This window comes from Xyrauchen texanus, chromosome 38 (genome assembly GCF_025860055.1).
Source record: "Xyrauchen texanus isolate HMW12.3.18 chromosome 38, RBS_HiC_50CHRs, whole genome shotgun sequence".
NCBI lineage: Eukaryota > Metazoa > Chordata > Actinopteri > Cypriniformes > Catostomidae > Xyrauchen > Xyrauchen texanus.
Genome location: NC_068313.1, coordinates 25,642,198 through 25,851,385, shown reverse-complemented (window position 1 = coordinate 25,851,385; position 209,188 = coordinate 25,642,198). Strand labels below are relative to the sequence as shown.

The 209,188-nt window shown below is 37.7% G+C and overlaps 6 protein-coding genes, 1 long non-coding RNA gene and 1 pseudogene across 11 annotated transcripts; 6 read left to right on the top strand and 2 right to left on the bottom strand.

The window, feature by feature from the left end:
- Positions 1-57,225: 57,225 nt before the first annotated feature.
- On the top strand, positions 57,226-58,544 carry LOC127632114 (lymphocyte antigen 6D-like). Its single transcript, XM_052110622.1, has 4 exons — positions 57,226-57,275; positions 57,354-57,418; positions 57,751-57,846; positions 58,194-58,544. The coding sequence occupies exons 1-4, from the start codon at positions 57,241-57,243 to the stop codon at positions 58,274-58,276; spliced, it is 279 nt and encodes a 92-aa protein (XP_051966582.1). The 5' UTR covers positions 57,226-57,240; the 3' UTR covers positions 58,277-58,544.
- Positions 58,545-62,125: 3,581 nt separating this feature from the next.
- LOC127631683 (SAM domain-containing protein SAMSN-1-like) lies at positions 62,126-76,079 on the top strand. The gene is made up of 13 exons (XM_052109945.1): positions 62,126-62,214; positions 62,955-63,098; positions 63,476-63,522; positions 64,009-64,046; positions 64,410-64,493; positions 69,251-69,567; positions 72,872-72,952; positions 73,175-73,303; positions 73,454-73,565; positions 74,015-74,166; positions 74,335-74,547; positions 74,742-74,892; positions 75,681-76,079. The coding sequence occupies exons 1-13, from the start codon at positions 62,191-62,193 to the stop codon at positions 75,776-75,778; spliced, it is 1,590 nt and encodes a 529-aa protein (XP_051965905.1). The 5' UTR covers positions 62,126-62,190; the 3' UTR covers positions 75,779-76,079.
- A 5,591-nt stretch (positions 76,080-81,670) lies between these two features.
- LOC127631682 (heat shock 70 kDa protein 13-like) lies at positions 81,671-82,946 on the top strand (annotated as a pseudogene).
- A 2,180-nt stretch (positions 82,947-85,126) lies between these two features.
- On the bottom strand, positions 85,127-166,220 carry LOC127632094 (glycerophosphodiester phosphodiesterase domain-containing protein 5-like). Its single transcript, XM_052110578.1, is given in 17 exon segments — positions 85,127-86,701; positions 87,740-87,852; positions 90,973-91,055; positions 91,525-91,672; positions 92,251-92,408; positions 95,622-95,843; positions 97,013-97,163; positions 98,293-98,375; positions 101,702-101,847; positions 103,375-103,468; positions 103,770-103,868; positions 104,359-104,418; positions 104,792-104,862; positions 104,865-104,884; positions 108,949-109,052; positions 128,906-129,080; positions 165,933-166,220. Coding segments are annotated over 16 exon segments (1,737 nt in total). The 5' UTR covers positions 129,023-129,080; positions 165,933-166,220; the 3' UTR covers positions 85,127-86,633.
- Positions 153,372-157,429, top strand: LOC127632121 (uncharacterized). Its single transcript, XR_007969047.1, has 3 exons — positions 153,372-154,116; positions 155,714-155,858; positions 157,077-157,429. It is a non-coding gene; the product is annotated as an uncharacterized LOC127632121 (long non-coding RNA).
- A 3,718-nt stretch (positions 166,221-169,938) lies between the features above and the next one.
- LOC127632099 (serpin H1-like) lies at positions 169,939-173,754 on the top strand. Of its 4 annotated transcripts, none has more exons than XM_052110584.1 (6): positions 169,939-170,044; positions 170,902-170,988; positions 171,426-172,039; positions 172,136-172,234; positions 172,449-172,681; positions 172,784-173,754. In XM_052110584.1, exons 3-6 carry the CDS (start codon positions 171,457-171,459, stop codon positions 173,084-173,086), a joined length of 1,218 nt encoding a protein of 405 aa, XP_051966544.1. In that variant the 5' UTR covers positions 169,939-170,044; positions 170,902-170,988; positions 171,426-171,456; the 3' UTR covers positions 173,087-173,754. The 4 variants fall into 4 exon arrangements, with proteins under 4 accessions (XP_051966544.1, XP_051966546.1, XP_051966543.1 ...); XM_052110585.1 differs by having other exon boundaries at positions 169,955-170,044; positions 170,902-170,943; XM_052110586.1 differs by lacking the exon at positions 170,902-170,988 and having other exon boundaries at positions 169,941-170,044.
- Positions 173,755-182,631: 8,877 nt separating this feature from the next.
- On the bottom strand, positions 182,632-193,572 carry LOC127632085 (retinal guanylyl cyclase 2-like). The gene is made up of 20 exons (XM_052110563.1): positions 193,435-193,572; positions 193,017-193,315; positions 191,582-192,376; positions 190,780-191,081; positions 190,286-190,640; positions 189,233-189,317; positions 189,026-189,122; positions 188,774-188,902; positions 188,605-188,685; positions 188,340-188,516; positions 188,029-188,185; positions 187,775-187,924; positions 187,312-187,460; positions 186,360-186,523; positions 185,820-186,012; positions 185,560-185,734; positions 185,119-185,217; positions 184,923-185,017; positions 184,745-184,830; positions 182,632-184,126 (listed from the first exon to the last, which is right to left on the bottom strand). The coding sequence occupies exons 3-20, from the start codon at positions 192,324-192,326 to the stop codon at positions 184,042-184,044; spliced, it is 3,324 nt and encodes a 1,107-aa protein (XP_051966523.1). The 5' UTR covers positions 192,327-192,376; positions 193,017-193,315; positions 193,435-193,572; the 3' UTR covers positions 182,632-184,041.
- Positions 193,573-202,210: 8,638 nt separating this feature from the next.
- Positions 202,211-208,712, top strand: LOC127632107 (tsukushi-like). 2 transcript variants are annotated; one of them, XM_052110613.1, is made up of 2 exons: positions 202,211-202,434; positions 206,211-208,712. In XM_052110613.1, the coding sequence occupies exons 1-2, from the start codon at positions 202,432-202,434 to the stop codon at positions 207,258-207,260; spliced, it is 1,053 nt and encodes a 350-aa protein (XP_051966573.1). In that variant the 5' UTR covers positions 202,211-202,431; the 3' UTR covers positions 207,261-208,712. The 2 variants fall into 2 exon arrangements, with proteins under 2 accessions (XP_051966573.1, XP_051966574.1); XM_052110614.1 differs by lacking the exon at positions 202,211-202,434 and adding an exon at positions 204,027-204,358.
- The last annotated feature ends 476 nt before the right edge of the window (positions 208,713-209,188 follow it).

Below are 209,188 nucleotides of genomic sequence, written 5' to 3'. Positions count from 1 at the left end.
TATTGTTTGAAGTCTATGAAACAATGCGCTATAGGTAAATGAATCAGAGAAAATACTAAACAACAGTTTAGCTAAAGTTGCATTTTACTACTAAAAAACTCAGAAACGTAAAATGTCTTTTGGGGACTCAAATGAATTGGTGAATCGTTTTAACACAGCTCACTGAAACGAATCGTCCAAACAAACCGAGTCGCTTAGATCGGACTTCCCAATGCTAATGGACGCCATAGTGCGCCTCCCTTAAAGCCATAGATTAACTATCTGTCCTATCTCTAACTCATGTCTAACCCATGACTTGTATGATCACGTAACCAGCACAGGGGAGGTACACACATGACTGTAACTTATGCGAGCCATATAAAAGATTGAATTCTTTTTTAATGCAACTATTTCAGTTGCATGAAGCAAAAGTGTATAACAGAAAAAAGTATAATCAAGAGTAAACATCACATATGCAAAATTGTAACGTAATTTTTATATATTTATTACAAACATTTTAGGGTTTTAGTTTAAACGTCTATATGCTGATGTAGTTATGGTTATTATAATGACAAATGTTATTATGTTAATATGTTATCTCATTACTCATTCCTCTTGTTATTTATTTTGAAAAATCAAAGATCTGATTTTGCTTACTACGATTTTGGTTGTGAACATGAATGCAGTAAATTCAATGACAAAAAGGTTTAATGTCACAGCCTTCTTAGTCCAGCCTTTCTACGCCTTGAGATTTTACCATTTTTACAGCGAGTTCACACCTCTTGGCACCCCATTGACCAGCCAGCAATTCTGGCTGAAGAAAACAAGACCCACTGAGGTTACAGATGGGCAATATCCTGATGGGACATAGTATCAGTCATCAAGTTTTTCACAGCTTTCTCTTGCATACAAAGAGATGTTAACATCCCAGCTGCCGCTCCTTACTAGATACTCTTTCCCTCCCAAGACAGTCACATAATTCACTTGAGAAAAACCTTTTGTTCATGTGTGATGTTTACACACTTCACATTCTAAGGGCACTAAATACAAGTAGATATTGTTGAAGATATGGATATGCCCATTAGTGGTTCATGGAAAAATAATTTTAAAGATATAGTTCACTAAAAAATTTTAATTGTGTCATTGTTTTCTCACCATGTGTCGTGTTCCAAACATGAATTCATTTTTCCCCTATGAAACAAAAAGAGATGTTAGGCAGAATCTTAGCCTCAGTCACCATTCACTTTCATTGCATTTATTTTTTTGTCCATACAGTGAAAATTAATGGTGACGTCCATGGAAAAAAGATAATCATTTGGGCTGGAACAACATGAAGATGAGTAAATTCATTTTCATTTTTGGGTGAAGATTCATGTCAAGAGACGGTCAATGCAGATACTTTGGAAATTATAATGCTTTTTTAACTGTGCATATTTAGAGAATTTAATCTACCAGCTCTAAGATTTATTACAGCGAAATCAAAGTCAAATGAGTATACTGTATGTCCTTTAAAGTATAGATATAATCTTGGGATTATGTCACATCCATTTCCTCTGTGGGACTCCAAATAAGAAATAGCAACTGATCCGACCAGACAGCAGAGTCCAAAATATAGGGACTTGCATGTGATGGTCACAAAGAGAAACTATAGGTCTGCCAGGAGACAATGACCTTTGATTCCACTGATTTCCCTTGAACTTTCAATGACCAGGAAGAGCAAAGGCTCCCTGGGCAGCCAGGTGCAAATAAGGATATGGGGTGAGAAGCACAAACTGCCATTTCCCCTTTGGACTCGAATACAAAGGCTGCAGGTCTTGCCAAAGAGGCCACCGTAGAAAGGAGAATTACTGTTTAACACAATATTGACACAGTCACTGAAAGGAGGCATTGTGAAATAAGAGTAAGATGAATGGCGACTTAGCAAGCAGCCCAAACTACTTAAAATACGTAGAAATACACATATGACAGAAGCTGACAAAATAAAAATTTCACATTAATGATGTGTCATTAGCATAGGGCAACATTGCTACGTGATAACTTGCATCATCCAGCAACCGGCATTGTGTTGAATTGCTGATGATTTCTTTTTTTTTCACTTTATCACAAAATGTTATTAAAACATGAGTTTGGAATGCACTTCAAATGACAAAGTCTATTTCCTATAGAAATATCTACAAAGGACTAACACATAATTATTAACTGTTATTAAAACAGTGTGGCGTTTTCAGCAGCCCAGAGCAGCTTATCAGATGTGCTGGTATACCAAGCTTTTTTAAATGAACTTTTAATGCTTAAAGGGTTGATCTCTCTTTTATGCAACAAAAAAGTACTCCAGATGTGGTTAAATCCATATATTTTGAAGCGATATGATTGGTGTGGGTGAGAAACAGTTTAATATTTAAGTCCTTTTGTGTTTGGTGATTCACATTATTTGTGTATATCCCCCCCCTTAAAAATGACTTAAATATTGATCTATTTCTCACCCACACCTATCATATCATGTCTGAACATGTGGATTTAACTACTGAAGTCATATGTATTACTATTTTGCTCCCTTTTTGTGGATTTTGGAGCTTTATAATATTGGCACCATTCACTTGCATTGTGAGGACCTACAGAGCTGAGATATTCTAAAAATCTAAATTAGCATTCTGCAGAAGAAAGACAGTCATACACATCTGTGAGGACAGGAGGGTGAGTAAATCATGAGAGAATTTTCATTTTTGGGTGAACTATCCCTTTAAGAACAATGTGATCCACAAGCTTTACAGGATGCATTTATGCTTTTATATGTTCCTCTTAAAGTGAGAGGGTGTTGCATTTAAACCTTTTTAGCAAAGCAGTCCGTTTGCCCAAAGGAGTTGTTTTGGCCAGCAGTAGCCATTCTGTAGCATCATGTAGCATTTCCTGTCCATTAATGTGCCAATTATTTGCTTTTGTTTAGAGTATGTCAATATCCTGACTGATTGGTTGATGGCACATAATAGTTTAGCAGTGGCTTTTAGCTTGTTTGACTGTCTTCTTATGCAGTGGCTGAAGGAAGCACTGTGGTTTTTTAGACATATGCTTGTTTGAGGTGAGACACTCTGTTGATTTTGGCCTTGTCTCATAATGTAACCCTCGTTATTTCCCTGAGCACTGCAGATCAATAACTGCTGTTTATGCATGCAGCACACATACACTGCACTACATTTGAGAGAAAGTAAGGTTGCTATTATGGCCGCTTAAGATCTGGCACAGTTTCAGAGTCCAAAGAAGAGGCACTGAAAATAAAAGACTAAAGTACTATCAAAAATGTCTCAATGGATGGGGAATCATTATGGACTTTCTTCTTTGTGCAAAAGAGAGCTTGTTGTCAAATAATAGTTCAATTATACCATTTATTATTCTTATCAGAGAACCATAAACAGTTGTACTGTATACCTGAATTTAAAAGATGTCACATGCATGACAAGAAAACTGATAGAAGTTCATGAGGCCATCAATGTTAAAGATATTAGGGATCTCAAGAGAACAAACGAAAGGGAAGTGTAGAAGAAAGAGATTTGGAGAAAAAGGAAATAACCCCATGTGGGTATTATGTGCAGGGTTGTGACACATTGTGGCTCTCTGCATTTGTGTGGCAGAATGGAGAGCGGGGGTGGAAGACTTGGCGTTTTGCAGAGAAAAGGCCTCACTGTGTGCACATTGTGCAGCCATGTGTGGCAAAACCACAGTTCACATCAAGTTTTCCCAAAGGGATTTTCAATTCTCATTGGCCTTGTTCCCTTTTTATTTGAAAGTGAAAGCATGGAAAAATCACTTACCTAGCTTTGAGAAATCTAAATGTTTAGGGATGTTTGCTCTGTGTATAAAATGCACTGAACACTCAGGGTGATTTCATCTACATTCGTAGGTATTTGAATGTAAAATGGTTTAACACAGTTAAGGGGAAAGGAGGAGGTGAGAACCAGATTGACAATATAAATGTTAATTTAATTGTTAAAGGTATCGGGAAGCTGCCCGTAACTCTCTCTCTCTCTCTCCTGAACTGCTGTCTCCGGTTGGCCTTATCCCTCTCTGGCTTGATCAGCCTGATTAGGGGTCGGGTGTGCAGAATCATGACCTGGCCCCACTCTCCAACCTGCCACAAATGTACATGTACATTTCTGTTTGATTGGTTAGACAAAGATATGTACATTATCAAAATGTAAGTGTCAATTCAGGCAGGTCACGCAAGCTCAGCTGATCATGACATCTACCAATACAATTGAGACGCTTATCAGAGCAGTCCAATTTAAGTCCTCCATGTATTTATTGGATGGTCATAGAAAGTCAAATATTATACAAAATGTCAAATGAGGCAAATGCATAAACTTCAATAAATGAATGTGATAATGTGTAATTATCTCATCAAATAAATTAAGTATTGTTTCATAAAGTGTTACCTATAAACCTCTAATGATTAAGAATTAAATAAAGTTAAATAGTTAAATAAAGATAAAAAAAAGAGAGAGTTTATTTTTGGATGCAGTCAATACGTTGATATTGTATGTTTCAGTGTCTATGCAAATGTACACAAATATCAGCCTAATCTCATGAAAATTATATATATATATATGTGTGTGTGTGTGTGTGTGTGTAACTAAATATTTTTTTTTAAGGTGAAATGTCCACATGAGGCTAAAAGCAAGTAAAATTTTCTCCCAAACACATAAGGTTTTATAAGGTTAAAGGGATAGTTCACCCAAAAATAAAAATTATCTTATTATTTAATCACCCTCATGCCATCCCAGATGTGTATGAATTTCTATCTTCAGTAGAACACAAACAAAAGTTTTTAGAAGAATATTTCAGCTCTGTGGGTCAATACAATGCAAGTGAATGGTGATCAGACCTTCTTATGTCCACAAATCACATAAAGGAAACATAAAAGTATTCCATAAGTCTCCAGTGGTTAAATCCATATCTTCAGAAGCAATACAATGGGTGTGGGTGATACCATAAAACCTACACCTAAATCTAACCGATAGTGTCATAAAAGCAAATGAGGAGAAAAACACAATTATTTACACAACCACATATTTTTGTGGTGTTTCTATAACACTTTCGACTCACTTGTCGACTTGAATGCTTTCCGGACTCATACCCCGCACTTCAGCAACTACACAGCATAATGCTCAAAAATGCAGAATAAGATTGTATATGTAGTTGGTAATGTAATGCAAACTTTAAAATGTATCACCTTTCAAATCATGTGCTATAGTAAAAATGCTTTGATGCCATAACAGCATGTGTGAGGAACAGAGCGAAAAATAATGTGTTGAACTGGTAATCAGGTGTTTTACTCCTGATTTGTGTGAAAGGGAATATAAGTCACTGTTGTTGTAGTAGCACCTCTAGTGTTTATTTTTCCAGGAAACTTTCATGATATGTAGAATGTAAATATAATTTTGCAAAAATGTAGTTCTAGCAGTGTGATATGTGAACAGTGTGTGGAATGTATATGTTCTAGTTTTGCTTCGGGACCCAGATTTTCCATTGGACATCAAGACCCACCATAGTAAAAGCATAGTGAAAACCATAACCTGTATGTATTAGTTTTGTTCATGGTTTTCAAGTATAAGTTGAATTTTTTCAACAACAGAAGATACAGGAAGTTTTCTATACCCTCTTTTAAAAATGTAATAGCCTAATAATTTATATGAACCCACTATATTTATTGTCCCGTTTATATCCTAAATTTCAAACATCATTCAAACAGAACATACTATATTACACAAGAGGAACACGTAATAATTTGCTAAACTTAATAATGAAATATAAGCACAGGTAAGACCATGGATGGCTCCTCATGACCATGGTTAGGTCAGTGTAGTTAGTCTTATATAATAATAATAGTAATAATAATAATTATTATTATTATTAAGTCTTAAAAATGACTTCTCCGGGAACCAGCACCTTATCATGGTGGAGAGGTTTGTGTGCCCTTATGATCCTGAGAACTGTGTTGTCTGGAGCCAGGTGCTCCTGGTAGGGTCTCCCAAGGCAAAGTGGTCTCAGGTTAGAGGCCAGACTAAGCATGGTTCACACAGACTCTATGGAAAAAAACGGCAAGAGGAGGAGTTACTCTGCCCGGAGGAAGCCCGGGGCCCCCATCTGGAGCCAGGCCCAGATGGAGGGCTCGTCGGTGAGCGCCTGGTGGCCGGGCTTGTCACGGAGCCCGGCCGGGCACAGCCCGAAGAAGCGACGTGAAACCCCCCTCTACATCCCTTGGGATATAGACTACCCATATGGGTGGCAGTGAAGGCCGTGGGCCTCGACGGACCAGACCCGGGCACAAAGGCTAGCTCTAGGGACGTGGAATGTCACCTCACTGGGGGGAAGGAGCCGGAACTGGTGAGGGAGGTGGAGCGTTACCAGTTGGATCTGGTGGGGCTCACTTTGATGCACAGTTTTGGCTCTGGATCCGTACTCTTGGATAGAGGATGGACTCTATTCTTCTCTGGAGTTTCCCAGGGTGTGAGGCGACGGGCGGGTGTGGGGATACTCATGAGCCCCTGGCTGAGCGCCGCTATGTTGGAGTTTACCCCGGTGGACGTGAGGGTCACCTCCCTACGCGTAAGGGTTGTGGGGGGGGGGGGGGAACTCTGACTGTTGTCTGTGCATATGCACCGAACAGCAGTTCAGAGTATTCAGCCTTCTTGGAGACCCTGAATGGAGTCCTGAATAGGGCCCCAGTAAGGGGACTCCATAGTGATGCTGGGTGACTTCAACGCGCACGTGGGAATTACAGGGACACCTGGAAAGGCGTGATTGGGAGGAACAGCCTCCCGGATCTGAACTCAAGTGGATGTTTGTTATTAGACTTCTGTGCTAGTCATGGATTATCTATAACAAACACCATGTTCGAACATAAGGATGCTCATACATGTACGTGGTACCAGAGCACCCTAGGCCGAAGGTCGATGATCGATTTTGTAATCGTGTCATCGGATCTGAGGCCATATGTTTTTGACACTCGGGTGAAGAGTGGGGCAGAGCTGTCAACCAATCACCATCTGGTGGTGAGTTGAGTCAGGGGGTGGGGAAAGCCTCTGGACAGACCTGGGAAGCCGAAGCAAGTAGTGCGGGTGAACTGGGAACATTTGGAGGAGGTCCCTGTCTGCGAGATCTTCAGGCATCCCTGCGGATGTTGGGGACATTGAACCGGAGTGGGCAATGTTCAAAGCTTCCATTGCTGAGGAGAGCTGCGGCCTCAAGGTTTTAGGTGCCGCAAGGGGTGGTAACCCTCGAACACCGTGGTGGACACTGGTGGTCAGGGAAGCCGTCTGACTGAAGAAAGAGGCCTTCCAGGATTTGTTGTCCCGGAGGTCTCCGGTGGCAGTTGCAAGATACTGACAGGCCCGAAGGGCTGTGGCCTCGGTCTGCATGTGTTTTGTGGATCTGGAGAAGGCGTATGACCGGGTCCCCCGGGAGAGACTGTGGGAGGTGCTGCGGGAGTACGGGGTGGGGGGGGGGTCCCTTCTTAGGGCGATCCAAACCCTGTACGTCCAAAGCGAGAGCTGTGTCCGGGTCCTCGGCACGAAGTCGAGTTTATTCCATGTGGGGGTTGGTCTCCGCCAAGGCTGCGTTTTGTCACCAATCCTGTTTGGGATATTCATGGACAGTATATCGAGGCGTAGTCGGGGTGGGGAAGGTGTGCGGTTCGGTGGGCTGGGGATCTCATCGCTGCTTTTTGCAGATGATGTTGTCTTCATGTCATCATCGGTCCGTGATGAGGATTAGCACCTCTAAATCTGAGGCCATGGTTCTCAGCAGGAAACCGATGGAGTGCGTACTCCAGGTAGGGAAGGTGGTATTGCCCCAATTGAAGGAGTTCAAGTGACGCACCGTTGTCACAAAAAGAGAGCTGAAAATAGGCAAAGCAAAAACGGATATATCTGAAAATGATGACGTATTTGTTGTCATGTAATGCCGTCATATGATCTATCCAACCAAAACATCCAAGATGGCGGCCCATGTTATAGCGGTGCTGTTCTACTTGATACTCACATTGATTGCATTGTTGCAAGTTTACTCGGAATTGGTGTCAGACGACGGAACACGAGGACAATTGCGTTTCAGACCGTACATGCAACGGGGATTTTCTACATACGCATTAACATGATTTAAGCATTTTCATAGGTTTCAGTGTGGACGAGCAACTTTTGGAAAATGCTTGAAATGAAGTGTGGATGGAGAGCATTTTGAAACAAAAATGCCATTTTCAAATGTATCTGGATTCCTGTAGATATAGCCTTAAACATTGAAACTACAACTGCCACTGTTGTTATAACAATGAGGTCTAATAGATTCGACCTAATAGATTATAACATTTTTGTCAAAATATGCAGTATGCACTTTTATTACTGTAAAATTGTGGAAACAAATTGTAAAGGTAAAAATGTGTTATGAAAAAAATATATATATTTTGGCACATACACAGTGTTGCTCTTTTCCTCCTCAGTGCTGTTTAGCATATCGGAACTGCCTACACTTTGAGAGATTTTACTCCCTCCATAGCAATTTAAACTGGAAAATTCTCCCTAGAATTCAAATGGATCACATAAGTTTTGAGGTCTGCATGCCACAATATCAACGGGAGCCCGGTTGCTGTCAGAGAGCAGAGCAAATCCTTAGCACAAGCTTGTTCTGTTACATTTGCGTGAAAGCTTTCATCACACCACAAAAATACAGCAGTGCAGACAAAAAGCCCTTAGCTGAACGCAAGATTATCAATAAATTTCACTTGGGCAACCGCCAAGAAATTTTCAATGGGAAAACCTTGGCATTGTTCTCCCTGCCATCCACGACTCAGTCCCACTAGACCTGCGACCCACTTTTGGGACCCACCAGTTGAGAAACACTGTTATGTACGACTACTTAGGAATACTAACAACATCAAATTGGAATATAGACTGCAGAGTCAAACAATGAAATACAGAATGGAAATATCAGATTTCCATTCCACTTTGAAAAGGTGCTTTGACTCCTCGTAGCAATAAAATGCCATTTGAGTAAATCTCCCTTGAATCTTGGTTGCATAAACTGGTTAATATTTCTCCCTTGTACTGAGGAAGGCATGTGATAATCCTACATTTGAATGGGGCAACCCTATCAAAAGCTGAACTTTTCCATGACAAATTGCTTATGGCAATCTCTACATGAGTATACCTCTTATCAATGTGCTGAGGTCCACATTTATTTTGCCTTAGGCTGCCGTCTCCTCCATGTGAAGGATCTCACATTATAATCCACAGATCACATTGAATAGGGCAAGTATCTAATTTCTCACTGTGCGATCCCTCCATTTAGAATACATGTCTTTCTTGTACTGTCCCGTACTTTTTGCACATGTTTGCACGTGTACTTTATATAGGTATATATAGGTATTTTATATAGGTATTTTATTTAGTTGTGTAGTCTCATGTGGTCCTGTGTTTGTCCTATGTTGTTTTTATGTAGCACCATGGTCCTGGAGGAACGTTGTCTCCTTTCGCTGTGCACTGTACTAACTGTATATGGTTGAAACGACAATAAAAACCATTTGACTTGACTTGACTGACTTGACATGGTAAAGGAAAGCCAACCGAATTTGGCTTTGAGTTGAATAGGACTGGAGGGTGAGGTGCTCAGAGCCAGGGCTGCTAAGTCATCAGGTGGATGGTCATCCTGGACTTTTGTGTGAGTTAATGTTGGGAAATGTCATTGGTGAATGTCCCAGATTTAGCTATTCACCCTTTTACTCAGTCAATAGTCAGCTATGAAATGATATCAAAGCATTAAATGTTTTCAGCTCATGTGTCTGCTATGTATTATTCTTTGAGGATTTGATATTTGATATGTCCAAAAACCAGTGGATTTTACTAAGTGAAAATCTGTAATTTGGCAAGACAACAGCATAAAATGCGAATAAGTTAGGCTTTGTGTCCCTGAGATTACTAGCACAGTTGGCTCGTTCTTTTTGGTATAATTTTTTTATGAGTTTCTTTTACTGGCATGTCCTATTTTCTTTCATATGCATGTCAGAATTGTCTGTCTATCAGTTTCTGGTGCAGACGGGGAGCTGAGAAACAGGTCAGGCGCTGGTCCACATGTGTCGCGGTGTACGTGTGCTGAGGGGGTGTGGAGCCCTGCCAAAGCGCTGCTGCGATGTGTCAGACCTGCTCACTCTTTTGTGGCGTACCAATCATTCTCCTCGCATGTTTTGCTTTCACATCTTGTTGACCTACTTTGCACTCTTGGACTAATCCTCCTGGCTCGTTCCACGGGGGGTTGGGGTGGAGCAATTTGCTATGCCTGTTCCTCATTAGAATATAAAACAACATGAGAAGGCCTCTCAAAAAAAAATAAAAAAAGAGAAAAAAAGGGAAATCATCAAGCACTGTCTGGAATTGGAACACAAGGCCGTTACCTGCATTGTCTCAAGGGCTCGGGCACGAACTCATTTACCAGGGCCTTGGCCTGTTATCACAAGGACTATTCTGAGTCAATACATTGTGCTTTTGAGTAAGGCTATCCATTCTTAGAGAAAAGACTTCAAGTTGGTCCCCAGTGTCAGAGGGTTCAGCAAAAATTAAATCCTGTTTTGAAGCTGGGCTGGTGCTATTTGTCAGCTGGACTTGTTTAGAGCTCTTGATCTTGAAGTCATAAGACGCTGAGGCCAAACAGTTACGTTGCTTAACCAAGCCGTTCTGTACCAATCCGGCTAGTAACCACATAAGTCTCAACATCACCAAAGGTGCGGTTAGCTAACTGTGCTCAGATATCCATTCAGAAAACATTTGTAACAGTACCGTAACGAACCCTGCTCAAGTAGAAATGCTACCATTACTTCCACCCTTTTTAGAATTGTTCAGCCCGATGGGGTAAAACAACTGGGTGATTCTCACAAAACCTTTCAAGGAAATGTCCTGGTAATTTTTAAATACAAATAAATAAAAAATATATACATAAAACTATATTATGCATGAAGAAAAGTCTACATTTTGGGCTATTGAGATTTTTTTGCATTGACACTCAAGCCCATTTTACTGATTCTATCATTAAAATATATATATATATATATATATATATATATATATATATATATATATATATATATATATATATATATATATATATATATAAATAAAAATTGTGGTAATGTGAATTATGAGGTAAAATTGTGTAAGCAATGCCACACTCTAAAATTTAAAAAATAGACTCTAAAAATAGGTTTCGTTTTCATTTTCTGCTAAATATAATTTCTTATTTGATTCTTTTGAGTTTAGAGTTAAATAGGACCAGGACATTTTCTTGACATGTTTCAAGAGAATAACCCAATTATTAGCTTCTTTTCCACCACAAGGCCGAATTGTTCTGAGCATGTCTTGGAACTGTTGCAGTAGCATTTCCACATGCATTTCAGTAAATGAAAGAAAGTTTTACACATCTTGGATGGCATGAGGGTGAGTAAATGATGAGAGTATTTACATTTTTGGGTGAACTATTCCTTTAAGTGCATGTTTAGTGTATCTTCATGATTTTATGATAATGGTAACTAGTAGGCTATAGCAGAGATGGGACCAAGTCACACATGTGCAAGTCTCAAGTAAGTCTCAAGTCTTAACCTTCAAGTCTCAAGTAAGTCCCAAGTATTTTTTTCTTGGGCAAGTCAAGTCAAGTCAAGTCACAGGCTATGTCAAGTCAAGTCCAAGCAAGTCACAGGCTATGTCAAGTCAAGTCCAAGTCAAGTCACCTTATTATTGTAATTTTACCTGCAAAATCTGATCATAATAAAGTGAAAAGACAAGATATAAGTAACTGTCAGTAAATTACAATACTCATGTTCAGTAAAATACATCATGGAATCAAACAAAATTGTAACTTCATAAAATTATTTATTTTTCACTTCTGCCAACAGTGTTTGAAATGTTTTAAATTTTCAACATTGAGTCCATAAAACAAATAACAGCTTAACATCCAACAGACTCCTCTCTGAACACCTCCCTCTCTCTCTCTCAAACACAGTTACATACATTAAACTTTGTTACATTTCTCCTCTCTCTCCCACACCCACTCTCTCTCTCACACACACTCTCTCTCTCACACACACACTCTCTCTCCCACACACTCCCACACCCACACTCCCACACACTCTCTCTCCCACACTCCCACACCCACACTCACTCACTCACTCACTCTCGCGCTCACACACACACACTCACTCTCGCGCTCACACACACACACTCACTCTCGCGCTCTCACACTCCCACACCCACACTCACTCACTCACACAGAGTATATCCATAAGCCTATTTTTGCAATGTCTGTGAGTGGGAAACGTTGAGGTACCAGCGTGCGTGAACGTCATGGCAACGTACAAAACAAAGTACCTCGCGCGGAAACACTTAACGTAAATGCGCAGTAACTAACGTAAATCAAGCAGGCTAGTATGCAGCATAAGCCACGAAGTGTTGGCTGAAATAAAAAATTAATGGACAGATTTTTTTTCCAGAAAACTTCTTGCACAAAATAAATTCAAGCACTTTCAAGGACCTGTATCTATGTATGTTTATTTTCAAGAACTTTCCAGGGCCTTGAATTTTATTTTTCAGATTCACAAACTTTCAAGGATTTCAAGGACCCGTGGGAACCCTGCTATTATTACATTAGCTAACTACCAACTAACCAGATAAAATTAACAAATTGACAAGCACTCACTGGGCAGAATGGCTCTTCAAATGGCGGACGAAATTGGAGGTTGTCTTCTGGCTGTCCGCGATCTTAACGTTGCATGTCTTGCAAAGCGCTGTTCGTCTTTTGCCACCTTGATAATAATTTTTGAAGCTGAAAGCGATGACCCTCGGTAACGTTACCCCTCCGGCTGACATGTTGATGTGTTATCTGATCTAAGTGGGCGTGGTGTGTAAGGTACGAGAGGGCATGGCTGATGATAGCCTATAGTGTCGTGATCCAGTCATGACAAAACTATTCTCAGCCTGCGCTCCAGCTGGATCAACTTTATTTTTTTAAATAATTTATATATTTTATATTCACACTGAAAACATGATGTGATTAACACTCAAGTCATTCAAGTCTTCGTGTCTCAAGTCAAGTCAAGTCCCGTAGTCTTTAACTTCCAAGTCCGAGTCAAGTCTCAAGTATTTTATTTTTTGTCAAGTCAAGTCACAAGTCATAAAAATAGCGACTCGAGTCGACTCGAGTCCAAGTCACCAAGTCACAAGTCCCCATGTCTGGGCTATAGTAGCCTTTTTCTAAACGCTGTCCTTTTCGGCATATTGTGGTGCCATTTATTGTGTGGTGCATAACGCGGCGGCTCATTTCAACTTATCGTGGCCCATTCGGCCTGTTTCACGGCCAGCCCAGTTCTCCCGATGGCCAGTCCGCCCCTGATCAGCCCCAAAGTACGTCGGCCCAGTGGGAAAATGTCCAGTATGGCAGATTACCAATCCAGCCCTGTTACTAGCTAAAACTCTAATTAAATCAATATTATCACATATACTACTTTCATGTATATCACTTGTATAATATTCTGTCATTAAATATCATTTTAAGATAGTCTGGAAACTTTAACCTTTCTGTGTGTTCGTGTCCAGTGGCATAAACAAGCCCTCAGCAAATGATGGTAGATCTCTAGCCTTTTTTTTCATCTCTTTTTGTGATATGGAGCGTGTTTTTCCTGTGCTTTAGCATAGTAAAAACCAGAGATAAAAGCAGTACAAAAAACTGGAATATGTGGTCATCCTCCATAGCGCACTCGCTTATCTCTCACGTCGTCACCAACAGATGGATCTGTTTCATACATTCTAATACTGATTTCATCGAACCAGAGTGGATAAAGAAACCGTACTACTTGCCCGGATTGGTATGGAACAGCACGGTTTTGCCACGATGTCTATTTAAGTAATGTAACGTTCATTAGGCCCAAATGTCTAAGATGCAAAGCATATTTTTACTTTGTCAGAAGATGTGACGGAATACAAGCTCATTGCTTATGTGTTATATGTAAAACTTTCTAACACATCAGAAAGAGTTCTTGATTATATGTGTTAGAAGTTTCATCACTATAATTATTATGATCCCTCTCTTAGATTGCAGAGTCCCTGGTTAAAAAACTGGATCTCGCCCAGGCCCTTCCCATTCCAAAGCAACCAGCATAATTACAGAAAAGATCTTTAATTAGGGCAAAGAGAAGAATTATCCAAATGTGACCAATGCAGTCTTCTCCTACATCATTTTCTCTTTCAATGAGCCAAAAAAATCAAAGAAGGAAGAGGAGGGAGAGGGCTACCACAGAGGACGGGGAGGGGACCTTGGTGGAATCTACCCAGCAATGCTTTTTTTTCTTCTAGGACTTCATACAGTGTCCTTCACCACAGACTGGGAATCAGACTTTGCCCCTTGTCATTTCATTTTAGTTCTCATTTAGTGTCCCTGTAGCTCAGCAGGTAGAATATGGTGGTTGACAAGACCAAGATCATGGGTTTGATTCCCAGTGAATGCACAGACTTACAAAATATGGCTCCAGAAGAATTGTTCCATAGAGGTTTCATAAAGTACTTTCTGTAATAATTCTGAGGCATGAACCAAACCAACAAGACAGCAAATATAGGTTAATCACAACATTTCAAGCTTTTAAGCACAAAGAAATTTAAAAATGGACAAAGAGAACACGAATGTGACCTTTACATGAACTACAATCTCATGGTGCATTGCAAATTACGTAATTGAAAAAAAAAAAAGATGTGAAAATATAGAACTATTAATTGAATGTTTTTGTTTATAAGTATTGACTAAATATATTTTACGTTTTCTGCAAAATATTCAGACAAATACAAATATATAAGTAGTTTCGCAGTGTGTCGTGGGAGTGGGCGATCGCTTTTGCTGTGGTTCTCAGGATCATGGGTAGTGTAGTTCTTTACCAGGAATTCTACTATTAAACTATAAAATTAACAACCTTGGAGCTCATGGTCTTTAAAGGTTTATATGTTAACGTTAATAATTGATTCTCCTACAATTATTGTGATTTTTACATCTGGAACCAGATTCTTGCCACCATATTGCCACAATTTTACAACCACTGACAAGTAAATTTTAAAAACACCCCTTTCACATGGTAAAATCATTGTAACAGCCTCTCATGGTTTACTTTAGTACTGTCAACCAAAATGTACATTTGACCTTACATCACTGTGGTCTCCTGTTTAAATGATCTCGGAAAGACATAAACAGATAGCAGCCCATGTTTTGGGGGGAAGGGTGTTCAAGCCGCTTACCAGCTCTGTCGGGGATTGAACACGGGGAGGGTCAGTCCAGTTCATGCCAAGCTATTGACATGCTGTTGGCCTGATTACTCATTACCAGACAGTGGGAGGTAGTCTTGGGCACAGGGGGCTCCCATGCCCTGGCATACGGGACAGGCCCCACCATTCATAACAAAACTCCCATTACTCTCTATTAAAGTACCAAAGGTTAACAGCCTGTGACCCTCTGCCCGATGCTAGTGGTACACCATGAAGAAAGGAACACAATGCTGAATATTCGACTGTTTGTGAGTCTCAGTGTTAAGGTCAATATTGCTGGTGATGACTCAGCATAGGAAGAATATGTTTTGTGGGCAATAGGGGGTTTGTGACTTGTGCTTGTGTGCACATGGGAATATGTGCAAGTTTGTGTATGTGTATGTGTGTGTGTGATCATTTTAGAGCGAAAATGGTCTTAAGTTTAAGGGACAAGCTTCATAAAGTTGCTTTATGAGCAGGAAATAATGGAAGTAGATGTCTTGAGTCCAACTGATTCCAATTATGAAAACTATAAAATTGGATTAGAAATCCTGATGACAAAAGCGATGAAATTAGAAGATGCCCAGCTGTAATTCCACAACTCCTCTATGGAGTTTAGACATAATATTTATTTATAAATTAGATATAATAAATACATGTAAACAAATTACATTCTCATCCTGATATGCCATATATGAAACAGCTTCTGTCCTGATTACAATCAGTTATTTTATTGCTCAGAGGATTAAAGGAAAATTGTATGCTTTAATAACTCAGGAGACTTTTAGGAGTGATCATTTACGTTTAATTTAGGAATCTTTGCTTTTTTTAATGTAAGTATTGTTGCTTCAAATGATTCTCCAAAAAATAAATAAATAAATAAAATCCCTAATATTAATAAAATATTCCTCATATCAAAACATTCCTCTGTTTGTTTGAGCAGCCCATCCAGAATAACTCAGCAACATTAGCTCAAACAATGGTGTGAGTTTGGGGTAGGGTTTGTGCAACCAATGAAAGATGGGGGAGTTTTCTAGAATCTGATTGAAAGCAATGATGAGGTCAAAGAATGAAGAGATGTGGCATAGTTTAGAACAAAATCTGGCCAAAACAAAGGTGTTATGAGTTTGTTGCATTGGTTCATAACAGCTCACCAGTGTAAACTTTAAGAAAAACTTTGTACTGGCTGTTAAGCACCTTCTTACTGTCCATGTTATCGGTAGGTGTGACCTGGAGCTCAACATACTTTAAGGCAGACAACTAATTCCCGTTCAGTCAGTTAAGGCCAGTCAACATGAACAAACCAACTTCTAGAGTTATAAGCAAGCTGGTGCAACATCTGTGATCGATCGCATAGAGACATATTTCCAAGAACATACCATGCACATTTTTTTTATTAGTCTACAATTCTCCCTCTGTTGTTTGATATGCTGCTTCACTCATGTGCCTTCTACAGCCAAATGCCATTAGCACATCTGCCCAAATTAAGGTTTGCCTATCATCATTCTTTTCTCTGTACTCTACCCATTAACATTCTTTTATACACATATATTTGTAATAGTATCAGTCCCATCATAAATTACAAAATCAGATTATAATCGGTGCACATTATGGCCGCATATAGTGCGTTAGCGCATAAGCACTATGAATGCAAAAGGTAAACATTATAAATTACACATCTAATGCATATGCTGTATATTACTTTAAATCATAATGAAGTGGTTTAAACAGCTTTTTAAACTGATCTTGTATGAATTCTACACATAGAAAAAGGCATGAATTTTATTGTCATATCAGTTGATGTTATAAATGTTACCTTTAATCGTATTTAAATGCTCCTGTCAAATGTAATGCGGTCACGGATCCAAAAATAATAAGCGTGAATCAAAATAATACGTGTAAATCATAAAATTATAAGCGCAGATACAATTTACAAAATAATACAAAATACATTTTTTAAATATGAGCAAAATTGTCAGAGAGCACAAAGAACAGTAATATAACCAAGGAAAACATGATTTTGTTAGCAATTCTGATTACATTGCTTTAATTTTTCTGTTGTTTTTTGCAGCATATTTTAAATGTGTTAATATATTTTTGATTCATGCTTATTATTTAGATTCACGCATATTATTTTTGGATCCATTACCACAATACATTTGACAGGATTTTGATCCCATTTAAATGGTAGCTGTTTTTACCTTTTTTTGGTTTTGAGCAAAGAACGAAGAAGCATTTCACTAAGAGTGTGTGTGTCAGGGCGGAGGGCGGGGCCGGGTCGTGAGCCTACACCCCCGGTCCCGTATTAGGCTAATCAAGCCTTCGAGAGGGATAAAGGTCGGCTGCAGAGGATCGTGCGGGAGAGAAGGATCGTTAACGGACATGTCCGTCATGTGTGTGTTTGTCTTTTAAGTTGGTCATTAAAACTATTATTTATATTATCAAGCCGGTTCTCGCCTCCTCCTTTCCATTGATCCCTTTACAGTGTGCCTTGCCCTTTACAATATGCAGGTTTAAGCACAGTGTGTGTCGTTGTTGAAATACCTTCAGAAACTCTAGAGGAGGAACACATGTGATTACTGAGGTCTTTTGCTCAAGAGAAAAATATGAGAAGCAAGAGCCGCAAGCAAAAGTGTCCATTTACTCACCAGCTAAACACACACACACACACACACACACACACACACACACACACACACACACACACACACACACACACACACACACACACACACACACACACAAAAACAAAAACAAAAAAACAGCCTAAGCTGTTCTTTTTGCTCTTCCAGTGTGATTAGACTGGTCTGTTTGCTGGTTTTAGATGGGTTTGGGGCACTTGTCAGATGGTCAGACTGGAAGACTAACTGTCTAAAAAGCTAAATCCAAACAGCTAAATCCTAGCTTGGAAAGGCTGGAATATTTTAGCAGGGTCTCCATTTAATTGTATTGCTGCCTAAGTAACAACTGAGATATTTAAGAGATTTAATTTGTGAATGTTCTGTCCTACGGGTAACCTGCTTTGCCTCAATCACAAAGTAAAGAAATTATGGCATTCGGGCCGGATGCTCAGTAATGTCTATTTAAGGGTATCTCTGAATATGTTTGTGATACTAAATAAAACACAGATGATGAAACCACAATGGTAAACTAAGGAGGCTGACCTTGCCCTGCCTCTGTAACACAAACCCTAGAATGATCTGCAGGTCAGCAACCTTCCCTTGCCCTCTATTATCAGACCACGCTCTCTCCCTCTCGCTCTCCTTTTTTGTGCTTCACTCCCACACTCTTGCACTCTTTGTCTCTCTCCACCTCACGGTTTTCAATCCCCTTATCTTTGTCTATGCAAAATGTACACGGGTCAGCTATTATACTCATACAGCGCCTTTTTTAAGTTGTCATCACTTTACTCACTAGTACATTATAATTCAACATTATAATGCCAACAGAGGTCATGTAGTATTATGTTCCATTTTTCCTCTGCATTGATCAATACACCAGAATCACATGAAAACCTCCGTTTGCTAGTATGCTTTGTGCAGTGAGGGACATACATTTCCAGGTGACTGAGTGATTGTGACGCAGAGCAGTCTGTTATTGCTGAAAAACGAGGCGGTGTCAGCAGCTTCTTGATGTCACCCATTCAATGAGTAATTATTGTAAATCGCAAAGGCGAGAGTGTGAAAGGACCTAAAGACGCCTCATCCATTTTGACGCTCATCTTTGCAATTTAAACCACCAGTGATCTCTCAAAAGGGCCTCCGCAATTGCGCTGTATTTGCGTGGTATGATTTTCACTTGTCCTTGTCTGCAGAGCTCCTTATCTACAATACCCTTCGTTATTATTCTCTGAAAAATAACTTTGTGCTCAAGGTGACAGAAGCATTGTGCAAGCTTACTCACATTTTTCTTATTTTAATTCCCGTCACAAGTCTCCAGCTCTGAGTTTTATATATCCAGGTGCTCATAGTAAAAGGCTACTGCACATGTAAGCAAGTAAGAAAGGGATAGTTTACCCATTAATGAACATTGTGTCATCATTTATTCACTCTCATGTTGTTCCAAAGCCATAGGACTTTCTTTCTTCCATGGAACACAAAGGGATTTATTTATAGCAGGATGTCCAAGCCGCTCTTTTCAACAATGAAAGTGAATGGTAACCACAGATGTCAAGAAAGATTTTACATCTGTGTCAAAGCGTTAGTTTACCCCAAATAAAATGTATTCACTCTTATGAGTTTTGGGTGAACTAACATTTTTAACTTTAGTCTTTTCTCCTATCATATGGCTTCATAATATTTTTAATATAGTGCTCAATTTGGTGGTTTTTTGTCCTTTGAGGAGCTTGACAGCCCCTGGTCGCAGTCCTCTTTCAGCTTGGACATTCTGCTAAACTTCTCCTTTGGCGTTCCACAGAAGAAAGAATGTCATATGCATTTGGAACAATATGACAGTAAATGATGACAGAATTGCTATTTTCTAATGTCAATACACTGCTTTATATTGGACTATGGATGTACATGCGTATCCAGATCTAAAATGCTTGTTTTAAAGCCTGATGTACTATAAAGAATTTCAGGGGTCAGATGTAGCAAACAAAGTATTACAGAAAAAAGGCCATTCCATCATGTAGTGGTTAGAAAACATGCCTGCTGAACATTAGTCGTGTCAGAGCACTTATGTGAAATCCTCTGTAAGCTGCATCCTTCAACGGATCAAACTGTAATCCATGTTGCTTCACCATTTACTGGACACCATTCATCCAGGCATGTGCTCTTGGCCCATATCTCTCTGTCAATCACAGATGGCATATAATAGCTAAAACACAGACTGAGGCAATCTCGTGCCAACAAGGACATTCATCTGCCAAAAACAAATTGGTGCACTGAAAGTCGTTTAATAGATAGGCTTACTGTATATGCAATATTAAAAAGAGGGGCTACTTCTGATGTTTGACAGCACTCAGAAATTACAGTTTGCTTGGTTTACAACCTGTTTCGTCTCATTAAATATTTCTTATGAACCAAGAACAGTAAATATCTGGTCTTTTGGGAGTATTGCAAAATAAAAAGATACAATAGGCCTACAGATAATTATAAACCTATCATTAAACTAACGTTGATTTATACAGTACTTGTATGAAATTAATTCTTAAAGGAAATGTTAGGCAGAATGACAGCTTCAGTCAAGGTTGGGGAAGCTACTTTGAAACTGTATAAATAATATATGATATAATATATGATAAATATATTATATCATAAATATAAAGCAGTTAAACTACAGTAAAGCTACTATTTTAGCTGGCTTCCATACTAATAAAAGTATAGAACAACAAGCTATTTAAAGAAGAAAATATTTTTATGGATCTCATGTTTAGATTATATTATTTAATTAGGGTGACAAAATTAAATGTACAACCAATTCCAAAACCAAAAAGTTGGGACAGTGTGAAAAATGCTAATAAAAACAAAAAGGAGTGATTTGTAAATTATATTTACCCTTTGCTATATTGAAAGTACTACAACTAAACATTTTATAATGTTTTACCCTGTGAATTTCATTGTGTGTGTTTTTTTTAATGTACATTAATTTAAAATCAGATGATTGCAACACGCTCCAAAAAAGTTGGGACAGTCGAGTGTTCTCCACTGTGAAACATCACCATTTCTTCTAATAATACTTATTAAGCATTTGGGCACTGAAGACACAAGTTTGTTAAGTTTAGAAAGTTAAATTGTCCCCCAATCATCCATTATGTAGGTCTTTAGCTGCACAATAGTGCAGGGTTTTCATTGCCGTATGGGGTGCTTCATAATGCGCCATATATTCTCACTTGGAGACAGGTCAGGACTGCAGGCAGACCAGTCTAGCACCCACAATCTCTGTTTACACAGCCATGCACTTGTAATCTGGGCAGTAAGTGGTTTGAAGCTGTCCTGCTGGAAAATACAGGGAAATCCCTGGAAAAGATGGTGCTGGATGGCAGTTAATGTAGAATTTTACATATCTGTCTGCATTCATGGTGTTCTCACAGATGTAAGAGTTACCCATGCAATGGGCACTGACACACCCCTGGCCCATACAGACACTGAATTTTGGACCTGACACTAATAACAGCTTGGATGGCCCTTTTCCTCATTGGCCTGGATAACATGAAGGCTTTGTTTTTCAAAAACTCTTCAGATCAAAAAACACAGTTACACTGTTCTACTTTCTATCTAAGAGAATTCGGCAGCGCTTCTGGACAGTGTTGACGTAGGTCTTCTGCTTTACATAGTAAAGTCTTAACTTGTGTCTGTGGAGGCAGCGGTGAATGGTGTTGATTCACATAGGTTTACTAAAGTTTTCCCAAGCCCATGTTCATGATATCCATTACAGATAAATGCCATTTTTTAAGACAGTGGGAATCGTCTGAGGGATCAGATATCACGTGCATTCAGAAGTGGTTTTCTTCTTGCCCTTTATCTACAGAGAGGGTGAAATGCCCAAAATCATTCCAATTTGTCTTTGGGGAACATTGTTCTTAAAGTGCTGGATTATTTGCTTAAGCATCTGTTGGAAAATGGACAAGTACTGAACGATCCTTGCTCTTGAAGGACTAGGCTGCTTTTGGAGGCTCCGTATACGGTATATAGAATTATGACACAATTGCCTCACCTGTTTAACATCTCCTGTTTCACATCGCCTTGTTATTTCAACTCATCAAATTGTTATTAGTCTTAAATTGCTCTTTTTTTTTTTGGAGCGTTTTGCAATCATCTGATTTCAAATTACAGTACATTAAAAACTATGAAATTACAGATATGTGTAGTTGTAGGGAGGGAGATTAATTGATTATATAATTGTCATTTTTGGGTGAACTACTCCTGTAAGCAATGAAATAAACACAATAGATCTAAATTTGACAGATGTTGTTTGTCAAATGTATGCTGATGATATTGTTTTGGATGTGCATGCAAAAAGTCAGCAACAGGCTGCACAGAAATGTACTTCTGTGATGGATCAGGTTTTACAATGGCTTACTAAATCAAGCTTACCTCTTAGTGTTTTAACTAAGTATTATTTTTTGAGCTGGGAACATTTGATTAAATTTGCTGACTTAGTACTTGTTTCTAAGATTTTAAATGTTTTTTTTTTCCACCAGTTTGTAAAGATTATATATATATATACAGTATACATGTATATATATATATATATATATATATATATATATATATATATATATATATATATTGTTTGTTTTTATTTGGTTATTATAACATCAACCTGCCTGGGTACTACAGATGAAAATTAGCCAGTTTGGCTAAATCTGGCACATTTTACATTTCTTTTGTATTAGTAATGTGTATTGTCCCTGATTAAATACATAAAATAACAAATACAAAATAAATGATGATGTAGAAGAGCCACACCTGCCTCAGGTCACTGGGGATTCTGAGATTGACCCATTTATAGATAAAGACCAAGGTCTGAATGGTCAAGCTCGTTATCCATTGCCACTCTGTTAGGGCCCTTATTTGCAACAAGACAGAAGATTGGATGACCAAATCCAACTGTATTGATTTTGCAGTTGATAGTTGCATGCCTGGTATTGATCAGGATCAAGCATCTGCCATTTGCAGAGGTGTGCATTTTCCATTGGTAGTGGGTTTGCAATTAAGACCCGATTAGCATTCCAGGCCCATCTGTAATTTGTTGTAATGAGGGTTGATTAACTTGCTACTTTGCTTTTGGAGGTCAGACAAGAGATCCCAGAATCCCTAGGGCTTTAGCCTTTTGTACCTATTTTGTGACAGTCATTTTATTTGCACAGAATATTTTATTTCCATTATTTTGAGTAACAAGTAATTACTGAACACATCTATAAACATTAGCAAGTCATTTTTGTAGATGCAAACATGCATACAGTAAGTAAAAAAATCCAAGGGGATTATGGTTTGATAAATAGTTTAAAATTAAATTAAGAATCTTTAAATCTTATTAAAATCAATTACAGTAATTTATTTTAACATCCTCTTTTGAAAAAAAAAAGTCATACAGATTTGGAACAAAATTAGAGTTATCATTTTTAAGTAGTGTTTAAGTAATAAGTATTAATAAATATTTAATTACTAATAAGTTTATTAATAAGTAATTAATTACTAACTACTAATTACATCTACAGTGTAATTAGATTACTTTATTAAAGTAATTTACTTTCACATTTATGCATTTGGCAGATGCTTTTATCCAAAGTGATTTACAGTGCCCTTATTACAGGGACAATCCCCTTGGAGCAATCAATTAGAAAACAGACTTTTTAACATTAGATGTTAAATTTAGATTTTAAATTCACTATTGTTTTATTTAGAATTGTTCTATAGTCTATACAATATTTATCACAATTACATCAGAAGTAACTGTAATTAAATTAATGAAACATTAAGAGTAATCCTTTACTTTTTCAATGAAAAATTACTTTAATTAAAGTAATTAATTACTTAGCATTACACCCAACACTGTTTTTAAGTTAACTGTCCCTTTAAAAGTTCTTGGTTAAAGTACTATTACATCAGTGTACCATTTTCCACAATGTTGCCTAGTCTGTGTCTGAATTACAAGACTCGCGTACTCAAGGCCAACCTTGCTTCTCCCTCACTTCCATCTCTTGCTGCAAAATCAATGAAGGGATATAGGTATCGAGAGGATGACATGGGGACAGGTTTAAGCAGACTGCTTGTCTGAGTTCTATTTCATGCATCAGCGGCTACAAGCTCAAACACCATGATCAGCCTTTACTGTTCAACACCAGCTACACTCCCTCATACTAGTAAACACCGTATACACACGCATACACATACACAAAAGCCCAGACATACCCTGCAGACCAAAACACATTCAGAAGGTAAAACACAACATCTGATCGGATTCCACATTGATCTACTGAATATGAAGTCTTGCTGAAAAAGCGCTTCAGGAAATTTGGCGACATTGCTCCATAGAAAATTAACTAAATTCTGAGGAGATTTAGGCCATGTCCTCACTAATACATTTTTGTTTAAAAAAGCATTTATTTTTCTTTGTTTATGCCTCTCATCCACACTAAAATGGCAGACTAAATTATGGAATGAAATTAAACATTACATCATGCCTCATCATCGAGAGTTGAACCTCAGTGCAGAGCGATACACCGGTACAGTGTATGCAAGTGCCTATTTTATAGGGCAGGTCAAGTGGTTTGACTTTTTTTAAGGTGACAAACTGGTAATTACAACCGTATTATGTTATAATGTTACAATAAATGTGGTTTATGAGGACATTTCTAGTGTTCCCATAATTCAAATCGCAAAAAAAAAAACAAACATACTAAATGGTGTTTTATTGAAAATAGTTATAGTTCGTACAGTCCTCATAATGATAGCTGCACCAACGTGTGTGTGTGTGTGTGTGTGTGTGTGTGTGTGTGTGTGTGTGTGTGTGTGTGTGTGTGTGTGTGTGTGAGCGTGTATTTATCACTTTGTGGGGACCAAATGTCCCCATAAGGATAGTAAAACCCGAAATTTTTGACCTTGTGGGGACATTTTGTCGGTCCCCATGAGGAAAACAGCTTATAAATCATACTAAATTATGTTTTTTGAAAATGTAAAAATGCAGAAAGTTTTCTGTGAGGGTTAGGTTTAGGGGTAGGGTTAGGTTTAGGGGATAGAATATAAAGTTTGTACAGTATAAAAACCATTATGTCTATGGAAAGTCCCCATAAAACATGGAAACACAACACGTGTGTGTGTGTGTGTGTGTGTGTGTGTGTGAACAAACAAACAAACATGTCGGTTGTTTGTTTGTTTGTTTGTGCATCAGTGTACCATGAGAGATGTCTTGATAAAATAATCAAAAGGCATTGTAGAGGTGAATTTTATGTGAGTGAATTGTCCTTTGTTTTCTATGAGCAAACAAATACAAACAAACACTAAGGAGCTGAAATCAACTTAACCATCTTTATTCAACACTAATTTTGACCATCCACCTAAAACAGGTGTGGGCAACTATTTTGGTTAAGGGGCCACATCGGGCTTAAAATAATTCATGGGGGGCCACAATGTGTTCCTTTTGAGATTCAATGTTCTGTATTGATTTGGTTTTGTAACTTTTAAGCCCATAAATAGTTGTGTACTCAATTTTCTAAAGCGTATTTGTGACTAATGGGACTATTCGGCAACTGTCTAAAGTATTGTATTGCTCTACAAAGATAGATACTTTTCTATCAGGCATTAAAAAACTGAATAAAGGTTGAGCTTTTAAATTTATTTAATAAATCTCTACTTACCTGTTAAATTTATTATTCAATTTAACAATCTCTACATCAGGGATCTGTTTTAATAAAAAAATAAAAATAAAAATGTACAGTACTTTTAATATTTGGGCAAAGCGGGTGAGTTTACTTATTTTTTCTAAAACATTACCCATTTACATGCTAAAAGGAACATGATGCGGGTCTCCTCAATGGTTTGACTTTCAGCACACAACTGAATAAAACAGGCTGCATGACTATGATAAATAATTACTGCAAGAGTTAGATTAAGATACAGGTGCGAAGGGATTTCAACATTTCTAAATTGCACAAATAAAAAATCCATATACATATTCATCTCTGGCTTGCTTTTGCTCGCATGTCAATGATACCGAGATCTACTTTTATATTTAATTTAACCACTGCACCAAACATCACAAGCAGCCTCAAGATTGGACACAGAGTAGCCGTATAACACTTTTCCTTGAGTAGAATATTGCACTACAGATCGCTAAATGGGGAAAGCGAGATAGAAAAAGCACATTCGTGTGCATTGTTGCCAGATTGCTCAAAATAAGTATAACATTAGGCAGAATATTTCCAATTTGCGCAAGTATATATCTGAAACTGGGGGTGTTGCGTCTCTTATCTGGCAACCCTGAGCATGTTAAATGCTTGTGGAGATGCGTTGGGTCCCAATGCAAGTTAACTGAAATATTCAATGAAAAATAAAAACGCTTTTATGATAAATGAGCCGCGGGCCACTTTAAACCATGTGGAGGGCCTGATCCGGCACGCGGGTGTTGTATGTTGCCCATGTCTGACCTAAAAAAAAATATTTTTATGCAAGCATCGCATCATGTTTTCTGGATTACTCTTCCCCTAGAAACCATCATTAAGTGGAGTGGTGGTGGTGTAGTGGTCTATGCACATAACTGGTAATCTGTTAATCAGAAGGATGTTGGTTCAAGCCCCACAGCCACCACCATTGTGTCCTTGATCAAGGCACTTAACTCCAGGTTGCTCCGGGGGGATTGTCCCTGTAATAAGTGCTCTGTAAGTCGCTTGGATAAAAGCGTCTGCCAAATGCATAAAAAAAAAAAAAAAAAGAATACATCAAACAATTATCTTGATAATAAATCTTCACTTTTCTCTGTCTTTTCTTAAACAATATCCTATAGAAAATTTCCAAGTTGAATGGAATGCAGCAAGAGGCAGATTGCTAAAGTTAACTAGCTAGCTTTGCTAGCATCACTCAGGTTACCTTTCTTTATGCTTCCTGTCTAAGTGTCGATAACAGTTTGACATGGTCCCAGCTCAGTAAGCACTGCATTGCAGAATTTATATACTGCTGTTTGTTTTCTCTTGGACACTTTTTGCAGATAACTCATTGTGGTTTAGGTCAGCGTCCCAGTGTTTTTACAATTAAAAAAATTCCATGGCACACCAGAATCGCACATAACCATTGTCGATAGTTTTCATTTTCTTGTCCATGTTTTAGTAGCGTGAACTCGTAATGTTTGCTATGCAAAAAACTCAAGTAACATAGGTACGCTGTATAATGAGGTCACAGGTGACAAGAGCGCTAACTGGATAATTTTCCAATTTGTAGATTTGTTCTTGCAAATTAATTTTTGCAACAGCACAGCAAATACATTTATTTATTTATTTGTATTTTTATATTTATATATTACTGTATTTTCCCGAAATAAAGTCGCACCTGACTATAGTTCGCACTGGATCAAAATCACGTTGTTGATAGAGAGAGAAATAAAAACACATAAGTTGCACTGACAGAGGTTTGATCCAGCAAGCACTATGATCCGGGAGCAGCCACCCAGCCTCGATTCAACAGTACAGATGTCAAACATGCTCCGTGAAGATTACAGTATATACTATTCGTATCACAGTGTTTTTGGACTTGTTGGAGAATTTGCTTATAGTAATCGTCTGTAACAATTTCTGATATTTTTTTAGGTTTCATGAGAGAAACGCAACAAACAAACCACATCTGTTCATGACATCTGTAACTATATGCTGTGCACAAATAAAGAGCTTTTAGGGTGTGTTCAAACTTGGCAGGTTTGGTTAGATTAAAACGAACTTTGGTGTGATTGCTTTGTTAGTGCGGTTCATTTGAACAAGTGTGAACGCTGCCATCCGAACCTTGGTGTGCACCAAACAAGCGGACCGAGACCCCCTGTCTCGGTCCCCTTCCAAACGAACTCTGGTGCGGTTAGACTGAACGCAGCATGGACCAAAGACATCGAACCAATAACAGGATGTGATATCACAAGATGCAACCCTAAAAATCAAGTGATTTGATAACATAGAATGAGCGGTAAGAGCAGAGTAAGCAAAACAAAATGAGCAAACATGGAGCAATGAGGAGGTAACGTTCCTTATTAACATTTGTGCAGATTTCCAGTATACTGGAAAAAACGCACAAAAATGCTCAATTGTTCAAAATGTTCAGTGATAGGTTAAGGGAAAGTGGGTTCAACAGTGCCACATAAAAGTGAAGAAGCTGCGTCAACAGTACATAAAAGTGCGTGATGCTCTGCGTTGAAGTGACAGCTCTGGTGAAGTTCCGTTGCAAAATATCACAAAAGCTGTCCAATCAGGTTGTGACCTTATCCATGTGTCTTTTGTTTTGTATCTTTAGATTCTGTGTTAAAAATGCCAGTGTGAACGCTAAGCGAACCAGGGGCCGGTTGCACCAGCTGTGAGTAAAACTTAGCCAAGTTGTGGCGTATATGTGTCAGTTGCTAATAAAAGCGCAAGTGATTTTGAAGCACACTAGCTCTGCGAAGCATAAAGGGTCAGCAAAAGGTGAAAGTTCATCAGGTAAATTGACTACTTTTTGAGACCAGGTAAAATAGTTTTCACATTGCTTCGTTTTCCATGGCCATTCAAAATAATAATAATAGTAAATGAAGATACACTCATGGCATCCAATATTTGATTTTAGTAATCGACATTCAAAACAATGTTGGACATTTTTATTTATTTATATATATTTACGTTATGCTAATAGAGTGTCTTTTTCACTGTATTAAAGTTTTTATTCATAGTAACACTGTTTTGAACCATTTTATCAATACAGATAAATGTCATACTATGCAACTACGCATTATTTTATGAAGAGTTTAAGACCTGCTAGTTAAGTCTTGCCTAAAGAACAGATTCCTGGATCTCAGCATACCACCAAAAAAAAAAAATGGGCCGTGTCTCCATCCTCTGATTGGCATCACCAGCAGGTGGGTGTGCCTTTAAGAACAAGCATATACAATCTAGAGGGGGTCCAATAGAATCTATGTAAAATCTTGAATTGAATAAGGTGCACGCTTGCATCTCTAGATACAGACTTGACATTTTTTAGAATCCTAGCCCATACTCCCTCCTCCAATACCAAGTTAAAATCTTTCTCACATAATCTCTTGATAGAAGTTATAGTTCCGTCCCACAGACTCTGAACTAGCAGGGAGTAATACACTGATACATGACCTTTTCCAAAAGCAGTAATCACTACTTCCAGAGTGTCTTCCACTTTAGGGGGGGCGTATGTTACTCCCAAAAATAGTAGAGAGCAAATTTTCAAAGGATTTCAACACTCCACTCTCATATAGGTCACCGAGTGTAGCAACCCCCCTCACAATCAACTCTGACCAGCAGAAGGGGTACTTATTAATACCTAATTTTGGGTTCAGCCATATGCTCGAGCCAACATTTAAATAAATGTCTGAATTAAACACTCTGGACTCTTTTGTCCATACCGAGTGCAAATGTGTGATAAAAGGGTGTAACTTAACTTCCCCAGTTAGTTTGATAGACAGGATTTGCAATGCCAAAATAGGTGCAAGAACTTCCTGTTCAACACAAAACCAGGGAGGAGATCTCTCAGGTGGAAGCGACCAATGAGCCAAATGTCTAAGACCGAATGCACAATAATAAAACAAAATATTGGGTAGGCCTAGAACACCTTTGTCAATCGGCCAATGTAACTAATTTAAATGTAATCTGGGACACCTACCATTCCAAATGAAGGACTTATCTATGCTATCAAATTGCTTGAAATAAGAGAGGGGGACTACAGGGAGAGACTGTAGCAGGTATTTATTTTTGGAATACAATTAATTTTAATAACATTAACCATCTCAATCATAGATAAATGTAATGAAGCCCACCTGCCCACATCGCTCGAAAACCTATTCATTAAGGGGTCAAAATTAACTAATTAAATTAGACAAATTTGCTGGGAATAAAATGGCAAAATTCTTAATGACCTGTTTGGGCCGCTGAAAGACGCCCAGCTGAAAAGCTGTTACTGCACAGTACGCTGTCAGAGCCAAAGCTTCGGATTTAGAACAATTGAATCTGTATCCTGAGAATTTAGAAAAGGAATTAATAATTCTGTGGAAGTAAGGCATAGATCTAGTGGGGTCAGTGACAAATAATAAAATATCATCTGCGTAAAGCAAAAGCTTATGCGCCATACCTCCCGCCATCACTTCTGGAAAAATTATCCTCCATTCTTATCGCGGCTGCTAATGGTTATAGGGCAAGACAGAACAATAATGGGGAATGCCGGGTGCCCCTATCCAGAGAAAAATAATCTGAAATTAATCAATTTGTTTGTACCACCGCTACCAGGTGTCTACAAAGTAACTTAATCCATCCAATAATAAAAGTATTCCTGTATATTTCCAAAATCTTAAAAAGATAATCCCATTCTACCATATCAAAAGACTTTTTCAGCTTCAAGTGAGATGGCAGCGACAGGAGTCTGATCAATCACCACTGACCACATAATATTGATGAAATGCCTTGTGTTATCAGAAGAGCTATGGCCCTGAATTTTAATTTAAGAGATGTCATAACTTTAATCAGTTAGCCAGTATTTTTTACAATATTTGAACATCTAGCTGGATCAAGGAAATTGGACAGCAACTTTTACACTCGCTTGGATCTGTGTCCTTTTTAAGTATCAGACTGATCTGGGCTTGTGTCATGGTTGGTATACGCTTTCCATTCTTTAATGATTCCATATAAACTTCTAGCAAATGTGGAGCCAGTTCTGTAGCATACAGCCTCGTAGCCTTGCCTGTAGGCAATGCCTTAATTACCTTGCCAAACTCCTCCAAGGTTAAATTAAGGAATTTATTTGCTCAGTCATCAGTCCTTGTGGTTCCACAAATTTTCTAATATCTTCATCAATAGATGAAGATGTGGAACTATAAAGATCAAGAATTATTTAAAAGCATTATTAATATCAATGGCCGAGGTAAAAATTTCACCACCTGCAGATTTCACTGAGGGAATGGTAGAAAAAGACTCTCTCTGCTTTATATATCTATCTAAAAGCTTCCCTGCTTTGTCCCCTGACTCAAAGTATGACTGTCTTACCCTGAATAGCCAAAACTTCACCTTCCACGATAAAATAGTTTAATATCAGGTCAATTATTTGAGGCTTTCAGATGACATTCGGCACTTCAGCTCTGCATCTCCTCTTTAAATACTCCCTTCCAACGCTACGAGCTCTCGTGCTTTGGACTTTTTGATGAATGAGGCTTACTGTATGAGCCGACCCCTAAGAACTACTTTAAGTGCCTCCCAAAGCAAGCCCACAGAGGATACTGAGGACTAGTTGGTCTCCATATAAACATTGGTTTTAGCCTTTAACATTTGTTGGAATTCAGGATTTTGAAAAAGGGATACATTAAAGTGCCAACTATAAGATTTCTTTTTCTCTGTATGGCAACACCTATAAACTCACCAGGGAATGTTCTGAGACTAAGATGTTTCCAATTGAGCAATCAACCTCAGATGAAATTAGGGATTTAGAAATAAAAAATATATATTTTCTAGAATAAATCTTATTGACTGATAAAATGTATAGTCCCTACTAGATGGGTTCAAAAGTCTCCAAATATCTGTTTTTTTTACATATTTTTTACTGAAAGATTTTTACATATCCTGTGATGTGTCAATGTTGCTCTAGGGAGCTTACTCAATTTTGCTTCACTATGATCAAGGACTGAGTCCATCAAAAGATTAAAGTCTCCTCCCAATATTATATCACGAGGGGTGCCAGCAGCTTGCAACTTCCCTTCAAGATCTATAAAAAAGCCCTGGTCATCAGCGTTAGGTGCGTAAATATTAGCCAAAATAAACCTTTGCCCCTGAATTTCTGCTAAAACAATAATGACTCTTCCTAATTTATCTTTAATCTGTTTGCGACATTCTAATTGTAGATGTTTACTTATCAATGTAATGACTCCCCTGCTCTTACTTGAGCCAGCACTAAAGAAAACATGTCCACCCCATATTTAAGAAAATAAATAACATTCCTTCTTTTAATGTGATGCCCCATCCCCATTCACATTCCACGTGGAGAGAGACAATCCACTCTATACTAACATTTGACATATTAGAAATTTTTTTATTGTGTGTCAAAAATAAAATTATAAAGACCACATTCTAACATTATTCCAACAATCAAACCATAAACTTCCCCAAGAACCAAACAAACAAAAAAAAGAAAAGAAAATGTGTGCATTAACCGCACGCACAACATCGCCAACCAGCGTCCATCACCTCCATACTCAAAAAGTCCATATTCACCTTCATTTGTGAGACAGGATTACACAACATAAAAGAATCTATAAAACAAACTCCAGCCAATAGGAGGCATAAGCACAAAGAATGCGTAGATTCATTAACATAACTGTCCCGAAGATGTGTTACTCCACAAAACAAACTCCAGCTGCTATCGGAACCAGCACAAAAAAAAATTGATTTCTCGGGCATTCAAACGAATGTTCAGTGAGCCGGCCAGTACGGCCAATTCGAGTGTAACAGATGCCCTAATCCCTCTAATGAGTTGCAAGAAATATTCCACAAAACAGACTCCATCCAATAGGAGGCATAAGCACAAAAAACATGCAGATTCATCCACAAACTGTCCCAAAGGAGTGTTATTCCACAAAACAAACTCCAGCCATTAGGCAGAACCATCTTGGCCGGTCTTGAAATAAAATCCAGAGTCCCCTTTGTCTGAGACCGAGACAAGACTGAGTAAAAATGCAGCCGATTCTGAGATCTTGAGTACTACAACACTGCCAAAGTGGCATTCAACTGATCACAAAGCATAGTCAAAGGACATTACTGATGTAAAAAACAGCACCATCACTATTTGAAAAAAGTAATTTTTGATCAAATCTAGACTGGCCCATCTCCAGCAGCCATCACTCCAACAACTTATCCTTAAATAATCATGCTAAATTGCTCATTTGGAACAACAAAATCACTTGCCATTATATCAAACACAGTTGAAAGAAATTTTGTTCATTAAATGAAGCTTAAGTCTTTGTGTTTGATTTTGAGTTACCAGATGTCTTATGGTCAATATTAGGTCAAAAATAGCAAAAAAGAAACAGCTTTCTCATCAGTCAGTAGTTGTTTTGAGGAATAAAGGCTATAAAATGCTTGAAATTGCAAAAAAATTTTTAGATTTCATACAAAGGTGTACATTACAGTCTTCAAAGACAAAGGACAACTGGCTCTGTCAAGGACAGAAAGAGATGAAAGGCCAGATGGAAGGCCAGAAGTACAACTAAACAGGAGGATAAGTACATCAGAGTCTCTACTTTGAGAAATAGATGCTTTACATGTCCTCAGCTGACAGCTTCATTGAATTCTACCTGCTCAAAACCAGTTTCATGTACAACAGTAAAGACAAGACTCAAGGGTACAGGCCTTACAGGTAGAATTGAAAAGAAAAAGCCACTTTTGAAAAAAATTACAAATAAAATGTCAAAGAAACGCAGACATTGGACAACAGATAATTGGAAAAGTGTATTATGAATCTTAACCCCATTGAGCTTTTGTGGGATCAGCTAAACTGTAAGGTGCGTGAGGCCAGACACAACAGCCACATCTATGGCAAGTGTTAAAGAAAGCGTGGGGTGAAATGTCACCTGAGTATCTGGACAAACTGACAGCTAGAATGCCAAGGATCTGCAAAGCTGTCATTGCAGCAAGTGGAGGATTTTTTTTACAATTAACCACCTGCCCCCCAATAGTGAACCACATTATTGTGACCACAAGGAGGTTACCCCATGTGACTCTACCCTCCCTAGCAACCAGGCCAATAGGTTGCTTAGGACACCTTACTGGAGTCACTCAGCATGCCCTGGATTTGAACTTGTGACTCTATGTGTGGTAGTCAGTGTCTTTACTTGCTGAGCAACCCAGGCACCCCATGATGAAATTGCTAATTTTGTTAGTGTATGATTCCCTCTATGCCACTATGATCTCATTTTTGTGAGAATGTTTGAAATAATATAGTCATGGGCTCTGTAGATTGGCACAGATGACTATGTTCTGGTGATAATTTTGTATTAATGTTACATCAGAATATGATGTAATGCATGATTTTGTTAGTGAATGTATTTATCTAGCCCACTATGGTCTCATTTATGCCACTGCAATGTTTATTTTTTTTGTAAATATTTGAAATAATATAATTATGGGCTCTGCAGATAGGTGCAATTGGCATATACTGAACCTATGGATGGTGATGTTCCAAGGATCATATTTCAAACATAACACATCAGAATATGGTGGTTTTGCTCATTTCGTTATTGTATGTGTAGTGTATGAGTCCCTCCATGGTACAATGTTCACTGATTTATTTTAGATTATTTGAAATAAAATAGTCACTTGCATATACTGTACCTGTGTATCGCTATGTACTGAGGTTCAAATCCTGATGCTGAAGTATGATTTAATGATTAATTTCGTTAGTCAATCATTTACACAAACCTACCACCATCTCCTTTTGATAATATTATTAATTGTATTTTACAGTTCTAGGTTTTGGATTTACGATATTGGATAGAAAATATACTTTACCTATTTTATGTTATATTCTTGGATTCATATATCTAGAAAATGATGACAATCAGAATCAGAATGAGCTTTATTGCCAAGTACGCTTACCAAGGGCGTAGAATTTAGTAGGGACGCTAGGGACATGTCCCTACCTTCTCATTGAGATGAAAAATAACTTTTACATGAGTGCCCTGGCCAGAAAGGCAGTGTCACAATTTGTGGTAAACAAAAGGTTAACAGATGTCGTTCTCTACTATGAGTCCCGCCTCCCTAACCCACATCCCTAGTAGGATTGGCTTTACCATTTATTGCTAACCTGTGAGCTAGATGTGCATCATCATTAATACCACCAGGTCTGTGCACAAAAATATGGGACAAATCACGTCATAGGCAGGGCAAATCACAGGATGAGTGGCAAGCCTAAACGTTAGTTTGTGTGTGTGTGTGTGTGTGTCAATTAAGGCTAATTTGGTGATATGCTGAGTCAGGATGAAAGCCAAAAAAAGAAAGGTGGACATTAGGAGTTACTTTACAACACGTCAAAGTCACTTAAAATATTTTCTCAGTTGCGAATGTGTAGAGTCAACAATAATGGTAATAATAATGCTTCACAAGCCATAAATGTTTTTTCTCACTGTTCATATGGCATGGATCAATGTGTTATTTTGTCAGGTTAGGTGACAGAAGCAGTCCTGCCAGGTAGTAGCTCAGACAGAGCAGGAAATGAGGCAGGGTCACAGGTGAGGTCGAACAATGACGTGGTGATATGTTAGTAGTGAGATTCAGTATTATGAAAACTGTTAAGCTGATGATGTACTGTATGGTTCTTCAATGTGTTTGAAATGAGAGCTTTGAATAGGCACATGTTGTTGTCAGGTGGCAGAAGCAGTCCTGCCAGGTAGTAGCTCAGACAGAGCAGAAAGAGAGCCAGGTGGAGAGGCAGGGTCACAGGTCACTGGCAAAAAGGTATGTCGGAGTTTGACTTGTCCTTCCTTGTGTTCACAAGAAACTTGTGCCACTGAGGGTAATGCATGTTTTCAAAAGATCCACGCACATTCAAAAATGGCCAAGATAATTTTATATTTATTAATATTATATTTATATTATATACTATACTATATATATATATATATATATATATATATATATATATATATATATATATATATATATATATATATATATATATATATATATATATATATATATCCTTCATAGAAACAGCCCAAACTTCCTTTACTAGTTATTGGAGTAGAAAATATGTGTGTCTGTTCCAGTGGGCGAGTAATCTAGAAAAAAAAAAACAATTTCATGATCATAACATAAAATACAATAACAGAGGGTAATAGGTGCATATTATGGCCATGGGTCATGGGTGTCAATGATGAAGTGATGCTAATTTTCGTCCAGATATATTACATTAAATATACATTGAAAAATGCAATGCACACAAACCATTTACTTTAATACACCTATTCCATGATGAACATATTTTCAATTTCTGAGTTTAACTTCATACTGATATTTGAAAACCTTTGGGAAATGAATGATGAATTTGTTTATACTCTCATGTATTCATGGTCCAAAGAAATTATTATTATATTTTTTACTAAATGGTTACACCATATGACAATTTGAAAGTTACAAATATATTTGTAAAAAAAAGTCAATAAGTAAATTTTTGAGAAATGCATGAAACCAAATTAGACACAAAGATTATATTTCCAACAACTTGACACATGTGTACTTCTCTAGATTTTTAAAAGATTTCTTATTTTAACTCATTGGACTACCTTATTTGTCAATGAACCATAAGTATAAAGACTGGCACAGGTATGTTTTGACTTCTTCAAATGGCAAGGGACAAGACAATGGACTCTGAGCTGTGTGTATTGAGGGTGTGGATATAGTTAACAGTATTTTTTATGTTTAGATGTAAATACATATTTACAGATCACTGGTTTCAAAAGGTTGGAGTACTTTAAATGTGCCTTCAAGGTTCAATTCAGCTGTCACATTTGAGTAAAGAATTTCTAGTGTTCTGTGATTAAGGTACTTGATTATTGGTTACGTGGTCTACAATACCAGGTTATGCCTGTAAGTGCTCTCCATACATTATGTATATGTACTCTGATGCTGATGTTGACAATTGCACTATGGACAGAGTAAAGTAAAAGTTAAGTCTCTGTTAAACTGCCTCCTTGTCATCATTAGATACCTTTAACTTGTAACATTACCAAATTAATTAATTAACATATTCTTGTAGTCAGTATCGACTAAAAACCTTAATGTCAATCCCTGAACAACGTTTTTTCAGTTATGAATGTATGCTTGTTTAGATATTCTATCATGAAGCACAGAAAGCTGAATTGTAATGTTGTTGGTTTACATAATCAAAATTGTGTAATTATTGTCTCAGGAACATACTGACATAAAAAACCTCCCTTAATGAGTCTGTTGGCTACCATATCTATAAATAAAGGCTTTAAGTATGACATGAAATTGCAGTCAAAAGTCATCATAAATGCAAAAATCCTCAGCTTCCATGGGGGCTGTGCGGATTGCTTTAACGTCCCCACCAATGTCAAAATCAAACATACGCCCTTACAAGTGTAAGCTTCTTAGTGACAGAAGCTTCCAGTGCACAAACAATACAACAACAAGACAGAGATCAAAAACACAAAACAATGTATATAATAAAAATAAAAAGCAAATAGAAAATATAAATATATATATAAATACACAAATGATGATGTAATGTTTAATTTTGTACATCTATTATTTTCTCTATCCCACAACGCTCCCAGATTGTCAAGAACAATCATAAAGAAAATCAAACTTCAATAGCAAACTTTGGCTAATATCATCTTTACACAGACTTTCACACAGAGGCGGCCTGTGCATTTTAAGTCTAGGGCGTCAGTACGATTCGTGCCATTAAGAAAACACAGTTTCACAATGAATAAGACTGTGTATGCCTATCATACATTAGTGTGGCAATCAACAAATAATACCAATAGACATTTTAAAAACACTTGATCCGACACTGAATGCTCAAGCAGCCAAATTTACACTTAGAAAACTCCTGATGTTGCTTTAACAATGCAAAAAGCACTCACCAATTTACTTGAAGTGAAAATCAGCCCTCCTTTCCTGTTTAATTAATCAATCGCACGGTCATGCAGAACATCTCAGGTTTTTAAATCCATAAGGATCTCTATCTCAATGGTGATGTGGCAGATCTCGCTTTCAAATGACATACATCACTTAAAGTGTGATTGACTCGCTCAAGGCCAGCTAGAAGGCCTGGGGCATGTTCAGCCATGACAAAATGTAGCAAAACGTTTATTTTAAATGAAAACGGTGCTGTGTTGAACACCCTGTTGTTACGAAGCGTTGAAACTATGGCAGCTGAGAAGGCCATTCAAGAATTTTTGGAGCCTGATGAAATCGTTTAAATACGTGTTTTATACTACAAAATACACTCGATGTTAGAGTCACTGCCCTTGCCATCCAGAATAGCAGAGAACATCCCAATCGCGTGAAGGGATATGTGGAAACTGTGGTTTCTAATTATGGTGATCCAACATTTGCCAACCCTGGCGAATAAAGAACTGGATTCAGCCTCGAAATTTTATTTTAGTCAGTTATCCAGGTAGGGCTGCACCAGTTGTACATAATGTCTTACGTAAGTTGGGACGTAAAGTTCACACTAAGTGCTTAGTAACTACTAGTTCGTTTATAACTAAGTCAGTGCTTAATTTGGTTGCACCCCCTGTCCTTAAGGCAGGAATGAACTAGTAGATCGTAACTCTCCTTAAAGTGATGCGTAGTATATAAAATAAATGAGGGGTGATTAATCAATACTAATACAACAGGCTGGAATATTTTGAATGTGTTGAAACTTGACACTGGGCGATGCACCCTGTAAACTGCATTGTTAGATCGGTTTCATGCTGAAGTAAATTTAAACATCTGTAAATGTCAACATCATAATGTGTTTCGAAATGATTGATTCACGCAAAGCATGAGCTTGTCATATTATCATAAACATGTCATAAAATATCAGTCTGCTTTTTTATTCCCTTCATTAGTCCTGGTCGGAGTCTTCTGTACATTTTTAGTTTATACATAGGATTACGTTCTACCTAAGCTTAATGGTGCAATGCTCAAATATAAGTTGTGACTTAGTGCCCATTTACACCACAACTAGGCTAAGTTGTAACATATGTATAGCTGTGCTATTTATGTTCTTAAAAGTGCAATATGTAACAATTTTCATGTAATAGTCGCCTTTTTTGCCAATGTGTGAACGGCTTGTAACACAACTTAAAACATGAGCCCTTCCCGAACTTCCTAGGTTGCCTATTAATGCCTGTAGACTGATTTTCATGTGAAGGGAGTGGGTCGCTTTTGCCGGGAAAATCCAAAGGATGTGACGTTTATGTGCGCTTCAGAGAGCCTTGCCTCAGAAAGAAATCGCTTCTCTTCCGCTCTTCAACAGTGACAACAAACTGCAACACTAGGTAACGTCATCTTAAAGATGGAGTCCAGTAAATGTCCGGCTCCTTGCAGAACACTGAAAACTACACAAACCTAGATTGAGGCAAAAAAAACAATAAAACATTTATCTACTAAATCCCATCTGGCGAAGTGGAAACGTGATTGTGGTCATGTGAAAACTAGAGTGAACATCGGCAGGGCATTTGATTACAGGAGGGACCTTCGTTTGTTTTTGGGGATCAAAACTGACCCTGAATTGGTGTTCTTCTTTTCGGGCAGGTAAGCTTACATAACTGCAAAGCATGTGAAATATAGTGCCATAAGGATTGATCTGTGTAATTTTAGTTAACTTGATTTTGCCTGCACAGTAACTGTCATAATCAATGTTAATCTGTATTTATTCAGGAAGGTAAACTACAATAACTCATGAAATGAATGCTAGACAATGTTCAAGATAATGCAAAAGACCCATTCATTAGTGTAACGTAACTTAGTTATACAGAAAATTTATTAAATCTATTATTATATAACAATAGAGCATTCATATATCAAAATGACAGTTGTGATGGAATCACATCAATACTGAATTGTGTCAACATATTTATAATGTACAGTCTATTTTATAAACAGCTACTGTCATCATCCACCAAATTTATCTAACAGCTATTGATAAAGCTGGCTAGCTAGCTAATGCCGACATAGGCTATCACATAAATGTAGTCAATGTATCATGCAAAGAAAAGTGATTACTTCAAACTACAGTCTTGCATAGTAAGATCTATATCTACACTTTGTTTTAGCCCTGTTCCAGCTCTGGAGTTTCAAATATAATATGCAGTCTCAAAGTTTGTAGTAAAACAATCATCCTGAACCTCCCTGATTTCCGCCTATGCCTATAGAGTGTATGCACCAGCATGAGCAACAGGTAAATTGCTGCAGTTCACTTAACAGCCACAGGTGTCATTAAAAACAAGGGTTTCTGAATCTTACATACTGCACCTTTAAAGGAATATTCCAGGTTCTTAACAGTTAAACTCAGTTGACAGCATTTGTGGCAGAATGTTGATACCACAAAAATGTATTAAGAAATAGATCTTTAAGGTAACAATTGCGGGATACCAATTTTTTCAGCGTTCATTGTTCTTGGCCAGTAAGAAATATTTATGACCAGTGCATTTTTTCGACTTACTGTTGCAAATGATTAATTTAGGAATGTGGTTATAGGTTTAGATCCAAGTTGGATCAATCCAGGAACTGCAAAGTTACTGACCTCCATTGTACCCTTGAGCAAGTCCAGAGCTCATTTAATGGATGGATAAAATTGACAGTAAACACTATGACAGCCATCTTAATGTTCTAAACCAGAGAACAAACAAAACCATGTGATTCCTCTGGCAATTGCTGACAGCACAGGTCCAAATATAAGCTACTGTGTCCTCTTAAATTCCAGCTTAATTCTCAATTTATAGATATTGAATCATTGAAAGAACATGCATCCGAAGACCCTACCGTTTAATGTGGCCATAATGAAGGAAGTGTGGCTCCTGCCCTGCTGGTGTATTATAAGAAAACCAGCTGCTTTTCTGAGGTTAATTCATCATGACATGGTCAATGAGGATCACGCTGGCTTGGCCTGCAGGGAAACTCCCATTAGTTTGCTGTCCACTGCACAACGTGTCTTAGTTAGAGACTATGGAAAATCTGATCTGTAAATAAAACTTTATAGATTTACTCAGTAACTTTATACTCTTGACATCTTTGAAAATGTAAAGTCACCTCTCAGTCGGGGTTAAACAGATTGAGGGAAAAACATGTTGTCAATATTGAACCATGATACAAGAATTTAGCTGACAATATGCACAGTAATGAGCTTTTCTATAGGCCATTTCAAGGATGTAAACAATAACAAAGGTATTATATGTCTTTCCCTGAAATATTTCTGGTAGCAGCATTTTAATAACCCAGAACTGTCAAAATAAAATGTCTAGTGCATACTTTTAGATTCTAGCTAAAACAGAACAATATAAGATATGTGCACTGAAAATAAACAAAGAGGTGTCATTACTGGATGCTTTAAATAAGACTCTGAGTCAACACATTTCCTCAAAAACATCAAATGTTTACCTCAAGTGACTTGTTCAGACCTGTTGTTGATATTGATAGCATCTACATGAGAGAGGAGATGAAAGTGTATTGTATTTTTTCCTTAGCTGCAAGGTCGGCAATATTGAATTGTTCCTATGTTCGCTGTCCTTTTCTGCATATCGTGATGCCGTTTTGTGGTCTGTTCAGCATAACGCGGTGGCTCATTTTAGCTTATCACGGTCCATTCGGCCATTTCGCGGCCGACCCACCAGCCCGCTCGGTTCTCCTGATTAAGCCTCAATGTGTGCCCTCCAGGAAAATGCCCGGTATGCCAGATTACCATGCAGAGCTGGTCACAGTTTAATTAAAAGTGAGTAACTGTAATCTGATTACAAGACTGTCATGTGTTACACTTTTTTTGTAATAAAAAGGAAATAGATTACAGTAATTGATTACTTTGTATGGGCAGTGTCAACAGTGCACAGTAGAAAGTAAAATCAAACAAGTTAAGATTACATGGGGGTGAGTAAATGATGACAGAATTTTAGTTTTTGAGAGAGTTACCCCTTCAACTCCAAGAGCAACCCTTTTTGTTTGCTGGGAAAAGGTATTCCTCATTGCTTAAAATCCCCAATTAACACTAGGAAGGATCTGGCTCAGAAGCATTTGGGGAAATCAAATTCCTTTGCAACAGGTCCCTCGCTGGAAAGCCAGCAATAGACCCCTTTATCTAATATATGCCAAGAATAATTAGGTTATTGCAGCACTGCCTGTTGTTGCTCAGTAATTAGGCTAGTCTCCTATGGATTCAAGCCAAGTCACAATGACCTTGAGGAAGAGAAAAAAATTGCCCTCTATTGACATCTAAACTGAGGATAGCAGGTCAATTCCCTCAGCCGGCAGGTGCACCCTCATCACGTAGTATGCATTCCAGCAGTGGTGATGCGGAAAACCGTTGGAAGTTGAGGACGCAGAGATGAAAAGGAATGTATGATGAAGTGCACCAAGGTCCTCAAGGAGACAAAGAAGGCTTTTGCCCCTCCCATGCTTCTTTCTGCATCTCTAGTCCGTGCTTGGCCATGCTTTTGAGGAAGCTTATAACGCAGAGAGAAGTAGGCTAAAGCAGGCAGTTGTTGCCCATATTACTTTTTTATTCCATGAAACATGAAAGGAGATGTTAGGTAAAATCTTAGCTTCAGTCACCATGCTCTCCCATTGTATGGAAAGAAAAGAATGCAGTGAAAGTGAATGGGGATTGATAATGAACATTCTGGCTTATATCTCCAATTGTGTTCCTTAGAAGAAAGAAAGTCATTCCACATTTGAAACAAAATGAGGGACAGTAAATGATGACAGAATTGTAAATACTAGGCAAACTATCCCATTATGTCTTCATGTTGTGGTCTTGATATTTTTAAAGCAATTCAAATTGGGACATTTTTCATAAGGCCCAAAATGGAGTGGCACAGATGAGTTGCTGTATTCATGCTGATATAATAAGTGTTTGCCAGCCTAATACCCAATACATGGCAACACAAGTAGTCTTTCTACATTACATGCCCTTGTACAGATTGTAAATTATACAGTGTAGGGTCACCTTGTGAATTGTATAACATTGGTATTAACAAGTCATCAGTAATTATCTATCTCCTTAGCAAGATAATGCTGTGTGTCAGGTAATCCATGCTTTAAAATTAAATTTTTGTGGTGATGGATGGATGGATGGATGAATGGATAGATCCTAAATTTTAATGTGGAGATAACAGATTTTGTTCATCCATGCTGTTAAGTAATGTACACACCATTAAAGATCTTCTATCATCCACATTCTGCCAGCACTGCTAGTTACAGAGTGGTAATTGGTCATATATTGGATCTTTAATCAAAAAGCTCATTGTTTCTGCTGCCTGAAAAGGAACAATTACAACCCCACGTGCTTAGATAAAATTAAACAATTACAGGTGATGAAGCCAAAAAAATCTTTCGAGGGAAATCTCTAATTCTATTAAAGACCCATAATGGTGCTAATATTTGTAGCACTGAAATAATCCACATACTTATCTTATTGTTGTTTATATTTTTTATTCTGTTTGCCTATTTTTATATTATTAATTGTATTATTAATTATATTTAAAATGTAACATTAACATGACATTAATTTAAGTGCAGCCTTTGTAAAAATATAAAGCCAAACGTAATTGTGTAAAACTGTAGAAGTTTAATGTGTAAAATTATTAACAGACCATTAGAATGTTTAATTGTCTGCAAAGCATGGCAAAAAGTAATAGCACACCTAGCTCAGAAAAGTAAAAGCACACCTCTCCTCAACAAGCCACAAGGTATCATTCATGTCAGTTGCACTAACAATTAGGGGTTCATTCAATGTAAGATTTTCATAACTATGTGAGTTAAAAAAAATTATGAGCATAGTAATAGTGATCCTTGCCATAGCAAGCACAACTAATTACAAATGTACACGCATTACACAAACATTATCCTACTCGGTCACCGTGACATATTTATGAGTTGCTGTGGATGCCAAAAAAGATGTTTAGAGACAAACTAAATATGTTTTATAACCAGATAAAAATCAACAAGAAGTCACCCTCAGAGGTCATCTAGTCATCAGCAGGGAACAGAAGAGGTCTCGAAAGGTCAGGCAGATAAACACCTTCATTGATGGGTGTGCAAGTTACCAGAGGGGCAGGAAATGAAGAACTCTCCCCCAGGGGGTCACCAAAAGTTAAAGGTCACTCTGAGGACACAGCTCTATGACGCAGGGCAACAACACAGCTGCTCTGGGACAGCACAGATGAGTGTATTATTGGTGCAATAAAAGTTGTGAATAACCTCCTTCCAGGCAGGACAGGCTGTACTTTTAGTATAATATTAACTCTTTTGAATAGCTACTGTATTTTATAACCTCCAAAATATGCATAAATTAATAAATGAATGAATATTTAAGTATGCATATGCATTAAATGAATAATTGACTTGAATGACTGTAAAAATAACTGGTCAATAGTGCAATTCATTTAAAAGAGGATGCTGGGTGTTTTCATATAGAAAGGTGATCAATAATGATGACCTGTGGATGGCTGGGAAGGGATTGGAAACCAATGCTGTGCTGCTTTAAAGAAGCACTCTAATTAGAACAAGAGGAGTGATGGACATTTCTGAAAGAAAAATGACAAGCTTGACTGTCTCCAAGGTGTCAAGGAGCATTTGACAGCCCCTTCCAGAACAGAAGTAGTTTCAGCATCAGACACTGATGCTCAGTTCTGATCTGATTGGCTGGCTTTATGCAACGTTATGGGGGTAAGGGCACACTTTTTTTTACAAAGAGTACACATATTACAAAGTCTAAACATATAGACTGCACTTTTATTCTGTGCTTTCAGTACAACTGTTAATTTTCTTCAATACAGGTCCAATATAATCTATATGGTTATATAGCCTATTTCCAGCATGATCTCATTATTATTCATATTTTTTGTATCTTTCATAGATGCTGAAATTGACTAAATGAATATACTGACAGCATCTAAAACATATTTGTAAGTATTTACAGCTTTATAAACATAAAAATATCCTAAATCCTTTATATTAATAATATTTGTATAGTTACATTTTTATTCCCGTTTTTTTATTTGCAAATTTTTATCTTTATCTATTTTATAGACATTTTAAGTCCCCTAACCGAACCCCAACCCTAAACCTGTTACCTCTTCTCAACAACAAAAACATTAACAGGCAGATAAATGTACAGTGAAAATAATTTTAGTAGTATACTATTATATAGATATTTTAGAGCACTAATTCCATCCTTAGCCTCAAAGCGTCAGTATTGTATGTTTCATTGTCTATGCAAATGTACATCTGCTAAATACACACTTCACATAGGAAAACTTATAAATACTCATTAGATTCAGCTATTTCAGATAACACCACTGCTGAACACCTTGAAAAAATAAATCAATCTGTGGTTGGTTGCTTTACACATTGGTCACATGGTCTTATCCTGTCTCAGTGGGCTATTCTTGGTTAGAATACACTGCAAATGTGGACAAGTCTTTATGCTGTCATCAAAGTCTGGTAATGTGAAACTAGGACAGAAATGACCAGGCTAGGCATCTGTGGTCAGCTTTACCCCAACAGTTCCATTCATTCCTAGCTAAAAATTCAAACCTATGTTTGGGGGAGCATCTAGTATTACATAGCTAAAGCAAGATTAGGCACGGTGACGTCTCTTGAGCGATCACTCTAAAGTTGTAGGTCCAGATTATGATGTGAAAGCCATGACTGCACTACATTTCTCATGCAAGCTCTCATGAAAAATTGGTGCAGTATTTACTCAGTTCACTAAATCTTAATGACCCTGAGATGTATTTAGGGACCATGATTTACTCTTCCAAGAACAAACACAGGCAAACACGCACACATAGGCTATATATTAAGACATTCACAGGGAGGTCTCTGTTCCAAGAAGACTTTAAATAAACTGCCACATATTGACCAAGAGGATGCAGCTGGACCATCTATCTGACTCCCAGCACTGGAGCTGAATAGACAGAGAGAGGGGAAGGGGTAGGGGAGACAGAGAAATAAACTGCGTGAGTAAAAGAGAAAGAAAGAGAGGCGGATGTGGGCAGAAAGGGGTGCTAAACTCAAGAGCACAATGTGTGCACCTGGATTAAACTCCACCACATTACTCAGCTCTCATCCGGCCCAGTCCGGATACACTCTAGAGAAGCTCTTGTCAAAGACCCCTGCTGTTCAAACCCCCTCTCCCTTGTGCAACTTTCCTTTCAGTTTAATAACTCCTCTTCCTGCTCTTTGAATAATTTTTTTACAGCATCACGTCTGAGCTTTAAATACTTCCTGAGACAGCGAGAAGTCTTGGAACGGCATTGAGAGACTCTTGCAAAGTACACTGGATCGTGCAGTCGTGCATAAACTTTAGCAGTACAATAGCCATCAGTGCATAGTTGGTCAGTCCAAAGACTATAAAGCGAGCCTTAGATATCAAAACAATGTCAGAGCCATGACCCATGAACCTGATCTCCTTAATATACGTGGCTATTTGTGTTAACACTTTTAACATTTACTGTACACATATAAGTTTGTACGTTTGGATAGACACTAAAATGTACAATATGGGCATTTGAAAGCATCTAATATGTAATTTGTTTAATGTATTTACAGCTTTAGAAACATAAAATATTGATGAATCCATTAAAAATATATTTTAATACACGAATCGATTATAAATATATTTGTAAATTTGTACTGTTTTATCAATATTTTAGATCCCTTAACCCTACCCCAACCTCTAAACGTAACCACATTTCAACAATATAAAAACATGTAACAAGTAGATTAATGTACAGTATTGGGCTGCAGCTAATGATTATTTTGAAAACTGATTAATCGATGATTAGAATGATTATTTTAATTTATCTGCGATTATTGCAAAGATTAATCATTAGCTCTTAACCGTCTATTTAGCTTGTGCTAAATTTTAAAAGGTTGTATTAAACATGATTATTAACAATAAAAGGACAAAATCTTTTAAAAATACATTTAAATGACATTCACTGAATTAAAGAGAAAAAAAAAAATTTTTATTAAGTTTAATTCAGTAAAGAAATGAATTGCAAAAAAAGTCCCAATGTTATAAAATTTTTTGTCATGTTTTCCATTGTCTAAAAATTTTCTAAAATCCTTAAAACAAGGTAACAAGAGAAGCAACATATAATATATTTAGATTTGCTTTGAGAGAATGTATCTTAAATATAAGTGTATTTTTCACTTAGTTATAATTCGTATTTAGTTATCGTACTTAGTTATACTGCAAGTGCAGTAAAGACAAAATATACTTACATTTAATATTCTCTAAAAGCAAGTCTAAATAACTTATATGCTACTTTTCAGGTGAATGCATCTTTTTTTTTTTTAAGATTTTTAGATTTTTTAAAATATTAGTATTTTTAATACTTTATTAAATATTCTCAGATAACATTTTTTTCTTCTGCAGTATAACTGCTATAGAAAATGTATGTTGCTTTAAAGTCCCCATGAATTCAAAATTGACCATACTTACTTTGTTTGCCTAAATTGATCGTTTTGTGGTGAATAATTCATCCATGCAAGTCAATCCACACAAAAATATAATTTGGCTTCGTAATCTTTAATCAAAATCGGAAAATTCCCCACCCCTCTGCATTGGAGGACCTTGCCTGATGACGTAGGTTTGACGGTTTAGGTATCTCCTTAACATCCGTAACCACGCCCCTCCAACTGACAGTAGACAGGCTGCCTGTGTGTTTGCGAGCATTGACAGTGTGTGAAAGGAGAGATGGCGAGGAGGTGCATTTTTGGTTGTGACACTCACGGAACACTTTTTACCATTCGAACCCTCCGCATGTAACGGCTCAAACATGTAAGGTCTGATTCCCCCTGTGACGAAATGATCCTCCGTGTGTTCCTGTTCTTCTTCATCTTCCTCCTCCTCCTGCTGCAGGAAGGGGACTGCTGGCGGTGTTTCAGGCGACGAGTAATCCTCAACAACCGATAAACTTGCGTTAAGATCTGCCTCCATTTCTGAATGAAACACCTACTTTTTTAGATCCAATCAGGTGCTAGTTGGAAAAAAAAGCCACGCCCACTATTTTGCCTCATTTAGTATTCCGTTTCTCTCGGAAATACGTCACAACACTGGAGAAAAGTCGTTTGCAACTTCCGGTTCATGGGGACTTTAAAGGAGTTTTAGATATTTACATTGGAAATCAAGCCAAAAAAAAAAAATCTAATCTAAAAGATTAGTATAAGATTACCCTCTCTCACCTTTCTGTTCACCTTGATCCATCTTTAACTCATACCAAAAAAAAAGTCTTCATGACAAGAAATGCACAGTGACATTAAAGATTATGATTCAATAATTCGTGATCCAATACGTTATAATCTAGCTGCAGCAAGCGCGCACGCTTGATGGATGAGCGTCCCCGCGACAGACTGTGCATCAACCAGGTGCAGTTTCAATCTCTCCCTTAGATTGGGACATTCGCGCTACTCACAGAAGAGGCGCTGACCACACAGAGAAATTCCAGTTTTGGAGTTTGTAGTTATGCACATGATTTGCTTCCGTATTATTTAAACTTGAATAAAGCTATAACACACTAAATATAACTGGATTAAAGATGCTCAACTTGAAAGTTTTGCTTCAGTGGAGCGGCAGCTCATGTATCAGGCAAATAAATGTAATCACAAAAATGGCAAAATTCAGGACAAAAGTAGTCCAAAGGGCTATACGCTGCATGCGATGTGCTCCCTGATGGCATAAAATAGCACTGTGTGTGGTAGAGAGTGAAATTTTAATTATTAAATCTACTGATGCACTCCATAACGGCTGTGATACCTCGCTGTGATACCTCATTCAAACATATGCATCGCAGAATATAGCATGTCGTAAATGGTCATGAGACACTTGAGAGCCAATGAGCATTTGACATCACTGCCGTTAAACTGCTGGTTGTAATGCTTTAGAGTGGAGTAGTTTGGTCTTGGCAGACTACATCTGCTTTACGTACGCTGCTGCTGCTTGACATTAGTCAATATGCTGCTGCTGTGGGAATGTAGCTGCATCTGAGTCAAGAGAGACATGCTGCTGCTGCTAATGAATAAAATTACTTAATCCCCTACGTAAAACAGATCTAGACAAGGAGAGCTGGGGAGGAGTGTAAATGCTTTGCGATGCTCCGCTGCTGGACTTGAGTCAAAGCTGCTGTGGCGAGTACCAGTTTTATATGTTTTGACAAACGCTTGTATTTTCCTGATTGGTTTACGCAGAGGCATGTCAGGGTGAACAATATCAGCATGTGCAATGTAGTTTCCTAACTGAACTTAATAGGACATATAGCAGTTTTAAATTGCAGAAATAGCTTTACAAACTAATAACACAGCAACAAAACTCACATATTAAAGATACAATATAAAAACAAAGGAGCATACATCATCAACAACATGCGAAGCAACTGAATCCAAAAATGTCCTTTTTTATTTATTTATACTGTATATAATTTTTTTTTATGTGTATCGTATGAATTTTTTTAAAAAATGGAACAAAACAGCTCCAGTTCACCCTGTGGAGTAAACAGTTAAAGGAATTTTCTGGGTTCAATACAAGTTAAGCTCAATCGACAACATTTGTGGCATTATATTGATTACCACAAAAATGTATTCCAACTTGTCCATCCTTTTCTTTAAAAAAACAAACACAGTTATAGTGAGACACTTACAATGGAAGTGAATAGGGGGCAATATTTGAACATTAAAATGCTCACTATTTCAAAAGTATAGCCACAACATAAATAAGTGTAAACATGATTTGACTTACTAACTTTTTCTATATAAAGTTATAGCCAATGTTACAACTTCATTGGTATGACAATGAAATGTCAACAAACCATAAAGCCCTAAAATGACTGTAAAAAAAAAATGACAATTTAACAACTTAGCTCAAATAATACATGAGTTTTGACTGATGAATTAATGTAAAAACAAATATTAAATTGCAAGCTTCGCATTTCTGCCTTTAAACCCTCCAAAAATTGGCCACATTCACTTCTACTGTAAGTGCCTCACCGTAACATCGCTTTTTGCATTTTTTAAAGACAAGGAGGGACTAGTCGAAATACATTTTTGTGGTAATCAACATTATGCCACAAATGCAGTCGATTGAGCTTAACTTGTATTGAACCCGGAATATTCCTTTAATAACAAATTTCATACATCCACACCACTAGGTGTCAGTAAAAGTCCAAGACATCTAGGACGTGTATCAATAAATATAGTGTCAAAATAAAATACAATTAGAGACTTAAATATAGAAGAAAAATAAAATACTAGAAGTGTCTATGGTCTAGCTTTATAAATAGTAGTATATTGACCTAATCAGTTGTCTAGATTACCCAGTCTTTTCAAGCCCATTTGCATGATTATTTTCTCTTCTGACCTGTTGATGAAACTATTCTGAGGAACAAAATTCAAGTCAATTTGCCCCTGTTTGTCTCCCAGCATGCTGCTGCTCTATAAAAAGCAACTTTAACACTGAGGCAGAGAGGCCAATGGCCCTGCATAACTCTGAGGGACAGCAGAACAGAAGGTCATCTACAGCATGGCTGATGAGACTCTGTCTGTAACCCAACTCACTGAGGGAACAAAAGGCCACAGAGTTCACAACCTCTCACAGTCTCTCAGCCGAGAAGAGAGACAAGAGTTCAGAGATAAAGGAGGGGATGAGTCATTAGCTGCTATTCAGAACTGAAAGTGTCAAAAATCTCAAAAACAAAGTATGTGAATATGGAAAAATATATCAGCTACACTAACAGTCAAAGGTTTGGACACACTTGACTGAATGTGTTTTTCAATATTATATATATATATATATATATATATATATATATATATATATATATATATATATATATATATATAATTTCAATTTGAAACCCCATTAATCAATATTATGTCCCTCTGTGATAAAATCCAACTACTAGAATGTATTCATGTATATTCAACGTGGCATAAATAAAAACTGTCATTGTTATTTAAAAAATAAACTTTGTTGTATGCTGGAACGCTAATCTGCATATCTTCCCCTGTTCTTTGTGTGTTGTACCACCCACTATCTCAGTATACCTCTCACCTAATCGCTGTAGCACAAGGCCCTTTGGATAACTCTGACTCCATCGCTTAATCCTGTGTCCTGTTTGATTCTGCATGCACTCATTGCAAGGCTACGTGAACAGAGTGGAATATGGTTTCACGCCTGGCTCGATATTTGATTAGGTATACCGAAGGATTATGTGATAAAGCGCCAACTAGGTCTCGCTGTAGTAAGCTTTGTTCCAATTCACAGACAAGGACAAGAAGAACACATGTACTGTATGGGACAAGCAGACAGTTTAATCTTATCTTGCAGCAATGTGCTCCACTTTCTAAGAGGGTAAAGCATGATTACTATGAGGGATGGTTTGCCCAAAGATCATTTTCTCATGATCATGTTGATCCAAACCTGTATGACATTCTGTCTTCTATGAAACACCAAAGGAGACCTTTTCAAGCTGCTCTCTTCCATACAATGGACGTGGATGGGAATCAGCAGCTTCTTAGCTCCAAAAAGAACAGACAAGCACCATAAAACATCTTAAAAGTGGTCTATACGACTTGTGCACTATATTCTAAGTGTTCTAAAGCCATAGGATAGATTTGTGACTCACTGAAATTCGTTATTCACTGAAAATTTTCCTTTACAACCACAATCCACTTTAATTTTATGGAAAACAGCAGCTTGGACATTCTGCAATGAACACTACTATTGTGTTCCTAAGAAGAAAGAAAATAATCTGGGCCTGTAGCATAAGGATGAGTATTCCTTTAAATCATGGGTGTAGAATTTACAGGGGACATGTGCCCCTCACTTTTAGTTAAACCGATGTCCATCCCCTTCACTTTTACTTTTGAGCAAATGTGTTTAAGTTGTGTATTTCATAGAGCAAAAGTGTATGTATGTAAATCTCTTAAGAGACGAGTTAACCACTCAAACGTGTAGCTTGTGATGTACCTTGTTTCCGTTTCACTCACACCCGACCTACACCTGTCAGCCACTTGAACTCAACATTGGAAAAATACCCCCCATTAATGCGACATCGAGTAATGTAAGATGTCTTGTGGTATCTGTTGGCATTTATAATAATTATTTTTATATTATAGCTCACATCTTAAAGCAGAAAGCTTTCTTTTAATTATGTTGGATCTGTTGGCGACACAAATGTCCCAAAGCATACAGTTAATTTGTCCACTTTGACAATGTTGTGAGTCATTCACGCCAGTAATGATGACAGAGACTTTTACAAATTAAAATATTAGGGGTAAAAAAAAACAGTTAATATTCTCATTGCATCTCCACAGTGCCATCTCAATGTTTTCTCCATGACATAATCATAGTTTAATACATTAATATTGATTCTTGCTTTTACAGTTTGACTGGAAAGTGGTTATTCATGTAGAAATACTCTGAAAAAAGTGGTAACCTGTAACTGTTACCTTGGCTGTCAAACTAAAACAAATGCATACAAGTATGCTATAAAGACAAAACATTTTTTTATGAAAATTCTGTCCCCTGCACTTCTGAAATGATTGTTATGCCCCTGCTTTAAATTTATGGGAAGGGTCTTGTTCTTTTGAAACAGAAGCACTAATGGAGTAAAATAGCATTTAGAATTAAACTCTTTGATCTTGGAACAAACTTACCATAGGCTACCTCTTTTTCAGAGAGGTGTAAGACTGAGTGATGGTCCGGTGTGTGTCTTAGACACATTTAACTTTAGGATTATTACATTAGACTTCTTTCATTAAATCTGTCTGGGGCTGTATTATTGATTTCTGCAAATGCTACCAACTTTCAACTGCATATTAGCCAAGATGTCCCTCACGTATATTATTATTGACATACATGATTGCTGTCTTGCTGTTTCACTGTTTATTGTTTTGTGGGTTTATCTTTGGTGGGTAATCTGTTAATTTTTCTGTTAACCACATCAATTCATGCTCTTGGCCCAAGTCTGTGTGCAGTGTGACTGTACGATGGCCCGATGACGATTAGAAAGCTGCTTCATTACCCATTGTCTCATCAACTAAGATTTATGGGGCCTAATGGAGGACACTCTGTTTAGGCAATTTACCAAGGGAGATGGGGAAATTAGAAGCTTTTGCTATCCAGTCCAGTCACCACATTGTGCTGTGGAAGAGAAAATTTTACTTTTTCAAGCTAAGACGCCATCCAAGTCAGACTCCTTGCAGCATCAGAATCCAAATGGTGTCATCTACTTGAGAGATGTAATGGAAAAGTGATGTGTTTGTTCAAATTGGGACTCTAGTTTATTTTGACCAACAGCATTCTGAGAAGACAAACTCTTCAGCTATCAAATGAAAACTGCGTGTCCATTTTGTTGCACGTAAACAGTTGGCTGGCTCAAGTGCGGCACCTACTGGTTGTCAACAGTAATGCATTCTATACTGTAATAATGTGGTTGTGCTTATTGCTGTTACTCATACTTAGTTAGGGCTAAAGCCTTAACATTGAGTATTAAACTTAATCAATTAACTTGTACCAAACTTATAGATATAACATCATAGACATATGCACTGGTGTTGTTTACCTTGAGAAGTTCAACATGTAGTTCAAAACCATATAACACCTGACTTTGTTGTCATAGATCCAGCTATCCAGTTACCGAGCATACATGTGCTAAGAGTTGGACTCACGTGGGTAGGGCTGCACCAGTAAGGTCTTACTTAAGTTGGAACATAAAGTTCGCACTAAGGGCTTAGGAACTACTAGTTAGTCTTTAAGGGCTAAGGGCTAGTCAGTGCTTAATTTGGTTGCACCACCTGCTCTTAAGGCAAGACTTAGCTAGTAGGCCGTCAGCTCTACGTAAATGAATGCAAATTTTTAGTCGCATTTAATGTTTACCTGAATTGATCCAATAGCCAGCCTTCAAATTTGAACACCAAATTTATAAAATGCCATGCATTTCAGTTTTATCTTGTAACGGATAATGTTCAATCCTTGTTTTCTCACATAACTGTCAGCTGTTATAAATTATATCCCCATATAAATACGATCCGTAATATATTTTAGATTTAATATGTAGTATATTCAGCCTATGTAAATAATATTATTCAGGAACTGAATCTAAAATGAATAATGAGCAATAAATAAAGACCAATAAAACAGGTTGAAAAAAATTGACATTTATTCATTTTATTATTCTATATATTTTGTATGTGTTGACACCGAGCGACGCACCCCGGAAACCGCACCGTTAGATCGGTTTCATGCTGAAGAGCCGCTAAGAAAAATGTTTTTTACCTAGTGTTCTCTCTTGTAAATGTAAACATGTGTAAATGTTACTCCTGGTCAGAAGCTGCAATAAATATTTAGTTTATACGTAGGGTTACCTTCTACCAAAGTTTAATGGTACAACACTCAAATATTTAGTAGTGCATAAATTGTGACTTAGTGCCCATTTACGCCACAACTAGGTTAAGATGTAACTTACATAAACAAAAGCATCTTTATGTTTGCAAAAGGTATTATACAGAGTTTCACAGTGTGTATCTTTATGCAGAATAGGCAACTCTAAATTGAAGTGATTATTTTGACAGGAATCAAATGCTTAATGGAACTTTCAGCAATTCATTAAATGCATAGGAATATTAGTGCCCTAGATTTCATTTTGTTGAGTGGTATACCAAAGGACTGTATACAGCTTTCCAATAAATTGCTTTCATTAAAAGATGAATTAATGGATCGATAGTTGTATGGCACAAAGAGAGAGAGAGGTCAACACACTCCCAAAGGGAAACTTTTCTAAATTTGTATTGTATCGTACGACTTTCATGACAGCCAACAACGTCTCTAAAAATGTTTCCATCTAATATGTGAAACTACATGTTTATCTCTCACACACACACACACGCACACACGCACACGATCGGTTAGGTTTAGATAAAGGGTTTGGGTAAGAGCATAATATTAATGAGCATGTATAATGATGGCAGACTGTAGAAGGCAAGATCCAGTTGAAGTAAATAAACAAATAGAGAAGAAAAAAAAAAGTTCAAATCGGAGCCACAGAGGTGGGAGCCCAGGCAGCGGAAGCCGCAGGAGGCCCAGGGGGTGGAACCACAGAGAGCAAGGAACTAGTGAACTTTAGGGGCAGAGCCATGGAAGACTCGAGGTGCAAAGCTGCTGACTGTGCAGCGGCTGCTGGACATGTGTCAATACTGCGTCATACTAAGTGGAAGGCCGTTGGGCACTGAACAGACTGGAAGCTTGTGTCTGACAGGTGCTGGCCACTGGACAGAACAACAGACAGATCAACAGCCTTAGGGAGTAGGTCAGGCTCGTCGACGTCCTCCATGTCCAGGAGCGCTGGCAGTGACTGGGGAATGACCTCTGTGGCCGCAAGCGCTGGCAGTGACTAGGAAGCAGGAGCCCTTCTCTTTCAGACTGCTCTGCTGTGAGAACGGCCTCTGATGCCTCAGGCATTCACTCTGGGATGGACGAGGCCTCCCGCTCACTGACCATGCAGGCGTGGTCAGCTGGACCACCGAGTTGGGGACCACTGGGATCTCCATTAGGGGAATCTCTGAGGAGGAAGCCTTGAGAGCCGCATGGGGACTGGAGTAGTACCCCACTTTGTAAGGGAGGAATAATCTATGTACTGTTTCAAAGTACAGTTAAAGCTGCCTCCTGGCATCCATGACTACTGGGCTCGTTGAGCCCAAAACACACAAAATGAACAATAAACACACATAGTGACCCCTGGTGGTCGCCCGGGTAATCATTACAGCATGTCCGTGACTCATCAGAGGCTGAACTCTTGCTTACTTCCGCATCTTCCTCATCCAGGCATTTGCATGTGATCAAAACCTACGAATTCATACATACAACATACATGCAACAAAATCATACAAAATAGTTGTAAATTGTGTACGACTTTTGAATGGACTTTAACTAAAGCTCTAATTCTCTCTATTTTTCATCAAATAATCTTGTAATCTTTGTAGACATGCTAATTCTGTCTCATAAAATGAAATATTTTCAAACAACATTCTAAATTCAGTTATCTTCATTTGAAACATTACATTTTGTCACTGAGTGCACTAAATAAAATGCAACCCTATATCAATAATCTATGGATAACATACATATATTTATAAATTATTTATTTATTCATATATTATCAACAAATATTAATCCAAATATGTGTTTTAGTGTTGTTTTCATCTTTTTTTCTTTCTTTTGCTGTGAGGGTGTTGGGTGTCTATTTACTTTTGAACTTTGTTGCCCTCTGTAGTCTGTGCTTGTTATATTCTGTGTAATGATCTCCATGTTGGCCTACAAAGTGAAAGTATGTATTTACCTACTGATTTAGTATTCTCATATTCTTTTTCTGAGGTGTCTCTTCCCAGATTTCACATCTTTATTTACTAAAATAAAATTTTTAATCAAGTTACAAGTTAAAGCATTACTCATATATATATATATTTTAGGCTCTGTTGTGCTCATTATCTCTAGTGTATAAAAAGGATAGAACACCCAAAAATGAAATTTATTTTATCATATGCTCACCCTCATGTCATTGCAGATGTGCATGACTTTTTTTCCTTCCTGAATACAAGCAAAGATTTTAAGAAGAATATCACAGCTCTGCAGGTCCATACAATGCAATTGAATAGTGGGAAGAACTATGAAGCTCCAAAACGCAAATAAAGGCAGCACAAAAGTAATCCATAAATCTCCAGTGGTTAAATCTATATCTTCAGAAGTGATATGATAGCTGTGGGCAAGAAACAGATTAACATTCAAGTATTTTTTTTTACTATAAATGATCCTCCCTGCCCAGTAGGTGGCGATATGCAGAAAGAATGTGACTCACCAAAAACATAAGAAGAAGACCTACAGAGCTGAGATACTTTTCTAAAAATCTTATGTTCAGCAGAAGACATAAAGTCATACAAATAGAATGGAATGAGGGTGAGTAAATGATGAAAAAAATATAATTTTGGGGTGAACATCCCTTTAACAACTATGGTATGCAGAGTAAGAGTCACTTTCTAGTCAGAGTTACATTAGAGAGGCATTAAAAAATGGGTGTTGTGAAGTCATCATGGGATATGGAGACAAGCAGGGATGAGGGAATAGGATTGGCTTGGCATGTGGCAGGGTTGTTGGACTGGAGAATGTTGTAGACCTCTTTGGGAAGAAAAGTGAAAGTAGTAGTAAACTGTTAATTCCTGAGGGTGTTGTGGTAGAAAATGATAAGGTTGGAAAAGATGCAGTAGTAGGCTCAACCTTATTTTTGATAGGTTATTGGGGTGAGAGGATGAAGTGGGTGGATGTGTGTTGAAAGGTTAGGAGAAGATGTATGAGAGCTTTCTCCTGGGATGCAGGCAGCCCACTGGCAGTTCTTCTTGGAACTTGCAACTTGTCTCGAAAGTTAAGGGCTTTTTTGTTAGAAATAAAACAATAAAAAATACAGGAGAAGCACACATGAGTCAACACAAAGAATAAGCCAACCTGCGATTAACAAAATCATATTACTTCCTGGTACAGTTAAGCTTACTTGTATGGAGATGATGAAACCTGTTCTGCTGCATTACAGGTGTGCATTAAAAGAATGTGCTTTCAGTAAGAGGTGTGACCTTGGTAAATAAAGCATAATTTCTCTGTGTGCTTCCAGATCAACTTCCATCATGAAGACGCTAGTGTGTGCTCTTATTTTGGTGCTCCTCTGCAGTGCATCAGGTAAGAATTAGTTTTTCAGTTTTATATCTGTTTGTCTTTCTGCCTGTCAGCCAGTTGGTCGGTCTGTCCATCGGTCTATGTGCATTGCAAAAACAAATTTCTTAATACGTAGGTATTCTTGTCTTACTTTCCTGTACATTTTTTAAAAACATAATTAAAACAAGATAAATGTAATTGAGAAGTACTTTGTTTTCAGAGAATATATCTTGAATTATGTTACATTAATCTTACCCAAGGATGTCTAAGTATTTGGAAAAAAAATAATAAATAGTGATTAAGAAAATTATTCTGTCTGTCTATCTATATAATATGTCATCTGTAACCTTCATCAGTGCACACTCTGACATGTTACACCTGTGTGGATGGGGACTGCAAGACTCCAACTGAATGTCCAGCCTCGAGCAATTTCTGCAAAACTGTTTCAACACGTAAGTGCTCAATTTTCAAATGAAAAACTCTTGATGGTTTTAGCCTAGTGTTCATTATCCCTCATTTGGTGATTAAAGGGATAGTTCACCCAAAAATGAAAATGCTGTCATCATTTTCTTACCTTCAAGTTGTTTAACCTGTTGATGAAAATGAAAGTGAATGGTGACTGAGACAAACATCCTGCCTAACATTACCTTTCGGGCTATAAGGAAGAAAGAAAGTCATATGGGCTTGAGTGTATGATGACAGAAATGTTAATTTTGGGTGAACAATCCTTTAAAAATTTAAAATTGTTGAAGTTTAGATAAGATATTGAGCGGCGTTTCTGTATTATTCTAAACCATAGCTGATGTTTTCACCCGGACATGTGAGGAGTTCTGTGTACCTGGAGTGAATGTCTACTGCTGCAGTACAGATCTGTGTGACTGATCTTCTCTCAACATCCCCAGTCCTGCTGATCTACATCAGTAGAGACACTATTAGTCAGACAGCAATGCATATTGTAATAGTATACTGTAATAAGAAAAAAAGGGTGTCTGTAGGTGTTAGTTATTTTTAAATGTGCTTTTGCAATTTTTTTCTAATGAACTTTTCCACCCTGACTCTATATGGTTTGCTTTTACACCAGTAGTGCTGCTTCAAGAGATGGCTAATCTCTGTATCTGATTTGATTTAGGAATGCAATAAAAAAATACTAAGCAAACTGCTGTGTGTCTGTGTTTGTTTAGGCCAAGGCAGTATCAGAGAGCTGTAGGCCATTTTAGATGGTATGAAGCCATACAGTGTGTGTCAGGATTAGCTGCTGCTTTTAACAGATGAGAAGGCTGGAACCTAAACATGCACTTCAGGCATTAAAATACCTATATTTTATGAGAATGAAAATTCATTTTGATGATGGTAAATGTTGATTTCCAGTGATTTCATGCATAATTACCTGTGTGCATCCTCAAGTTCTTCACTGAGATTTACCTCTCAAGAATGGTATGGAAATAGATTGAACAGGACTGATATAGGGTAAAATAATTCCAATAGCACATATCCACTTTTTACAGTGTAATATAGCACATATCCACTTTTTACAGTGTAATTATATATATATATAATTACACTATATATATATACAAATACTTTTTATAATAGGTACAACAGATTAGATTGCAGTCTTCTCTATTCATTCCCCAGTCTTGCAGTGAGATCAAACATGCAGAGCACACAGCACAAAATATTTTAATAAATTGCTTCTCCCTGTACATAAATAATTTGGCTCTGCTTCTAATAATCTTTATTCAATCATTCTGTCTTTATTTTCTTTTCAGTATCCGCAGGGTTAGTTATTAAAGAGTTTGAGGATTTTCTTCCTTTAAAAATAACCAGCTGTGAACCGGAGCACTTTCATGCATACATGCAGTGCCGAGCACAGACATTTATCTGATCACGTACTGTAATGGATAGCTAAAGGTTAAGAGGCTTAAATGTGTTGAACTGACATAGCATTTTGACTGTTTGCAAGATCTAGGAAGTGAGCAAGTGAATGAACTGTTGAATATGAGCTATTTTACTCATTAAGAAAGAGAGATATACACACGCACGCACACACACACACACACACACACACACACACACACACACACACACACACACACACACACACACACACACACACAAAATGTGCCTATTTTTAAGGTTTGAGCATTTCAGTTTCATAACAAAATTCCTTAACATCACATTGTGTCATTTGTTAACTAAATGTAATTTTATAATTATTTTCTTTTGTTAAAGATTACTCAATTCAATGTGATGGAATTATGTTATGTAATTAGGTGAAATTTGTGTCTTTTACTTTTGTACTAATAGAACCACCAAACAGAATTTCAAAAAGGCTGTTTTCAAACAGGTTTCCCAAACACTCCCTCCTCTGCAGTTGGTTGGACAAACAGATTGTCCCGCCCCAAACTTAAGCTATTGGTTGATCCACTGTTGCTGTGTTTAGTTGGTTAGGATACTCAAACAAACAGAGCAACTTTTTGAAAGCACCACAAAGCCAGAGCATGCACTTTTCAGGGGGAATCAACCTACAAATGGCTTACTAGTTGTCTCTGCATATTAAGATGGGATATGAGGAACCATTTTAACATATAAATAATGACACACTTCTCCTTTTAAGGGAAACAGCACATACAATAAGATGGATTGAAATGTAATTAAATAGAAACTGAACATTGCACCATACTATATTGGCTGCTGAAACAGAGCTGAATCACAATAATAAACTATGCATTTAAAAATATTTTAGAAAGAATAACTTTGACATGTATGGGTGAACAGTAATTACTTCAGTGTATTAATTGTACTTTCACTGCCAGTCTACCAATCACCTCAAATTGCCCTTTGCATAGCAACATGCAGCATAGAAAAAGAACAGACTGCATAATTTGGCAAACCTTCAAAAATCAAAACAAGCATATTATCATTGAGGCAAAACAAATTTCTGATGACCTTGATTGCATCCTCATACTGAGGAGACAGCGTGCACAGTCAAAAAGAAACCATGAATGCTTCAGTTTCATATTGACCTACTTCTTCCACTAGCTTAGAGATTCTTGAAGCCTCCTTTCTTGAGGTTTGAAACACAACACTGAACCATAATCCTCTAGGCCTATTTCAAAACAATTCCAGATACAGAAGACTTAAGGGCTGCTGACAAGACATCAAATGCACTTTGGCAAAGAAACACTCGGTGAGCTATCAGGTAGTGTCATATGCCAGAATAGTGTATACTCAGCTGGGTAGATTTCCTGTTTTCCAAGATGTGTTTAGTGAACTTTGCCTAAGTGACAACATTGTGATACTCCTTGAGGTCCAGTCACGCTTTTTGAAAATACTTCTAGAAAGACTACTAAAAAGAGCCATGCTTAAAAACCTCCAGCTTTTCTCTCTTCCCTGTGGATGGAGCCGAACATGGCACTTGTTTAATAAAATATTTCCCATAGGAGTATTTAACTATATTTCTATGCCACTAGCATGAAAAGAGGTTAGAGTGAACTGTGTTGAAAGCTGCTTAGTTTACCCAGAAATGCTGGTGTTTTGTTGATATATCCGATATGTGTTAAGTCTACATATAAAGTAAAAAATTCCATTCAATTAGCAAAAGGAATGATTGGGAGTCTAAAATGTATATTTCCTGTTGACATACTACAATTGAAGAAATAAATAATCATCTTAAGACAAATGACTTATGTGCCTAAGACTTTTGTACAGTAATGTATACATTTTAGAAATTACAATATTAGGTTTTTTTTTAAAATGGATTGATATTTTGGTAACACTTTATATTAATGTTCCCTTCGTTAAGTGTTTATTAAGATGTTCATTATTGACTAATAAATCATTTACAAATCACATTATTAAGTATTGATTTGCAGTTATAACAACATGAATGAAAAGGGCGACTTTCATGCAATATCTGACAAATAGTGAGCATTTAAACTTACATGTAATCAATGATTGAGAAATTAACTTATTTATACTTCTTTTAATCAAAAACAGAAAATGCCCTAATTCTTGATTTATGACAATGCAGCAAAAATAGACTATTACAGAACTTTAAGTGCATAGGTTTCTAATGTTGACAACTCCCTAATTAATACTTTGTGTGTCCAATTTATATTAAGGTAATTGGTATCATCATCATAGATTACTTTTGTTGAATAAGTGTTATTAAGCATTTATAGCACGAGGTAAAATGGCTCATTATTTGGCAGGTATTATATGAAAGCCTCCTTTTTATGCAAGTTGTTATTACCACATTTCAATGATTTATAGTGCATTAGTAAGTAAATTTTTAGTCACTGATTAAACACTTATTGATGTAAAGTGTAACTGGTATTTTTACATGTTACCTTTTCCATTTTTGTTGTTCCACGAATAATTCCGTGCCTCATAATTGTTTAACTTTTTACATTTTGATGACAAGCACAGGCTCTTTGTCCTGTGTAGAGACACCTCCAGATCACATTTTTGAATCACAGCAGTGACTGGTCTTTGAATGGCTCAAGTGACAGTTTTGGTTACTCTCTCATAACCCCAAAAAATGATCTCAACCCAGTTCACTTGTAAGTAAACAACAGCAGCATTAATGAGCTAAGCGCTTGATTGATGGGCTGCCTGGAGTGGTGATGGTCCTCCACATCTATTGGATTAGAGGCAGGGATGTCATTCAGTATTAATCTATAGAGCTGCATGCAGCCTGTAACACTAAGCACTCTGCTCTCTGTCTGCCTGTGATTCTCATCCCATTGTTCATTCTGTGCTGTGGGCATTGGAAATAAGCCACTCTTTCCAGAATGAATCTCTTCTGCTTCTCTCTGGTAAGATCTGATTCACCTTTTCTGCTCTGTGTTTTTTTTTTGGCAGTGTGTGAGGATAAAACTTGAACTGCTGGAGTGTGGTAACTTGACAGTATTGAAATCAGGAACCATGCATTAGTCTGTTTATCTTGCATTTTCTTTCTCTTTTGTTTAAAAACATGTATTGGATAAGATATGATACAGTCATGAAATATATATGAACTGAATTTGTCCAGCAGATGTTGGGTTGTTATGCACTATTCAGGATTAATGGTGGTCTCACTCCACTGAATTCATGCTGGTCTGGTTTTATGTAAGCAAATTAATTCATCTGAGTAGTTTTGTTTGGGATGATTTTTGCTCAAATGGATTATCATTCAAAAGCCCTTTTAAAGATTTATATGATGAATTCAAAGAATTAAAGGGTCTCAAGCAGTGGTTCTCAACATGTTTCTCTTTAAAAAACAGATTTCTGGTCTATTTTCTGGTGGATTTCTGATTAATATTTTACCAAATGATATTGGAAACATTTTCTTCTCACTTTTGAAAGCCTTTTTATTTTGTTATCCTTTCTATGTACAATTGTACAGATTACATTTGATTATTTGCTAGTAGATCTAATTTTTTGGGGTGCGACCCACCATTTGAGATTCATTGGTCTAAAACACATATTACTATAACATTCCTTCATTGGTTTATTGGTTATAGTCTCTACATGTCATGCATGCTAGCATAACAGTTTGTCACTGAACTGTTTTTAGGAGGGCTCTATGGACAGCTTGTATGAAGCAGTACAGCAGACCTGTGAGGCCCAGGTGTACACCATCCCCAGCAGGTCCAGCAGCCCAGCTATCCTTTTAGATGACAACATCAAATGGAGGAGTGCAGTGCGTTCCATCTCCATGGTAACTATATGAATAACTGACAGAGGTCCTGTCCACAAGGAAGTGTATAAGTCATTATGCCATTCTCACATTGAAAACCTTTTTGCTTTTAGTTACTTAGCTGACATTTTTAGATGAAAGAATGTTGTATGCATATATCATGGGAAATGTATTGGCTATCTGGGCGTAGATAACATGCTGTATAACATCTCCTTTTGTGTGCCATGGAAGCAAGAAAGTCACACGGGTATAAAACTGATAATGTTGACTGATTTTTTTTAACTTTGGGTGAACTATTCTTTTAATGTCTCTTTGAGACCAGTCATTGAGAGAGAAACTAGAAATGCCTGGCTTAGATTATCATGGAAACCCATTATTTATGCTATATTAATTCTCAGGAAATTTCACAAATCAACACAGACAACAACAAAAAGAAGAAACAACGGTGAGTTCACTTGTGATTTTATTTTTAAGTAAACAAAAAGAAAAATGTTGAACTTCCAGTCAAAGTAAAAGTGAAAGGAATAAAATGGTCCCCTTTGGTTTTCTTTATACGTGGAGAAAATATGCCCAATATCTAAAAATGCCTCCTTACCTTTCATCCTATGTAGATGTTAATAAGCCCTGTAGCATCTGTCTAGTATAGGTCTTCTTCGTAAAGACAAGGCATAAGCTGTGGTTTCAAAAGTAAAACCCTGATTATTGTAATATGGCACAAGAGATTCTTCAACAGAGATACAGCAATGAATCTGGATCATATATTTCACTTAATGTAAGATTTGAACCACCTGTTATGATTGGGAAGGCAAACCTTGAGAGAGTTTAATGTTCTCTTGTTGAATACTTGCATTTGTTAAATATTGTTTAACTATGCACATAGACTATTCATAAAATACCACTCTAAAACATGTTTTAATGTTTTATCTCTCAGATCACTACCAAAGTCTGTCTCTGAAAACGAAGCTTTAGGTATGTAACACAATTTGATAGATCTTTTATAAAGAATTTCCCCTCTTCTTTCTTTTTCTTCTGCATCACATGACTAACCTATAATTAATTACATATCTCCTTTTTCCCGTCACATGCACAGATGAAAACTAGTTTACTGTAACTACAAACACAGCATGAACCGAAAGTGACCAATTAATAGACAATCAAATAAAGTTTTGATCAGTATTTATCAGATCACTAAGAACATAGATAAAAGCAAGATTCCCCACATTTCCCTGCTTTCAAACAAGATTTCATAGGAAGAAAAAAGTAAAAGCATAGCACATTGGTGGACATTGGTAAATGAATAAACCCTTAATGGTCTTGGTTTCCCTCCTGCAGATAATACTGTCTGTACTAATTCTGTCTGGCAGGCCGCCAAAAAGCAAGAAGACTCAGAGCTTCTGAGGAACAACCAGAATGAAGGTAAAACTGGTCTGAGGGTTTGTGGGTTAAGCCCAGCTGGATTTAATTTACAAGACACCAACAGCTTAGCAACATCCAGTCACCATTAACCAATCAGGTGCCCTGTCAGATTCTGATTGTGTCAAATCCCATTTACAGTGAATGAAGTCTGAGTAGAGATTGGGAACAACACAATGTGCAGTGTTGTGCAGACATCAGCTCACATTTGTGGGATTAATTAAAAAAACAGCGGGGTCTTGATTATAAATAGGGCGATAGACTTCAGCCATTTGCAACTATGGAGGATTTTCACAATGTTTTTGATGCACACAATCTGTCAAATTTATCTTGATTTTATATGTTAGTTTTATGTAAACAATTATCCTACATTTTTAATCAGTATTTTTTGAGCAGCATAGAACGATAAGATAGTACTTTTAACTAGATGGGTAAAGTTTATCAAGACAAACTTTGATGTTGGCTTAACAAAATAGTAGTCTGAATGTTAGTTTTAAAAAAAGGAATTTGATACCATTTTAGTGTTTTGTAGTCTCAACCTCAGACGGCACGCTCACACTCTGTGTACTAACTGCCTGATACTTAATAGCACACAAAATTGGAAATGCTTTCTCAGTCCAGTCAGACCAAATCTGATTGGCTGAATTCTACAGGATTTCCAAGAGCTTAGTTTGTGCTGATACAGGTGGAAGCACGAGTCAAGTTCACAATGTCCCGTGTTGATACAATGAATAATCACAGAATTTGCCCAAGTTTGCCAGGTTAGTCACATCAACTCTTTAAAAGACATTCAGAATTTGGTTTGAGGCACGTAGCCGAAAGTAAAGCAGATATCCATGAGCAGAGCTCAGTTTTGTCTGTGAAATTCTCTGTTATGAGGTTCTGTGCTATACTTACACTCGCTACAAATTTTCCACTATTTTCCCATGGGTTTTCTGTGCAATCGCTTGTGGAGGCTCGCAAGCCATTATATAAATTATTTATTTTCCCATGCTGGTCTTTTCTTATGTTATGAGCTGTCTCAGATAACCCCGCCCCTAAATATCACGTAATGACAAACCCAGCTGTGACTGGTTGCTTTACATGTCAGTTAGATGTCTTTCTTGTGTGCGGTTCTTTGTCAAGTTAGCTGTGATAGACCCCAGACCTTTGCTGTTAAAGTCAAAGGTCTGGCTACGCGAGACTAAGCATTCTGTAGCATTCATGTAACTGAGATGTTGAATTAGCCACGCCCCTCATTTCAAAACCCCACCCTCCAAAGATCATTTTGAGACCAAAACTGAGCAAAAGAGCAGCATTGTTTGTTCCTGTGGCTGTCAAATTGAACAGTGGCACAATGGCACCCTCAACTGACAAACATTATGAATCATAGCCTCAATGATCCACTTCAAAGACAACACTATGAGAATGAGCAAAATGATTGACAGGAGAAAAGAATCAATGTCCCCGGTCCACGGACACATTTTTGTTTGCTGTTTACAAAAATGTATTTCATTAATGTTCATTAATATCTTTAATGGAGAAGGAGCATTTTTTGCATACATTTCCATGAAAAAAATTTTTTATTTACAGCACCTTTAAATTCCAAATGTTGTTGAACATTAATTTTGAATTAGCTGCTGTTAAACCTGTCTGCCTGTATGTACCACATTTCCTTGACTAATCAACTACCAAATGTTATTTCCCCTTGTCAAAATACGTGAAGAAAAAAAACAGGAAAAGAGGTGCAAAACCACAGATCTTTTCTCATACGGAATGTACTATTTTGAGCTCTGCTTTGGTTAACCCCTTTTTCTTTGCATTACCATATATTCTATAATGTCATGGTTTATGCTGAAATCTTGCTCTAATAGAATTAATATTTGAGTAAAGAGCAAATAATTTTCTAGCGTATAGTGTATTGATTGCCAAGTACTAACGTTTATCAGTTAGATTAAATGTGTTTCTACATTTCAGAGCAGGTGAGAGCTCTAATGAGGGTTGAGAGTCTCTGGCTAACATCATGAATGTAATGCCAATATTACTTATGTATAGTGCAAGTCATGGTTTAAAATTATTAAACTAAGTAAGTGTTAAGGGTCAGTGTTTAAACAAAGATTTTGTATGAACTGTAAGATTAATCACTAATGTCTTTGAATTTCTGCCTGGATTAACTGCAGAAGTTCACATAGATGCAATTGTCCATGTAAGTTGGCTGATGAAGGCTTTTGTTGGCAATTCATTGATAATATATGTATTCCATTATAAGTGTGTAGTCCATCATTAGACCGAGGGGATACAGACAGAGATCAGTGAGGTGCATCGCAGTTCAATCGGCCAGTAATTTCGGTGAGGTCTATCCTAAGTCCAAGGTTCATGCAGTGGCATATGATGTATCCCATGTCTTATGGTTTGAGTTGGCATCATTTCATCCTCTGATGTCCATCGTAATAGACTGTAACAGTATTCATGGAAGGAGGAGGCGACAGACTGATAGCTGCCCGTAAACGCTCTCTATCTGTCGCACCACCGTCTGCAGTAGGCCTATATCCGTCTCTGAGTCTTCATTAGCCTGATGTGGGGCCGGGTGTTTAGAATCACGACCCGGCCCCACCCTCCTCCCTGTCACATTCCTCCCTCATTCTCTCATACGTACACCCCCCTTTCCCTGGGGGAGGGCGTGCCTTCCGCCCTGTCTGCCGGCAGGTCATCCCCGCCTTCCTGAATCTGGGAGGGGACAGGGGGAGGGAAACAATAGTGAATAAAATAGGGGGTACTCCCTGTAAAAGTGCAGTACCCCCAACAAAAAATACACTGAAAAATTAAAAAAGAGGGAAAAGGCCAACGCAGAGTGGCAGTGTGAGAGAGAGAGAGGACAGAAGAGAAGAGAGAGAGAAAAAAAACACTTACTCGTCGGTTCTCCGATACACCATAGCTTGGTCCTCTGCCACTCCTCCACCCTCTAACGGACGACAGCAGCGCCTCCCTTGGTGGATCGGAGGCAGTCCTCTAGCCCCTGGTAGACAGAACGCTCTGGCGCATTCTCGGTGAACAGAAGGGATCTCCCCCGCCCCTGGCAGCGGTTCTCCCACTCCAGGCGATCAGTCGAGAGTCCCTCCCCGCTCACGGTCGCCGATCCTCTCTTAACCCCGCCACGTTAAGCGGCTGGTAGGGGTCTCCCCCTGCCCCTGGCAGTGGCCCTGACTGCTCTAGGCAATCAGCCAGGAGCCCCTTCACCCCTTGCGGTAAGCGGCCGTTCCGCCACTTCCAGGCGGCTGGACTCCTCCATCCCACGGCAGATGGCCGTGGCTGCTCCGTTGGGATGGATGGTAGAGGCGAGAACTCCACTACGCGTATACCTCCTCCTTCCTGGGTTTCAGCACCAGTGTAAAGGGACTAATGGAAAGGAGAAGGCGAGAACCGGCTTGACAATATAAATGATATTTAATTAAGAACTTAAACCAAAAGCGCAAACACACACATATGACAGACAGCTGCCCATAAATGCTCTCTGTCTGTCGCACCACCATCCGCAGTCTGCCTTTATCCCTCTCTGAGGCTTAATTAGCCTGATAAGAGGCTGGTTGTGTAGAATCGTGACCCAGCCCTGCCCCCCGCCCTGTCACACACACTAAAGTGATGTCTGGCTGGCACCGGCTGCTATTAGTCGTCATCACTCAGAGACACAAAGCAGGAATGAAGCTGGATCCGGCCGGTTCTGGTGACCTCAGGATAGGAGTTCCGAGGTTGAGACAGGGAAACAAATAGAATAATATTAGCATAGATGCCATTCTATTTATTGCAGAGTTATAGATCATGATCAATGTTTGTGGTTTCTGGTTCTGACAGACCAAACTAAAGCAGCCTAATTTTGAATTGGTGGATAAATTAGGTGTATGCCTGGCTAAATAGATGAGTCTTCAGTCTAGACTTAAACTGAGTGAGTGTGTCTGCATCTCGAACAGTGTTAGGGAGACTACTCCATAGTTTAGGAGCCAAAAATTAAAATCATCTTCCTCCTTTTGTGGATTTTGATATTCTAGGGACTATTAACAGGCCAGAAATTTGTGATTGTAATGAAAATGATAGTGTGGTAGAAGGTCAGCTAAACCATTCAAAGCTTTGTACGTAGTTAACAGTATTTTAAAATTAATATGAAATTTAACAGGTGGCTAATGTAATGACAAAAATATGGATATAGTATGATCATATTTCTTGGTTCTACACCAGCTGGTTGCAGGTGGTATTAGAGGGTGGGGACATTCTCATTCTCATTCTAGACAGCATTTTATTCAACAAAATTTGTGTACGCCTGCTGAGTGCAATATGAGTCATGAATATTTTTTGGTTATTTTTTCCAGAGTAGAAGCAATATACATTTAAAATGTGTACGGTATATCTGCTAAAAGTCACTTTGTCAACTTAGAGTACACACGTTTATAGATGCTTCAATGCTAATAGACATGGTCTAAAAGGATCAAAACTACTATTTATTTGAATGGGGTCATAACCATGTTACAGTTTTTTGTGGTTCAACAACTGTTTTCATTGAAGGCAACACTAAAATTAACAAGAAAAGGTTTAATTCCATAGAGCTTTTCACAACCCACATCGTTTCAAAGCAACTTTACAAAAACTATGCTGTAACAGAATATGATGTTACTCACATTACAGCATAATTTTCTGTTACAGCATCATTTTCTGTAAAGGTGCTTTGAAACGACGTGTTGAGAAATGCGCTGCACAAATACTTGACTTGACATTGTCTGTGTCTTTCAAAGTTCACATAAAAGGTGCCAACGGAATGATGCCATTGATAGATGTAAGAACACAGCCACATACACTGGAGAATACCACCCCTGTTTTGGGGTCAAGGGATGTGGATGCAGCATTCTCAAATAGACAGCGCTGGAGCAACCCCGTCTGGGTACCGGCCTATAACACCTGTCAACCTCCCTCCAATGAGTATCGACTCCACTGCACTAATTCCAGGGCCCAAAGTCAAGGAGATAAAATCAATATTCATACAATGAAGAGAGACCCCTCACCCAAAGGAGTGGTGCACTCCACGACCAATGTGGGTTTCTGTGCCTCCAATGTAAGTGTTTTATAAATGATCTATAGATTTAGTACTACAGTTATACACAGGGAAACATGGAGACAATATATGCCACCAAAATTAGAAGATGTGCAATACTGTACGTATATATATATATATATATATATATATATATATATATATATATATATATATATATGTGCATGCGTGTGTGTGTGTGTGTGTGTGTGTGTGTGTGTGCTTGTAGCCTACTGTTTAAATTTTATTTAAATTAATACACTTAAGAAACGCAAGGATAGGCATTTGTTTCTTAAAATATTCGTAGTTCAGTGTATTTTAAAACATTAAGGCTATGTTTAGCAGAAATTTGTGAATTGTTTAATAACAGTTAATGAAATACTGTTAATAAAAACTTGTATAAAAGATACATATTTGAGTTCATTAAAACTTCATATTGTGGATTGTGGGATATTTTGGACCTTTAGACTTATTTATTTATTTAAATTAAGTAAAATCATAACATGCTGCATAAACATAAAGTACATAAAATATCGCTTCTCTGGGGCTGGTCAGATGTCAGCTGAATGTGCTCTCCTGGTGATCACTGACATTACTTTGAGCATTGATACATTTCATCTTTCAATGAGGGGAAGTCATGAATGTGTCTTATCAACGTCTGCTGGCACGATTGTTCTGAAATGAATTAAATGACAATTAGTAAGCTTAATTGATAAAATTATAAACAACAATTCATCGATTAATCATTAAAATGCCTAGTGCAATACCCGATGATGCATGTTATCCAGCATGATTTGATAATGTTCCAATGAGCATGTTGTGTGCTTCAGAGGAAGAAAGAAAATCAGGTCTCAGACTTTTAGGCCCAACTGTATGTTGTTACCATGGAAATTGCATCTCTACAACAAGTTAACAAGTTGATGCTTGTATCATTTGAGCATCACTCCTGCAAAATCCTTGTATAAATATAATTGCTATAGAGACAATCAGTCCAATCTTCTAAATATGTGCAATATAAGATGTCAAATGTCTATGAACCACTCTAGTGTTATTGCAATATAAAATTAAAAGTATGTCCTAGGATGGCATGGCATGGCAGCATTTTAGGGATTACGCAATATTTGCACACATGTTAAATATTTTAGAGTTTCTAGTATTCTAATCTCAGTAACCTTTTGTTGTTATACACTCTCATACATTAGTCTTTATAGCACTGGGTAAGGGGTAAACTAGTACATTGTATCACAAGCTTTCACAAAATGTTAGGAAGGGCTGTTTGTTTCCAAGGGCTTGTGGTGCTTGAAGAAATAGATTATAATGGTATAATCCTGGATTTGGATTTTGTATGCCTGATTGCACACTGGATTAGGATATGTTATTGTCCATAGGCTTTCCTTGAAAGCTATTGGACAGATTTTGTCGTCTGCCGCACACAGAAATCCATATTGTCGACAGTTCCTTGTTAATTTAAATGATGGCCTGAGTTTGAAGGGTTGGGTTGTGATTCTTCTCTTATTAAGGGCTAACATTTTGCATATGTGAAAGTAATGAGATGAGACAGATGCCAGATAAAACAGGTCGATGGGCAGAAAGGTTTTGCAACAATTCCAATCTGAAATTCAGACAGTTGTGAAAGTAGACAGGAAGTGTTTCAAGAGCATGGGTCCTCTTCCTGTGCGTGCGATGGAGCTTACTTCCTGTATACTGAGACCAGATTTTGCAATTCTGGCAAAAGACAAAAGGAATTTGGAAATATGAGCTTTCACGTGTTTTCATTATTTGATTTTTATTAACGTGAATGAAAGTTGATTTAATCCTAAAAGTTGTACTGAAGACATAGAAGAAGCACAGATTTTTTTGCATCTACAGTTGCCCAAAAATATGAATGATTTGAATATTTAAAATGTTTGAATTTAATTGCAAAATATCAAACCAAGTGCATTCTGTAAACAGAAAATGATGATGCTAGATGTTTTCTCAGATCTAACTTAACTTTTCTAAGCCATTTTGTAATTACTTTTAAGCAACTGGTCTCAAGCTGATTTAAGAGAATGTATGAAGTCATGTCCCATCAGACAGGTGTCCTATAGATTAGTTACAGCAGGATTTCATCACATTAACTTTGAATATGTACATGTTTGACAACCAGAAAGTGTCCAGATATTATATCTATTGTTTTATCATATAGAAAACGTTAAATGTTTAGGTTGAAATTGCTCTTTTAAACACCACATTGTTTTCTAATGCAATAACATATTTTCAAATGTAACTTAAGCATTTTTGGGGCCACTGCATATCAAAATCTCATCAAATCATTATGACAAAACTAAGTGTTCGATTATGTAAACACCACCTCTTTGGAAATTTTGTTTTACTTTTTTCGTGCCATCTACTGAATTTGTGTTACTCGAAATGACTGTGAAGTGGTGAACCACAAAATGCAGACTCAAGCGCTTCGTGTTTTTCCCCTCTAGAACTGATGCCTATATAGACAGAGCACGCTAGGCTCACATCCTGTGTGATTTTAGGAAGTTCTTATACTAAGCTGTTCTGCTAAGGCATTGCAGTTTACACTTTTGGAGCTGAGAGGTTAAATCACTAGTTCCAGATTAGAGTATCATTGTTAACTGAACACACACATCTACAGCAATGCTACAAAGGACTGCTTCAAATGTTTCAGACAAACCAAAAAGTCTTAAACCTAAGGTAGGGTTTATTCTATTAAAATGTTGGTGAGGTAATCATTTTAGAAGTGTTACACAGGTAGTTCATATAGTCTTTAAGATGTTACAGACAGGTGTTATACAGACCTGTCTGTACTAGATGTACTATCCCAGTTGATCTTGCAATAAATGGGGACCAGAAAACATAATTATAATGAAAGGAATTTCTAACAAAACTATTTGACATATAGACAACAGCTTGTCACTACAAAAAACTACTGACAAAGATGGATTTGTCAAGGTCAAATTCTGTCAAATTAGGTCAGAGAAGACAGTGTACCTTGTCACTTTGGACAATTAATTGCCATTTTATGTTGGAAGAGACGTTTTAATCAGATTAGAAATTATTCAATGGTTTAATCAAATTGAAAATAATACATTAAAATGATGACATGTCAAGTGGGGTTTAATGTGCTTAAGCGCTCTACCGCTCAAGTTAATACCTTGACTAGCTCTTAGATTTTTAGCAGATTCTACCTTACAATTCATTACATTATTGTGGTTTATAAAAAGTAAACTACTGTATATAGCATGTGCCTTGATGTTTCAAATATCTATTTTTCTATATGGTAAATGTGATCTGTTTTCTTTACCCGACACAGCGATCCACCAGTTTTGGAAGATTTGACACATTCAGACATCAAAACTCCCCTTCCAGACTTGAGGAAAATGGAACAATCGAGGTATTGGAAGAGTTTAATCTTCACAGATTTTATGAATTTTTCCTAAGCATGCTATGATTTTTTTCATCATAGCATGCATTGCACTATGCCCTCAAATCCAAAACAATCAACCCATTTTAATTACAGTCACCAGGTCTTATTCTTGGCTTAATGAACACTGGACAGAGAAGCTTTTCTATACTTAAGCATTCATTATGAAAAAAATGTATTTGCATTAAACAGGCAGATGGTGAATCAATGGCACACAATTGTGAGAAACCAGGAAGCCTGGGGAAAACGATGAAGGCCATTTCAATGACTATGCGTAAACGGATGCACAAGAAACACGTCAAATCTTACTCGGAGGACATGGTGAGTCACACAGCAAGTTCCTCATATGATTACTGACATTGATTAACCAACTCATTTCTTCACCATCCTTAATATCAAAGCATATGTCATTACATCTGCAAAAACAAGTTGATCGGGAAATGTCAATGGCTGATATTTTGATTGGTGCAGGGAGATGACACTGAAGCAGAAACAGAGAATGGGTCTACTACAGAGAAGAGCTCAGACCGGGCTAGCAACCCACTGGAAAGTCTCTGGAGTGGACAGAGCTCCTCAAGTAAGTGTCTACCACCAGTATTGTTGGGGAAGCTACTAAAAACAACAGTTTGTCAAGCTACAAGCTACTGGTAATTTGTCATTGTTAAAAAATGGTTTCAACACAAGTTAAGCTCAATCAATTGATTATCTCCAAAGAAAAAGAAAAACAAAAGAAGCTGTTTTATTCTACATGGAGAGGGTCCCCACATGGGGGCTGCCATGTTATGATCACATGACTAGTCGAATACTACTAACTTAATCTCAGTAACCACCCTGTTATTGGACACTTTCACTCATGGATTAAATTAATAATTTCTACAATGGCAAATGACCACTAGGTGTTAACTTTAACATGATTTTGGTGTGATAAAATCACTTACTAACCTTATCTGTGTAAAGTTATATCCAATATCGGGATTACAGGGTCAAGTTAAATAGTTTTTACATTGTAACCATAGTCTTTTATTGGCTCAGGTGGTGTGGCTAGCAATTCAGATGGATCCAGTAACAGAGAAAGCTTGAAACTGGAGGAGGAAGTGCCCTACACGGGCCAGTTCTGCGGACGAGCCAGAGTACATACAGACTTTGTTCCCAGCCCATATGATACAGACTCCCTCAAACTAAAGGTACAGTATCCATAGTGCTACTTGTTCAGTGTTGCATTTTGTTGGATAAATCAGCACAATCTTAAAAGAAAAAGATAAATTGCCAATAGGAAGTGAATGATGTTGCCTATACCAACAGACTATGCGTGTACCTTTCTTTCTAAATTAAATGTGCATCTTTTTTTTTAGGTCGGAGACATCATTAGCATTATAAGTAAACCACCAATGGGTATATGGACTGGCATGCTCAACAATAAAATGGGAAATTTCAAGTTCATTTATGTGGATGTTCTGCCTGAGAAAGAGAAAGAAGAGGAGGCCCCAAAAATAAGATCTGTGAAAATTTGCAAGAAACCACGACCGAATACACTCCTGGAGTTATTAGAAAGGCTTAATTTAGAGGTAAAACCAGGCACAACGTTCATGCACACATAGAAACAACTTTTAATCAAATAAAATTCAGCAAGAAGGGATTTTGGTGATTGTAAGATATTGATCATGAATTTTAATTAGGAATATCCATGAATTTGCTGAGGAATGGAGTTTATATTTGTATTTGAATGTAACAGGGATGTTCTTTTGAACTTTTGTCACAGGAATATGCGTCCTCATTACTCCTGAATGGCTACCAGACAGTAGATGACCTCAAACATCTGAAAGAGAGGCACTTGATTGAGCTGAATGTCACTGACCCGGATCACAGACACAGGCTGCTTGCTGCATCAGAGTGCCTATATGTCACAAGCAGTGAGTGTCTATACAACTATTATTGATGGACAGCTGTTGGAAAAACTCTATCCTTATTTCTCAGTATTCTTTGTAACTTCCATCTCAGGAAACATTACAACAGCAAGCCTCAGGAAGGGAATAGACACTGCTATTGCATCTTTGCATCTATTTTTATATGTGGATGAAATTTGGCTCTTTTGAAATACTAGATGTCACAACCTTGCCTTGAAAGGTTGCTTCACCCAAAAATGAAAATGCCCTCATCATTTACTCACCCTCATGTAATTCCAAACCTGTATGACTTTCTTTCTTCTGTGAAACACAAATGGAGATGTTAGGAACTGACAGCCTTAGTTGCAATTCAATTTCATTGTAGGAAATAAAGTTGCAATGATAGTGAATGGTGACTGAGGCTTTCAGGTCCTTAACATTGTGCGTAACATCTCCCTTTGTGTTCCACAGAAGAAAGAAAGTCACATAGTTTTGGAGTCAATGATGACAGAATTTTTATTTTTGTGTGAAGTATCCCTTTAATTTAATCTACAACACTGTTACAGCTTTTACTGTTAATGCAGGTCAGGATTAATTGCTGTTTGGAGGTTGGCTCACTGTGTGAGCAGGTGGCACATGGCTTGGCTGCTCTGGCTGATATGATTGTAGGATAATAACCAGGAAGACTGTCATTTAATTAACATTAATTTCATTTGAGCATCTGTGAACGCAAACCTCATTTGTCAGGCAGAGATTAAATTAACCAGCAGGAGTTCATGTGAGAGATGTAATCTTTTTTTTTCTTCACTCTACAGAAGATGAACAGGGAGAGATGAAGGGTGATGAGGAGGAAGATGAAGATTGTCTCAGAGACTCTGGTTGTTTTATTCCAGCAGAGTGTCCTGATAGTTGAGAGTCACACACTAGTTGTCTCCTGACATATAGTATAATGATGAAGCTATAAACAGACACAAAACTCAGTTGAGATGTTTCCTTTGGCATTATGTGTTTGGTCCTTACTATAGGAATTGGCCTACTTTGGTTTTGTATTTACACAATCGTTTTGTTTCTGTTGATGTAACCTTTTTGTTCAATGTAAATGTTATTTGAACTTTTTACCAACCTACAAACCTGTGAGGAATTTTTCACAAATAATTTTTGATGTTTATCTTGACTGAATTGTAAATACAGTAATAATATTACAATTAATAAATTATTTATTCTTCAGCATATCTGCTCTTCTGTTACTTATTTGGCTGCTTAAATACATGTTGCTACTACTAAAATTCAAACTGTGATCACATTTCTATTTGTTTCCATTAGCTTCAAAGCACTCTCCAGCTAATAGTCTTGCAACACCCCCTCTCTAAACAAAAGGTTACTATCTATTCTAATAGCTAATATCCGTATATATTGTCATACCCATATTTATTCATTTATTTTGTGTGAAAATTAATAGCTCTTTTTTTTTTAAAAGATTTTAGAAAGTAAAATTTGAGATCAGGAATTAAGATTGTTTTCCATTATTGAGAAAAGACACAGTTTGAAAATTCTTAAACTAATATACAGTATATTGGAGTTAATTTGGCACAAATGAGAAGAGTAAAACATGTCAGTTTGGTCAAGGTTAAGGTGAGGGTAACTCACTCTTACAAAAGCTACCTGAAAAGTGTGAGAGAAAAAAAGAACTAGTTGATCAACAGGAAAGATGAAACTGAATTTATAATTTACGATACATTAAATCTAAAGGCTGACTTTGCACATGGAAGATCTAAAGAAGAGAACATTTTATAATATATATATATATTTATTTTCAGACATAACATATCTCTAATATAACACCATATAACTAATGAAAATAATAACTAAAGGCTATGAATAGCCTGAAATGTCCAACTACTGTTATTTTCTGTTCATCTGACATGGTGTGCCATTGTTATTGTGGAGATTTTATAAACTTATATGTTTCTATATGATTCAGTAAAACACAATTTAACTGGTGCCCCAAGAAGGTCTCATATCACTCCCGTTTTGTTGACTCTCCACTGGCTCCCTGTAAAATATAGGATTGATTTTAAGATTTTAGTGCTGACTTTTAGGGCATTAAATAGTCAGGCCCCACAGTACATCAAGGTCCTTTTGAGTCAGCACTCCTCTAGCCGCACTCTTCGGTCTTCTGGCCAGAACCTTCTTATGGTCCCCAGACTCGTTATAAAACCCGTGGGGACCTGTCTTTTCAGTCTGTTGCCCCCAGACTGTGGAACGCCCTGCCCCTGTCTCTGCGTCTGGCTGACTCTGTTGACTCTTTTAAAAAAGATCTGAAGACTTGTTTATTTAAGAAGGCTTTTGGTTGATGGGTTTTAACTAGTGTCACTTTGATTTTACATATGTATTGTATATATTTTTATATTGTTTATATAAGATTTTGCTGTTACCTTTCTCGTGTACAGCACTTTGTGATTTTATCTGTGAAAAGCGCTTTAGAAATAAACTTTACTTACTTACAATTTAATTAGTCTTTTTTTTTTTCTTTTTTTTATCCTGTTGTAAAATGGACATTTTAATGTTTCCACACAAATATATTATCTTACTAAGGTATTGTGGCAGGATATTTGTAGGTTTGATATTGATTGAGCACATTTATTGTGACCTCTCTCTTTTATGGAAAAAAAAAAAAATATTAATGTAATTAATTCAAAATACATGTGGTGATAAATTAAAGTGGATATAGAATTTTATTTGATTAATGTAGCCTAATGGACACTTTTCACAAACCTGTGATGATGCGTTTATCTATCATGCATGAATCTAGCAAACGTTTTTTAGATATAGTGCAAATTTATAACATTGTACTTAAGAGTTGTATTACCCTGGAATAAGTAGGCAGTAAATGTGCTATATTCTCTCTTCTGTTCTGACTATTGTAAACATTCACTTTCTGTCTCTACTTTTATTTAATTTTTTTCATTTGAAAAACTGTATTAGTGGCATTTTTCTTTTGATGTTGGAGCAAATTCATGAGCAAAAATTATATTTGGCATGCTGTTCCATTCACTGCTTTCAAAGTTTACCCTGCAACCCTTTACTTCCACCCAGAAGTGTAAAAAAGGGCCCATAATAATAAACAATACTTTTTAGCATAATGTCTTATTTCAGAAGTGAAAGTTTGCTAAGAATTAAAGCCACGATAAGAGTCCCATTTTTTGTTAATATTTTACAAATATTTTGTATAATTTAGATTTGTGTTTAGAATTTAATAAAAAAAATACATATATATTAGAATAAAAAATATATTATTTATTTTATTAAAATTGTGCCGATATTTTCTGGTTTGGTGGTTTATTTGTTTGCATCATGCATAGGCTAATGCAGAGGTGGACTGGGAAGAAAATTCAGCCCAAGATTTTACATAGAAACTGGCCTGTTTTGTGGAGTGTTCCCCATTTTGCGACCGGCCCACTAGGAAAAGTCCAGGTTCTCCAAATGGCCAGTCCTCGCCTGGGCTACTGTTTCGATTTGAGACTTGCCTTTAAATTCTGGGAAATGTAGTTTAATAGTGCGCAAACAGAGACCGCCCACTTTTTCAGCCGTCTAGATTCCGGAATTTCCCCATTAATTTCTTCCAAAGACTTTAAACAAAATCTTTCATGAAATAAATGTGTGCCATGAACCAAACCAACCAACTCCGAAGTGAATCCTATCACAAAATTGTTTTGAGGAAAAAGGTATTTGTAAATTGGAAATAAATAGCTCATGCTATGTAAATTAATGGAGAGACCCGTAAACCGACACCTTCCAGTCGTAAAATCGTCTGTGACTTCACTTATCAGAGTAAACTCAACATGTACATTCACTCCAAAAGGATTTTTTAATGTAAAACATGCTAATGATTATCGGACGGGCGGTTGATCGGACATCTCCTTATATCCATGTGAGTGTCCCGCCATAAAATGTCTATGTCAAGGCCACGTTACGCTAATCTATGCTAACATTGTAGACTTCCATATCATGCTTTGTATGTATGCTTTGGTTGCTATCACGGTGTTGTGTCGAAGTCTGTTCCCCCTGTGTTTCCCAGGTTAGTGTTCCCCGTAGCGCCGTTAAACATTAAACATAAAGACTTCGACAAAGGGGAAACGTGGTGGAACAGACTTCGACACAACCTATGTTTCCATGGGTACTGTTCCACGTATTGACATTAAACATTGGGAACAGACTTCGACAGCGGTGTTAAAAAATGAAACATATTAAACAAATTAAAAATGTTTAATGTTAAACAGCACTAAGGGGAACACTAACCGGGGAAATAGACTTTTGAAAAGAACTACAGCCCCCATACACCCAACAACTCGTAAGTTGCCGTGTATCTGTGCGCACGTATGACACACTGCCGGCTAGGTACAGTCTGCAGAGATACGAAATAAGCATCTCTTATTAAAGCTATCAATAACATACCGGGTTTGTTATTGATAACAATAACCCTTTGCACAAAGGGTCCATTAATGGTCTTCGGTGGTGGCTGAGGTACACTGTCACCCACAAGCTCAGTGTTGTTTGGTTGGTAATATAATTACAATTCATTACTAATTAGCAAAATTACTGTGTACATTGGACAACTGAAATGTTTTAAATTTGACAATAATTATTATTACTATTTTTATTTAAAAATGCTATGGGAAATACAAATTATAACTTCATATACACTGGCGGCCAAACGTTTGGAATAATGTACAGATTTTGCTCTTATGGAAATAAATTGGTACTTTTATTCACCAAATTGGCATTCAACTGACCACAATGTATAGTCAGGACATTAATAACATGAAAAATTACCATTACAGTTTGAAAATAATGTTCAGAACTTCTTGACTTCAATCTACTTCAAAGAGTTTTCATCAGAAAATCCTCTACGTGCAGCAATGACTTTGCAGATCCTTGGCATTCTAGTTGTCAGTTTGTCCAGATACTTAGGTGACATTTCACCCCACACTTCCTGTAGCACTTGCCATAGATGTGGCTGTCGTGTCGGGCACAACTTTCACACACATTTCAGTTTAGCTGATCCCACAAACGCTCAATGAGGTAAAGATCAATAACACTCTTTTCCAATTATCTGTTGTTAAATGTCTGTTTCTTTGCCCACTCTAACCTTTTCTTTGTGTTTTTCTGTTTCAAAAGTGACTTTTTCTTTGCAATTCTTCCCATAAGGCCAGCAAACCTGAGTCTTCTCTTGACTGTTGTACATGAAACTTGTTTTGAGCAGGTAGAATTCAATGAAGCTATCAGCTGAGGACATGTAAAGCATCTTTTTCTCAAACTAGAGACTCTGATGTACTTATCCTCTTGTTTAGTTGTACATCTGGTCTTCCACATCTCTTTCTGTCCTTGTTAGAGTCAGTTGTCCTTTGTCTTTGAAGTCTGTAGTGTACACCTTTGTATGAAATATTCAGTTTTTATTTTGGCAATTTCAAGCATTGTATAGCCTTTTTTCCTCAAAACTATGAATGACTGACGAGTTTCTAGAGAAAGCTGTTTCTTTTTTGTCATTTTTGACCTAATATTGACCTTAAGACATGTCAGTCTGTTGCATACTGTGGCAACTCAAAAACAAAGACAACGTTAAGCTTAATTTAGCGAACCAAGTAGCTTTCAACAAGTGATTTTCTAGTACCAAATTAGCAATTTACCATGATTACTCAAGGATAAGTTGTTGGAGTGATGGCTGCTGAAAATTGGGCCTGTCTAGATTTGATCAAAATGACTTTTTTCTAATATAATTTGTTTTTTTACATCAGTAATGTTCTGACTATACTTTGTGATCAGTTGAATGCCACTTTGGTAAATTAAAGTACCAATTTCCTTCAGAAACAGCCAAATCTGTACATTATGCCAAACTTTTGGCCACCAATGTAAATAATATTTTAAAAGGCTAGTTATAATATTCTTACTGTATCTATGATGAGTAGAGCACTTTTGTAATAAGGCCATGATAACCACCGTGGACTGTTCCTCCTTGGTTATGTCAATTTAGAACAAATCGTATTTGTTATGCAAAAGATAATAGCCTAAACATGAAGTCTAATTGAAATAATATGAAACTTAAACTTTTTACTATACAGAATAAACACAATAGTTTTTAGTAAGAGTAATGATATGTACAGTATTCTAAAAAGCCTTGGCATTGATGTTGATGCATGCATGGAGTTCTCTCCTTTTTACCTCATCAGTGCTGTTGAAAATGTTGGGGCTGTCTAGCAGTTTGAGTGGTTTGATTTCTTCCACAGTGTTTTAAAGTAGATGATTCACTGTAGAAAATGGGGTGCATAAGTTGTGTTCCCTCCACTAAGATATCTGCTGCATCCGAATGCTTAGGCAGCTGACTTGCTGTCTAAACAGTTTATGGCGTAGCTGACAGCATTTTTCTATGAATTAATCTCTTAAGGAAACTGGTCTCAGAACAGTTTGAAAGGCACCTTAATTCAATCTGTTTTCCAGCTCGTTTTCCAGCTTTCAGACGCAACTATTGAGTAAAAGCTTGCAGAGTCGCACAGTTGTTCAGCTCTGCGCTATCCATGAGCTCTGGTTATTGGTCTTAAATTAGACCAATCTAAGTTTTGTGCAACTGGCCCCTAGTTATCTGATCTTTGGAGCATCATGATGTGTGTTGCGGTGGTAAATTTGGCAAATTCAAGTCTCACGCTGATGGAAAAATTCTATGTGCAGTCTATGTTGCTATCATTTGTTTATTTTACATTGAATTGCATTGTCTTAGGTGGCGTGAGATTTATTTGGATCATGTGAGAGCATGAGACAGAGCCTGAAAGGCCAAATGCATGAGAGTTGGTAACCCTGATAGAATACATCAAAGTACAATAGTATTACCATTTGATACCATCACTCTACAATGGTACTGTCACAGTACTTGGTGTAAGGGGACATTACTGAGACACTGCTCGATCAGACATACACTTTGAAATTGGCTGCAAGCCTAATTTTACTGTTATTCTCTGTCATCTTTTCTCTTTGGGTCCCCACAGGTTCTGTCATCCTGGCTTTATTTTTGGCAGGCTATCTGGGACAGCAGTACTTGCCTCCTCCAAAGCCCAGGGTCATCGGGTTAAATCTTGGAACCACGTTCTGCTCCGTGGGAGTGTTTCAGCCTGGCACAGGGTACGTTGAATTTATTGGAGATGAGAAAGGACACAAAAGCATTCCTAGTGTTGTGTCATTCACCACCACTGGCATTTATGCTGGATATGAAGGCCAAGAATTATCAGAAATCAATCCTCAAAACACTCTCTATGATGCCAAGAGATTTATAGGGAAGATGTTTGACCATGATACTTTAGAGCGAGAAAGTGCACAATACCAATTTAAGGTACACTTTTCAGGCTTGTTTTTATGTCTTCTTATTTCCTTCACCCATAACAGATCCCAAATGGCATACCATAACAGTTTCTGCACTGTTTTACAGGTGATTTTCAACAATGAGAGTGCACTGTCACGGTTTCTCCTGAATTCATTGGTTCCCGACTCTTACTGAAAATGAGAAAGATGGCTGAGAAGCAACTTTGAGTTCCCATTGAAAAAGCAGTAATATCCGTGCCAGCCAGAAGCAAAGAAACAACACCATAAGAGCTGATAACCTAGCAGGTCAGTTTACTATCAGTTTATTACTTCGTTCCTAGACAGATAGTCACTAACTGCAAGTCTTGCATTGCTAGAAATTGATTTGAAGCTTTTGCATCTTTAACTATGTTTTAGATACGGCTTACTTGAATGTGGAAAACAGCAAGCTTAACCTTATTACACCTGTTGTAGCCTAATGCTTCTAACAGCTATGAATGTAATTGATTAGTCATTGTTCATCTCTTCTCCTACCAGGGCTGGACATTCTGCGAGTGATCAACGAGCCAACGGCAGCAGCGATGGCATATGGCCTGCATAAGGCTGAAGTGTTTAATGTGCTGGTGGTGGATCTGGGAGGAGGAACGTTAGATGTGTCACTTCTCAATAAGCAGCGCGGCATGTTCCTCACCAGAGCTATGGCAGGTGACTACGCACTAGGGCTGTTTACTTAAAAAGTCAAAACCAGGAACTTGCTATTTAGGAAATTACAGAAATTACGTACACACCTCCTTTTTAAAAGGAATGTTCCGGGATCAAGTTAAGCTCAATCGACTGCATTTGTTGCATAATGTTGATTACCACAAAAATGTATCTCGACTTGTCACTCCTTTTTTTTATTTAAATAAGCAAAACTCTGGCTTGCATTGAGGCACTTACAATTGAAGTGAATGGGGCCAATCCGTAAAAGTAAAAATTTCCAAAGAGTTTCAAAAGTATAGCCACAAGATGTGTGTTAAACAAATATTCTGGGTTCAATACAAATTAAGCTCAATCGACAGCATTTGTGGCATAATGTTGATTACCACAATAAAAAAAAAACAATTATATATACAGGTCCTTCTCAAAAAATTAGCATATTGTGATAAAGTTCATTATTTTCCATAATGTAATGATAAAAATTAAACTTTCATATATTTTAGATTCATTGCACACCAACTGAAATATTTCAGGTCTTTTATTGTTTTAATACTGATGATTTTGGCATACAGCTCATGAAAACCCTCAAAAAATTAGCATATCATGAAAAGGGTCTCTAAACGAGCTATTAACCTAATCATCTGAATCAACTAATTAACTCTAAACACCTGCAAAATATTCCTGAGGCTTTTAAAAACTCCCAGCCTGTTTCATTACTCAAAACCGCAATCATGGGTAAGACTGCCGACCTGACTGCTGTCCAGAAGGCCATCATTGACACCATCAAGCAAGAGGGTAAGACACAGAAAGAAATTTCTGAACAAATAGGCTGTTCCCAGAGTGCTGTATCAAGGCACCTCAGTGGGAAGTCTGTAGGAAGGAAAAAGTGTGGCAAAAAACGCTGCACAACGAGAAGAGGTGACCGGACCCTGAGGAAGATTGTGGAGAAGGACCGATTCCAGACCTTGGGGACCTGCGGAAGCAGTGGACTGAGTCTGGAGTAGAAACATCCAGAGCCACCGTGCACAGGCGTGTGCAGGAAATGGGCTACAGAGAAGCAGCACTGGACTGTTGCTCAGTGGTCCAAAGTACTTTTTTCGGATGAAAGCAAATTTTGCATGTCATTCGAAATCAAGGTGCCAGAGTCTGGAGGAAGACTGGGGAGAAGGAAATGCCAAAATGCCTGAAGTCCAGTGTCAAGTACCCACAGTCAGTGATGGTCTGGGGTGCCATGTCAGCTGCTGGTGTTGGTCCACTGTGTTTTATCAAGGGCAGGGTCAATGCAGCTAGCTATCAGGAGATTTTGGAGCACTTCATGCTTCCATCTGCTGAAAAGCTTTATGGAGATGAAGATTTCATTTTTCAGCACGACCTGGCACCTGCTCACAGTGCCAAAACCACTGGTAAATGGTTTACTGACCATGGTATTACTGTGCTCAATTGGCCTGCCAACTCTCCTGACCTGAACCCCATAGAGAATCTGTGGGATATTGTGAAGAGAAAGACGCAAGACCCAACACTCTGGATGAGCTTAAGGCCGCTATCGAAGCATCCTGGGCCTCCATAACACCTCAGCAGTGCCACAGGCTGATTGCCTCCATCCCACAGCGCATTGAAGCAGTCATTTCTGCAAAAGGATTCCCGACCAAGTATTGAGTGCATAACTGAACATAATTATTTGAAGGTTGACTTTTTTTGTATTAAAAACACTTCTTTTATTGGTCGGATGAAATATGCTAATTTTTTCAGATAGGAATTTTGGGTTTTCATGAGCTGTATGCCAAAATCATCAGTATTAAAACAATAAAAGACCTGAAATATTTCAGTTGGTGTGCAATGAATCTAAAATATATGAAAGTTTAATTTTATCATTACATTATGGAAAATAATGAACTTTATCACAATATGCTAATTTTTTGAGAAGGACCTGTGTATGTATATATATATATATATATATATATATATATATATATATATATATATATATATATATATATATATATAAAAATAAATAAATCGGAACGTCCCTCTTCAAAAAAATTTAAAGAATAGAACACCAATATTTGCCTGAAATTGAACATTTACTGAAACAATTGTGTAGGTTTTAGGGCGATCTAGAAGTATTTTGTTTGCACAATTGAGGAAAAACTCAAATAAAAGCTCAATATTAGAGCTGAAATGGGGACAAATCCTATTAACAAAGTAAATGCAAAAAGGAGTACAGTACAAAAGGGAGAGCAATTAAGATACATTAGTATGACTACACAATATAATGCATATCCAGACTTTTCCTGTAATGGCATGAGGGACTATTTTATAAGATTACAGTATGCTTATATGATCATATTTATTTTTTACAGTCCTGTATCATTTCATTTGTTGTGTCAAAGTTGCATCATGCACAGGACCATCTCTGTGTCTTTACATCTTTTGTGCCTTTTTCCATACTTGTTACTACACAAGAAAAACACAAACTGTCAAAACGACAGGGTTTATTTTTATAGACTGACCTCTGAAACACATCAATACAAAATAAAAAAAACATCAAACAGCACAATCATTCAGCCTCTGTCCACTGTAAACAATGTGAAGTCTCACATTATGATACATTAAATTCAGGGGTCATGACCTCACCCAATGGGAAGCCCTGCACAAAAGCATCATTATATGAAATTCTGTTAAATAAACAAGAGGGTTTAGAGGAGAGACTAAAATGACAAATGTAACAGTAAAATTTTTATACATTTTATATTTATTTATTTTTAAATCACTGAACAATATTCAAACACTTCCCTCTAGGACAGTGTTATTTAAAATGAGTAATATTGCACTGCATTGAAACTTAAGCAGCCTCCTTATAAACAGTGTGAACTACATAAACTACATTATCTAAGCTAATGATTTCATTCATGTTTTCAGACATTTTTAGATAATTTTTTTGGTTTCTTCCATTTTGGGTTTAAATCCCCATATTAGGCTAAGTAAATGTACTTGTTCATAACTTAAAACTGAGAGAGAAAAAAATAAACGTGCCAAAATCCCCCATGCTATCTCAAACAGCATCAAACATACTGACCTAGACTTTAAGGCTGGTAATTTCCTTCCAAAACAACACGCAACTGAACCATACGCGAAAATGTGTAGGTACACCAAATACAGTAAATATCACTGGAAGGATAAAAGCAGGCACTCTGTAAACACCTGTTTGTTCTTTAAAATTCACAACAGTTTGAACAGAAGGCATCATTAGACTGTGAAAATCACACCAAATCAAGGTCTAGATAGAATAAAACTGGCTGTGTTTTACTCCACATTGGCTGGCTATGGAGGATTAGAAAAAATTAAATCCCCAAATAACATCAGATAAAATCCACTATATTATTACAGGCATGCTTGCAATACGAAGCAAGAAACAGGCATTCCAGCATCCTCAAGCGTTAAGTCGGGGCAGAGGCCACAGATATGGTAATAGTCAACAGAAACACTTCACTTCCTACTCTATAACTGGACACTTCTATTTAGTGGACACAATTATGTACAAGCAACTTAAAAGTAGAAGAAAAACTTTCTGTACAAGGGTCCATCAACAGTAGACTAAGAGTCAAGTCAGTAGTAAAGAGGATATATCACCATCTGGTTACGGATGCAATAGAATTTTTCCATAAAATCAGGAAATGGTTGTCAGCCTTTGTGTTTTCCTCCTTGGGTTAAATGAGAAATCCTTAATTGGTGTAGTAGTTAAATCCATTTTCCATATATGGTTCATCACCGCTGACTCCATTGCTCACCTCTGTGAAACAACAGGTAACAAGGCAATGCATTACTGTATATAGTTTGAAAGCCATTGATGGATGTTTGCAAGATATCCATTATGACAATGTAAAAAGTATAAACTAAGAACTTCAATCATGGTTGAGACACACTGGCTTTATTCCAAGCACTTGTGAGCTGCCTACCTAGACAGCATAGTTAGGTGATAACTTGCTGCCGTTATATGCTTTTATATACCTTATATTCTTTCATATACTTTTTATATGCGTTGTACATTAAATGGCAGACAAGAACAGTATATGTCATTCAATACTGAAAAGTATAGAGAGAAAAAAGTTCCACCTAATTACAATTAACTACTTCACCTAATATTTATTTGTACTAAGTATTTTTGTACTAATTACTGTAAGAGCTCATTAGCTTGGCAACATGCTCCTGCCTATGTAGAGACTTCAATTCAGTCACTTATGAGGTTCCATATATTAGGATGCTTCCTTAGAAGGAACTTTAGCTGCCCATGTAGGGAGTAGTCAGCAAGGCAGCTCACTTGGGCTTGGAAAAGAGCAACTGATGAAAGAAAATTGTGGATCTTCAGCTTGAATTCCACACAATGATTAGGTCAGTTATAAGCTCTCCCAAACTCACCACATGCAGGCCACAGTTACCCTGGCCATTGACACTACAGCCTTGCATGAGCTATCATACAAGGTGCGGGATGTCAGTCGAGAATGGATTGATGGATGAATGGATGGAGACGTGATGGTGATAAACAGTGTGAGAGAGGAGGATGAGGGGAGGCAATGAGATCGAATGGGATGAAGGGATGCAGGCATAGATGGGGTGACAGTAGAAGACAAAACCAGGGGGTGGAGGACAGCTACAGTTGCTGACCTTAAGACAGGGCACAAAACACACAGAGAGGCATGCAAAGACTGTTGGGACACATGCACACACTTTACAATAAATAAAAAACACATTGCAAGCAACACAGGTATACATGTATCAAACACATATGTGCACACACACCTCTAAGAGGAGTTTTTTTTGGTGGCCTTACCAGAGAAGATGAGCTTCTCCTTCATGATGTTGACATCTCGACTGGATCTCCTGACGGCAGCGCTCAGCATGATCTGCTCCGGATTGTAGCTATGCATCCCACTCATTCTCCACCTGTGATCACGTGCACCCAGACACAAACACATAGATCTCAGTGACTTTCCAAACTGAATTCGCTTTGCTACTCTCCTTTACCTAGTGTTACCAAACAATCAAAACTAGCACACACATCTTAAGTGTTTTATACATTTGTGAGTTATACAGTATTTTTAATTTAAAAAAAATTATAATTATAATTGACTAAACTATGACTCAGATTTTCATAAGAACCACAAAGGCTTTCAGTCTTCATAATTATAGTAACTAACTATTAAAGGGATAGTGCACCCAAACATGAAAATTCTCTCATTTACGCAACCTCATGCCATCCTAGATGTTTATGACTTTCTTTCTTCTGCTGAATACAAATTCAGATATTCAGAAGAACATCTCCGCTCTGCAGATCCTCATAATTCAAGTGAACAGTGGCCAGAATTTTGAATCTCCACAAACCACAAAGACAGTATAAAAGTAATCCATACAATTCCAGTGGTTAAATTCATATCATTTGAAGTGATATAATAGGTGTAGGTGAGAAACAGATCTTTTAACTATAAATCTCCTAACCGTTAAGTGGTGATATGCAAGTAACCAAACAACAAAAGAAGAATGTGTAAGTGAAAGAGAAAGTGGAGATTTACAGTAAAAAAGGACTTAAATATTGATCTGTTTCTCACTCATACCTATCATGTAGCTTCTGAAGACATGGGATTTAACCTCTGAAGTTTTATGGATTACTTTTATACTGGCTTTGTGCTATTTAGAGTCAAAATTCTGGCCACCATTTACTTGCACTGAACGGACCAATGGAGCTGAGATATTCTTCTAAAAATCTTCCTTTGTGTTCTGCTGAAGAAAGAAAGTCAAACACATCTGTGATGGCATGAGGGTGAGTAAATGATGAGATGAATTACCAAATATCTAATGTCTGTCTTTTGTGATAATAATGAAAACATTTGTTAAACAAGTTAGTCATCTTTCAAAACTAACATTTTGGAGTGCTGTCTATCCAGAACCATACCATTTAAATAGGTAGGTAACCGGTAGGAAAGCATTTAATGCAAGAGAAAAATCACAGCCGTATAATTGCAAGTGTGAATGTTGCCCTCTAGTGTATAACAACGGAAAGGGTGGTGGGACTAACATGGCAAAACACCCCAATTATACTTTCGGTTGGTAATCTTTAATTCAAGCATCCCCTGGGTTAAATACTAATCAATTGTTAAGCGAAATGCAGTGATATTAAAGTGAAAATGGATCCAAATGTGGGCTGTAGTTTAGTAAGACGAATTAGTAATAGCATTGACAACAAATTTCAGGTAAAACAAGATACAGATAGACAGACTGAAACAGGGTTTTATAAAAAAGAAGGGCAAGGGAGATGCAGCATGGGTCAACAGCAGTGATCTAATTACCTGATCATGTGATAGCTGAAAGATGCCAGAATGCAGCAGAGAATAGGGGCATGCACATCAGGCAGAGAGCAAGAGGAGGAGAGGTTGAAGAAAAGCAAAAGGTTAATAGGAAAGAATCAAGAGGTCAGTTCAGAAAAGCAGAAGCAAATGTCACTAAGGCAAGCGCAGCAATCCAAGTTTCCAGAGCCCCACATATCATCAAGTAAACAATTTACACAAATGCATTTATAAGTGATGCTGATCTCATCTCTCACATGTTTAAAATTACAATGTAAAATAACCCGCTGAGTAAGCAAAACATTAAATACAAAGATGCAGTATGCATTCCTGTTAGTTACATTTTGCAAAGGTCAAACAATGTGAATTCCCAAAAGGAAATTACATCAGAGAATTAGATTTTGTAAAAACTAAGAGAAGTCCTTGATAATAGAATTAGCAATCTAGACATTTTGAAGCTTTTAAGCAACAATCAGTTTAAAAATGGGTAAATATTAAAAGAGTTCATGCAAAAACATTGTTCAGTAGCAAAGACAGTATTTATTACAAAAATGTTTGCCTTGATCACGTATCGGTCTGACGAGCCCAATCCTAATCCGATACCACATGTTGGTCATTGACGTTACTGTTAAGCTCAAATAATGACATAAATAACCTTCAAATCACCATTAAAATAGTCCATATAACTTTGCATCCCTACCGTGAATTAGCCTACAAACAAACACTCAAACACAGACTTCCTGGAGTGCTCAGCGCCGGACATTCAAACTAAAAGCCTTAAGAAATTACAACTGAAATGTATTACCATTGTGTCAGAATTATTATTATTAGAAATTACAATAAAAACAAATTGGGTTCCAAAAATGACTGTGACTGAAAAGTGGATTGATATACTAATAAAACTACAATTATATAAATAAATAACAGAAAGTGCGAGCGAGAGATCTGAAACCATGTACAAGTCCAGATACAAGTTAAAATCTTTAAAGTGAACTGGCTTCATTTCTACTGAAGACTTTCACTTGAATTACTGTTAATTATGCTGCTGCATCCCGCAGAATAGTTAACAATACAGTTTTGCACATGCTCTTATGTAATCACTTTTTGTTTTCCTATTTTATAAATGAAATAATGTATTGTTAGAGGTTTTTTGTTTCTTTACACAAAGAGTACTCCCAATCAGTTCCACACAGTGATTTATAGATGTTCTTAACTCATTAAGAAAAAGACAACACTGGAATCGGACAATACTAATAATTCGGGTATCAGAAGAGAAAAAATATATTTCTAGTATATATATATTTAGAAAAATCTAAATACTCTATGAACTGCTATTTTTTATTGCTTGCATTATAATAGGATTCAATAGATTTAATCCAAAATGTATATTCTTTACAAAGAGAATCACTCTGATATTTCTGAGATTGAATAATTATGGAATTTAAATTTTTCTGGTAAATGTAATGTTTTACTACTAACACACTTGAATTTCTTTTTTTGATAAACTATTACTAGGATGAATCACAAATGCATAATACTGTGACCAATTATTCAACAGTATCATTTACCTCTGTATATAGAGTAAATGTGTCAGAAGGACTTATGGACAAATGCTAGTAAACACAAAATACTATATAATTGGCAAGAACAAATACTGTAAATAGAAAGAAACGATAGAAAGAAACAAAAAAGAAAGAAAGATAAAGTCATGAAGCACACTTACTTCTGGAATATAAATATTCCCAGTACTACAGCAAGAGAGATGAGATCAGTGGAGATCCAAATCATACAGTATTCATCTGGACTCTGGAGGGACACAAAGGCTGATGAGGCAGTGACACCACTAGATGGCGCTACGTGACTAAAGAAATTGTATTAAAGCCAAGAAAAATATGGGTTCTCACAACAATGAATTTTCAATTTCATATTAATTTGGATGACATCAATCACAATTTTAATATTACTTGATATTTCCAGATTGCTATAACCATGGGAGCACAGTATAGTGCATGTAGTAATATTATCAATAGATATTATATATGAAATGGTTTTCAACTCAAGTGAATAAGGAATTTTCCCTCACGTATTAAACAGATTTGTGTTACACTTTAGAAAATAATTGAGAATACATTTGATAAAAAGAAATATGCTGCATATTATTAAAGAAGGCCAATGTAGCAGATGTAGAACAATAGATATCTTGGAAAAGCTTGGTGCCATTGGGCATAATTGCCATTGTCCAATCAAGTAACTTCAAACAGAGGAGGGCTTGTACCATGAGCCAGAGTGGAGAGGACAACTTCCTGAGCACCTGCGGAGCATCAGAGGAGACAGACGGTACCCCACTGCACCACAGCAGAGAATACAGCCATGGCTCATTCACCGCATACAGAGTCACACTGATGTTATTTTCATTATACAGCCTATTACAATAAACACAGAGATCGATCAATGCATTTTACACACTTGACTGGGGACTAAAGACCTATTCACACCAATGCGACACATTTTCTGGACTTTTTACTTCTAGCCCCACTTTTTTGTTGCTGTCATTGCTTTTTTTATGTTCCACTTTTTCAAAGACACCACCAGTTTGAATTTCACTGGTCAGTCAATTTCTTTCTTTTATATTTTTTACATTTTTATGCATTAAGCAATTGCTTTAACCCAAAGTGAATTACAGTACATTCACAATATACTTTGAATTTATCAGTCCATGTGTTCCCGGGGTTTGCTAGGGCCACATTCTGCCACGAACAGGAAAAAACTAAAGATTAACATTCTTTGAAAAAAAAAAAAGTAATTGCTGGACATTGGCTCATTATGGGATGGATTTTGTTAAAAAAAAATATAATAATTGCCCTTAGAGTGAATATGCCTTATCTTTTAAAAGATACCCAGGATTTTCTTTTGATGCTGTAGCATTTGTTCCCAAACTGTGCTTAATCAGTGTATCAGTCAGTAATCAGTCAAGGTGTCTGAAAGTAGGGCAGCAGCCTACCGGACGTCCTGTGCAGATGCCTGATTATAGCGCAGCAGGACTCTGCTGATGCCTTTATGATGAAGAGTGTCCAGGGGAAGCTTCTGCACAGAGGTCTGCTGGAAACCAGAAGCCACCTGCCTCACCATATCCCTGTCACTGTCTGCAGTCCACATCACCTACACACACACACACACACACACACACACACACACACACAACCAAACCAAACTCCATATGTGAGAAGCAAATAAAATAGCTGCACTTCCACTTCCAACCATTCTTATGCACATTTTGAAAATGCACATAAGAAATCCTAAATGGAATTGTGAATAAACTTAAAATGCGCATACAATTTAATGCGCTAGGAGGAGGTGGGATTTCTAGAGTTTTGCATTAGTTAAAATGCGCATTAAAGTGATGGAAATGTGTAATTCGCATGAACGCAGACGTATCATGACCATTTGTAAAGCGTTCGACGGATGGTGTAGGTGTGCGAGGGCTTGATGTGACTGGCTCAACGAAAGGCCCGACCATGGCACACACTTCTTAAAACGTAGCCCTGGTTAGTCAAAAGTGCTTCACCCACAGCTCTTCGTTAAAGAGGGTCCTCACAATCCACCAGAACTGTTTCGAGCGCAGGCGCTCTCAGGTATATGGAGGCTGTTGGCAAATAGGAATAGCAATTTGAGCCCTCATTATGTGAGCTATTGCACTTATTCTGTGACATCTGGCAGCATTTAATATCATAATGCACAAATGCTTTATTACAGCAAATGCAACTCTCCCCGAAGCAAAGAGGTTGTTCATTTGCTCCATGACAAAAAGCGGGCTCCTTCATGATAATGCACATTTAAGGTTCATGGAAACATGCGCATTAAATGCGCATTAAAATGCAAAAGATTTTAAATGGAAACCCAGCTAGTGTCTAATTGTAATATTACTCTAAGAATCATTTATGGTATTTGAAATTATTAAATAGTTTATTAACACAACAGCCAGTGCAATTATTGTCAATTATTTCACACGGCTTGAATGTTACACTATGACATTGCCATGCTCAGAGTCGTAACTAGGAGCTTACAGGCGCAAGTGCAAATTTCTAGTTGGGACCATTTTGCTGGGCCTTGGAATGATTTCGCCACTGGCCATGCTGGGATAGAAAAATTCCATCCACCAATCTGTTCCCATAAAGTTAGAACCATACAATTCTCTAGAGTATCATTGTATGCCGAGAATTAAGATTTTTTTCCCCCCTCACTGAAATTAACGGGCCTAGCCAAAACTGTAAATAAGATGGGGAGACCACACAATTTCAAGTCTACCTGGCTGCAGTTTGCAGAAAGGGGCGGGGCAACACATTGGGGTGTGGCTACACGTGTCACCCCACCCATAACTTACTCTCATTGGCTTGGTCATCATTTATTGGTGTACATTTTATTGGTGTGCATGATAAATGCATTTTAAAATATTGTAGCCTGATAATTTTTATTATAGTGCTGTGGCTCATAAGTAATATAAAATTGTGTTGTACTTCCACAGTTCATTGTGAACAGATGTAGTAGGAGTCTGACTGAGCAGCCCATTATTGTTTCAGTCGTGTTGAAAGCGGAGGGCAAAATTACTAATCCTACTATGGCAAAGATTGAACTCTAATGCGGTCGTAGTCAGTGTTGAAATAATTAGGAAAGATAATCTTGATTTTAGTGCTATGACACATCACGTGCCATTTCAAACAAATGTGTAGTCGCATTGACTGATGAACAAACTGTGTTTATGTGTTTGCGGTCATTCAAATCTGTAAATCAAAAATGTGTGCAATTTAACAAAGCCTTCATTATAACGCATGGTTGGAGAAATGAATTATGAATTTAAATGAATTATAAAATATATATATTTTTTTATATCACCACAGAGAGAAAATGAAAGTGTATCGGTGTGGTGTAATATAAACATTTTAAATTATGACCCAACATATGGGCGCCATCTACTGTAAACTAACTGTAAATTATACTCCAATTCTCACAACAGTTATAAAGATGTAATATAAAATGTATTTTCAAATATCCTAATATTGGGGGACAGAATACAAAAACACATGTTGTTCGTTCATTCTTTCATTCAATTGTTTGTTCATAAGGCATGTGCTTCTATGCAACAGGGGAAACCGAGAGCATGAATGCACTTGTACTCTCCCAGTTTCTGCTATAACAGCTCATCATCATCATCATTATTTTGCATGATTAATAATAGATTTTTTGATTGACGAAGTTTGCTTTTAATTTAATCCATCAACAAAAGCAAACAAGAGGCTGCTGAACTGATGAAAATTCTTATGCCATTCTAGAGATAGTTGTAGTGCTTTCACTCATATTCTACACCAATTCATATTCATTTCTTTTGAAGGATTGCAAACTAATTTCTCTCCTCCTCGCTTCAAAAATGTGGGCTCCTTTAACTTGTCAGCCTTAAAATAACGTTTTAATTGACATGCACACAGAAACCAATGCCAGTCAATAAATAGTCAGTTACAGCTAAAATTAAGGTACACATATACATGATTTTCCGTTGGAATTTGTTTAACAACATTTTCACGTCAGTTTCAGCCTTTATAAATCCCAATTTGTTCCTAACTTTTAACGTAGGATAAAATCCATGGAATTTAGGATTGAATATCACATACAAGTACTATAATCAACTATTCAATATCTCTCCAACAACGATAAAACACCAGCAACGATGATCACATCTCCCATTACGTATGTCTATGAAAGATGAATGAGCCAATGAGACTATGTTATGGGCGGGGCAGCATGTAGCCCTGCCTCATTCTGCAGGCTGCAGCCAGGTCCCAAGCGTGTTTGTTCTAAATGGTTACTGGAAGAAATACTTTAACCAATGGTTGCAAAAATGCTTCTCTCAAGCTCACCAGAAATGATATTTGTTCGTATTAGGGAGATTTCTGTGCGTACACAAATCCTATAGGCGCCCATGACCAAGGCTATTTTTTAAAATGTCAAATAGGCCTAATGTTCATCTTTCTCATCCATTTCTGTTAATTGTCACCACAATGTTAGGCTGTCTATTTATCTAAATGCTCCAACTCAGAGTGCCTAATGTTATTTTTATGGTTGTGTGACATGAGCAAATAAGCAATTTTTGTCTACCTGATGTAGTAGATTTATTTTAATGCGGGTGCGGTTCGGATCGCAGTCGTCGTGTTAAATGGGTCGAGTACGGAATAAAATTTTTGCTGCTGTCGGATGATGGGTCAGGTTTTCTGTTAAGGACTGCAGGTGTGGGTTTACAAAACAGGACCCGTGCAGGATTCTACCTTCAACCACATGCAAAGGACAATGAGACTTCTAGAAGTACATTAAATCAACACTTACCTGCTGCTGTGGAATGCCAGACTTCAGAACAGTGTTCAGGGTGAGGTTGACCCAGTCGAGGTGGTACGGGTGACCGGCTGGCGGCCTGCGAAGTCTGAACACAGCCGAGCATTTGGACCGAGCCGCTAGTTTCAGCATCTGTTCCAGGCTGCACACTGTCTGGTTCCCCACCAACCAGCGCTCTGACACTGACATGTACTGCACAGTCCAGAATGGATCATCCTGTGTTTATTGACACCAGTTAGTTCAGTTCCAAATTAAGAAAAAAATTTGATATTTAAATAAACAAGTGCTTGGCTCTGCAGTGTTGTCTACATTGCCAACATATGACATTTAGTTACATTTTTTAGGTTCTAAAGACAACATGAAACTACATTTGTAAAAAATGTAACCTCTGTAATTTGTGTGTACTTCAACAGGATAATCAGCAGGGAACAATTTAAGGTAGGACTTGACTTAACCATCTGGATTTTATTGGGACAAAGAAACAGTCAAAGAAGCACACTTACTTCTGGAATATACATATTCCCATATACAATAATATACATATTCCATAACATGTATATTATATATACATATTCCTTAACTACAGTAAAGGAGATGAGAATTAGCCATCTGGATTTATTAGGTGAAATCAAGTTATGCTACGATATTACTGGTTTCAATTATTTTCTCCACTTTATGGACTGGTAATGTCAGCAGAAAACAAAATTATTTCAGAGGCAGGGGATATTATATCAGTTATTATATTATGATGAACTATTATAAAAATTATTTTGTTTTCTTTAGAATAACATGAACTGATCATGCACAATAAAACCCAGTACATTTATAAAGAAAGCAGAAATTACGATTTTGTCTCTCCTTTTCATTAAAAGTTTTTTCATGGAAAAGTATGCAGAAAATTGTCCTACTCCCTTAAAGATATTAATGAAATAAGTGTCCTGAGATATCTCACTGGTTTTTGTGACAGCTGTGGACTTTGTAAACAGCAAACAAATATGTGTTAGTGACCACGGATATTGGTGCTTTTCACCTGCCAATCATTTTGCTCGTTCTTATAGTGTTGTCTTTGAAGCAGATCATTGAGGCTATGATTCACAATGTTTGTCAATTGAGGGTGCTATTGTGCCACTGTAGAACTTAATAGCCATAGGATCAAACAATGCTGCTCTTTTGCTCTGTTTTGGTCTCAAAATTATTTATGGAGGGCGTGGTTTTGGAATGAGGGGGCATGGCTAATTAAACGGCTCAGTGACGTGAATGCTTAAGAATGCAAAAATTGCTTAAAGCACCTTTAAGATTTCATGAAAATGCATAATGAGCAAAACTATTATGCTACATGTTCATATAGCTTATGGACATTGTTTGGAACCAAAAACTCCCTGCACCTTCAGAAACCATTGCCCAGCATTCAGCGAGCGCAAATCGGTCCAGTTGAAGAGTGAGGCATCGTCATACTGTCTCTCTGGAAACACTTTCCTCACATCTGTGGTTCTTCTCAACGTTCGGTCTCTCATGAGGAAGGGCACACCATCTAGACTGTAGCCAGTTACACAGAGGTGTATATGATTAGACAGCACTTAGATTGCATCAGAGAAAGCTTTTCCATTAGGGCTCAACCTGCCAGGACAGCTGAATACCGGTAATACTCGATACGAAACAGAAGCTGTGAGTGGGGAAGCAACTTTACATTGATATCAGCAGAAAAATGAGCAACAGAATTATATTATTGCAATCTATAGCATTTTTAATTTAGCAGATGCTTTTTGATCAAGCGCAATGTCCAACTGGAGATTAAATTACTTGCTTAAGAGCATAATGGTGGAACCACACATCCTAGCAATTAAACATTTGGGTTACCATCCCATCAGCCATTATAAACATTAAGCCACATCAACCCATTTCATTTTAATATGGTTTTATACAAGCACCAACACTCTATTCAGGATATTCATCTAAACTAGATGTTCTCAATCTTAACAAACTGTAGCCTATGCAATCAACCACAAAAGCATTAATGGCCCACAGCAAGCCTTCATTTTTTCCACAATAAATTGTTTCAAAGCAGCTTACAAAGTGTTACTTAACTGACCCAATTATTTGAGTTTTCAACTATATTATAAAAGGAGTGCAATGAAGCAAGATGGATAATACAATCAAGAAAAAAAAATAGGCCTTTTAAATATTTTACCTGTATGGGAAAACCTGTTTGAAAAGGTCATAATTTTTGTAATTCAATTTAGTGACCGTATTCGCACAAAAAACTATGTATCAGCAAAATAACGGAGTAAGAAGAGTCTAAAGAGAACAGATGATATCTGAATCTAAAAAGCCTGAGTGATGATTGCCTTTAACCAAGATAAACTATAAACAACAGATTTCTGCTCTATTTTATAAGGATACCCATTTAGCAGGAAGAGTAGATTATATCTTAAGGGGGCTTCTATTAAGTCTTCCTGCCTGTCGCAGTGTTCAATTACTGTGCACTCTGGTTGGCTCACAGACGTCACAGCAACCTCTCATTACAGCAGTCACACAAGGACTCACACTTTGAGAGATGCACTGTGGCCTGGTGCCTTTAGATCAAACACACACACACAGCTCTATATACTTTATTGATTAAACTATACAGAGAGGAGAACCAGACAGAATTAAAATTAATGAATACCTGATGGCCACATCCGCCTCCAACCCACTTACATTCCTCTGCAGAGCTCTGTGGAAGGACAGGAGTGTGTTTTCTGGAGCCAGCTGAACAAGATAGAAAGAAAGTACATTTTAAATGCACTACTTATGTGATCAAACAGCCTAAACTTCAAGTACTGAAAGTAACTAGACTGAATCTTATTAAACCTTTTCAGGGCATATCATTACATTTTAGTTTGCCTCCCAAAATTAAAGCCTACTAAGCACTTCATTTATTTTTTACATTGTAACATTCTTTTCATGACAACTATGCACATATCTTTCTCCCCCAATTGTCATTACTGTAATGCAAAAACAAAATGTTGTTCTGGCTTTAATTAAGGATTATTTAAAATGCAAAAAATCTGATTGAGGCCATGGCTTTGTGATGGCCACTCCATTACCTTGACTTTGCTGTCCTTAAACCATTTTGCCACAACTTTGGGAGGTATGCTTGGGGTTGTCCATTTGGAAGACCCATTTGAGTCCGATCTTTAACTTTCTGGCTGATGTCTTGAGATGTTGCTTAAATATATACACATAATTGTCCTTCCTTTTGATGCCATCTATTGCCACCCCATGCTTCAAGGTTGGGATTGTGTTCTTTGGCTTACAAGCCTCACCCTTTTTCCTCCAAACATAATGATGGTCATTATGGCCAAACAATTAAATTTTTGTTTCATCAGACTAGAGGACATTTCTCCAAAAAGTAAGATATTTGTCACTAGTCTGGCTTTTTTATGGCAGTTTTGGAGCTGTGGCTTCTTCCTTGCAGAGCAGCCTTTCAGGTTATGTCGATATAGGACTCATTTTACTGTGGATATAGATACTTGTCTACCAATTTCCTCCAGCATCTTCACAAGGTCCTTTGCTGTTGTTCTGGGATTAATTGGCACTTTTCACACTAAACAATGTTCATCTCTGTGAGACAGAATGTGTCTCCTTCCTGAGCGGTATGATGGCTGCATGGTCAAATGGTTTATACTTGTGCACTATTGTTTTACAGATGACTGTGGTACGTTAAGGCATTAGGAAATTACTCTCAAGGATGAACCAGACTTATGGAGGTCCACAATTTATTTTTCTGAGGTCTTGGCTGATTTCTTTTGATTTTCCCATGTTGTCAAGCAGAGGCACTTTGAAGGTAGGCCTTAAAATACATCCACAGGTACACCTCCAATTCAGTACACCTCCAATCAGAATCGAATTGTCTAAAGGCTTGACATAATTTACTGGAATTTTCCAAGATGTTTAAAGGCATTGTTAACTTGGTGTATGTATTCTTCTGACCAACTACAATTGTGATATAGTCATTTAAAAGTGAAGCAATCTGTCTGTAAACAATTGTTGGAAAAATTACTTGTGTCATGCACAAAGTAGATGCCCTAAAAAACTCGCCAAAATTATAGTTTGCTAATATGAAATCTGTAGAGTGGTTAAAAAGTGTGTTTTAATGACTTCACCCTAAGTGTATGTAAACTTCTGACTTCAACTGTATGTAGTAACTGAATTGGATTATCTTATTAATGTTAACTTTGATTAACAAATGCTGTGAAATTCAATGTTACTTCATGCTAATTTTCAATGTGTAATATTTTCAGCAAGAAATTCTTGTATAATTAAAGAAATACAGTATTACTGAATAATTACTGTATTATGGTAATTCATATCTACTGAGAATCACCATTGAGAATAATGGGGCTTACAAAAAACTGACATCTAAAAAATTATTAAAAGTAATATTGTAATGGTCATAAAGCAGGCTTAATTTTCTGTATTATTATTATTATTATTATTATTATTATTATTACTTCTAGGGTGAAATGTGACCTATCAATGTTTTCCTGAGATTTATCCAACAGATGCAGAAAAGTGGAAACAGAAGATTAACATACAAAAACGTTTTCGAGGTGCAAAAGACAAGCGTATATTGTTGCACCAATGGAACGATCAGTGCTGCTGAACCAGACTGTGAGACCCTTCTCACCCTGGAGATTAGCAGTAGCTAAACTTTTGTCTTATTTGGTTATAGATCAATAACTCATCTCATGGAGGGTTCACCGAGTGCTTGAGGGTCAGACAGATGCGCAATCAACGGCTCCTCTGTGGTTCATGTTTATGCAACAGCATGCAAGCAGCAACATGAGAGCATTTACGCACAGTAGGTCTTAATTTATTAGTACATGTGACGTTAATGCAGAAAGAGGCACTTTCTTTGAAGCATTAGAGAATGAGGAGAGGAATGCAAGAAGGTTCAACTGGAGCAGTGTGTTGCCTGTCTTTGGAGAGCTCTGGTTATGACTCTCCTCTTTGAGCCTTGGCTTTTTAAGTCATGGTGGTCAATCAGCACCTTCATTCCCCAGCCAGCAACAGTGGTGTTGTGAAGGCGTGTGTTCTCATCCAAAGTTTGGGTGTTTACAGCTGTAGCTAGGAGTGGAGTTCTCTCAGCAGACAATTATGTTCTTCCAAAAAAAGATGGATGATTACACATTGTTCACTAAACAGCTGACTAAAATGTTACATAACACTGTGGGCAAAACTGTACAGAAACTATTCAGCTACCAGTGCTGGGATGCTGTTAAATGAACAGTTTACCCCAAACATATCACATTTGTCATCATTTACTCACCCTCATGTAATGCCCATGTTGCTCTTTTTCATGTTATTATAATGAAGCTTTCAAGGAGGTGAAAACACCAAAACATTTAATAAAAGTGTCCCATTATGACTTGTATGCTATATTACAAAATAGTGTGAAGCCTTATAATTGCTTTGTGTGAGAAACAAACAGCAATTTAAGTCACTGTTCATTGACAAGTGAAATTCAGTGAGGATATTCAGTGAATAATGACTTAAATTTCAGTCCGTTTCTCATGCAAAGATATCACACGGCTTGGAATATATCATAAGTCATTTGGAACTCTTTTACAATACTTTTGTGGTGCTTTTTTTGCTCTTTTTGAAGCTTGTAAATTTCAGTCTCCAGTCATTGTAACTGCATGGAAAAGAAGAATTTCATCTTTTGTGTATTTATTGTTATTTGACTACAAAATGTAAAAGTTAATTTGCAGTTTTGTGTTCCATTGCAAAACAGTAATGACAACATGCATGCAAAATCCAATGTGCATTTGCTAATACAGAACTAAATGATTCTTATGATACACATAAATATATTCAAAACCCTTCATAACCAGCAAACCTTGAGACGCCTACACAGAGAATCTCAATGGCTTTTTGCTGAGTTACTGTATTTTTAGCCATGAGAAGCGAGGGAAAGCAATATGTAAACGGATGAAGAGAGGGAGATATGCCTAAACAAAAAGAGAGAGTAGACTGCCTCCATTAATGTTTAATGCAGCCTCAGAGGCAGGAAAGTCATTGTGGCAGCTCACCATTGGAGCTCCTTGATGGCCAATGATGGAGGGGGCCGCTTTGAGACTCCCACGCTCCATGATGCATGGGGAGGTGATTGACAGTGGAATGAAGTAAAGTGTGAGGAGAACACTCAGATAGATGAGGAGTACCATCACCTGGAACCCTAGGAGAACCAACAGATTGGATTTAGCATTGTACTATTTAAGGTGATATTCAAAATTTGCTCACTCATGTCATTTCAAACCAATATGACTTACTCTCTTCCATTTAACACAAAAGGAGATTTTACGCAGAATGTCAGCATTCTTTTTCATTGCATTTTTTCCATGCCATGAAAGTGAATGTTGACTGAAGTATTTTGCCCCTATCGTTCTGATTAAATCCTGATTTATATATGAAAGAAGCCAAACTTTTTTCTCGTGGATGAACTAAAGCACCCTAGGCGAACGAAGCCAGCGTTTTAAAATGAGTTTGTTTAGGGTGATGTCATGGTGTTTAACATCCTGTTCCAGCCACAAGTAAAGCCAATGACACAGGTTTTTCTCTTTGTGGAGCACCACATTTAGCACTGAGGTGCTTCTTTGCTTTATTAAACTTGTCACAGCCCCTTGCACTTTTAAAAACCTCCAATCTCACTCTACTCATTTGTCGTGGTCATGCTTCTTTAGTAGAGTAAAAATTATACTTCTGCACAATCTCTGACAGACTGGTTTCAAAATTATACATTTTAATGAGAGTAACCTAGGTAACAACTCCTCAGCTGGCACGTGCGATTTTGTTGTCCAAAGCACACCCAGTTTTTTTTTTTTAGTTTTTGTTGATTTTTTCCCCTTTTTCTCCCAATTTGGCATGCCCAATTCCCAAAGTGCTTTAAGTCCTCATGGTTGCTTAGTGATTCGCCTCAATCCGCAAGGCTGAGGATGAATCCCAGCTGCCTCTGCGTCTGAGACCGTCAACCCATGCATCTTATCACGTGGCTTGTTGAGTGCATTGCCATGAAGACATAGCATGTGTGGAGGCTTCAGGCCATCCACCACGGAATCCACGGAGAATGAACCACATTATAGCGACCATTAGGAGGTTACCCCATGTGAATCTACCCTCCCTAGCAACCGGGCCAATTTGGTTGCTTAGGAAACCAGGCTGGAATCACTCAGCACACCCTGGGATTCGAACTAGCGAACTCCAGGGGTGGTAGCCAGTGTTTTTACCTTTGAGCTACTCAGGCCCCCACCCATGATTAGTTTTAACCAATCATCAATGCTCTTCGACCAGCTGAGTTATCTTGGGTCAAGGATTTCAGAGATGTGCACGAACAAAAGAAATATCACTAGCAGAACATAACAGTCACTGCATTTCGGCATCATTTGTAGGCGAACTAAGCGAAGCCTGTTCCCCCAGAACGTATAAATTAGCCTAAACATCATCTTTTGTGATCTCTGAAGAAGAGTGGCAGGTTTGCTGGGCCCCATCAAAAGAACTTCAAGACAATTTAGAGAACTCTAGAGATCACCAAGTAAAAATTCTTATCTGTGAAAAGTTTTGGAATTTCATTGAGCTCGTGGAGATAACACAATATCTCTCGCTGTGACAGAGGGTTTCTCTTATACTGTATATCTCTCTTTAATAATTAACATCTGGTCAATAGTGAGTCATAACGGAGAGGCTGAGGGGGTGGAAGCAGGCTTACTGGTTTTCTCCACTCGTGCCACCTGCCCAGCCATCAGCCAGGCCAGAGCACTAACCGCAGCTAAAGCTCCGATGTGCAGGAACGGGCCTGTAGCCTGTACAAGAATTGGAGATAAATCACATCACATACATTATAAATGCAGCAAGGTTTACACCAAATACATACTAAGAGTACTATCTAGATGCACAACAGAGTAGCCTTACAATATCTGCACAAAGAAATCAGAAAACTGGCCACAGAAACATTTCCAACATAGACAACATTTCAAATGTGTAGAATGTGATTGTTCATTTGTGATGGATTTCCAAATACCTGCTTCCAGCTATACTAAAAATACCACAAAATACCATGAACTTGATATGTTAGTTCTAAGATCAGTTATTTTAAGAACATACCTGCAAAGAAATCCATAAAATGTCCCATTCCTCTCCCCACATCTGAGAGACAGATATCACACCAATTATTGTAGTGAGCAAAGCAACGGTCACACCAATCTAGTGAGGCAAAAATAAACAGAACAATCAGTTAAAGGGATAGATTACGCAACACATTTAAATTCAGTCATTATTTACTCACTCGCGTGTTGTCCTAAAACCATATGACTTTCATTTCCAGTGCACAAAGGGATAAAAAAAAAAAAGTTCTGCTCACTGATCTAATGCAATGGCATAAATAAATGATCCCCTTTTGTACTGAAAAGTAAAAGAATATAGTGACTAAATATTGACTGGAGTTTCATTTTGGGGTGAGTTTTCGCTTTAAAAGTCATTAATTAATTCAATGAAAACTAACCTAAATCAAAATGCTCCATATTCGTTCATAAATTAACAGGAAATACAGCTTCACTCTGCCAATGTGGTCACACTACCTCAGGGCATAACAAGGTGTTTGTGACACTGTGTCAAGGTTGATTTGGTTTGTCTTGCACAAATGTACAAGACATTGTCTATTCTGGGGAAAAAAAGTTCAGAGGTTGACAGGTACCTTGTGGAGCCAGTGTAGGTTTAACTGCTGTCCAACAGCGACATGGCACAGGGCTAAAATCTGTAACAAACCAGAACAAGGACAAATATAATTGAACAGAAGTCAAACTGAAGTAAAATGCAGAATGGGTGGCAGCAATTGCTTAGTGGTAAATCATGGTATGGAGCTAACAATGCTGAAAAAAAAAAAATATATATGGTTGGCTTGGTTACCCAACCTGGCAAAGCTGGTCTAGCTAGTATCCCAGCCAGATAGCTAAAAAGAGCTGTCCAGCCAGCTGGGGGGGGGGGGGAGGATAAGCAGGAAACATCCCAATAACGTTCAATTGTTATCTAGTTGACATGTACACACATTTCAGAGATAGTGACAACAGCATTGGTGATTTTGGAGAGGTTTTGAAATGTAAAGACACCGTTTAAGTGTGACAACTCACCATTAAAAATGCTATGTAGGTGAAGCCTGCAGCTGTGGTTGCCAATATAGGAATGGTTCCATCGCTCCACTCCCTGAACGGTTATATAAAAACCTACAAGAGCACAATATTGACAAAACGTTAGAAACTGATTATTCAGTATTAGAATTCCTGGATGTCTAATGTCTGATGGCCTCTGTAATGGTCAGACTGTATAAAAGCTAGGGCTAGACGATATGTCTTAAATATATATTTTTCAGCCTATTGACGATATTCTATATATATAGAATTATGTAATTATGTATTTGCTCATTTCATACACAATGATACATAGCAGCTTATTAAAAAGCCTTATTTACCTTCAAATATTTTTACTGTATATTTACTTTACTGACATTTTTCCACTGACACTGATTTTTGAAACCCCTGTTGAACATAGCATAATACTAAATAATTACTGTGTATGTGAATTATCATTATTATTCGGATTATTAGATTTGCGTCATCCAAAAGTAATATATTTCTGTCCTGTTTACGTCATCTTCACCAGGGGGAACGTGGAAGTAAACAATTGCTGGGTAAGCTTCGACAGTGGTGAATGGGAGACCACAGCAAATATTATTTTCACTTACCCATTTGCTACAAGAACAAAAGAAAAAAAACACTTACATTTGAATGACTTTATAGATAAAAAAACAAAATAGAGAGCGGTGGATTAAGAAAGTCAGATGGGAGAAGATGCCAAATTTAGTCACTCTCCCATCATCTGTAATCGAAACCACCTTGCAGCTGTGGTAATTCATATTTTAAATCTAATTCCAGGATAATATAACACAAAAGCATAATGTTATAAACTTGCACTCAATATTAAAAAACAAATTATCATCATATAAAAAAGTTTGCTAGATTTACACTGCTAAAAAATTTGGAAATGCGTCACAGTCGGTGAACAAAGTCTGTGTATTTCACAGACTGTGATGACACAATGTTCTGCATTTCCTGTAATGCTGTTATCTCCCTCTTTTCTGTAATTCTGTGCCACGTTTGTAGATTTGTATAATATCTTGTTGTGGTTTCTAATATTTGGAATTACGCAAATGCTTGAATCTGCTTTACTTTGATTTCACAATGAACATGAACTGATCTGAGAGCTCCGACATGCGCATACAGATCAGCGAGTCACCGTTTCTGAATCACACACAGACCATGTTTATCTGTTCTAAATCATAGCTTTTTGTGGATTAATAATCACATATGACAAACTCGCCATTTTGGTGTTATTTTGATTTATTGTGCAACCCTGAAGGATTGTGAAATTAGTCTACAGATGCGCTCTTTATGAAACTTAATGGCCAAATTAAAGCACATTAAAATCATGATATTCACGATATTGGTCAATTTTACATCGTCCGAACAATTATCTCGATTATATCATTAAAATTTGATATATTGCCTAGCCCTAATTAAAGACTAATGAAAATATCCTGTTCCTGAAAAACAAACAGAGGGTACTAATCTTTTGACAGGCTCCTCATTTTTCCAGCTGACTTTTGTGAGAACTGGGGATTATATAACTATACTTTTGCCAAAAGGAGGATGACAGACACATCTGTTTTGCAATAAAGCATCAATGCCTAGTGGGTATCTTCGTAACAAAAGAAGATATAACATATGGCACAATGGGGCACAGTATCAGTATTGGATTTCTTAGCATCTAAACACAATGGCTCTGTTCGGAATAGCTTACTAGTATACGATATATACAGTACGTTATATATACACTGCGCACAGTGCACATAATATATACTGCAGCACTTAAGTGGTATGGTGGTACGCTATTCCAAACATTCCAGAAGAGGGGGAGGCTGATCCTAGATTGCCCCAATTACTCCTTGGGCACTGAATGGCTGAGCTGAAGCTCAGTGGGAGGGACCATATCAATAATCTGCCTGCTAGATGTATCTCCTGTCTAATCGGTGATTCTACATGCACAGTCCAACAGGGTATTAGTTGGCTGTTGCTGCGAATTGGCCCTCTTGTCCTCTACAGTAGCGTCAAGGACTCACATAGTACCCATGAGGCTGCGTAGGGGGGTGGGGGCGGAGGCCACATGACAGAGTTGACATTGAAAAGGAAAAGAAAAGAAGAGATGAAAGAATGATATACAAGAGAACGACCTTGAAGGAGAAAGCAAACTATGCCTTTTCACTGTTACTGTTGTTTTCATTGTCTTGATGGAATTTTACGGAGTATGTGCCTCCTGGAAAATTATTTGAGAATGGGTACTGTAAAATGTCCTTAATTTAATAGCTATACTAGCAATAAATGTAAATATAAATGTTTCTCAGGGCCTGGGTACCTCAGCGAGTAAAGACGCTGACTACCACCCCTGGAGTTGCGAGTTTGAACCCAGGGTGTGCTGAGTGACTCCTGCCAGGTCTCCCAAGCAATCAAATTATCCCGGCTGCTAGGGAGGGTAGAGTCACATGGGGGTAACCTCCTCGTCGTCACTATAATGTGGTTTACGCTCTCGGTGGGGGTCTTATCTCAACAAGCCACATGATAAGATGCACGGATCAATGGTCTTAGATGCGGAGGCAACTGAGATTAGTCCTCCACTACCAACATTTATTTTTTCAAGAATTTCAGCTTTTAATTACTGTAGACATTGACAGTGAATTGCGATTTTTGTATGCATTTTTTATTAAATGGATCTAGACAAAAATAAGCATTTTGTCACTAAACCTTACACATGGCCATAATATGCACTTGTTACCATCTGTGATTGTATTTTCTGATGATGTGGAAAGAATCCACATTATGAAACTTTTTTTCTCTAGATTGTTCGCTTACTGTCACACGTTTTCAACTCCAATGACCGAACTTACGAAAGTTCGAAAGACTGTTTCTATGAAGATGGTGCAAAAAGTTGTTCTATACACAAAGCCTACATGTTGTAACTGTACACTTGTCATAGCAATATCTTACCTTATGTTATCTTCTTTTTAAAGAAAGACAAAAGATTTATTTGTACTGTTCTCTTGGCCACAAAGTCTGCGTAACTTTTCAACCCATCGCTAAACTACGGCACACCCGTTTGCCGGTGCTTTCAGAAAACCGGTGCCTTTTTGCGATGGATAGAGAGCTTGCATGTTAATGGTTGCCAGATCGCTAACTAAAGCGTCACACTAGAAGAATATTTCCAAAATGTGTAAGTGTAAAGATCTGATTGGGGGATTTCACCTCTTGAAATCTGGTAACCACACATGTTGAAATCCAATTCTGATCAGCTTATCGCGTTATTTTATAAAATATAGAGAATTAAACATTTTGCTTGCCTGATTAGTTCCAAGAAATACATGACAATGAATCTAAAGGGGATGGTAAGGGAGGATGGTTGTTTTTCAAAGGGGATGGGCTATGGTATTTCTTGCAACAAGGGGGGTGGCATCCCCTCGCATTCCCCCTAAACTTGAGCCCCGACTATACAACAGAATAGCATACTCCCAGACAACGCTTACCATTTCTGCAGTAAATAGCAAGTACACTGTGCATCGAACAAATATTTTCTGTTCACATGGAATACACGGATGTATTTGGTATAATGTGCAGTATACAACAATTTTCCTTTTCTGGTGTGACAAATTCCCCATATTTACTATCAGTCTTGATTTTCAACATCTTTTTCTTGACTTATTCTTTGATCAGCCAAAACTAAATTTTTTTTAAACAAACTTAAAAATGCTTATTGCAAAATAACCATAATTATTAGCCTTGAGATGAAAACTGGATGCCACTTTTTTTTAATAAAAAATGCAACTTAAGGCCATGTGACAAAAATGTTGCATACTAATCTTTGAAATCTTTATCATTGCATAATGCATAGTGTTTCACATGCCATTTTAAAAACAATAGCAGGCAATATATGGTATTTACTGCCAAGTATGCAATAAGCAGTAGGCTAGTATTTCCATTCCGAACATAACCAAATCAACAGCCCAGCCTATCAAGTAAAGTTATGCGCAATCTCTTTTTAACATAGATCTCTGCATGAATTCTGGATTACATTAAGCATAGGATTATCCCAAATTTGTTTCAGGAAAGCTCATGATGTTCCATGAAACATCTCTGCAGAGAATCAGAGATGAAAGTGTATGATAATTATAAGGTTTACTCACCAGTTAAACTCGCTGTAGTCATTGTGGGCCTCCCACCAGAAGTAAAACCACACCAGTAACAAGGAAAAAGTGCAGAAGAGAATGAATGACCACAAACACTCCCACTGAAACAGAAAAAACAAATACAACATACAAATTAATATAGACAAAGTATGGAATCTGATTTTTTTTTTAGCCGTCTTTTACAATCAGCATAATTATGTATATAGTCTGTATGCATCAACACAGTGACACACTGTTCCAAAAACAGTCTTGGTAGATAGGGAATGATTATTGAAAACACTGTCAACACTGCTTTATGAAATTACATATACAGTTCTCACAGTGCCTCAGGATATTACTGCGTCCTCAATATAAAACTCAATTAAGCTGAATAGAGCTGCTTCAAAAGTGAGATCTCCCTTCAGCAGAGTTTCATTAAAGAAACATTAGTTCTGTTCTGGGTAGGGCACCTTATCAGCTATATTGCCTGAATTCACCATTCACTTTCTCAACAAAGATATCAAAAACTACATATATGGGCAATCTATCCTGTACATATACTGCCTGACAAAAAAATGTATGTTGCATACTCTATTTCATTGGACCGCCTTTAGCTTCTATTAAGGCACACATTCATTGTGGCATTGTTTCAACAACCTTTTATTTCCATCCAGAGTTTGCATTCATTTTGAAGTCTTCTCCAGCACATCCCAAAGACTTTCAATGGGGTCAAGGTGAGGACTCTGTGGTGGCCAATTCCTGTTTCACAATTTGAGCCAGATGACTCTTGGCATTGTCATCCTGGAGTATGCCTGTGCCTTCAGGGAAGACAAAAATCCATTGATGGGATAACCTGAACATTCAGTATATTCAGGTAGTCAGCTGACTTAATTTTACTGCTGCATAACGTTGCTGAGCCTAGACCTGACCAACTGAAGCAACCCCAGATCATAACACGTTTTTTTTGGCCAGGCAGTGCACATAACTGGGAAAAACACCCTACCAGGTGTCACATTATAAAACTATGGATTGGCTGTGCAGCACATATACCATAAATCCTACAATCCTCCACTCTGTCACAAGTTACACCACTGCCATTGCATTATCAGAGGTCCAATCACTGGTTTAAGAGGTCTCCAACAAGTGGCACACTCTTTTAATTATCCCAATGTACAATGTTAATATCAGTAGTCAATGGGGCCACTATTATTTTGCTTTACATATTTATACTGTGGTGAAATGATCCGCCCCTCCAGCTCGTCATCATCGCCCCGCCTCTTAGGGCTGCCCTTCAGCCAGGCTCACAATGGGAGTTGGGCAGGAGAGCGAGAAGAGGTGCATAATTAATAAGCCTCGTATTGACCGCGGTGAATGAAGCACACCTGTTGTGAATAACGTTTCATTACCGCTGTCTTTAAAACACAGAGTGCACCTCTTCTCGGGGAGCCAGCTTCAAATCTCCATGTGTGTACACAAATAGGCATTCGCATGGATGGGACCAGAGCTGGGAGGTGATGTGCTGCCAGACCCACTACTCTGACCCATGGCCGATTAGATGAGTCGCCGGGGGAGAACTGCATAGAGGGGATGGGATAGAGGCCGGTCCGCCATCCCCTCTCACCTGCCACGGGCCTGGGAGACAGGCCGCCAAGGACAGCACCACCCCTCGCACTGTGGACCCTGGAGGGGAGCGTGTGCGGCGGACGGACCCAGGTCATGCCTGGGCCATTCCATGGATGATATCTCACCCCCTCAAGGAGTACCGTCTCGCCATGAGGATGCCAGAATCCCCCTTTATGAACACTATTCCCCTTGAACACTTTATTATCCCCATTTTGATTATTATTTCCAATAAATGCCTCTCCGAGGCTTGACGCCACAACCACTATGTCTGTCTCATGCTCACCCTGCCACAATACATACAGAATTTATTTATATTACAGTATTTCTTATTGTTGCTTTACACTGAATATTGTTTGAATGTGACTAGTTTTTAAACACCTCTCTAGCATACAGTATGCACAGATTACAGTAGGGTTTCCCAGGGCTTAAAGCAGGGGTACAACCATACTGTGTTCTACAGTTGAACCCTTTCCTAGTGGATAATAATTGTGCACGGAGTCTCTACTAGCATTCCCCAAGACAATGCAGTACTGAAGAATATCTTCTTGGTGAGGGATATTTTTTCAGTATATAACTTGCACTTCCCACACATTTTTGTTTGCACTTACCCCTGGCACAGCCAACTTCTGAACAATAACCAATGTACCATGAATAACGCCCACACTTACGAATAACACCATTTGATTGACTAAAAGAGAACCAACTGTTTTTTGTCTGTTTCCGATCATGCACAATAAAATTACAGACAGTGCTACTGTGCAATCACATAAACCACAAAAAAAATACACATTAAAGCATTATTTATGTCTGAACAAATTTATGATTAAATAGGGCCACAAATGTTCTTATAAATTTAAAATCATCATAAGTTTTCTTAATGGTACCCCTCTTTAATCCATTTGGCAGCCAGGCTCTTCCTCAGGCAGATTAACTTTTTGCTGTATGTATAATTGCTGCATATGACTTGAATGGGCTTTCATCGAGACAAGACAGACCGTTATTTAGACAAATTACATAAACCATCAAACTTTGGGAATCAAAAAACAAACCTCACCACTGAGTGATGCCTTATAAAAGACATAATACAGCGTTGGATATATTTTTAATAATAAATCTATTATTTTTTTTAAATAATACATCTAAATGAATCAATTCCATTAGACACAGATTTGGTTACATACTGAAATTTGTGTTTTTAGAATCTTTAAATTCAACATGAAATCAAAATAGACCCTGTTTACTATCTTAAAGCATGTTATGGTCTTATTGTGAATGATTCATCAGTGCACACTATTCAAAATGTAAAAAAAATAAATAACTTGTTCTTCTAAAACAACTTTGCTGATGTCACTTAGGCCCACTATTGGAAAATGTTAAAAAGCTATTTCACCATAGTTTTTTTTTAAATATATATATATAGCAAACTCACATTCAGGTTCAACTACATTCTGGAATGGATCATCCACTTGTGTGTGGTTGCTAGGGTGTTCTGGGTTGCTTACTGGCACAAGTCAAAAGAGCCAACCTCTAAGTCTTTATGATATTCTGGTCCCAAAATATGACTCTGGTCTCTCCTTCATTGAAAGACCTAGGTATTTTCCACCCTTTTATCATCCGCCACTTGGAAATCGTAAGTCAGATTGCTTTGAAATTTACAAGCATACCTCTCATGAAGCTGTATGATTTGAGGTATCATTTACATGTCCATAGTACAAACTTTGTTGAATGAGTTGAGGCAGATTAATGCTTCTGCGTTGAGCAAATGCCATAGTCTACCTGTAGCTACGGCGGTTATGGCACACCTGATGTGCATTCCTCCAAAAATGTAACAACGTGTTGCGTTTAGAAAGACAACAACAGCTCTGATTAGTCTGCGTTTTAACCTGAGACCGCCATGATCATTTTAAAATCTTTGCATCAAATCACATTGTATTTGGCTTCATTTTAATCTGAAGATTTAAGCATCTGCTGTTTAGGTTTCATGAAGTTTTGAACAAACCCCTAACCAGTGTTGGGGGTAACACGTTACAAGTAATGTACGTTACATAATCAGATCATTTTTAACAAGTAACAATATTTTTTTATTTTAGACCATACTATCAGAGTTACTTTTTAAATTAAGTAACACGTTGCTTTTGTACACCTCTACTTCCCCTGTATTGCGAGAAATCAGGAGTAAAAGTGTGCAAACTTTAGAGAGGAGACATAATGCATGATGGGCATTGTAGTTCTATAGAGTGTGAGGCCAGAGACAATTTAGCAGAAATTAGTCACGTCAATTTAAATTAATGGGAGAAACCTGGAACACCCAAACAAGAAGCTCTAGCACCCAATAGTCAATGGATGTAGAAAGGTAGTCTAGCCTTGCAGATACAACTGTCAATCACCTTTTAGATACAGACATTGCCTGTCAATCAAATCGCTAACGCACATTAGCTATACAAGCCGGGAAAATTGCGTTTTAGCATTATCATTCGGTCAACATTCGGTTGAGTGAAACACCATTGATTTATGTGTTGATACACACTGCATTAAAAAAAAATATCAGAAATTCACTGTAATTCATCAGTAGTTCACTGACTTATGCCGCCAAACTGCTCCGTGCTACTGCTCTCCGTAACTGGGACAATGGGATGAGAAAAGCTGATTATGGATCAGTGGCTCCGAGCAACATTCTCGTTTGCAGAGAAAATGTCTTAATTTCTAAAAAGATTTAACCTTTTTGTTTTATAATAAACAAGTAGTTTGATTCATGAAACAAACCAATTTCATGATATTTTTGTAGCATTAAAAATGATTCCATTCAAGTTGTATCAACATGTACCTTTGAAGTTGTATGCAATCAACCAATGGCGTCTGTACGCACCATGGATCAACAAGCATGCACTTAATTGCACAAGATGACTTAAGTGAAAAATATTATTTTATTATCAGACACATTCCTTGAACATGTTAGGCTGGCATTTCCCACTGAATTTTATCATGACTTTTGAAAAGCATCTTTAGTTGACACTGACATTGTTCAAGTGTTGAACTTTACTTCTTTAGGTAAAACAGTGGTTCTTCATTATTCATATTGACTGCCATGTTGATGGAAAAACAAATCATGCATAGTCATGTTATTGATTACTTTAAATATGACGTGAAGACATACTTTCTGAATATTTGTTAGTTTAGTATGTTTTTTTGACATGTGTTGTAAAGTATCTTGCATGACCTGTAATTAACTTGTAAGTTACTTTAAGGAGTAACACAATACTCTAACAAGTTACTTGTAAACATAATGTTACTCAACACTGCCCCTAACACAAAGTCTGAGCAACAGTAACAGCAACACTTACCTTAGAAAGCACCACTAATAACAAGACCAAAAGATGAAAATGTTATGGCACTAGATTTTTACAAATCAACTTCTTATAATGCACCCTCCTTCAACAGGCCAGCATTGCAGTTATGCACATGATTTTAGGCACCCGTTACTATCTGAAACACACCTCTATAATGGGACGGTGGTCCCAGTGGTTCAGTGTATGAACTGTGATAAAGATGGCTGTGTTTTTAGCACCGGTAAACAGCTAAACAGATTGCCACTACATAATCAAGGCCAATGAGCAACAAACAGGAAAGACCTCTTAACAAAAGGGATTCTGAGTAGCACTGAGAGTCAGATTGTGTCTCCTGACTTTCCTCTAAACAAGAATATTAACTCATTGTTTTCAAAAGTACTTAAAATGGGAAAAACTGCCACTGTTCTGCTGATCTGAGATGACAGTGCCACTCCACGTCTTCGTACCAAACTCACTGCAAGTCAAATGCTTCCTGAGGGGAAAGTAGAAATTAAATTCTGTGAGACAGTATCTGTACCTAGTATCTGTATCTCTCCTTTATACAATCACAGAGTCATGTCAGTGTTTTTGGAGTCAAAGACATGCCTAAAGAAATCCTGCCTTCAAAAATTATTATGTAATAAGTTAAAATCAAATATTTCACATCAACACAATCCCTATAAAGCTTTCCATGGAACATTTGTTTTAATGCTGTAAAGTAAATGCAGAGTAAACTCTGGCTAATTAGTTATGGTGGGGCGATATGTTACAATGGCTGGTTTTAATGATCTTCATTAAGTTAGTGGCATATCTGATGCTGAATTATGAGGCATATCAGATGATGAAATATGGGGCATAATAACAACATCTCGGAAAATAAGATCTTCTGAGCACAGGCTGCAATTATGACAATTAGCCAACAGTTTTATTTTTTATATTTTTTACATTTCCTGTGCCAACAAAAATGACATTCTACAAACTGATCCAAAGTCCCAAAATAAAGCAGCTTTCTGCTTTGTGTTAAGACACATTTCAATGGAGTGGCTTGACTTTGATGTTTGCAGTCACACATCTGCTCCCTTGTGGCACACACTGTAGTTAAAAATCCCATGGACTGCTAAATATCCAGTCCACAGAGGCAAACGTCAAAGAGCACAGGAAGGCCAGCTCCCCGAGGTGAGAGAGATAGAGGGGGAGATGAGGAGTCAGAGAGAGAAGAGAGACAAATGGGAACGATGGGGGGGTAGTTCAACAGCTTTCATAACAGTATCACTCTGTGGTAATCCCACCAGTAAACAGGCTGCAAATTCAAGTCTTTAAAAAAACAGACTGACTTGGCCGTGACTAGATCTCACACAATCATTAACAGAACCTGTAAAAAGCATTTCTGTTATACTTTTGTTTGGTACTGCATATCAGTCTCAAAACCAGACAACACAAGTGTAAAAAGACAGGGATAGTGTGTCAATGGGGTAGAATTTAGGTCAGGTAGAATTAAGGATATTGTAGCAGTATAACCCTAACCCACATATTCAATTGAAATCACAGCTCTGTGGGTTAGGCGTGATTATTTCCTGAACAGTCCAGGAGTAAAAATGGAAACGGTGTAGTGTAAATTCTCAGCACAGCACTGGTATTTACACTGTGATTTCCATTTACATGGTTATTGCATGTTACATAAGTTACAACAAGAAATGCTGTATATTTTAATGAAAATGCTGTGATCTTGACAAATTTTCACTTGAAATTACACTTTCTTTGAAATGTATATTTTCAACATGGAACTTTGAAAAAGCCTGTCACCATTCACTTTCATTGCATTGATTTATCCATATACTGAAAGGTGTACAACATCTGAGGCTCTCATTCTGCTTAGCTTTTTCTGTTTGTAACAACATAAGGGTGAGTACAGGATGACACAATTTAAATTTTAGGGTAAACTATCCCTTTAAATCTCACAAAATGCAGAATTTGGTCACATTGTAGGAAATATGCTGGCACTAGAATTCACCCATAGATATATTCATCAAAGCCGTTTAAATGCGGGCGTGCTAATGTAAAAACATGAGCTTCTTGAAACAGACTGACAAAAGAGCGGAGAGAATCTTGCATAGAGGTGCAAACTGACGGTAGACTCCTACTACATTTGCATCCAAACTAATACAGAACATTGCAGTAATCAGATAAATATGAGCAAAAAAAGATCTAGAGAAAGTAATTACAGACATCATCATGTATAACTGAAGAATGGCATGCCTTTAAGAGTCCCACTGTGATACTGATTCTATCACTGTCTGTACGTTCTCCACTTCAATGGGCAAACACTGCAGCCCATGTATTCAAACTGATTGGCTGGGTGGCCTCTAGCACAGTTGGAGGCTGTGCAGTACCTACTGCAGGCTGGAGCCACCGTCTGTCACTTTGCATCATGTCTGTGGTAACAATCTGCCCTCAGAATTGACAAGAGGAGGACATCACCCATGAGTACATCAAACAAGAAATCAAAATTCCTAAATGCACATTATTCCAAATATTAAAAAAAGTAACTTGCTCTTCTTCTGAAACAACTTTGCTGATATCACTTAGGATATGCAGTCTATTGGAAAATGTTAAAAAGCTATTATTTCACCAAATTCCTGGTGATGCCATGTGAGGATCAGATGCCAAGTGTGAACAGCGAACTCTGCACACTTTGCTAGTTTTAACACTTTTAACTATATAAGTGATATTCGATACACTGTTCCATAACTGTTCTAGGAGGACAAAATGTCAAAGAATTAAAAATCCTATGACACATTAAAAGACACTTACGTGATCATGTTGACACCCCCGAACAGGCCCCAAGCCAGGGAGTCGATGTTGTCTGAGAAGTGAGGGAATTGCGGAGAGAGATGCCAACCATGTCAGCAATGCTGACGAAGGTTATTGCTGAATTGGAGGATCTTGCTGTGATACATCAATCGATCACTGCTATGGAGATGAAATTCTCTGAGGTGGTTACAAGAGTGGGGGATGTCAAGAAATGGATCGATTATCTGGAGTCAGCGGAGAGGGAATTATCTGCTAATCCACTAGTGACCAAGGTGGATTTGGAGAGTGTCTGGGAGAAGTTGGAGGACATGGAGAATCGTAGCCGGAGGAATAACATCCGTATTGTTGGAATTCCTGAGGCCGAAGAGGGTCAGGATATGGTGAAATTCCTGGACAGGCTCTTTCCGAATCTGCTTGACATAACAGGCCATAAACTGGAAATCGTGGAAGCTCACAGGGTTCCTTCTCGGCGAGATGCGAAGGGAGGCAGGCCCCGATGAATTCTGGCCAAATTTCTAAGATAATCCGATAAAGATCTTGTATAATGTGAGGCGAGATGTAAAGGAAGGCTTTCTTTAATTTTCTTGTTCCCACACTTTGCGAAGTCGACAAGAGTGAAACGTGATCTATTCAAGGAATGCAAGAAACTTTTACATCAACAGAAGTTTGCTTTTGCACTGATATTCCCGGCCAAATTGAGAATAGATGCCAAGGATGGCCATAAAACATTCAATGCCCACAGCAAGCAATGTCCTTCGTAAAATCAGTGGAGTAAGTTATCTTGTGGTATTCACATTTCAGCCGAATGCACAGACTCACTGAACATCCACTTGACAGTTTGAGGAAACTTGAGCACCAATTTGTTTTCTTTTTGTCCTCTTTGTGTGTATGACTCCTATTGGCTGGAGTTTGTTTTGTGGAGTATTCTTGCAAGACATTGGAATGATTAGGTCATTTGCAGCCAAATGGGCCAGCTCACTGAACATTTGTTTGACTGAGGAAACGGAGCACCCTTTTTTTCTTCTCTCTTTTTGTGCTGGTTCTGCCTAGTGGCAGAAGTTCATTTTGTGGACTAACAACCTTCTGGACAGTTTTGTGGATGAATCTATATGCTCTGTGTTTATTCCACCTATTGGCTGGAGTTGTTTCATTTGTTGATTAATTCTGTCTCACAAAATTTGCATAGAAACACCGGACTTGAGCAATCCGATGGAAAAGATGTCACGGGGGTTCCCGTAGGCATGCATGTACAGTTCGAGTTTAAGGGGTGGACGCCTGTTGGTGCTGTCATGCGCGGGGTCAATGCACACGTTTTTCTTTCTGTTTGTTTGGTTCTGGGGGGACGTTTGGGGTTTGATTGTTGCACTAATGTTGGAATGTGGTCTTTATCATTTTGTTGTTGACACACAATCTATTTTTTCATATGTCAAAATGTCAAATGTTAATATGAGTGGATTGTCTCTCTCCATGTGGAATGTGAATGGGTTCGGGCACCCCATAAAAAGGAGGAAGGTTATTTCTATTCATAAGCATAATAGATATCATATACTGTTTCTTCAAGAAAGGCATCTTTCCCAAGAGGAAGTTGAAAAATTTGGGAAGATATGGGGTGAAAATATTTTGTGCTGGTTTAAGTAAGAGCAGGGGAGTCATTACACTTATAAGCAAACATCTAAAATTCAAATGTCTCAAAAAGATTAAAGATATATTAGGAAGAGTCATTATTGTTTTAGCTGAAATTCAGGGGCAAAGTCATATTTTGGCTAATACATTTACATTTACATTTATGCATTTGGCAGACGCTTTTATCCAAAGTGACTTACAGTGCACTTATTACAGGGACAATCCCCCCGGAGCAACCTGGATTTAAGTGCCTTGCTCAAGGACACAATGGTGGTGGCTGTTGGGCTCGAACCAGCATCCTTCTGATTACCAGATTACCAGTTATGTGCTTAGACCACTACACCACCACCACTCCTAATACTTATGCACCTAACGTTGATGATCAGGGATTTTTTTTATAGATCTTGAAGGGATGTTGCAAGCCGCTGGCACCCATCATATACTATTGGGAGGAGACTTTAATTTTTTGATGGACTCAGTCCTTGATCATAGTGAAGCAAAAGTGTGCAAGCCCCCAAGGGCAACATAGACACTTCACAGTATGTGAAAAAATCTTTTGAACTCATCAGATAGGGACTGTAAATCTTTTTCCATCAGTCCATAACATTTACTCTAGAATAGATATTTTGTTTTTACATCCAAGTCCCTAATTTCATCTGTTGCTGATTGCTTAATTGGAAACATTTTAGTCTCAGATCATGCCCTGGTGTGTTTAGGGGTATTGACACATATGGAGAAAAGGAAATAATATAATTAGCGCTTTAAATGTATCCCTTTTGCAAAGAGGGTGTCTGCAGCTTGGGGGGGCTGTAGACTACCACAAAAATGGTACAAAGTAGATGTGCAACTGTAAACACCTGAAAAATGTAGACCTAAAAATCCCAAATTGCTGTGTTATATTTTCAAATGATCTCAAAGCTCAGTTTTCATAAAGGTCACTGAGTGTAGCAACAGACGCAAGTATATTGCCTCCAGAAAACTTCACTGAAGGAATGGTGAAAAAAATTAAATAAAAAAAAAAAACTCTTGTATGTATCTGGTAAGATGTTTCCCAGCTTTGTCCCCCAACGCAAAGTACTGCATATCTGTCTAGCCCTGAATATCCAAAACTCTACCTTCTGTGACAAAATATTATTGTATCTATACTTTAGCGAGTCAACTCTCCAAGACCATTGGATGACATTCGACAATTCAGCTCCGTTTCGGGCACTTTTAATACTCTTTTTCAATTCTATGAATTCCTGTACTTTGATATTTTTTATAAAAAAAAAAAAAAAAAAAGGCATAATGTATGATCCGCCTCCTAAGAACTGCCTTCCATGCCATGCCCATAGAGGACACTTAGGACCAATTGGTTTCTACATAAACATTGACTTCTGCCTTTAACATTTGTTGAAATGCTGGGTCCTGTAGAAGGGATGTATTAAAGCGCCATCTATATGATTTTTTTCTCTATATGAGGCAACATCTCTAAACACTCAAAAGCATGATCTTAAACTAAAATGTTCCCAATTGAGCAGTCAGTGGCAGATGGAATAAATGAATTTTTTTGAGTAAATGTTATTAACTGATGAAAAAAGGTGTAGTCCCTCCCAGATGGATTCAGAAGTCTCCAAAAGTCTGTAAGGCTAAGATTTGTACACAACCTCTGTAATGTCAATATTGCTCTAAAGGGTGTGCACACCTTTGCATCATTATGATCAAGGACTGGATCCATTAAAAGTTAAGTCTCCACTCAAAACCATATCATTAAGGATCCCAGCTGCTAGTAGCTTTCAAGATCTATAAAAAAAGTTCTGATCATTAGCGTTGGGTGCAAAATATTAGTCCAAATAAGATTTTGCCCCTGTATTTCAGCCAAAACAATAATGACTATCTTTAATCCGTTTGAGACATTTTAATTGTAAATGCTTATTCATCAATGTGATGACTTCCCTGCTCTTACTCGAACCAGCACTAAAAAACACATGCCCACTCCATGCCCTGATAAGTTTTTCAGCTTCCTGTGAAGAAAGGTGCATTTCTACACTAAATCAAAGTTTTTACGCTTAAGAAAATATACCACTTTCCTTCTTTTTATAGGGTGCCCCAGTCCATCATTATTCCACGTGGAGAGAAACATTTTACCTTTATATTATATAAATTACATAGACCACTATCCAACATTGATGTCACCACAAAATCCTTAATAACCCACAGAACAGAAAAAAGACGTGCTTTAACCTTGCACATAACATTCCCAGCTGGTGTCCATCTCTCAGAAATCTGACTGTTCATGCATGCTCATGTGATTTTCCGCTACATAATTGCTACCAGAGTTCACACACACACACCACGCTGATTGGGCGGACTCAGCGTCCGGCGTCCATCGTAACAGCCCGGCCCCACGCTCTTCCTAGTCACCCTCCTCCGGGGAAACCTCCAGTATGACATACTCCCCTCCCCTACCTTCCTGAAGGGGAGGTGTTGCCCTTCCGGCCGTCTTTCTCCTGGCAGGTCTTCCCCACCTCACTGGAGCCATGGGAGATGAGGGGAGGGAGAAGGAAGCAAGAGACAGAGAGAACAAAAATTGCTCACCGGTCCCCGGACATGCCGTTGCCTGGTCCTCAGCCACTCCTCCGCCCTCTGGTGAACGACAGCCGCTCCTCCCCTGGCGGACGGCAGCGAGTCCTCCGAGCCCCACAGGCAGAAGCCAGTGGGCAGACAACAGAAAAACAAACCCTCTCAAGTTGCATCAGTAAAATGTACAATGTGTCATCTGTATTGTTGACTGAGTGCAGGCAAAATTACCCACTCACACCATTGATTTAATGTAGGACTTGTCATGGGCATTTAAAAGTCTTATTACCATCCTTGATGTCAATTCTCAGCTTAACAGGATAAAGCAGTCTGAAGCTTACTTTCTGTTGGTGCAGTAATTTTTTACACTCTTTTGGTCTGTGCCACTTTGCTTGTGTAGCTCTAGAAAAGTCCAGAAAAATACCTGTTCCACATCAGCCATGGTAGCAGGTGGGTTAGCCTGTTGTTCTCTTACGGCCAACTCCAGAAACTCTACTTGTTTTTCCAACATTGTCCATTCTTGTGAACAGGGTGGAAATTTTCGCCTCCATAGATATGGTCACTCGACGATTTCTGCAAAGCCCCCCCATGTTGGTCGAGATTTTCGTTAGTGCTGCATGAATGTCAGAGATATCACGACCTATGTCATGAAGCTTGTCGTCAATATCGACTGGACCGACTGTGAGAACACAAGTGTGTTTTAATGTCCCTACAGGCCGATGATTTAAAAACTTTCAACATCCTGCCCTCACAGCACAGTTTAACAAACAAAACTATTAGTTCTCACTGGTTAATTAAGAAATATCACATGACCAAGTGTGCGATATGGCCCTACATCAGCACTGCTGCGATTCGGCCATGGCCTCGTGTCATAGGTAAATCAAAGCAATGCTGTGTGATATTGGTTATATACAACAGTTCAATGAACAATTCAATTATAAAAAAATTGTAAAAACTGAGTAAGGTCACAAAAAATACATATGTGCATTTGTCTGTCATGCCCTTCTGTTATTCTTTGCTGTTAATCACTAATGTTAGGGCGGTCAGCCTCTCAGGTTATGAAAAAATGGCAGACAATGGGGGTGTTGTGTGGTTTTGAAAGCGAGATAAAACTCCTGCTAATTGTAATAATGTTATACATGTAATATGGAGACTGTTAAAGTATCTCCATTGTTTCATTTCATGTTGACCACTGGGCTGTTATTGTGCTGTGAGTTCAATTGGCTTTTAAAAGACCAGGGGCTCATGGGAGAACAGTGTACTGCTTTTCACAGGCCCTTTGTGTTGGTTGTAAAGGGATGCGTAAATGGAAAAACTCAATTATTACTGAGGAGGGATCTCTTTTCTGTGGAGCACACAGTTGCTAAACAGATTAAACAGGAGCCGGTCACACATCTTCTATCTAACACACACTGACACATATGCGCTAAACAGGCACAAAGACAGGGTTCAGACAGGTTACCTCAACAAACCTAGTTAACAGAACTCCAAACTTAAACTAATTTGTATTCTGTGTGAAAAGATGCACCTATCCAGAATGCGTATGTACTGCCTGTTCCTCTCACACCACAGATTGATTCTGGAATCATAAATTATGGATGCTCATTGCATAATCAATGGTTTATAATAACAGCCGGCACAAAACAAGATCAGAGTTTGTCACACAAGGGCAAAACCTCGGCTCTCAAAATATCCACTTTGGCAGAATGGGACAAAGGTCAAATTCTTGTGTACATGTGACGCAAGCATATCCGGTTTCCTCTTAAAAGTGACATAAAATTATATTAACTGTATTAATTGTGGAATGATTATGACACCACTGACTATGATGCACGGAGCGCTCTGGCACGAGACCCTTTCTCTAGCGCTAGCTCTCTCCTTTTTCAGACAGCTGAACTGGCTGTTTCCATGGAAAGGGGGAGGCGTCCCGCTGCAGTCAGTCAAGAGCAAGCCAAAATCGCTGACAGCATAGTATAAGCAGCTGAGAGCCAAAAGCACAACAGGAAACAAGGGCAATGGCTTAATTTGCCTTTTGTGGAATTAAAATGGAAATCTACAGTATATATCTGCTTGTTTTTTGTTTTGTTTTGCACATTTCTGTATTTGGCATTGATCCAACTGAGCAGTAATTGTAGATACACTACCATTCAAAAGTTTATGGTCGCATACTCATTCTTTACTATTATTCTAAAATGTGAATAAAATAAAATAAAGTCAATATGACTATGGAATAACAAATGGACATATGGGAATTATGTTGTGACTAAAAAAAAATCCATAATAAATAAAAACTTTGTTATATTTTAACATCTTCAAAGTGGCCACACTTTGCCTAGATTTTGCATAAATGTACTCTTGGCATTTTCTCAACCAACTTCTTGAGGCATCACCCTGAGATGCATTTTAAACAGTATTGAAGGAGTTCCCATCTATTCTGGGCACTTGGTGGCTGCTTTTCTTAATTATTTGGTCCAAGTCATCTATTTCACAAACTTTTTTTATATATAAAATTTTAGTTTTTATTTAAGATCATGAGAAACATTTCATGCAAGTGACCCCAAACTTTTGAATGGTAGTGTATGTGATCTAGGCACATCTAAACCTGACATTGTCACAACATATTCTGAATCCTAAAAAGGTTTGGAAAGCAGCGTAAATCCTTAACAGTACGTGTCATCTGGCATCTTTACAACTGTAAACGCGCATGTATAATATTATGTTTTTGCTCATGTACTGAGCAATAGATTATAGTGTACAGACTATACACACTTTACATACTGTATTACAAACATGCCCCAAAGCAGTTGCTCTCTCGGGCGTTGTAAGCGTCATGGAGCGGATTTCTTCCACACCAGACATGCACAGAGAAGCAGTAAGAAGCAATGCACGTGTCGCGGAAACCATTTTAATTCTCTGGTGCGAGCCTCTATGAAAACCTTCAGTGAGTAAACTAGATTAAAACCACATTAAACGGCCGATATTCTGAACAACGTTTAAAAAAAATTAACAGGATTTGTGTGACGTGAACCAATATAGGTAAATCAGCAGACACAAATCACCACCCTTAAATTACCATGAATTTAGTATAGTAACACCAACTGTAAGCCTATTAACTATAGTATTTTAGGAAATAATATATTCACAATAAATATCATCATATAATTATTACATTTCTATTAAATGTATAATATATTACATGGGAGTGATGGAATAACATTCATTTTTATTGGAACTATGGCAGTTGTGTTTTTATGTTTTTTATATTTATAGTTTTTAAATTGTGTTTAGGCTACTGGTTTTCATTACATCAAATGCCATAGTTTGTTTTATAGAAGTCATGTTCCATCTAACATTGGAACATAAAAACTAAAATAATACAAAGAAAAAGAAACTATGGTAAATTATACAGGGGTAAATGGAAAATGGATTCAATGGCTTTAAAGCCTGTTCTCTGTTCTCTTCAAATTCTCTCTGATTGTAGAAAAATATAACTTTTTTTTTTGCTTCCAAGAGATCACAATCAGATTTTATCTAACTAGACAATGATGACTCTTAAGACATTACGGTTTCATTTTTGTGTTAATGCATGATTTTCTGTAAAGCTGCTTTGAAAAGATGTGTGTTGTGAAAGGCGCTATACAAATAAAAATTACTTGACTTAAATCAACAAGATACTGATGAAAGGAGTCCCAATTCAGTCACAGAATAATTTTGCCCCATCTAAATTAGGTGTTAACGTTTTACCCTTTAAAAGAAGTTATACAGTAATAAATGATTTAGACCTCTTAAATTTTCACAGTTTGTTTTGTTGCAGCCTTATGTCAAAATGCTTTAAATTAAAAAAATATATAAAATCTACACTCCATACCCCATAATGACAACGCAAAAAACAGATTTTTGATAACTTAGCACATTTATAAGATAAGAGAGGTGACCAAGAACCCGACGGTCACTCTGGTTGAGCTCCAGAGTGTGTGGAGATGGGAGAAACTTGCAGAGGGACAACCATCATTGCAACACTCCAACGATCTGGGCTTTATGGCAGAGTGGCCAGACGGAAGACTTTCCTCAGTGCAAGACAGAGAAAGAAAGCCTGTATTGGAATTTGCAAAAAAAAAAAAAGCACCTAAAGACCTCTAGGACAGTGAGAAACAAGATTTTCTGGTCTGATGAATCTGATTGTCCTCAATTCCAAGCATCATGTCTGGAGGAAACCAGGCACCGTTTATCACCTGCGCAAAACCATCCCAACGGTGAAGCATGGTGGTGTAGCATCATGCTGTGGGGTTGTTTTTTAGCAGCAGGGACTGGTGGACTGGTCAGGGTTGAAGGAAAGCCAAACGCAGCAAAATACAGAGAACTTTGTGGCACCGGTGCCACCGCTTTCAAAAGGTAGTCTAGAGCCCAGTAAATACTTAAGTACTTATTTTCCATGCATTGTAAATGACTTACTCCATGACAGATTCTATGGACAATTATTTATTATCATGAGACTGTCCTCCTTTCATTATCCACATGCATCTCTACTGCTGAGACTCACATTTAATCTCAGTTTCTCTGACAACTATATCTACTGCTCCTCTTAGCTACACGACTACGGTCAAAATCTGTGTCACCAATTTTTAACACAAAGTCTTATCCTTTCGTTTCAGTCTCGTCTTACAGCCTGGTTCTCTGACAAGCAATTGTTCTCTAACTCTCAACTCTCACTGGGACCTTTACAGAAGTAAACAGTCATCTGAAAACATGAATGCTCTTCAAGGCAAAAAACCCTCTAAAAGAAAACAAATAATTTAATGAACATACTTCAAGTAGTTTTTGAATAACAATTATAACAACATGCATGACAAGGTAGAGCTACTGATCTTATGTTAGCAATTCACAAATAATGTAATTTTAATGTAATCTTGGTAACACTTAATAAAAATGTTTAATTTCTTTACCATTAGTTAATGCATTATGTATCATGAACAAACAATGAACAATTCTTTTTTTTACATCATTTATTAATCATAATGTTAGTTAATAACTATACAATTGTTCATTGTTAGTTCATGTTAGTTCATTGTGCATTAATGTGCATTAACTAATACAACTTTTGATTTAAAAAATTTATTAGTATGTTGTAACTAACATCAAGTTCATTAGTTCATGTTAACTACAGTAATGTTGTTAAATAAATGTTAACAAATGGAAACTTTTTGTAAAGTGTTACCATAATTTTACTTTGAGCATAAACGTATAACTGCAGCATAAACCTTGCAAAAAAGTGGCAATGGGCACTTTAAGTACACACGTGCCATCAGGCTGCTGGCTATTTGACATTGGTATCTGGCAAAACCAGGCAGCATAAAAAGTAATCCACATGAATCCAGTCGATCAATTAATGTATTCTGAAGCAAATCGATAGGTTGGTTTAAGAAACAAATCGATAATTAAAACTTAATTAACTTTTTAAAAAAAAATTGCGCATTCACACAAGTTGGAAGAACGGTTTGCATACAACAGAGGAACGAATGCCACGTGAGAGTTCGTTTATTTCAAACAGCATCCAGTGCTCATCAGAAGCAATGATTTAAAGTTAATAAAAAAATGTATTATTGATTTGTTTTTAACACAAACCTATCGATTTGCTTCAGAATACATTAATTGATCGACTGGACTACATTTATGCTGCCTAAATATACCTTTTGAATCATCAAATAGCCAGCAGCCTGATGGCACTTGTTTACTTAAATTAAGGGCCTAAGAGCTTCAACATTTAGCTAAAAATCTTAATTTGTGTTCTGCTGAAGAAAAACAGTCATACACATCTGGGATGGCATAAAGGTAAGTGAATAATGAGAGAATTTTCATTTTTGGGTGAACTATTCCTTTTAATGAACACGTGTCAACATTAGACAACCACAAATTGTCCAAATGATTTGCCTTCATTTTGAACACCATTTAAAGTTTTTTATCAATTCAAACCCAACAAACTTCTTTTTGTGAAATGCTTAACTTGAAGCATCCAATTGCTTTCTTTAAAATCACTTTTATGTGGTTTGATGTTTTTTTTTCTAATGCAATGGCATTCAGACATTTAGAAGTGGCTCAATTGTCCAAATACTTTTTGGGGCCACAGTACGGTAGACTTGTGGCGAGCTCAAAAACATACAAGCATAACAAAAGCTTATCAAAATAATGAAAAAGCCCTTAGGGAGAGTGCAGAAAAAGAAATAAAACCAGTAGATGTTTACATGTTTTTCCCCTATAATAGCAAATGAAAGAGGGTATATACAGCTTCAAAGGGCACATATTCCCTTGACACAGAGAAAATAACAACCACAGCTGCTGTGTTAGTTATATATTCTGCTAACATAAAAGTTATACAGACCTGCCATGTTTCACTTAAAGTCTTCTATTGCTAAAAGCAGAACATCCCCCTCCTGGACCCTTGGCTGGTTATACTGCATTAGCTAATAAGGATAATACCATTTGTTGGCTGTCTAGAGACAGCTCTTTCAACACACATAAATGTCACTATTCCCTTAATTCTGAGTGCATGTCCTTTAATTAACTGCATGGAAACTGTATCTTAAGAGAAAAAAAGTGCTTTTATACATTAAATGGTTTAATTTACTCTACTAAAGAAGCAGACATGAGCAAAAGTATCAAAAGGAGACCAAACAAAAGGAAGCTGATTAATAGGATTCCTAATAAAATATTTTAACCTAATGAGTAATATCCACTAGCTGTTAACACATTATCCATTACGATAAACTCAATATTATCTAATGCAAGACTATAAACAAATGTTAAGAACTGGCGAATGCAAATATGTAGTCCACAAATCAGACATTGAAAAACATCCCCTTTTAATGTATATGGGGATACGGTCCAGATCAGGGTCTGAAATTAAGTGGGGCTAGGGGGCAAGAGTGCCAACGATAATGACAAATATGACCCTGGAATTCAAAATGAGGGGGCCAGATTTACCCTCATGCCTGACATTTGGTTTTAAAGGTGAAATTACCCACTGTAAAAATGGGCCTCTTGATGACCAAGTTTCATAATCACCTTTGGTTCTCATATTAAGACTACATCATCTATATGCACAAAACAAAGACAACAGATAATATTTACATAAAAGACAACAGATGTGTTACACTAGTCTGGTTAATACATAAGATAAGGAACACAAGAGTACATGGAGTTCTCTATCAGCCTGTGAGCTCTGCACCAACCCCTTAATGCACAGTGACCCTTGAATAATCTGAACTTTGATCTTCCCGAAAACACTTGTTTTCTTGGAAACTGACTAATCATGTGATCTGAACATTTTCCAATACTAGTTGACCTATTACCCTTTCAAAACAACCTACACATTTGTAGGTTGATATGTAAATGTGACGTAAATGTTATGTAAAGAGTACATCACTCACTTTGCAAAAACCTATAAATTGTTTTATTTTTTTTTATGGAGTCCACGCATTCACTGCGTGATGTAGCCAAGTAGGATAGACTACTGCATGTGCGCATTGAGAGTGCACACTTTCACTGTGTGACGTAGCCTATTAGAATGCAGTGTGCTAGTACAGGCATACATGGTCGCTGCACAAGAGAATTAAAGGGCTAGTTCCCCCAAAAATAAAAATTCTCATCATTTACTCAAACTCATGATAAACCAGGTGTGTATGACTTTCTTCACTAGACCACATTTTAAGAAAATCTGAAAAATATCTTAGCTCAGTAGGTCCTTAATATGCAAGTGGATGGTAATTTGACTTTTGAAGGTGCAAAAAAAGAATAAAATTATAATAATTTCAGTCAGCATAAACATAATCCATAGTGATTCCAGCGGTTAAATGAGTGTCTTCTAAAAGTGATACGATTGGAAAAAGATAAATATTTAAAAACTTTTTTCAAAAGTCTACATCATCCTTACGGTACGCAGCAGTATGTGCAAGTGACATACTTAAAAGTAATTATGTCTGAGCTTTATAACTTCTTTAAACACCTTCAACAGATGGCATGGTGACGGGGTAACTCACCTTGGTGGTGTCATCATGTGACCGCTGGTAGCGTTTCCAGCGGCAGCCATATATCCCAGTCAGACATGACAAACACATCTGTCTCTCATAGACCTGTAAGGGTTGGTGCTTCACCATGCTCCTTCAATCCAGACTCCACTCCCCCTCACTATCATCCCACTGACAGCCAAGGACCCTGCACAGACACAGAGGGCAATGAATAAACAAACAATAGATTAGCATTAGCACCATTTGAAGCTAACTGAAACAGCTGACACTCATAAACCCATATGAGCGGATGTGTGGAACTATGGGTCTATTTCCAACACTGTCACTATGCAAAGCTGTTCAAGGTCTCCTAAATACTGTAGGTACAGAATTCCTGAACCTGATCACAGTATTCAATTTAATCATTTCTTTTGCCATTTAATGCTTATTTGGCACAGCCAACAAGGGTGTTCATTTTTTTTTTGGCATTTTTATTGATAGGGATAATCGACAGACAACAGGAAATGATGGGCAGGAGTGTGGAGAATAAAATCAGGCAATGATGCAAACTGGACTCGAACTCTGTTTCCCTGCATTGACACCAACAATTGACTAGTCCAAGCTCGACTAGTGTGTCTAGATTTTTCTCATATTTGTTTTAAATATGATATTTTTAGTAATTTACTAAGTGTAATAACAGCGTGCTATGCTTTTGTTGGTATACTGTTTGCTGTAAAACTCTCTCAGAAAAGTAATCTTCAGAGTATACTATATGCAATAGTGCTGATGCTTTCTTCTGTCTATAGGTCTATAAACCAGTCTGTGGAATGGAAGAGGACCTCAAACCGGCCTTCCATTCATGTGCGTCTGGCACCAGATCTACACCGCTCCATTAGTAATTGTTGCTGAACTACTCAAGATAATAAAATCACATTCCTGCAGCTTCAGCTCAGAGATTTTCCACTGTTTATCAGTCACAGTAAAAGAGGTACTAAGCTTCTGTGAGTCTTATCGTGGATGACAGGGTGGCTCTGGGAGCAGCCAAAACAGTCATCTAAGGAGACCATAAATTCCAGCTCAGTGGATATACATTCACAGAAGTGCTTTCATGCTTAACAAGAATAAGAATTGTATGTCAAAGGCCACGTCCACACTAATGCATTTTGGTTGAAAATGCATTGATTTTGCTACACTGAAACAGTGTTTTCCGCTAACAAAAATGGAGACTATTGAAAACGGTGACATTAGGAAACGAAAACAGTTTAGTATGGACGTGGCATAAAGGTTGGATTGCACTGCCCCAAAAAACTCCAATGAGTCAAAAGTTGCCAGTTGGATTAAGGGAGTGTTCAGTCCAAACAACTTTTGCGCTAAAGAAAAAGAAGCTAAATGCAGGGTGGCGAACAGAGCAGGGGTCTGTTGCATAAACATAGCCATTTAAGACTGCGTTTAACAATTACTCTGACTAAACAAGACACCAGAGAAAGCCTGTTGCATAAAACAAGTACCCAGTTGTACTTGGTAAGACGGTCTTAAAAATAAATAAATAAATAAAATTCTAACAGAGGGTGCTCAGTTTTCATTTTCTGAAAATATTTGCTTTTTAGAAGAAAACAATGCTTCAAAACCAATTCTAATGAATAAATGTAGTTATTTTAACCCAAATAATAAGAGACTATTTAGCAGAGATGGGCCACTACTATTAAAATAAATGTGAGAAATCGGAATGCCCAACTGATGTAGAAAGAAAGTCCCGCATTAGAGGTAAAAGAGCCAATCAGCTTTTAGATATAGACATTGTCTGTACAATCAACTCGAGACTGTGCATGCACATTAGATATACAAACGGAGAACATTTAGTTTTTTGAGCTTAATCAGAGGTAAAATATTGATGTACAATTTATGATACCGATGTTGTCCGATTTAACTGCTGATTTGAAATATTTTCTTGATCGTAATCTTGACCAACATTTTTGGAGATTTCAGTCTTTCCCCATTCAAGTAGATAGGAGCTGCCCAGGAGTGTTCCAAAGATGGCTGCCGAGTGAACTGACTTGCTTAAAAGACTTGTTGTATCCAAAATCGCCCCCATCCACTTTAAAGTGAAGAGTGAATGACCAATTGTTTTTTTTTGGTCTTTGGTCTCGAGCTTTAAATTTTGGTCCTGTGCAAAGTTTTTGTGAAACTGACTGAAAAGGTTTAGATAACTAGGCCTAACTTGTAAGACTGGCTTAAAACAGTTTATGCAACTGGGCCCAGAACACTGGTCTCGAGCTGAAGTTTTTAAGTTGTGCGAGACACAGTACAACGGTCAAAGACATCCATTTAGCGCATATCTACATAGAAAAAACAACTGAAAAACAGTACAGATGGGTGCAAAAACATGTTTGTGTGAATGGCCCCTTGACAATGTTGATTTGTTTGTAATTTTGCCCAACAAACACCAACAAGATTAACAGACTGATCCAACAAAATCCAACAACTTGAAATGCAGATTATTTTTTAGTAAAAATTGTGACATCTGCTGCATATTTATGAGTGCTATAAGAGAAGGTTGTTCAAAGTGGCAGGCATTCATGCGAAAGCGTACATTGTTTTTAGCGCTAAACAATGTAAGCTTTTTTCTTCATACAACATGAGGGTGAGTAAATGTGAGAATTTATTTTTTTATTTTTGGGTGAATCATTCTTTCATTTAAGAAACAATAACAACAGCTTGGAATGTCAAATTGAAAATAAAAATGTTCATGCCTGCAAATGACAATCTTGGCAGAAACATAAAAATTACATAATCAGACTAGCATTCTTGGCAACTATATAAATAAGCATGGCACATATCTTCATGTACCCTCTCTGCTAAATGAAGCATTGCTGAGTGCAACCCAATGCTAATAAAGGACATTTTGACATTTGAAGGAGAGACCACCAACAGCCCATCCTTTGCAGTGCACTGCTGAGAGGTGTATCCGGCATTTAAAGTATCCAACAGAGCATAGGGAGTAATTTCCGCCACCAAGGTCTCATGTGAATGCGCTATAACCCTCCCCCAGCTTAAGAGAATGTTTTATTGTTTTATTAATACGATCCAATGAGGCATGGCTCAGATTTATAAAGTCAATGACATAGGAGGTAATGATTGTAGGGATAAGGATAAGCCACTGTTATGTACCGGTGATGAAATGCAATCATCAGCTGTTCTTTGTCTGAACACAACACTCAGAAAGGGAAAACAGCTATTACACAAAACCACGATGAAGTCACATTGCAGTCAACTGCAGTCTTTAAAGGGCAGTGGAGAAGGTCTACAAAACTCTATACTTTCATTGAATATGTCACAATTCAACAGTGTCACCAGTCCCCTTAATTATCAGGTAAAAACGAGACTGTCTTCAGTGGAACACAAAAGGAAATGTTAGGCAGTAAATGATGTAACTGATAACAGAATTTTCATTTTTGGGTGAACTATCCCATTAACCCACCCCCAACCTTTCCTGTCATCTTTGTTTTGACACTAATGCTCACCCTAACCCTTACAAACTTTCCTGCAAACTAATTGACTCTTGCTCCATATTTTTAAGGCTCTGAGATGGGTGAGACAGAAGGTTTAGGAAGAACAGTTTCCTTTCTGCTGCCTCATTTCCTATTGTCAGAAAAATAGCCTCCACTAAAGGACACGGTTCAGCAATTTGAATCTCGCACTACGTTATAAAGGAAAGAAACTGAAAAACATTAAATGAATATTGAGCTGTATCTTATTGTACATTCCCAGTCTTAATGTGTACAATTAATTGGTGTATGTTATCTAAAAAAAAAAAAAAAATTATAAACAATAAAAAAAAACCTGTGTCATCATAATCATTAATCAATCAAAATGAAATAACTTGCTCTGCATCTAAAACAACTTTATTTTTAGGCTGACTCAAATCACTCAAATTTTTCACCCCCTTCCCTCCAACCACTTGGCTCCATATGTTAACACCACTTTTTATTACCCAATTAATTTGTGATCAAGTTCTGCCCTAGACTTTTTCTCATTGAATATCCTGTTTTATGTGGAAATATGTCAGACTACAGAAGTAAAATAGGTTGCGAATAACATTTCATGTTATTAAATAATAATAAAAAAAATAAAATTAAATAATAATAATTAAAGGAATAGTTCACCAAGAAATTATCATATTTTATTCACCCTCAGACAATCCAAGATGTGTATGACTTTCTTCTGCAGAATGCAAACAAAGATTTTTAGAAGAATATCCCAGCTCTGTAGGTCCATACAATGCAAATTAATGGTCACCAGAATTTGAAGCTCCAAAAAGCACATAAAGGCAGCATAAACCAACATGATCCATATTCAGACTCCAGAGTTTAAATTCAAATGCGCATCAAAACAGATGAAAACATCAGTCATAGAGATGGTAGAAATGTTTTGAAGTTGCCAATTCAGAATATTTTGCCTTTATAAAGTATTTTATACAACCAGTTTCATTATTTTGTCCATCATAACATTACTGTTCTAACAAACTCTAGTCTGCTGACGAACTCACATGCCCATAAAGTGGTGCTTCATCACCATGGAATTAGTTGGGTATTCTGGGGCCCCTGACTTGATAGTGCTTTAGGCACCATTTCTATTAAAAAATACAGTTTTGAATTTGTTGTCAGGGCCCCCCTGGACCTGTGGGCCCCTAGAATCATTACCACTCATAAAACATTCAGTCGGTGAACCAGAAAATTAATGCATAGCTAAGAGAGTTGCATATATCAGAAATATCCACAGTCGCTAATGCTAATGAAAGAATGGAATGCAACAGGTGTTTTGTTTTACACACAGATTAAAAGAGGTTTGTTTGCACACAGCATAGAGTTACAGATTTTATAATCAGATGTGGCTTACTTGTTGCGTTTCTCTCATGAAACATAAACAGAATATGAGTGTGGCAGCGGGGACATGGTCAAGCATCTGTCCGGGGAGAGAGAAAGCAGTAAGGGCGCTTACACCTGAGCTAGATTATGTCTAACACATGTCTCTAATTCCAGTGAGCATGGGGAGAGTGGCATAGAAGCAGAGAAGGAGAGAGAGCCTGAGTCCAGTCGGATCGTGAAGCTAATGAGTTGTTCTGTAAAGCTGGAGTTGTTATTGTGAAAGAGAGCGCTTATAACACTTTCACATCTGTGCATGATGCGTGCGCTCAACTTGCACATGCACGTCTACAAAATAAAATGAAGCGCGATCATTTTGATCGTAAAAATTTATGTTTTACACAAGTAAGAACAGAACCGACGTTATAATTGTATAGTTATAAAGAGCAATTCCTTGAAAAATAATGAGTAATTCTTTGCATCACTTCATAAAGTCACATCCAACACAAATTAGCAAATTAATCAACATTATGCCACAATTGTTGTTGACTGAGCTTAACTTCTATTGAACCCAGAACTTTGAAGTCCTTTTGTACTATAAATCTCACATTTCACTTTTCACTACTACATTCTTCTTTTCACATTCTTCATGCATATTGCCACCTGGTAAGTTTTTGCACCCCCACTTATATCGCTTCTGATGACATGGATTTAACAACTGGAGTTGTATGGATAACTTGTATGCTGCCTTCATGTGCTTTTTAGAGCTTCAAAGTTCTGGCCACCATTCACTTGCATTATATAAACCTACAGAGCTGAGATATTCTTAAATACATCTTCAGTGTTCTGCAGAAGAAAGAAAGTCATAAACATCTGGGATGGCATGAGGGTTAGTAAATTATAAGAGAACATTAATTTGTGGGTGAACTATTCCTTTAAGAGTGGTCTTGGGTTGAAATCACATGTCTCTGAGTTAATCTACAATTATAACTTAAATGTGTTTATAACATAACAAGGTCACTCTGTCACAATGAGCGCAAGACGATGGAGTTAAACCATTTATAGTATTGCTGTAATCTAAACAAGCCCCTGTGCCATTACTGAAGATGCCATTGTAACAGGTCCAATTTGGGGAGACATTTAAAGTCACCATAGGCAATCAAGGTTTCCTCGAACTGATGCGCTACAAATTACTGCTATTGCAGCTTGACAAATAAAGAGACAGTTGCAGAAAATGTGAATAATAAACTCTTAGCTCTAGTGAAAGGTATTTAGTTTAGTTTCAATAGCAAGACACAGTATAAAGCTTAACAATTTACAGGATGAATGTGTTTTGTTTTAACTTGGTAGATATCTTTTTCTAAATTGTTCTCAGATTCATTTAATGCACCGTGAATAAACATTTACAATATGTAAACGTCACACAGTTTGAAAATATAACAAAAACTTAGGCCACGTTTACATGCATTCATTTTGCTACGTTTATGCATGTCACACAGAAATAGCGTTTTCTCCACTGAAAATGTAGCATTTAATTTTTATACTAAATGACAGCAAGTAAGTGACTAACTATTCCACCCTTGTCAATCTCTTTGGAGATATCAATGCTTTTACTAAACATGGTAGTAGAGATGATGAAGATGCTACAGACTCATATTAGCAGGTTGTTTATGTCCGATAACTCCACTCACTCACTCCCTATTTAAAAGCTAAAGATATTCAGGTCACCATCTGTTTGCTCAAAACTGCCAAATACCTCGCACAAAGCCCAAACTAAAATACTCCCTTACTAAGGCGTAGGTGTAACCTCACAGATTTAATATGTCTGGAAGGATACTTGCAGTCCTGTTTAAAAACACTTCAGTCTGGAATTTACAAAGACCACAAACAGTTCAGACCTGACTTTATCCATAGTACCACCGGTGTGAAAGCGGGGGTCTGGGGCCTATGAAATAAAGAATTCTAGAATCAAATTAAATTAGTGATGTTTTTGTGTTGAATAAATAAGTACAAGTAAAATAATATTGCATATATTGTACCATTGGAAATACCATAGTTAATACAATGCGTTACTATCCACCTTTTTCACAGACAGCGAAATTACCCATTTTGCTTAGCGCGTTCTTCCAACGCAGATGCAACAGACTTCCACTTCGCAACTTATTCCCGTTACCAAGCATTATAGTATCACTAACAACAGTCAGAAATTGAAGAACAGTCCGCGTTTACTTAACGTAAATCACTTTCTTACTAATGTCTGCGTATGGACCTTAGGTTTTGGTGGCAATCCCGAATAGATGAGAACACAATCACACACACATTTGCATGGTAAAGTTACTGGACTCTAAGGCTCGCTGCACGTGTGCCATACGTGTGTGTGAGAAAGAGTGAGAGACACACAGAAATACTGCATGCAGAGAGAGAGAGAGAAAATCCTTGAATAGGATGCGTAAGATTTAATTGCGTTTCTTGTTGTGCACTTCAATATGAAAACAGCCAAATCCTGGACATTTAGGGAATCCAGAAATCTGACCAGATGCTTTATTAATGTTCGAAAAAGAGGACATGTCCTTGAAGAGGGTGTATGGTCATCATAGGTTCCATTTAAATTTCGATTTATGGCCGATTAATCGATTAATTAATTTCTGTATTAACAAGTGTCGCTTTCTCACGCACTCTGCTGACAACAACTGTACCTCATTAACATACACTCACAATGTGACAAGAGTTATGAATCTCATAAAGATAAATACAATTAAAAACAACAAAGAGCTTGGTTTAAATGTTTTTCATCTTTGTTATCTTCCAAAATGACAGACATCATTAAGAATTATCTGTTAATGTTTTAAAAAAAATAGGCAAGTGACAGAATGTTTCAGCATTGGCAGCTTTTATGGGGGCTTATTGTTGTGACATTCCTTTTACAGTCGTTTTTAAGCCACCTGTAGTTGTTATAACAACCCTATAACAGAGCATATTCATCCAGAGCCTCCGCTGCTCGCAATCACCATTAACGTTAGTCTAGCTGATATCAACAACTAACCGGAAGTGTGGAGCATTCGAGAGGAAGTCTCTCGCCGTAATGGCGCCACCCATGGAGAAGTCAGGAAAAAGGTGGATAGTAAAGGGAGACGATAGCACTGTCCATAGCACAGTGTTTTCTCCTGATTTCCTAGTAAGTGCCATTTAGAAATTCAAGCCATTTAATTAGGTGTTAAACTAGTTTATTACATGGCACTCTGGAATGCTCGTGTCTGACTGTTCAATGGCGCCATCTAGCAGTCTAATATTGTTCAGTAACAACCGCAAATGCACCACTCCGCTCATCCGGGTATTTGTGAGCCATCGTTCCAGCCTCACTGATCACTCTGCAATCTCTACAAGTAGGCTAATTAAATAATTTCAACTAAAATCAATGTGTGCATTTATTAATTTATTTCACAAATAGTATTGTAATAATATGCCTGATGTGCAGTCAGACAGTCATTAATGACAAAATAAACACCAAGAACTCATACGTTCTTGTGGTGGTGGTGTAGTGGTCTAAAGCACATAACTGGTAATCAGAAGGTCGCTGGTTCAATCCCCACAGCCACCACCATTGTGTCCTTGAGCAAGGCACTTAACTCCAGGTTGCTCCGGGGGGATTGTCCCTGCAATAAGGGCACTGTAAGTCGCTTTGGATAAAAAGCGTCTGCCTAATGCATAAATGTAAACGTAAATGGACGTAATCCGGAGGTGGATTTCAACTGTTAAGTGATTTGTTTCTTCTCATTTAGTTACATAATTTCAACACAAATCAATGTTTCATGTCCATTTATTTATTTGGCAAATAGTCATGTACTAGGCTAGAATGAAGTGTAAGACTATCAATTTCATATAATAATCATCAACAGAACTCCAACAGAAACTGGAAATGGATTTCAGCCATTCAGTGATTCATTCATTCTTAATTAAGTACATAGTTTCAATGAGAATCTATATTTTATGTTCATGCATTTATTTATTTGGTTAGCAGTCATATAATAAGTGGGATAGTATACAGCCAGACAGTTGTTATTGCAAAATAAACCTCTTCGGGCTGATGCACTGTCTGTGCTTTTTTGCTATAACAACTGGCTAACTGTATATTATCCCTTACTTAATCACCGACACATTTGGGTTTTCATAGGGGATTACAAGAAAGAACTAACTGACGATCTCAAACAGGTTCCACACTGCGTGTCTCACTGGTTCTCGGGGTGCTATTTATAATGGTTAGTGTTGCACAGTTGAGAGCTCGAGTCCGGTCCGTGAGTTAACGCACATACGTGTGTTCTGTTAATACGGGAGTGCTGTTCCATTCCACTTTAGAAGCCTTTGTTGTTTTATGTTGTTTCTCAAATGCAAGAGAATACGGTAGCGCATAAAAGGGAATTGGCCAACACTCTAGTCACATAACACTGTAGTCGCACCCGTATAAAATATTGTTCGAGAAACATTCAGCCTATTGAGCAAACTAAAAATGATGCATTTAATTCACTTATTTCTTATGGTGCTTAATTTTATAACAACCTTATTCCTGATAGACAGGTAATTAAAAAAAATACTGCACCGAAAAGGTTGGAATTTATCCAGTATGATTTTGTTACCCAACACATTAAAAAGATAATTTCTAAAAAAGCAAGGATTTATGCTACTTCTAAAAATAAATTCACTTCAATGACCTATAGTAGATGGGACATTAAACCTAACCAGCTGTGATGCAACAACTTTCCAGCGACAAGCACTTTGTCTGTGCACAGTGAACATAACCTGCTGCACAACACAGCAAAATTCTATTAATTTGTATTGTTTAATGCACAGTCATGAATAGAGGGATTTTGGACCAATGAAGTTTCACAGTGGGCAGGGCAACTCAGCACAATGCTGCAGAAATTAAAACAAATCAACAATATCAACGTCCTGCTGCAGATGGTTAGGAAAAAGCTTGATAGTTTTTATCGTTTGTCTCATCACTGTGGTAAAACACAAAGCACAGGCCACGTACACTAATAATTTAGCACTAGTGATAACACTAAAGATTATGAAGTGTGCGCTGACCTAAAATTGTGCAAGCACAACCAGCTCAAGTCTAATAAGCTTATTCTTGGTGACAGAATGACAAAAAGGTCCATGTATGATTGATTTCGAACATCGATCTATTTCATCCGAGGAATCAGCGGTGAAGAAAGATATGCAGCCAGCTCAGAATGCTAATTTGCACAGTAAAATGCTGAAGTGGAAATATGCTAATTCAAAGGGCCCAAAAGGCAGACAAAATTATGGTTGTGTATTTATGCAATGTTTTCAAACCATTTTAAGACAGCCGAGAATACACTGGATGAATTGTTTTCAGAAATTTCAAAAATGTCAGATGTATGAAGTTGCTTGTGAAGCTGTAGGCAAATATTATGACGAATGAATATCATTCATTACATCATCTGTCAAGACATTTGAAATTTTAGTCCATAGAGAAAGCTTGAGGACTACAATCTACACCGGCAGACAGCATTGACAACCGTGAATCTATGCCTTATGGCCTCTCTAGCCAAAAGGCATATTGTCACATGGGCAGTCCCAGCACAATCTGTGGGCATCATAAAAAATGGGTGTAAATTAAACTATGGCACATTCAAAAACAAATGCTTTATACGCAAGACAATTTTTGTAGCCAAAAAAACTATAATGAGAATGTAATCATCAATGTAAGAATGTGAGCTTTTATACAGCTACAGTTGAAGTCAGAAGTTTACATACACTAAGGTTGTCATTAAAAGTCATTAAAACTAGAAAATGTTTTGAGCCACTCCACAGTTTCATATTAGCAAACTATAGTTTAGGCAAGTTGATTAGGACATCTACTTTGTGAATGACTTGAGTATTTTTTACAAAAATTGCTTCACTTTTAATTGACTATAAAATCACAATTCTAGTGGGTCAGAACTTTACAAACACAAAGTTAACTTTGGCTTTAACCAGCTTGGAAAAAAAAAAAGTGTACAAGATCTTAAATTTTTTAGAAAGGTCCTCTGGTCTGATTAAACAAAAATGTAACCGTTTGACCATAATGACCAATGTTATGTTTGGAGGAAAATGGGTGAGGCTTGCAAGCCAAAGAGCACCATCCCAACTGTGAAGCATCGGGGTGGCAGCATCATGTTGTGGGGGTGCTTTGTTGCAGGAGGGACTGGTGCACTTCACAAAATAGATGGCATCATGAGGAAGGAAAATAATTTGGATATATTGAAGCAACTAAACTATATTGAGCTCAAGACATCATTCAGGAAGTTAAAGCTTTGTCACAAATGGGTCTTCCAAATGGACAATGACCCCAAGCCTCCAAATTTGCAGCAAAATGGCTTAAGGACAACAAAGTCAAGGTATTGGAATGGCCATCACAAAGCCCTGGCCTCAATCCAATTTTTGGACAGAACTGAAAAAGCATGTGCGATCAAGGAGGCCTACAAACCTGACTCTGTTACACCAATTCTGTCTGGAGGAATGGGCCAAAATTCCAGAAATGTATTGTGAGAAGCTTGTCGGAGACTACCCAAAACATTTGACCCAAGTGAAACAATTTAAAAGGCAATGCTACAAAATACTAACAAAGTGTTTGTAAACTTCTTATCCACTGGGAATGTGATCAAAGATATAAAAGCTGAAATAAATAATTCTCTCAACTATTATCCTGACATGTCATATTCTTAAAAGAAAGTGGTGATCCTAACTGACCTAAGGCAATGTTTTCTACGATTAAATGTCAAGACTTGTGATAAACGGAGTTTAAATGTATTTGGTAAGGTGTATGTAAACTTCTGACTTCAACTATATGTCAGATAATTTTGTAAATACTGCATTAAAGTATGAAATGAGACGTAACATTTTAAATGCATTCAATGTCTTTAAAATCAGTCCAAAAGGGCCTCCGAGCCCTGATTTACACAAGCTATGGTGCAGAGGATAAACATGATCTATGTATAAACCCACCTACTTGTGAACGTGGTCAGAGTTTAGTCTTACTGTCAGAGTTTAGCCTCACTGTCAAAGACAGTTCTGAAAATTGTTACGTAACATACCAAGTTCAACAACATTCCAGGGCACAAGTAATAAATAAAATAGAATTTCTCTGACTGTATGTCTTTCTATACATCATCCATAGAGAAAAAAAAAAAAGAGGCAGAGTTTAAACAAATCAAGCATTGACTGAATTATTTTCTACTCCACTTTGCACACTAATGGTACTTTCATGAGTTCACACGTTCATGTAATGTTCATGTAATCTTTGAAATGAAGAGAAGGTAAACATACACTCACCTAAAGGATTATTAGGAACACCATACTAATACTGTGTTTGACCCCCTTTCGCCTTCAGAACTGCCTTAATTCTACATGGCATTGATTCAACAAGGTGCTGAAAGCATTCTTTAGAAATATTGGCCCATATTGATAGGATAGCATCTTGCAGTTGATGGAGATTTGTGGGACGCACATCCAGGGCACGAAGCTCCCGTTCCACCACATCCCAAAGATGCTCTATTGGGTTGAGATCTGGTGACTGTGGGGGCCATTTTAGTACAGTGAACTCATTGTCATGTTCAAGAAACCAATTTGAAATGATTCAAGCTTTGTGACATGGTGCATTATCCTGCTGGAAGTAGCCATCAGAGGATGGGTACATGGTGGCCATAAAGGGATGGACATGGTCAGAAACAATGCTCAGGTAGGCCGTGGCATTTAAACAATGCCCAATTGGCACTAAGGGGCCTAAAGTGTGCCAAGAAAACATCCCCACACCATTACACCACCACCACCAGCCTGCACAGTGGTAACAAGGCATGATGGATCCATGTTCTCATTCTGTTTATGCCAAATTCTGACTCTACCATCTGAATGTCTCAACAGAAATCGAGACTCATCAGACCAGGAAAAAATTTTCCAGTCTTCAACTGTCCAATTTTGGTGAGCTCTTGCAAATTGTAGCCTCTTTTTCCTATTTGTAGTGGAGATGAGTGGTACCCGGTGGGGTCTTCTGCCATTGTAGCCCATCCGCCTCAAGGTTGTGCGTGTTGTGGCTTCACAAATGCTTTGCTGCATACCTCGGTTGAAACTAGTGGTTATTTCAGGCAAAGTTGCTCTTCTATCAGCTTGAATCAGTCGGCCCATTCTCCTCTGACCTCTAGCATCAACAAGGCATTTTCGCCCACAGGACTGCTGCATACTGGATGTTTTCCCTTTTCACACCATTCTTTGTAAACCCTAGAAATGGTTGTGTGTGAAAATCCCAGTAACTGAGCAGATTGTGAAATACTCAGACCGGCCCGTCTGGCACCAACAACCATGCCACGCTCAAAATTGCTTAAATCACCTTTCTTTCCCATTCTGACATTCAGTTTGGAGTTCAGGAGATTGTCTTGACCAGGACCACACCCCTAAATGCATTGAAGCAACTGCCATGTGATTGGTTGATTAGATAATTGCATTAATGAGAAATTGAACAGATGTTTCTAATAATCCTTTAGGTGAGTGTATGTGGCCATTATGTCCATAATGGAGGGCTCAGGCCTTGACCCGAGCCCAATGAACTCTCCAGACTTCCTTGTCCGATAAAGTGGTAACTAGCCATGAAGTTGGAGTTGGGGTGGCAGAGGGATGCCAGATGAACTGTCGAAGAGGTAAGCAGCGGAGGTAAGCAGCGGTTTATTTACGCTTACTCCAGTGTTGATTGGTTGGATTAAATGAACATGCACATCCTGATATACAACACATTATATACAATTTTATATTTATTTTAATTATATTATCTACTCCATTCACCAATTACTTCATGTGGATATAGGTAATGTCGAACTCCATTTATTTCCATAAAGTGTCTCACACTGAAATCATATGCATTTTAATATTACAGAATTCAGCAGTGCTGGCATGACTTGCAGAGAACAGTCTTGAAGAGGATGGCTTGCTGGCCTGCTAACAGACATAGTTGAGGGCTTGAACCTCCACACTGAGGGAAATATGACTCCTCATCAAATGTAGTAATTTTTATTTTGTATAGCTTTTTTCACAATATACATCATTTACAATTAGCTTTAGTGAGAAACATGCCTCCAATTTACATTCATTAATTTCCAAACTGACTTACAAATTAGGTCCTAAAGTGCCCAGTGAACAGCTTAATAAAAAACCATGCCTTGAAGTCTTTGTCTTTAAAATATGGTAGGTTGGACTCACAAGCATCATAAGCCTTGAAGCTGTTGAAGACTCGACAACATTAGACTCACAAGGTCAAAAAAATCTATGACAACAATAATAGTCTATATTGTTTCTTTATTAACAGACCTGCAGTAATAAAAGTTTATTAAATACAATACTTATTGTGTATTAAGAAGATTACCATTATAATCTCCAAGTGTTTGACAAGTGTAATGGTGTTACTGCATGCTGCCACAGTTGGATATTATATCATGCTCACTATAGTCTGTATCACAGTGATAACTGAAGTTCACTGTTATCCTGAACCTTTTCTTCTCCTGTAACAGAATACTAACATGTTTCTACTGTCAATTCCTACTGTTCCAACTCATGAGGAGAAAAGTATTTGTCATCTGAAACAACAACAACATTAAGAAAAGTGATTTTGTATTTTTATAAAAATAAACAAAAGAACAATAAGAGCAATTTTTATACAGCAAGTCTGACTGTATAAAACAGTTTGAGCTTCAAGATCTGGACGTTGAAACCATCTTGCATTATTCAAAGGACCTTAGATGTAGTTACACTTAGATATATATTTGAAACTTCCAAAGGTATTACCTTATTACCATAAGTAGATTTTAACTGTGAAAAAAACTAATAAATTCAGTAGTGATTTTATTAGTGCCTCTAATGACAATCTCTGTGTCATGCAAATTAAAGACTGGTTTATGGACACACGGCTGGTGCCACATTTCACCCAATAATATTCAAGAACAAATATGCAATTCACCGTCACTCCATAACAAACCACCATATAACTAGGGAGAGAATGAACTGGGTCAAGTGTCCAAATGAAAAAGGAAGCTTTTTATCACTGAGAGTTCTGGGCTCTGTGTGGGTGGAGAGATCAGGGAAACCATTTTCGCCTTTTCTAGCAGGACAAGGAGAGTACATCTTCGGTGGAGAAAAAAAAACAACCAGAGCAGAATGCTGAGCCATGAATATCTGAAGGAAGACCTTGATTGATAGATCTAAGACACTGCAATAGCTCTGGGTTAAATATAGCTCCTTTCCTCTAATGTATAAGCTACCGCAGCCCTGAACACTACTGTTAGACACAATGCTATTTTTTCACTTGATGCCTTTGTGAAAGAAACTGATTGTATAGATAGGGGGAAAACTTGTTTCAAAGTATTCCAATATGTTGTGGCACAATACTACATCGATGCATTATCATTTTTTTTAATAATTTTATAAAAAATAAAATAAAAAAATAAAAAATAAAAAAGAGAGACTGACCACCATTCTTAGAAAAAAGAAATGAACATGGGGCTGTTCACACAAGATGTTTTCTTGACAACTTCGACCAGTCTGTCTCTGCTTTTTCAGCAACTTGTGTCATGAGTGCAGCATTTTCAGTTGCTGCATCTAGCTTTCATTTTTAATTTAATTTAATTTGACCAATTGTCACACATTATACATACATTTCTGCATATACATGGTGAAATTATTTATTTTTCACATATCCCAGCTAAGCTGGGGTCAGAGTGCAGGGTCAGCCATGATACGGCGCCCCTGGAGCAGATAGGTTCAAGGGCCTTGCTCAAGGGCCCAACAGTGGTGTCTTGGTGGTGTTGGGGCTTGAACCCACGACCTTCTGATCAGTAACCCAGAGCCTTAACCGCTGAGCCACCACTGCCCCCAGCGCCTCAAGTTCTGATTACATGCACCTGCATATCATTAGCGGCTAATCAAGGACTGCATATATACCCCACTTTCACACACGCTCTTTGTCAGTTCTCATCGATAGCATCTCTGACTCAAGACCTTTGTACTATGACAAACATACCGATGTCTTCATTATTGCCTGCAAGTATCATAAGAGTGTTGGGAGATATCTGTTCATGGTGTCTATTCCCTGACTGGATATTACTCACCTGCTGTTTGCCACTCTGTTCAACTGGATTCACTCACAATGTCTGCATCACTGTTTCAGTCATCAGATCAATAAACCCTGCTACTGAGTTCATATGCCTTCATGAGTCTCTCAATGACACCTTTAACTTTTAAACCCTCACGCTTTTATTTTGACATTCTGAACTCTCCAGGAAGTCCTGTATGTGTCTGCTTGTAGGCACGGTCACAGTAGTTTAATTTGCTTCTTATTATTTATTCTGGTAAAAAAAAAAGACTACCCAACTGCCGTTCTAAATGCATATTATAAGTGAACTTAACTATTGAGCATCTACATCTGTGATCCGCTTAAAAACGTCAGTATCAGAGAAGATACGATCCAGAAATCCAATCGGCGCATCCATAGTTCTGTGCAAACAACCCCAGAGTGTGCAAGAAAACTAAACATATTGTGACACTAGTTATATGCCTATCTGACTACACTGCAAAAGTAAGAGCTAAGAATACATGTCTACAACCGGTTTAATTTTTAGGGATATCCATCTAGTTTTCCACGTTTTGTGTCAAGTGTGCAAGAAAACTAAACTTCATGTTATTTTTTTTTATTATTGACACTACTTAGGCTCTGCGATGAAGTAAAGCAGTAAGTTTAGCATAAAGGACCAAATTCCAATGAATATGAATGAGATACAAGTGAGTAAATATAGCAATATACATTATGAACTGCAATGTAATAAATTGAATTGCAATACTAACATATCACAGCCCAGATATCAATATAAGATTTTGTTGCCAGGTCCTTGCTGATTCCCACTGTCAGGAAAAGTAACGGTCATGAAAACAATGGAAAGAAAATTAAACACTGGCTCTCATTAAAGTCATGATGAGGCAAAACATTACATGCAATTACCAGCCAATTAGGAAAAATAATAATTTGTATTGTATATCTGACAACTACTTTCAGAAAGCATAATTCACCCTAAAGAAATCTCAATTACATGTATAGGCATTATTTAGCAGCTCTGTAAAAAGTGACACAAAGTACTTTTCACGCACCAGTTACTTACGTTTTACAGCGCTAAATGCCCCCATCAGATTAATTATAAGGTTTGCGATATAAAGTTGCTGTGTTTCTTTCTCACATGATGGAGACAGTCTATGATTTAAAATGCCACACATGAGACCTGGGCTGTGTCTGCAGACTCTGGATATTTTAGTTACTTTATGACACTAATTAAAAACAGCAGGTGGTTGCCTTTTGGGAAAGAAGTGAGACAGTAGAGGAACAAAAGCCAAAATCATAACTAATCTGCAACCCGTTATATTTTTCAAAAGTGAAAGTAACAATGGCCAACAATTATCTCAAGGACATTTGTTTTTAAAACTATATGATGTTGGGTTTCATACAGATTATATTTTGACTCATTAAGATCACAAATTCACTTTTAGCATATGGCAAGTTCTCTTATTTTGGCATATTACAAATCCATTTCCAAATTAAATGTGACTCTTTGCAAGAATTCAAGGATGGACATGGTCTGCATACAACAGCTGATCAATTAGGCTCTTGCACGCACTCACTCATTCACCTCACCAGAACTTTACCTTATTCATGCATATCAGAGACAGTATTAATTATGAGTACGAAGCTTAAAGATGATGGGGTATCCAACCTCACCCCATGCAACATACTGCTGATGTGGAACAATGCCATTTAAGAAAGATCAACAGTGGCTAATTTATTGCCCATCATCTATTCAGGAGAGTATGAATGAAAATTACATTTATATTAGGGATGCACCAATACCACTTTTTCTCATTCGATCCGATTCCAATATCGGAAATCTTATTATCAGCAGATACCAATTTAGAATATAATTACATTATTGTGTGGAACTAAAAAAATAAATAGATTTTTTTTTAACTTGTATCTGGACTTTAGTGGATTCAGATCTCTTCTTTTGTTCAATTTAGTTGTAAGCTATCAGCTCACTTTTCATTCACACAGTTCTTTTTTGGAACCCATTCAACTTAATATTATTATCATTAGTAAACAAATAATAATATATTATAATAGTAATATATCTCAATCGTTCACCTTCAAATTTTAAATCCTTTTATTTTGACATTCTGAACTCTCCAGGATTTCCTGTATGTGTCTGTTTGTAGGCAAGTTAATTCGCTTCTTATTCAAACTCTGGTAAAAATTGTTTTTAGAAAAAGCACCTCCATTGCCGTTCTAAATGCATATTATAAGTGAATCAAACTATTGAGCATCTACATCTCAGATGTGGTTTGTTAGTAGCGCTCAAATATTGCGCACCGCGTGAAGGCTAAACATATCCGTGTGTGTGTTAAACAGAGCAGCACCATTCACTGACACGCTGGAGCTGCACATGCATTTGATATATTTACTTATTAAACACAGCCTTTTGCGATTCACAGAGCGATCGCACGTCTTCAAATGGCTTTGAATAAAATGCACAAGTCATATGAACTGCTTTAATTGTGTTTTTATGGTTCTTTTATGTCATTTTTCTCAGAAGGCTGCTTTCTTAAATATTTTTATAGAATATTTGACATTATTATTATACATTGTCAACAAATTCTAGAAATGAACACTGAGAAAATAAAGAATAAATACAAATCAAATAAATAGCTAAATAAACATCAGTAGGCCTTCTGTTTAGTATCAGTCAAATGCTGACCATTAAAATAAAGAATACATAAAAATTGAATAAATAGCTAAACAAACATCAGTAGTTCTGTTTAGAATCTGTGAAATGCTGACTATTTTATTACTGCCAGTCAATTAGGGGCAGGTTGTAAAACAAGAAGCATTTACACCTGCCAAGACAAGAAAAAAAACAGCAACAGTGGTGTTATACCATATTCTGCTATATATGTTCAGGTGAAACTTTAAATGGTGGAAAACTAGACTTTTAAATATTACATTTTATAAATGCAACGACAAGAACTGTTCGGTTGAAGGGGTATCAAACTGTGAATCCTGAACAAAACCGTTTGGTGAATGTATGTTTACACATTAGCTTTCACTCAGCTGACAAGCAATGGAAGTAGCTACGTGGTTATCTAGTTATAAGCTCTTTGTCACAGAGAGTAAAAGATGGACCAGCATTGCATTTCACCAACTAGGTAACAATGTAGCGTGAAATAAACACTCAACAGAAACAATCACTGCACTGTTGTATGCTGTGCTGCAAAAAGATGCTCTGATGCTTACCTTTCAATCTGCTACATTACTGACTGCAGGAATGTTGAGTGACATGGTAGTTAGGGACAGGGTTAACGTTATATTAGATATATTAAAAAGGGAAAATGATGGGGTCATTGTATATTAACTTTCCAGTATGTATTTCACAAACTAGTTAGCAACTTACCGATAAGACACCACTTAACTCTGCACTGCTTAACACCGCACCACCCAGTCCATAGCATCACAGTCACTGTGTGAGTCGGAGCATGTTCTACTGGACAAACTACATTATGACACCAATTCTAAAGCATAGTTTTCTGCATTATATGTTCTGAAAAAAGTTTTCATATCTGCAAACATATACACCGATATCGAAATATCAGTGAAAGGCTAATATCGGCTGACCGATATATCAGTCGGGCACTAGTGAGCACCCCCTGCTGGACACCCTAATACCTCTTCCAGCAGCAACCTTAGTTTTCCCAGGAGGTCTCCCATAGAGGTACTGACCAGGCTCAGCCCTGCTTAGCTTCAACCAGTCTTGAGTAATGGACATAAAGACATGACACCACTGAGTGGTGCTCTTTAAGAAATCATTCCTCAGCCATCTAATACACTGCCTGCAATCAACCAACTTTTTTTTTTTTGTTTATGCTATGGGGTCTTGAAATATGAATAAAAGTATGAAAATATGATTATTAATAACATTTATTTTATATTTAAAGGTGAAATGTGTAATTTCAAACAGAACTGCATGTAAATCAAACATGATGACCAGAGTTTCCAGAACACTCCCTTCTGCCATTGGTCAGCTATACACAGATAGCCCCACCCCAAACTCACACCATTCGTTGAGCAACAGTTGCTGTGTAGGGTTGGAATCTCAAACAAATGGGGAAATCAACCTATATGAACTGCTCGTTTAGATGTCTCTGCATATTAAGCTGGGATGGCAGAAAGTATTAACAGAAAAACTACACACATTAATTTTAACTAAATATTGAATATTTAAATTTCATTTCTAAAGCAAAGCAATTTTCTAATGAAAAATTTATCTTAATCCCAAATTAGTAGCCAAACTTGTATGATATAAGAGCACCGTCAAAAAAAGTGTTTTCGAAAAGCTCTTCAGCAAGTGAGACATAATGAAGGACTTAACACCACCTACACATGAGGGACAGCTCAAAATAAACAACAAACCAGGATAAACATACTGTGCTCAGATGGCTTTACTCACTCCAAACAGAGAGATGCTGAGTTTGGCACATTCTCCATCCAGCTGAACCCATTGCCCTCCTGAACACTAATGCAGAAAGCACAAGAATAGCCTATAGGAGCCGTTTCAAACAACCCCTGGTGAATAAATCCAGGGAACTGGTGAGAAGATGCCAATTCTGGACTAGGCCTTAATCATACAGTAGGTGCTGATACATTTCCCTGGAAAATCAGCACCTCACAAAGGCATGCGAGGCATGCGGACACATAGGGAACATTGTTCTTGTTGAAATAAAGGCCATCAGAGCCTTAACTCTTTCAGTGCCACATAAAATCCCTGAGGCAGTAAGTGCAGATGCCATCAGTCCCAATGATCAACAGGGGATCCGTGGCCAATGCATGTGGAGTTTGCAAGTATCTGCCTATACAAGAATCACACTGATGCAGCAGTGATTGACTGCCTAATGAAGGGTGTGATTGACATAATAGTATAAAGTATACTTCATCCACATCGTGCTCAGACATTGCTGATGCTGGTGAACTCATCTGGAAAAAAGATACCTTAACCTGTCTGAATTTTCAAGCGTCAAGTGAAAAATAGGCAGTATAAGGTATAGGTAGGAAGGTTAGGTTACATTAGCTGAATCACAAATGATGCATGATACACTATACACTATGCACTGAGCCATGTAGTGTATGAATTTTCAAAGCATATATTCGTCCGAAATGGAACACTTAACTGTTTACAACACAGAAACAATCGTAATTTAACAGCTGATGGAAGTGACATTTCAAACATATGCAATTAAGAGTTGTCGCTAGCTTTAGAGCATTAGCCAACCTCAGTCAAACGTTTATATCTCAAACAATGTACATATTTCCAAAGTGTGTGGTGGTGGTGAAGCATTAAACTTACATTTGTATGGTGTATAGTATATTTTTCAATATTCTAGTATGTTTCTTATATATCAAAATACTTATATGAGTTTCCTGTCCTTTGTGCGACCCAGGAGAGAGCATATGAGGTTACTAAAATTGTTGTTGCTGCAGAGGCCACAAAGAGCACCCAGCTGTAACAAAATAATGAGACTAAGGACCTTGAAGATAGACTAAAGCCAAGTTTCTACCAGTAAAAAGATATCAAAAGGCTCTGTGAGATAATCGTGGCAAATAGTATCCATTGGTTACAAAAATAACAAAGGGGCACAGAAATGAGGTAATGCCAGATAACAAACTGTATAGAAGAGGAGGTTTTGGACTAAGACAGTCAGAACGGACAGCTGGCCGGTCTCATGTTTGTTGGTGTTCAATAAACTACAACTTTGGCATCTGGAACTCAAGACTCCGAGAGTTTTCTTACAACTTAGAGAGATTCATCGCGATATTCCACGACATATCTTTGGCGCCCAACTCCTGGGGCTGGCATTGAGGTCAAGGGGGCAGAGGTCGCTGGTGGGACAGCTTGCACGAATCGCACAGAAACACCGGCACCAGAAACTGAGGTAAGCATCTTTGCTTAAGGTGTTTTTGTGTGATCTGTGGTAGCGAGTCCCGGTAAGTGGCTTCCCTAAGACTTTTGCCAGTCCGGACATAGAATAATTTGAACTAATTGGCTAAAATAGAGGCGAGTTCCAGATTTCAAAAATAGGGGGGTGAGATTGTTTAAAGAGAGTTTAAGAAAGTTTATTTGAAAAAGGTAGAAAAAGCCTGGGGGTGAGTCGAGAAGCGACGCGCGTGAAAATTCCCGGTTAGGTGCATTTATTCAAGGTTTTGCCAGAAGAGTGGCTTAAAATCCTGTACAGGTGAAAATCCTAACACGGGTAGAAAAGTGAAAATTCGCGCAAAATTCCTCCAGGTGTTAGATTTAGTTATTTATTGCAGTGTTTGACAGAACCCGGACTGTGCAGAAAACGGGGAATTGTTGAACTATGTGTGCATGTTTGAGATAATGAATAATGTGCATGACTAACTATGTTGTTGGTGCATGTGTGCTTGCGGTACTAAATGCGCTGTTGTTGTGTTTATTCAAATGCATGATTGCAATGTTGATGATGTATTGTGTGCAAAGGCAGAATAATACAGAGAATCAGGTGCACTAAGCAGGAAATGCTAAATGAGAGTAAAAGTGGAAAACTAATTGAAACAGTGAATTGAATAAAACAATTGTTGAAAAAGTATAAAAGACGCAAAATGGCACCTGCTTCTCTGATAACTCCCTGCCTTGCTCTCACTCACTGGTCAGCGGAACGGACAGCTCTGTGAGTGAGGGGAAGGGGAGATTCAGAAGAGAAAAAAAAAAATAGAATAATTGGGAAAAAGATAAAGAAAAGGCAAAATGTTTTCCATTACAGTGAACAAGACTAGAGAAAAATGCAGAGACAAGCAAGTTTTGTAAAGTTGGAGATCAATGCAGATCTGAAGAGTGGGAGAGAGAATTGGAGAATAAACTGATAGTGTCAAAGGGAAGCGATCATTTTTGGAAAGAATCAGAGTACATAGATTACGCAGGGCAGAAGAGAAAATTAACTGTAAAAAAGGAGTTAATGAGAACCTTAACTGAAGTGGTGAATTTAGGAGAAATAGAACAAGAATGGCCGTTTGTTGACTGGAAAGAAATTGCAGCAGGTAACATTTCTCTCTCATACAGTACGCTAGAGACTAAGTGCTGTGAAGAGCTGTAGGGGAGGGGCTGCTAGAGCGAGAATAGGGAGCTGTAAAGGGAGGGCTGTGAGCATGCACAGAAACAGAGAGACTTTTTTTCCTTGTCTCAGTTTTCCTCATGAAACAGAAATCATAATGTGGAAATAAGCTGTTACTGAATTTGAGAGGAGACTAACTGAGAGAAGAAAAGATATAGAATTAAAAAGATGAATAATAGAAACACAGGGAATGAGTGATCATTTCTGGAGTTATGAACAAATTAAATACAGTCAAAAATGTTAAGGTGATATTTAAAAGGGAGAGTAAAGGAGAATTAGCACCAATGTAGAAATTGTCTTGAACAGAGACCCAAAATGGATGTGACAGCTGTGGGTGGAAGTACATGAGTTTTAATATAAAAATAATTAACAGATATAGTGATCAACCACTGTAAATAATGAGTGTTTTTTTATGGAAATAAAGGAGAGAGAGGGATAAAAAGAGGAGAGCAAAAGGAGGGGCAGAAGTAATAGGTTTGTTTTAGTATAATATTTTTTGAGAGCTCTGTGTTTATAAAGGCCTTGTGTTTGTAAAAAGTGTGAAAGTTTCTGTGTTTGTGAGAGTATCTGTGTTTGAAAGTATGGGAAGTATGACTGAAGTGTGATTGCGTATGGAAGTGTATGTTATATGAGCCCAACAAATATCAATCAAGATAGAGAGGTTGATCCTTTGCTGCATAACTAATGAGGAGTATGTATGAAATTTACATAAATGAAAATCTATTTAGACTATTTTCATCAATATAAGAGGCAGAAGAGATCTGATGATTAAAAACAAAGAGGGCACTTAATAAATATTATGATTGTAGAATGAAAACCAATGATAAAAAATATATGTGTATGTCTGTGTAAGTGTGTGTGTGTGTGTGTGTGTGTGTGTATAAGGATAAATATAATACAGTATAAACAAACAAATAGCTTTAAAACAAAAATGTGCATGAAATCAAAAAGTTAACCCTTAGTGGACTGGACAATGTTTATTCTTGGGCTGTTCTTTTCATGCCATGAAGGAAGCCTGATGTAAGATTAACTAAACTGAGCAGGAGCAGCTGTTGAATGGACATGTGTCAGATCATAACTCCTTTTATATCAAAGTGATGAGTAAGAATATTTAGATTATAAAAAAGTGATAACTTTAAAGTGATTGAATTGCATTTGGGAAATCACATTATCTGGACAAACAATAAAGCTTTGAATCTAGTGTATTAGCGCTAAACTAAAGTCAAATAAGTAATTGTATTTTAAACCAAGGTTGTATTTAAGATAAGTGTTGTTATATTAAAGCAAATGGCAAAAGAGGACCAAAGATATGATAAAATAAGAAAATTATATTTTGTATCTTATGCAGTTAAACCTTAAATGTGAAAACTTCACATTCATGTGTCCATTTTATGTTCTGTCTGGTCCAGTTTTTGAGAGAATACTATTTTAACATTATTAAATTAAACACAAGAAAGTTGTTTTTGAATTTTCTATGATTTTAAAAATGTCTGGAGAACAATTTAAATGTGAGTGCAGCGTTATCGGTGTAAACTTGATCAACCAAGAAAAGATTTTTTATTTTTGTTAGGGACTGTCTGATGAGGGCATTGAGGATGGCTTTGAGGGGAAACAGGCCTCTCTTGATGTCTTCAGACAGACAGAAAGGGGCCCCGACTTTAGAAAAAGATAGAAAGCAGATAGATAGCTATTTTATTTTTATTTTATTTATTTTTTGTTTGGTATACACAGAATAGGTCTTGGTTGATCGTGGATACACTGAGAAGCTGCATTTGAGACTAAAATTAAAGGAACATAAATTTAAGAATGATTTGGATCATTTAAAAATTAGTCTTTGGGGCGGGTGAAGCCCATGGAGAAAGGTTAAGATTAAATTGAACATCATAACTTCCTCATATATGAATGTTAATAACTTCATATTCATGTGTCTATTCTGTGTTTCATTTGTTATTATTATGTGTGTTGTTTCACTAACTCATTCTGGAACTAGTTTCTCCCCATTGCAGACGGCTGAGAAAGATGATTTTATGGAAGTTACTAATGCTGCAGGAGGAAATCAGGACACAAAGAAGACTGAAAATGATGTGACTGATCTGATATATCCTCCTGCGCTCATTGCTGCTGGTAATCATTATCGATTTGCCATTTATAATGTGGATTAAAATTTCTCTGGAAAAGTTTATTTCAGTCTTATACGATCACTTTATGATTTTCCAGAATGCCATCAATGGGGTTTAATGTCCGAGTCTAAATTGTTCTGAGGGTCTAAATTTAAATCCAGCAGCTAACCACTGATTTATTGATTTGAAGAGTAAATATTACAAACATGTGGCAAAGTTATAGAGTTACCTATTGGATTGGTTACTCCCCCAAATTTTCCAGAGAGTACCCTCATAATAAAGAAAAGAATAAAAAAAAGGAGCTTAGTGTGTGCTATAAAGTGCTGATTGAGTGTCTATTTCTATTACTACTATTTTAGTTTGCCATAGTTAATACATGAAAGTACATGAAACATTTGGATAAAAAAAATAAATAAATAATGTAAGAGTCATGAGAAATTAAAAGTACGTAGTGTATCTTACTGAGCAATTATTTCAAAACACAAGAAAAGAGATATGTTTTTAGATATGTTTGTCTTTAAGACTTTATTCTGTTTAATCTTTTAATTTTCTGTTAGTTTAAAAACTTGATTTATATTATTTTATTAGATAGAATGGAAGTTCCTTCACCTGAGAAAGTGTAAGAAATGGAGAAAGTAGTAATAACAAATTATTACTTAACAATAAAAAGGGATTATAATATATTAATAATAAGATAGGTGTTGTAAATGTAAAGCTCTGCATGAACAGAAGGCTAAAAATAAGTTGAATTGATTATATAGAGAATGTCAAAAAATACATTGTGTTCTGTTTTATTAAAGATTAGAAGGTTATTTGTATGTTGTTTGAATGGACAGAAGTAAGATGAGAGTAGTTTTTTGTTGGTGTGCAATGAGAAAGTTTGAAAGCAGTTACTATAATCAGTTATTATAAATATCACTTTCTACTGTTGAAGAATAAATTAAATATATTATTGTGAGATTGTAAAATGAAAAAATAAGAAATAACTGTAATGAGATTAGAAACAGTGTGAGGGAGAGGAATGCCCCCACCCCTTACTCTCAGTCTAAAATTGATAAGTGTCTGCTTGAAACAGAAACACAAGAGCAGATTTTGAAGAAATATCCATAAGTTGTTTTATTTCATTTTATTTTGATTTTATTTTATATATGTAAAATGATGCGCTTTGACAATAATGTTAGATAGAGTGATATGAAGGAGTTCAAACAGCTCTCCTCATCAATGATTCAAGATTTTATATATTCAGAGGGCAATCTAAAGTTAAGGGTTTATACTGAAAACAACAGATTAAGTTGAAAATTCATCTGAAAGAATAAATGTAGGTTCAAAAACTATCTAGAGACTATTATTGAATTAAGGTGATGTTTTTAATTAAGCTTCCTAGAAGCTTGAGAGGCTTTGTTCTGATGTTAGTCCCCACATAGTTTTGTGTAACATTTGCTGAAGTAGCAGAAATAAAACCTGAATGGAAATTAATTATCTATAAATGAGTTCAATTTTAGCATATTTTACTTTTACTTTGGACAATTTTAATAGATTGATGAATTTTTAATAATGCTTTTTTGAATTTAACCATGTTTTGAATTGTCTCCATATTTAAGCATTTGTAGTTGTTCCACTGGCTGTGTCGGTTCTCTGGTGATACTCCCTGAAAAAGAAAATATCTGTTTACTGATACCAAATTATTAAGGATTGAGGACTGAGCAGTATCAAGACCAGTGGCAAGAGGTGACGACCCAATGACGGGTAAGACTTGACAATGGCGTCACCGCCCAAGAAGGTTTGAAAGGGTTTTAAGGAAGTGTATGAATGCTCTTAGATTAGAAGCATCAAAAGGGGAGGTCTAGAAGAGACCTGCCCAAAAAAAAAAAAAAAATTGAAAGTTCCACTGAACCCGACAGCATTTTAAGCATTCTGTCACTGTGTTATCAGGGGATCATACCCTGTGTAAAGGATTATTATAGATTGATTTTGGTGGTAAAGTTTTGAGAACCGTTGCAGACAAAGGAGTGCTTGACTTTTTATAGAAGTATTAAACAAACATGGGGAATGTTTGTATGATAATGAATTTAGACTGGAAGATGATATATTACTTTTACTTATGCTTTAATTGAACTCATGTACATTTTAAAAGTAATGCGGAATGGAAAAGATACATGGTGGTGACTAAAGATTAAGATTGCTTGTCTTGTTTGTTTGTAACAATATAAATGGAATTAATTAAGAAATAGGGTGCAGGGTTGGCTACAATTGGTATAACAATTGAAACAACAATTTGTGAGAGGGGAATAATATAATATTGTGTGTTACCATTGATTAAATAAAAAACCAGATGAAGTACTGATCCATGTAAATGGCCCAATGCAACAGAAAGACCAAAATGGGAGGAAATTGATTCCTCCAATGATATGTTATATATTTGATAATTCTTTTATTGATTTAATACTCTGAATTACTCTGATATAGTCTGAAACTATGAAAAACAGCTTAGCTTGCAGGGAAAATTAATTAATGTGATACAGACATTGAGAGCCCTTGGGAAACAGGAGGAAATGAAATGTATGTGATAAGTGAATGAGTAGGGAGTTTTAAGATAAGGAACACCTGTGGTAGTTTACCTCCTCTGTGGAGAATTATAGCCTTTTGTGAATGACCCTTTCTGTGAATGACCATGAAAAATGTTGTGTATAGATACTAAAGGGATGATCTAATGTTTTTAATTGGAACAAAGTCAGGCTATGCCTGGCTCCTGCCTGGAGGAGGCAGAGGACCCATGTGTTATTTAGTGCTAGAAATGAGATGCAACAAATGTGTGTGTAGCAAATGACTCTAATAAGGGAAATCATTTAATATATTAATCAAATGAATGCAGAAAGTAATGATTGTTAGTTAATATAAAACATGTAACCATATGTTAACATGTAACAACATGTAACACTGTAATGTATGTTTCATACATTACAGTGTTCTTTATGCACATAAAATGAAATAGTCATGCTTCAATGATGGCAACAGCAAGTTAGGACAGGATGACCCGCTGAAGGAGAGAAGGTGGAAAACAATTGTGGCCTACAATACCAATGAATAAGAAAGACATATTAATATGGATGTTATTACTGACATACTTGGGACAAGTGTTGCCCCCAATGATGGGGCCTACCAGAGAAACGTCCCAAGAAGTACCAGGATCACCAGATGAACAATTCTAAGAAAGCATACTGCAGAGTGGGTTCCCTACAATCAGCCTTGGGGATCTTGGATGGCCTTTCCAATGAAGCTGACCTAAAACGAAATACTCCAGAATGTGAATTAAGAAAGTACAGAGCACTTGACCGGACTGTATTGAAGAAACTATGAATATGGACTTCCCAACGATGAATACTGAGGCAAGATTCAGACAAAGAAGAGCAGCAAGCACAAAACTAAGAACCCGAGGAAGAAGAAGATCAGCAGGAACCGGCTACAGAATCTGAGGAAAGAGAAGAGGAAGTAGAAGGACAAGCGAAAGTAGGGGAAGAGCACGCTGCGGCAGAAAAAGGGATTGAAGTGCCGCAGTAGAGCAGGAAAGCATAGAAAGTGAGACGGAAGTACATGTCACAGAAGAACAGGACCAAGAAGGTGAAGAAGGAGAAAGACAAGAAGAAAGTGATCGTCCTGCTGAAACAGATTCAGAAGCAACTGAAGGAAATGAAACAGGCCAACAAGCGCAGTTGTTCGAGGAAGAGTTGTGGCACATGGAGAAAGAATGGAAGCTCAAGGAGGTATTAGTGTTGATGATGCTGTTACTAACATATTTGGGACAGGTATTGCCTCCTATACAGGGCCTTTAGATGATGAAATGTTTTTTAATGATAATGTGATTAGGTTTAGTGGACCGCAATATGCAACAGCAACATTAGGACAAAATTTTACTGCAAACATAACTCCAGGATGTCTAGGCGTAGTTGTTGGTCATTGCCTTACAGGATGTGAAAATCAAACTCTAGTATCGCCTGTGATAAAAATCCATGAGGAACAAACAGAAACTATAGTGGACTATTTTTGGTTATGTGGGAAAGGTCAATTGAAAACCTCACTACCTAAAGACTGGACAGGACTGTGCACTAGAGTAAGGCTAATACAAGAAGTAACTATGGTAGAATGGGACCCCTCTGAAATCCAAACTGCACCAAAACCTTTAGTCCACAACAAAGCAAGGGTGAAAAGAGCGTACGCCCCAGATTCTGGTGTTTACCTGGATGCAATTGGCCAACCGAGAGGAATACCTCAACAGTTTAAAGCTAGGAATAAAATAAAATCAGGTTTTGAGTCAATATTCGTATGGGTAACACCCAACAAAAATTTAGAGTGGATTAATTACATTTACTATAACCAACAAAGATTTATAAACTATACTGACGAGGCACTGGAGGCGTTAGGACACCAATTAGCAGCAACTAGTAAAATGGCATGGCAAAATCGTCAAGCACTAAATTGGTTATTGGCAGATAAAGGAGGAGTATGTGTTATGTTCGGAGCAGATTGCTGTACATTCCTACCAAATAATACATCCCCAGAAGGAGCTTTTACCCAGGCAATGAAGAAACTGCGTGACCTGAGAAAGGAAGTTAAATCTAATGCAGGGAGAGATCAGCTGTTTGGGCAATGGTTTGATGACCTTTTTGGGTCATGGAAGATTTGGCTAATAAAAATAGGTATAATGTTAGTAGTAGGATTGACCCTATTTGCATTCTTGTTATGTTGTATTATACCCATTCTGAGATCAATTATGACTAGAACGGAGGCTAAGCAAATGGTAACCGTATCAACAGGCCAGCTGACAGTCTTGCCTGGGCCCGGGACAAGATAATCTTAGATGGGCCCCCCCATGCCCAGATCTCTCCTTTTCCCTTGCTCTTCCTCTCCTGTTCCTCTCCTCTGCTCTTCCTCTCCTGTTCCTCTCCTCTGCTCTTCCTCTCCTGTTCCCCTCCTCTGCTCTTCCTCTCCTGTTCCCCTCCTCTGCTCTTCCTCTCCTGTTCCCTCCTCTGCTCTTCCTCTCCTGTTCCCCTCCTCTGCTCTTCCTCTCCTGTTCCTCTCCTCTGCTCTTCCTCTCCTGTTCCTCTCCTCTGCTCTTCCTCTCCTGTTCCCCTCCTCTGCTCTTCCTCTCCTGTTCCCTCCTCTGCTCTTCCTCTCCTGTTCCCCTCCTCTGCTCTTCCCTCTCCTGTTCTCCTCTCCTTCCCTCCTCTGCTCTTCCTCTCCTGTTCCTCTCCTCTGCTCTTCCTCTCCTGTTCCCCTCCTCTGCTCTTCCTCTCCTGTTCCTCTCCTCTTCCTCTCCTGTTCCCCTCCTCTGCTCTTCCTCTCCTGTTCCCTTCCTCTCTTGTTCTTCTCCCCTCCTCTGCTCTTCCTCTCCTGTTCCCCTCCTCTGCTCTTCCTCTCCTGTTCCCCTCCTCTGCTCTTCCTCTCTTGTTCTTCTCCCCTCCTCTGCTCTTCCTCTCCTGTTCTCCTCCTCTGCTCTTCCTCTCCTGTTCCCCTCCTCTGCTCTTCCTCTCTTGTTCTTCTCCCCTCCTCTGCTCTTCCTCTCCTGTTCCCCTCCTCTGCTCTTCCTCTCTTGTGCTTTCACTTTTAATTAAGCATGAGCAGCGCAGCAAAAATAGACTCGGATCTGGCCCATTATCTGTTCACCGATGCCAACAGTGACGCATTTCAGCCGGCTTTTTATTTCTCATCTCCATAAATATATCTAGTAGTAAAGCTAATGCAAGGGCTAGAAATCAATGAATTCTTTGCTAATTCTTCCTCGTCATCATGGAGAGCGCAGTTCGCACCGTTTTCTCCTTTCCACAAGCGCGTGCTCTCCCGTGGCATCTGTCGTTGCTATGCAACAATGAACTTGCGCGCCTGTAAAAACGAGCGTGCCGCATCGCTATTATGAGCTAATATCCAAAATATTTCCATATGTGTCTCTTTCCTCCTTTCTTATCAACAAGTGGATTTACAGCCACCACATCAGCAGCACCGCCGGTCGCAATGTCTCAGCACTTTTATGAAGAGGACGCTAACTGCACGCGCTCGGGCATGCACGCGCATCAAGTACCGGGTTTGAGAAAACCTGGTACCGTGGCGTGACGTTTAAAACAAAATTAGTACCGACTTGGTACCGAAGTACCGGGTCTTTGACAACACTCATAAACGTTGGCTGCGCTGTTTCTTACCTTGCTCTACGTTGACTTTACTAACGTTAGTTCCAGCTTCTCCGTCACCACCTTTTTTAAAATATTTGTTTAGGACATCTCGAAGGCCTCTATTTTCTTCTTCCCTTCTTCTCTTTTCTTTTCTTTTCTGAGCATCAGACTTGTGCTGACCGGACATTTTGATCGTAACGTTAGCCTACTGAACTTCAAATCAAATGACAACATCAAATTTTGATCAGTGGCCAAACCATTTTTGTTTTGGGGGTGGGCGGGGGTTCTTGACCACTATTTCAAGGACAATTAGGAAGAAAACAAATAAAAAGCTTTTATGTAACTCAAATATTAGATATTTTTTCCACAAATATGCCTATTTTATTTATTTTTTAACAATTATTCCATAATTTAATGAGGGCCCAGTTCTGGGCCCCCCCCCCCTACCCTGGGCCCGGGACAACAGACCCGTTTGTCCCCCCCTGTCGGCGGGCCTGCGTATCAATGATGCCAACGCAAACAATTGTAGCAACCAGACAATATACCATTGGGCCAGGATTGGATGAACTTGATGAGATTTACTGAGAAGCAATCAAGAAACAACAATGGGGGAATTTTATTTTTAAGGGGAATTTTATTTTACACTTTTCTCATGTTTTTGATAGTAAGGGAGACAGCAAGACTATTGTACTTTCATTTTACATAACAGAATAGATAGCAACTCAAGAAAGGAGTTAGAGGGTGTTTTGTTTATTATTTTTGACATATTCCCCTATTACTCTCAATGTAACCAATTACTTATAATGATTAATGAAGTATATCTTTATTACAATAATCAAGTAGAAGTAGTATTGATGATGATTATGTTTAAGCATAATATGGATGTGAAGTATTTGCCAAAAGAAGACATGTGAGGAACATATGTGAAGAAAGGAGCAGCGAGCACCTCAGTGCTTGGCTGCAAGAGCAAATAGACTCAACTGGTGGTTTAAAAACCCGCTGTCTGCTCCAACACACCACCAGATAGCGCTCCAGGCTACCGGAATTGTCTGTGAGTTCCTCTGGCAACGAAGGATGCATATTACTGTTACTTTTACTAGTGTTTTGTTAAGCATGTGTGTATGTATATATATATATATATATATATATATATCTCTTCTACTTAATAGATAATCAATTGTACTCTACATCACGCAAGGCTTTACAGTTGCATGCACATGCTTATTACAAATGAGTTGATTTTTGTCACCCACCCCCAGGAACAGTGCTAGCTAGAGGACTGGGATCTTTTACTCCTTCCTAGCCAAGTGTGGATGGAGAGGTTTGGTCCCAAGTTCTGCAGAGTGCAGCCCCATAAAGATGGCATTGGATAGTGGACTGAGTGGCCTACTTTGGCTACATGATGGAATGGGACAGGCTGGCTTGTGTGACTGCACTCTGGTTTGAGGGAAATAGAGTGTGAGACTTTTTTAAGTCTCAGAGGTGGGAATATATAGTATATTTTTCAATATTCTAGTATGTTTCTTATATATCAAAATACTTATATGAGTTTCCTGGCCTTTGTGTGACCCAGGAGAGAGCATATGAGGTTACTAAAATTGTTGTCGCTGCAGAGGCCACAAAGAGCACCCAGCTGTAACAAAACAATGAGACTAAGGACCTTGAAGATAGACTAAAGCCAAGTTTCTACCAGTAAAAAGATATCAAAAGGCTCTGTGAGATAATGGTGGCAAATAGTATCCATTGGTTACAAAAATAACAAAGGGGCACAGAAATGAGGTAATGCCAGATAACAAACTGTATAGAAGAGGAGGTTTTGGACTAAGACAGTCAGAACGGACAGCTGGCCGGTCTCATGTTTGTTGGTGTTCAATAAACTACAACTTTGGCATCTGGAACTCAAGACTCCGAGAGTTTTCTTACAACTTAGAGAGATTAATCGCGATATTCCACGACAGGTGCTGTCTACACTGAAGTTTCGCTAGTTCCTTTTTTCCATTATTTATTGGTTTGTCAGGCCAGCATCGTGACCAGGTTACTCTACCCCTACAGCTATGTATAGCTAGCAGCAAGCGCAGAGTGTATAAAGTGTCCAAAATTCACACTCTGTTTTGCCGGTTGAAGAAGTGCATCATCCATTCTAACAAGACATGAGCATTGTAGACATTCAAAATTAGCTTAAATCTAAAGCATATTTGAATTCATTCTGGACCATTAGACATGATGTTATGATGACTTGGAAGACTGTTTGAAACCCATTTCCTTAAGCGGTACCTTCATCCAAAAAAAGCTGCCTGTTAAGTTATTGATTGACTGGGCAACAAGGTAGCTACGTTCAGTTTAAGCCACAGCCAACATCTGCTTTGCCCCAACCTATGCTCCAAAATGGTCTGAAATAGGTGAGATACAGTAATTATTACTTTTATCAGCCAGCATGTGACCCTAATGTTTCTTTTCTGTGCTATAAGGACTAAATATCTTGTCACAGCCAATAGGGGCTCATAATTGATTTAATTGCTGCTAATTAGCAGAGAAAATACTGAACAAACGCCAATGAACTATGGTTGCAACGGTACGAGATTTTCACAGTACATAAACATCTCGGAAAATATAACAGTTTCACGGTATCACAGTATTACACAATTATTATTATCAGTTACAATGACCTTTAAAGGAGTGAAAACAGAATGGGTTTTGTTTTGTTTTTTGGTTAATCAAATACTTTATTATAATTGAAATTTCTCTCTTTTGAAAATTAATAGAATAAATAAGAAAGCTAAAAGAATTATAATGATAAACCGAATTATCAACATTATAAATAGCATGCAACTATAACATGTTATAACTAAAGCATGTTAGCGTAGCATGTAAAATGAACTACTAAATTAAAAATAACATCAGCTGTGTGAGCTTTTAAAGTACTGTCCTATGATTATTAACAATTAACATATACTGCCAGACTGCTTCTGTCTGTAACTTTGACTCAGTTGTTGTCAACTGGTTTTGCTTCAGGACTAGATTTTACATTGGAAATCAAGTGGCGACCCACCATAGTTAAACCGTAACCTGTATTTAATGTATCCTGGGTCGCATTTCCTTTTATGCTGCATAGTTTTTTCAAGGTTTTCAAGTGCAAGGACATGCATCAAGTGACATTATTTTTGTTGTTGACGTCAACAACAAAAAAAGCGACAGGAAGTTTTCTTCCCCCTTTTAAATATTGAAAAGCTTATTTACATATACAAGCCCATTATTATCCCAGTTGTTTCCTAATTTCAAACATAATTCAAACAGAACATAAATATTACACAGGAGGAAAGGCTCCTCATTACTATGGTTAGATCAGTGTAGCTAGTCTTAAATAACAGTAATAATAACAAATTATAGTATTTATGAAAAGATAAATTCTAGCTGAAACATCTTGAAACTTTAACTACAGCTGCCACTGTTGATATAAAATGAGGTCTAATAGATTCTACCATTAGATTAATTCATATGAAACTATAACACTGTCAAAATATAAGTTACTTTTACTCATTTAAAATTGTGAAACAATTTTGTAAAGGTGATGTATAATTTTTAATAAAATTAGCACATAGCACATGTGTTGCTCTTTTTCTCCTCAGTGCTGTTTGTCAGGGCTGCTACTGTTGAGAGGTTTGACTTGACTTCCTCCGTAACGCTTTAAACTAGAAAAATCTCACTAGAATTGAAATTGGTCACATCAGTTTTGAGGTCTGCGCTCTTCAATATCAAGTGAAGGAATACCATAGATAAGCAAACGTACATGATATGATAACCATCAATTTTCAATATACCGTGAAACCTGTATACCACTGCAACCCTACAATGAACAGGTACTTCTGCTTTAAGTACAAAGTTAAAAATCACCCTACATCAAACACAATGAAGATTAAAGAGTGCCAGGTTTCAAAGCACAACCAATCAATTGCGGTTTCTTAAGAGGGTCCTCTAATGATGTAATGCTGAGCTTTGAGTCTCAGATTCGCTTTCATTATTCCTGAAATGTGGGAGGGGGGTGTGGACTAATCAAAGATGGCGCATAGCTCGGCTCCCACAGGACTGGCATTAGGTCATCTCACAGCATCACCCAGCTCACTTACGATAAGAAGGGATAATTCAACATTCACCCACCATGCTAGATAAATTAAGACTGTTTCCTTTGAGATGGGCAGCAGTGATTCTTTTATAGCCAGCTAACACATCGTTGAACAGATCTTTACTCTTCAATGCTTTAGAGGACAGATTAAAGCTAAATTCCAAGGCGCTATAATAAAAGTAGTGTTTGTTCATTCATGTGTATGCCACTGTTTTAACCATTTATGGTTGTGCAACAGGACTGGGTTAGATGATTTCATTAAGAGAAATAACCTTCGGGGGCATGGGTAGCTCAGTGAGTAAAGTCACATGGGGTAACCTCCTCATGGTCACTATAATGTGGTTCACTCTCGGTGGAATGCATGGTGAGAGGATGCTGCGGTGGATGCCAATCTTATCCGCGATAACGCGCTCAACAAGCTACATGAAAAGAAGCGGAGGAAAAGGAGATTCGTCCTCCGCCACCTGGATTGAGGCAAGTCACTACGCCACAATGAGGACTGACAGTGCATTGGAAATTGGGCCTTCCAAATTGGGGAGAGAAAGAGAAAAAGAGAGAAATAACCTTTTTTTACATACCAATACAATGGGATTTTATGTAACTGAATGGCATTACATAATTACAAAATATTTGGTGCCTGCCAGATTTAGTCTTTTGGTGTGAGTGGAAAGGGAGGAATAAGAAAAACAAATGTCCTAACCGACAAATTGTGATTTACTTAGAATGAACTGGGAAATCTGCATTGATATCAATCAGGTCAAAGCCTTCAGAGCTGGATACTGTATAAATTGCACATTCAGAATATGATTATCATTACCATCTAGTGTGCTTAATGTGATTTACACAAGAAGAGTATGTTCCTGGATCAATATAATTTGTTAGACCAGAAATAACATTATTTTTAACCAGTGGCTTGACTTGTATGGATTTGGCTGTGATTAACTGAAAGAATAGATAGTTTCTAACCGAATATATAGTATGGCTTGACCATGCATTTCTGAACCGAGCCTGGCTTGACCGCAGTTTTCAGGACCAATAAAAGATGTTGCTCCAGAAAGATGTCCTATTTGGGTAAATCACGTTGTCCCATTTGCTATAAATTCACTTCCCTTGTGCAGAGGGGGGAACAGATGCCTGTATGTCACCTGGCGTAAACACAACGGGCGTTTCCGCGTGCCATGCGCGAGGAATTCCAAACAACAACGTGTTTGTTTACAAAATCTATCACATTTAGTTATATACTCATACGTGTAAAATGCTACTTCTTCTAATATACCTGTCATGCATGAAATAAAGACCATTTATCCAGGATGCCCAAATCTGCGCCCAGTGTAAACAACTATAGTTGCCCTGCAGTTTTATATTACTTCTAACATTAAATTAAAACATATATATATATATATATATATATATATATATATATAGTCTGACTTATGACTTCAATACAGCGATTGTAGGTTTTAACAGCTTATTCAAAATCTAAAAGTGTTAATCGGTTAAACAAATAATTTTAAAGAGCGAATAAAAAAGTTGTCTTACCTTATCTAGACGCGTTTGCCCCCCTCGTTTATCCGCAGGTAGCGTTTGGAGGAGAGTTTTCTCTGTGCGTTCCTTCAACACCTATCGGGACAGGTTCAACTGACACAACAACTCCGATACAATCGATGAATGTTAAAATAAATATGTGACGAAATTAAAACACTAGCATCGGGAGACAAGAAAGGCACAGTGTTTTGACTAAAAATACATGCTGTTTGTTCGCTCGGTTCTTTGTTTAGTCCTTGTAGTGGAGTACCTGAGCTCGTGCTTATGGCAGTGAGACAGCAGCCCAGACCGATTGGTTGTGGGCGGGGCTAAATTATAATGGTGTGGCTAAATACTGCCCTGTCTTATTTTGCTCCCTGCTGTCCAATGTGAGGATCCTTCTGAATGAAATAAATAATGACAATATGCTAATAAAGCTTTTAGTGGTGTATACATATATATTTTTTATATTGTCAAATTACAGTTATAACTGTAAGTGGCTGAAGAGAACTTTAAATGTGCATAGTTTAAAATAAATATACTAAACAAGATAGTGGAAAGAATGAGCTCCAAAGCCAGGGAAAATATAGATTATTGCAAAACCTTGAAACCCTATTTAATTTGATTTCTACCAAGCCAAAACATCTTTGACTTTTATGTAATAATCTTATGTAGCCTATATGCCTATTTATTTATTTATGTTACATGTTTTTTCTCTTTTTATTAACTTTTCTCCATTTATTGTTACAGTTTTACTCTTTCGTTAAAAAAGGCATTATAAATATTATTCAAATTGTGATCTGGTTGTTCTTTTGTGTTGTGTGTGTGTGTGTGTGTGTGTGTGTGTGTGTGTGTGTGTGTGTGTGTGTGTGTGCTCAGATTGGCGGGAAATTGCCTGCCCTGACATTTCAGGCCCTGTGCAAATAAAATGGATGCCTATAATCTCTAATCAGCTGTTAGTCACTGCTTTCAGCTGCTCAGTTATCTCTGAACTCTCCCTCAGAAAAAACAAACTGAGACATGGGTGCTGGGGACTGGAAGCGGGGAGAGACAATGAGAGAAAACATAAACGCTGTTATTCCATAGAACTGATAAGGTGACAATCTTGGCATAGTGAAAGTAAAAGAATGTATTTGAAGCATTTTGTTTCTTTGCTCATTTGAGTTATTCAAATGAATCAGAGGATATTGCATCTGAATAGTGACTGTTATTTCCAGTGAGTTATAACTCACCAAGAAAAATATACTTTTTGAGAGTTTATTTGGAAACCATGAAACAAATGTGACATTCTGAAATTCAAATACCAATCAGTGTGCTGTTCAGCTAGAAGCTTGTAGTGCCATATTACTAATGGGACAATTGAATGGTTACTACTCTTTACTGATACTGCTATTCGTATTTTATACATCAGTACTCATGAAGATATGTGTTTTTGATTCAAATTGGATATTGTTCTGTTATACTTATGAATTAGCATGTCTGCGCCTTCACTCATGAGATAAATGTCATGAAAGATCTCCTAAATGCAGATTTGGAAAGGTGTTATTTTGTACAGATGTCTGATAAACTGGAAGAAAGAAGATGAAGAATGTGTCAAATAAGTAAATACCTCACGCAAAGTTCCAATTTTATTTTGATTACAGTAATACGGTCAAATGCAAGGAACAGAACACCCTTCAATTTATAACACTGTGTGATGTATCGTTCTTTGTTCGCCATCTAGTGGTCTACATGGTATTGGCTAAAAAAGTTGAGAGTTTTACAACTTTTTGTTCCTAATTCAAGGGCAAGGTAATCTGAATAATTAAAAAAACTACAAAGCCTTGCTTGGGGATTAGCAACTCGAGAATGAATCATTGTGCCCTCAATTATTAAAAGGGTCTGAGGGCACAGTCAATTACTTCTTATCCACTATGGTTCAGAGTCTGTAGCAGACAAAGGCTCAGGGCTGGATTGTTCCCTTTTTGGTCAAGAAAGAGCCAACATAATATATAATGAATTCTCATCTGTTGAACAAATTATCAGAGGTAGCTCTCAGGTAACAGCACTTCGTTACTGAAGAGACTGTTTCTGTTATTTGCTACTTTTTCTTTTAGTTTCTTAATGTGAACACACACATATTTAAAGGCATAGTTCACCCATAAATGAATTATGACTTTGATTCTTTGAGGAACACAAAAGGAAAATTTTGCAGGATATTCTGTTTCTGTCACCATTCACTTTCATATATGGAAAAAAAAAAAAAGATGCATTGAAAGCATGTGGTGACTGAGGCTTTCATTCTACCTAACAATCTCCTTTTGATTCCATGGAAGAATTCATACAGGTTTGGAACAACATAAGTGTGAGTAAATGATTACAGCGACTTCATTTTTGGGTGAATTATCCCTTTAAGTGCTGTAAATCTGATTACTGCTGCTTGAGAGATGGAGATCAATTGTATCTCTTACAAAAGAATCTGTTTCACAGCATGATCAGACCAACATAAGCAATACGGATGAAAATTGCTGACTGATGCAATGTTGAGGCAACACAATCAAATTACCTGTAAACTACCATTACTAGTATTTTATGCTATTTTACATGACTTGCATAAATCCAAGTATAAAATGAATGAATCAGTTTTTGCACATAAATCAATTAGGGTAAAATTGCAAGCAATGAATTATGTTGCTCTTGCCAGAGTCTCAAATTTTTATTCCTCTTACTATACATAAGAACCTCAAATGTGTGCAATGTAGCTCTAAATTACATCAGCATAAGGAAATTTGCACGCATCTTACATCATACATGTGTGGCTCAGCCCATATCTCAGTGACTCCTTTGTGCAGAATTCCTGCATTTCCATAAAACATAAGAATGAATCTTTTAACGTAGATAAACAAAATGTGAGTGTTGTGCCACTAAAGCAAATCAATCGTATTTATTTGGAGGCTCTATTTCACACTTGAGAAATCTGACACTTGCTAGACTGACCTGCTGGAGAAACTTGGCTGTTTAAAGAGACTTTCTGGTAAATAAGAGATTGTCATTAGAAGTAGTGCCACATGTTTGGAGAATGCATACCACACATAGGTGGTCATTGCACAAAACCCACACCTAATAGAAAATCAAAACCATTTAAAGAAATTTTAAGAGCTTTTTTTTTCTTAAACATATATATTTTCATCTTTACTATTCTTTTTTAGCTAATCTTTTCTTTTTTAAATGGAGATCCTTTGATGCAAACATTATCACATTTATAATAAAATAGCATCGATTGAAAGAAAGAAAGAAAGAAAGAAAGAAAGAAAGAAAAGAAAGAAAGAAAGAAAGAAAGAAACAAAAAGAAGTGGAAGGAAAAGACAGAGTCAGTTTAACAAGCATTACAGTCTTATACAGTGTTCCACATTTTTCCAAAAAAAGAAAGAAAAAAGACTGCAATAAGTTAAATGAGTGACTAAAGATATGTTTATAGCAGCAATTCCTGCACCACACCCGCCACAGCCTGAAAAAGAATTCACAATTTGACGTGGCAGTGTTGGGGGAGGATGGGATTACAGAAGTATATGTCTGTGCATCCCCCAAAAGAAGAATCCAGAAGGAATGTTGAAAAAGACCCTGAAAAATAAAGTTATAATAACTAAACAGTTATAATAACTAAAGAGTTATGTAGTGTATCTTGTGTTATTTTAGCAATTTCTTAACAAAAACGTTTTCTAGAATCAAATTCACAGCTTTAAATACACTGCTGAGTTGGAAAATTTTTCCAACTCAGCAGTGCAACTTTTACCTCAGTGGAAAGATGTAACAAAGGATAAGACATTATTCCCTTCCATTACACATTGCAAATTAATAGGTACTTTGCATAATTATAATGAAGATGGCAGCAGTTTGATTGCAAAGTTTAGCTTTTTTGTTTGCAGATTTATAGTAGACTTTAGGACCTTGCAGAGAGCTCTTCAGAGCTGTTTTCACTGGATCCAGAGGGAGGTCTCCCAACTTCCAAAGCAAAGCCAGACATCCTCATTTGAATATTCCTGTTCCAGCTTCTAGAAGTTTCTTTCCCGGAGTATATAGGCCTCTGCGAGCAGCAGCTCAGCAGCATCCGAGATAAGAAGAGGAGCACATCCGAACAGCTGTCCAAGGTAATTCTTGGGGAAAATGCTATCCTTGCACAATGTTTTGAAAATGCTTTGAAAGTGCTTTATTTTGCATGCTGAAAAGGTTACTACACACAGGGTCAGAGAATTCTCTTCTTACAGCTTGTTTTGCTTTGTTTTGTTTGTATGACTGATTTGCATTTTAAAAGCGATTTACAGACAACCCAATGTATATTGAACTAAATGTTACATTTATTTGTATTGATAGCAAGAAAAATAAGAAAAGTTTCATTCTGTTGGGTTTTCTTTCTTTGCTTTTCTAATAGTATTTATTTTATTTATTTTTACTTTTTGCCATCTTATGTAAAATTAGCCATGAATGAAAACTCCAAGATGTCAGTTTACATATAATGCCCTTTTTTATGTGCAATTAAGGATATCCTTACTGTAGCATGTTAGTCCAGATCTGTGTACATGCATTAGTTAATAAGTTGTAAAATGATAATTAGGATCTTACATGTTAGAGTATTCACTAAAAAATTTTCAGTCGCTCAAAATTTCATAGGGAATTATCCATAGGATAGTGGAATTTTCCATAGGGAGTGGTTTCAACTTAGCCCTGAACAATGCTTCCTCTGGAAATCAGATGCTGGTCTACTGTGGAAATTCTGATAGGCCAAAAGTTTCCCCCTAAGATCTTATAGCCAATGAGAAGAGTCTACAAGTCATTCTTTCTCTGTGTGCATGAATTGCCAAAATAGGAGTTCTCAACCTGAAATAAAACTTTTGCTTACTTAAGGGGAGAAATAAGAAGTACAAGTTTTTTTGTGTGCACATTTTACAAGTGTATAAAAATATATATTGTGTGTGTACATTACCAAAATGCACCTCTTGTCTTTCAGAGTGAAAATCATTGACAACTATGAGTATGAAAACCTATCGAGGTATCCAAGATGATGAAAAAGCAACATTCAAAAAAGAAAGAAAAAGTACAGCCATGTTGAATTTGCAACATCTTATTCCCCAACCAACAGTACCCACAGGCATAATGTTTAAAATGCTTACTACAATTGCAGAATACAGCAAAGTTCGCTAATATTTACTTTAAAGAGTAACACATTGTCACAAATTTTAGGACTGAGAGTTATAAAATAATCAGGCTCATGCGTTAAGCAGTGCATTCCAGTCTGATTAGTCTTTGTTGACGCTGTTTAAATTGTCTGGGCTAGAAAACATGGCCTAAAGGTTTGATTACTTGTTTAACAACTTAGGGTGGATACATTTCAATGACATTAAAACAAGATACAAAAGGAAATTATTTAAAACTGACATAAAATTAATGAACAGGAAAACATTCTTTTTGTTCCTTACAAAAACACTATGCTCTATGCTCACAATTGCTTGCCCTTCCCTTTCTCTCCTTTAGGCTTCCATTGCAACCCAAACACGCAGCAAGCATGTGGGTCTCCAAACTCATTGCTCTGTGCCTTTTGGCTGTGGCCGTGTCTAGTGAGGACAAGAAGCTGAGCAGCCATGCAACCTCTATGGCAGACACCAGCGCCAGCCTGGCCTTCAATCTCTACCACAATGTTGCCAAAGAGAAGAACCTAGAAAACATCCTCATCTCTCCTGTGGTGGTGGCTTCCTCTTTGGGAATGGTTGCCATGGGGGGGAAATCTTCCACTACTTCCCAGGTGAAGAGTCTCCTGAAGGCTGATGCCCTGAAAGATGACCATCTCCACACAGGCCTGTCCGAGCTTCTAACTGAGGTGAGTGACCCACAGGCCCGTAATGTCACGTGGAAGATCAGCAATAGGCTCTATGGCCCCAGCTCCATCAGCTTTGCAGACGACTTTGTCAAGAACAGCAAGAAGCACTACAACTACGAACACTCGAAGATCAACTTCCGTGATAAGAGAAGCGCCATTAACTCAATCAACGAATGGGCGGCCAAGTCAACTGATGGCAAGCTGCAAGAAGTTACCAAAGATGTGACAAACACAGATGGGGCCATGATTGTCAATGCCATTTTCTTCAAACGTAAGTTTTTATTTTGGTTTTTGAATTAGAATGAATATCTATATAATAGTTCCAAGAATATCTATATAAATTAACTAATTGTTCCTCTTTCTATAGCCCACTGGGATGAGAAGTTCCACCACAAGATGGTTGACAACCGTGGTTTCCTGGTTACCCGTTCTCACACTGTTTCTGTTCCAATGATGCATCGCACAGGTAATACTAACAGCTTGTCTTAAAAGGCCACATCCACACTAGTTTCAGTTTCTTAACATCATCGTCTTCTCAAAGTATGCATTAATTGAGAGCGTTTTTGAAACATACCATTTACTGTAGTGGACAACGTTGCTCTAGAGTGGATAAGAGGCAAAAACGTAGAAAAATGTATGTGTTTTCAAATGACAATGTATTAATTGTTGCCTTTTAACAGGTATCTATGGCTTCTATGAGGATAAAGAGAACAAGCTCTTTGTGTTGGACATGCCTTTGGCACATAAGATGTCCAGCATGATTTTCATCATGCCCTACCACACAGAGCCTCTGGAGAGGTTGGAGAAACTGCTTACTCGCCAACAGTTGGAGACCTGGATCAGCAAGCTCGAGGAGAGAGCCGTAGCCATATCTCTGCCTAAAGTTAGCATGGAAGTCAGCCATGACCTTCAGGTAAATATGACTTTTGCTATATACTAGTAAACCACTAGTGTATCATGAGTCACCTTGTGTATGATGTCTGACTATGAGGTTCTTTTTTCTTGTCTTTTGCAGAAACATCTTGGAGAACTTGGTCTTACTGAGGCTGTGGAAAAGTCTAAGGCAGATCTATCCAACATTTCTGGCAAGAAAGATCTTTACCTGGCCAACGTCTTCCATGCTTCTGCCTTCGAGTGGGACACAGAGGGCAATCCATTTGATACCAGTATTTACGGTAGCGAAAAGATCAGGAACCCCAAGCTCTTCTATGCTGACCATCCCTTTATTTTCCTAGTGAAAGACAACAAGACCAAATCCATCCTTTTCATTGGCAGGCTAGTTCGGCCCAAGGGTGACAAAATGAGGGATGAATTGTAGTTCTCAAGGGGATTAAGTTTAATTCTATTTGTATGGTACTTCAAAATTGTATTATTGTTATTGTATGGTGTGACTTACCTCATGTGCACATTCCAATGGATAATCTGTGTATGTACAATCTAGTTGAACTTCTCTGCCAGTGACGTCAAGAACAAAATCATAATTTGAAGGAGATAGGTGTTTTAAAGGCTTTTTAAATGCCAGTTTTAACAATTCATCAGGAGCAATGCAATCCTATAAGTGAGAGATTAGAACCCCACAAATTTACCCAGAGGTTTGACATCAATTCGCTCATGTGGCTAATTCAGTCAGATATTATACTTATATTAAGTATAGTGCAATTAATGTTAGGCTGTGGTATTGTGGTATTTATGAGGGTGCTTATAGAATGTGCATGTTAAATCTGTGTAGGGTCTTACCTTATCTTTAATGTTTAAAGGGAAAAGGCACCTCTATCATAGCGTTTATCAATCTCAATCTCACTTCCTCCCATCAAAAACACCCTGTTTGGGATCTTTGTTGTCTTGACTCCTGCACTGTACCTTTCTAAGTTTCTACTAAACTTTTCAATTTGTCAGATGTCATGTTATGATTAAAAAAATGTATACCATGTGGGAAAGCGTGCAAATTTTTTTCTCTTTAACTATTCTTTCTCTTTTTTTCAATAAACAAAAAAAATAAAAAATACATATGTTATGTCATTTCTTTTAAGTAATGATTTTCCTCTTGTACATAAAACATTGCTAAATGTCATCCTACCCTGAATAAATGACAATAACTATTAATGGCAGAAAAAGAAAAAGAACTAAATATTTAGAGTTTAATCCCAGTCCTTCCGCATGACTTCACGTGGTAAATTCCTCTGAGGGCTGGACTGTGGAGCTCTAGCAATGTGTTGATTCCACTGAGAGTGGAGTGTTGTTTGAACAACAAAGTGTTGTTCACCTCCTCATCTGTTAAAAGACACTGATTTCCCAGACACCCCACTGCCTTTATGGTCTCATAAACCCAGTGGTGTAGAAGTGACTGAAGAGGTGGGCATACTGTGAATTACAGGATACAGTACACTACTAAAACTTGATATTAGATATCTATTTAAATGAATAGGTTTGATTAACTGTTCTTTTAATTACCTGTAAAAACGTAACCTTGAACAAAATAAATTGTTAAGCATTGGATAGGTAATGACTAGGGTGTAGTAATGTTCACATTAACACGTTATCTTATATTACGATATACAGAACATACAAATTAATTATTAGGCTATTTGTTTTATGTGGGCAAAAATGTTATTTTCTGTGTATGGTGAAATAGCTTTCCTATTAAGAAATATAAATTAAGATAATTTGATATCACGAGGAAAAAAGCACAGCTGACAGCAGTAAAAGACAATTACGCATGTAGTGGCAAATTTCAATAGCATACATTTTAATTTAACGGTATTAAATAGTTGTACTTTTAGCAGCGAAGTAAATATACAGCAAAAATGAAGGTTACTCCAGTGCTGCTGGCGCATTAGTATTTCACTGTAAATTCTAGAAATGTCTCGCCCCTTATTAAAATGGAAAATTTGCTTGGCAAAATTTTTTCGAGTCGAACTGTCAATTCTGCATTAAATTTCACCAAACCCCTATTCTGGCAACTCCCACTATATAATTAAACATCAAATGATTGGACGAAAGTTGTCTATATGTCACCAGCTTGACAACACCTTCCACCTTCAAGATAAGGCATAGGTTCCCTATCTATTCAGTTTACTTGACATTGCAATGAACACTATGGGGTAATTCCTTTTCCACAACCTAGTTGAAGCCCTTGTATCTTAATGCAAATCTTATGATTGGGAATGATGTTTGAGCCCCGCCCCACCCTGCCCCTTTAGGCAAACATTTGCCCTATATAAGCAGATGCTCAAAAAAAGTTTCTTCAGAATTTTCTTCCTTCAAGACTGACATTGTCTCATCTTGACTACGCATCTGAATCAGCCCTCTCTTCACCATCGACAGATACCCATCAGTGGATGGGGTTCCCTGCAGACGCATCAGGACGTTCTTCGCCTGACTCTCAGCGCCTGCAGTGAAAGATTCACCTGCCCGAAGAAGTCTCTCTGTGTCGCCACCGGATCGGGTTCTTCGCTCAGTGAGACATCTTCCCGCTTCCCACAGCATCCAGGCAGGAGCTGTATCCTTTGAGATATATATATATATATATATATATATATATATATATATATATATATATATCACTCTATAAAAGAGCCACTTGTATGCAAGCGTCTTTTTAAAGATGTTGTATCAAGTGTTCCTGTAAGTGACTTGTCGCTGCATCAGACCAACATGAGAGCTGTGTCCGCTGCGAAGAGCGAAGAATCCTCCTGGAAGTCTAGTGTTTAAAGGAATCTACAGCTCCTGCCTTTTTAGGGGTCCATAGAGAATCCAAACTTGGCAGGATGATTCTAAATCCCCCTATACTACTCAGGCATACAGACACACATCCTTCAGACACTAGGTGGTGCTATTGCCAACAAAACAAACAAAAATCATATTTTAGGACATAAATCTTGAACCGTAAGGGCTAGTAACTAAATTTATTTTCCTCTGATTCCTTGCGCCATGCCGAAGTTAGTTTTGACCCTCCTGACAGAATTTTTCTCCGCCCCTTCTTTTTCCCGCTATTTTGGTTTGTTTGAAAAAAATTCAAAACTAACTCATCCTAGACCATTTGCCACACCATTGCACACCTTTGTCTCTTGGTGGTGCTATAATAATTAAAAAACTAAAAATGTCTCTAACTATGGAACATTCATCTGATCAACTTGACATTTTGCATGCACTGTCTTTGTCCAAGGTGCCATCAAGGTCTATGAGCATCTTTAAAAACATGTCCGCCATCGACCAATCAGCTTTCAGCAGCTTTTATATAGGGTTAAATAATGCAGATCGAAACTAAACTTGGTGTGCCTATTTGTCTCTTGGTCCATGAGTTCTGTGCAAAATTTGACAAAAATTGGCCACCTGGAGGTGATATTGCATATTACATGCATGTAAATTGTTGTATATACCGTTGTGTTTAAAAAATAAACAAGTTATTCAGACCATGCTGTAAATCTCCTCATTCTAAACGACTTTGCTTTAAGCACCATTGGTTTGAAACAAAAAGTTCAATAAATACTTGAGATTATTTTAAAAGATTACTTTTTTGAACTAGTCGTAGGTTGTTCGCCCGATTGGAACCAACCCAGTGCAGAAACATTCTCTGCAGTCCCAAAATGAAAAGTTATCAAAGAAATTGTAAATTGTAATATCTTCAAATGGTATTCCAAAACGTTCATAATGGATGTGACCAATTTTACTAAAATGGTTGAACAGATACACATATATATATATGAGGTAATTCTGAGGACAAAATTGGTGTTGTTAGCTCACTCGAACCTTTACATATTAGCGCTGTGCACGGATGCGAGATGCGCTCTGAGAAGCTGCCGTTCATTCATTCTTCCTGTGATAAAACGGTGACAAAATGCGATAAACAGTAAAACTACATGCACTCAAAACCAATGAGTTTATAACAATCGTAATTAATGATCATAATATGTCGACATTTATTGCCAGCCTGTAATTTAAAGCAGCATAATGTAGTATTTTTGTATAGCTAAAATAGCTGGAAGTGGCTGATACCGGAAGTGGTCCACATTCAAGGTTGACAATGGCGACATCCTAGTTTCACTGAAAAATAAGATAAATACGACATGACGTCCACCTCCGTGAAGTTGACACCCCATATAATTAAATGATCACCAAAACAATTTCATTCATTTGTGCTGTGTTTGTGCTGGTTTGGTGTTTTGAGATATTAAGCATTCTTTTTGGGGGCTGTGTGACGTCACTCTCCACCCCATCTCGCTCAAATCTATCCAAACTGGCGCTGGTCGCTTGTGCTCGGTTTGTGCCAGTTTGTGCCGTTAAAACAAATGTTGTAACTATTTCCCTTCCTTAGATATAGCAAAAATGTTTTCGGGAGTGGTAACGTCATTCTCCACCCCTGTTGTCTAAATCGCTCCAAACCAGTGTCATTCATTTGTGCTCGATTTGTGCCGTTAAAATGAACACTTTATCTATTTCCATTCCTTAGAAGAAACAAATTGATTCGGGGCTGTGATGTCACTTTCCACCCCATGTTGTCCGAATCGTTCCAAACCGGTGTCATTCGTTTGTGCTCGATTTAGACTGTTTGTGCTGTTGAAAGAAACTCCATTACAAAGAAATAACAAAATTATCTCCCGGATCTGTGACGTCAGTCATGCATTTACCTCATCTCGTCCAATGCACTCATTTTCTGACTCGTTGGTTTGTGCTCGCTTGGTGCAGGTTTCTTACCGTTGCTGTCATTGTTTTTTATTTTTCAATATTTTTAACGCGTCAAATCTGCCAGTGCCTTCAGTTGAGCGCTCCCGCCTCCCGCTGCTCAGTCCACGGTTAGAGAGAATCTCTGTACACCAATTAAAAATAAATAAATAAATAACATTAATCACAATTCACTCAACGGTGTCGCGTCATCACCTCAGTATAATTAAAAGTCTGGCGGGTCAAAAGGATCCGCGCTGTTCTGGTGGCTATACGAATCATAACGACTCGGTTACTAACGTAACCTCGGTTCCCAGAGAGGAGGAAAAACTCCGTTTCTCACGCTATGGGAAAACTCCGTTTCTCGAGAAATATTGAAGTCTTTATGTAAAACGCATTGCAGCTGCACAGCATACAGCAATGAGCGAGGCAGCTCGTTCATTGGCTGTGCTGCGGCAACTTGCTCGAACCAATGACGGGGCGACTCTGAACGCGTGACCAATGGGCGCGCGCTTCGCGCTCGCGCGCTCATGGGCCCGCCAAGATGGGCGTGGCTAGGGCTATATATTAGGCGCCCCGTCATGAGAGTTCTTTAGGTTCAATCGACTGAAGCGAACTGACCAAGCACAAGCACAGCAGCTTACGCAATACTCGTTCCCTCCTCTCAGGGAACCGAGGGGGGAAAGTGCTGCGTCCATACATTTCGTGAATGTACGGGGGGCCAATGATAGGCCGAATGGTAGTACTGTGTACTGGTATGACTGTCCCTCGAAAGCGAATCTCAGAAAAGGCCTGTGATGAGGCGCTATTGGAATGTGAATGTAAGCGTCTTTCAAATCCACTGATAGAAACCAATCCCCGGGGCGAACTTGCGCGAGGATATGTTTGGTCGTTAACATTCTGAACGAGCGAATCATTAAAGCTTTGTTCAGATGTCTGAGATCTAGGATGGGGCGGAGGCCACCGTCCTTTTTCGGGACGAGAAAATAGCGGCTGTAAAAACCTGCCTCGCTCATAGAGGGAGGAACAGTTTCTATAGCGCCCTTCTCTATTAGTTTGAGCACTTCGGTGCGTAGAACATGTGACACATCTCTCCTCACTTTCGTCTTGACCACCGCTGAAAAGCGGGGTGGTCTGTGAGCGAATTGAAGCGAGTAACCGTGTTTTATTATGTTCAAAACCCATTTCGGCATGTCGGGGATTTTTTCCCAGGCTTTTGCTCGCACAGATATGGGCTGAATGCTGGCTGGGGGCGTGTCGCAGTGACGTATGGGCCCCACCGGCAAATTGCCTTGTTCTAACACTGAGCTTACAGCTGTCAGAGGCGTGGGCGCACGCTGAGCAGCCTTGTTGAGTGCCGAGTGCAGGGGTGCGTGTGAGATTACAGGCACGCGCGCTATCTCCGAAATGCTCGCAGCATGAGCTGGAGAAATGTTTGAAACTGTATGGACAGTGTTTTCGGGTGGGGGTGCATACATCATAATATGCATGCGCGCCACTGTCTTAAAGCTTCCCGCTCTTAGCGGGGAGTTTCTTGGCTCGCGCGTCGCATCCGTGATGCTTGCGGCATGAGACAGAGAAATGTTTGAAACTGTATCGACAGTGTTTACGGGTGGGGGTGCATACATTGTAATAGGCACGCGCGCCACTTTCATAAAGCTTCCCGCTCTTAGCGGGAGTTTCTTGGCTCGCACGTCGCATCTGTGATGCTTGCGGCATGAGACAGAGAACTGTTTGAAACTGTATGGGCAGTGCTTATGGGTGGGGGTGCATATACCGTAGTAGGCACGCGCGCCACTTTCATAAAGCCTCCGCCAGCGGCGGGGGTTTTTGGCTATGCATACAGTGTTTGTGTGAAGGGGTGCATGCAGGACAGCAGGCACGCGTGCTACCTTTATAGTATTTCCCGCTTTTACTGGGGAAGTGTTTATAACTGTGGGAACAGTGCTTGCGTGTAGTGGTGCATACATGACAATAGGCACACGATCTACATATATGGTGCGTCCAGCTGGAGCTGGGGAAGTATTCGGCACTGTTTGGACAGTATTGATACGTGGGAATGCGCACTTTAGTGTGGACACGTGACCCCTTAGTGACACAGGCAGAAAATGACTCTTTTTGTGATTTCTGTGTGTTGCCGTTAAAACGGCGTTTGATTGCAGGTGAGCGAGTTCTGTGACTGGCCCATTGACTGCTGTACAGACATTTCCAGCCGCCTGTAAGGGGACTGGGTAATATTTCACACGTTTTAGAGAGAGTGGTCCGGCTTTTGCGAGACACGCACTCTCTCTTTCTTCCTATTGCTAGGAAGACTTACGAGGCTCCGGGTTCAGCACGATCTTGGGCCGAGGACCCCGTTGCTCAGGCGGCTTCCTTCGGTTAGCGGAATGCGAGCTGCGTCGAGCCCGTTTAAGGTCTGCTCTTTGGCTGGGAGACGGGAGGCGCCGCCCTGGCTCGCTGCTGCTGCTGAGGCGGTCTCTGGCGGCTCTGAGACGAGCTGGAGCGCTTGGGCAGGAAGTGACGCATAGCCTGCGAATACTTCCGAGCTTCAGTGAAGCGTTCAGCAAACTCTTTTACCGCCGGTCCGAACAGGCGCGTCAAGAAATGCCGCCTTATCCGCGTCCTTCATCTCTGTTAGCGTCAGCCACAGATGGCGCTCAAGGACAGTCAGGTTAGCCGTGGCCCGGCCGATGGATTGGGCGGTGGCCTTTGTGGCTCGCAGGGCTACGTCAGTGGCGCTGTGCAGGTCCTTGAAAGCCTCAGGTTCAGGTCCCGACTCGTCCATGGTGCGGAGAAGTTTGGCCTGATAAACTTGTAGAACAGCCATGGAATGAAGCGCTGACGCAGCTTGGCCGGTGGCGGCGTATGCGCGGCTGGCGAGAGCTGAGGTAGATCGGCAGGGCTTCGAGGGATGAGAAGCTTTGGCTTTCCATCCAGCGGTGGAGGGTGGGCACAGATGGTTGGCCACAGCCTCCTCGAGGGGCGGGTTCCTCAGTAGCCTCTTTCTCTCGCGCCGTCCACCGAGGAGAGCTAGGAAGAGAAAGAAGGCTTCAGGCGAGCAGAGTGCGGGGCTTTCCACGACTTTGTGAGTTCGTCGTGAACTTCGGGGAAGAAAGGGGAGGGTCTCTGTCGAGGGGCCTGCCGGCGCCCCTACAGGAACCACTCGTCCAGCCGGCTGCGGGCGGGTTCTTCCGGAGAAGACCAGTCGAGCCCGAGGTCTTCCACGGCTTTGGACAGGATGCGGACGATCTCAGAGTCCATGCTGGTGCCCGTGCTCGTGTCCGCTAATGTCGACGGTGCGGGGTCGAAGGCCAAGCCCGGCCAGTCGTCGGATGCAGCGTCAATAGAAAGGCTGTCATCCTTTTCACCATCGTCCCCTGACGCGCCGAACGAGACGAGACCCACCGCTCTGTTGGAGGGGTGCTGGTCCGCCTGCGTGAAATGGACTGGCGGCGGGTAGATCTTGGGTAGTGGTGAAGCACGCGGGGACTGGCCCGGCGTGACGTCACTGAATTCTGCGTGCTCTGGCAGCCTCTGTGAGCGGCGCTTTTTCTTGCGCGGCTCGAACGGAGGAGACGGCAGCACGGTGGAAGCAGGCTCGTTTGCGGCGAAGGCGGCAAAGCGAGCACGCAGCTCGGCGAGGCCCAGGGAGTCACATTTGGGGCATCCGCCCTGAATGAGAGCAGCTTCTGCGTGGTCAGGTCCCAGGCAGCGAGTGCAGATAACGTGACGGTCCCTGTCAGGAAGAGTGCCTCTGCACGAGGCGCAGGTTAAAGGCATTTGGAACAACGCCTTGAAAATTGCTCTTTTACTTAAATCAAAAGCGTCGCAGAGGCGAAAACTTGTAAGTAAAAAAGGATATCAGTGATACGCGCCGGATGGCGTAGCAGAAGGCTTCGAAGGCGGCTGAAGGCGCCGGCGTCCTCTTAGCAGTCCTGCTGTAGGCTTGTCAACGGCTGGCGAAAAGACTCCAACAATCCGGAGGATCCAGCGAAGAGAAGGTCTTCGCTGAAGGAGATTAAATCTAAAGAACTCTCATGACGGGGCGCCTAATATATAGCCTTAGCCATGCCCATTGGTTGCGCGTTCAGAGTCGCCCCGTCATTGGTTTGAGCAAGTTGCCGCAGCACAGCCAATGACCGAGCTGCCTCGCTCATTGCTGTATGCTGTGCAGCTGCAATGCGTTTTACATAAAGACTTCAATATTTCTCGAGAAACGGAGTTTTCCCATAGCGTAAGCTACTTACGCAATAGGAGAGACCTCTCGAGAGGGAACTCATTTTAGTTGGGCATGCGCAAAATGCTTTGAAAGATAGGTGTGCACATGGCGTATGCCTGTATGCCCTAGACTACGCTACTGCATCAATCTCTATAAAGATGTGGGAAAGCAGTTTCACAATAGCAGATCCATCATGTATTCTGAATGAAAAATGAGCTTTGTGGAAACTTCAAAAGAGGGTTTATAGCTGGAGTGAAGGGTTCTCTTGTTGAGTTGGGAAAATCAGGATTGGGCAAAAACAAAGAAAACATCCATTAAGAAACCATAAACCGAACCATATAACCAGGGCTGTAGCAAGACATTCTTGGCACCCCTGACTATTTATTGCTCTGGGCCCCTTACCTATTAAAATAATACAGTTTTGAATTTGTTGTGGGGCCCCCCTGGACCTTTGGGCCCCTAGAATCGTTACCACCTTTCACTCCACTGGCTACGGTCCTGTATATAACTAACCAATCTGGAAACCTCGTCAATGGGCAAACACAAACTGAATCAAATATGTGGTTTAAAAATGAAAGCTTCCCGTTTTGAGAGGCACGATTAAAGATATTTCTAGATGTAAAATAGCATGGACTATATGGCCACAGAACGTGCCTAACGTCTCTATATCAGTGCCATCTTGTGGTAAATAATGAAACTACAGGCAAGGCTTTGCTAATTTATTTTGCTCTAAAGTGCCAAAATACCATGGATCATTATATCACTATATCACAGAGTTTTATTGAGATATGTATATTAATTAATAGTTAGTGTCAAATTTGATTAGACCAGTGGTTCATCTTATCTAATGTAAATATTGGGAGTGGCATGGCCCCACAGGCCCCCCTTAGCGCCAACCCTGCAGTGATCGCTTTGCATCATCTCTTGGAAGATTAACATCAAAGCTACTTGAAGTGTTGTAGGCAACTTTAAATTATGGCCTACTGAAGATGTCCTTCCACTTTCATTTGAGAAATAATACAAAAAGACCAAATGTATGGCAAAATAATTAATTGTTCAACTTAGCATGCTACTTGTTTTTTGTACAGTGTTGTGGTGGTCCTTTACATTCATATATAAATATATAACATTACAATGTCTTGCTATCATAACATTTAATGTTTAAAGACCCTTTTGCAATCCTTTTCCATTCATTTGTTCATACAATGTAACAATTATGTAGTTTTACATTCGTAAGTTATATTTTACAGTCCTTTCATACATGTTTAACAGATAATTCGATTAAAAAATGGTAGTGGTGCAAAACTGAACTATCAAAGAGATGCAACAGCCTGTTTTGTTTTTGACAGTCACAAAATGATAATTACAAAATGCCACTGAGTCACTCATAAGGCTGTGCCCTTCATTGATAGATTTGATTAACTTAAAATGCAAAATGTGTAAGTTCTTTAACATTTTAACCAGCATATGTAAGGCAGTCATACCCTCTCAGACAACCCCAGCCTACATGTTTAATACAACTTAAACAGCATGACAACTAAATAGTGTCATTTTACTTTTATTACAAGCATAAGTGGTTCATCAGAGAGAGATATGACCCTATATTAAACTGGTTACTTGGGAGAGAAAAGGTTTAACTGACAACACTTATATATCAGATTTGCCTTGTGTTTTAAATGTTTAGCAAAGTATGACTATTATGAAGTATACATATGCATAGTATGAATACAATTTAGCATAAATCAGTAGTAAACACAGAATTATTGCATTCAATCATGTAATTTCTCTTATTAAACTTCTTATTCAGCATAATAGTTTTAACACATTTTACAATTTTCACCAATCCAGAAATAGCATGGTAACATACAGCAGCCATAGTTTTGCAATTACTTGCTCTCAACCAACCTCGGTCAGTCCGTCCATTTCATTAATATCACTATAGTAGTGCATTTGTTCTTTGTGACAGATGTCCATTAAGCTTTACCAAATCTGATCATCACTACACTGTTTTTTTGGTTCAAGAAGATCAAAGAAAATCATATAAAGGTCAACCATGAGTATCAAATAAATGAATACACAAAACATGAAACCTCTGTGATAAAGTTGGTATGCATGTGGGGCCACTCTGTGGCCAAAACAGAGCAAGTGTGACAGCTTTAGACACTGGGAAGGAAAACACTTTCACTGACTACCTGTTTCTCAGCTGCAATTTCATTAGCACTGTTGTTTCTGCTGTGCTGGACAGAGTCGGATTAGACAGACAACAATCAATCCTATTAAAGCAGTCTTTGTAAGCTGTAGTGATACACACATGTGTTCTCCTTCTGTCTCTCTCTCGTCCAGTTGGTTATCTGTCTTTCCTTCTTCAGTTATATTGTCCCCCTCTTTGCTTCTCAGATTTTGGGCTTGTCCACTTGTCTGTTGGCCTTGCGGAATATTGACTTGATCTCATCTGTCACCATGTCTTGCCAGTTATCTCTAAAAGTTGAAAAATGATTTAAAAAGTATAAAATGATGACATTATTGTAGAATTCATTTTTTGACTTTTCTAAGCAATATCACAACAATTAATATAAAAAACAACAACATAAAAACACAAAGTGCACAAAAAAGAAAGTAACAGAAAAATACTTGCACACAAAACTAAAAGAACTAACAAACAGATAAAAGCCAATTGGATTAGCAACCACTCCAGCACAATCAACAAAACCCAACCAAAAGTCCCCTTAAACATAAGACAAAAAACTCTGCATGCAAGGTGCTACCTCCTTGCAACTGGCTATGGACTCATGCCTTTTTCTCAGCTTTCCTTCTCTTGTAAGCCTCTATGTCCTCAGGTCTCAAACCATGGTTGTCTTCCCTGATGCATAAATCCAATTATCCAATCCATAAATAGTATCCCATTCAAAAGTACAAAGAGAATTAATTTAAACCAAGAGAATTAATCCAAACGTTCCATTTAATTGGAGAGTAAATACGGTAATATACAATCTGATTCATTAAAATGAAGTGCAATATAATGAGAAGACCACATTGCTTGGGGTTACATATATTAATTGTAATGTATTTTATAACAAAATTGAGGTGAAGTCTTACCCTGGTTTGATCTCTGGTGGGTTTGGCAAAGGCTTTGTAAAATTAGATTTTCCAACAAGCCAGTATGTTTCTTCAATGCCCTTTCCCTAAAACCCCATAGAAAATATAACAGTAAATCATTGCTCAAATGCTAGTTAGATATGATACTTATATAAAAACAAAACATTTGTATTAATACCTTTAGCTCTGTCTTTCCTCTAACATCTATATTGTAGCCGTCGTTCAATGACCGGAGAATCTTCACTGTACTAATGTTTACATGTATTCTGTAAGCTGATAGAAAATCAAACATACATTTTTAACAAACATTCTCATTATTTCACTCCTGGAAGGAAACAATCTTCTGCAAGGAAATTACAAGAAAAGAAACATACGCAACCCTGTAGATTCCATACGAGAGGCGGTGTTGACTGTATCTCCAAAAAGGCAGTATCTAGGCATAGTTAGACCCACAACTCCAGCAACACACGGCCCTGGACAGAGGGAACATGACCAGGAATCAGAGGATGCATGACGAAGACGTTTATATGGATAAACAAAAGAACTTAACGAAACAGAAATTGTGTTCGTCATTGATAGATCCCATTGATCTCTGATTCAAAGTGACTCTTTGGACTCAGGTCTGTACATCCTGGCTTCTTCAAGGGCACAATGGTCATTTTTATACCTTCAGTACACTGGGATATGATCCAAGCTTTAAAATACTGTAAAGTAGGATGAGGAATGGACTTTTACCTGCTGAATGATTACATGTTTAGAGGTTTCATAACATTACCACTAAGTGGATGATAACAGTTGGAGATTGAGAAGCTAACCTGAGTGAATGCCTATCCGTATCCTAACCGGAATTTCTGGCATATGCCGGATCTTGAAAGAGCCCACAGAGCTAAGTATATTCAGGGACATGTTGGCGATCTCAGCTGCATGGTTGTTGCCGTTCCTCTTTGGCAGCCCAGAGGCCACCATGTAAGCATCTCCAATGGTTTCAACCTAGGATGAAGAAAGGTTGGATGTTTTTTTTTCTCCATGGAAATCGAATGCTGTACGATATTTTGACTGGAACATCATAGCTTACCTTGTAGACGTCGTGGCTGCCCAGAACAGCATCAAATAGACTGTAAAGGTCGTTGAGCAAATCTACAACCTCAATTGGATCGCTAAGAGATGAGATGGTGGTGAAGCCCACAATGTCACTGAAGTAGATGGTGACCTGATCAAAGTACTCTGGCTCAACAGAGACACCGGTTTTCAGAGCTTCTGCCACAGAACTGTAAATGAAAATAGAAATGATTGAAATCTAGATATGATGAAAGGTTTATCAATAATAGAAATATCATCTAAGCCACCATTTTCTTTTCCACTTCAATGTCTAAAACCTAAGCCACTTCAAAGCCTTACATTCCCCTAAATTGTAAGTAAATGTTTTAATATTGTATGACATTTACATTGAAATTCCTGTCAACCAATTGCAGATGTAATCCTAAACCTGCCCTTAAAAAAGAAGGCACTGATTGGTTGATAAAGAAAGTTTCTTCGGGATCAACAAAGGATGTTACTTGGGTAAATTAGATTAAGCAAGTGGGCAATATTTTGGTGTTTCAAAAGATGTACTTACAGAGGAAGCATCTCAGCCAGAAGCTTCTCTGTTCTTTGTTTCTCTACCTCCAACTCCTCTGTCCTCTCCCTGATCAGGTCCTCCAGGTTAGAGGAGTACTGCTCCAGCATGCGCAACATGGAGTCAATAATATTGGTCTTTTTGCCCTTGTTGATGAGCTTGAACTGAGCACAGAAGTAAGAAGCATTACCACTGAATTTAAACAATGCATATGATGTAACATTCTTATCTGTTAGACCAATGCCAGGAAACTTCAACTACATTGTTTTCATTTTTAATGATCCTGGGGTAACACTTCACAAACAGTTTCCATTTGTTAACATTAGTAAATGCATTAGGTATCGTGAACAAACACTTAACAATATCTATTTTTTACAGCATTGATTTTTTTTATTTTTTATGTTAGTTAATAAAAAATACAATCGTTCATTGTTAGTTCGTTTCGGTTCATAGTGCATTAACTAATGTTAACAATTACAACTTTTGATTTGAAATATGTATTAGTATACAGTATGTTGAACTTAATATTAACTATTACTAAATGCTTAGTGAGTATTGTGCATTGTTAGTTCACTAATGTTGTTAACCAAATGTTAACAAATGGAACCTAATTGTAAAGTGTTACCAATCATGGAATTTGTCTGACATTAAGTTTCTTAAAGTAACAGTTCACTCCAAAATGAAAAATCAGTCAACATTTACTCATCCTCATGTACTACCAAACCTGAATTTCTTCCAAGGAATATAAAAGGAGCTGTTAGGCAGAATTATGTTAGGTTATGTTATGTTAGATGTTAAGAAGCCTAAGTCATCTTCAATTTTTTTCAAAATTGCAATTAAGTGAATGGTGATTTTATGCGTATAAGGAGTGGCGTTACTGGAACTATTCTATAATTATTCTTTATTATTTTACTGTGCATTCTGTTAAACTAAAGCACTGCTTAAAGCTTACCTGATCAAAGATCTCATCAAAATAAGGCCTTCTATCAGGTTGTTCACTCCAGCACTGTTTCATTAATTGGATGCATTCCAGTGGGGCTTGATCTGGGGCTACAGTGGGCCTACACATAGGCGGAGGCTTCTTCACCTTCCTTATTATCGCTGTTGATGGAATAAACATAAACGGAGTCTTTGCTTATGGAGAGAAGTCATGTTTCACTAGTAATACATGCCTAGTTACTGTTGTTACAGCCTGAATATCAAAAGTCTGATATCTTATAAAATAACAGCTCTCCTCTTGTTAATATTTCACGATTTGAGGTGTAAATCTGTCTGTTGCACATACAGTCCTGGACAAGCTGAAATACCCCAGACCCCAAGTATAGTGGGGCTAGAATAATAGAGGTGCTTGCCATAGCACTAATACCCTTACACATGAAACAAAATTAACGATACAAAGAAACTTTATGACCAACCTTCAGGAGACAAGCCAAGCATGCAGTAGGGGGCTCCTCTGACAACTACTTCTTGAAGTATAATTGCAAAGCTGTAAACATCTCCTTTAAACGTTCCTTTCCATGGATTGTCTGGATCTCTAAGATGTTCAGGAGCTGTCCAGAAAAGATCTGAGAGACAAAACATTGCCTTATGTTTTTTATTATCTGAAGCTGATATGGAGTAAATGTAAAATTGACATTGAAAGCCACATTTTAAAAAAGGATGTCCATACCCTCAGGAGGTGGGGACTCTTTTGGAGCTTTCTGGGTCTCAATAATCTCATTGTAACCATAATCTGTGATCTTTAGAACAAAACGTCCATCTACCACACAATTACGAGACTTCAGATGCCCATGAGGAAATTCCCTGTGGTGAAGATATTTCATGCCCTATTGGACAAGCACAGACACCATCAGACTGCCATTGCAATGATGACAGACACATATAATTATGCTTAAACTGGGATCTACAATTGCTGGAGATTTTATAATTAAAAGCTCCCATTATCACAATGTTCATCACAACATTAGTCAGCAAAAGTACCTTGATAAGATCCAGCAGTAAGGAGGATTTAAACATCCAGTCAAGTTTGACATCTTCATTACGAAGGAGGTCATGTAGGCTCCCTCGAGAGCAATGTTCAGTGACAATGGCATAAATGTCACAATCAGTGAAGAACCCCAGGAATGGATTGACATTTTCATTCCTTAGGTCCTTCATCTATGAATTATAAATAGGACAGGACATGTCACTCAGACATCAAGCTCATACCAAACTGTTTTAAATTAAAAGTATTATAGACTTTTACCTTGGTGAAAATCTTAGTGGTACTCTGTTTGATGTCGTTGAAATGTCCCTCCTTAAATCTTTTCAGCCACACCCAGTCCCCCTGCAAGGATCAAAACAATTTACAGTTGTAGCAAGTTGAAAAGACACGGCGTGCTCTAGGAATTAAATTTCATGACACATAAAGTCACCTCATATACAGCCACGTTTGAGGATTCATGTGTTGCTGTTGCCATACTATTCACAGAGCGGGAACAGTCGCCTATGCTCTTCTCCTCAATGCAACTTTTTGAATCACTAAGATCCTCAAGGGTGATTTTCTGTAAGAAAAGAGTACATATTAACAGGCAGAAGGAAAATAATATAGAATCATGTTTTCAGACAAACAGCAAACAATATGTTTTTGCATTAACAAGGAAGGCAGCTGATAGTGAGAGGCATACCATCTTGCTCAACAGAGGGTTGATGAAGGTCAGGTCATCAAGTGTAAGCAGGATTCTGTTAGGCCCTTTGATCAACTGGATTTGTTGGATTCGCCTCCTACAAATATCAGCCAAGATCACATACAACACATTATCATTGTTTGTAACCTTACACTGTATACGCAAAAATTTAATACAATTATCTCATCTATTACACAGCTGTGTCACCTTATGAATAGAGTTAGGCCAACAGAACTAAGAACTAAAATGAAGATGATCACAAACGCTATGATGACATATAATATTTCCACACCTAGAACACAAAAAGAATAAATTAGCAGGCAAATACATAGTACATAGGTTACAAGTTGTACACTAAATGACATGCACCAGTTAAAATCTTCATATATATATATATATATATATATATATATAAGACTATATAATAAGACTTCAGTTAAGCAAGGAAACAATAGAACACAATGATCTCTGTTTGTTTGCTTAAAAAAAATAAAAAAGGATTAAATGCCTCTCTTATGACTAATGAAGCTATTTGTTTCAACGTTTAACCACACTAAGTTATTATAATATATTTTTCCCCTTGACAACAGTTTAAAGATTGTGAATGTGATGATTACTAGCCAAACAGAGTTGGAGAGTAAACATAAAAGTAGCAACACTACTAACTTCATTACATTTTTGAGTTGCGTGACAGTAGTTCAGTAATTTTCACAATAGTGCTACTTTTATAGTGAAGTGTGTGTGTGTGTGTGTGTTATTGCTTTTTTATCAAACTGTACTGCACACCAAATAGCACTCTTACCTAATCCTAAAACTGTGTGTGGATGGGTGGGTAGGTGTGGGTGTATGTGTGTATGTGGGTCAGGTTTTGCTTGAACCACACATACAGAGACACACTCTTTTTTTTTTCAATTTTCCACATCTGTTGTGTGTGTGTGTTTCAATTTTGTATTGACTTGAAGGTCTTTATATGGACTGGGTTATATTGACTCGTAACAGCTTCTTTGGAACTATTTTATAGCATAGTTTATAAATACATGAGAAGTTAATCATTTTAATATTGTCAGATCCAGATCACCTTCGTGAAACATTTCATGAATAATTAGACAAAAAAATAAAGTTAAGTTGATGCATAGCAGTGTTTAAAGTTTAAACTGATCAAATTGATTAGGGTTACTGTGCTGCATTCAAGGGTTGAATAACTCTCAAAGTCCCAATTTGAACACAACATGTTATGGATTTTGTGTGGATTTATTGTACCTCCTGTGCAGATAGCATTGGATTCAAACCAGCAGCTAGAGTCAGAAGATGGGGGGGAGCCTCCGGGGAAGTGAATGGACGTGCCAGCAAACAACACCATGTCTGAACTCATGTCCACTTGAAAGCAGCGATATAGTTGAGTTCCCCAGCCATCAGTGTCCAAGATCACAAAGTTGGTCTGCCTGTTCCCTTGGGTATCTATGCTGATGTTCTGGTTGAACCCATTAAACGTCATGTTCCTCGTGAAGAAGGCCAGGTTGGTTCCAGAGAGCCACTTACCTGCCCTTCTGGCATTGTGCATGGACTTGGCAATGAGGTACAAACTGTTGTATATCGTACCAAAAAGTGGAGAGACCTGAAAATTAGCAGTCAACATGTGATCACAGTTAAAACATGCCAAATGTAAGAGAACTGTAAAATGTATTTTAAATCAAAGTTAAAACCAGAGAATATCTCAAACAGGTTCTTAGAAGGCTCTTCTAATTTGTGCACACCTGCTCTGGCTCTTGTGACACTGTTAGCTCTCCTAGCTGTTTGGCCATATTGAATGCTTCGTTGAACGACATCAACTCCGACTCAACTGTGACAGTGAGTACAGCATCAAAGGCTTTGCGTAGTTTGTTGTTGTTTTGTAGTGGGAAATAGGTGGTATTGGTGTAGGGCAGGCTGTACAGGAGAGTGTCGTATGATAAAAACACATAGCGTCCATTTGTCAGCCCCATGTCATAAGCCTTCATCAGGAAAGATGTTTGTTGCTCTCCTCCGATGAGCGCTGAGTGCATACACATAATGATGACTGAAAGACATGTGAAAACTCAAATGTTGAATTCTACAATAATAAGGACATCTATTCAATATAATAGGTTGGTTTGTTGCCTAAATATAGCAACTAATGTATTTATTTTAAAAAGGCCCTTCTTCCATAATCAATACAAATTGCAGTTATATGTATGCATACTTATGAGTGTGCATTTGAGACATGCCTCTCTACACCTGCAGAGATCATTATAGCAAAGGTTTTTGAAAGCGATGAAAGATATTGAACATACTTGTGTTCTTCCAAACCTGTATCATTTGAAAATGAGATATCATTGCATTTTTTCCATTCATCTCCTTTCTAACACATGGGGTTGAGTAAAGGATGATAGAAATTTCATTTTTGGTGAGCTATCCCTTTAAGACGGTGCTTTTCTGGTCAGATTATGTCAAAAGACCTTATTTTAATAATAAAGTGATGAAGAAACTTAAAACGTATGTTTACTTACATTGCAAAACTATTTCTTCAAGACACTTTACCTTTTATTTCCCCTGCGTTTTGGATTCTCGTCAACGTGTTCTCTATCATGGTGTCATTCATTCCCACAGACGCAATGATGCCAATGGGCAGCCCCTTGCTTCTGAGAGCACTGGCCAGTTTGGCAGCAGTGTTGATCCACATATCCTCATTAGAAGACACGATTCCTATGTTAGCCCATCTAAAATACTTCAACACATTGAAAAGCACCCGTGTTGGAGATGGTAAAGCTCGTGCAAATGTTGGGTAGCCTTGAGCCCGGTCTAACTCATAGTTAATACACGTCCATGAAAATATAGCCTTGTCCCAATTCTTGCCCATGAGAGATGCGGCATTGCAATATCCTGGATTGGTAGGGCCTACAAACACATCAGCTGCATTCTCATATTGTATGAATGATGTCAATGCTTTGGATGTTTCACAAGCCTCTTGAAGAATGATGAAGTCCATTGTACAGCCCAGGTCTAAACTGAAATCCTCGTTTATGCGACCAACAGCCAATCTCGATGCAACGTCAGGTAGTGCTTTTGAGTAAAAAGGGTCACAGTTCCAAGGCCCAAGGACTCCCACTTTGAAAATCAGGCATTGGACACAACATGGAAACGTCAAAACACCAAGAATAATCCATAGTCTAATGCTGTAAAATGGAAGTGTTGAGAGGCTGTGTTTGCTCCTGATGATGGAGCAACAAGGGTAACTGGATAACTCCAATAAAGCACCTCCGAATGGGAGGTGAATATATTGCATTGTCCTCCTTTAGAAGCCGTTATGAGAGATGGCTGTTACAAAAAATATACCTAGAAAACACCAAAATGTGCAACTGAATTGAAGTCATGGCACAACTTTACCCTAATTTTCAAGGCTAAATATGCACTGGAAACATTTTTACTCCTTGTGGTAATGTGTAAATTATCTGGTTTTAACCAAGTAGAATTTAACATCACAGAACCAACCTGACTAAATTGGGTTACACCAACAAAATCCATTTTAAGGGTTAAATCAGAAAGAAAAAGATCCTTAAAGTGACAACAGCAGGATACAATTTTTTCCCTAGTGTACACATAAACAAAGTAAACCAAAATATTTGCTTCATGTGCTACATCTAAACATTACTGGATCCACTTGAATGTATTTGGTTAATACTATATCAACATGAACTTTAAGAATAACATCTGGTAGAAATAGCTCTTGAAAGGTAACAATTGCTGATTACTACTTACAGAAATATTTTTGGCCTTAAAATATATATATATATATATATATATATATATATATATATATATATATATATATATATATATAGGCCTATCAATTGTCATAAATATGTTTTATATCATATTATCATAATTTTCCAATTTACATTTACTCCTATTTTGTCATTAAGAAAACTAAAACACATTACCTAATATAATGTAATTAAAACAGAAATGTACATACCATTATTTTTGGGACTCTGGGCGCATGAAAAGATTTCCACAAAGTTTTACCTTTTTCCTCCAGTGCGTTTCCTTCATGAACTGAATTTAAGAATAGTGCGTGATATCCTTGAAAGAGTTCACAACGTTTTTCTTCTTTTCCAACACCAATAGTTCCTTGGCAGCATAAATAATGCGAGTGAATCCGAAATCTTAGCTCACAAACAACAGTTTGATGAGGCTCGTCAGTGGCGTTGAGAGACTTCAACTTCAGCACCCTGGAGAGCTACTTAATGCCTGCAGTCAAGTGCCCTTTTGCACCTTCACAATTCAAATCCAAAGTTTAGTAACATTTTCCAGCTTCACTGTTATGAATATTAATGTATACCCACTCTGTAGTTTTGAATTGGCAAGTGTTTCAAATATGAGTAAAATGTTACCTTGTCGTCGAATCACAATTTCTAGTATCGGTGATGAGTTTCAAAATAATTAAATACATTTTTAAGCCTTAAAAATAAGTAGTGATGCGTGTGGTTTTAAATATCAACAGGCCTAGATCTTTCTGTATTCAATCAAAGTCCTTTGAAAGTGACCCGCGGATGAATCTAATCCATACTTGCTCAGGGACAAAATAAGAGGATTGCATACACACGTTAACACTTCAGTCCCACCTTTAGACTGAGGTAGCCAAGAATGCATTTAATTGAAGAAGCATGTTTTTGTTGTACAGCATTCGTTTAATTATCACAAGTGATGCATTATTAAGATGAAGGCATCATATGCGTCAAGAAGAAATTAAATGTAGCAGCCTAGATGACCCAAACATATAACTTCATATTGCAATTTGTACTCATTGATTTTCACCAATATCCAATTATTATTATTTTTTATGATTCATAATTATTTATTTATATTCATTTCCAGCAATCAGTACAAAACACATTTACATTTTAGCCCAACCCCCCTCCCCAAGGCACACTTATTAATTAGGTGAATCACATGGTTTGATCTAATAAAATAGATACGAAAAAATAGCTAAATCAATACTTTTAAAAATGTTTTATTTAAATTTGTATTTTCTTTCATTCTTATTTTGTTTCTTGTTTAGTTCGTTTTTCAGATAAGGCAAACGCCTTATGTAAAAGATACAAAAATAATGTTTTAGCTGGGTCGTATAAGGTCTAAGTAGCCTATTTCTCCTCGCCATGGAGACCCCTCGGTGCATGAGCGCATAGGCGGTGTAATTAGGCCCTCTTCAATTGAATATGCGCGAGGTGCATTGGGTGTAATTAAAGTTAACGAAGGGAGCTCCCTTGGACGATCCCTAGAGTTCTCTCACATTTTTGCGTGCGTCAGTTTAAACGTGTGTTTTGAGACACGTCTGAGGAGCACTCTGGACTCATTTAGACTATTAGAATAATATGTTTGGTTTACATTGTGTATGCTGTTAAAATTATATAAGCAGCATTATATGATGGTTTAATAAAGTGTTTTCCGTCACATGAATAATATGAGAAACATTAAAACGTCCTGTTGAACAAAAGACGAGACTTGACTTTCTGACTGATCATGTAACTTTGTGGAATTCTGATTTGCTTGAGAGGCTTAATGCACCTGGGCAATCTGTGTAGGCCTATGCACTTTTGCCCTCAGGTTGCCACAGAGATTTTCTTGTGATTTGTGCAATGAGTGATAGAGGGAGAGAGGGAGGGGGTGAGAGATGGGGAGAGAGGGAGAAAGCAATTCTTCTGTTGTGCTGACCCATATCCAATAAGCCTCTGAGCTTCTTAAATGTTACACCTTGATACCCTCCAACTGGAAAGAGAGGATGCAAACTCAGCAACCATGACCCAGTGCACAAGAAGACGATATGACAGCTATCTGCAGCACTCGATAACGGTTTTTATTCCAAATGCATAACAAAGAGGGGCTCTCAAAGACAAGACAATCGTTTTTGTTTAATTTTACTACCATCTAGTGGATGAAAAAGTTAAGCACGAAACGTACCTGTACAGTAGTTTTTGTAAAGTGCAATTTTTCATCCATCTATCTATCTATCTATCTATCTATCTATCTATCTATCTATCTATCTATCTATCTATCTATCTATCTATCTATCTATCTATCTATCTATCTATCTATCTATCTATCTATCTATCTATCTATCTATCTAACCTTTTATATTGGACCTGCAAAAAGCTTCAAATTTTCAACTTTCAGACGTTTTGTCAAGCCAGGATCGAAGTTTGTCTTGACCAACTTTATTTTTATAGTTTATATAGGAGCTGTACATGTGAAATAAACATGAGATAACTGTTTATTATTCTTTCACTTGCATAATGGGATGTTTGGCATTATAAAATGAAAGATCCGTCATCGTTTACTCGAAAAGAGATATTAGACAGAATGAAGGCTTTAGTTGCACTTTCATTGTATGGAGAGAAAAAAATGCATTGAAAGACTAAAATCTCCTTTTGAGTTCCGTGAAAAAAAAAAGTTATTTCAGTTTCTGGAACAAAACAACGTTGAGTAAATGATGACAGTTTATTATAATTTTTGGGTTAACCACACCATTACAGTAAGAGCATTCAGTAAACTCAGTAAAATGTGATTCCACAAGCAACTGTTTTTCTTCGTCACCAAACATTTTTAAATCCAGGTACATTTTTGGAAATCGTTGAATATCCCTTTACAGAACAGACATTACAGATATTATCCCAAGTTGTCTGACTGTAACCAACATTATGACAATTAAAGAGATATAATCAGGTAAATTACAGTTTTTCTCAATTGCTTTGGCAAATTTTTTTTAAACAATCTTAACATTTTCTAAACTGTAAGTGCAATTGTCACAAATGTTTTATGGGACATCACAACTCTATTGCATGTCTGCAAAATGTAACTCACCCAACACATTTCATTCATGCTTCAAAACCTATTTATTGTGTCAGTAAATTGGCCAATGCCACCAAAATGAAAAGTTTTTTTTTGTCATCATGTGCACCATACTTGTCAAAATGTTTTGATGTTTTTTCACCATGGCAGTCAACCCTGGAAACCTTTGTTATATATATTTTTTGTTAACATTGACTGCTTACTGTTCTGTACAAGAATGTCAGTTTTGAGCTGAATGCAAAAATCGATTTCAAAAGTAGGTAAAATTTTACTGGGAAAATCAATACTGTACAATACTTTAGTACACAGAAAAAGGATGTGCACATTTGTATGTATACAGTAAAGACATTTTGTAGCAATATGTTACATGTAAACAGAACAGAAACAGAAACATGGACACATTTGCATGTCCATTTTTACACATTTCGTACATGCAAAGTCATATATAGTGAACAGAAAATTGCCACAAAATGACATCCATGCAAAAAAAATTAAAAATGCAACAATGAAAAAGCCTGCAGTAGCTCTGTAAAAAACATTACAGTAAATTGTACCTCATCACATTACATAACACTACAAGTTCCCATCTTCTTGGTGGACATCCTGTATGGCAAGAGATTTAGCAGACATCACAAACTTTCCATGTCATAAATATGTATGGAATATACATGTATGTCTGACAGATTTTGATAACTGAATGGATATTTTGCATGTGATGGATCACACGATTACGTAAATATATATATTTTTTTCTGATTACAGTTTTTCTTGATCAATTTTATGCATGTCTCCAATCTCATGTCACTGCTCTCAAAACAATTATCACGCCATCTGAAAACATTGTAATTGTCCTAAACAAATTGTGCATGTTTCTTGATTTTATCTAATTTTCTCGAAACACTACATACAAATTTCTCTGATCCAAAACTCATGATATCAAAACAGAGACAACTATATTAAAGTCATATTCTCAAATGCACATGTCAGGTTACCATTCATATTAATATCGGCTGTGTTAGTAAGGCACACAGCAAAGAAAATGCAATTTACTAAAATTTTCGCACAAATATCATGACTCTGCTATCTATAAAAGGGATTAAATATGAAAATTCAGAGCAAACAATCAATGAGGAAGAAGAAGAGGTAAATAAAGAGAAAATCTGAAGAAGAAGTGATGAGAAAAGGGGAACATTTTCTCAACTCTTTCAGGTGTGTGCATGGAAAGACTTCAGGAAAGACCAAATGGAGATGGTGCAATGATGGTGAACAGAAAGAGGACATCAGGGTGGAAGATTAAAGAAGGCTCAAATGATTTGCGAGTTCCTCTAATTGATCGTGTTACTGTATGAATTATGGTCTCTCCAAGACATACAGAGTGTTTGGCTTAATGGGAGTAGATCTACAGTGACTTCATTCTCAACAAAAAAGAAGAAACTATAGCTGAACGTGTTATAAATTTTATAGAGAACACATCTATTGCTTTGATATTAATATTTCATTTGAATAAACGCATTATCAGAAAAGAATACATTGCTTAATTATGCTGTGAAATGTAATTGTTCTGCAAATTGGAGTGTCTGTATCAATTGTTTTGAGAGCACTGATTATAGTTTGGAGAAATTTATAAACTCGATTGAGAAAAACTGTAACAGTTTTTATTGGTTCACACAATTGACAAAGAAAAGCAAAACATATATCACAGAATCAACATTTAAACCCCATTATTTCCTTTCCCTTTCCGTTTCTCTCTCCTAATCCCCAATCCCACCCTGACCCTCTACAAATATCCCTGTGGTCACACTTGAATATAAACACAAAAAAAGAAAGAAAGAAAGAAAGAAAAATATATAAAATAATAATAAATCACACACATTGAAAGTAAAACTACACATCTCTCCAATGCCCCTTCCTGAGAGCCCTCCAAGAAGGCCAAGCAGCTGCCCCATTTTTATTAAATTAATCAAATTGCTTAGCCTTCTACCTGACATTTCCTTGAATGCCGTGACCCTCCTCATCTCTGTGTACCTCTCTTGAAATGAGGGCGCTCCAGCCCTAAGAACCATCTGTCTGCTGATCATAACAATGGCTAAGACCCAATTTTTTTCATCGACTAAACTACAGAGTCTGGGGCAAAATGAAATTTGAGTGCCCAATACATCACACATAAAACTCAAAATTCTTGGATCTAACAGTTTTTTCAATTGCTAACAAGCATTGTTCAATACTAAAGCCACATTTTTAAAACTCTTCATATAGTCTGCATTACCAACATGAATATTGGCCAAACCGACTCATTCAAACAAACAAAAAACTTCATATAGGTCTCAAAATAAGCTTATTCCACCATAACACTGGCAACAATTCTCATTCATAACACACTGACCTAAAAACACTAACAACAGGGAGCATTACATAAATTATGAACTTTTATTTTTAAATAGTTTGAAAGATTTTTCACATAAATCAGCATTTCATTATAGAATAACACCTTTTCTCTTTATTGACTGTACTAAAGCATATGTAACAAGAATGAATAGGAAATGCTGCAATTTGTTTTCTTTGAATATATTACTTTACAGTATTTGGAAAAATAAAAGGTAAAAAAAAGAAAAATTAAATCCTGAAATTGCAGGGCTGCAATGATTATAAAAAAGCAATTTCGTTATATTAAAAAAAAAACATTTATAGTCTAATCACTGATTGTAAATTACTGTGAGGGTTCTAGTCCTCCCTCTCTCTGGCATTTGGCCACAAGTTCTCATCAACATCACATCTGATGTCTTCTCTGGCAATGCATCTTGGAAAGTACCTTCTGGAATGTCTAATCCGAACCTGGCTGTCTTCAGAAGAAATGTCTCCACACTCCGCATTCATTGCCTCCAATAAAGTCATCTGGTCATTTGGATGGGGGGTCATAAACCTTCCACATCCACGCAGAGAAAAACTCCTCAATGGGGGTTTAAGAAAGGGGAGTATGGAGGCAAAAATAATACTGACATCCTGGGATGTCCAGCAAACCAGTCTGTGACTGCAGCAGAGTGGTGGAATGCCATATTATCTCACACAACAACAAAGGTAGGGGAGTTTGATGCCCCTCGCCTTCTCTCCTCTGCTAGAACAAGTCGATTATGCAGGTCATCCAGAAAAGAAATAAATCTGTCTCTATTGTAGGGGTCAATGAGTGGTTTGTGTAACAGCAAACCATCTTTGGACAGTGTTGCACACATCGTGATCTTAGCTCCTCTCTGGCCTGGGACATCCACGGTTGCTCTCTGTCCAATCACATTTCTTCCCATGTGGTGTGTTTTTGCCAGGTTGAATCCAGCTTCATCCACAACGATAAAAGTATGTGGAGTTTGGCTGGCTTCCATCTCCATTACCCTCTAAATTACAGAGAGTTTTACAGTAATTTACATTATCCATAACGCATATTTGTTTACTGAACAGACATCGTACCTGGACACACTGATACCGGAGTTCTTTTACACGTTCACTGTCTCTCTCAAAGGGTATGAGTACAATTGCTTCGTTCTTATTTTATTTTTCTCTAGGACTCTGGCAATTGTCATTTTGCTGAACATATTCACATTTCCAAAAGGGAAATTGTCTGCCAGCACTCTGTCCAGAATTTCCCGCAGTTTTATTGCATGGTTGGCAATTGCAGTGTCAACATTGGCAATTTCCTGCACATCTGAAAATATTTTGCCTCTCCCTCTTCTCGGAGGCAACTTTTGATCCTAAAACACAACAAATACTGTATTGTAATAGGTTTCAAAATGTCAGTACGTGTAAAAATGCAGACATATTGTATTACTGTATACTGTAATAATGTATTTCAGTTATCATCAAAGGATGGTCATGCCACCTGATGCTGGAAAATTCATACTATTGATGCAACTGTTGAACGGTGCAGATTTGGTTGCACCCTTAGACCAGCCTCTCTCAAAAAGAGACCATGGTTTACAACATGGTCAATAATTGTGGCCCTTATCGCATCAGAGATCACCACTCTTGGTCTTCCTCTCCTTTGTCCTCCCTGTACTCTATCACTCCTCTTTCCCCACCAATCTGTCTTCTTGGATCCATATTTCCAAACAAAATCAGTTCCAAGCTATCCCCTAATGCAGGACACCTGGGTAGGCTTTCAGTTGAAATTTCAATTAGCTTGGAATTATTATTATTTCATTTTCAAAGGTTTTCTACATTTCAAAATAATTACTGCAGAAATGCTTGAAATTTGCCATCATTCTGTTTTAAGTGTGTTTTTATCAGTTTTAAAATCAGTGTGTTTGCATTTGAAAAAAGAGCTGAAAATTTATTTTGCAGGCTGTGCCGTATGAATGACATAAGCGTTTGTGGATTTTGAAAAATGTGGACATTGAATGCATTTTGTCTCAAAGCAATGAAAAATAATTCAAAGGTTGGTCCACATAGACTTCTGTTTCGCTGAATGTGTGAAGAGTTTTGAAAATGTGGCTTCAGTATTAAACAATGCTTGTTAGCAGTTGAAAACAAAATGTAACACACCACCAAAAAACATGGTTTGTCTCCTCATCTTCTGATTGGTATCGCCAGCAGGTGGGTGTGTCATTCAGACCAAGACTATACGATCTAGAGGTGGTCCAATAGTAACGATGTAAAATCTTAAATTGCATAAGTCGCACCCTTGCATCTCTAGATGTAGACTTGACATCCTAGCCCACACTCCCTCCTCCAATACCAAGTTTAAATCTTTCATCATTTAGAATTCATAACATTTAAACAAAATCTTGGCCAGGCCTAAACAATTTATATCAGTCAGCCTATGCAACCTTCTGAAATGTAAACTGGGTCGTTTACTATTACAAATGAAGGACTTCGCTATGCTATCAAATTGCTTGAAATAAAAGAGCGGAACATCTATAGGGATAGATTTTAGTAGGTATTGATCTAGATCTTATGCGCCATACCTACTGTCAAAACCCCTGGAAAATCAACCTCCTTTCTTATCACGGCTGCTAATGGTTCCAGGGCAAGAAAGAACAATAATGGGGAAAGAGGGCAACCCTGCCAGGTGCCCCTATCCAGAGTAAAATAATCTGAAATGAATCAATTTGTTTGTATCACCGCTACTGGGTGTCTACAAAGTAACTGAATCCATTCAATAAAAGTATTCCAGAAAACGTATATTTCCAAATTTTTAAAAAGGTAATCCCATCCTACCATATCAAATGCTGTTTCAGCATCAAGTGAGATGGCAACGACCGGAGTCTGATTATTCGCCACTGACCACATAATATTGATGAAATGCCTTGTGTTATCAGAAGAGCTATGGCCCTGAATAAACACCACCTGATCTATATGTATAAAAGTTGTCATAACTTTTCTAAATCGGTTAGCCAGAATGTTTGACAATATTTTAACATCTAGCGGGATCAAGGAAATTGGACGGTAACTTTTGCACTCGCTTGGATCTTTGTCCTTTTTAAGTATCAGACTGATCTGGGCTTGTGACATGGTTGGTGGGAGCTTTACATTCATTAATTATTCTGTATAAACTTCTAGCAAAAGTGGAGCCAGTTCTGTAGCATAAGATCTAAAAGATTCAGCGGCATAGCAGTCTGGCCTGGAGCCTTGCCTGTCAGAATGGCCTTAATTACCTCACCAAGCTCCTCTAAGGTTATCTCAGAATCAAGATAATTTTTTTGCTCAGTCGTCAGTTTAGGGAGTTCTTATGGTTCCACAAAGTATCTAATATCCTCTTCAGTAGACGAAGATGTGGAACTATAAAGATCAAGATAGAATTCTTTAAAAGTATTATTAATATCAGTGACCGTGGTATGATGAAAGAATGTTTAAAAGTTGTGAAGAGTAGTGCAGTTTCACTGAGAAGCAACTCAAGCCATGTGCATTTAGTTATTGTGCAAATTATAGACAATTGTGCTTTTCTCTTTTGCACACATGTGCCAAACCACGTGCAATTTGCATATATGAATAAGAAATTCAAACCTGGTGTGAACAAGAAAGTAATTGTTCAGAGATTTGAACGTATTTTTTTGAAAAAACTAAAAACAAGCATTCTCATTCAAGAATTGAGCCAAAGCGATTGAGGAAAACTGTTATTTTTATTTTGTAATAAAAAAAATCTGTAATTAATTCTAATTATTTTGTTATTGACACAAGTTCAAATGTTTTGTTATACAGTTAATGAAGCATTGGAAGGCTGTACATTTTGTAAATCCTCTTGAAGTTTGAATATTGGCCACTAGAAGGCGCTTTGTGAGAGCTCTAGGCATTTGTGGGCGCGGAATATCAGTGAAACTCTAGACGAGACTGTGTGCGGTGTTGTTTTAGTACTTCATTCTGCGGGAGTTTGTCGCCCATAGATCAACCAGATACAAAGTCGCAACCCAAACAACTTCACAGACGTGCCCATAAGCCTTACTTCAAAAAGCTTTGGATATGCCAAGCTCTAAAACCCGACATTTTTCCGATGCTGGCCTTGAAAAGTAAAAGCTCTCCAACAGACGAGTCAGTCAGAGCTTCTGAGGAGTCGCTTGCACATGGTAAGTTTAACGCAAAAAAAGTTTTCTCTAAGGTAGAAAAGTGCTTCAATTTTGGTGTTTGTTTAGGCTATGTGGTTTATTTATTTTGATAGAATGCAGTGTGATGATGTGGTAATATTTTGCATACTGCAGGGAACACACAATTAAAATAGAAAAAGTATAATGTTTTTACGTCATTTGCAGGGGACACACAATTACAATAGAAAGAGTATATTATTTTTCTTCGAATATTTCTTTGATTCCCGTAGGTTGTGACACAATCTCTTGAGAGTTTGTATCTACACCAATATTTATTCCTAAATTATTTTGTTTTTTATGTTGAAATCTACAGTCAACTTTCCCATATCTCTTTACCTGTTCATTGGGTGCTCAATAGAACAAGAAGTTTCCCTAAATGGTCCACAACTTCAAGAACTGTACCTTCCTAGAGCTCTTTTATAGAGGAAATGGGGATCAACTATTCATTTGCCCTTTTCTGACAACTGTGAGTGATTTGATTGCATAAGAATGAGAGACGTAAATTGCATTGGTTGTGTGTGAACAGGATATTTTGGTGTGGCAATCTGTATTTAGTCTGCTGTAATTCTACACACCTATGTTTTGTCTTCTATTGAATACTTTGAATGTCACATGTAGTTCAGAAATGATGGTGTAGTTCTGATGTTGACGTCACACATCGTACACATGACGTACATGGCATCAAGTTTCCACAAAATATTTTAAAAGTTGTATTACCGAGCTGTTTGAGACACTACTTTAAGCCCCCAGTAAGTCTGACCCCTGCCTTAAAGTACGGCATTCTTTCAGCTTTATTGGATTAGGTTGTCTGCTGTCTGCTAATTAAATTGGTTAAGACTTTAGTTCTCTTGAAGCCATGTGGTGAGCTGTTTTGGTTTGTTGTTGTAGCTGTGCTCTGGGAAAGATAAGTAAGTTTCTACATTATGATTCCGGACCAATTCCATTCACCAGACTTTGAAGTTAAATATCTGGGCCAAGCAATTTGACTGTTCTCACTCAGATGAGACTCAATGGGTGAGTAACACCTTTGATTTGAAAGGGAAGGTGGGTAATCTCCCACATTTGGGAGGTAAACATTGTGTAAATATGAGGCTGTTAACCACAGTTATTGCTCTTAAAATACATTCCACTTCAGGCATTTTAAGTAGAGAAATTTACTGTGGGAGGTGTACAACACCTGGAGAGTTCATAACCCCAAACAGGCAGATGTATACATGCAGTTACCTAGAAAAATGCAACCACAAGTATAAACGAATGGAACTCATTTTATTTACACCTTCACAATTCCATTTTGATTCTAAAACTTTTAGTTTCATAAAGCTAACATCTGTAAACTTAGCACTAAATAAAGATCTGAATGAATACAATTCTAAAATTTGTGTATATGAGTAATCTGTGGCTGTTTGTTTAAAAATGCTTTGCAAGACCTTGTTAAAACACAAGCAGTCTGCACACTGCAACAGAAGTATTTTGATTGTACCTGCCATATTATGCAAGCATTGTAATTACATAAGAGGAAATCATTCACCAAAGGCCACTGTGAATTATCCTGCTGTCTCTGTTAAACAGTATCCACAAGCCAACACACAAGCGTGGTAGCCTTTTAAACCAGTTAATGTTCTGTTTTTTTACTGCCTCATGCTGATGATTGCTGTGAACATGTCAAGTCTCTTTCGCTATCAGTTAGTTATCAGGTTAACCCATGACCACATTAAGTGGCATTGACCGTACTATGAAATGGATCGGGAGCCAAGTGTTAAAAGAGGTTTAAGTTCAGGTCATTTTGTTTCAGTAACAAAAATCAGCAACAGGGTCGAACAGAATTTTAATACATTTCAGCTACAGTCAGAGAGAACAATTCCACCTGCGTGACCTGATAGATCTTCAGTGTACTTAATCAGAACAAGTAAGCGATATTTAAGATTCATTAATGTGTGTAATGATGTTGTATGTGCAATTGTAATTTCTTTAAAACTGAATGTTAAATTAATCTAAGGAATGTAATAAATATTATGATATTCACACGTAAAATTCCAGCAATTCAAAATGAAAGGAATTCAAATACACGTTGACCTTCAGATCACATATTTGCATTTTAGTTGTTTTAATATTATGGCTAAAGTAACTAAGCAATGCAATTGATAATTCAATGAAAATGATGTCTGAAATTATTTTTAAAAATTATTCAGTCTGCTTTTAAGATTAACCATTTACATAAAGATGTGTAAATTTACCATAAAATTGAATTGAGTAATCTTTTAATAAAAGGTGTGTTTATTGTGAATTCAGTAGAAATGGGAAGGATTTAATTGAAATTAATTATGGAATAGGGTAAACAAAATTATTGTTGTTTTAAACAGTACAATTTTATAAATGGCATTTATTTAGGCACTAATAGAACAGATTTTATAATTGGCAAAGTTGAGCATATTTAAATAAAATTAATTTAAACCATTTATTTTTTAGAATATTTTTGAGTGTTAATAACATGCTTTTTGAAATAAAATGCTGAAAATTAAATGTTTGTTTTTCGAATTAATCTAACAAATAATCAACTAATCAATTATCAAAAATATTTGTTAGTTGCAGCATTATGTATTAGTATAATTATTCAGTGGACCGAATCATTGCTTATGTTCCTTTTTACGTCAAAGCAATCCCCCTCTTGTTTCATCAGATTAATTAATTCTACTCTTGCATGTTAAATGAAGGGATTATGTGCTAAAAATATTCTTATTTTATTAAACATATTTTCCATAAGAAAAGCCTTGTAACCGTGACAAAATGTTGCTGTAATTGTGAAAATAGCATACGGTCTTTGATCTTAAGAATTAGGTCAAATCCTTTTAGTTGTTAATAAAAAGGGGGGTTTTCTAGTTGCACTCACACTAGGAACTTCTAGAGAAAGCTGGTTCACCAGAGAAGCACAATAAATTAATATTATGTTTGCCTGAAAATATTGTATATGTGGCACAGTCCAAGTAAGCATAGTGAGGTCAAATATGCAACGTACTCAATCTTCTCTGAAAACATCTTGTGATTCCAAGAAAATTACCGTTACAGATGAATAAACACAGACCCTCTTAGATATGTACGTGCAGCAGTAAATGAATGGCCATGTATGTTTACAGCATTAACATATGTTATGAGTAACTACTAATCTCTTCAAACAACCTCTCAAAGGCCCCTGAAGTATGTCATTGTTCAGTGTATGATGATAACATACTATGCAAGACCCATACTTTATTTATTCATATTTGATCATTTCCATTTTCCAATTTTTCGATGTTAAAATACTTTCTCCTATTCCAGCTTAAAATGCACAGAAAACTAAGTAGTGGATCATAATTTGTGGATCAATTTTACCCAAAGGTGTAACACAGTTGGTATGTGGTGCTATCAAAACTTTGATTTTTGTTTGAGCATCCCCACCAGCCCGACATGGCAACATTGGCTCAATTAATGGCATGAGTTTAGGGTGGGACTACTTGTTTGTGTGACTAGTGTAAGACAGCAGGATTGATCATTATTTTGCAAATCTGTTTGATGCAGAACTTGTTCAATTCACCTTTAATGTTTTATTCATAGGAGAGTGTTTATACAATTGTGTCAATGCTTTGTATTTTGCTGCTATATTAACATGCTTTATAGTCCCTTGATTTTGAATGGTTTATTGCATGAAACAACAGGATTGTTTTATGTTTAGGTAAGCTCATGACTGTGAAATGAAGCATTTCTGTCTCTGTTTTTATTTCTAGTCCACCATGGATACTTCGCTATGTCTCATCTTCTCTTTGCTTGGCCTGGCCGTGGTGGGAGGGGTGAAGAACTGCCATCCACTATGTCGATGTGAGGTGGAGAGCTTTGGTCTTTTTGACAGTTTCAGCCTCACCAAGGTGGACTGTAGTGGGATCGGCCCTGGAACTGCTCCAGTCCCCATCCCTCTGGACACTTCCCATCTTGACCTCTCCTTGAATTCTTTCGCCTCCATCACTGACTCAATGCTCGCTGGCCCAGGTTACACCACATTGATCAGTCTGGACATAAGCAACAATCTCATTTCTCAAGTAAGTCCCAAAGCATTCTCCAAGCTTCGCTACCTGGAGACGTTGGACTTGAGCAACAATGCTCTTGAGAGTCTCACCGATGGCTGCTTTAACGGTCTCCCTCTGGTTGAGGTGGACCTTAGTGAAAACCGATTCAAAGAGTTCAGTCTGGATCTCTTTACTACCAGGGTACAGGATATACCAATCATGGTGGACCTGTCCAAAAACCTTCTAGCCTCTATTTCCAGGAGAACACCTGGCCATCCTCTGTACATAAAGAGTCTTATGTTAGCAGGGAATAGATTGAAGATGGTGCCAACGCTTGGTGGAATTCCTCTTCAGTATCTCAACCTGGATGGAAATCTCATCTCCAACATTGACACAGGGGCCTTTGATTCAATGACAGAACTTATTTACCTGTCTCTCAGTGGCCTACCTGAGCTGACAATGATACAATCTGGTGGTTTCAGGGGCCTGAGGAATCTTCAAGTCTTAGACCTATCAAACAACAGCCAACTCAAGACTTTGAATCGAGATGTATTTGGCGGACTCGTCTCTTTACAAGAGCTTAATTTGTCCAGTACTACTGTCACACCATTGTCGCGGACTGTCTTTACCCTAATGCCGAGTATAAAAAGTATAATTCTGGGGCCAAATGTAAATTGCTGGAAGACGCAAAAGCAAGGACAGTTTCATAGACAGATAGGACAGGCCAAACCCAATGATATACTCACCTGTGATGTTGCAGGTATGATCTTATGATCCTGAAATGCCAAGAAAGACATGATATATGAGTATTTGTCCATCTCTGTGCCTTATTCCACAAAATATTTTTTTTTAAAATTCCACATTGCATTTTATTTGCACATACTATGCCTATACCTAAGGTCCTTTACTTTACATGTGTTCATTGCATTCCCACACGCATTGTACATTGTGTGGACCCATGCACTTTAGTTCACACAGTTCTGTTCTTCTCATATTTAATATGTTACCTTAGATTTTTTTTGTGATGTCAGGTCAGATATGATGTGTTGTCAGACTGGATCAAGTTGACTATATTCATTCTTTAAGACATTTTGTACAAACCAAAGTAACAGGTAAAGTCTGTGCCTTACAATCTGTTCAATAAGGTAACCGATCTGGAACAGGACACATCTAATAAGACTTAAGTTTTGAGGCCCCTCATTAACTTAAATGACCATAAAAGCTTTTTAGGTTACAGTTACAGTATGTTTGATCTCATTTTCAGAAACTTGATTACGGAATTATTTACAATGGGCCTTCATTACTGATGGCAATACTGTCTAGAGTATTTTTGTTATTTGTTTTTAATTGGCCAATTTAAAATGGACATTTACTTTTTTTATAGAAGCCCTTTGAATGAATTACAATATGTGACATTTTGGAATTTAAAAAATGATTTTTGCACAGTAATGAAATTTGTTAGATCAGAAGTGAAGCATTTTGCTATTAAACCATAAAACATAATTTACAAAATGCACATCACTAATCATTTTATACATCTATAATTTGGAGGCATGTCTGTCACCGATGTTTACATGTCATTGCTCTGAAATGTTGCACTTTTAATGTTCTCATGAGGTTAATTGAGATTTTAATGGATTGATAGCATGATAGTTGTCCATCATGTTAGGAATATTTTATATTTGTATACTCTGTTAATAAATGATAATCGACTTATATCAGTATTGTTGTACTTCCAAAGCTTTACAAGTTCTTTATTGAATAGTTCACCCTAAAATTAAAATTGTCACCATTTACTTACCCTCTTGTCATTTAAAAACCCACATTGTTATTTTTTCATGTTCATCACACATACTGTATGGCTTTAGTGTACTTGTGATATAGCACACAAGTTGTATTGACTACATTTATGAAACCTCTATGGTGCTTTTTGTCATTTTTGGAGCTCAACCGCCTGCATTTAGTTGTACTTTCAATACATGGAAAAATATACATCTTTTGAACATCATGAGAGTGAGCAAATTACAGAATTTTATTTTTGTGAACCATTCCTTTTAAGCCTGTGCAAACCTGTTAACGTGCACCCGTTTTGAGCACAAGCCTAAAACAACAAACTGAAGTTACAATGGCTGACGTTCATCCCCACATTGTATTGTAGACATCATTTTGGTCTTTTTGAAAGGAGATACTTGGAAGTTTGTTGTTATGAAGTAGAAATCAATAAAATGCATGAAAAAAATTGTTAGAATAGCTCACATTTATTGTAAAGTGATTAGCTATATATATAGCCTATATTTTTTTTCATAAATATTTATATGAAATGAGATATGACACTGAACTTGTTGATGCATAGAAACATAATGGAGCGAAGCCACAAGTCTGATAATGTTCTATTTCAAATTTGAGAATGATAACTTTAAAACTCTCAGTTATATGTTCATCATTTTCCAAGACCATGTCTTGTGATTCCGGCCGCAAATAGAATTAGCGCCTAAATACAAAATAGTGAATATTGTATTATTATTTTTGTAATTTTTGTTATTATACTGTGTGCATATATTTTACTTCCAAACGTAATCAAATTGTTATAGTGTGTTTTAATAATGAATGGATTCAATCAAATAATGAGGTAGAAAGCATATAATTAGCAGGAGAAAAAGAAAGCAGGTGTAGAGCTCTTCTGGAATTACAACTACAGAACT

Coding starts and splice junctions, on each gene's coding strand:
- LOC127632114 (XM_052110622.1), top strand. CDS start 57,241: ATGGAGATGATGAAACCTGTTCTGCTGCATTACAG. Junction 57,276..57,353: donor CCTGTTCTGCTGCATTACAG/GTGTGCATTAAA, acceptor GTGTGCTTCCAG/ATCAACTTCCATCATGAAGA. Junction 57,419..57,750: donor GCTCCTCTGCAGTGCATCAG/GTAAGAATTAGT, acceptor AACCTTCATCAG/TGCACACTCTGACATGTTAC.
- LOC127631683 (XM_052109945.1), top strand. CDS start 62,191: ATGAATCTCTTCTGCTTCTCTCTG. Junction 64,494..69,250: donor GAGGAACAACCAGAATGAAG/GTAAAACTGGTC, acceptor TGTCTTTCAAAG/TTCACATAAAAGGTGCCAAC. Junction 74,548..74,741: donor TAGAAAGGCTTAATTTAGAG/GTAAAACCAGGC, acceptor CTTTTGTCACAG/GAATATGCGTCCTCATTACT.
- LOC127632099 (XM_052110583.1), top strand. CDS start 170,882: ATGCACCTCTTGTCTTTCAGAGTGAAAATCATTGACAACTATGAGTAT. Junction 172,040..172,135: donor CAATGCCATTTTCTTCAAAC/GTAAGTTTTTAT, acceptor CTCTTTCTATAG/CCCACTGGGATGAGAAGTTC. Junction 172,682..172,783: donor AAGTCAGCCATGACCTTCAG/GTAAATATGACT, acceptor TGTCTTTTGCAG/AAACATCTTGGAGAACTTGG.
- LOC127632085 (XM_052110563.1), bottom strand. CDS start 192,326: ATGCAATATATTCACCTCCCATTCGGAGGTGCTTTATTGGAGTTATCC. Junction 190,641..190,779: donor TGTCACAAGAGCCAGAGCAG/GTGTGCACAAAT, acceptor GCTAATTTTCAG/GTCTCTCCACTTTTTGGTAC. Junction 188,517..188,604: donor CCACTAAGATTTTCACCAAG/GTAAAAGTCTAT, acceptor TATAATTCATAG/ATGAAGGACCTAAGGAATGA.